At 39.4% G+C, this 288,358-nt stretch overlaps 10 protein-coding genes and 2 long non-coding RNA genes across 25 annotated transcripts in view; 6 read left to right on the top strand and 6 right to left on the bottom strand.

The window, feature by feature from the left end:
• alx4a (ALX homeobox 4a) overlaps positions 1-19,790 on the top strand; it is a 23,059-nt gene extending 3,269 nt beyond the window's left edge. Inside the window, exons 2-4 of the mRNA XM_044195690.1 lie at positions 9,953-10,272; positions 14,217-14,345; positions 15,474-19,790. Of these exons, the coding sequence (XP_044051625.1) occupies positions 9,953-10,272; positions 14,217-14,345; positions 15,474-15,794 (770 nt within the window). The 3' untranslated portion in view covers positions 15,795-19,790. The remainder of the gene's footprint in view (positions 1-9,952; positions 10,273-14,216; positions 14,346-15,473) is intronic.
• Positions 19,791-20,526: 736 nt separating this feature from the next.
• ext2 (exostosin glycosyltransferase 2) lies at positions 20,527-42,269 on the bottom strand. Its single transcript, XM_044195681.1, has 15 exons — positions 42,079-42,269; positions 41,160-41,502; positions 40,812-41,035; positions 40,175-40,264; positions 38,935-39,051; positions 38,472-38,667; positions 37,893-38,032; positions 37,706-37,799; positions 32,254-32,385; positions 28,810-28,999; positions 25,575-25,741; positions 24,779-24,922; positions 24,156-24,284; positions 23,432-23,514; positions 20,527-22,064 (listed from the first exon to the last, which is right to left on the bottom strand). The coding sequence occupies exons 2-15, from the start codon at positions 41,472-41,474 to the stop codon at positions 21,926-21,928; spliced, it is 2,160 nt and encodes a 719-aa protein (XP_044051616.1). The 5' UTR covers positions 41,475-41,502; positions 42,079-42,269; the 3' UTR covers positions 20,527-21,925.
• Positions 42,270-43,562: 1,293 nt separating this feature from the next.
• Positions 43,563-78,916, bottom strand: dagla (diacylglycerol lipase, alpha). Of its 2 annotated transcripts, XM_044209065.1 has the most exons (21): positions 78,077-78,916; positions 64,609-64,710; positions 64,284-64,495; positions 63,985-64,086; positions 63,754-63,892; positions 63,508-63,595; positions 62,596-62,730; positions 62,415-62,492; positions 61,365-61,489; positions 60,870-61,020; positions 59,408-59,491; positions 58,291-58,368; positions 57,953-58,033; positions 57,575-57,717; positions 56,258-56,326; positions 56,093-56,165; positions 55,150-55,358; positions 52,635-52,761; positions 47,876-48,042; positions 47,587-47,604; positions 43,563-47,117 (listed from the first exon to the last, which is right to left on the bottom strand). In XM_044209065.1, exons 2-21 carry the CDS (start codon positions 64,701-64,703, stop codon positions 46,013-46,015), a joined length of 3,279 nt encoding a protein of 1,092 aa, XP_044065000.1. In that variant the 5' UTR covers positions 64,704-64,710; positions 78,077-78,916; the 3' UTR covers positions 43,563-46,012. The 2 variants fall into 2 exon arrangements, with proteins under 2 accessions (XP_044065000.1, XP_044065008.1); XM_044209073.1 differs by lacking the exon at positions 47,587-47,604.
• A 10-nt stretch (positions 78,917-78,926) lies between these two features.
• Positions 78,927-84,109, top strand: LOC122882117. Of its 2 annotated transcripts, none has more exons than XR_006379289.1 (4): positions 78,927-79,164; positions 80,470-80,533; positions 80,735-81,354; positions 82,078-84,109. It is a non-coding gene; the product is annotated as an uncharacterized LOC122882117 (long non-coding RNA). The 2 variants fall into 2 exon arrangements; XR_006379287.1 differs by lacking the exon at positions 78,927-79,164 and adding an exon at positions 79,422-80,296.
• LOC122882126 lies at positions 82,139-89,106 on the bottom strand. 2 transcript variants are annotated; one of them, XR_006379291.1, is made up of 2 exons: positions 88,968-89,106; positions 82,139-82,417 (listed from the first exon to the last, which is right to left on the bottom strand). It is a non-coding gene; the product is annotated as an uncharacterized LOC122882126 (long non-coding RNA). The 2 variants fall into 2 exon arrangements; XR_006379290.1 differs by having other exon boundaries at positions 88,863-89,001.
• On the top strand, positions 87,800-89,267 carry polr2l (RNA polymerase II, I and III subunit L). The gene is made up of 3 exons (XM_044209159.1): positions 87,800-87,954; positions 88,465-88,569; positions 88,987-89,267. Exons 2-3 carry the CDS (start codon positions 88,475-88,477, stop codon positions 89,093-89,095), a joined length of 204 nt encoding a protein of 67 aa, XP_044065094.1. The 5' UTR covers positions 87,800-87,954; positions 88,465-88,474; the 3' UTR covers positions 89,096-89,267.
• A 387-nt stretch (positions 89,268-89,654) lies between these two features.
• On the bottom strand, positions 89,655-99,537 carry LOC122882073 (cleavage and polyadenylation specificity factor subunit 7-like). Of its 6 annotated transcripts, none has more exons than XM_044209135.1 (10): positions 99,401-99,537; positions 98,670-98,765; positions 97,910-98,113; positions 94,775-94,878; positions 94,449-94,594; positions 94,004-94,346; positions 93,648-93,751; positions 92,035-92,179; positions 91,669-91,901; positions 89,655-89,986 (listed from the first exon to the last, which is right to left on the bottom strand). In XM_044209135.1, the coding sequence occupies exons 2-9, from the start codon at positions 98,754-98,756 to the stop codon at positions 91,673-91,675; spliced, it is 1,362 nt and encodes a 453-aa protein (XP_044065070.1). In that variant the 5' UTR covers positions 98,757-98,765; positions 99,401-99,537; the 3' UTR covers positions 89,655-89,986; positions 91,669-91,672. The 6 variants fall into 6 exon arrangements, with proteins under 6 accessions (XP_044065070.1, XP_044065034.1, XP_044065022.1 ...); XM_044209099.1 differs by having other exon boundaries at positions 98,670-98,796; positions 99,401-99,515; XM_044209087.1 differs by having other exon boundaries at positions 98,670-98,796; positions 99,338-99,420.
• On the top strand, positions 99,486-103,497 carry sdhaf2 (succinate dehydrogenase complex assembly factor 2). Its single transcript, XM_044209147.1, has 4 exons — positions 99,486-99,622; positions 100,526-100,749; positions 101,410-101,519; positions 102,772-103,497. Exons 1-4 carry the CDS (start codon positions 99,596-99,598, stop codon positions 102,900-102,902), a joined length of 492 nt encoding a protein of 163 aa, XP_044065082.1. The 5' UTR covers positions 99,486-99,595; the 3' UTR covers positions 102,903-103,497.
• Positions 103,498-107,636: 4,139 nt separating this feature from the next.
• syt7b (synaptotagmin VIIb) lies at positions 107,637-207,952 on the bottom strand. 2 transcript variants are annotated; one of them, XM_044200774.1, is made up of 13 exons: positions 207,616-207,952; positions 154,826-154,929; positions 147,144-147,223; positions 145,916-146,050; positions 142,014-142,214; positions 137,190-137,537; positions 133,181-133,303; positions 118,896-119,019; positions 114,804-115,071; positions 114,504-114,673; positions 114,084-114,198; positions 113,668-113,867; positions 107,637-111,602 (listed from the first exon to the last, which is right to left on the bottom strand). In XM_044200774.1, exons 1-13 carry the CDS (start codon positions 207,662-207,664, stop codon positions 111,498-111,500), a joined length of 2,022 nt encoding a protein of 673 aa, XP_044056709.1. In that variant the 5' UTR covers positions 207,665-207,952; the 3' UTR covers positions 107,637-111,497. The 2 variants fall into 2 exon arrangements, with proteins under 2 accessions (XP_044056709.1, XP_044056717.1); XM_044200782.1 differs by lacking the exon at positions 142,014-142,214 and having other exon boundaries at positions 207,616-207,950.
• A 2,535-nt stretch (positions 207,953-210,487) lies between these two features.
• On the top strand, positions 210,488-217,366 carry saa (serum amyloid A). Its single transcript, XM_044198745.1, has 4 exons — positions 210,488-210,494; positions 213,831-213,855; positions 214,729-214,775; positions 217,097-217,366. The coding sequence occupies exons 1-4, from the start codon at positions 210,488-210,490 to the stop codon at positions 217,270-217,272; spliced, it is 255 nt and encodes an 84-aa protein (XP_044054680.1). The 3' UTR covers positions 217,273-217,366.
• Positions 217,367-219,205: 1,839 nt separating this feature from the next.
• Positions 219,206-283,551, top strand: apba2b (amyloid beta (A4) precursor protein-binding, family A, member 2b). Of its 5 annotated transcripts, none has more exons than XM_044198895.1 (15): positions 219,206-219,305; positions 235,570-235,620; positions 259,325-259,819; positions 260,280-261,328; positions 264,395-264,475; positions 265,904-265,943; positions 266,474-266,619; positions 271,331-271,366; positions 272,951-273,037; positions 275,218-275,403; positions 277,448-277,627; positions 278,879-279,091; positions 279,241-279,360; positions 280,304-280,444; positions 282,165-283,551. In XM_044198895.1, the coding sequence occupies exons 3-15, from the start codon at positions 259,345-259,347 to the stop codon at positions 282,234-282,236; spliced, it is 2,826 nt and encodes a 941-aa protein (XP_044054830.1). In that variant the 5' UTR covers positions 219,206-219,305; positions 235,570-235,620; positions 259,325-259,344; the 3' UTR covers positions 282,237-283,551. The 5 variants fall into 5 exon arrangements, with proteins under 5 accessions (XP_044054830.1, XP_044054838.1, XP_044054810.1 ...); XM_044198875.1 differs by lacking the exon at positions 219,206-219,305 and adding an exon at positions 219,778-219,953; XM_044198903.1 differs by lacking the exons at positions 219,206-219,305; positions 235,570-235,620 and adding an exon at positions 219,776-219,953.
• Positions 283,552-284,027: 476 nt separating this feature from the next.
• On the bottom strand, positions 284,028-287,978 carry sord (sorbitol dehydrogenase). The gene is made up of 9 exons (XM_044204271.1): positions 287,801-287,978; positions 287,664-287,697; positions 286,869-287,033; positions 286,396-286,555; positions 286,126-286,244; positions 285,512-285,577; positions 285,204-285,382; positions 284,443-284,564; positions 284,028-284,258 (listed from the first exon to the last, which is right to left on the bottom strand). The coding sequence occupies exons 1-9, from the start codon at positions 287,852-287,854 to the stop codon at positions 284,093-284,095; spliced, it is 1,065 nt and encodes a 354-aa protein (XP_044060206.1). The 5' UTR covers positions 287,855-287,978; the 3' UTR covers positions 284,028-284,092.
• Between the last annotated feature and the right edge of the window lie 380 nt (positions 287,979-288,358).

The following is a 288,358-nucleotide window of genomic DNA, read 5'->3' as shown; positions in this document are numbered from 1 at the left end:
TGTTTATCTTTTTCATTTTAATATCATGGTTAGACTTTTAGAGTGCAATATGTCAGTGCTGGTTGTCAGGTTTACTCGTCAGGTTTTCTTCTTTTACAAGTAGGAGCCTTAAATAAAATGACAGGATTCACAGTGAAGAAGGCAGAAAAAAACCCTCTCGGCGCTATAGACAAGAAGAGCACTGGCATTAATGCGACTCAGATGTCAACTTTTCTGTTTGCCTTTATTTCCCTGCTCACAGTGACTTTGGTCCATCAGAGAAAAAACCTTTTACTCTTCAGACTTGAAACAGGAGAGATCCTGTTTTTATGTTAGCAGAATTCATGTTTTAATTTCCGACATCATTTTAAAATGCAAATAAAAATTAAATTCTTATTGATGTGTAAATTTTGCAAAGACCGAGTCTTTTAAAAACTAGACCGAAATTCGTTGATTGTTTTCGTTCGTTCACTGGTGGCTGGTTTCGTTGCGATTCTCACTGATTGACGGTTCTTGTTAACACACCTTTTTTACTGACTTCTGCACCGCTGACTGGACATTATTGAAGGCAGCAGTAAAATATGCTGAACTTACTAGCTGAGGAGAAAAATGATAAATGATTCCTGATTTGTGTTTATTGGAAAATGCTGGTGTGTTTTACTTTCAACCTCATTTCTTTCTTTTTTCTTCAAACTTGTATTTTGCACAATCGCCTGGTAGTTTCAGATTGATTGTCGGAGAATGGCTTTGTTGTTATAATTTGTGGCTTGATCCGTTCTGTCAAAGGTGATGACTGGTCTCAGAGCTGTCTGAAGTGCAGGCTGCAGATAACTGAGACGTTTTTGGCCATGGAAAACAGCAAGTCTGTCTAATAAACATTTACATACATTAGAGTCACTACAAACACAGTTATATTGTTTCTACTCAACACATTGCCAATCATGCTGTTTCATGAAATCAACAAAGCAGCTCTTTGGAGCATGGACAGCTTTCAGCTCAGGCTTCGAGCTGACAGTATCTGAAATTTATGAGAAGAGGTGGACGCAGCAGTGTGGTTCACAAAGAGTGTTTGTAGGCTCCCTTACAACAATAGCAATGGTACACGCCAAAAGCAGCAAAAAATAACAGGCGGATATCAAAATGATAAAATAAAAACTAAACAGTGGTGGAAGAAGGGTTGAGATCATTTCCTTTAGTAAAAGTAGCAACACAACAATGTCAATCTACTTTATTACAAGTAAATGTCCTGCATTTAACATTTTCCTTAAGTTAAAGTACAGAAATATTATCAGTAAAATGTACTTAAAAGTATCAAAAGTAAAAGTACTCATTACGCAGAATGGTCAGAGTGTTAGTACATATTTTATTGGCTTATTATTACTGAGAACATGCAAGCAGCATTTTAATTGAATACTGGATAGGTTAATCCATAACACAAAACATATTTTATGAGACAATCATATCTTTTGCATGTAAAATCTTAATCCGCAAAGTCACTAGTAACTACAGAGGTCCAATAAATGCAGTGAAGTAAAAAGAACAATATTTCTCTACTAAATGTAGAACATTAAAGTCACATATGGAAATACTCAAGTAAAGTAAATGCCTCAAAATTATACTTAAGTTAAAGACATGTTTTTAGGTGTATAAAAAGTCATGCTGGCGCCCAAAACAATGAAAAATATAGGAACTGATACATTTACTGTATCAGAATATAAATGGTCAAACTGTACAGGGACGTCTTGATAGAACAAATAGGGCCCTGAGGGTGATTCAATCAGCCACTCCATAGTCTTAAAGCAGCCACCTACACGTCTTTGTGATCCTCCAGAGGCAACACACTTCCTCTTTTGATGTGTCCGTGTCTTCTCTCAGTGTCTGAGGGTGCTGACCTTTAGCTCGGCTTTCCTGCCCTCGTCTGTTTGGAGAGCAGGACAAGTTTCCCTGCACGCACACAGCAGAGAAAATCCATTTGAAACCGCCTATTTGAAACTCTGGTGTCAAAGTGGAGCACTTGGCAACACTTGGAGTCCAGTTTTACATAGTAAACCTTTAACTACATCAATGAGAGAAAGGTTGTTACTTTGTTGTTGCACTGGTGTTGAATTGTAGGCCTAATTGTAGTGGAATCTTGCCTTTTATCACTTTTTTGTCTTTTACAGCGACTGAGATATGCAGGGTAAAGACATCTTTGCACCAATAACACACTGCTGGTGTAATTTGAAGACATAAATGAGGCTGCAGTTTATTCCAGCTTAAACAATAATTAATATTTTTGGGCAAAGCAAGAACTGGATCCAGTTCTGGTCCCCTGCAAGTGTAAATATTTCAAGTTATCCGGAGTAGGAACAACATTCAAGGTGTGATTGCACTGGCTTGTGAGATTTTGTCACTCCCATCTCCTGTCTTTTTGTTCCTTCACCATCTTTAACCCAGCACAACCATTACAGCCCCTCGTAATGGCCGTCCGCGCTGATTGGTTCGAGCAGGGGAGTAATGGGAACCAGCCATTCAGCCCAGAAAACTGAGGCACACTTCAGCAAGTCAGTGACATGAGTGGAGGTGACAAGGACTCAGGATCATTTTACCATTTAGCTAAAAGTTTGGCAGGGCAATTTACATTAGGCTCAGTTTGCATGGCCGAGTGAGAGCAGCAGGGCAAACAGGCCCATGCAGTCCAGGACTTCCTTTGGTCTGTTTGTCACCGCGTCATGTAGACTGAACACTGAGACAAAACCAGCCGTGGAGGACTGCATCAACACTGCAGAGCAGAGATTCATTTTTATTTTTACCTGTTGTGTGTGGTATAGTAAGGTGACTTTTTTCACTGCATTCACTTGACTTTTTTGATTGGATTTGCATTTCTGTATTGTATGTTCCTTGCAAGGCCAAATCATTTTTTGGTATGTTCTCAACAGTATTGGCCGACCTTTTTGAGGCAATACATACACAGCTGCAACATACATACATATACAAAGGTTTTTCAAAGTATTACCTCCTAATTCAGTCCAGTTCAATTCAATTTTATTTATACAGCACCAATTCATAGAAGTTATCTCATTGCACTTTTCCTGTAGAGCAGGTCTAGACCGTAGTCTTTAAAACATTATTTACAGAAACCCAACAAATCCCACCAAGAGCAAGCACTTTGGCAACAGTGGCAAAGAAAAACTTCCTTTTTATGTACAGTCACTGTACAGCTTCACCTATGCTGAATCAAAAAACAGCATTTCAAAGATAATGCGTAATTTCTGTTTTTTTAACCTTTTTTAGTATTGAAGGCAAAAAATCCATTTGTATTGGTTTTTGAAACTCTGATGGCTTTTGAAAAGTTGAATAGTAACTTGCTTGACCACATAAAGCAGGATCTAAACACATATTTCAACTAAAAACATAGATAAATACAGTAAAAAAAAACAGATTTAAGGTTTTTCTTCAACAGCAGCGAAATTATTTTTTGTTGTTTTGTTTAATATTATTATGTGATACTGGCAGCACCTGTTTTTTTAAGATGCACTTTAATTGCACCAGTAGGCCTACAAAAATACTTTAATACGTTACGTTTTTCCAGTAGTTGTTTGTTTGTCTTTCTGAATGTCTAAATACTTTACTGTCTTTCCATGGTGGACAGATAGGCCTTAAGCCAATGAACATTTAATAAGATTTTGTTGGTGACTGAACAGTTGTATTTCTGCCGTTAGACAATTATCATTTCTAATCCATACCTATGAACCTAACAGATAGAGAGTTGTGATTCCAAAGCCTACAGGATTGTTGCAGGTCACATTGTTAGGATTAATGTCTTTTGAGTTTTTTGGAAGTTGGCTTATGGAAATTTGTTGATTTTGTGCTCTAAAACTGCGGTTTGAATATTCACATTTTCAGTCCCGGAATCCTCAGTAGGAAGGAGTGATCGTGCATTTTGTTAAGTGAGTTTCCCAGCAAAGTATTTTTCATTTTATGTGCGTGCACACAAAAATGTATTCTAGCAAGTTTTTCCCACTCGGATGGAATGTTCTCTTTCGATCAGACAACAAAAACACAAGATGAAGGAAATTCTGTTTTGCTTCAAGGTCTGAGAGAAACATTTGGAAGAGAGCTGGTGGGAGGGAGGCTGACACAGAGGGGGAGAGTGTGAGGAAGACAACGAGTGCGTGAGAGGTGATTTATCAGTCTTAGGCTTTATGGGTTTTTTTTCACAGTCTGTGAATTTTGCACAACCTGCTGAGATGGATCAACGCTCTGCTCAGTCAGCAGAGTTGAATTTCAAAGTGAATGGCTACCTATCACATGGTCACAAAAGAAAACTTTGTTAAAAAACAAAACAAAAAATAATGTGCTGATGTTTGCTGAGGTTCTGTCTGTGAGACACATTGACTGTTTCCAAATCACATCAGTGGTGTAAAAATACACTGTGTCTAAGGGGAATGTGTGTGTGTGTGTGCGTGTGTTGAGTATTCGAGTGTGTGTATTCTCACAAAATGTTTTGATGAACGCACCTGACACCACACTAAGCAAATATAGTGCCAAGCTATTCATAGTCGTGGTATTTGTACTTCCAAATCAGACAAGGTTAAATTTCAGTCAGAGAAAGTTTGACTGCACCTTCAGCAGTGGTGGAAGAAGTATTAAGATCCTTTACTTAAAGCGGTTATAATAGCGATTTTTACAATAGTAATGTATCATGACAATTTGAAAGAAATGTGACAATAGGAAAAGGGTTGCTCATAGTAATGAACCTACAGAGAATTATCACCTGAATCCGCAGCTCCCCTCGGCTTTACTGCTTTATTGTGAGTTTCGGCTCATTGTTTAGCTGTCCGGCCCACAACTTTACTGTTTTGGTTCACTCTCACCGCTCTCATAGCATCGTTTTCTACCTGCTTAGCACCAAACAGCAGACAGACAAAGTTAGCGGTGAACATAATGGAGCATTCAGCAGCTAAAGAGCCAGATATATCCCTCAGGAGTTGGTGGAGACCTAAAACAGAGCTAAAAGAGATTAAATATTGTACTCGCATTCACCAGGTGGCCAGAAACACAAATGAATGATAATGTTCCTCCATAACTGCTGGATGTGTAAACAAGCAGCTGTTTGCTAACAAGTTCACCATATCAACTTAAAAGGTGGTGTGTCAATTTTGTGTTCTCAACTTGTTTCCACTGCCCACAAAGTGGCCCAAAAAATCTATTCATATTATTATTATTATTAAGTAAAAGTAGTAATGTTACAATATAAAAATATTCCATTACAAGTACAAAAGTATTATCAATAAATGTACTTAAACTATCAAAAGTAAAAGCACTATTTATGCAGCAGAATGGATCAATCAGTCTTAATCAACTAATCATGTTTTGTATGTAAAATTTTAATTTGCAAAGTAACTATAGCTGTCAGATAAATGTAGTGTAGTAAAAGGTACAATATTTCCCCTTGGAATGTTGTGGATAGAAGTTAAAAGTAAGTACAGTACTTGAGTAAATGTACTTAGTTACATTCCACCACTGATCTTCTGATGGTTTGTAATTTGTGATAAGTCCCTTTATGGAGTCACACTCATGTGGCAAAATCAATGGGCATCATAAATAACTTCATATATTATATGTATCATCTCATTCTTGCCTTGGCTTGATTGTCCAGTACATGATCAGGCATCAGTGTCTCAGCCTGCCTCTGTCTTTGCAGCCAAACAAGACTTAAAAGTTATCCACTGTTCAAAGCTCCATGTTACATCCCAATCCACGTTTTAAGTCAGTAAAACAAACCCCACAAAAACACGTGGCCTACAAATAAATACTTTGCTCACACATTTCCTATCCTCTGTTCTCTGCATTTAGTTTGACAAAGTGTACTTTTTCTTTCATTTTTTTCCATCTCTTCTCTCTCTTTCTCTCTGCTGTTTACCTTTCCTTCTGTTTCGGATATTTCTTTTTCAGTTTGAGCAACATGTTGTTAATCTCTCTCATTCGCCGTGTGGTGTGTAATTTATAGTGTTTCCTCTTAACACCGTGAGCTGACCCCAGTCATTCCAGTCAATAAAGAGGCAGGGAAGGTGCCCTGTCGCTTTACAGCCAGTTAAACTACACTTTGATGTTGTCCCCTCATTTTCAGCTGCGAATTAATAGTTGTCCGTGCTGAATGTCTGACCCACAAGAACGTCAGTTTGGCGCTGATGTCCACACGGGAAGTGCCTGACAATATTAAAAATGAGGCCATGGAAGGTCTTAAATCAATCCTTATGTTGATTTTGATATCAATGCCAACAGTGACATATGTTGTAAAAATATATACTAAATTGTTGTGTATGTTGCATGAAAATTTAGACTTACAAACTCCTGTGTGTCTAGTCAGGTGGAAATATTCACATGAGTTTAACTGCAAATTACTGCTCAGCTTGTTCTGAAGCACTTTCTGTGTATTTCATTTGTGCAGAACTTTCTCTGTGCCCGCCACACAGCGCTGCAGACTCTCCTCTCTATGCACAGTAATTGGAACAGATGCTGACTGTTGGATCCACTGCAGTGAAAATAGAACATTCTGTGGTTGCAACTCAAAACATTTTGCATGGCATATTCAAGAGAAAAGAAAAAAAAGAAGTTTGTGAGTTTGCCGGATTATCGTCGGGACCTACTTGTGTTAAAGACAGTTCATGCAGTACAGAAGTGCAGGTGTAAGCTGAAACTGTCTTTTGAGAAAAATCCATTTGTACACATGAACACTGAGATAGAGGTTTTGCTGCAGTGCATGTTTTTCACAGTCACTCCTTCCTGCCTCTTTCCACAGAAATTATATCCTGACAGGCATTGACTTTCCTACGTTCTTCATACATATGGTGTTCCCTGCAGGAGGGCCCACTGCTGTTCACCTTGGGCAGAGTTTGAGAGCTTCACAGCTACAGCAGATCGTATGGATAACAAGCAGGAGATTGTCACAATATCCCCCTCCTGCCAAAAAAACATCAGTGACATGCGATACAAACAATTGCCTTTGATCAGCGAGAGGCCTCATGATTTCAAACAGCCTGACAGCTCTTGCCTTGTGGGGACTGTGGGTGCAAGCCAGGGAAATATGATGAAATAACTAGACAGTATTTATGCTGGGATAAAACACATTTGCTCCCTCCAAACTTAACAGGAGTGTTAGTCATCTACAGTGAGGCAATGTTGCGGGTGTTAGACCCCCTGCGAGTAGTCTGCCACCAGAACATGGCCCCTCAGCCCGAGGCCATTTCCAGCACTGTAGGGCAAACATCTCAGGAAACAGAGCCTCGGTGCTCCTTGAATCTTGCAGGGCTGAAATGCATCTGGTCTGATACATGGTTCTCCAATCCCACACTGCAGAATAAAGACAGTAGGAAAGTCTGAAAGTATAGCAAGACAGGCTTTACTGTCTTCTGACAAGGCTGAATAAAATAAAATAGAATCAGTACAGCAACTTTATTTGACAATGGGCTTCTGCATGCACACAGCTCTCCTCAGCAAGGCTTCAGTTGGAGTGAATAAAAGCTTAGGCTGGGGCCATTACTAGACCTGGGTATCAAACCTCAATACTATTTTGGTACTGACCGAAATGTGTTGTTAGCATTGAATATTGACAACTGTCAAGTACTGAAAGCTGGCATCGATTGCTTTCTAAAATGTGTTTTTCTTTTGTTCAATGAAAAAAAAAAGTTTGTTTTTAAAAAATATATGTTCATATTCCTCAAAATAAGGTATTGTAAGTATTGTAAAGTATTATTTTGGTATCAGTACCAAAAGTCAGGTATCATATTGGCACTGGTATCAAAAACATTCAAGCAAACCCAGCTCTAGCTAATAGATCTTACAATACTCAGTCCTCAATAAATCCATAAAGTAAAATGTCCTTAACAATAGAGTTACAGTTCAATATGAACTAGTCTGACATCAGTATGTCTGAAAAGTACTATTTTCCATCCCCTGGAGGCAATTTTTGTATTTTATGATAATGAAAATTAACAATGAATGTAAAACATAGATAGGAAGGCAATATTTTTTTGCACAAAATATTACAATGTTACACAAAACAAATCTGCAAAACAGAAGTTGGAGCTTACATACCTGAAGAGAAGAGAGAGAGAATCAGTCTATGACAAGCTATCCATTCACCTCACCTTGCAGCACATTACCCAACATGGCTGTGAGTTGAGGGTCACTGGGTGTGTGTGTTTGTGTGAGATCTTCTGTGCTGACTGATGCTGAGAATTGCACACGAGGCTGTCATGAACACACACACCTCCTGGTTCTAACCTGACAAATCGTTGGATGGGCAGATGAGCAGAGACGTCCTGAAAATAACTTCACCTCAGATGGTATTGAGGAGCAGGAAGGTGCAGCGCTGTGAGCCGCCACTAGACTGAGCCAGAGGGAGGAGGCTCACAGGCCTCATTAAGCAGCCTGAAACCAAGCGCTTTCAGCTATTACATCGTCCACGATGTGGCTGTGCATTAATCCAAAGATGTGTGTATAAACTGGATAGTTCAGTGAAGGGCAGCAGCAGGGCAAAAAGAGTTGCCAGCTTAGACAAGAACACTGGCAGAGACACGACTGTGGAAATTTATGATCAGAGAGCTGCCTGAGGTTTTACAGTTAAGCTGCAGCCATGAAGAAAGCAAGTGTGTGTGACAAAGAGAGAGAGTACAAAGATGAGTCTTTCTCTTTTTTACGTGACTAGAAAAGACTCTCCAGCAAATTAATTGCGACGGTCTTGCTGCCAGGTGACTTTGCAGCCACATGATAGACCTCAACCACACGCAGGAGTGACAAACAGTCTGAGTGAAAGAGAGAGAGTGGTGTATGTGTGTGTGGGGGTTTATGTGTGTGTGTCTTGGGTGCGGGTGGTTGGGGAGGGTATGTAGTAAAAAGCTGCAACTTTCTGTCAGTCACAAATTATGGCCAGGGTGTCTGCTCCCCAGCACATCACAGAATGATCTATGAACTACAACTGGATCCTGTAAGCAGCCAGTGATCCAGGCCATCCATTAAACAGGCAGATAGACAAACAAATCGACACATACTCAGCACTGTGCACCAACAGATTTCACAACTGTCACAGAATTTCCTCACAAAGAGCGAGAAATTCCTTTGTTCCACCCTATCAAACCCAGTGAATTATTATACTGATCCTACAAATAAATCACCAATTATGAATACACTGCCAGAGGAAAGTGAGTGAATATTAGGGTTGAGCAGAATAGAGGCTCAATAAAAATGTTTTAAATCTGTTTGATTTCTGAAGGTATTAACAAAAATGAAAAATGTTTGTCTCAAGTGGGGATAATGAAAATATATTAAATAATTATATAATTTATGACAAAATCATTCTAGAAAGGTGAAAAAGATCGCAATGTAAATCCTCTTTCAGCATTTACATTTCAGTAGCAGTCACTTATGCATTCACATTTTATGAATTAAAAGCAGTTGTATTTCTGTGTGGACATGTGAGATGTGTTAAAACTCCATTTCCCAGAGGCTTTTGAGTGACAAATGTTGCATTATGCATGGACAGTATTGCAAAAAGCCGGTTTCAATATTTTGAATGAGGCACCAAAAAGAGGGAGTTGAGGATCTTTGAAGTCTCAATATTAACAACTTTCCCACAAATTCTTTATTGACTCATTCATCTGAAGAATCTACACACAACTGATCTACACATCACTTAACTCTGCATTGCAGTCTAAATCTTGAAGAATAGCAGTAGAACATAATACATTACATGTACATCTATCTTAGTATACTTTTACATGATGTACACTGAAAGTGACATAATAGCCAAGATATACCACTCCATTTTGCTCGACATCATGTAATGATCTTCCTTTATTTTCACGTTCATCTTCAGTCAGAGGGTAACACATTCGCTAAGATCTGCTTTGATTCAAGCCTTTCAGTCCTGATCAAATTAGAAAAACACAAACCTCTTTTAACAGTTTTCATCTCCTTTCTGTGTCTGCAGGTAAAGACAGTTCAGGTCTGACAGACTCTGACTTGGCCCCGGACTCCGACCCACCTGGAATGGACACCAGCTACCTGGCAGTGAAGGATCAGGGCGTGAAGGCGGTCTCTGATAGGCCACCAGGCACAGACTTGTCAAGCCCTCTGGACAAGGGTGATGGCGGCGAAAGCAACAAGGGCAAGAAGAGGCGCAACCGCACGACCTTTACAAGCTACCAACTGGAAGAGCTGGAGAAGGTTTTCCAGAAGACACACTATCCTGACGTTTACGCCCGGGAGCAGCTGGCACTGAGGACTGACCTGACTGAAGCCCGTGTGCAGGTAATGAAGGACACTCAACAGCTGTGTTCTGGGGAATCTCATAAGCAAATAGACAAAAAAAACAAAACAAAACAGTTGATAGATCTATAAAAGTGAACACAAACCAACAAACATATCAGATTTCTAATAACAAACTGAGGTTAATTAAAAAAGTTACAATTCACAGTAGTTGTCTAGTAGTTGGCAATAACATGCCTGTCCTATCAATAAGTAAAAAAGAGCCCTTCATCACAGCAGAACAGACGATGTTTAAACAACACAGCCTCATGGCTCCTTCAACATCTGCAGCTCTGCAGAGATAACGTCACTCACAGAACAACACGAGAGATTTATCTGGTAATGTGGGAGTCTAGGGGAGAGAGTGGGGGAGTGGGAGCTAACAGAGGCCAGGGGGCCCATGGGGCTGAGGTTTGAGCTGCCTGGGCCTCATATGTGCAGTTTTAGGAGAGCAGACTTTCATCAGCATTTGAGGAGACTTGTTTGACTCTGCTGTGTGTCGATGGGATCGTCTCAGTGGCCTTTTTTCTTTGTACCTGAACTGTTTGGTTTCCTGAATTTGTGAGTTCAGTTTTGCTGGTATTAGTCGAGCTTGAGGCGTACAGCACCTCTCTGACTGAAACCCTTATAGTGACCTTCTGGCCTTGATGGAAAGAGACCTCCACCATTTCTGTACACGTGTGTGTGTATGTCTGTGCGTGTATGTGCACACCGTGGACTACCAAAGCCCCTGGATTTTCTGTGTTTTTCTTTCATTAACATCCTGTTCAGACAAGAATGTGTCCCTGCTGTGATGTCAAGGGTAGGTGTGAAACCCTTCCCATGAGCTTTGAGCGAAGTTAGCGATTGATATTTCAAGTCATATCTGAATTTTGAGCATTTTTGAGGCATATGAGGTATTCCAGGTTTTGCTAAAAACAAATACAAAGATACAATATTTTGGCTTTATTTTTGTTGTGAGCCGTACATGGGATGAGATAAGAGCTTGATTAAAACCAATCTTTTTCATGATGAACTGGAACAGTGACCAGCAAAGCTTTGCAGTGAAACACAGGAAGTCTGTGCAGACGCAGGGTTATAACTCTACTCTGAGGGTTTGCCGCTTTGCTCTGCTCTGCTGCTCATACAATCACAGACCTGCCTGCTTCAGATGGATGCAGCTTTACAGCCCTCGGCTCTCCCAGTGGCCCTCTTAAACACTCAAGTTAAAAAGATAAAAGACACGAGATGCCTAGTCAGTCAGAGTACAGGGCTCTGTACTCTGTTCAGGTCAATCACACGCAAAAGGACTCACAGCTCATGAAATCTGTGTCTGGACTGAAAAAAAAGAAAAGAGATAAAACCTTTGTTTAAATAAATAAACTAAAAAACACCTAAAGTATGCGAGAATAATTCCAAAGAGAACGATTTTATGCCTCATTGTCTGACGGTTCTCACACAAAAAAACAAGGAACTTTCAGTTCAAAAAACATTAGAGTCTGAAGTTGTTTGCTTTTTCAGTCTCAGTCTTTCAAAGGGAGAAAGTAAGTTCAGATCTGAGTCATATGCACTACAGATACACAACAGATACACAGGAAGGTCAGGGGTCAAGGGTAGGGGTTTCAACAACATCACATTTCTCAGATTTGCCATTCTGTTAGTCCAGAGAGCTCAGAGAGCCAAGATGGCATCTGACATGTGGAGTTCACCAGGCAAACACAGGTGTCCACATGAGTTTATAGATCCAAACAGTTAACGGAAGATGATGAGTCTGATTTGAACCAATTAGGAACAAGACGATGGTTCCTTTAAGTCATTTACAAGTAAAAATGCCAAATAGTTCCTGGTTTCAGCTTCTTAATTGTGAGGATTTCCTTCTTTTACTTGTGATGCTAAACAGAACAAATTTCAGTTTTGATATGAAGACATCACTTAGGCTTTTGGAAATTGTTATGGTCATTTTTGACCGTGTTTGGACATTTTATATAAACGATTGATCAATTTATCAAGAAAATAGCTTAATCAGTAATGAAAATAACTGTTAGTTTAGTTCCAGCAGGACAGTTGAATATATAACTTAATTAATGGAGGATTGAGATGAAATGCATAATATTCTGAGCTGTTAACAAATCTTGAAAATGACAACTCACAGGTCATGTACCAACACAAGATTATAGTATTAGTCTTGGTACAGTCTTGTTTTATACAGTCTATGGGTACAACACATCACCAATTAGCAAAGCAGAGACAATCAAATTCAAATTACACCATATAAATCTTTGTTTATCACTCCACTGTTGTCCTGGACTCACCTTTAATTGACATGGGAAATAAGACATTACGTTGGAGAGAATTTTGGGGGGAAATAGAACAAATTTACATTTAATGAACAACAACACTGGTCAGAGGTGTTTCCCTTATATTATTAGTGCTTTGGGGGTGTTGGAAAACTGAATCCAGGCTCAGCCTTGGATTTCTTTTTACTTTGGTATGGAAGCTGACATGAGTGACAGCAGAGGCGGGTTATCAATCCTCTGAGCCGGTCTCTCACTTCAAAGCGTTTTCAGCCCCATACAGCTCTCCTGCTGTGGCCAGTTTGGCATTTCTCTGCTCTGTCTCTCTGGGGCTGTAACATAAATAAAGCTTCATTGAAAGTCCACCAGCTACTTAAGCTGTCATGGTCTTTACCAATTACTGTCACAACGCAGTGTGTGCAACACAAAAATATGTTCTCCCTGTATAATAGCCAACAGACTCGATACAAAGCAGACAGTGAGCAGATGAGGGCTGTCTGTGACAATGTATACTGGGAAGTAGTGATACCTTACAAACCATTAATGTAAAATAATCATCATTTTTAAGCAACATTTTTTTAGAGAGACACAGTGATCTTGTATGGAGTTGTAGAACCTGAGTGAGACAGTGCAGAGGAAGATCATCAAGGAAAGAAAGATTACATCCTCTGGTCTGTGTGCTTCTTTAACTTAGGAGATGATGGCATCTCAAAGCCAGAAGCTTCAGGCTTCAGGAAATTAAAAAGGAAAATGCAAACAAACCCTAGTTATAATCCCATCTCACTTTTCAATTTCCCATTTTGCCTCCTTAGATTTCTAGTGTCTGAGCAAAGAGCAGATACATGAAATAAGAGAAATCATATCAGAGACAAGTCAGACAGAAAAAAATGTGTTGCAAAGTTTCCGTCCAGTCGGGGAGTAACAATCAGATAGTTAAGAGTTGTGTAACAAACCATCCAATTTTCAGTTTTAAAGTATGCTAGGTCTAAAGCCCATCATAGACAATAACTGTATTTAGATTACTTTCACACACTCTGATGGTAATTCAAACACAGTAATGCTTTGAGTAAAAACAGTGTCAGCTTTAGATGTCAAAGATGATTACAGCAAACATTAGTAATGAGAAAAAGCCCTGCTCTTGTCAGACAACAAATAAGCAAAGGTGAGGGGGGCAAGATCTGTTTACATTTTGTTTTGAGGACCTAAGTGAAGTGAAGGCTGCAGCACACTGTTTACAAAGGCTATTCTTCCGTTACTCTTTCTCTATTTCCAGTTTCTTTGCTCCCTCAGCTCAGCCTACACAGACTTTCATCTATATTACTTCAGTTGCCTCTGAATTGTGTTTGTACCAGTGTGCACTGCAGATACTGTTTTTCATATTCAGCCTTTCAGTCTTCTAGGGGTATGCCATGGGATCATTTTAAAGGGAAGCTTAGATTTTTATCTATAGAAAAGTATTTCCTTCAGATTTGGGGGAAACTTCCTGTGAAAGGGTTTAGGTGTATAAGTCACCACACTCTATTTTCCCATTTTGGAATTTTAAACCTCACATTGACCCAAGACCAAGAGTGGATACTTTGCTAGATGAAACTACTCACTAACGACTTTCAAAATCAGACAAAATCACTAACGATCCTACCAGTTTTATGACATTCAGACATTTTCTCTCTACAGGTGTGGTTCCAGAACCGAAGGGCAAAATGGAGGAAAAGGGAGCGTTTTGGTCAGATGCAGCAGGTCCGAACACATTTCACAACAGCTTACGAGCTGCCTCTTCTGACGCGTCCTGAGAACTACGCACAGGTACAGAGTTTTTTTCTAATTTTTCTCAACCCAAATGTGATTTGAGACAGGGTGTTCTACTGTTTTTACATTTTTACTTTGATTCCTGCCTTCCAGGTTTCAGTCATTTCCACTTGCAGACTGGAAACTTGCTTAGGTTCATTACAAAGAACATTTAAAAACCTTTTTTTTGTCAAAGACAGTTATGTGATTATAGTGTGGTAATGCAGTTGTCAGCAATAACAAATTTATATGACCCTTTTAAAGGAATAGACATTTTGGGAAATATGATGAGAGGATCAAGGCCACTGTCAAGTTTTGTACTCTAAATATGAAGCTAGAGCCAGCAGGCAATTAGTCATGGATGTATTATTAGAACTGGATACCAGACCCCAAAATGGCGCCTATTCATTCCAATGAGAATTGCTCGCCTAGTGCATATGCCAAAAAAGTTTTCTAGCTTTCAGGTTTACTTCCGGGGTATGCGACACCCTGAATGTGCGCAGTAGTGTTTCGCCCGCTGGCCCTGCCGGCAGGTTCCCACTCAGCCCACAGACTTTATATTGTGACGACGTCAAGGATTTTAAAATCCGAGTTAAGTTTTACAAATATAAAACCTCCATGGATCAAAAATCCATAATAGAAAGTATCATAATTGATCTTGTTTGCAGTTTGAGGTGTCCTGTCAACAGTTTTACAGGCGTCTCTTTTATAATGGTGGCCTATGGGGGAAAATACTTTTTGGGCCACACTGCAATACCGAGAGTGGCCACTGGAAAAAATTGGCTGCAAGGCTGAGCAGTACAGAGTTTTTATTATACATCCATGCAATTAGCCTAGCTTAGCATAAAGATTGGATCTGACTGCTAGCACCTCTAAAGCTCACTTATTAACACGTTATCACGTTATTGATAAGGAACATTTTCAAAACAATTTCATTTCCATTCAACAATTACGTAACTATGACAAAAACATAAAGGCAAGTAAATGCTCACTGCCATGGATTGCCTATCTAAAGCAAGATTCAAGACTAAAGATTAATGAGCTCAGAAAAGTGTATCTTAGTTATATAATAAGAAAGAAGCCAGTGGGGTCAATGCCACAGTTCTGTTACGCTTTAACAATGTTGCTTTCCAATCAACATTTCAGATTCAGAACCCTTCTTGGATCGGTGGCAGCAGCGCAGCATCTCCCGTGCCGGGCTGCGTTGTGCCCTGCGACTCTGTGACTCCCTGTATGACACCTCACCCCCACTCTGCCAGTGGGATGTCTGATTTTCTGGGTGTGCCGAGCCCCGGAGGTCATATGGGACAGGCTCACATGGGCAGCCTGTTTGGAGGATCTCCTGGCATGGCTACAGGCATCAACACGTACGATCTCAACATGGACCCTGACCGCAAGTCCTCCAGTATCGCTGCTTTGCGCATGAAGGCCAAAGAGCACAGTGCAGCCATATCTTGGGCCACATGATGTGTTGATACCTGCTGGATGGGGGACCTTTTTGACCCCTGAGATGTCTACACAAACCCAGCATGCGGTGAGGGGACACTAAAATTGAAAACTCTAAAGGCAACAGTGACTACCTTCATAAATGTTGCAATAAAATAATTATGCAAATACACGGATGGGTGAAGATTACTCAAAGAGAAAACAACAAGAGATTTGGCAAGATAAGTGGCATGGCACTGCCATGTTTCTCAATCCCTCTTGTGGGAGAAAGCAACCACAGTGGGAGTGAGCTTTGTGAAAAGCCTGGTGGGAGGTGATGCTGTACTGTATGACAGGAGTGGCAGTGTAGTATTGATGATAGGCGAAGGAAAAAGTTAGATAATTTCAAACAAATCCATGCACTTATTTGCTAAAATACAGGAAATTCTGTTTGTACAGTGCTTTCTGTGTCATTGTAGTTATCTGTTCAGGTGCTGTTTTATTCCTACCTTATTATTTAAATTGAGTGTTAGACTTTTTTCCCCCTCCTGTCACTGGTTTTGATTTAACAAATAGTTCAGCAAGCACCCTTAAAAAACTGAAAATCAAATATAGTTGTTATATGGCATGTACATATTATTTTAAGGCAATCTTTATCAAAATTAGCACATGCAGAAGTGTGTAACTTAAGTCACACTGTTGCTAAGATAGTGCTACCGAAAACTGTTTATATCCAACATATCTGTCACACTATGAAGCTTCTCAGATTCAATACAAACATTTCAGTTGCTAAAAAAGTTATAAGTGGTTCTACCCTCTAGCATTTAAAAGTCAAACAGATGAAATGTGGTTTGTTTTAGTGTGGTCAGGGTGAGAGATCCACCTGCTGCACTGACTCAGCCTGCTGATGGCCAGAGAGAGGAAGGGATGGAGGAGGAAGTGGTGTGTGGGAGTATGAGAGGGGCACAGCAGGCCTGCTGCTCGCAGGGCTGAAGAGCCTGGGAGCGCCAGCCTCCAAACAGAGCCAGCTCTGTTTTCAGGAGGACAGACTCCAAGTGGACATGACTGTGCCCTTTGCATTTCCAGCCTCAGAAGTTTAGAGGGAGAAGTGCCTACTAGTCACTCATTCTGCCAGAAATAACACCACAACCAGCAGCAGCCACCTTTGAAACAGAGGAGGCTGGTGGAGATTGCACAGTGTGTTGACACTTTTAAACACTGAAAGGATATCAGCGTTCAACAACCTTTTTCTTGACTTCAACACAGCTGTGTTTGGCTGTCATAGCCAACCGGTAAATGGTCATGAAGCAGCGCTGGTATTAGTGTTATTGTATTTCTTTCTCTTTTTTTCTCATTTTTTCTGTCAAAACCAAACAAAGGAAGCCCTCGAACATATTAATGCAGAGTAACCTCTATTCAGTAAGGTTTGGACTACATCTCAGTTGGATGTGGCATCTTGGCCGACCCAGCACAGGTTTGAGAAAATATCAGTTTCATCCTCAATCTTCAGACATGCTGAAGTCCTATTTTACCACAAAGAAAACATGCTTATGTTCATCACATATGCATCTAACATATCTCTAAATGATGTTGGATGACATCAATTTTAGTGAGTGAGGCAACAGGAAGAGTCAAGGGGATTTCTATGGGGATGATGTTTCAGCTAAGGTACTAGCAAAGCCTTATCCAGGGCCCCAAACTCCCAGATTCACTGTGTGTCAGTTGTTTTTTGGTAATTTGATTACTTGCAAATTTGTTTGTGAATTTGTACCGCTAAACTGCAATATCACCTGCATTATTATGTAATCTTGTGGCCTTATCTTGTAAGGGAGCCATGTGTCAAAATCTAGTTCTAAATTAGTTCTTAATTATTTTAATTCATGTCATGCTCACATGGTCAATCAATCAAATAACTGTACAACAAACTAATTGACATACAGAAAACCTGGGATCAGGTAGTATTCCAGTATAGGTGTACTGGATGGTTTCTGGGTCTCTGTGCAAAATATAGTGACGTTGCTCTATAGTGAGCTGTGTGCACTGTCCTTTAGGGGAACTTGGAGGCAACATGGGCCCAACAGCAAATATTAACCCCAAACAGGTTAATCCTGCCATGGTTACACAGAAAAATTGTTTAAAAGTGTGTAGAGTAGCAGAAGACACAATTACTATGCAGGTACTATCCCAAACTTTCAGTATGGGGGCATGGATCAAGAGCGAAGTTTGAGCCCAGCCTCATTAGTTTTTTGGCATGATATCTGAGCAGGACCGCTTTTAATAAAACCACCAACATGTCAGGGTAAAGCACCGTAAGTCATCGCGTTCCCTGTCTCCACTCTGGTTACAGCCTTTACTCCCTGTTTACTTCTATCTAGGCTTGGAACAATATATCTGTGTCTGTTTCTGTCTCTCTGTGGAAAGAGAAGAGGAGCAGCAAGGTTGAGGTTAAATTGAGCTGGAAACAACCAGAGATGATCCCCAATCTCTCTGAGCCCAAATCATATGCTTGTATCCATATCCTCATATCATTCAAATATTCAAATAGTAAACCTTGTTTTTCCCTGGCCTCCTCCATTGACAGAAATAGCAGATGAGGTTTACCAATGAGGTTATGCATGTTCTTCCTTTCTTTCCAAGGCCTAATTCAGGCCTTAAGCATAACAAAGGCTTTCATGGTATTGAAAAGCAAACCCAATACCTTGTAGTACAACCTTCAGGCAGAGCAACCATTGCGAATTCTCTAAACCGAACCACATTCACTGTCCTTCTGGACAGGTAAGAGAAGGGGGGTGCAGACTATAACCTGTCAGCAGAGCAGATCACCCCAGAGTTTTCCAAATTACATCCAGTTTTATTCTCCAGCCCAAATCCAAGGCATATGCATAATCCTGACCATAGCGTACATATCTCAAAACTGAGAGGGTCTCCTTGCAAATGTGAACATGGGGCCCCCTGTGCTCTAGCTGAGGGGTTGGACGGAGGGCGTCTGCTGTTTTCCGGTGTTCTGGGAAAAAGACAGTGCACACAGCTGCGCTCAGGGGGTAAATGCAAAACAAACATGCCTCACACATGCTTCCCCCTCAGCTGTCAGGGCTCTGCTTTCAAAGATTCACCCCTCCTCCTCATGACCCACCTCTATACACACATACACATTGCACTGCACCTCTCCCTTTGCTCACTTCCACTACGTCCACTGGCTCAAAGCTGCAGCCCCCCATTGCAGGGTCCGATGCACAGCCGCACAGCTAACCCAGGAAGGCCTTTTAATTAACACTGAGCCTTGTGGAGGCTGTGGACTGCGGTATTGTGTGTCAGGACAGACAGGGCTGTCTGTCTACGAGTTGGTTCAATGTAGACTGCTCCTCTGCACAGTGCACACAGACATACTGGCATTCAGTAACTCAGGTTTACACAAAACAGACTCAGTGTTTTCACTCTTCTGTGTATTTATGCTTTATCATTCTTGCATTGAAACATCTCCACTGACGTCTTCCTCCACTGGGAATGACAGACACTCGATCTACTCCTTGAATTTCTTTTCCTACAGTCACATAAGGACTGTTAATGCAAGATTAGCTTTACCTAAAAAGCCTCCTTCCTCCTGTATGCTGCATTACTCCATCCCTGAGTGATGATGTCATCATCCACCTTTCTCATTTTCTAATACTACTGAAGTCAGGCAATCAGTATAGGAGGAACTATATTATAAATTTGTGTGCTCTTGTGCATGCAACATGGATTGAAGTGTTATAAGACTCTTGGAAATGTTATTAATTAGATGTTATGTTTTATTTTGTGAGACAATTTATCGAGTATTCGAGTGTATGACGTTTTTTTCATTTGGTGGTACAAGAAAAATTGTATTTCCAGAGTTGTGTTTGAACTTTGTTTTTCTCTCAGTATGTAATTCTTAGGAGTTTCAAAAGTTTTTTTCAAGTTATTGTGGCTTCAAGCCGTCTTTTGAAATGAGTATGAATTTACTCATGCTTGTGTTATGTTTTGTGTGTGATTAAAGTACAATAAGTTATTGCACTTCTATTCAGAATCAGTATGTTATTGAATTTGTTATGAAATGTAGTACATGCTTGACAAGGTTAAAACAGCAAAAGACAGTATATACTGTAAATGATAAAATTTCTTGCAAAGTAATGGTGATGGTGGTTCCCTCAAGCACCAAATGTTACACAGAACTCTGAAACCACCGTTACCACACAGTACAGAGAAAGATCAAGCCTTCTCCTATTAGTATTTACTGTAGAGGTCACTCAAGTCACTCCCAGTTTCAAGAAAAGCCTTTCAAGTCATCAGCTAAACTTACTGGTTGGCCACAACTAGCGAATAAGTTGTCTGCTGTTGTTAAAAAACCAATGAATTTGCAGTGTCTTATTGCATTGCACCACCCTGCCAAAATATTGTGTCATCCATGTAGTCACATTCTGAAATCCCCACGCATTTAAGTCCCTTTGAAGGGATATGAGTGCTGAAATGAGATCGCACAACCCGCAAGAGTATCACACTAATTGAAGTTGACAAAAATACGAACTGCACCCTTTTGAACTGCTGACATTGAACAGGGTGGATTAGGCAGCATATATTGACAACAGGTGACAGGCTGGAGGAAACAGTGGATTGTCCGTGTCACGGAGGGTCTGCACTGGACGGTTTGAGGTTTGAGTAAAGACAGACATGAAAAAGGAAAAAGTTTTACTTCATCTTCTTCCCACCTCACTCACACAGATGGAAAAAAGAACATTAAAACTATGAGACATATTAGTGTGGTTTTTACTTATGTATTACAAAGTCATATATACACTTAGATACATAAACTCAGTCAAAAAATTTAAAACAATTTCACTGACCTAATGAAAAAAAAAAAAGGCAAATAAAAATATCACAAGGCAATGTTAACATCTTAAAGACTGCACTGCTCTCAATGTTTATAGCCTAAATACTGAAGCTGGGACAAGTAGTGATTAAAGGGACAAAAATATAAACACACACAACAGGTATAATGGAAAAAATAAAAAACAAAGCATTGCATCAACAGTTTATACACATCTGTTTTGAAAAGTGTGGGTTTAGGAATTGTCTCTTCACCATACAGTATTGTCTTCAAATGCATAGCAAACAATATCTCTTATGCTTTTGCAGTGTTCATACACAAAATACAATATATATATATATATATATATATATATATATATGATATGATATTTTATATATATATGAAATTATATTATATATATATATATATATATATGATATTATATTTTATATATATATATGAAATTATATTTTATATATATATATATATATATATATATATATATATATATATATATATATATATATATATATGAAAGACTTGCTCAGGCAGTATAAAACTACAATTCAAGATGTTCCAGTACCTCAGCATCAATATTTTAAAATCAGCAGTTACTCACCTCTAAATATTAGATTTATGGCACCAGCTTGGTCCAATCAGATCGTGTAAAAAGACCATATGGGAAACATTTACTGCACATCATCTGTTAGCCACCATGCTGTGTGTTATCACATTCAATTAACCATTAGATAAAGCCTACATAGATATGTCATTGAATCATTTACTATATATCATGTACATTAAACATGTATTACTTTTCCTTTTCAAAAAGTACAGCTAAGAGAGTCAGGTTCATGTCAGCTTTTGAAAAGAAGAAAAAGAAAATCCTAGTTGAAGCATCATAAATTATGACAGCACTGCTGCAAAATACTAATATATACACTGTATACGCTGATTCCAGAGGAGCTGGAGCCCAAAGTTTCCAGCTCCAAAACAGTAACAGTGAGGGACCACAAGCCTCCAATCAGTCAGCCTGTCCATCAATCATCAGACTCAGGGTGACCCACCAATAGCATATGCATTAGTATTGGTCAACTTTAAGCCAAATAAACAAATCACTCTCATCACTATTCCTAGATTTCAGCGTCCTCTGTCATTCAAGATATTAACTTAATGTCCTGTACAATTCTGCATTTTAAATTCAATTTAAAAATTAAAGCAAACATCACTTGAACCGAGAGGTGACAGGAGCATGTACAACTTTAGTCTGAATATTGACGTGATATAAATGACGATGTTGGTAAAGTGTTGAGGCTGTGACGAGGTCTAAACATCTGTTACATGCTGGTCAGAGGCTGCCGATGTTGGGGAAGCTCTTGAGCTTCTCTGGGAAGTCGTCTTTATAGAGCACCGGGTCTGCACGGTGTTCCACCACCTTCAGAGGCATTGTACCAAAAACTGATGCAAACTTGTTGATGCACTCAGATCTAGGGACGAAAACACAACTTATTTACTTAAAAAGCAGGATAAAAACATGTATTTATTTAACAAATTCTGTAGTAATGTTCGTAAATGATGTATATGGATGTGGTCTTTTTCTTTCTTTTTAATTATTGTAAAGTGCCCATCTTCCTCAAATAAGTTTTTTTTTTATTATTATTATTATTTCTACATATTACATATGTTTATATCTGTGTTTTCTGGCATGCAGAGGCTATATCCAGTCATTTATCTTGTGTGTTTATTTTTGCACAGCTTTCAAAACTTGCCCGTGTTCAAAATATGTATGACTTGAATTACATAATTGCATCTAATTACCTGTACCGAAAATAAATTTACTGTATTTTACTGCTGCAAGTTTTTAAAAAGCAGATTGGTTTAAATTGAGTTTCACCCAAATGTGCAAAGGTTGTTGTGTTTCCTGCGACACTGTTGACTGCAGTTTACTGTAAAAAAATTCACTTATAAGGAGAAAGTGAATAGAAAAGTGGGGAGAAAGATGCAAATCCTGAGTCCCTCTGAGTAAGTAAAAGAAACAAACCTTTAAATTACAACTTGTGTGAGACAAACAGTATTTTTAAAATCCAATTTTTACCCACATTTTTGTATAAGAAATTTAAATGTGATTTTAATATGTTTTGTAATATTCAAAACGAAACACTTTTCGTGGATTTTTGGAAGAGAAAAAATATAAAAAATTTTCTACGACTGAAATTCTGCACAATACCAAACCAAAGTAATGTGGTAGGTGTAAGGCATGCATGCAAAAATGCTTGAGTTACAGACAAAAACAGAAGAGCAAAAGATTTCCGGTTGCAGTTTGTACACACACACAGGCCTGTCACGATAACTACTTTTGTTGGACGATAATATTGCACCAGAAAAAAAAATGCAACAAATGATAACAGTCATTTTAAGACCATTTTATGACACTGATATAATTGTAATATAATATCAGAATAATGCAAGTACAGCCTTTCAAAGAGCACTTAACTTTTAAGCTGCCTGAGACCCGCCCATGGTGAAACTCAGACACAGAGTAGACGACGAGAGGACAAAAGCAGTTTTTCCCTGTTACATTCTGCTAAGGCACTGTGAAAGTCTTATAATGTAGGGAAAACCCTGCTGTTTATTCTGGCATCATGTTGGTTAAAATGTTGGTGACATTTTTATCCAAATAAACATGCATGTAAACACAACGGAAAATATTGTACGATATATGGACATAACCTCGATAATTTTTGCTGACTTTGATAAGTCAAAGTAATTATCGTGACAGGCCTACACACACAAAATTAAAAAAAAATTCTACTGTGCTGATCTCATCCAAGATTTCCAAAACAAAGTGCCATACCTCTCCACCATGTGTGTCTGATCCAGGGACAATCCATCAATGGCAGTACACTCAGGGCACTTGAACTTTTTCCTGGGGGTCACCTAAAGAGAAGCAGAACAAGTCACACCAGTAATGTCAGCTCACTTTAACTGTTTGTTAAACCTCAGCAGTCCAGACAGAAGCTAATAAACTGTTCGGTCTGATGAAATAAGTCTTTGTCATCCTACAAGAACTTTTGTCAAGCACAGCGTGGGGAAAGATGTCTGAATTCTCATCAGTGGAGTTGGGGAGAGATGATGTATGGCTTTCCTCTGTCTAACCTCCATTACATCTACACTCCCAAAACATGCCTGCACCCAATGCTCAGAACATGTGAATATAGAAGAAAGTGAAAACACAGAGAGAAGGAACTTGTTGGAGATATAGTGGGAGGTGGGAGTGTGGATGCAGGCGTAGGGGAAGTGTGCAGCTTGTGATTTGATGGCAGGGTGAGCGTGAGCCCCGGTGAGCTTAGGAAAACATACTCAGAGGGGGAGTGCCAGTGAGTGACACCCAGATAAGGAAGGTTAAGGCAGGGCTTTAGCCTGGGCCCCTGCAACTGGGCACAGTCAGTGTGATGGGGAGGGGGAGAGGCAGTGAAGCCAAAGGGTGAGAGCTGATCAAACCCAGAGATCAGGCTGTCAGGCTTCAGCCTCCTCCTGCAAGCTTAAAGCACCCAGGTCAGTCGGAGCTATGAATGTACCTTTATGGGGGCTTTGCCTGTGATGTTAGCTACCAGGAAGTTCATGGCAATATCTTCACAGTTCATGTGAGCGTCCACCCAGTTCTTGATGTCTCCTGGCATCTTGTATGAGTACAAATAGTTGAAGTACTGGAATGAAAACAGATTCATGACAACAAATGATTACTAGGGGTCATATAGATATACTGCAGACTCATTATGTACAATAATGCAGACATTGTTTGACATAGTGATCCAAGAATATGTAGGAGGAACCACTGCACTAGAGTTTGCTTTGAACTTAAGTGCGTGTGTGAGCTTTTAAGTAGAAGTGAGATAACCTTGCTCTACCTATGACACCCTGCTCATCTATCGCTGTAATCTTCTTGCCTGAAATCCTACACATACCAAAAACAGAGGTCTACTGGAAATTCTCTAATCCTTTCTGCAAACTTCATTTTTTATTTGATTTCCAGATAAGATGGACAATTTCCTTCTTAAAATTGGTTTTATGTGCATCATTACTAAGCAAAACTTCTAACATACATGAGTAATTTTAAGGGAAACTTGTGTGAAAGAGGTAGAGGCTGAGCTCAAACAGCCAGAAACTACTTAATATCATCAGCGTGGCTTTCCCTGATCACCTTGTGGTAGAAGGCGGCTCCTGTTAGAACCATGGAGACCTCGTTGGTCCACTCCGACTCATACTTCCACTTCCCCATTTCATGGTCCCAGAGGTGCAGCCGGCCTGGGTAGCCCACCAGCCTGTCTGGGAACTCCCTCCATACCTGCAGCAGCACAAAAGAGAGATTGTCAGACATTTTTAGGAGAATTGAACTAAGGTAAGATTTGATGGCTTACACTCAAAGACGAATGATTAGGTGGTGTTCAAAAGGGAATTTAAGAATAAAAAAGTCTTAAGTTTGAAATATCTCTGAACATATTTGTCTAAGCCAAAAATCACAACTGAGAGTAAAATTTAAATATTTTCATATAGAAGTAGCTTTATCATTGGCTGAATATCTCAGACGTGACACCAGCAGCCAGTCTGATCCTTCTACTGCAAGCAAGAAGCACTGTCATCTAGTCAGACAGCAGACAGACAGCTCCTCAATCCTGCCTGCAATTCCATGTAATTATCCTTAAACTGAGCACAATTTTATTAAATGGCTTCTAAATGGATTCAGGTGAGTGTGCCGGACAGGTATGTAGGTATGGAAAGCATCAGCTCTAGACCTGTCATCATTCTTCACACATGAAACACATTGAGCAGGCAGTCAAATCCCCAACTAGTGGAGAATGAGACTGTAATCTCCCTGAATGACTTTAAACTGTGGGATCAACTTGAAATGGTTCCCTGCAATACCTGCCATCAGAGGAAGGATGGGAAATTATGTCAAGGTTACGGGGTGTTTTTTTGAATGGAGGTCTTTTTCTTGCCTCATAGCCAAACTGCAGTTCATCAGATGTCAGCATGATGATGTCATCGTCGATCGCTAGCACAGCTTCTGTCTCGATCTCGTCGTAGGGGAAGAAGCGGTTGCTCAGCTTGTTCTCTTTGGTTCGCACAACTTTGAGAGGAACACTGATCTTTGGCCAAAGCGACTCTGCCGGGTGGAAAACAATACAATAATAGCAACCACATTTCTAGTTTTATATACATAGATACACAGCTGATACAACTCAGTCGATTAATCGGTTGACAGAAAATAATTTGTTATAAACCATTTCTCAAGGAAAAATGGCCAAAATTAGCTGGTTAAAGCTTTTCCAATGTGAAAATTTGCTGGTTATATTTGTTTTATATGATATGGATTTATTTTGTTGGACAAAACAAGCTATTTGAAGGTGTCACCTTGGGCTCTAGGCAATTGTGATGGGCATTTTTCACACATTTTTCATTAACCATACAATTAATCAATTGAGAAAATAATAAGTTAGTTTCAGCCCTACATAGATACATATATACAGTATGTGACTGTATATAATACACTTTTCATACATTTTTAGGGGTTGAAAAATATTATAAATATGACCACATCAGTGTTTAAATATGGGTGAGGAATTATGATGTCATTTACCACTGACAGGGATACTTGAAGTCTGTCCTGGCAGTGGAAAACAGTGCTCTCAGAGTTTAACTTCACTCACTGACTCGTATCGCTACGCTAACCTCAAGCACGTGCAAATCTAACCACACTACGATTCTTCACGGGGCAGATCAACAAAGTGTTTTTTCAGGGGAGCGTTTCAAAGATCTTGGGCAGTGTCCATGGCACGGACTATGGCACAGACAGATCACACAGAATGTGTCCCCTCATTAATGGGGTAACTGGGGCCTGGCAGCCTATAAGAAGAGCTCCAGGTCCTCCTAACTACGTCTGAGGTCTCCTGTCAAAAGTTATTGTCAGGAAAAGTGCTATGTTAAAACGGCCAGACTTTCTTCTTTCACTCTCTCCATGTTGCTGTCATCCCTTCTTTTATTTCCAAGGTTGGAATAGACAGTATGGGTGAGGTAATTATAGGCTATTATCTGAATTTTAAAACTTTAGCCCCACCTTGGCATGGGTCAAAATGCAGCTACTGTTAATTCTTCTGTTGCTTCTTAAACTGTATTCAAGACAAAATCCCATGTTCTGAGGAATAAGTTATGGCTTTTATGCATGACTTCTGTATTTATTGTAGCTGTGTGGCAGTTAATTTCAGCTGCTCTATAGGTACAAGAGATCATTTAAAAGAACAATTTAACAATTTGATAACCATAATGTCAAGTCTGTTACAAACACAATCTTCAGACAGAAAAGGCAATAATGCTAGATTGTGTAAAAAAAACAAAACATTATGGTCAGCATCTTCTTAAAAAAAAAAAAAAAAACACAGGAGGAAGCAAAAATAGAGCCTGTAAACAATTCAGATCAAGGCTTGGTGTGAATGGGGAAGAAATCTGCCTTCATATTGGACTGAGCACCATGAGTCTGACCCATCAATGGCCCCTTGTTAATTCTAATGGGTCACAAAGCTCCAGCCAGGCGCCGCTGATGCCTCTAATGAAAAGGCAACTCACAGCCACGAGGGAGCACTTCAAAGTCCTCTCATTACTTCATTACATTAGCCAACTCTTACAGCAGCAGGGCCGATTTTTTCTGGTCCAGAACAGTCTTCGTCTGAGTTAAGCTGTCATGGGGGTAAGGCACGATTAATTGTTGTGTACTTAATTGCCATATTAAGACAAATGATTAGAGTGCAAGGTGCAATAAATAACAACTAATAAGAACTTATTATGACACATCTTTGATGGAAAACAACTGTTGATGAACAGTAATGAAAGACAGAAAAAAACAAAGGGACAGACAGGTAACAATAAAAATACAAGTTAAACAGAGTACTGCTGGTCAGTCACTACTGAAACCTACTGACGGCTTCTTTTGATTTTACTGGTACAAATACATTAAATGAATGTACGTCTATGCTTGGGATGCTGAGTACTGAGTAAAGTATTAGCTATCTCAATTGTCCTGCAATCATTTATTACTCTTTTCTGTTTGAGGGCAACATGTTACTAAACTGTACAAAAAGCTGAAGATACCCAGTGCATAGCAGTGCTTCTCTCCTGGGTGCCAGCTGGTGCAGAGCGAACCACAGTAAACCAAAAAATAAATATTCCAGCGCTCACCAGGATACTAGGATGGACACTATTTTATTAACAGATCACATTAAAAACAAAAAGGAGCGAACTACGTGTTTCGCATGTTGCTTCATCAAATTCGCTCTGTGTTTAATTGCCATCAGGTGTGCCTTTAAACAATAAGGTGCTGATTAGCAGAGAGTCCAACAGGTTCACATTCCTCTATACAAGTACACTTCAAAAAGTCAATAATAGGCAATTATAATTACACCACATAACATCAGATATACATCTCCATAAAACAATGAGATACAATAATGTCAATGTACAAAAAAGTTGCCTCTGTTAATAAAATAGTATCTTGGTGTGCGCTGAAATATTACCAAAGCGCTCTACATTTTCTTCACCCTCTGTGAAACAGAAAGCCAGAGAGTTGTGGCTCTAGCGTTCAGCAAATCATGATAGCATTTATTCTGGAGAGAGATAAGGCCTGGCTGCTCTTGCCATTATCACTCATCTGTTGTACATCAGAGGATTCACTTTGGGTCTTAACAACCACTATGACATGGACAAAGGAAAAAGGAAAACTACACCCACTCACATGAAGTTGCTAGTTAATTTTAGTAGTGTTACTAGCTTAGCTACTCTTGTTTGTATCCAGCTGACAGTTTTTACAAAGCATGGCAGCTGTCATGGTGGGCACAAATCACTCACTTAACACACAACGTTACGTTACGACAGAACTGAAATTACAGGTTGCTAAACCAGTCAATTGGCGAAACGCCCCAGAGTGTTAGCGGCCACCCTGTTTATATCAATGAGGGTAGACTAAATATTAGAAACACCTCTCAGTATAAAGCAAAACAATTCAACAGCACAGCAAACCACAGCCTCACACATAACCTTTTACCAAGGTAGGATTTATTGCAGGGCTGTTGCATTAGATTGCATTGGTTTTAGCTAGTTAGTTTAACCCAACAACCGAGTGTATATAGAACTAAATCTTCAGGAAAGTGGCATGAATTTTCTTATTTTGATGACAATACTCACCCTCAGGAGGACTCTTGTTCTGGTTATTCCACACCACCAGCAGTTTAGCCAAGCTAGGCACCTTGGAGATTTCTGTGATGACCCGGAAAAGACTCTCAACACGGTCATAGGTCAGCACCACTGCTGTGAACCCAGGTGCCCTTGGCGGGATAAGTGGCAAGAACAGAGGGCTGTTCACACTGGACCACTTCTACATAAGACAGGAAACAAAGAAAAACATATGCTGTTTAGGCTGTAAACATCTTTTTTTATCCATTCTTTTTAATTTCCACGAAAAGCTACTGTAGAGCTAGCCTCATGTCTTCTGTGTCAACCCTGTCTGTCATGTTTTCCATGATTTAATACACTATAACAGTGCTTCACTGGACAGTGAGGTCACCTGCAGTAATTTCCAGATGATGGTTTTTATTATGGAGCAAGAATCATCCAATAATGTCTCTCAGGGGCTAACTGAGGCAGAGTGCAGAGCGCCAAAAGCTTCCAGTCAGGAATGCCAAGTGAACCCTACAGAAGCAGGAGTGCAGAATGACAAGAGAGACCAGGAGTTTGCAAAAAAGACAGGTTGGCTACCCTCTTGTATCTACTGCTCTTGTGATGTTATTATGATGAGTTTTCTGGGATGTAGGAGAAACAGGGTGGGACAGAGAGGAGGAAATGGGGAACAGTCAAAGCGTGGAATTGCCAGGTAGTGAACAGTGGCCGTCTATCGTCAATGTGGAACTTGGCTTTTCTGTCATTGCTTCCCTTTAAAATTGCTTTTAAACCCTGGGAGCCACACTGACTCCAGCTTAGATCAAGTGACACTGTTAAATGCAGGAAGCCACAATTTTCTGATGGTATGTGTGTACTACATACTAAAGTTTCAAGTTATAAAAAACCCTGGGACACCAAAACAGGAAACAACTAGTGTTTGTCTGTGTGTCTACTTTTTTGTTTACTAAGGTTGTTTTCTCAAGTGAAATAAAAAGAAAACCCATATCTTTCATTTACAAGCATGTTCTACTATAACACTAGCAAATATAGGAGCATCAGGGTTCATTCTTGATAAACTTCATCAAAGGCTCCAAAAGTTTTCCACCCTGGTTACAGTGACAATCACTCTGAGAGGGGCAAAGAGAACATATCTAATGCAGTAAATCTGTGGGCTTCTTGAAGTACATATAAACCCTGTTTCTTCTCTGGTCGCAGGTGGCCACAGAGTGAATATGTGGCTCTTTCAACAGCATCAACGCAAGTCTGTCAACAGAGACACAGCCACTGGCTTTTTACACAGTCACTCCTCCACCAATAAAAATCCACTTTATTGGCAAGTGGAAACTTCCTTGTGGTCATTCTCACATTGTCAAACAAGCAGAGGGGGAAATAATTAAACTAACACATATACACAGCACAGATGCATTATAACAGAATAAAAGAGGCAGAGACCACTTAAGTCATTTGTCAAACAGAATGAATTAGATAAAAAGAAAGCTCAATATGGCACCAACAGATCTAAAGGAGTTAATGTGGTTTTTTTATACTTTATATTTAAAAATAATCTTGTTTGGTTATTTGAACTGCTTGAGTGGTTCTTCATTAATCTTAGATACTTGAAGACCCTCAAAGGTATGTAGATTAAGAGCAAGATATTATGAAGAAAGTATTCAAAATACCTTTATCTGTCTGTCCTTTTTGTTTAGCTGTAGAATCGTTCCCACAAACACATGTACATTTTTACATTCAACTTTACCAGCACATAGTATTACTAATGAACATAGATGCAGAGGCACATTAGTGGTAAATTAAATCTAATCTTTCAATCTATTGCTGAACAATGCAAACAACAACAAAGTTGGAACACAAGATACATAATAATGAGTACATCTCATTAGTATTAGGACATTGCTATGTTTTCTTTTAAAAACTATGTTGGCTCTACTTAGGCTAACTGGATTTCAAAAGACTCTGAGGCTTAAGTACTGACTTTCAGTTTTAAGGGTATTTAATATATTCACATCCATAGTGGGTGAACAGTGTAACTCTTGGGGGATTATGTCTAATACATTCTATAGTACACGGTTGATCAGATGTGAATGTAAAAACTCTCAAAATAAAGCTGAATGTCAGAACTTCAACCTCATAGCAGTTCTTTCATTTCAAATCTAATGTACAGGAGAACATAGTCAAAATGTCCATGTACTGCGATTTAAAAAAAAGATAGTGATCAAATAAGACTTTCATATGCCCAGGTGCCAATCACCACAAACATGTTTTAAACTTTGAGATGCCTCAATTCTTGTAATGTATAAACCTTAGTAAGTATGCCCACTACCTAACAACTCCCAAACAAAAAGCAGCTTGTCCCTTATTCTGAATCCCCCTTCGAAAGGCACCAGCAATCCTGGGAAATGTGCTTTCAATTACCAGCCTAAAGACTACGGGAGGAGAGGGGGAAAAATGTCTGCCTGATTTATTTAGTGCTCTATGCAAGTTCTTCTCACCATCCGTTCACTGAATCCATCCAGAAAACACTTCATCTCCCATCTCAGGAAGGAATGGTTAAAGGTCTGTACCCTGACAAGATTAACCTCCTCTGGGTCTGGACAAACCTTGAGACCTGAGTGATACAGATAGATTGGACTGGGGGTTGGACGCTCTGACAAAACATTTTGACATTAGTGGGCAATGTCAAGTGTAACTGCCGATTAACAAGCTACCTGCTCAGAGGAAAACAGGCAACCATGGTCAAGAGTGAGCAGCTGCTTGGCAGTAAACCTATTAGCAGAACTGAAATGACAAACAAAAAACACCACTCAGAGCGCTGCTTGTTTATACCAACGCAACCCGATTGTGACTGCCACCTCTCTAATCGTAGCATTTCAGTAGATCTACTTACACTGGGATTCTTGTAGACATTTGACAGATGCAAAGACACTATTAAGCACCAACACACATGCTCACATGCACACATGCTCACATGCACACCCCTCTACCCAACAGGCTGAGGATGGAGGAGACTCTAGATCAGACCGGGCTGATTAACAACTCCTGAGAGATGGCTGCCCAGCCAAGCTGTCTGCAGCCACAAACTCCCACAACCACAGGGATGCTAAACACACACACCATTCTTCACATCCAGCGTACTCGCTACAAACACAATGACTCAAACATATAAGAACTTATTTTTCACCACAACGGAGGCATCCTCCTAGCGCAGAACTGCTGACACAAACTGGCTGCCTCAGAGCTAGCTGGGTGTATACCAAACTGTAAAGTGCTACATGTGTGGCGCTTCAGAAAGAGAGAACAGCCTTCAGGGTATAGACAGAGCTAAATATCAGATACTTCAGAAAGCCAACAATGGAAGGTTAGGACACAATAATAACACAATAATCTTGCTCAATGGCTAAAAGTTACAAATAATTGCAAAATGCACATCAACATCAAGTCTACACGGTTACATACCACCACAGGTGGATTGTTCCACTGCTCATAAGTGCGTGCAGCATATGGGTAGATGCGGTCGTTGATGATCTGGAGAGTTGTCAAGCCAATAGCCTTCATGGAGCTGAAGTAGGCCTCCCAGAACCAGCGTGCCTATGGACAAATGGAACAGACTTCTTAAAATGTATCCATAAAAACAAAAATTTGGCAAAAAAGAGCAAACACAAAACATGCTTAGAAGATCAACATTGCACTGCATATTTAAACAAAATGTATAACTAACCAAACACGCTCTTTCTATTCAACTATCAGAGATATTCACTTTACAGATCTAGACAATACAGAGGTGCATAATTGGATATTTATCTGATCAAAACAGGCTGCAAAAAGTTAATATTTACAGAATTAGTCATAATGGAAATGACTATTTACATGGACTACAATAATTGACCTTAACTTGAATAAGACAGTATTTCATTAAACTGTTGTCATGTTGTTATTGCTTATAAAAACAGTTTTTGTATATTTATATATTACATGACAGAAGACAACATATCAGTGTGAAGTCATGACTGTAAAATCCAGGTTATTCCCACACGGTCCAAGTCTTAAAAGACCAATTTGCAGCCCTCTCCAGCCTCTTGACCTTCAACAACCCTTCATCTATAGCTCTCTAAAACCTCCTTTGACTGTGTCTCTTTTACTTTAACAGATCTCTGATGTGAAAAGCAGACTTTAATAATAACTGAACTCTTAACCCATAACTTAATGTTATCACATTGGCTGCTGGAATACCCAACTCAAACTGCCCTCATTTGCGGTTCATTTCACATAGTTTTTTCAGCCAAGACTGCTGAAAGATGAAAAAGAATACCTGTACACTGAATTTGTTTATTCATATAGTTTGTTTAAGCTCTGACTGTGCTATGGTTAAGATAAGAGAAGACAAAATCTGAAGAGAAATCAATGCAACAAAGCTGAAAATTCTGTAAAAAAGGTTCATGAACTCTTTTCCCACTTTTTAATAATCATAAAAACAGGAAAGTCACAATGAATTGATCAATCTAGAGTAGTACTACTGACCATGACATACGTGTCTAGCCTCCTTGCCTCCTGTAGGCGCCTATTCTATTAACCAACTTCAAGAGACAGCTCAGAGGAAAGAGAACCCTATAAGAGTTAATGAAGCTTCAAACAACACTATCTCCTGCCAGGAGGCACCGTGTGACACTAACCCGACTCCAGCCCACCAGCTCCTCAATGACCCACACTTCCAGGGTTGAGGATGTGAATATTTGAGTTTAAAGCACTGAGCTATATTTCTATCTCGTTCTCCTGTTGCAATGCACCAGTGTGTATTATTGACTAATGTGTGCCCCATGTAAAACAGAGACCTAAAACCCATGTATGAGTATGGGACGAAGCATTGGAGACGTACAACAACACAAAAAACTACGTTTATTTTTATAAAGGGGGTGAGGAGAATCCAAAAAGACTTTCTAATCTCAGGGGGGAATCCCAACGGCCCATAAATCAGCCAGTGATGAAAGTTTCTTTTCTGACTGGGAGGAGGCAGAAAGCAAACTGTGCTGGCCCGAGGGCCCATCCCACCACCCTCCACCCTCTCCTAGCGCCTGCAGGAATTTTTATGAGCAGAGAAGAAGAGAAGCGTTGCAAGAGAGGAAGAGAAACCCTTCCTCCATCTTCCAATTTCAGTATCTAGCCTATAGTCTACACTTTGTTCCTGTTTGTTCTACTGATGAACAAAGATGTGTAGCAGTACAAATATAGCAACTCTGACCTACTCAGTTCATGAGCTAACCAAAATTTATTTCACCAATAAAAAGAAAATTATGTGTAATGTAAATTGTAACTATAAACCTGCTGCAAATATTGTGAAATAATGTAAACAATGCCAAGAGTCAGGTCCAACATATATTACTTTGTAAGTCAATGTAAAAGTCACCCGATGTAACGCTTGGTTAAAAGCGAATTATTTTCTCATTTCCTTCTAGTTTAGAGAGCTCCCCAGCAGCTCCCACTCTTTTGTTGTTTAAAATCTTTAAAATGAAGGTCAAAGAGATGATCAGAAACAGTTTAAATTACAGTAGTCTGCATCACTTTGTTGAACTCAGTGGAAGTTGTCAAGTGCCTGACAGATGATTAAACCTATAGACCAGAATTGGTAGCCAGTGAGCTGTGGACAGATCCAGGCAATCATTAGTGTTTTTGACATAATCAAAAACAGTAGTGAAACCAAGTCTGTTTCAGTCATGTGAGCTGCTCACTGGGAATATTGTTTTTCTCAAGATTTATTAGCACTTTACTTTTAACTGTGATCAAAACATTTCTACACACACACACAACTTGTTATAATAATTACCTGGTCTCCCAGGTGTAAATCAGTCCTCATTAGAATGGATAAAATAAAAACTAGCAGGACTTTGGGTCTCAAGGACCACGACTGAAGACCACTGCTTTAGCAGCAGGTTTCATGTGGGATTACACTGTCTTGGTGCTAGTGAGCCCCATGGTTTTCTGGATTAGACTTCCTCACTGACAGACCATAGTTTATGTGGATCAAAACACTGCAGAGCGACACAGAGGCACACAATGAGACTGAGTACTGTGTCCTCTTCTATTACCCCTTTACACTTTAGATTTCACATTTAACTTTGGGATGTAAAGTTCTGATAACTCCTGCATTTGTGAAGGTAAGGAAAGAGAATAGGAATCTGGTGAAGGACCTCGGTTGATAAGGAGCTGTTATTACATTTTTGACTGACTAAAAAGCCACTGACACCTGTCATCATCCTGGCTGACTGATCAGTTCTGTATGAGGGGATACATGTAAAAAGAAGACTGGACTGAAGAGAAGCAGACATCATATAAGGGAGAGGAGAGTAGACCGACTTGACACATTCTATAAATTATAGAATATGTCAAGCAGCTGCAGCCAGTGTACTGTTCTGCATGGTGGAGTGCTAGGGAGACTACATAGACTGTATACAGTGTATGGGAGGCTACAACAAAAATAGAAAGACAGACATTAAAAGAAAAAGCTAGTTGTCAGATTGAAGCTCCATACCAAGGCAATAGTAGAGGAAAGGATGATGAGTAAGTTAAACTCCATCTTGGGCAATAACTCCCTCCTCCCATGTTATATGTTATGATTTTAATATAATCTGTGCTAATCTAATAAAAAGGTCTGTAGTGTGTATGTGTCCTATTTTGAGGGTATGAACCAAACAAGGCTCATGGAAGTCAGTACACAAACATGGGCTCAGTGGTCTCACTGTTATCATCTCGCAGCTGTTTAGTATGTGGCCTTTTACAATGTGACCTAAATGGATGCTAATACATCATCTCAAATTTGAAAACAGTAATCTATAACAATTTGACCTGGTCTCTAATAAGACTTGCTCCTTAGTTAACCAAATGTTCTGTCCCTGCAGGATGAACTGAAACTGCAGTACCACTCATTACGTAGACGTTACTACTGTAACTACCAATATTTGTGTAAAATAAAAACACACTTGACGTGCCACTACTAATTTGAGGACTTTTTTAGAAGCTTAAATATATTAGCTTTGGTCTGTCATTTTTTTTTATCCCCCCACCAAATCACCCAAACAATCAACCATTACGAATTAATTTTCTTTGGAGCAGCTGTTTTTTTTGTTGATATCACAGGTATTTCTCTGGCCTCTGACTCTTAAAAGGAGTAAACACAATTTATGCTGACAAAACCTTAAACTATACTAAAGAAGTATAAGTTGTTCATTATATGGCATTTCCTTTGAGGTAAGTATGCATTGTCTATACCTACTTTTACATTTGTAAGCACAAACGTGAGCCCACTTGGGAACATAGACAAAGTATGAAAGCAAAGGCTGCTGAGCCCTCTGCTGGCAAAACTAATGAAATACATCAGCTCATCCACATAAAAAAGAAATGAGCTTGAATGTCTGCTTTAAGAAATAAGTCTCTAATGTGGCTCCTGAATGTGCGTTTTTTTACTGTCATCTGATTGTAACTGTAATACTTTATGGCTGATCCTACCTATTTGTACCAACAAATTAGGGCTGTACAATTAATGGAAATAATATCAAAATTTCAGAAGCTATGAATTATAATAAAGTACTATAGTGCTGCAGAGATACCCTAGCCTATAAATCTTTTTCTCCAGATGTAAGAAAACATGTTTGTTTGGTACAGACCCCAACAAATGTCACATCATGATTTTAATAGCTTTTTCAGTAAAGAAGAAAATTGTATTGCAGAAATGATCATTCCCACTAATTGTGAATCATATTGTTATATCTGTCAAAATAATCGCAATATGATTTTTTTTTTACCATATCCTGCAGCCCTACAACAAATCATCTGAGCTCGATTGAGCCACATACAGTATTTGTATTTTTGTGTGAGTGACAGGATGTTCAGCAAACGTGTCACGGTGAGCTCTGATAAATGTCAGAAATACGTCACACATCTTGGGACTTGACTGCTCGCAAATACCGCAAATGCACCGAGCTAAATCCATAATATGGTGTACACAAGGTTTCTACAGTGAGCTCAATTTTATCTGCTTAATGACAAATTCTACCTCATCCAACACGATAGGACAGCACACTCTGAAGCTTTGTGTGGGTTTAGAGTGTGACCTTTGACCAACAGCAGAAAAAAATACTACACAGCGGTATACCATTAGTTTCACCAAATTTATAGTAAAATGACTTCTGTAGAGAAATGTCTCAGACAAGAACCAACCTACAACAAATCTATTCCATCTGTAAACCATCAGAGCAGGCAGAAGAGTACTGTGACCAGTGGATAACGATATATGTAGTGCTATGCTACCAAGTTAGCTGTGAGCTATACAGAATACAACCCACCCTACCGAGCAAGCCATGTTTTTGAGCTTGTCTGATGTAATCCAACCGCAAGCCTGTCTCTGAGCCCTCAGCCTTCAATGTCTGTTTGGCCAGTATAATTAGTAAATGGACTAGAGTTGATACAAGAGAATGAGGAGCAGCTGAACTGGTGCACATCTCTCATAGCTGCTTTCACTTTTGTTTATTGTGGCTCAATGCAGATATCAAATGGAAAGAGAGAGGGAGCCGTCTTCCGTGCATTTCACTCAAGTTAAAATCAACATAGTTGAGTCTTCTGAAAGCTTTTTAAAATCTTGACTGAGCAAAGGAGGAAATTCAAGCTTACAAAAGTGAGGGTGGAATTCAAATTTCTGTCTTTCGCACATCATTTAAAATTTGTTTCAGCTTCCATAGACTTGATTGGTTGGTTTGTGGGTTGAGGCACGGGCACATGTCAGACGTGACATGCAAGTGCTCTAACCCCACTGACAGCTCCTCTGACCACCATGTCAATCTGAGTTCTCAAACTGCAACTAAATGTAAGGCACTTACATTTGAGAGATGTTTTCTCTTCAGTTAGACATTGTGACTCTTACCTGTCTCTGCATCTCTTCAACTTGTCTGTGAGGAATACTCTTTAGGATGGTGTACATCTCTGATAGCTTCTCCTCTGGAATAACCACAGATGCCCTGTGCAGAAACAGAGATTAAATTATTCAACTGAAAATGGCAGGCTGTCAAACCATTTACTTGTTTTTTATCTGTTCAGTGACTTAGGCAGACCTTTTCCAGTCAAGTACTTCAGAGAATGGCAGAATGTAGGAGTCAGCAAGGATGACGGGGACACAGCCTGCCTGCAGCACATCACTGAGGGCAGCCTGACCCAATCGCGCACCCCGCAAAACCACACAGAATGAAGACTCCTGTAGAGACACATTGGGAGCAAACTGTTAACAATCTAAGACCAGGCTCTATTGACCCATTTCCACAGCTAGAAACTTCTTCAAGCAACTGTAACATAGTTCCAGTTTTAGTTCCTGGGTTGTAATTTCTACCTCTCAAAAAGTTCCTGCTCCAAAGTAAGTACTTTTTGAGGAGCGGGAACTATCAGGTTCCAGGAACTGCAGTACTCATCGTTGCGGAGTGGTAAAACATAAGCCTGTAGACTGCTCAAACATGTATACAGCATCCATTCTGCCTATAACAAGCACTGGGGGTTATATATTAGTACAATGTTAGGATTTGTAAAGTTATTAAAAAATAATTATGTAGTCAAAAATAACAGATTTTTGTTGCCAAATTTTTGTGCATTTAACAATGATCTGCATCTTGAGACTTGTTTTTAATGCAGGTGCTTCCCACCTGCAGGATCTGTGGGTAGTCATACACCTGCCCCTTGTAGCAGCGTTTTCGTGCAGAAGCAGCACCCTGGGAGAGGTTGCTACACTTGTCCAGGAGGAGCAGTGCTTCCCCGTTTTCTTCCTTCAAGCGCTCCAGTTCAGCACGGTACTCTCGGTGGATGGCAGTTTGAGAAGACAGAATAAAGTAACGCCGTGGCCTTGGGGAATTGAGACAGGAGATATGCAACTGGTTATCAAGTCATACTTTATATTGTTTACTATAAATAACGCCTTAATCAAGAGTGTTGATAAGCCACCTTTATTTTATTTAGAAGTCCATTCTAAATATCACACATCATTATGTTCCCTTGGAGCACTGTCTATAGAGAAGTTGCTGATGGATAAATTAGGTAAAGTGACTATAATTTGGTCATGATGTGATACTCAAACAATATAATGACAGTTAATGTGTGAGATGTGCTCACCCAGGCTGTCTCTCAGGCAGCTCAACATCTGCAGAAAGGGGGCTGTAAACTGGGATGCTGACATCATAACCTTGTCTGTAGGTCCATGTAGAGAAACCGCCTCCAGCCAGCAGCGTTCTGAAACAAATTGACCTGGATTGTAACAATGCTTCAACACACTGGGGATTTCAACAGACGTGAGCTACAGCAACATACTTTAAAACACAAATGAATTTATTTGTTCTTTTGCTTCCTATAAGCACTTTTGCTACCAACAATGCTGATGTGAGACAAGTGACATCAAACAAGGCATAGCGCCCTGGTTAATAGATCCCATATAGTCCACTAGGTGATGAAATGTATTTTGGATTCTGTTCTATTCTCAGGCAAGGTGGATATAAAGTGGAAACACACTGTCAGTCACACACACCTGGTTCTGATAAGTATCCATGCCAAATGGACTCCAGCTGGATGAGCCCAGGAAATTCCTTGCAGCTAAAGATAGTGTTCATTGTCTCAAGGCTCCGTGTTCATAAACCTAACCTCTTCCATCCTCAATCATCACTCTAGCCTACAGGACATCTTGAGACACATGGGCTCTTTGCTGGTAAATTCAACCAGATTTGAAACATCTCCTCAAGGCCTTTTGAAAATGTATCATCTCCTAATTGCTTGTAAATATCTCTCTTTCATCTTCATCAAATGATCATTGTTAACACTTTGTGAGTGACTGCAGTTATGGTAAATGATACTTAAGATTGCATAATCCACTGTAGCATGAAAATGAATTTCATCTGTCCCAGAAAAAGAATATACATAAAAAAGAAATGATTTATCCTTTTGGTTTGGCTTTGGTTGCTGACAGGAATCCTGAAAACACGATTCTTGACAAAATACTTCCCTCCTATCTGGTATTTCAAATAAAGTTTGCAGTTTTAGATAATTTTTAAGCTGTAGGTGTCCTAATTGACTGTAGTAATATATCAGCTGATGACACTTTTTGGTTAAATTCAGAAATTCATGCACTATGGTGGTGACCTTTATCATTATTAATGTTTTTGTCCTATATGTTTCCATTCTGTTAACGCAGCCCGTTAACTACAAGGAGCCAGCCATGTAATTAATTCCACTGTATCATTTGAACATACTAGGAGATTGTGGAAGTGAGAAATCTTTGGTAATCTTAGGTTTCATAGTTATTCAGATTATAATGAACACATTCTTAAATACTAAGATGGCTTGTAAGATGTACTGTAGATACCTGTCTCTGGGCACATCCAAGGCAGTATTGTAGTCTGGAGGGCCTCCAGGTAACATGTTGAACAGTAGGTGATTCATTCCTTTGTCCCATCTACCAAAACATACACGAGATTTGTGATGGAATGATAAGTTAAGTAACAGATTATTTGAACAACAGAAAAATAAATGATGGCACTTTTGCTAATCAATTAATGTTTTAAGTAAATAAAATATCAAACATTCACTTTTATCAAATGTGAAAAATTACTTTCTTTACTCCATTTAATACAGCTGTTTATTAAAAACCTTCTACTTTTTTAGTATCGGCCAGAAAAGAGAAATTTTGACATTTTAAGAAGTACATGATTAATCAACATTTTATTTGGTATTTAAGAAAACAATTGTTGTTACTTTCCATCCTACACAATATACATGTTTAAGTGATCGTAGGTTCATCTTTTAGGGAATAAAAAGCGACATTTGAGCTTTAACACCAATGATAACAACACTCATATGAGAGCAAATTGAGAAAAAGAGGTTAATAAAAAGGATTGACTACAGAGCAAATGAGAGTGAAAAAGCAGTCAAACTCTACTACATGGTTATAACTGATTAAGACAATGACTTTTCTCATGACTGGATCTAGTGTAAATGTTTACCTGGGTAGCATTGCCAGAGCCTGGGCAGTCTCTCTGATTCGCAGGGAGTTCTGATTCAGCACGTCAATAGATGGGATAAAAAGACAAGCCCTGGTGACATCATCAGTGTAAAAGTCACTGTCAGAGATGGCACTGAGCAGGTCATTGTATTCTCGAGACAGTCCAGTACTGCTGATGGGAACCCCCAGTTCATCCACAAACTTCTGCAGAGGGTAGATGTATACCTACAGAAGCAACCATTTCAACAATGGGTCATAATTTCAACAAGGATTACTGCAAAAATAATGCAGGGATATGCTTCGTTTGTGTAAGCTCAGCGATGTGAGGGTTGCTTTGAGAGGCAGTTACCTTGATTCTGTTTTTAGGATTGTAGCCACATCTGTACACATCAAAACAGGTGTGCATGCGACAGCTGAGGTCACCCCTCTCAGGAATGGGACTGGAGACAGGCAGGCGGACCAGAGGTGCGTCGTGAACACTGCGTTTATCAAGGGTCCAGTCAGCTGCGGACTCAATGGAGTGGGGCCAGAACTGAAACATCCCGGTGGCAATTAGTCCCAGCAGCACCACAGAGAAGAGGGTGATGTAGTATATGCGGTGCTTGGTTTTCATCCGCGGGATAAGAGCAGGGCCCCGCGAGCTGTATTTCCCAGAGGCATACATGCCTGACACCTCTCTCTTCAACCAGCCACTGTAAAGACAGGCTTCTGATAAATGGCAGCTTCGGATGCTATTTATACACAATACTGTATATACACACTGAAGTACAGTCTACCCTGTCTACCAGGTATAACGAATCGTTGCCTGTAACGTTAATCCACAGAATGATAAATACGGTCACAGGTCCCCCAAAATGTCAGTATTTTTTAATGTCAAGAGTGCAGCGAATAGGTTACCCATTAACAATGATCAGTTGTTAATATGATACTGGTTTCAATGCCTTTGCTGTCAACGACACGTACAGTTAGCTATAACGATAACATATCCTTAACTGCTACTGAGCCAATGTCAACTGCCAAAAAAGCTAAAAATATTGACCATAACGCGACGGAAAGATCTTACAAATTGGTGAATTTTCAAGGTACACTGCCAAAACACCGATGAGAGTGGTTATTCTATCCTAAATTAACTAGGAAGCTAACTTGGCTAAACGCAGGTAACGTAGTAGTTAGCTACACCAGCTGAATTTACATTCATGCTTAGTTAATAAAACGATTGGAAACAAAGAATTTTCTATCGTTATAGATGTTATATATGATTTACCCACCGAAACGTTTAACTGAACGGGGCTCGACAGGTCGGTCTTAATTCATGGCAACGGTTAGAAAACAGGATACACTTCTAAATACAGTGATAATGCTAACCTAGCATCAAGCTAACATTAGCACTCAAGGAACTCTGCGATTTGCGGAAGTCATTCTTCTTTGCGTCTGACATGTACTTTTGTGACTCAGTAGGTAGGTTCTTTGCTTCCCTCTGGTGGGAGTTGAGATATACTATCACGTGTTTCACTAATGCACAACTTCAGGTTTCACAAAACCATTTGACCACTTTGACAAAAGGCCCACTAACTTACCTTTCTCTGAGCTTTCAACCACACCTCAGGTCTTCCTCAGTAGACCTTGTTAATGTGAAGCATTTTGTTTTCAAGGGGGTAATTTATCAAATCCTTCCCTGTGATATTTTATTGTGAAGTCAAAACAGTAAGTGTGTAGGTATGGGGGTTAATAAGTATAAATTACTCCCAAGTATAGTATAATTTATCTGCAGTTAAACTTAGTACTGCAGTATAAATTACACCAGGTATTACTGGTGCCATTTATACCTGGTACTGCTGTAAGTCAGTCATATCATTGTAATTTAAGTAGGTATTGTTTAATTAAAAACAGAGATGTGACTGATCTGGTCTTTCTTGATTTGGGCAGTGATCACAGAGTAGTTAGAAGCAAACTTTGTCAATAGATAGACAGACATAAAAATAAACACATTAATTAAATGACCACAGGATATTGCGAGTTATTGGTGTACATTTTACAAGAACTAAAAGGTTTTTCTCAGTGCAGTTAACTGGCTAACTCAGTAATTCTGCTTCATGAGACAGGTCCAAGGTGCGTCATTGGTGTTATCAAGCGCACACCTTCCATTCCAGTCATTTGACCCTTGACACCTCCATACAGCTCAACAGTAGATTCTGATCTCTATCAGACCTACTGTACACTCATAATACACTGCACCTACACTTGGACTTAAATATAGCTCAGAACAACTCATGCCATCTTTCCTCAAAATCCATCGGCATTCAGCAAGTCTAAAACTGATGACACATTCTTTACATCAAATCTAAAGCACAAACTTTTTCAGGATGGATTCATTTGGCAAAATCCACTACTATCCCTCATGTATCCATGGTACTTGGCATCAAAAGTCATTAGTTTAAAACAATTTGCTTTCACAAATAGCCAAGTCTGTTAATCTGAGTACTTATTTGCCTAAATGCTCCTACAACATACACAATCTTTTAGGAGAAACTCAATAGAAACTTGATTACACACATCCATAATTAAGACATTTATATTCCCATTATACTCTTAATATAACTATCTTAACAATCTGTAGCAGTGAGGAAAAAAAGCAGACCTAGAAAACCTGGGACATGAACTACAATCTGTGGCTCATTTAAATAGACATTAAATGCTGACAAACATATATCAGTAGTACATGCTGACAGAGATATGACAGAAATTCATAGTCATTGTCATAGTTTGCAGTTTATTCCATTACAGGCAGGGCAGTGAGGGGGAAGGATTAAATACATTCTCATTGTAGGGCAGGAAAGGAAGGGAAGCAAACCAGGTAAACATGGACAAGACAGTTGAATTATTCCTCTTTCAATATAGACCAATTTGTAAATCTGCCAATAGTTTGAATAACTTTCAGATGAAATATTTTTTTCCTATATGTCAATACTGATAACTTTTAATATATTATCTCATTATTAGATAGTTGTTTTCTACATGACTCTATTGGAATTCATCTTTTTTTTTTTTTTAAGACATCTGCATAAATAATTACACATAGAAGATGGTGCTGTACACATCATGGTGGAAAGTATTATAGTGCTTTCTTTCAGCAGTGTTTAGTGTATGACCGGCTGCAAGCAAAGCTACTGAATGTAGGAAATTGCTGGCCCAACCTTAGTGTTTCTTATGAGAGACCACTGGGACTGGCAGCATGATTTGAGTAGTGTCAGACTGTAAACTGGCTGGAACTGTCTGCTGTGAGTAACCACAGCAAATCTTATTCCAAATAGAGACTGTGCAGAACACTATGGTGACTCCAGGCTTGAAGGTGGCGCTGCACCAAAGGTCACTGTGAGCAGGCTGTCACTCTGCAGCATGTCTCACCACTATGAAACTTTTGTAAAAAGAGCATATTGTCACCATACCATGGCGGAATGTCAAATACTTTTCCACTCGGACAGAAAAAAAGCTGAAATATATAATTCCTTACATTTGGGAAAGTCTAAAAAGTTTTCCACACTGTCCCCAAAACTGAGATAAAAACCACTGACATCAAACCAATCTGTTGCAAGAGCAATAAGGATAATAATACCATCAAATATAGCAATAATAGTGATAACATTAACGCTAATAAATAATGCAAATTGTGAGCCACCTGTTACACCCAGAGTGCTATGGAAGATTGTATGCCACATACAGTATTTAGAATTGGCATACGTAATGTTCCAGCTTATTTATTCATTCAACCAACCTCAAGGATATTTGAGATGAACCACATTAAAGGGAAGCAAACACCTTGACGTCCAAGATGGCTGTGAGCACCTTGAGAACAAGAGAAATTATATCCCAGGACACTTTTATACAATTTGGTCCTGTCCAGTGACCTGGGCATTTAATAAGCCTCTCAAAGGTTTGAGTTTACATATATTATACATTTCTGGACAAGTTTAGAGCTTATTTACTGTGACTTAATGACAAGACTTGTTCTATAGCAGCCATGCTACTCTGAAATGCATAAAGCATGCAGACCTTGACCTGGGCACAATGCTAAGAGCTCTCCTAAGAGAAAGGTAGAGTAGTTATGAGACAACTATTAGCAAGTTCATTATTGGTTCAAACCCAAGTTATAGAGGTTGTGTTTTTGAAATGAAAGCCATGGCAGTGTTTTAAGGTCAGGATGGTGGTGTTGCTGTGTAACAGTCTATATGGGAACCAACAGAATGGCTAGGGAAAGAGATAATGAACTTAGCTTATGTTTAAATAAAGCAATATCCATATACGTATACAAAATTACATCTCATAAATACATTTGGCAATATAATGTATTACATTTTTTGGCAAAGGGGGGTAAATTGAGCAATATGATGTGTGCAAGAGTATCCAAATGTCAACCTAAGTGGCTTATTGACAATTTCTCTTTAAAAATAAAGGGGAAAAAAAAAAAAACTTCATGCACTATAAATAATAACCAAAAGACTCAAAAACATCCATAGACATCTGTAATAACTTTGTCACAATCACTAAATTTTTAAGACACATGAATTCTTACCACTGTAACACGCTTTACTTCTCTCTTTCTCAAAGTCAATTCTTTATAGACCTGAGGAACATTTCATAATGTCTTCTCACTGCTATTCATTGACGAATACATCCATCTTCACATTCCTGATTTTGAAAAATAAAATAAAAGCTGGAGCTGCTGAGGGTGCAGAAAGTTGTACAGTACATCAACCCAGATGATGTGCCTATGCTAACCTCTTCTACAGTGTTAGTTTTTGAATCCCTGCTCAGTTAAGTATTCTCCCTTTGATTTTGTTAAGACAGGGAATTTATGTAATGCTGACGCGTCCCTACGTGGGTGAGACGACATTGTTTTGGAATGGCATTGTGAAGCTACAGTTTATTTATATTCACCCAAAAGCAGTACAGCCCCCTGGCATGCAGAGAGAGGTATCTTTTTCTTTTCTTGGTCATTGCAATAGTGTGAAAATGCTATAAACAGTGTTCAAAGGAGACACCTGAAGAATGGAAATAGTTTATGAGTTGGTCAGTCAAGTTCTGTCATTGGATCTCTGATGAGTGACTGCATTCCATCGCATGCATGTACTGTGATATGTTTTAAAATTCGGATGACTGCACCTCTCAATTTAGAGCAAAGGACATTGGAGTCTTGGTAGCGCACTACACCATCGATGATAGTGTGTTCTCTTCGGAACAGTGGCAAGGGGAAGATGTTCGTAGGGAGTGTATGGTTGGCAGGGCACCCTCACCGGGGGAAAGGTCGTTGAGCTCCTCAGACGACGAGAGAGGGAAGGAGGGTGACAAAGAGATGCCTGAAGAGGGGTCAGCAGATCCAGCAAAAGTGCGTGGAGGCTTGGGGACAAGGTTAGGCTCCAGTGTTGCTCTGGCCAGAAGTTGTTTGTCATCCAACTGCTGTCCATCTCCGAGACACTCACCATGCCCAAAGGAGCCCCGGCCTGACTCTGACTCCCCGTCAGACAGCTCTAGAGGCGGTGAGCTGCTGCCGTCCAATCTGAACAGAGAGTCTAAGTACTGGGCGAACTCCAGCACTGCCTGGCTAGGGTTTCCATTTGATAGTTGGGGTGGAGGCGTAGAAGCTGCCGGTCTGGTGTCTGCACTTAACTGTTTCTCTGCTGTCTCCACCTCCCAATCTTCCTTTTCTCTATCTATTGGTCTAGAACTAATTTGTGGGCTGAGGGGAGCATTAGGAGTGCTCCCTGGGCTGTAGACACCAGGCATCTGTTGGTGATCCCCATCAGGAAGCATTTTTGGGTTGACGTTAGTCTCTGGCTTGAAAGGCTGAGCCAAGGCGCTCTGGTTTAGCAGAGCTGGGGAATGGTGTCCACTGTAGCGAGGTGTGGCGGGAGACAGCCGCATGGGATAATCCGGACTAGATGTGGATTCTAGTGGGGTAAAGAAGGGCCCAACCTCACCCAGGTGCTCTGGCGTTGCCTGGCAGAGGCAGTCAGCAGCCAGTAGTTCAGTGCGAGAGCTGAGAGACGGGTTCTCCTCTGGGATCGGGGCATCCAAAGGGAACGGGAGGCTACTCAGCATTGGTGAACCCCTTAGCGCAGCTGAGGAGCGTCGGGAATCCAGACTATAGAGGGATTCGGCGTCTGAGAGACTCTCCATGACAGCCAGTGGTGCTTTGCGGTCCCTCAGCTCCACTGCCAGGCGCTCCCGTGCTCCACGCAGCACAACAGGCACTGGGGGAGGAGGGCACTCAGAGAAACCATCCAGAGATATTTCAGACTGGGCACACGAACTAGAGGAGAGGAAAAGAAGGGGTTGGAGAGTAGTGACAGGGAAAGAAGGGGAGAGGGGATCCAAAACACAAGACAGACATGATAAACGGGTCAAAACAACTTACAGAGGGTTAAATAAGGGAAAAATGGGAATGTTAGTATTACAACCACATCTAGATTCTACAGGCAAGGTGAACACCAGCTAAACATTACATAGAACAGAGAAAAGGAGAGATTGGGAGGCTAGGAGTGTATCCTAGTGGCATATATGCTCTTGTATTAGCATCTAATACATGAGAGGTGACATCATTATTCAACCATCACTACCAGGAGCTCACACTGACTTTGGACAGGGGCTAAACCAGAGAGGGCGAGGTGGGAACTGAATACTACCATACGTTGCAACTTCTCTGTGGTCAGACAGCGTGCATGCGTGCATGAGAGAAGGGAGCACATTATGCAAAATTAGTATTAGCATGCTTTGCTTACCGTAACAATGTTTTTTGTCTTGTTTTTTTAAACCAAACAGAACAGACAGAAATGATGATTTTGAGAAAACAATAAAGTAGCAGTTAGTAGCAGTAGTATTGTTTAGTATTGGCTAGATAGTTAAATTAAAAGTAGACATGTCCCCATGATTATCCCTACAGTTTAGGAAGAGGTTTGTTCTATTATATATTAAGTTAGAGGGGAAACTGAATATACAGAGCATCAAACAAGCTGTTTTATATATTCTTTTAGGCTCCAACACACCCACAGTGGTGCTTGGTGTACTAACCGAACACTACTGTTCCTACGGTGGTGGGTCGTAGGCGTCGGCTGCTGAGAAGTTGTTGATGTATCCACGAACATAGTCTCTGGGTTCAAGTCCACTTCTGTGGGGCTCACCATGATCTTGGCTGCTGACAGCAAAGCTGTTTTCCCTTTGTTGTAGTTCTCCAGCACCTGTCGCAAGCACAAAAAGGTATACACAGACACGTGACTTGACAGATAAAGGTACGACGAGCGTAAGAGAGCAGGGAGGTTGTGCACTGGAGTTGAGAATCAACATAATAATGATAATTGCATACAAAGATACACAAGCTTAAGTCTAACTGGAAAAAACTGATTTTCCCACCCAAATTTTATAAGTTAAAATTCTATTGCTGCTGCACTTAACCAATAGATATTCAAAAATATTGCTTACTCGCTTATTTTTGCAAACCAAACAAATAAATAACCCTAAGGAGTGATTTAATTTCACTATTTTTTCGACTCCATTCTCAAAAAACTGGATGCAGAGGTATCTCAATTTAAAGTTAATCCTTTTTTCTTTTAAATTGTGCCCCATTCCTCTTCTATGTCAGCAGGTGGGATGAAAAAAAAAAAAAAAAACAAACCCAGAAGGTTTAAAGAAATCAATAGATCGATGTATAATCCACTGGCCATTAATAATTTGGGAATGTATCATCAACACACACAAACACAGCCAGTTTTCATTCATAGACACTGTCATTTATCAGGTACAAGAACAATAAATGCAAGATCACAAATGTGTAGTTATGTATTTGGATCACCCTTCAGATTATAATGGTTTTCAATGACATTATTCAAGAAACCACTGCATCTATATTCAACTTCAGATAAATCAGTTCAGATAAATATTAGTGCAATCTAAAAGTTTACACCCACTACAACTGACATTAAACACCCACAATGCAGTCATGATGCCTGAGCAAGAACTACGCAAGACCTACAGTATGATAAGAAATAGTAAACCATGAGACAACTGTATATGCAACTTCAAAGACATTCAAGAAAACCCTGTCCCCAAAATTTTAACTGTGTTGTGTTAATAGTTAAAATGTGAGGAGAACAAACACTAATGGCAAATCACATCAACACACAATTACATATATTTAGTTAACTTTAATGATGACAACACTGTAAAAAAACAACTGGAACTATAAGAGGACATGTAAACACAGAAAAAAAACCCATACAATTTATGTGACAATGGAACATAAAATGGCAAAACTAAATGGAAATGAGTGTAAACAAACACTGAAAATCTTAGGGACAGGTTCAGTAAGTTAAAAATGACATTAAAACAAATTAAAACATTATGTGTGGGTTATGCAGATGGTTATGGATCACAAATGAAAACATGACGATGTTACATGGGTGAGTGTGACCAATGATACACGAGGACAAGATTGCTGCAAGTGATACATTACAGCAAATATTTGGCACTAATAATATCAAACATATTACCTGTAGTTGTACAGTAGGCACAATGCAAACAAATGACCACATAAACAAAAAAAATCAAAGCATGAGACAGCAGACTCTGTAACCAGACAGATCAGAGAAATTTATACTTGGGAGTTTTGCATTATGTAATAATGTAGTGCAATCCCTATAGCCATATATTCATATGACATATATAATTTATGAAAGCCCATTATGACATAGCATTATAAACGGTGGAGGACATAAATATATAATTCTAGTTCTAGTATAATTCTTGTTAGTAAAAGCCCTCCACTGAACCAAGTCAGTTATAAGAGGAAATTAGAAAATTGTTAGACTCAGTGTGCATCAATTTTACTGCAGGAGCAGTGGAGCTGAGCAGAGTACTCCATATTTACACATTTGTTCCCCTTTTGTAACTCCATCTGCTGCTGATGAGTAATTGACAATTCCTTAAAGGGATTGTGATGAAGGAAAAGCTGAATATGAGCTTTCAAAAAGCAAAATGGTAGAAGATTATCCAGAGAGAAGAGCTGCAGCTACTGAAAAAACCCAGCCGAGAAGGAAGAAAGAGCAGTTAATGTGGAAGAAATTAGGTTACCATGGAAACTTTGTGAATACAAAGAAAACTTGTTAGCTCCAGGAACAGGGTTAGCAAGTTCATGCCACGGCACTTGACCAAATGAACCGTAGCTGTGAGAGGAATGGATGATGAATCTCAGGAGAAAGAGTGCAGGTGGGTTTGGACTCATGCAGAGTTGTAAAAGCTATTTTTGACTCTAAGGTTTAAGGGGATTACATATTCTTGTACTGTTATATACACCATTAGCCTGTGATGTATTCCAGGAGCTATTATTATTTGCTATTATACATCACCTTTGTTGTTGTGTACAGACATCTGTTGCCTCAACTTGCTTTGTCATTTGTCGTTTAATTTCATCTCCCTCTTTTCCTACTTTTCCTGGAACGCCTTTTGACGGCATCCGGTGGACTTGCCTGGACTTGTTGCATCCAGCCACCGGTTTTCTGTGTGTGTGGAAAGTGGCAATAATGCTAGTAGGAAGTCTTAAAGTTCTTCCAGTTTTCCTCAACTGCTATACCAGTTGAGCTGCTTTGCATTCCGGTCTTTCGTGGCTTCTTTTAGTGGAGGAAATAGCAGGCTCTCTCGACCTCCTCTATGATGACTTTTTAAATGTTAGTACCAGTCTTTTAAGAAGGCCTTTTTCCAAGGGCTGACACCAAATCCTGAGTTTTACATCAGGCAAAATGTTTCTGCTACTGAACTCAATGGGCATCACGTCATTTTAGTCTTGCCATTTAGTCACAGTATTAATAGTAACAATAACATTTTTTGTTTCATGATGAATTATTCCTTTAATCTTACAACTATTTAGAGTGATAATTGTATTGTACAGAGGCTAATGAAGGCCAGGTCTAATACTGAGTGTCATAAAGTCTATGCAAGAGAATCAGAAGGAATGTTTGACATTTGTAAACTACAGGCCTCATCTTTTTGCAAAGAGCTATGTGATGTTACTATCTTGTTAGGAGAACTTTCTATCAGAGTACTGTAAGACTCATCAGATAGGATTTCAGAAAGAGGAGCAGCAATTACATCTACATAAAGGTGAGAGTTGGGTGGATCTAATTGGGTTTGTGGTGGAATGAATGAATCATCGTCAAATGAAAGTGCTCCTGAGCGAGGGGTGGAAGGACTGTTAGAAAGCGGGGGGACAGACACCAAGCACGGCTGTGAGGCAGAAGTACAGTCTGACAGAAGAGGAGGAGAAGGAGGAGGAAGAACATACTCAGCATCTGAAACAGAGGGAGAAGCAACGACAGTCAGAGGGACAGAGACAGCTTCAGTCTCCGTGAGGGAGGCAGTGGAAGACAGGTCTTTGTGGGTGGAAGAGGAGGAATCAGAGGGAAGAGCACAAGAGTTTAATTTGGTTTGCGAGGTTATGAACACAGTGGTACTGCAGGTAGGTTGAATGACTTCCAGTTCCTCTGGTTCAGAGTTTTCCTGTTCACACAGGGGACAAAATGGTTCCAGTACCTGCAGAAACACCAGAGGTATCATACTACAGACTAGGCACAGCAGATGTAAACACACACAACTTTTAAACATCCATCCACAGACATACTGACATAGGGCTGAGCCATAAAACCCCCCCCAAAAAAAACCAACAACACAAAATGCAAAACCAAGTAAAACACATTGTACACAGAGAGGAACAAACTTACAACTTTAACTTTATAGCCACAAGAAAGTGCAATCCCCAAAGTGGATCCATCGCATGCAAACATTCACATTAATACCCTGTTATCTGGAGAGATGTTCAGTGCTTTTGAATCATACACTCATAAAGACCAGAGGACACCATGAAACCAATCAGGAGTGAACAGTTCCCATGCTTTGAAACTAGAGCAATGTGAAGAAAACAAAAGGTGTGGTAAATTGTAGGTTAATGATGGGTCACATCACATGCATAAACTGACCATATACAGTACTCAGATTCAAATCTCTCAAAACTTATTTTTAAGTGAATATTTAAGGGGCATACCACTGATTTTAAAACTCAAAGTTTTTTTTCTGTGTATTTGCAATCGTGTGCTTTTTAATAGTATAATGATATAAATCATGTTTAATATATTTGATAACTTCCCTTTTGATTGCTAGAGTGTTAAATCATGAGATGTATAGATTTAAATCTTCAAATGAGTTTTCTCTATAAATGTTCTTTGCCAGGCGTAAATGACAAAGCTTTCCCTTCTATTACTAATAACAACTGGAACACTCTATAGAAAAACATGCATAAATATATCCCTTTTATATGGGCATGTGGCTAGATAACCACTGGATGTTGTAGCTTATATTTTAGGAGAAAGCTTTTGAAAGCATCAAGGTGAAGTTTTTACCAAGTGGATCAGTATGAAATTTGGAGTCTATCTATGACAGCGATTATATTGTAAAATCTGTAACTTTGTAAAAGATATATTAAACAAGGGATTTACCTCCAGAAATATTATATTACTACTGAAACACAACCAAAATTCAGGTGCTGGTTTCTAGCTTTAGTTAAAAACTGTCTAAATTTAGTTCCGATGTCACACAGTACATGTGATTTTTAAAAAGTGGTATCCCCCTTTATGAACAGTTGTTAAAAATATTTGTGAATGCATCTGAAGTTTTATATTTAGAGGCAATCCAGACATACTCATCATCCATCAATTAAATTATCCAGTGTTGGAAATCAGGAACAAGATTTAAAATTTCCATCTGCATGCACACAGATAAAACAGACCTTGTTAAGGCCCTCCATCACCATGTGGGGCATGTGTTCATTAAGCATGGCGGGTGATATGATGACCTCATCGAAGGCCTTGTTGTCCCCCCACAGAGCTGAGTAGGTTGGCTCCTCCTGGCCACAGCTAGAGAGAGAGAGAGAGAGAGAGAGAGAGAGAGAGAGAGAGAGAGAGAGAGAGAGAGAGAGAGAGAGAGAGAGAGAGAGAGAGAGAGAGAGAGAGAGAGAGAGAGAGAGAGAGAGAGAGAGAGAGAGAGCAAGAGAGCGAGAGAGAGAGAGAGCGAGAGAGAGCGCGCATCAGGGAGTTTCAACATGGCAGTGAATGCACTAAAAGAAAAAGCTTGAAGAGTTCTAAATGCAGAACATTTTATAATTTTCAAATTTCAATTAAAATTTGGCTTAAAATATTTGATAGTGTCTTCCAGCCCATTGCGCTATTTGGTAGTGAAGTATGGGGTCCACTCAGTCATCATAGCTATACCTGTTGGGACAAACATCCAACAGAATCTTGCATGCATGTAGAGCAGAATTACGCAGATACCCACTGATAATTAACATTCAAAAGAGAGCGCTCAATTTTTTTTAATCACCTTAAATCCAGCCTCCTAGACACTCTCCATTACAAAGCCCTCCAAACCCAAGAGCTGAGCCCAGAAAAAGAGTCCTCTATGTCAGTTGGCGCTGAAACTAACTGCCTCCCCCCCGACACACTCTGATCAGTCTCACAACAACACTGCTTTCCAAACACCAATCAGACAAAACCAAATTATAATGCAATATAAAGAAACCTACTTGGAACATTGAAAAGAAGAAACTAAAAGACAAAGTAGATCAGAATGTTATTTAGCCCTAAAAAGATATTATGAATTGGAAGAATATCTCTTGACTGTCAGAGATAGAAAGCAGAGACAGATCTTAACCAAGTACAGGCTCAGTGACCACAAACTGGCAATCGAAAAAGGAAGACACAAGAAATCATGGCAACCAAAAGAAAACAGAATATGTGGTCACTGTTTGACGGGTGAATTCAAGACGGAGATGCACTTCCTCTTACAATGTACAACATTCAATAAAATAAGAAATATTTCCTTTAACAAGTTCAGCTCTGTATTCTCAGATTTCAAAGAGCTAAATTACCTCTCAAAATCAAAAATACTTGTAGGAGACTGACTATCAATCATGGTGAAAGATGAAGTGAACACATGTTGGTTTAGCAACAGCCTGCCTCAGTATCCTTATCTTACAATAGTACAGTACATGTGGGAGAAGCATAATGCAGGCTATCACACCACAGAGTGGAATGTTATTTTGTGACGGACTTTACAAATTAGCTCGTTATAGAAACCACAACAGACTCACAAGTTGGGGAAAGAGCTCACAAGCTGCATATGGCAAGCTATAGTATGACTCAAAGTACAGTAAAGTGGAGAACACTGCCGCTGCGCGTCAAGTGCCGCCCCTAGTACAAATAGGAATCGCCACGCTGCAGCTTGTCAACAACTGTCTCTGCTCATCCATTAATCTACACCATAGACTGTATATGTATATTATATAGAGACAGCGACAGCAAAAGGTGAGGACAGGAAGTCGAGCTGCCACAGCAGCCGGGATGTATCCTACAAGCAGGGAGCAGTGGACTTTAATTATAAAAAGTTTTCCTTGTAGATACAGGCACAAGTTAAATGGTTAAAACTACAGTGACAAGCAAGCAACAAACAGGTAAATAACATCTGTAGGTGGGCCAACATTGTATTGAAGTACAAAACAGATTTTTCGTGCTTTTTTTCCCCAGGGTTGGCGAGGCTGGAAATAGGGTGCGCCCAGTGCCGCCGGTGTGGGGGTTGTACATAGAAAATATTAGGGGCGGCTATTTTGACGCGCGCCGTTCAGCGGCAGTGTGTTTTGGCCTTAAGAAGTGGAAGAAGAATAGGACGAGGAAAGAAGAGAAGAGGATTACCTGATGTTCTTTTTAAATCATTATCATTATGCATACGTTTGACACAGTGTTTTTACCTCTAAATATTATTGATATTTCCCCTTTAAATATATTCCCACAGTGTACAAAATTAACACCAGGTATGAAAAAACAGGTACACAAGACGAGAAGACAGATATTAGACAGCGCAGCAGAGAGTGCAGATTGAAGAATAGAGGAGTGCTGCATGACGCACTGTAAACCCACACTGTCCCAAGAATGCAGTGTATACCTTTTCCCACTGAGCAGCCAGTTCTTTTATGTCACAGGTGTGAAACAAATATAAGATTTGCTTTGAGGTAACTGTGTCCACGCATCAGTTATACAACCACTTAACCATTTGTGAGTTGGAGTTGTATGGTAAAAATTTACGTTTTGTACAAGAATAAGCTGTAAGCGCCAACGCCACTCAACTGATGACTGATCTCACTTCTGGAATCTTCAGCAAACATACAGGGGGAAAAAAATTAACAGTAAAGAGCCACGTTTGGGGATTTAATTGCTACAATCCACCGACAGCTTTCAAGTCAGTTTTCTCACCATGACTCTGGAGGATGGTTGTGCACCACGTGAATGATCCTGCCAGGAGGGTAGAGGGGGGTGGAGGCTGAAAGGGCAATGCTGAGGTCACTGGGGTGGAGCCACAGGCGACTGCTGGGGGGCGCTGCTGGCTGAGACTGAGGATCATCATCCTCTACTGGAAGCTCTGATTTGGGGATGCATTTGGTGCCTCCCGCAATGATCCTCCACTGTTGCAAAGGAAAATGCATTTTAGTTATGTAACATAACATCTGAATCTAAATTTATCTTCTGTATATTGTATGTATTTTCTGCAGCAGCCAGGGGTTGACTAGATGCTGCTTTAATTACAGCAAAGATGTAGTGGATTCTGACGGGTGACAATGCAAATATGTTGTGAATCTATTTAATCATTCATTAGCATTTGTACAGTAGAGATATGTTTTTTGTCAATAGTCCATAAAGCATTCCCCCAAATTATTGTGAGACAGCAGAGGATGTTCTTGGCAAGACCAGCTGGTAGCACACTGTCCCAAGTATGCAGTGTATACCTTTTCCCACTGAGCAGCCAGTTCTTTTATGTCACTTGTGTCAAACAAATATAAGATTTGCTTTGAGGTAACCGTGTCCAAGAATCAGTTATACAACCACTTGACCATTTGTGAGCTGGAGTTGTATGGTAAACATGTATGTTTTGTACAAAGACAAGCTTTAAGTGCCAATACCACTCAACTGATGACTGATCTCACTTCTGGAATCTTCAGCAAACATACAGTCACAGTAGAGAACAATGTTTGGGGATTTAATTGCCATATTCTACCGACAATCTTCTCACCATGACTCTGGAGGATCATCATCCTCTGTGTCAGTTTCTTATATCTTTCTGTTTGATGTTTTCATAGTGCAAAAAGGTTTACACATCTATCTGACTGTCATCTTCTACAGTGTCAAGAGATTGAGTCACCTTTGGCTTGTTACTTTTCTGTAAGACTTCCAGAAGGTGGCGTCGAAAACCCTCCAGTTGTGACAGGCCGAGCCTAGGAGAGACCAGCAGCAGATACGTCTATTGTGGTAATACTGCAGCAAGGTGAAGTTAACCACAGTATACTGGATATAGTAGAAGAGATACCTTGGTACCAGGTCTTTTCCTAACACCACAGATGTGACAAACTCTTTGGAGTACTCCATGGCATCCTCACTGGGTAAATAAAAGAAAGAATATGTGAACAGGACTTGTGGAATAAAGGGTGAGAAGTGAGAGGAAACTAAATTGTCTGCAGACATTTCCACCCCACATTTCAAACAAACATTTGTTTTACCCAAAGTTCTTCAAAACAACCAGAAGCCATCTTTAGCCAATAATAGTACATGATAGACTGTAAACTATTCTACATCAAATATTTAGGGATTACATTTATCTGACCATATCTACAAGGAGTGATACAATACTGGACATGGTGGCCAGAAAAACAAGCAAGAGAAAATTATTCAAACAAAATCAGAAATCACAGATAAATAGAAACCCTGCCCCTACAGAAGTAGTGGACCCTCCCTTCCCAGTTGCTCATGTGTCACAACATAAATAGGTGTAAACAGCAGCATCTCCATTTGCACATTTGATTTGCATGTGAATAGATCACCAAAAAAGGGCATCAAGTGTGATCTCACAGACTTTGAAAATGACACGATCCAGGGTGCCTGGAAAACGGGTTTAGGCGTTGCTGCTTTATGAATGGGGCAACCAAGAGTGTATAATGAATGTACTTGAACACAAGAAAACCACACTCAGCCTGTGGCTGAAACAAGACGAGCAGGACATTGCTGTAGTAAACTTTACTGTTGCTGCTCTAGAAACATTTAGTTATATTTAAAATATTCAATTTTGATCCTGTTCTGAATTTAAAGTCAACCAGGTTGACAAAGTAACTGTATAGCTAATATGCACACTTCAATATTTGTGTATTTATCGCAAGTCATATCGTCATCACAATATTCAACTAAGTTATCGCACACCACAGGTTTTCCTCATATCGTGCAGGCCTACTCTCTTCCAGTATGATTTGCAACACTGCAGCCAGCTGTACTGTCATGTTTAATCTCCAGAGTAAACACTGCAGGGACCATTTCTGATTAACTGAAAATTCACACCTCTATTGAGAAAAAAAAAACATTATATCTGGTATAATTCTGAGGTTTAGCAGTGATGTGTACTGATTGACAGCTACAGATCCAGGTGTTAAGGTAACAGTGGTGACCAGGGTTTCACCTGTGACAGCATTCTGGTATGAAATGGTCCCACATGTGTGGGATTTATAAACATAAACATGGTATTTATGTGTCAAAGTGGCAAACAGGCTTTTAATAACTTCCTGCACATTATACTCAGACAGAATGACTGATGTTCTTTTCTTTTGTATATCGCATAAACACACACAGATTGACTCACCTAAAAAGGCCACCAGGTGGAGAGTAAGAGTAGCAGTGAAGTGTGGGGTACTGAGGCCTCAACAAGAAGGAGAGGATAGCAGCAGTGCCTGCACCAAGTGAATGCCCGACTATCACCAGCCCATAGTGCATGGTGCCCTTGCTCTGTGAGAGACAGCCAGAATCATTATGTTCACAACAGCATACTTTTGTCACATTGCCTCTACTGCTAATTGTAGAATTCTTTTGTATACAGTAGGGTTAGGGTTAGTGTGATGTTGCACAGATAGTGTAGGCTTGAAAGTAGTACAGTGGTGTTAATACAAATGCACAGTGCAAATGATAGAAAATGTTCATTATTGAGCCCGACATTCTTTATACAGTATACTGAGTCGTGTACCAAGTCTCTTCCAAAGGCTTGTGACAAGATCATTTCCTGCTCCAGTTTCTTCTTAATGTATTCTGCTGAGTAAACCATCCCCTGAGAGTGGAAAGAAAGAGAAAGGGATTCAGTGGAGGGGAGGATGGAGAGACAGAGAGAGAAAGAAATATGGACAGGAAGTCTGTGTCATTCATCTCTTATTAAAATATCCATAGCAATTATTCTACTGTTAACAACTTAAATGACCTTTGGAGACTGGGATAATGTTACTTGTTGAAACCGTGGCATAAAGAACAGAGGAGACTGTACAGTGGAGTATACTGTATGTATTGTAGTTTAAAACAGTCATCCCTGACCTTGTGGCCAAGCCAGGTCCCCTGCTGCTCCTCTACAGGCAAACGTTCAGAATCCCCCGTCAGATCAGTCAAGGCGTCCTGATACACACAAGACAAATTAAAAAATTCTACAACAGACAGCATAAAGCAGAGGACACAAGCGGATGAAGTGAAAAAGGGGAAGCGAAAAGAACATCTTATTAATAAAAGTGCACAGATCAGACAGGAATTAATAAAAAATACCATTCATAATCTCCATTGCAAATCTGATTGTTTGTTATATTGTATTAACTGTACCTGAAAGGCTATACCAAGAGCTATAAGACCATGAAAGATTGGTATATGCTCATATAGGCTCCATACGTCAGTCTAAATTTAACTTTAAGAAATCATTATTACCATTTCCAAATTGTTGAAATACTAGACTACCTCCTAAGGCAGTGATCACACTGGACACCTGAAAGGCGAGGTGCACCATAATGCTTTTTTGCCAAGCAAGGTTTTCCTTGGCTCAACATAAGGCTACAGTGGTACCTAATGGGTGGAGAGCCACAGCCTTTGAAAAGGGGTTTCTTATCTTGATTATGTGTGTCCGAAGTTTGCTCTGAGAGAAATGAGGCCTCAACACATACGTGGCTCACTGTAGATATATATATTCACAAACACTTTGTTAATGCTTCTTTAATCTTTGTACTCTATTTGTAATGTCCCACACCGCATGTACAGTACCTGCATTATCATTTGCTAAACTGTATGTTTTGACCGGTTAGGAGCAAAGCATCAGAGATCAATGGGATGAGTATATATTTTACTCTCAAAAGACATTTTGCCTTTGTTATGAGGCCATAATTAATTTATAGTTATTATCTATTAGTCTTAAAACACTACAGGATTTTTCTCAAATACTTATATAAAAATAAAAATGGATAGGACATTTATTTCTAAAAGTGGACAGTCATGTTTCTGCTCTATGTGTGAAGAGTGTAGGAGTTTGAGAACACTGCGTTAAACTATGAGAACTTCACCTGCTCTGGAGGTGTTGGTGTTGTGAGGTACTAAAAGGAACGAGGTCCACTAATATTCAGAGAGAGATGAATAAATATTACTGTAAAAACAAGACAAGAAAGCTAAAATTCACCTTTGGCGATAATGTTCCTCTGATACTGATGACCACCTTCTTTTTCGCATGATCCACTGCCACAAAAAACGGAGTCTCGTAAACCTGTATGGAAGATGCAGAGCGGACAGTAAACGGTGGTGAGAAAGTGATACGAACAGGCGAGAGGTAAAGTGAGGAGGAGACAAATACTTGTGCATCATAGTTCCACTTCCATCCCAGCGAACTGACCACTCTTTGTCGCAAACCTTTCTCCACTTGGCACAGTACACAGACATATAAATCACTCTGTGAAAGAAATTTATAGATGGAAACTTAGCGCTAACCTCACCAAGAAGTGCTCTGCTTTACAAATCATCAATCATCATGTGGGTCAAGTGCTAATGTGAATGCTATGGAAATTCTACATAAAAATAGAATGAGTTAATTGAATATCCAATGTATTTAGGAAACTATTTTAACAACAATTGCATTTAGTGTCTGAGCTTGTTTCATTTTAAATGATTAATTAATTTGGAATATAAGTGCCTATTTGGATGGGAAAGTGAAGGGAGTTGAGTGAAATTATTTTGACATTTAAAACTACACTTTTTTTAAAGCCATTTTTACTCACCAACTCAATTAACATGGGGATGCAGCAGCTTTACTAGATACAGCTTTACAGTAAAAAAAAACAAACAAACAAAGTAGACAAGGCAACGACCAGGAAAGATATACCAATCACACAGGTTTAAAACTAGTCTTTAACATTATCTACTGTACCCAATCACCAGAAAGTCAAATCAAAAAGTGAATGAAAAATGTTTGCCCCCCTCTCCACAGGGGAGGGATCTCTCTCCAAATAATCTCAACTGGAATGACTGGAGAATGCACCAAAAGCCAGCAAGACTGCATCATATGTTGAGAGCAGAAATGCAAACCTGAGGCCACGAAAGCGGACACTCTCCCCTCTTCGGCTGCACATTAAGATTCTGTCCATTACGATCACAAACAGCCCTGGAGTCCTACTAGGAACACACTTGACTTACTGCCGAGGATGTGGACACAGCAACTTGGCTCCTCATATCTCAGCAACTAAACTGGTGAGTAAAGTGTTATCAAAACAGATACAAATGATGGCCAAAACTACAAAATATAGGCACTGAATGATCAGAATGGCTATTAGTTTGTAGATGTGCAGCACTGCACTGCAGCCCTGTGTTAATGATGTTTGCTTGACAAGATTACTGTCTGGTTTGCAAGAATAACATCGTATGCAGGGCTCTGGGGCTCTATGTGCAGTACTGCCTAAAAGGGCATACCATAATTCACCTCAACAATGTATTTTGCAAAATGTAAAATGCATTTAACATTCAACAAAAGGGTGGACAAATGAAAACATTTTCTTGACGCTGTTTGTCAGACTTCTCCACATATCCTTTGTTTTATTCAGGAAGTAAAGCCCAAACACCTCTGACTGCTCGTTAGCTGGTTGATTACTCACAGCATCGTGGCAGGAAGTGTAGACAATTTGAACCTGCTTGAGGTCCCTGTCCAGGAAGTGTCTGCGTATGGCCAGGACATTACAGCCGCAACAATTGTCTTCTTCCACTGTCACGGACTGAGACAACCGAGAGCCAGACACTGATGTACAGCTGGGGTGAGAGAGGAAGATAAGAAGAAAACAGGAGAACACACAAAGACAAAAAACAGATAAATGGCTGAATTTTTTTTTTGTAAAATGGTAGGTGGGACAAACACAAGAGAAATATAGTAAACAAGTAGGATTGCAGAAATAATCTAGTATCCCAGTGCAGGCAATCTGGAAAAGAGTATGTGATTAATTCGACATTGCCTGTGTCAGTGAGTGAGTTTAACTAGAGTGGTATTGCCTCAGTGGATTACTACTTGGCAAGTGGTGACGCATGCACTGAAGAGGCTCAAGAGACACAGAAGCCAAATAGATCAAAACTGTGCTGGTGTATGTTTGAGTGCTTACGGGCAGGAGCTGGCAAGGCGGCATAGCCCACAGGCAGGCTTCCTCATTAGGTACATGGGCCATCCATATGCAGCCAGGGCAAAGAGCATGTAATAACACACATCCTTGTACATGTTCATCTCGGCCTGGGAGAGGGAAAGGCAGACAGACAAACACAACACATTCAGAAATCCTGAGATACTCAAATCTGCAGATATCATTTTAGATTAATACATACAAGTGCATGTGCGCACACACAGACAGACAGACCAGTTGATTTGATGAGAACTCTTAAAAAAATCTTTGATTTTCTGCAGTTGTGTACAGTACATTTCTATGCTGTGTGTGTGTGTGTGTGTGTGTGTGTGTGTGTGTGTGTGCGCGTGCAAGGACTGGAACACGTCCTCACAACTTCAAAGGGCTGTTTGAAGGTTAAGACTTGGTTTTAAGGGTTAGGTTAGAATTATGTTATGGTGAGGGTTAGGTGAAGAAAAGGATAACTCCCTACAGGGTTAGGGTTAGGCATTTAGTTGTGATGGTTAAGGTTAGGGTAAGGGGCTAGAGAATGCCTTATGTCAATGACAGTCCTCACAAGGATAGAAGTACAAGGATGTGTGTTTTGTTTGTATGGTGTGAGATATACACAAAACTAAATTTTATGGAGCCAATAACCAAGGGACCCTGAGGCCCCTAGGTTTCTTCAATTATTCTTATATCTACTTATCACAATTTCTCTTCTTCCCTATTGTAATTTGTGAAACATTGTTAAAAAATAATGAAGTCTTTGTGAAACCTTTGTCAGCAACAAGTGATCCCTCTCTTTGTGTATTGTTTCTATCATTTACCAGACTTTAAGCAAATAGAATCCTTTCAAGGGTAAATAAGAGACACGAGAGCCTTCATGAATTAGTTAAAATGCATGCTGTATTTGTGATTTTTGTTTACCTGAATTCTAAACCTTTTAACTTTCACAAGAGTCCACTGTTCACGTGGTTTAGCAAGTGATATATACACACACACACAAGTCAACCTTGACTTTGTCAATTTTTAATAACACAGATTGAAACTCACCGAGTTCTTAAGATCCAGGTATCTAGTATTACGAGTGACAGGCATTCCAGATAAGAAGGCTAAAATGTCATTGTTGGCCTTAGGAATAGAAAACAGAATGGAAAAGTTATTTTCATTACAGCACATGCCTACACAAATCACAAAAATACATATATTAACATATTTTTATAGACAGTGATACCTGGTCCAGGATAGAAGATCTCTTAGACCTCTGTCTCTGACGGAGAAGTACCAGGCCAGCAATAATATCACTAGGCACAATGTCCAGGTCTCTGAAGAACTCTGCAAAAAGGCTGGCCACTTCTGAATACGCATCCTGGACAGGAGAGCAGCAGATATCAGGACATGTTGGCAAAGCGCAGTTACAAAAAGAGGACAGAAGTGAATAATAGTCCACAAAAATTTAAAAATGTATATTTCTCCCCACCCCTATTGCAATTTTACAGATCTCTAAATTAGGTAGCATAACTTCAGCCCAAAGATGAGGCAACTTTGGCTTCTCAAATTCACTAGCAATATTCTTTGCCAAAAAAATGTTACTTGTTGATTACTATAAATGCACACTTGGACATCACATGTATGGATGTATAGCATATGGTATAACTGTCTGGATATTTTGAACATTTTGAAGGACGCTAAGCTGTGGGTTTATCATGTCCAGTGGATTTGTACCTACTTACAGAGGACAGCATGTCTTGCTCAACTATTAGTTGGATAGTTGGCTAAAAGCCGATGGCAATGTTTCTGGATATTTTTACTTTCATTACTTCAGTTCTGCAGTCTAGTCTAGTGAATGGTAGTTACTAAAATTTCTATGACTACAGTTGTGCTTTACTTCTTTTGCGGACAGCGTGTAAATTTATTTAGCCTGAAATGAAATAATTTTACATTTATATTTTATATGAAATGCTTAATGTCGCCGGTAAGTAGCTGAGCAAAAAGCTCCTTTGTGTCACAGTTTTGACTCATCCTGTCAGGGCTTATTTTAATGACTGGCTCTCTGACCATTTTGCCTGACATATTTCTGCTTTCATTCCTTTCTGTTTTACTTTAAGCGCAGAGAGGAAACAGCTAAGTGTGTATTGTGACTCACTGATTGTGTATCCTGGGCTCGTGTGCAGCACATGAAGAACTTTAGTCTCCTGCTCCAGCTGCTGGCTTGGCCTTCCTCTAGCCTGTGTCTAATTGGGAGGAAAAGGCAAAGAATACTATCAAGACTGAATTTGTGTGAAAAACAGGTAAGATGTGCATGCCTGGATGCTGTGTTTTGGTTGAGTTTTGTGTCAAGACAAAATAAAAGACAGAGAGAGAAATAAAGAATCTAAGTGCGTGTTAATACCTGAGTGTGTACGTAGTGAGGTTGCGCTGACGTCGACGGGTGGCTTTCAGTTTGACAAACGTCCGACCCGTAGGATCAAAGGTGCACATGAGGGTAATGCAAACGCTGAATATCACCAGCCAGTTGCATGCAACAATTCCTGCAGAGAATATTAAAACATTATTCACATTCAAGCATAACAAACCCCTTTAACTTCCATTCCCATTCTGCTTTGTATCCTCTTTCACTCACCCAAAGCCAGGTTTTTGGCAGTGACATCAGAGCATGGCTGGTAATACTGGACAAGCCAGGCAATCCCTACCACAGCATATACTAGCTCGACCAACAGAATAGCTGTAGAGATAAAGCGAGAGAGGGAGTGAAGAGAATAATCAATATCAATATCTGCCCAATCAATATAGAGAGTGTTCAAATCTTGGAACCACAAGTAATCCTCACAACCACCTCCTCCAATTTTCACAAGCATCAAAAGGTAGTCCTGTTTAAAAGCGAACCTCAGGAAGAAAAGTGAGGGTGCCTGCGTGTCTTACCTAGTCGTATATAGAGGACGTACTGCACAGCTTCCCTGGGCTGTGTGTACAGAATGCTGCCTCTCATGCTCAACCACATGATGGCGCTCTCACAGATAAGGCAGCTGACCAGGATGCCCAAATACCCTCGGCCATGGTCCACCAGCGTTACAGAACAGGACTGGTCTGAGCCATATGGGAGGCCGAACAGAACCACAGACAGAACCACCAACCTGAGTATGAAAGCCAGAGATACACCGATAAATTAAAAATGAAATATAAATGCAAAAAATCAATACAGTGAAAAAAAAAAAAAAGAAAAAAAGAAAAAAAAACACCGACTCACCAGACGCAGTGCAATAGAAAAAGGAAGAGGGCGGGCAGCACCAGGTCATCACTGCCAACTGACCAGCGCCGCCGAAACATCACCATGCCAGGCATCACTGCCCTGTGGGAAGACCGACGGGAGAGGCAACTTGAGGGACAATGGACATTATTTGTAACCTTGCTTCTTTGTCTAAAAAGTCATTATGCCTCGATTCTCCACAGGTAGTTTTGAAAAGGTTTAACCTAATGTCCAACATACAGTACAACTAAAGAGGGGAAAAAAAGGACAAACCAATAATGTACGAACAAACAGCACATTCAAACATTCTCACCAGCTCAGATCTTGCTCAAAGCTCTGCATCATCAGCATGAATAGGGCAATGATTTACTTTCTATTTCTTAAACTCTCTATATCAAAAATGAGAGAGGGCTGCAGGGATTATAACGGAAATAGACATGCACAGAGCACAAGAGTGAAAGATAATGGGAGGTGGAGAAGATGAGACTAAGCGAGTGAAGGGATGCAGAGAAAATGCACCACTTAATGAACAGAAGGTGGACCAGCTTTGATATATGATGGTACCGCGCTAGTTATGGCCACGTGAAGAAGCTTCTTTTATGTCACTGTCCATTCTCTTTGTTGAAAAAGCATTGTGAGTTTACCCAAGTTTCCTCTGGGATGAACTGAAATGAACTGTCAAAGGCATGGTAGGAAAGAAATAGTAGGGAGAGAAAGAGCCACAGAGAGGCTGATGCAGGCCTTACGGAGCTGATACAGGCTGATACAGCCTTTATCGTGCGCTGCTCCTGCATATTTGCTGAAAGCTAAGGGATAGCTTTTTCAGTTCTGTCAAAAAAATATGCCATCCATCATGCCAAAACCGTTGACTTTTATTTTTTTATTTATTTATTTATTTATTTATTTATTTATTTATATATATATATATATATATATATATATATATATATATATATATATATATTTATTTATTATATTTATTTATATATATATATATATATATATATATATATATATATATATATATATATATATATATATATATATATATATATATATATATATATATATATATATATATATATATATATATATATATTTATTAAAAACAATCTAGCCATAGGGTAGCGATGAGCTTAGCATATAAAGCAACCCTTAATTCTAAGATTTCCTGTTGGTCACTATCCACATCCTCTGCTTTTTAGTATTGTTTCAGAACATTTCTCACATTTTTTTAGTTATTGAGAAACTGGCAGCACCCTCCTTGTTTCACTCATAAATACCACAGTCAGAGTTGTTAAAGTCTCACTCTGCATCGTGCCTGCATAAAATAGCACAATGGATAGTTGCATAATTTCTTAGTCAAAGGTAAATGTAGTATTATACATGAACTTCCTGTTTGAAATTGTTGACTCGGCCAGCAGAGATGCAGCGATCGGCATTTCCGTGAAGAGTGTAACTGCAGAGGCAATTCGGTGAGACCTTAAATGAGCAAAAAGCAGGAGTTGCAAGACCTAGGTTGCTAATTTAAATTGATCAGAAAGAGAAGATAACCAAGATAGCCAAGTACTGGCACAACAACTTGGTGGTGTAGCAAAACTATTCATTTGGCATCTCTCTGTTTGATATTTTTCAAGTTTGTTCACATTTTTTACTCCTGCCATTACTTGTCTTGCTGCTGTTGCATGTCTTGCACCGGTCTGGAATGTAGTAATGTTTTTTTTACTTGTGCATGTCAGGTGGAGCCAAGACAACATGCATGCCATTACATTCCTAGTCTGACTATAGCCATTGACATATTCTTTTACAAGCTGCCAATAAAAATCCAGCTAAACAACTGTAGAAAAAAAAGCTGTCTGTCAGTAGAACAATAACTTGCTGTGAAAATTACACCTGTGGTCCTTGTGCTTTGTGTTGACAGACAGACAGATAGACAAAAAGTGTTTCAAGAAGATAAAACTCTGAAAGTCTCTGAAAGCACTTGCTTTTAAGAGAGATAACAAGTGTCCTGCACTAACAGGAGTAAGGATTTGAAAAGAAAAAGCATCTGCACTACTAAGCATAACCTGGTTGGCTAACTGCCAAGTTAAATGTAAAAGATCAGACCCTGGACAGACCACAAGGAGTTTCCCCTTCAGACATCTGCATAAGACTTGTCTCGGACCAAATTGTTCCAACGCTCACCAAACATGTATCACATGTATTCAATATATTAGCTTTGCATGTTATCTTGAATTGAAGAGTGGTCTAAAGTTTCTTATACTAAGAAGGCTTAAAAAGGAAATCCATCCAGCCTTGCTAATCTTGAGAAATAACCTGAAAATATAAACAAACAATTTGTGTGTAGAACATACACTGTTCCTCGTTTGTACTTCAACAAGAATGCACCTAATTACCTCTGAAGCAAGAAGTCAGGCAAAGAAAAAAATAAAACATTCATTGAGGCATTTGTGCTACCACCTACATAGCTCTCAGAAGGGATGTGTAGCGTATTACAGAAAAACACTGGCATTTCCTCTGTGCAGATCTGGTGGAGAAGTAACTTTTTACAAACCCTTCTCTCTCCTATCACTACACACACAGAAACACTGGAACACTGGAGACCTTGTTGTCAGAATGGATTTGCATGTGCGCCCCCCCAGTTCATCATAACATACGTCAGACATCGCTGCACCTTTTTTATCCCCAACGTTCAGCTGTGTGCCCGTTCCCTCCTTTATTGCTCTAGTGACTGCTTATTGAGCCTGCGCTGACTAGCATTATGACTAAATATGGATCAAAGCTTTCCCCTATTGTTTGGGACCAACATGAAATGTGGGCTCCAGTACTTTTTAGCAGAATTGTGACTATGACTTCTCTCTGTCAGATCTTCCATTTGGATTGACTACTACTGACCTCAAGTTCAGCTCAGTTCAGCTATTCCTGCTTTATATCATGATTTGTGCACTATCAAACACTGGGTGATACATCAAATGTTTACAATATTCGTCTTCATTTAGGAGGGATACAATATAAGCTAGGCAGAAATGTCTAAATACATGCCAGGAGCAGTTACCATCAATGTGTTTTGTGTCTAGGGAATCAATGAGGGGACAAGTTTAGAAGGAAGAAGGCGAACAAACCAAATTTTCTATGTTCTGGTTATTGATCATTTTCTTTGATGATTTCAGTGTTGGTCACAACAGTAGGTTGCTTGACTTTATAGACCAGCCATTTATCAACAACCTGAATTTTCTAAATGTGTATATTAATTATGTTTTCTCTAAAGCATTTTCAAAAATGCTAAAAAACACTCGTTAGGTCTCAAGGATACACATAAAGAGTGTTTTGGTGAGTAACACTCAATGTAAACAGGGTGAGTTAAATATATAAAATAATGAGATATTTTTTTTCAGCCATATTACCAGCTATTACTATTGTGCAGTATTGAGCTGGAAATGAGCCACGGACTTCATACACACATGCATCATGGGCCTGAATGGGTATTGTGATAAAATAACAAGAACAGTCTTCAGCTAAAAGTGAATCACATTTAATGGGGTGACAGGACACGGCAATAATTAACTTCTCTATTCTACTGAGGGGAAGAAATGACTGGTGGAACTAGTTTTGCTTTGTGAATGGCCTTAATCAAGCAGACACCCGCTATTCACCTGACTGTTACATGCCTGCTGTGGCTGCTTGAAAATGTATATTAAGCAGCAAAGAGGTCTACACGCCTCCTTTTCTACAATGAATGTTTTTAATTGCTCACCTCCCAATAGTGGTCACAATTAGACCCTCACCAACACTCAGTTATCTTTCTGTTATCTCATGCATCCCTGTTTTCAAACCTTGACATGTACCTGTATGAAAAGAGGCTCATACCACCTGAGACCCCACAGACAGCACAGCATTTGCCACACCGAGACCGTCACATTCGGATGGTTCAAGTGCTCAGGCTCAAGAGTAATTTCTTTGAACACTAAGAAACTGTGATTTCATGGAATGGGCACAAATATTTCAGGACATGTTATGCCCAGAAAAGACTAATTCCTTCAATGTTTTAGTAACACACAGCAACTTAGCCTAAGCTGTGTTGGCAGGTGATTACACCTGGCTAACTGCATCAAAAGCAGAGGGGTTAAACCATGAACAGTGGAGTGACAGTATGAAGGTTTTCCTTCCAATCAAAGCACTACAGCAGGCGGTCTCACTGATTGGCAGACCTTCAACCACAAAGGACGGACAACACAGTGAAATCAGCTGCTATAGTGTTTGGTTGGAAGACAAACCTCTTTACTCTCAGCCATCCACAGCAAATGGTTGGATACCCCAATATAAAGCTTGGCTCCTCAGCTTTGAGGTAATGCAAGAGAGTGAAAGAAACAAGGGCATGTGAATGGGTTCATGTGACTGAAGTCACCTCACAGATACTTAAAAACTCTATCTGGGTTGGAGTAACATTAAAGAGGACAGTGGAAAGAGGGAGGGAGAAAAGAAAGAGGGGAAATGAAAAAGGGAACATCTGAACTCCCCCCAAATCTCATTTAGGCCAAAACAATCAGGCCAGTGAAATCAAGCAGATCTCTTAAATGCAGAAGGCGCACACTAGACCACCAGGGACACTGTTATCAGCACTCGCCTCCAGGCCTGTTGTTACAATATGGCTTAAACTCAACAGTGGAAAAAACATTATGACATAATTATAAATTAAATGGGATTAGAGAGTGTGACCTTGCTGTAGTGTAAAGTGTAGCTCTACTCAGTAACGTTTTTATAAAGAAAAGTAAAAAAGTCCAACTACCAAGTGCCAGTTCCTTCTATCAAACCATGCATCCATCCGTTTTCTAAACTGCTTATCCTGTTCAGGGTCACGGGGGGGATGGAGCCTATCCCAGCATGCAATGGGTGATTTATGGTTTCCAAGTTAAGTTTTTTGTGGCACTGCAAACTGTCTTGTGGATAACTGTTGCCTTAATAACTAATCCAAAACACTGTTGCCTAAATAACAGATGATTGAGTTTTTTAAATTATTTTAGCTTATACTACTATCAAATCAGATAATGTGGAATCTGTCCAATATAATTAACTACTGCTAACAAGATCATACTACGCAAACATAAAATAAATCAGATTTATCAGTGCTGAGCTCAGTGTTTCCCAGTTTAAAAACAAAATCTGCTAAGTCAAAAAGTTTACAAGCACATTTAGTAATTCATCACTGCTTTCATGAAATCAGGACCAACACTGGCTTTCAGAGGGTGTATTACGTTACAAGCCACTATTTTCTAAAAACTATTTTACATTTCTCTTATTATTTTGACTGTTTGTTCCTTACTTAGTGCTTACGATTATTGATGGCCTTTTATTGTGCGATTCGATTTGGTCGTGACTAAAGGTGCAACTAATGATTATTCTATAAAATGTTAAAAATTCATTAAAAAAAAAAAAAAAGCAGAAAATCCTCACTTTTGAGAAAGTGAAGCCACGGAATGTTTTGCTTGATAAACAGAAAGCTATTGGATTAATTCAAATTGTTGTGGATTAAATTTCTGTCAATTGATTAATCTATTAATTGACTAATCATTTCAGCAGTTATAAATGTAGGCATATATAAATGTGGGCAGGAGGGGGATAGCACCGCCAACCCTGTGATTAGTGGACAACCTGCTCTACCTCCCGAGCCACCAGTTATGAGTTATGACTATTATAACCCTAACCCATTAAATTGCGTTTAGACAAACATTATTACTAGCACCCTTATCATTATCAGTTGTCTTTTGAGCCATGTTGTCATTAACAAATCATGTTTTTTGTTAATGTCTCATAAATATTTTTTTAACACAACCATGAGCAGGCTGGACTATGTTATATTTATTAAATCTGTATTCAGGTTGTATTCTCACTTTTCAGGCCTCTGTCAGGCAACAACGCTAACCACAAATTCTGAGGTCAATCAATATTCCCGAGTGATCACTCCCAAAGTTCTGAGGAGATCAATGTGCTGAGAACACCTCAGAAAAATGTCCGTTAACTATCAGTGTACTATCCAAGTCCAGCTGCAAAAGACTTTAATAAGTACAGCTGTGACTAATTCTTAAGATCAGACTTGAATCCTCAAATTTGAATTTCACTTGCTGTTGATGATAAGCATTTTAAAGTCAACCTTGCCTTTTTCTTACAGTCAAAACCTTACAGCAGAGTACGCTAGCCATCGTAGTATAGGGAAGCTATCGAGCTGTACGGTAACATACAGGAATTCCAGCCTATTACTCTTGTAATCAGTTCTGTGTCCAACTAATCAGCACTGACCTCTGACGAGATCAGCTCTGCTAGCCTCATTTCATGGAAGACGACTCTGGCCATCAGTACATGTCTCAACCCAACAGCCTCACTAATAGCAGTTGCCTCCTAAAGGGCTTTCCCATCCATCACCCAGGAGATGATAGCCTATTAGTGGTGCTGCTTAGCTTCTACTGTAGACATTAGCAGATGCACTTAAGACTTTTTTTACCACAGTGAAATGCTAACAGATCATACCAGCATTACCTGTGGTGTAGTGACAGAGTTGCATAGTTAAGTGTGCTTTTGTAGTAAACTTAACATCCTTGAGCAATTGAGAATTTGAGAGTAAACCAGAAAGGTGTATATTTTATTTCCATAAGATGTTTACAGTTAGAAGACTGCATATCTTCAGAAAATAAAGACATGCATCATGCTATGAGCAAATTGGGATTTAAATGTGAAATACCACGTTCCTTTGACAATGATGGTTATTTATAGAAGTATACGTAATATTTTACCGATGCTCCATATAATACACCAACATACACAAATGCTGCCAAATCCATCCCAAAAAAGGATCACAGCATATGCTTTCTGTGCAATAATTAATTATGTTTCAAAAAATACACTACACACAAAAATTAACAATGTTAAGGCCTCCCTGGACACACTTGGACTTTTGTAAATTATGACAACATACAGAGTATTTCAAAAGCAGCACACAGCAAAGACACTTTTTGACAGACATAATTCTACTTTCACAGCATACATCCAATAGCTCAAGCCACACCTGAACATTTCATTTTATTGTGATGAAACTCAAAACGCAAAACCCAATTAACTTGACAAGTATACTTTGCTCATATAATTCAAGTGATACCCTCCATGATTTTCTTGGTGATGATGCACAGTCAGGATAAAAGCAAACGACAAGCCGATCCCTTATTGATGTTGAGGGAATAGTAGAGAAACTTCCCCAATGTTGCTACTGAGGTCATTTCAAAACAAGTTTGTATTTTTAAACCTCCTCTCAAGTAATAAATACATTCAGTTCCAATACCTGAAGCTGGCACACACCACACACCCTGCTCTGTTTGTAGCCTGAGATCAAGAGAGCATCTAAATGTCTAAAACGTGACCTTTAGGGCAGCTCTACTACAGAGACAACTCCAGGCTTAGCTGCTGTCCCTGACTCTGCTAATATAGTGCTTTCTGCATACGGCATGAGTCATGCAAACTCTTGACTCTCATCCTGAACTAGTGTGTATTCTGTGAAAAGACTGACATATTCCTGCACGTGAGCAATGCTTTTGTGCTCTGCACAGCGTGCTACTGTGTGTCAGGCCCAGGCCCATACCCACGTGATGCAACAACAATGATGTAACAACAATGACAGGGCTCCCGGTCCGTCATTATGGCTTTGTCTATGACATGGACATGAAACAAACAGGGCGCAGGCATGCAGCACAGCATCCATGTTTTACTGAAAATGATGTTTTTGAATTGTCTGATGCATCTCCTATACCTGCTATAACCTAGTAAAATCAATCTAACACAAATGACAATCTTATTTTTACTTACACAGGTGTAATATAGGTGTTTTAAAAATCTGTCTGGTCTGTTATCTCTTCATCCTGTTGGTAAACACTCATTTCCACCATTGCTAATAAAAGATGAAAGTCAAAACTCACCTGGTCCGACTGCTCAAACGATTACACAGAACACTGTCAATATATCAATATATCGTTCCTGAGGTAGATACAGATACTGGACCTGAATCTAAAATCAGCACAAACAGCAAATTTGAGTCCCACCTGAACTCAACAATGTTGAGGTTGATCAGGTATAACTGGCAGCAGGTGTTTTAGTATCCCACTCTTCCATCTCACTCAGTGAGTCTGCTGCAGCAACAGCAGCATCAAGCCAAGCTGTGGCACACAGCCTGTTGGTTATAGCCTCTTATTTTCTCTCACATTCTCTCCCTGAGAAACCTCTATCACCAGTGTATGCAAGCTCATGAAGAAGAATTACTTTGTCTAGCAAACATCTCAACACACAGAGGAGAGAGCAGATATTACAAACTGGTTTGAAAACAAACAGGTGAGAAATTCTGATCCATTATAATAGATAAATACAATTCCCAGGTTTTACAGGTGATTATTATGTTACTGCAGCAGAATTGATTGTCTCAGTCACCCTTTTTTATGATAAAGCAGGTCTTTTTTTCAAGATTGTCACTTTGCTTTCACACTAATGAAATATAGCACATCTTTTAACAGATCAGTTCAAACCTAAACCGTGTCACAAGGTACCTTTCAAAGTGATAATCCATAATCTGCTGTATATTTTGAGCATCAATCACTCTCTGTAGGCTGAAAAGGACATTGTGCAAAGTTTGTTGTTTCCTCATTATCAGCCTGACTTCTGTCCAATCCAACAGTGTCCCGTTGTTCATGTTGGAAAAAGTCTAAATGTCCACATAAACCTCTTGAAACCATCCAGAATCACAGAATTTTCCAAACATGTTTGATCCCAAACTGGCTAAATACAAAGCTTTTGTGTTGCGCTACTGCCACTCGAAGCTCTGAAGCTGCGCTGAAAGTATTCACTGGACAGCAGAGAATTGGATTATGCTGCAAGGGTGGTTTAAGAAGTTTCTATAGACATTTTTATACTTTTGCTGTGAAAAGGTGTCATCGGTGGAATCCATTTAACTAATAGGCACCTTTCAGGCCTACAGGGGGTGACTGTTTGACACTCAAAAGACAGATTTTGGGTAGAGCATCACTTCAAGCAACTTTGTGTTTATCATTATAGTTTGAACAGATATATGATGGTACAGCCACTGACAAACAACAGGTGTTTTTACGCAGGTATGCACATTTAGTCTGACACTAAAAAACAGGATGCCTGGTTGTCTTAGAAACAGGGACGCTATGCCAGTGTGTTTTTGTGGGTGTCCATCCAAAATTGGGATGCTCTGCTCTGAAGCACTGAGCACGCTCTGATGACGACATTTCTTGTCAAACCATGCATATCCTAAGGTGTGCTTCAAAAAACATCACATTGACGAGTGGCCTCACCTCTTCTTCAGTAAACACATTGGATCAAAATGTTTTGGCAGAACATCTATTCCATTTCTGAAGTGCATTCCCTTGCCAGTATGTTTGGGCTACTTTGCTAGTTGAGCAATAGACAGTAAATACATACTACACAACTACATTACATTACAGCCAGCAGATACAACACTTGTGGACATGTTTCAATAATCTGTAGGGGTGTGATTCTTTATTTGTTCCCGGTTTTAAGTGCCACTCTTCACACACTGTGACTAAATGTCAGCATGAAATAAAGCAGCTTTCATGCACAGCACACTGGAGGTGAGAAGAGAATCTATGTAAACTAAGGTGTGTCCGACAAAACACAGGTGAACAGACTTGAGCTTTCACGTAAGCATCTGAATACGTCCTGGATGTATTTGACATTCACTGCAGCACATTTAGTTGCTGCAGCAAGTATGGATGTCCTGTGCTTATCCATGTGAATGCTTACGTGGTGTTTTTATTTGGTGAATGAAAAATTCATATCTTTTAAAATAGCAAGGAGAATCAATTTTTTACATTCACAGAACAATGTCTTAAAATGTCATGCTGTCTGTACACACAAAATGTAAGGATTTGGCTTTTGTGACAAAGTTGACAGACCATATACAGATGTGCAGAGTGTGTGTGTGTGTTGGGCATATAATGACATTCTCATATATAAAGGTTCAGCCAGGATTGCTTTCAGACAGGATTGACTCACATCATTCATGTGATATTCCTTGGGTTATGTGTGTTAAAAGCTTATTCAGCTATTGTAAAATTAGTTGATAAACAGTGAGGCAGTGAATGCAGGCTGAAGAGGGCTTGGCATGTAGTGAGGTGTTTGGCCCAACCCTGGACAGACTTCTGAAAATGTCTACAGAAAATGCCAAGGTTATGGCGGGTTGGCATGATGGCGCGACTGCAACACAGTCCCAAATCTCTCTGTAATACATCCATCTGTTCTAGTCTCTCTCTTTTTCTGCCTGGGTCAGTGTTACACTCTGCTCAGATCAAGATTCTCTCCAGCATTTGTCACATCCCTGGCTCTGCTCCTGTTGTCTCTAATGATCCTGTCTCCCTATTCTGTCACACTACAGCAGTATTCTGTCCATCCTAAAGAATCTCACCCTCTCCTATCTCCATCTCACCCTCTGCCTCGCTCATCTTTTGCCTTCCCATCCTCATGCTCACTCCTTCTCCTTCTACCCACACACTCATTCAGTATTCATATTTTAGAGGACATTTATGAGCATGAAACCGAGCGCGTGCATCTGCACCATTTTCGGTGCAGAGGAAACCTACATTTTCTCCTCGAGCCTTCCCCTCTTCCCCTGTCCCCCTCCTCTTCCTTATCTAGCTAATCCCGATTCTGGTTTTGGTTTCGTGTTGCTCATCTTTTTTTAGACTGAAAGCCATGTGCCACTCACTCCTACTCTCCCTCTGCCTCTTTCTCCATCTTTTTCTCCCACTGCCACCCACTCAATCCCTTTCACCTCTTCCCACTCCATTTTCCTTTCTTTCAGTTGATGTGATAGTATGTGTACTGCAGATTGCATGTGTGTGTTTGTGTATGCATGAATGTTTTTTTGGTGTTGGGGTGGTAACATATGTGCTCTGCCAACCTGTCTGTGGCTTACCACCACAAACCATGCACAGATCCGTTTGTCACTGTATCTGGTCAGATACTGAAAATAACTACAGCAGTTTTGTCCATGCAACACACTACTGCAGCTATAGGTTTTCAGCACTATGCTGAATGTATTATGGTACTTTAAATTGGTGTTTTAAAACACACTTGTATTGAACAGCGGTCTATCAATGGCTTCACTGTAGAATCACATGATTTAAGTTCCTGCAGCTTATAGATTTCGCAAGACATGCAAGTCTGTCCGGGAGGGGACACACACACAAACACACAACCTCCTGCAAAGCACCTGCCAGACCATCAATACTGTCTCATGGATATTATGAGAGTGATGCCCTTTTACATGTGGCTTATTTGGAACACCTGTCCCATCATGCACTGTTAAAAAGAGCAACTCTAAAATCAAAGGTGCATGTTAAATGACATACTATGACATCTACATCTCAAGACATAGCAAAGACCTTTACATACAGTGGTGTGAAAAAGTGTTTGCCCCCTTCCTGATTTCTTATTTTTTTGCATGTTTGTCACAAATTTAAATATTAGTCAAAGATAACACAAGAAAAAGCAAAATGCAGTTTTTAAATGAAGTTACCGAAATCTTTGGCCATTGTGTAGTCATGCTATATTCCACTCCAAGCTGAGCACTGAGCAGTTATCAAAAAATAACATGCTTTAGGTGGTTCTTAAAACGCTACATTATACCCTGTCCTTTAGACATACTTCTGAACTCTAATCATCCCTGATTTACACAATGCAACAGGACTTCATACATCTATTTAAGGATGTTGTCCAAATTATAAAAAGGCACAAGTGTGAGAAATAACTGATCATTTCTTTGAAATCCTGAAAAGGCAACATTGGAACTTCACAAATGACTAAATTTGTTCCATCATTATTGACACTTGTTACCTGCAGGACCAAAACCATCAAATATGGCTAAATGCTCTACTTTGCTGCTGCTTCATCCCAAAGCACCTGTAAACACCCAAACACCAGATTTAGGCCCTGCTAAATCAAATAATGTAAAATAATTAGTTAATATTAGAGCAGAGGAGCTAGATTTCTGGCACAAGGAGAGGTCACACATAATGCTTTGGAAAACAAAGAGACAACAAACTATCTGCCAGAACTCCCGGGAGGCACCTGGTTTCCACTAGGGTTGAAGCCTACAGGGATACCAGAGAACCAAGCGTAAACACTGGTGTTGATGCAGCCTTACATGGCTGGGCTGGGCTTGGATTGATATTTTATTTAAATCTGATAAAATATCTAAGCTCGTCTATACTCGATAGGTTTACAGTAAGAGGCCGGATCAGAAATCAGTATAAAATAAGATGTAAATCGTAAAAGCTGGGATATAGTCTAGTAATCTACAATTATCACTATCTGTGTGCCATAAACACTCAGTGCCTCTGCTCATGACAAACTTATCTGGTGCCTTACCATAAAACAGAAGACTACAATATGTGCCACTTTGTGTGTAATGGAAAACATTCCCACTTTCTCCTCATTCTTCTTCCCAGAACTCAACTCTTATTTTGCTCAAAATAAAGATCTCTCTTATATCGTTCATTATCCTCGTTAGGACAGCTCGTCACTCTCCAACTGACACCTCTGGTCATTTATGCTGAAACATTGCTTAATGAAGGCATTTGCACTCTGAGTGGCATGAACATAATGACAACAGAGGAAAAACAGTATCCACAAATGAGGAATGAAGGAATTATCAGTGAAGTATTCTCAGTGCAAATGATAAACAGGTGTGACATTCCCCTTACTGCAGCTGTGCCAGGTCCTTTTTTTTTTGCATGTCAGCTACTGCCCAACCAAAAGCATACAGTCTGGTTAATGTACAGGATGGGCTTTAAGTCTTTTAGCAATGAAAATACCAGTGAGTTATTAAATAAGCAGAAGAATTAGTCATAATCAATATTGGTAATGGAGTCTGTCATTTTACTTACTACTTTAACTGAATACTTGGGGAGTTGGTAGTTTACACCAACTAGGCTAAAAAAAAAAAAAAACCCATTACTTTGGGCTCGTCACTTGTGATTGCCATTTGTTATTATTTTAAATATAGTAAACTAATATATATATATATATATATATATATATATATATATATATATATATATATATATATAGCAAATATACAGTAACTCAACCACTGAAACTATTGTTACCTGCAGCCTTGGTGTTTGTATGTGCAACAGCATCAAAATGTGTGATTCCAACAAAGCGATAAGCAGCAGCGGCGGTAGTGTCTAATCTCATTTAATCAGGACAGCTGCTTAAAGTGGCATCCTGCGGGCCTAGCTAATGGAGATGTGGCCTAAGAAATGTGTCTCAAATCAGCACTAAAACATGGACTAAGAAGCCGGGTCACACTGTCCGTGCCGTGCATGTGCATATAGCTAGAGACAGGTAATCAGTCAAATTGTCTCCTCATCCGGTAGCTGCTGCTCACCTGTATTTTGACGATGCCTTGACAAGACCCACTGCACCGGTTCCGCTCGCTCTCCCATATCCTTCCGACTGCCGACCCGCCTCACGCTCGCTCTCCCCGACACCGGTTCAGGGTTTGGGGGGGTGAATTCACAAATGTCTCACCGATCGAATTATAATAACCGTACAAACGTCATTACAACAGGAGAATGAATGGACTCCGAGACCTCCAAGAGCTGGAGCTTCCTCGGTTATCTGCCGGGTACATCCATGCGGGTGTCAGGCAAACCTGATACATGCCATCAAAGACAAGTCATCAAATACACGGTCGTTTTCAAACCGCCGGATACTGACGGCTTGCTTCTCCGCTTAATTGCAACACGTCGTCGGCTGTGGCAGTTCAGTGAGTGTGGGTCGTTTTTATGTCCCTCCGTCGGAGCTCGGCATGATGATTTCTATCCACAGAAGATGACAGTGCCTCGGGTTTAACAAACAAGACGAGCCCTTCGCTTCTCACGTTGTAGTCAGTAGCTTGTGTGTGCCATCACCGGACAACTCCCGGACCTCAGCGTGTATAGCAGCTAAACGGAGGAAGCATTTCCTGGGAATCTGGCCAATCCCCTCGGATATTTCTCCCACTGAAAAAAGCGTACGATTTGGTTATTCCCCTTCCGTGTTCGGCTGCGCAAATCCCATACAACGTTATGTTTACGCACACCTGACTCGTTTTTGTAAACGGCAGACCTCGGACACTTTGGAGATCTTGCGGAGAAAGGGCGCCACTGGTGGTTTATGAATATCAAGGAATCCACAACCGATTCAAAGAGAGCAGTGTTTTTCGAGAGGTTGCCGCTCCCCTTTGTGAGGTCAGCCAGAAAGACCCCGGGGGAATTTGACACTCTTCTGTTTGTTCAGGTCTCTAGGGAGTTGGCTGTTTTGAATGCCATTTGTTAAAAATAGCATTACGCTATCTTAAAGGCAAAAATGTTATTAGCGTATTTGATTGGGCCCCGTTGTGCCGCGGCGCATGCGCAGTTTAGTATTTACAACAGCATAGTTCGTTACCACAGCGACGAAACAGCTATGCAGGCAAAGCTTGACTTGCGTGCGGTAAATAAACATGACTTTTAACCAACGTTTTATACAAAACGTATACAAACCTATATTTAAAACTATCAAAAATGTAATGTGGCTACCTTTTTATTATTACCAAAATGAACTTAATGAACGTGCCGTCCATAATTCTACGTTTTGTTTTTAGTCCTTGCGTATAATTTATTTATTTTGCGTCACATCATGACTCGACTGAAAACAGACTTTTGCTCATGTGATTATCAAGCGATATTTCAAATCCATATTAGGTGAGATGATATTAATTGACATAAACATGGGAGGGTGACTTTTGTATTTTATTTTCGAGTAAATTAGAGTTCAAGTTCTTTTTGATCAGTTTGAGATTGTATCTGACGCCCTTTGGCTGGTTTTACGTCAACCAGTACGCATTTTGAACGACAACTCCGTGCTTTACCGATTACTATCTTGACATACTACGATCTTCTTTGGTTCGACGTATACTGGGCGTGGATCCGCGTTACGTCATAAAATCTACACATGAAAATAGATGTAAAAACGCAGGCGAAGCTATTTGCCTGGGTCCTGGCCTTCGAATCCACCCACTCCATCGAGTTGACTGTTGACAATCCTGTCTGCTATCAGGCTACAAAGCTAAGCCAACAAGCTATTAAAAAGATCAGATACCTGTTTTTATAGTGTATTGTATTATATTTTTTGCTAGTACTTTCTCCTGTGTGCACTGACGTAAAGGCGAGCTGCTGTAACAAAGAGTTTCATTTCGGGGATCAATAAAGTATTTCTGACTCTGATTCTGAGATGAATGAGAAAGACCTCATCAGCCCTAGTCCTGTCACAGGGACTGTGGTTGGGGCATAGACATCTGCTGTCTGAAAATAACTTCAAAGGTGCCTGTAATTGGTGTGTCAAATGTAACAGGATAAATACATATGAAATATTGTTTGAGAAATAAAGGCTATAATGTGAGAAACAGATATTGCTCTGCATATTTGCAATGTGACATTTCTCACATTACATAGCACATTTGCACAGAGGCAAACGTGATGCGGGGTGACTCCCTTTCATTGAGAAGAAAGCAACACGACTCATTTCCCTATAAAATGACTGAATAAGTGTCCAGCCATTTTATGGGAACTGACTGAAGATAATGGTGAGCGGTGTCGCTGGGGCATGTGCTGGTGGGGCAAAATGATTTCAATTTCATAACAATGATCTGTCCTTGTACTGCATTTGTTACCTCTCTAAGTACTGTAAGACTGTGTGAGTGCCTTCTGATTAGTTGTTGTCAATTAGTGGTAATGCTCCTCTGACAATCTTTTCAAGAGAGCTCTTGCTCAATGCATGCTGGATAGAGTCGAGCCTCCGCAACTCTACACAGGACAAGCAGGTATACATAATGAATAGATGGACAGAGAGAGATCAACCGACGTGGTTACCCACAGTATATGTACATTAAATATTTTGTAACTATCAGCCCTAAAAATAAACTAAATTAATTTATTCGTAATTATAAGAAATATTCTCTGTACAATGCAGATTGTGTTATATGTATCAATCATTCTTTTTCTGTGTTGGCTCTATATTCCAGCACATTGTCTTGGAAATGAAACAGTGAGGCTAAAGCTCTGATTTTCAGCTTTAATTTGGAATTTACATCCATGGATGAGCAGTGGATGCTCTGTAGCCCTGTCGTTCTGCTCTTGCTCTGTCAGAAAATGTGGGGACTATGTATGAAAAGGGTTCCTACACAGACTGTCAACAATATGGACATAAACACCCTCAAAGGTGAAAGTCAGCACTTTAAACTCAGTAATTGTTTAATTTGGAATCAAATGCACTTGAGTACAGAGCCAAAACAATGAAAATGTAATTTTCCAAATATTTACTCTTACGGCAAGGTACCTCAAAAATGACCAAACAAAATTATTTTCACAAGAACCTGTGTGTATGTGTTGAAATCACTGGATTAAGTTTTTTTAAACAGGCTCTAAAACCCAGGATGTAATCAAAGAATAGACTCCCCCTATTTTGAGGACCAGATGGTACATCCTCCTCTCCCTCTCTCATTCTCCTCCCTCCTGCTTTCAGTGTCCTCCATCTCTCCGCTTTCTCTCATTTTCTTATATTAAGGACATTCTCACTTCCAGAGGCTGCTGCAGTTCCTTCTTCATCTGTTATCCTTGTAATCTCTACAGAGCTGTTGGAGAGGTATGTAATGTCCATATTTGCTCTTATCACATCACTGCAGGATTTAATAGGAAGCATTTTTGTAAAGATGTGTCCAGCCTTCATTCTGTAAAGTGCAAGCTGCTATGATGCGTTCATTCAATTATAGCAGTGTTTATTCTTCTTCATTCTTTTCCCTCATTTGCTTTTTCACTGATTTCCTCGCAGTCACGGTGGTCCTTATTTCTCTCCTCCATCTTGTCCTCCATTTATAGCACATATGACTCATGCAGTTTTACAGTGAGAGAACAGCGAGCAAGACGGAGAAAGAGCTCTGTCTTGCTCTCTTCACGTTATTGATCTGGATTAGGCCAGAGAGAGAGATTCAGTCCTTGACTATATATAAGCTCTGTAGCTGCAGTACCATTCCCTCTTCATCCATTACAAAACTAGCAGATTGTCCCATGAAAAAGCTTTACCGAGGAAGCTATCGTAACATTATTTCTTCAGTGGAAGATTATGTCACAGCTGCTGTGACCAAAATAAACAATTCCCTGTCCTCTGAGCATCAGTGTTTCCATCAATGTCATCTTTTTCCAAGGTCACAATTAAGGCCCCACTACTACATGACTGCTTCACTGCTGTACAGTGAATCGTGTATCTTTCGTATGTCAATGTCTCTACATTCAGCAGAGCAGATAACATGATGTCTGAGCCTAATTTAGAGGGATAATCTGGCTGTGTCTGTCTGCTGTTTTTCCTCAGTGAAGCAGCACAGAGCTGACCTTATAAAGACTTCTCCTGACCAGACCACACCTCTGTCCCCGAGTCCATGGAAGCCAAGGCCAAGTCCGGGGCTCCAGCACCCAAGGCGGCATCTAAAGCAGAGAAGAAGGAGCCGGCAGCCCCACGCAAGGCTGACCCTGCCCCTGTGGCCCCTGAGCCTGAGCATCCTCCTCCCCAGGATGGGGCAGCAGAAGCTGAAGCAGCAGCGGCAGGTGAAGAGGCTGTGGCCTCCGGCACAGACTCTCTGGAACACCTGAAACCCTTTCTCATCGGTGGTGCCGTTATTGCTGCAGGAGCCATCTTGCTGGGAGTGTTGCTACTGGCAAGGAGAAATTAAAACCAAATCATTATCTCAAATTAAAGTATTTACTGGTTGATAACTTAGAGCGTCATTGCTGAGTGGTTCACAGACTATGATGGTACACATGGGGGACGGGGAGCCACTGTGCATCTTATCTTTGTTTATTTGGCCTGCTTCCACTTGTAGTGAATCAAACCATTCACGTTTTGATCAAGGCTGTATATGGAGCATAATTACACATAGTATATGCATGAAGTTGCTTCAGTACTGCATCTCAACTGTAATAATCTATTTCTTAAAAAAAAACCTCACACTGTAGTACTGAGTCTAAACCTTTAAAGGTAGCTTATTCAACTGCTTTATCTTGTTTAATCCAGTTTGCACAAATATTGACATAAGCTTGCAATATTTGTACATTCTTGCACTGGAAATGAGCTTGGTTCACTTTGCTAAAAAAATAATGAAAAGCTGTATTCATAATGTTGAAACTTATAGATATTAATACTTGCTATCAGTACTTTACTTTTAAATAATACAATTGAAAGAGTTGGCCTGAAGACAGCTGGGGATATGCATTTTATGCACATATTTTGGCTAGATCAATGCCTAAGTGAAGGGATTCAGTTTCTCTTTCTTCAGAGTACAGGGAGAGAGACACTGAATCCCTGCATATCCAAAAAAGCACAGTGCAATTTAAAAAAAAAAAAAATCTACTTTTTCAGAGACAGAAAATATAAGCATGCAATGGTTTAGGAATGGGATGTAGGGGATTGCTGGAGAATATGTACAGTATGTGGCAGAGAATAATAGTGAAGTTACTTCTCGCTGTAGAATAAGAGTTTTATTTTACTGTCAAATGATGTCACAAATCAATAACCTTTCATGTCTTACACAACAGCCACAGTTGCGCTGGTTCAATCTGTTTACATCTTACAGTAGATGTAGCTGTAGCAGGCTGAACAGCCATTAGTGTTGCAGTATCAGGTTTAAGTCTTGTTATCTAAACCTCATTAATAACTAAGTACAACTATAATGTAATGAGATCATCCTAGGTTGGGGCGTAGAACTATTGTTGTATAGTTTACTCAGAGGAAAAAAAAAGTCAACTAGTCACAATTTCGTTGTTGCACACATTCATCTGTACAGCTGTACACAATATTGTCCACTCACATGTAGAGCTCATGGCGATGTCGAAGTAGACACACACCATTACTTGATTTTAGTTTTAAGGATACGTATGAGTTTTACAACACATTACTGGCCAAAAATATTGTACAAACATACTACATTCAACACCCCAAACACATCCAAAAAAATATAGTATGCCAATACCAAAACAAACTTCACCTTACATTGTACAATACAGTGTACCAAAAAAAGAAAAATCCTATTTTCATAATTTCAACAGCGTATAAATGCAATAATTCAGATAGGACTCCTCATTTAGCACATGTGCTGTAGCAAGTTAAATTACATAAATGATGATGTAATAATATTGTTGATGTTAGTGATGGCGATGTTACAGATGATGATGATGGTAAGGATGATGCTTTTCATGGTGACTGTAAAGATGATAATGATGGTTATGATATATTTTTTATATATTTCTAACATATTTTCCTTATGCACACTCCCCTCTGCCCCCACACTCCTAAATGTAAAAAAGAAAGAGGTTGTAATCTAACCTTTATTAAAAGGCAGTGAACCAGCCCAAGTGAGTATTTATTTGAGAACAACTGCACTCTATTTAAAATGATGTGAAATGGTCTTTCAATTAAACTGATCATTCATTTGCAGTTGCATGATTAATTTGCACTGTCAGACAATATAATAATGATATACTTTTGGCATGTTAGCATGCTGGAGCACCCTCTTTTTGGTTAACTTTTTAGGATGTTTGGTCTTATTTCTATCCTACTAAATCAAAATTTTAAGCTACAGGCTTACAACAGAAATATGTATAATCACCTGAAAAATATCCACTGTAAAATTAAATCTTTCATGTTCATGAACAGTAAAACAACATAGTTTGAGTTAACTTATATTCAGGGTGTGAGCTACTGTATTGATCTTGACAACAAAGTTTAACTGTAAAATATCTTGGATCAGCAGTCAGTACATGTCTTTAATCACTCTTCAGTAACCACATTTGAGGAATACTTGCTAAAATATGTACGTATTTGGTCAGTGTGTGTAATGTTATGTGGTTATTTTTTACTTTCAATTATCAATATCTATACTGGCCTACAAAAGCCATTATTAGCTCTACTGTGCTCTAACTGCACACCCACAAAGATGTTTCTTCATTTTGGCCAATTCTACTCAGGTAGAAGCTGTGTGAACTATGCTAGGAGTTTGCTGAGGTAACCAAAAGAATATACAAAAAAAATCATAAAGATATAAGCTTAGACTTGCCATAACAGGTGCAACAAAACTCACAAGAGAGTCAGGGAGATGTCAATACAACATGCAGTCTCGCAGTTCTGAGGTCTACGTAGCCAAAATAAGTGAAAACACCATTGCACAGAAAGGTAAGATGGTTTGTTTTGGGGCGTCTGCAGTTTGTCATTCTACACAGTTACAGTGTGGCAGCTTTTGGCAAATAACTTGTTTAGTTTATGTGCTGAATTTACACTCAGTTGCCATTTTATGAGGTGAGGCCAGTCAAGTTTATTTTTACAGCACATTTCAACAAGGCAATTCAAAGACATCAAGACAAAATGGAAATGCAACTTAAGGCAATGTAAAAATACCTTTAAATACAATTAAAAAGAGTTCTTCTTTTCCTTTCGGCTGTTCCCTTTCAGGGGTCGCCACAGCGAATCATGTGCCTCCATCTAACCCTGTCCTCTGCATCCTCTTCACTCACACCAATTAACTTCATGTCCTCTCTCACTACATCCATAAATCTCCTCTTTGGTCTTCCTCTAGACCTCCTGCCTGGCAGCTCCAACCTCAGCATCCTTCTACCAATATATTCACAGTCTCTCCTCTGCACATGTCCAAACCACCTCAATCTGGCCTCTCTGACTTTATCTCCGAAACATCTAACATGAGCTGTCCCTCTGATGTACTCATTCCTGATCCTGTCCGTCCTCATCACTCCCAAAGAGAACCTCAACATCTTAAGCTCTGCTACCTCCAACTCTGCCTCTTGTCTTTTCTTCAGTGCCACTGTCTCTAAGCTGTACATCATCGCTGGTCTCACCACCGTCTTGAACACCTTTCCTTTCATTCTTGCTGATACTCTTTTATCACACAACACACCTGACACTTTTCTCCACCTGTTCCAACCTGCTTGCACTCGCCTCTTCACCTCATTTCCAAAGTCTCCATTGCTCTGAACCGCTGACCCTAAGTACTTAAAGTCCTGCACCTTCTTCACCTCTGCTCCCTGTAACCTCACCGTTCCACCTGGGTCCCTCTCATTGACGCACATGTATTCTGTCTTACTGTGGCTAAGCTTCATTCCTCTGTTTTCCAGAGCAGACCTCCATCTCTCTAGATTTTCCTCCACCTGCTCCCTGCTCTCACTACAAATCACAATGTCATCCGCAAACATCATAGTCCATGGAGATTCCTGTCTAACCTCATCTGTCAGCCTGTCCATCACCAGAGCAAACAAGAAGGGGCTCGGAGCCGATCCTTGATGCAGACCCACCTCCACCTTGAACTCCTCTGTCACACCTACAGCACACCTCACCATGGTCTTACAGCTCTCATACATGTCCTGCACCACTCTAACATACTTCTCTGCCACTCCAGACTTCCTCATACAATACCACAGCTCCTCTCTTGGCACCCTGTCATACGCTTTCTCAAAATCTACGAAGACACAATGCAACTCCCTATGACCTTCTCTGTACTTCTCCATCAGCATCCTCAAAGCAAATACTGCATCTGTTGTACTCTTTCTAGGCATGAAACCATATTGCTGCTCACAAATGCTCACCTCTGCCCTTAGCCTAGCTTCCACTACTCTTTCCCACAACTTCATTGTATGGCTCATCAGCTTTATTCCTCTGTAGTTGCCACAGCTCTGCACATCTCCCTTGTTTTTAAACATTGGCACCAGTACACTTTTCCTCCATTCCTCGGGCATCCTCTCACTCTCCAAGATCTGGTTAAACAAACTAGTCAGAAACTCTACTGCCACCTCTCCTAGACACTTCCATACCTCCACAGGTATGTCATCAGGACCAACTGCCTTTCCACTCTTCATCCTCTTCAACGTCCTCCTCACTTCACTCCTGCTAATCATTGATACTTCCTGCTCCACACCAGTCACCTCTTCTACTCTTCGTTCCCTTTCATTTTCCTCATTCATCAACTCTTCAAAGTACTCCTTCCATCTTCCCATCACACTCCTGGCACCTGTCAATATATTTCCATTCTTATCTTTAATCACCCTAACCTGCTGCGCATCCTTCCCATCTCTATCTCTTTGTCTGGCCAACCTGTACAAATCCACCTCTCCCTCTTTAGTGTGCAACCTAGCATACAAGTCCTCATATGCTCTTTGTTTGGCCTTTGCCACCTCTACCTTCACCTTACGCTGCATCTCCCTGTACTCCTGTCTACTCTCTTCAGTCCTCTCAGTGTCCCACTTCTTCTTAGCTAACCTCTTTCTCTGTATACACTCCTGCACTTCCTCGTTCCACCACCAAGTCTCCTTGTCCACTTTCCTCTTTCCAGATGACACACCGAGTACCCTCCTACCTGTCTCCCTGATCACATTAGCTGTAGTGGTCCAGTCATCTGGAAGCACTTCCTGACCACCCAGAGTCTGTCTCAGCTCCTCCCTGAAAAACTACACGGCATTCTTCCTTTTTCAACTTCCACCACTTCGTCCTCTGCTCTGCCTTTGTCCTCTTCATCTTCCTCACCACCAGAGTCATTTTACACACTACCATCCTGTGTTGTCTGGCTACACTCTCCCCTACCACTACTTTACAGTCACTGGTCTCTTTCAGATTACAACGTCTACACAAGATGTAGTCCACCTGAGTGCTTCTACCTCTGCTCTTATATGTCACCCTGTGTTCCAAATAGAAAATTAAAACAAGATAAAATGGGAGAGTAAAAGTTACAATGCAGTGTAAGATATTAATCAAAAGCCTCAACTAGGTACACCTAGTAAAACCAATGCGGTCTACCACAACAGCTCTGCAACAGAATCCTACCTTCATGGGGGTTATAATGTTTGTAAATGGCATCAGCTTTTGTTCAAACTATTTAAGAGAGGTGTTCAGTTAACTTTATGGTCATTTTGGAGGCTGTGGTTTGTGCTGCTGTTGAAATGTACTGCGTTGCGTTATACTGGGAGATGTTTAAAATATTTTGTCCATCCTATTTATATCAATGAGGGTGTATCTAATAAAATGTTAACGTTTATCAGTAAATGCAAATTACGCTTTTATTCTGAAAGATCTGGCCGGAAGTCCTGCTGTTGTTGCGGCTAGAGCGAACGAGGGAGGCCGCCATCACTTTCTTGCAGCTAGTTTCGCTCAGAAACACATAACATTTTAAGCTTTGGGTAGACTAGATCGGTGACGGTGAGTAAATAAAACTTGAGATTTTTTTTATACTCTGTTTTGACTGTTAAATAACTAACAGTATATTAATTCGTGGCAACATGTTACTAGCGGCTAACGTTAGCTAACAGTTTACTGTTGTGCTAATCGCGTGGCTACAGTCTATCGGCTATAGTTAGCTTAAACCATGGGATTTAGCTAACGTTACATATTAATCCACCAATTGACTCTGGGAAAAACAGCATTAAAATTATCACTTATATGTACAGAAACTACTGTAGCTTAAGACTTGCCGTTATTTTGCGCTGATCTTTCAACGAATACACGTCCATTAAAGCTAAAAAAAACTTCTGTTGCTGGAATGTTAGCAAAACATTGATGTTAGCTATCCGATATACCACTTAGGTAACAGCGCGATATCCCAGGAGGAGAAACCGCTTTCGTTTTACTGCTGGACTTACTATTAGTGTTGCTAGCATTACATTTTACATGCAGGTATTAATGTTGACGCTGATGTGCCTCTGTCCCCAGGTGTCCTACAATGATCATCCCTGTCCGGTGCTTCACGTGTGGGAAGATCGTAGGTAACAAGTGGGAGGCATACCTCGGTCTACTTCAAGCAGAGTATACCGAGGGGTGAGATGAACACCTGCTGGTTTCTGTCATTGCACTACATCTCCAGATGTCGCTAGTAGTAGTGTTTCGTGGCAACATATTCACGATTTAAGTGATACACTGCCAAGTCAAACCCAAAACAATTTACATTTTGCAACGTGCATGGTAGCGGCTGTGTCAAAAGAAGCAGTCAAGTGGAAGTACAACATAACAAAACATTTTAGCCTACTCAGTTGTCACATGGTATATCCGTTTCCGCCAAGGTTTCGGTTGTCTACATTCAGACTTAAGATGAAATGAATAATAGCAATTACCTGAGGCCATTTAGGCTGCTCCCCGGACTATTGTCTGCAGTAATGTCTATGTACTTTACTTATTCATTCTGTGATCTGTATGCCATGCATTAGGACTAACATTACCTCCTCTCTCCCTCTTAAGTGATGCACTTGATGCCCTGGGCCTGAAGAGATACTGTTGTCGGAGGATGCTCCTTTCTCACGTGGATCTTATTGAGAAATTGTTGAACTATGCTCCACTGGAGAAGTGATTGCACCTGGCCACCTTCAAGAACTGCAAGGACTTTGTGGGGCTGTGGCATGGACAAATTCATGTTATTACATTGATGGGTGACAACAAATGGCGACCACAGTGAATACTATTGGAAAATTCATTTGTGCACTTTGATGGGTTTTTTTAATAAATAAAGCTGTTAAATGACATTGTTGCCTGTATTACTAGTTCATCTAGTTAACACATCCCCCTTTCCACTGGAACTATAAGGGGAAAATGAAATCTCACACTTGTGTGCTGTGCATTTAAAAAAAAGCAGCACCTCAAATCTTGGAGAAAATCACAGCTTTTAATTTTACTTATTCTACATATTAAAAGAGACCCAAATAAGACCTTTGGAAAATTAAGTTAACCACATCAGTCTCAGAATCTGCAGTAAAGGCATCAGAATGATCAATAAAAGTATTCACTAAGGTTGTTCACTAAGATCACATGTTTTTTAATGTCTTACCAGTATATGAAACTAAGGCAGGCTCACTCAGTGAGCAGCTGTAATACAACCTAAATGCCTGAGAAAATAAAACACTGGAATTATATTTTCAGGTAATGTTTTTTAATCTGTAGATTTAATACAAAATGAAGTGAAAACATTACACTGTATTACACAAGTTGTTAAGAGGTGTTCCCCCACATGCAAGCATTGGAATCTGATGTTCCAGCAACAAATCTACAACCACATTTTTTTCTTAAAGCAGATAAAAGTCCCAGTATGTACAGACGACTGGAGAACAAAACAAAAAAAAGTATACTTTAGACTTTTGGAGATGCATCTTCAGTCTCACCTTTGATTCCTCCAGTATTTTATACAGCTTGGTGCAGAAATAAAAAGTCCTGTCTTTGCTCTGCTTCACACTTAAAAACTGTCAGTCTGGGGAGGAAAAAAATGCATACTTTTCAAAGCCACATTTACACAAATCAAATACGGACTGTGTTAGCCAGCAGCTTAATATAGCAAGAGCCTCTGAGGATGTGTGTTAATTGTCCTTACAACTACAGTAATACTTAGTGGCATTTTGTCCTAGCACTTTATGCCAATTGCTACAATTCCTAAAACTATAGAATGCTATAAATATTTGTACTGACTGAAAAGCTTTCTTACATTTCACTCTAAGTTATGCATATGCTTTACCTCACTTTACTATATTGCATATGTTATTGAGTTATAGCCATGATTGTACGTCTATATACGTCATATACTGATAAGAAGTAAGACTAAAAATGTGATGATGACGATGTATTAAGAGTCTGGTGACGTAAAATGTTGCAGACTTTTAACAGTTCATTGCACAGTAAGAACTTTGTACTAAAAATAACTACTTTACTGACCTTCACTTGAACCACATGAACCATAATCTGTCAAAAAGGTTTTGGGTGCGTTGAACTAGCACTAGGAACTAAACGGTTTATCCAATACAGCTTAAAACCTTAAAATAAACCTAGTAATCTACACTCTCAAGTCACATAAATAAATATAGGGAGAAATACAGAATGTTATATTGAAATTAATTACATGCCTAAAACAACTCTTAAGACTAAAGCAAGTGTTCGGCCAGAAATGCACACTGTTGGAAAAATGTGACGGACATTCATAATGAACTAAAGAGCAGAAAATTATGTGCATGTGATTTAATATATTTCTATGTTGACAAAATTGTATTCTATTCAATCACAATTACAAAAGGTAACAAGACTTAATGAAATAAAATATGAAGCAATTTTTGTATTGTGTTTGTTGAAGCTTTTTATACACATAAAACCTTTATTTAATCAGGTAGTCTCATTGAGATCAAGATCTGTTTTGCAAGAGACACACAACAACAAAAAACAGTCAGTCACACAGAAACACATTACAAACAATCACAGACATCTCTTAAAAAAGGTCCAAAATTAAAAGATGAAATTCATCCAATGGAATGACACTTTCAAGTTTTAATGTCCTTCATTCCATATATATGGTGCACATTCAGTATTTACTGGTGGGGTATCAAGAGTTAGTCAATCCTGGGATCTGGTCTGACGAACAGTAGTTTTAAAGGGATGTGATATACTGATGCAGCCATAGTAGGAGACATTTATAAACATAAATTATGTTGTTTTGACACTGTAAGCAATAAGCTGCTGTTACACTGAAGGCCTCAGGGCTACCCAGTGCATGACTGAGGTCCAGAGGGTTGAACCATTGTGACCTTTGCTTAGATACAAATTCTGTAGGTAGTGGAATTACTCAATAACTGTTATTACTGTATTCTATGATAATGATTCTGCACTATTGGGGTCACTAAGCAAGCAAGCTAAAAGATGTTGTATGAGAGAGACTAACCAACACCCCTGTATGGCTCTGTGATATTAAACTCCCATTATGTTTAGCAATTTTTGGGCAGTCTCTCTCAGTCTTCTGTTGTGGTCTTGATGTACTCCAAAACACAGAAGCTCAACACGATACAACATGTACTAATAAACCCAACAATGGAACTGATAATCAAATACACAGCAAATAATAAAACAGTCTGATGGAAGAAAAATAAATATATAAATTAGAGGGAAGCTTACCAAGTTAGCGGTATCGGTCTCTGTGATCTCTGTGCCTTTCCCATTCCCGCGAGCGTTCCTTGTCCCTCTCACCGCTCCAGGAGCGTTCTCTGCGTCTTCGAGACATTCCCGCAACTTCCCAACCAGAAGAACCTTCTTTTTCACGTTCTCTGTCACGTTCTCTGTCACGCTCTCGATCTCTGTCACGACCCCTGTCACGGTCTCTTTCTTCGTCCCGAGAACGACTGCTGCCCCTACATAGAAATGTGTATTTGTTTGATACTGACTGATAAAAAAGCTTATGATAGTTACATCCTCAGATTCAGTTTCTGTATGGAAAAAAAAAATGCATTTTGTTTGAGAGTCCTGAAGCATAATTACACAAACCTGTAACCGTAGTTGCCCTGGATAGAGACTAGACAGTCTTTGAGTGAGGTGACCAGGGCTTGGCAGCGTTCATCTCCGTACACTCTGGACTGCTTAATGATGGCAATGGCAGTTAATAGAGTCTCCATGGCGACCCGCAAGTCTCCTGCATTAGCAATTGGAGAAATTAGATATTAGAGACAGTTGCTTTTAAGTAGTTAAGCACTTCAACGCTCTTAGGGTTAGGTTTAATAAAAAAGACATTATTTGACATTTACCCCCCACATAGAGTAAAGTTAGGCAAAAATGTCAAGCACTCACATGCATTTGGGCTTAAGCCACCTCCATATTTGCCACATTTTGTTGTTATAGTTGTCTAGTGACCATTTTGAAACAGATTTTTTTTTTTTTGCAATAATCTACCCACAATACCCGATAGACAACACGAAAACAGGAAGGTTTGCATATAATTGCAATAATTATTACAAATTCCAACAGAAATTTTTCATTTACATGTGTCCAGACCCGTTAGAGTCACATTCAAAATGGAGCATAGATGCATTCGGTTTCTTTTGATCATCTTTTAGATGTCTAGGATTTTGAAAGCTATACACATGCCTAAATGAGGTCCAAGGAACTCTCTGTTGACCTTTGAGATAACAATTGTGTTGAAGCACAGATCAAGGCAAGGCATGTTTTAAAAAGAATTGCTGAAGCACTTAATGTTGCCAGGAGCACACACAGGGCTCCACAGTTCATGTAAAACCATCTCTGCAACACTCCATCAATCAAGTCTTTATGGTATAGTGGCTCAATGGAAGCCACTCCCACATAAAAGGTATGTGCCTTGAGTTTGCCAAGAAGGCAATAAACGGACTCTTGGATCATGTAACAAAAGCTGTGGTTACCTACTCTTGTGCATTAATTTTCAAGAATACGAAATTAAAAACCCACTTTCTCAATTAGCTTCTTATTCTGAGTGATGAGTCCTACATGAAAACAAAATGTTTTGTCAAACTTACAACAATTTTGGTCAGTTTACAAAAGAGATTTTCTGTATTTTGTGTTTAGTCTGAGCTCTTCTAACTGGTTTGAAGTGGGCAGGGCTCAGTTGGAAAAAGGTGATGTTGTGTTTTTCCATGCACCAATCAGAATTTTGCAACATCTGAATCAAATGTGAAGACAGCTGTGGGGGTTATTTGCTTGTATTGCCAGGCTTGTTAATCAAATCTGATCAAACCACAACCACACAGTCCTGATGAAGCAGAAAAGCTGAGTTTTTGAGGGTTCAACTTTTAAGTAAATAACAACTAAGGTTAATTTTTTATTTTGATTTTGTTTTTTTTGGTCATGATTATTTTATGTTGCAAGGAAATTATTTCAGATTTGAAACCAGGTTTTCAGAGACTTTAAATAACTGAAGGAGAACTGCACTGAATACAGGGTCTGAGTACTTATGTAAATGACACACAGTATTTAACAGTGTTTTATTATTAATAAATTCAAAAAGGAAAATATAAAAAGAAATGTCTTCCATATGTCCGTCAGTCATAGGTAGGCACCAGTCCTTTCTCCACATGACTAAGTTCTGTGTTCTTTCTTCCACTTAACAGAATCTGATCAGCTGTACTTACCAGCTGTTGCTCCAGACACAGCCTTGGTGATGGCACTGCTGGCAACAGCTCTATTTCTGTTCATCAGCTCCTCAAAATCTCCACCTGTACTTTGAGGTGTGTGTCTGAAAAATACAGATTGTTGTCATACTGACTAACAGATTATTTAACCATCACCACAAAATATTACTAAAATTATATATGTTCCATGTGCTTAATTATGTGCACATGTTCTATTATTTTGCATTCCTCTCTGCATCCTGTTTTTTTGCTGCTTTAAAGATCCACTTTCCACAAGTTTCATCTTATCTCACTGGGAAAAACACTTATTACTGTTTGTGGTATAGCTATAAATATAAAACAGTTTATGTTCTCACTTTTGCTGGCTGTAAGCTTTGCTGCTGTGCCCGTCTTGTGCTGGTGTGAAGAATGCTGGATTTATATGCAGACTGGGAGATGGTTGGCTAGGAACATGGACTGGATGAGGAGGGAACAAATGGGGTAGTGGGGGTGGAGGGATGTTTGGTGGCATATGTGGGAAGGGAAGAGGTGGCTGTCCAAGGAAAGAGCTGGGTAATGAGGGAAACCTGTTTGCAACTGGATGTGATGGAAAAAGTGGAGGTACAGGGGGAGGGCTGGATTCCTGTGATAATAATGAGGGAATCTTTTCCGAAGAATCTGAGTCCTTCGGATCTTTGGAATTAACACGCATGGGTATACCTACAGAGAACACATTGTTTTTGTGAAAGATGGCAGTCATACTAACATTTTGCAATATGATGTAAATTCAACTGTATTTTTTTAAGATTGTGGTGCTCTTACGTTTATTTGCTGTGTCCTCAAACACGGTGAGGTTCTGGCGAGTGGCAAAGCGACAGTCTATCCTTTCCCCATGGAGTTCACATTGAGGAATTTTTTCCAACAATATTTTTAATGATTCTTCTGAGGTTACCACCATTTCTGCATATCTGTATTGCAGAAAAGAAAGAAACAACACATGTATGGCTACTAGCACTAAGTCACAGAAATCAAATCAGAACACAATCTTCCTTTCTTACAAAAAAAAAACCAAATGAACTCACACAAAATGCTTTTATTTTTTGGAGATTTCTTAATATTTTATAAAAACTAGATCTGCAACCACTCACCCTCTTGACTGGCCATTGACTCTGTTCTCAGCAAACTTGATATCTATGATGTCCTTCACACCCAGAGTTTGAGCCATGCATGTGAGGTCCTTGTCAGATGTCCACTGGAGGTGGAAGCAGGTTTGGGAAGAGGGGAGGAGAAAATGACAGGATGGTAGATAGTTACTTTTGATCTTGATAAATAGTGTCACTGTTGAAGAAACAGAAATTGAGCTGATTGACAGAAACAGATTCATATGTAGTAGCACTGAGTAAAACTGTTTTGTTAACTAGGATAAATTGTTCAGGATGTGTTTCAGAACATCCCACTGTCATTTAAAACAGGTGCTAAGCGTAACATTAGGTTTATGGAACCAGGACAGCGACTTTAAAATTTGGCGAAAACAAAACCTGAACTGAAAAAGGGAACATTGGCATTGTGACATTTATAATGGAAAAAGTTGTATTTGCACTGAAACAAGTACTGGCACTAATAAAAGTTTCACTGAAAAATAAAACACAGGCATTAAACAAAAATTCATTTTGTTTTGATACTTTTTGCATTCTTGTGTGTCTGTCTGGTTTGTGACAATCTTCTGATTTTTTCTTCATGTCATTCTTTTTTCAGTTTTGACAGGGTTTTTTTACGCTGTCAGTTTTTTTTCCCAGTGACAGCGGTTCTTTTTCAACTTTCTGTCAGCAAGGAGAGATGATAGTTACCTGGATGTAACTCCAGTTCTATGAGTACGTGCGTAGCCCTCTAACGGGCTTTGCTATTGGTTCACCCTTACGAGGCTCTTCCTCGGCACCTGAAGAATTATTTTCTTGCAGTCACTACCATTCGTGAAGTAGCACCCACCCTATATGCATTGCTCATCTCCAGGTACCTACTATTTCTATGTCGTACATGCTCCGCCCTCTAACTGCATTCGCTATTGGTTAAAACCTAAGGCGAAGGCCGTAGGGATGAGATATATGCCCAGTTGGGCCCAAACCAACACTAGTCCAAACCCCCGCCAAAAGCCATGAAACAACAGCGCTAACATCTTCAACGTAGTATGACCTCAAAGAAGTCGTGGTATGAAATGCATGTGGTGTCAAAATACCACATGCATGATCTGAACACCATTCGAACAACAAGAGAATGTCTGTGTCAATTTTGGAAGCATTTGAATAAAAATTTGTGGAGATACAGATGTTAATTGATTTAGCATGTTTTGAAAAATATGTGACGGACCATAGGTTGCAGAAAAGCAAACATTAGTTACACATCAGTGGATGTACTGTATTTGTTATAATAAGCCACACCCATTTTAATCAATCAGTTCCACATTTTATGCATCAACTGAGTCATGACCCTAGATTGTGCAAACCGAATTTTGTATTAATCCATGCAGCCGATTATGAGGTATATACTTTTAGCATTTGTGGCACGCCCTAGAGGCAGAACATCCCAGGACAACTCAACAAAGCTTGGACCTAGCATCCAAACACGTGCACCAAGTTTGGTTACAATAGCCAATTTTGAATTATGTATTATGTAAAATTTAACTTAAAGACACAGGTCTAAAATTGTATAATTTCAAAACGAGCGGTGGTAGTCTGAATAGTGGGTGGAATTTGCAACCCACTTGCCAATTTTGGTGACTTTTGATCTTATGGATTTTGCTGCATGAACACTTTTAGCAGAGAAAAATAAGAAGGAAGAATAATGAGAACAAAAACAGTAGGGCTAATCATTTTTAATGCCTGCGTTTTATTTTTCAGTGAAACTTTTTTCAGTGCCACAATAACTTTTTCCAATACAAATGTTTCAATGCTAATGTTTCTTTTTTCAGTTCTGGTTTTGTTTTCAATGCCAAATTTTAAAGTCACTGTCCTGGCTCCATATAGGTCACACTTAATTTAACTTTGAGCCAAATGCATTTGAAATGGGTTGTGTTAAGAGATTCTTGAGGACAACGAAATGCTTAATAGTTAACCAGGAGCCTTGTTCAAAGAACAGGTTTATCAAGGTATCTGGTTAACTTAGGACAAGCCCCTGGATGAGCTTGAATTCTATTTTGCATTACTGCTTTTTTTAAGGCAACTCGAGGCTCATTCTATTGCATCAACACAAGCCAAAGTAAAACAATCCACTGGAGATCTTTTGGAAAGTAGAGGATGTTTTGCCATTCTAATAAATAGTGTTCAGCGCTGCCCTTTAAATTTATATTGTATTACTTCAGGAAAAGTACATTTTTTTGAGAAAATTTAGGCTCAAACATTGTAATAAAACTGAAATTTTAAATGGGAGCGTCTACCAGTGTTGTGAGTCCTTGAAAGGCAGATAACACAATTACTGTTTTTGGACTCAGTACCTGGACAAGAGAGATGTGTATCGCACATGAAAACCTTCACAATTGAGGAGATGCCACGCCACGAAGTAGATGTAGACGTAATTGAAGCCACTTATTCAAAAAAAGTGCCATCTGGCTAAATCTCATCCAAGCCAATATACACTTGTCCTATTCACACTCTTCGCCTCTAGGGTGGAAGTGGACTGTATAACCCCCCTTAATTTACCTTTCGCTGCCTTTTTTGTGGTCAGTTTAGGCAAAAATGTAAGAATGTGTAGTGAAGCTATGAAAAAGCATCACTTCATCAATTCAATAAATTCATTTGACTTGTCTTGTACCACGGTATTGCACACCAGCTACCACCTCTATTCAATGATGATTACTTCAGTTTGACATATGTTGCTTCTGCACATCAGAGAGGACAAATGGTGTAAAGGATGTGCACATCTTAAGTCATTCATAGAAGCGCTAAAGGATGTGTCATGAAAACTGACAACACACTACAACAATGCTTATTTAAACAAAGGTTGAATGTTTTATTTGACTTGGCATTACACTACAGTACCTGAAATGAGATGACTCTACACAGACATAAAAATTCTGATATGAAAAAAGTGACTGAAGGAGGAATGCAGGTTGCAGTTTAGAACCAGATCCAAGATAATTGAGCACATTTATTGCATTTGTTGCATCGCAGCGCTCATTTTGTCAAACTGTCTTGTGATAGGCAAGCCCACGTGAACAAAACAACAGAAATGGTATTGGACGATACAATAAAAAATCTAATTAACATTAACACTGAGAGGGTGTTACTCACCCAGGGGAAATTTCCAATATATAATGACAGTCTCCTCAGTGAGTTCCCTCCTTTTTGACTTTTCACTGTTGTTGATTTAGCCTCCTCTTTATCTGGTGTCTCCTTAGGAGGTGCCACATTTGTAATAACGTTCTTGTCCTGATTGACTGAGCCAGTCAGAACAGCATCAAAAAGTTCATTTGCTTCAGCAATTTGGTCCAAATCCTGTGTGGGATGGAAAAAAAGCAACAAAGTCATCTTATATGCTGTCATCCTGTGTATCTCAATGCATGGAGCATCAATGAACAAAACACTGCTAGAAGAAATTCAAATCCTAGCAGCGGTGGCAGGAAGTATTGAATGGCTGGGGATTATTCCCATATTTTCTAAAACTGCCCCAATACTACAGGGATTTTGGCAGAACATAAATTTTAAAAAATTAATATTGATATCCTACTTGATTCAGTGCATTTACTACTCTAGAGGGATATCTGAAGTTGCCAGAAAAAGTATTACTACAAAACTGGATGAAAGTACTTTCACTGAATCTAACTCAACTGACACAAATGCTGAAACAAGTCTACGCACTGTAACATATGACAGCACAACTTCAAATGAATTCATTGGAGACTTTTCTAAGCAGGTGGACTTCAGTGATGTTGTACCTGAGGCTATGAAAGCCAAAACAAGGGGCCGACAACTTTACATCTACACCTTCGTGCTGCTCTTACTGATGCATTTGCTGCGATGAAAAATAACGCTTTGTAAACGTCAGACTCACCTCGTCGTTTTGATTCAAGTCACTGTAAATATCTATGATATCCTTCTTGGAGGTACTTGGTCCGGCTGCAGGTCCTGCAGCAGCCATCCCGTGGGCCTAAAAGGTGATCCAGTTGATGGCACTGCAGCTAGTTTGTTTGGGGTTTTTTTGTTGTCAGTGTAGTTCGCACATGCACACACTTTATTATCAGTGCATACCGACAATAGGTGCACCGTCGATATTGAATATGTTTTGTTAACGTTACGCCTTGTTTCTAACGTTAGCTAACGTTAACCAACGTCCCGCTCGAGTCCGCAAAAAATGATACCGTAGCTAACGTTAAAACAAAATAGGATGACAAACCGAGAATACGGCAAGCGGACATAAGTAAATGAATAATATTTTAATGAACACTTTGAAAATACATGCACGGTTTGTCGTGTATTAGTGCAGATTCAAATAGTGTCTGACTACTACAGGCTCTCTCTTTGATCAGCTAATGCTAATGTTGCTAAGCTTAGTAGCTACGTGAACACTGAAGTGCGTCAGAAATATTTTACCCGTTTACAACAACAAACAATCCTTAGTTCCTATGGTCAAGCCCCTTCAAATTCTGATGTGAGAGAAATGCATTTAGCTGCTACACTGATTATATAAGATAACTGAAAATACACGAATTAAGTAACAACCTTTAACCATACCAAGTTGATGCCAATTGTGTTTTCCTATGGCTAACTAAACATTACAGTTACCTTAGCAATATGGCGTCATGTGTCCGTGCGCTGTGTCCTGTCCCCCCTCGTTAGTTTCCCGTGTGCTTCTGTGACGTGAGAGCTGCTTGTGTAAGTTCACTGTTGTGTGCCTGACATTCAGACGACAATAATATTTCCACAGCGAGGAAGCAGTTCATCTAGAAGTCTCTCAACGTCTCAAGAAAGAGGACTAAAATGCTGTCTTCTGTTATTGCGAAAAGAGTGAGTTGTCTAGTAAACGATACATTTATTTCTACATTTGTTGGTTGAAGTTTTAGTGCTACAGCCGCCGGAACGTTAGAGGCTCGTCGACTTTCTAAAATGTAACGTTAATTTATATGTTTTAGTGTGATGCAATAATATGATGTAGCAACCTTTTATTAATGTTGTAAATAAATAGCCCTGATGCAAAAAGCGTGTCCTGCTGGTTAGTCAGGACACTTGTACAATCCAGGAGTAAATTGTTGTACAACAGGGCAGCGTGTGATATTATGCGATTCCCCTCTGCTTCGCTCTCTTTTTTGACTGCATCGATGTATTGCTTTTAAATTTTATACTGAACTTTATGTTCTTTATCTAATGGAAAATACTGTGAGCTGCATTAATACAAGGAAAAGGAGTTATAGCTCGATTTGATTCTTATGCATGGTGTTACATTATTCAACTGTGTTTTTGCAGTCAGCCAATGCATCCAAGCCACAAACAATCTCCTAGTGTAAAAAAAACAAGTAAAGTAGAAAGAGTCTGATGACAGAGAGGACCAAAAACATCACAGAGACACGGAGCATATCCAGCCACATATGATAGGATATATTAATTGTATTTCATTGGAAAGACAGGTCAAAATAACGAATGGATTGCTGGATAAATAAATGAACCTAAATTGATACAGAAAAATGGTTTGGTCTCAGTGTGACTCACATTTTGCATTCTCAGAGAGTATAAAGACCGCCATGTCACAGTAAACATAAAATAAACAGAACAATCAGCAAAACAAAGTCCCTAAAACCCTTAATTAATTTTGAACAGGTTGCACAGTGAATTATCTCAGTTGACTCACATATATATAGGAGGATACAATACAAGATCATGTTAGTCCAAACGTGTGTGTTTGTTGCCTTTCAGCTGGTGGCAGGGGTGTGCCAGGCAGCATGGAGACCAGCAGTCACAGGGTTGGTATCATCTCGTGGTTACCGTGGAGATGCACCAGATGACACCAGGGGTGACCTGATTGAGATCCCTTTGCCCCCTTGGGAGGAGAAGCCCGGCGAGCCCACTGACATCAAGAGGCGCCGCCTGCTGTATGAGAGCCGCAAGAGGGGCATGTTGGAGAACTGCATTTTGCTTAGGTTGTTAAATTGTACTGTTTTTCTGTTATGTCATCTGGTCATATTGGTGATGTTATTTAATTTACCCCACTCACACACTTTAGAGCAGTGGTACAGTACAAGTGTGCGATCAGCTTGTGTGACCAACTTTTCAAGGTTTTTTTGTCCCCTTTAAGACTTTTTACATGCTGTCCACTTTCTAATTTAAGTTCACAGTGTGGAAGAGGGTGGGATGTTGAGAAGTAGGTGTAAAAATAGGAAAGAGCAGGCAAGAATGAGAATCGGACATAGTAATCTTAACAACACACTTTTCATTATAGGAGAACATCCCACAGGTCATTGTGAGCAGTGTCAGGAGGCAGGAACGGTAAAACATGTACTTTTATCATGTAGAAAGACTGGAAATGGTTACACAACTACAGAGATTAGGATTGTTAGAGATCATGTAAAAAGTATTTTAGAGTATGGAGGTTAGTGGGGAGGGCAGAAGAAGGCTGTTTAACAAATACAGAACAACGGGACATAAACCAGGAGGAGGCAGTAATGCAACGTGAAGGAGCACAAAGAAGAAGTCTCCAGTGAACAGTCCATTCACCAGCCGCTCAGATAATTAGCATTAACTATGACTTTCCATTTAGAGAAAAGACTCAGACTCAAATGAATTCTCCATCTCGCTTGCAGCCTTTTTGCAAAGCGATACCTGAACACAATGAGTGAGAACCAGCTGCAGCAGTATGACAGACTGATTAATGAACCAAGCAATGACTGGGACATCTACTACTGGGCAACAGGTGAGAGAATAGTTCTTTTTCTTTGACAAGTTTCTCCTCAGACATGAGATATTGTCTGTATAATCTCATTAGTACAGTAGACATAATACATTACAGCAAATCACAAGTTAGTGAACTGCCAACAGATCGACTCCAGTCAAGACACATTTCAGACACTGAAGTGAATTTGGATATACTAATGATTCTCACTGCAAAATGTTTGAATATTTAATGACACAAAAACATTTCAACTTTGCAATATTAATGTTTATACAAATTGCAAATAACAAATATTTGCTTTGACAGTAACAAAAAAATCAGACTTTCTAATTTTCATTTCAGTCTTTAACACAACAAAATATGGAAAACTCCAGTGGGTATAATAATTATAAAAGATCTTGTTTTTTAACTGTCATTCATGGCTGCTGATGCTGAAATAATGAAATCCCAGCTCTGCTTACAAATTAACTTAAATTCTCTTGTTGTTTTTTACTGTTCCTTTTGGCTTGGACTTCACCCTGGGAGCTCATTCACTGTCATAGTATAACTTACCATTTTATTCTTCTAATTTTCTCTTAATTTGATTCAGTTATGTGTCTGTTCTGTTGCGCATAACAGCCGAGAAACAGAATCGTTGTGAGAACAGCATTAACACATGCAATTGGCAGCACCACTCTGAAAAACCAAATAAAAACAGTTGCAGGCAGCCTCACTTCACTGAAACAAATAACCATGCTACTAAGTTATTCGTTGAGATGGTTTCCATTTTGAAATTAACAAACAGAGAATTTCACATAAGCCTCGCATTTAGAAGCCTTGAATGAGCCCTATACTCTTCGAGATGAGGAAGACCTTACAATTAGGGGACACAAGAATCTAATGTCTTCTACAGAGAAGCTGCATCGTTTCTTGCCTTTTCCCATTACTATAATGAAACCAATACAAACGATGTGCATTTTCTTTCTTATTATCGTCAGGAGCAAAATATCATGTTGAATCAGCCTACGTCAGCCTTTCAGTTTTTGGTTCTCAGCTGGTCCTAAAATAGACCAAGGAGGTGTCAGAAGGGCTCCCCTCTGTGTGCTGTGTGCTCATTGCTCTTCAGCCATCTGTCTTATCATTCATTTTGTTGTATAAATGAAAGAATCTGAAATCTCACTTTGCCCCCCACACCCCCCACACCCCACACCCCACCCCACACCACTCTCTCCCCAATTAAGATTTTAAAGTTGGAAACGTAAAATAATTAAACCTGTTCTCTCTTTGGTTACAGAAGCTCACCCCACCCCTGACGTTTACCAAGGAGAGGTCATGGATATGCTGAAGGAGTTCACAAAGAATCGCAACCATGAACAGAGGTTAGATGCGCCCAGCTTGGAGTACCTGGAAAAGGAAAGTCAGTGAGGTCTGAGGCCCTTTAGACCTTCACAGAGACTCATTTTAGGTGGGGCGCTTGGTGAAATATCAGTGCTATAACCCACCAGAAAAATCCTTCAGATGTCAGCTGTGTTTCTCCAGTTATACACAGGAAAATGTACAAAATATTGTGGAGTGCAAAATAAACTTAACTATCTAGTACTATACACCTCTCCTTGAAATATTCCTGAAAGGCTTGGTCCACTATTTCTTCTGTTAACGCCAGTCAGTTATTATAAGGAGAAGAAGATTTCTGGAAGCTGAGGGAAGTTTGTAGATTTGGATTGATGCAACACAATATTAGGATGGTGTTCTGAATATTTTGCATTAATTTTATTGTAAATTTGTGATTCAAGACTGTAAATTAAAACTGCTCAATGTGTGAGATGCATACTGAACAAGCCAGCTTTGATAAATAGATACAAGGTGATTATCTGTTTCTATACTAGACAATTAAACAAACACAATGACTCACTCATTAGTGACCTTGTTAAATTGTCATGGTTTGTTTCTGTTTAATGATTTTACTGTGCCTATTACAGACATTATGGGTTGTTTAATAAATGTTGATGCTCTACTGTTATTAGCTGCTTAATGTCAAATCTTTTATTACTATTTTCATGTACCAGAGGGTTAAGTCACACTCTGGAGGTGCCTGTGAATGACACTATGAACAGTTTTGTTACATGATGAAGATTGTGTTACCTGCAGTATCAGTACATGGACACCAGGTGGAAGCAGATCCCCTTTTTTTCAGTGATTGTCAAAAAGAAGCACCTGCTGATCTTAATATCTCTGTGGCAAATGGCTCACCTGTAAACCACATTTATCTCACATACCTTATTTTTCATGCCAGATACAATGTGAAGATATCAGTCCTCAGCTGTCATATTTATTTGAGTGACCTTCAAACCTTTATGCAGTGATTTATAGATGATGAAAACGAAGGTGCAAGCTACCTTGAAAAAAACAAAAGAATCCCTTTATGTTACTACATTACTGCATTTAAGGATGAAAGAGATCTTAGCCAGGGAATAGGCAGTGAGTTTTTATTACAACAAAGCATCAGTGAAATTTTCTCTCAAGCCGAGTTTCCAATTAAACCACATATATTTTTGCTTAAAGCTATGTAAACAAGGTCATAATTCTCTCCACCACCACCACCACCACCACCACCACCACCACCACTGGACTGGTGTGTGTTGGCTATGGGGAAAATATCTTGCCTGACTGTGTGTCATGTCGGTTCAGTGGAACCTTGTACTGAGAGCAGAAGGGAAATGCCCTCTGGCCAGGATGTGCACAGAATCTCAAAACCGATGACAAGCCTGCTTGTGTACGCCCATAGAATAATAATGTACACATGATCCACTACCTAGGTGTTACACAAACAAGGCAATCTTACAGATATGAGACAAAAGTTGATGTGTATTTTCTTTCTCGTCACCTTCAAGGGAAGATATGTTGACTAAGAATCCCAGCCTTGCATTTTTATGTTCTCAGCTTGTCCTAAAATAGACCAAGGTGATGTCAGAAGGGTTCCCCTCTGTGTGTTCTTTGCTCTTCTGCCATCTGTCTCACCATGTATCGTAATCAGTGGTGGGAAGTAACTAAGTACATTTACTCAAGTACTGTACGTAAGTAGAATTTGAGGTACTTATTTGCAATTGAGGTATTTATTTGCATTTTCTGCAACATTCTACTTCTACTCCACTACATTTCAGAGGGAAATATTGCTATAGTTACTAGTTACTTTTAAGATTAAGATTTTACATTAAAAAATATATGATATGCTTATAAAAAACAGTGCATTGTTCAAGATTAAACTAGTGGTTCCCAACATTTTTTGTTTTGTGACCCCTTACAAAGAAGCAGTGTCTAGTTGGTGGCCTTTGTCACATTTCAGTTGTCTATGTTGAAGCCATTTCTATGGAAGTAATAATATTTAGAGTTTATTTTGTAAATCTGAGAAAAACTTGGGTTGCAAATGAAACGTAGAAATTGGAATGTAAACAGTTAGCCAGTGATCTAGTATAATGCAATTTGATTGGCTGTTAGATTTAGTATGAAAGAAATAGAACCCTGCGAAACAGTCAGAAGCCACTGGACTCTGGAGCAACACAGTCTTTTGACCTACATGGAACTACACAGTTAATTTGTAAGAAAAGTAAAGATCCTAAGTTTTAAATTTGTTATGTTTCGAGATTCATAATTAAACAGTCAAACAAAGAACTTTGGATTCGAGACTTTTATTCACTGACGTTTTGTGTTGAGTACAAAAGAACTTTGAAGTCCTAAGCTAGTGAGTTAGCTTGTTGCACTCACAGTCTATGAGTTGTTGGTAGTTCCACCAAAGTGACATTACAGTAGGTAAAGCCTGAAGAGGTAAAATTATCCAATATTTCACAAAAAAAGAGATTAAAGAAAAGTCCAAAATATAAATACAAACATGTTGCAGAAGGTCGTTTTTTTTTTCTTCTTTCCTCTCCCATTAATCATCTCATGACCCCTCAGATTTATCTTGTGACCCTTTGGAGGGGGCCTGACCCCTAGGCTGGGAACCACTGGACTAAAATACTTAAATGTATATAAAGTAGTTAAAACTAGCTCCTACCTCAACCAGCTACAGCAGTAAAATGCTGCTTATACATTGATGCATCCATTTTAACTATCTAATAATAATGTATATAATAATATATTGTACTATGTAATACATATCACGGGGGCCATTTTTCCCCCTTTTGATTATTTTTGCAGGTAATACTTATGTATTTTTATTTAAGTAGTAATTTGAATGCAGGACTTTTACTTGTAATGGAGTCATTTTACATGGGTGTACTTGTACTAGTAAGTAAAAGATTTATATACTTCTTCCACCACTGATCTTAATGAATGAAATAAACCATTATTTAAAGATTTTGAATAAAATCACCTTATTGTGTCTGTGTAAATGTCCTACACAACACACAACAATTAATTTGACAATAGCTTAATGTGAACCATGCTGACTGTCACAATTCCCTGCCTTAAAGAAAATAAAGAGCCACCTGTGGTTCCCACAGGAGCAAAATTCACATCTTTATTGTATTGACTTGTTTAGAGTGTATATTCATCAGTTAACTACGCACACCCACTGTGCCTATCTGTAGCCCAGCGCTCCTGTCATCCTCCACTGATGCTTCCTATGTCGTGACAAGTCTCTGTTTTATCCTCAATCCTGCTGTCACCCTCTGCTCCCCTGAAATTTCAATCTCATGTTCTCTTGTTCTCTCTTTCCACCACCACCAGCATCCCTAGCATTCATCTTGTCTTCCCATGTCTGCTGGAGAGTGGTGAGCAGAGGAGCGCAAAGGGAAACTGCTCTCACTAGTAAGAGATACTTCTGCCAGGTTTAACTTTGTGGATGTTAGATAAGTTAGTAAATTAAACTTCCTTTCTCAACATTACATACACACAGTTTTTCCTCCTAGATGTTATCTTGTGTCAAAGATGCAGTGAAACGTAGTGTGTAGGAGGCAGAGCAGGCAATTTCCTTAATTCTAGAGATCAGCACCAATTCCAAAGATCCATGTTAATTACCCTTAAAATCTTGGCCTTATTATTTCTGCCTGAGCTAGAAGAGAGAGGAAAATAGAGAGCAAATGTGGCTGTGTATTTCCAGCAATCTCTGTAATAATTGTGGCTTTATCAGTTGGTCCATGTATTTGCAATTAAACTTCTACAAACGAAGTTGATGGTATCAACACCCAAAATCAGACTGAACTGAGATTGACAGTTAGTTAGCAGCACGTCTATGTGAAATTTGTTTCTTAGATGAAAACTGCTCTTAAAGTCTCCCAGTTTACACACAGATCTTCATGGTTTTAGACAGCATTCTTGTGTTGTAAATTGAGTTGCATCAATCCTTCATGCAGCAGTGGCAAGTAACTAAGAACATATACTCAAGCACAGTTCTACTTTACTTAAGTATTTACATTTTATGCCAGTTTCTACTTCTACTCCAATACATTTCAGAGGGGAATATTGTACTTTTTATTCCACTACATTTATTTGGCAGCTATAGCTACTAGTTACATTTCAGGTTAGGATTTTACATTTTTTTAAAAAACATGTAATAAGCTTAGAAAAGATCACATATTGTTAAAGATTAAACCAGAGTTTCTTAACCTTTCTGGCCTTACAATCTGTGTCTAGTTGAGACCCCTTGCTTATTGATGTTAGCAGAATGACTAAGTAACTACTTAGTGGTAGAGTGGGTCGTCCATCAATCGGAAGGTCGGCAGTTCGATCCCGGCTTCCCCCAGCCCACATGTCACACTGAACCTAAAATTGCTCCCAAGGGCTGTGGTTTCGGTGTGTGTGTGTGTGTGTGAATAATTAATTAGTTTCTTTGTACTGATGAGCAGTTCTGCCATCAGTGTGTGAATGTGATACGTAGTGTGTGAAGCGATTTGAGTGGTCGGAAGACTAGAAAGGCGCTATACAAGTACAGTCCATTTACCAAGTAGTTGCTGGTTAACCTCTAAAATATTCAAATAATTGTAAAAGAGATAAATTATTTCAATAGTTTCAAAATGGTACTTTTAGTTAAGTAAAGGGTCTGAGTACTTCTTTGTGTAGACGCAACTAAACTGAATAAACCTTTTTGTTGTAATACAATTATGACTAGAAGAAATACTAAAAACAAGCTTCTGAAAAATTCATAACAATGCCAGAAGTATCTTTGTTTTATATACACATTTATATTTTTATATACACTGTACAGATTTCAAAAAAATAAATGGCTGATATTTAACATTGTGCACCCCACAGATGTGTAACTACAAAGAGAAAAGGGAGTGAAAGAGGGGGCTGAGTGATACCAAGGACAGACAGATATCAACAACCCCAGTAAATACTGATGATTTTTTTTTAATACAGGACACGTCACAATCATTTGTACAGTATATAAATTAAAATGTTGCTGGTTAACCTCTCTTTGTCTCAAGCAGAATGCCCTAAATTAGAAATGCGAGCTTGTCCAGTAAAATTTACTAGTTTATGGTATTTGGCCAGTGAAGAGTGTAGACAGACAAAACTAGCTCGATTTCTTAAAACTATATACTAATTTACCAAACCCTGACTGTTATTTAACCAATATTTAACCTGCATTGATCAAGGTGACTTTCACTAAGCCTTTGGAATGTAATGCTTTGTCAGCAACACTCAAAATAATGCCTTGTTTAACACACAGGGCCATCAGGACAGACAGATGACTGTGTTCCTGGTTATTTTGGGATGCTCCGATGCTCTGCTCTGACCTGAGACGTGGCTAACAGTGATGCAAAGAGGTGATGATTATCTCCTGTCTCACCTCCCCCCCCCCGACACAGAGGGAGCGCATATGGGGAAGAGCAAGGCGTGGCAGGGTTTATAAGGCACACACAGAACACTTTGTGCCAGAAAGCATGTGTGCACAACAGGGGTGTTTTGGGGGAACGTCAGCTGTGATGTTAAGGTGCCACCCTTCATTTTTCTGGTCTTAGTGTATCAGATCGGACCAGATAAGGACAGATGGGACAAAATGTGAATAGCTGCTTCTGTCTGAACTAAAAATCTGTTGTATGATAGTCATGATAGGTTGTTGTAAAGCTTCTTTGTGACATTTTTTCCTTTGACCTTCACTCTAAGCTCACATATAGCAGAGTTGTCTCCTCCCAAACCAAACGTCCTTTTAAACCACACAAGGAAAAATAACCCTGCTATGAAGAGAGGTTTGTTCCAGCATTGTCATCAACAATTGCAGTGATTCTTAAAGAAGTGACAACTTTTAAAAAAACATATTTCTTTGTACATCTGGATTGTTTCATACAGAATAAAAACGGTAAACAATGTTGTTCTGTATTAAACTGGCAAAATAGAACTCAGTGCAGATATATACACACACAGAGGGACACAAGTTCAAATATTGACACTCACCCACAGTGCAAACACACACACACATACACACATCCAGTAGACAAAGCCGAACAGTGGAATGTAAAAAGACTTTCCCCCAGATATTATTACTGTCATTTGTTTCCATTCATCCAATCAGCACGTGTATATGGGACTTGGGGGAGGCCACATTCAGGCAGTGAAGCAAACAACTGGAAGACTGACTTGTACTTTGTTCAAAAATACCCAAAACAACACGAAATCAGGCCCTTGGACTCATAGTGCTCTGTAAAAATGAAAAAAAGAAAAGGTTTATAGTGTTCTGTAATGCCTGTTGCAGGTTTAATGCACAAATGAATGGAGCTGTTAGACACATTGTAACATGGGTGACAGAGATAGTGTGTTTTGATTGATTGATTTCATCTACATCTGATTTCTCAACATATTACCATCTGTAACCCAAATAAAGTCATTTACTGCCTGAGTTCATAAATTGTCAGTTCACCCAAATCACAAAATATTGAGTGTAGTTTAACAAAAAGAATCTAAACTCAAGGTTCACTTTCTAGCTTTTTCCTTTTGACTGCATCTCCTTGGCAGACGGAGTTTGCTCAGTTGAATCCAAGATCTCACGGTGGAAAAAACCCCACAGACAGTTCAGTTCCTGGCTTGCACAAAATGGCGCCGCACCCAAACTAACCAATTATGGGGTGACACTGTGTGGTCCGTGCTTTCAATGATTTTCGTTTGGACTTCCTCAGGGAAGGTTGTAGCTTTGGCCTCATCACATCATGTCTTGGGCTTGGTGCGTATTGGTGCAATGGAAAACTGTGAGATGTGGCTGAAAAAAAACATAAGCACTAAAAAGCTAGTAAGGGGTCCTTTAATTAAGATTTTTTTTTGTCATTAAAACAATAACATGTTTTTCCAACTTACCCCTAGTGGTATCAAGTCATACAGAAAGTTTCAGTTTTAGTTTCCATGGTACCACTGAGACTTTTCCCACCATGTGATTGAGATAAATGGAATTCTGATTGTAGTGCTCAAACAATTGATGTTGTTGAGGACAGATGTTTTCACTGATTTCTTCTACTTCCCATGAAAACCATTTCACTGAGAGGTTTGTAGATTATCTGATTAACCAGAGCATTGTTTCTGCAAAGACAAGCTGCTGGTGAATTTTTCAAAAGCCACTTCAAATGCAATGAGCACCACAATGAAATCCTGTTTATCTCCTTTGTATTTGGGGTGGCAGCAGTGATTTCAGGGAATCAAACTCGCTATCTGCCTGATTTGATACCAGGGGTACGTTAGAAAATACTGTATGTGTTTTCTGTGATTCAGGTGGACGGACCCTTTAACCTTAGTGACCTCCCCACATCTTCAGCTAACTTCAACACCACAAATACTAACAATACATTACCTTATTTTCACCATTATTATGTAGCTAATGCTGTTTTCAACAATATCTTTAATTTAGCTGTGCAAGTCCTAAATACTCCCTCATTCACATTCACACACACAAACTCTCTCTCACACACACACACACACACACACACACACACACACATACATACATACACATTAACCCACACTTCTGCACTTATGGAAGCTGGCTTTTTGCTTGTTTTCTGTGTCTGGAAGAACATGTGGATTCTTTAAGTTCTTTTGAAAATGAAAAAAATAAAACACAACATTAATCACTTTACTCTTTTTTTCTGTCCATCGGGATTTCTTTTCCAAGAAAATAGGAACTTTTTTTGACACTTTCCCCTATTGGACAGTGTTAAATGTTCTTGTTCATATCCTTTTTTTTGTTGAAGAACTTCATTTGGGGTTACAGCACATCACCCACAGCACGCACAGACAACAAAGGGTTCCAGCCAAGGGAGAATTATTACAGTGGTGCCAGAGAAAGAGTGAAAAGTGAAAAAGATCAAACATGAGTTGAGTGACAATGAGTCCAATTCCAGTCTAATTCCATTTTAAACATAGCCCATCACTTTTCCATTGCCTGTGTCGGTTTTCCTGATTTTTCAGGCATTTTAAGGGTATGGAGGAATAGTGACAGTAACGGAAGAGGACTTGAACAAAGACACAAGGAGCAGAGTGGAAGATTCCTCACTGCAACACCAGATGTAGGTGGTAAATGGGTTGCACAGGTCAGCGCCATTCACACTGCATGCATGAACGCAGCCTGTCTTGCCACCACAGAGGACGGTTGGAATATCAGTTTGATCCATTTTTGGTTGGTAGTTTGTATTCATGGGTGGCAAGAGGTACTGCTCCGATGTTACACTGGGTATGGTTGACAAGGTGCAGGAAAGGCTGAGGGGTATCTTCTTCTACTAATCTCGTAGAAAGAGGGCACAAGGAGGAAGTGAGTAGACATTAAAGATATTATAAAGAATATTTAAGTTCAGACATAGGGATGAGAGGGGGTCAGGTGTGAATCAAAACTTGACAAGGGTGAAATTTAAGGATGGTGTCACAAAGACTGAGGGCAGAGGATATCAAAGAGGCCTGAGAACGAAGAGATGAAACACATTGTCTGCAGCCCAAGACTGCAGTTAGGGAGTAGGGGATATGTGCTGAAGGCAGGGGCTGAGAGGCTGATGCTGAATTCTGAGGGGAATAACACTGTAGGCAGGTTGGTCGCTGGGTTCCTCAGGCCTTGAGAGCATGCCACTGGGACACAGCAGTACGAGGACGACCCATCATGTCTTTCCAGTGTTTTACCTCTGCAGGGCCACTCTTCCATGAAAGATAAATCTGTGAGAAAGAGAGAGTCAATGTAACTCATGTACACAGGGATTGATGTTATTTGTAAAGAGCCTTCCCCAAAAGAACAGTTAAGTTAAAAAAACCTCACCGTGAGTCTTAAAGCTAGGGTAGGTAATGTATTTCAGAAGCATTTTTTGTTATATTTGTTGAAATTCTCTTTACATCCTGACAGCAATCAATAAATCAAATGCTCTGATTTTTTTTTTTAAATAAATCTGGTATCTGTGGCTGTTGCAGGGCTGTAATAAGCCCTGGCATACCTACCTGTTTACCTGCAGGCACTCTGCCCGTGCACTCATTGCACATGAAAATGTGTTTTGGGGGAGTGACTTTGGAGGGAGGCCTGAAGGGAGGGGGTGGGATTTTTTCGGTTAGTTACTTTCAAAATCTAGCTGTGTCTTGCTAGTTTCTCCAAGGTTACCTACCCTAGCTTTAAGTCTAGCCTTGCTTTCACCACTAAGCCTTCCACTGTAATTGGAATTTAACTCAAATCCAGTGCAGAAAAAGAGCCATTAGAGGAAGAGATTTCACTTGCTGAAATACCCTGATGCTGACACTAATGAAGATCAAACACAAGTCTTTAGGTAATTCTCATGTAGGAAGAAAACTCCTGATCTGTACATGTCACGGGAAGTTTTCATTGTCCTCTGACCAGTTTCAATTTATTCATGAGTGGGGTATAACATATTATAACTGCTGTGTAGAGGCAGGCAATATATGTGGTTAGGATGGCAACAAGTATAGCACCTGCAATTACTGTAGATGTGTGATTGACAGAGCACAATAGCTCATCCATGCAGTACGTAGCTCAAAGATTATTCTTACGTACTGTGTCTGAAGGATTTGATTTGAGCTTTGGGGTCTTTCCAGTATTTTAGATGTCAATTATAAATGTATGAATTGTTTTAGAGCTCTTTTCTCCAGTATATATCTGTACTTATAGAGAAGAGGGTATTTGGTTTAAATGCACAAGGAATTGGGACTGATGTGGTTAGAGTTGGGTACTAATATATGAATCAGTAATGGGATAAAATTGATGTGGATGAAATAATGGAATAGCATAAACTAAGGCAATGCTTTATTTGATGGGTCTGTAAATTCCTAATAATTTCCTAGAAAGTTTCCTGAAAAAAGCAATTTAATTTGGCAATAATTACAGCTGAAGCAGAGACAGTTTTAAATTGGCACACTTACAATGAATTAATTCCAATTAATTGTTGAGCTAGCGTAACCTAGACTCTTTCAGTCAGCGCACAGCAGGTCATGCACAAATGTGACTTTGTCTACAGGAAACCATACAGTTTAAAATGGAGCAGTTCTTTCAAAGAAATTTTTCCAGAAAGCAAGTAACTAACTAAACTCTATTAACAAAAATAACTCTCAGAACTTCTCCATAATTAGTACAAAAGTACTCAGTTTTTCCAAGGAAATATTCTGAGAAATAATTAGGAAATAACAGACCCTTAAACTAACCAACTGACCAATAAAAAATATACAACAAAACTGTATTGGTAACACAGTAGCCTAAAAATTGCCTCTTAGCCTTGGTGTATGCAATAGATCCTTGAGAAATTTGGACTAGCCAATCTTCTCCTCAGGACAATATATGTGTTTTTCTTAGAGACAAGCAGGTAATTCACAGATGAATCATAACTGAAATGTTCAGGCAACAAATGGACAATAATACAATGTGCCCTATATCAAAATCAAAAGGGATATTCCAGTTATAGTTAGGGGAATTTGAACACAAAATGTACATTTTAACAGGTGACTGTATTTCCATATAACAGCATGCACCTGTATTTGCTTGCATGCCATGCTTATTGGTCATGGTGTAAGTCTAAATAAAAGCAACTGGTCCACACTCAAAATGAAGTTTTTTTCAATTCTTCTCATTTGTTGTATATTTATTCATTTACAAAGCAGAAGACTAGTCTGCATGTTCCAGCAGGGGTCAGTAGAGACTGGCTCAGTGATCAGCTGCGATTGGTCTGTCACAGAGTCAGAGGAAGAGAAGAAGAAGCGAAGAAGCGAAGAAGAGGGAAGGAGATACCTTTCCAATGACATCATTGCGACTGAGCCTGTCCTTGTCCATGACGGTGATAATTATGGTGGTCTCCCTCAGCACGTGGGCAGGCACGTCAAAGGGGAAGGACTCGTTGAAAACAGGGTTCAGACAGCGCTTCATTACCACAGTCTTCTTCTTCTCCACACGCTTGTCCTTGTGCATCAACCACACTTTTACATAGGGGTCTGAGGAGAGGAAAATATGCCAGTTTACATGCTATTCACAACATTGCATTCCTGCTTACTATAATTGAATTCAATGTTAATTTGTGTGCTATCATGGATTTAATGTTATTTTCTAGCAGTGAACAAAAACCATAATTTTCTCATTTTCATTTTGAAGGAGCAATGATGTAGTAGGGCAACAATAAAATGACATGGGAGATGAAGGAGCATATATACCAGAAGTGCCTCCAATGTCCATGGCTTTGAGGTTGCGGGCTTTGATGATGCTCACAGTGATGGTGTTGGCTGTGGGGTTGTAGCACAGAGACACCAGCAGATCCCCTCGACTCCCCTGGCGAAATTATACACAAAAACAGAGGAATTGTTTACTTTTTCATCCCCTTTTACATTGTTCTCCCTTGTGTTGCTTGCTGTGTATTTCTGTTTCTTCCCCTGGCTGTCTGTGTTCTATCCGTCTACCTGTCAGTCTGTCCATATTCCCTGCTATCTCTTCTCCCACCAGCACGCTGCCACATCTCCTGTGGGAGTATCACGACAGCCAGGCATGACATCACCCATTAAATTCTGTCCCATCTTCTCTTTCCCCTCCTCCCCGTTCCTCTTCTTTCCTCTACACCCCCCTTCCTTCTTACTCACGCTGCCATCGCTACATGGTTTCAGCTCCTTCCAGAAAGTCTGCATGTTGGCCAGGTCCAGTTTGTTGAGAGGGACGGATACTTCTCCTATGGGGTCATTCCTGCTGAAGCGGTCGTAGTCGAGAACCTGCAGGTATAGAGTCCTCTGGACCACCTTCTCATAAGGGAACCCTGAGAAATTAATTGACACAACACAGTCCTGATAAGTCACAGTGACGCAGCTAGGAAAAGAAACAGTGCCTGCGTGTGCTGTGAACATTGTTAAGTTCATGTTTAAGGTATTAGGAAAGCCTCCTCCAACCTTCAAACAGGAAGGTCTCATTCCAGTGGGGGTTTAGATTCTTCCTCTTGACTTTGGTCTCCAATTTGTGCTTCTTGTCTGGCAGCAGGTAGAGTTTGACAAACGGATCAGAGGTGCCAGAAAAGTCCTTAGCAGGCAAATCCTGGCCCTTGAGAATTTTGACAGTGAGGGTGGAGTCCTGAAAACTGTATCCAACACTGAACTGAATACGACCCAGCTTCTCACACACTGGACCCTCATGATCATCTTCCTCCGAACCTGGAGACAACTAAGAGATACAGGAGGAAGAGGAGATAAATATTTTGTCATGTGGTTTTAGCTACATTGTAATGGAGGAAGTATTTATTGGATTATTACTGGTTCATTGCTCTATTTTCATAAGATATGCACACAAGTTTTCAGGAGCACCTACATCCTTGGTGTAGAAAACGATTCCTTGTTCCATGAACAGAGATACATTATAAGCTAAGACCAAATCACATTTCACATATTAGTTTGCCCTATTTAAAATTATTATTTTATATGAAGTAAACCAGGAGCGAAACACTCAGTTACCAGTTTATTGATGCTTGTAGTTTGTGGTGCTGTCAAATCGTACTTGGAAGAGGTGTTTCTAATATTTGGTCTACCTTCTGTGATACAGATACATGAGGTGGGCAAAATATTAAAAGTCAGTTTAACAGAATAGTTGTTGACAAAACAATCACAACTCAAGATCTACTTACTCATGTGTTCTAGAGCTTTTGACTGCATCACACAGTCCTCATCAGCAGACTGAGTTTGCTCAGTTTCCATAGAATTGATGTTCAAACTGTCCATGATTCCTCTAGGACTCATCCATGTGTGACTTTCTGTATAAGTGGCATGGATTGTACACTAGTTTCTACAATCCCACAATGCAATGTGTTGCATGTTATATATGCGATAAATTAGAGTACTGTTATATGTATATGTACTGCTCACTATAAACTACTCACTATAAACGAGTGTTTGTTATATAATAGGGTTTAGTGATGAGTGAATGAGGGAGTGATTTTGGAAACAGCACTAGAGTTCCTCAGAATCATGTTTGAACAAAGTTTGAACATCTACAGTTTCATAGCAACTGAGCAAACTCAATTTCTTGATGAGGACCATGTGATACAGTCGAAAGCTCCAGGGCAACACAAGTGAGTGGACCTTGACTTGAGTGTTTTGTCGGTAGGATTTATTTCAGGACTGATGTATTAACTGCATTAGTTTTAACTAGGTGTACCTAATGAACTGGCAGTGGAATGCATAAGAGTCTACAAAATGTAGTACCATGAGAATTGCACCACTTTTATCAGACCACTGGGTCAAACTCGGATATATTCACAGCATGTTCACACACAGATTAAACACTTCCAGAAGAGCTGACAGGTGGTATCACACTAAATAGAGATCTTGGAATCCACAGGGGGCACTAATTCTGCACTTCAACATTAAAAACACAGCTCTTAACTGGCAAACTAGCATAATGTTATGTCACATGGTCGCTGAATGCTGTGCGATAAAGGCAGAAAGTGTCCATGGCTGTGTGGAGATGAGAGGCAGATTATCTGTTGGTAGACAGACCCTCTGACTGATGGTGGCGTGGCCTGGAGGGAGGGACGGAGGGAGGGAGAGAAATCCAGTTTTAAAAGTGCTATCTGATGGTGGAGGAGCTAGAGGCGTTACTTAAGGAGCAGCTCCAAAAATTTAATATCCAATTCCATATTCTCCCACACATTTCTGATGGTGCTGCTCAACCTCATTCTCCATGCTGAATTTGATTACTTTTCATTATGCAGTCCTCCACCTAACAGCTGGCCTAAATTGGTTTTCCCCATTTTCTGCATTGGGAGTTCTCTCTTTTTCCCAGAGTCCTCCCTTCTCATTCAATTCTTAAATTCTCTTCTCTACTTTCTTTTTCTGAAACCAAAACAACCCACGTGCGGTAGATGCAAATTCTCTTGGAGTACAAAACATGGCCAGGTTTGGACAACACTTTAAAGGATACATCTGGTGATATTCTGTACTTTAATTATTGACAAATTAATTGAAAAAAACAAAACCAACAATGAAGTGATTCTACTAATAAGTATTGTCTGTCTAGCTAAAGCCTGATATTATACACAGTGTGCCATTCCTCTGTGCCATTGGCCTCCATTATTGTTATTTTGTTATTGTTGACAATAACAAAATAAAAAAAAAACACATTGTCTTTCAAACAAATAAAGCACATAAAGCACATACAAACTGCAAATGTGTGGATGTGTGATGACAAGAGGCAAAGACACATTCACACCACACTATCCATGGCTCTGTGAGCATCACAATAAAAATGAAAGCAGTGTCAGAGTACATCCTGATAAGAATCATGTGATGCTGAGAGGACCCACATCCATCCTCCCCCAACCCCTATCACCTGAAACACTTGAGGGTTGAATGTATATATACGCTGACGTTCAATGCCATTTCTCAGCATCCGTCATTTTCAATATAGACTATGGAATAAAGTCTGTATATACGGCCATGGATTTTTCCTACAGCAGCACAAGTGGCTCAAAAGTGCTGGATGGGTATTTTCAGCATGAAAGGAGGGTTGTGTAATATTTAGACGCCTTTGGCAAAACTGCCCAGAATGAGTATTATCATTAAGCACCACCACTGTGAATTCCTCAGACACACCATGAAACCCACATAATTACACACTGCTCATACCCATCTCCATATTCTTGCAGCACCCAAGCACTGCATGTTCTTTTTATTACTGAACCTCGCTGAATAAGGCACACATCCCCTCCCCACCCTGTGTCTCACTTCAGGGTGATTATTACTGTATGTTTCGGTTAGTTGAGATACTGTATGGCAATTATTAACTGTTATGCTCTACAGGTGGGTGAGCTGAATGGGATGAAGACAGGTACTTTTTGAGTGATGAAAGACTTGTGAGGAGGAGACACTTCTCATTGGACTTCGCTCAGTTGAACTGAAGTGTGTAGGCTTTCTGTTCTCACTGTCCAGAACCAACATTGTGTATTATTTACAGTAGGTGGAAGACAAATAAATGCAAAATGAGGTTAAAGGATCATTCTGGTTTCTTATTTAGTTATAAAAAGTTGTGAAAACAAAAACACTCAAAGTAACTACTGTGATACGGCAGGCAATGGTAGGTCAGAGTTAAACCAGGAGGTCGGTCTGTAAATAGTGATGGATGTTTACAACAGACAGTTTCGGAAATAATGTTGACACCTATATTTTCTCTTCCAGATAAGTTTGGCTAACCTGGGAGTTGGCTTAAAACCCACATGATTGACTGAATGCTTGTGTTTTTCACCCCAAATGGCCTCTTTTTAGCACTGCTGCCATGTTCCCAGATTTCAGCAAGTCATTTGATAAGTAAAATCATATTATTACAGATAGAAGTGATGGGAAAAACTACAAAAAAGGACTAAAGTTGTAAGAAGGTGGAATTACAACACTGAACTAACACACAATCACAAATCCTGCTATAAAGGTGGGTCATTTTAGCCACAGTGTTTTTAGTGTTAGTTATCAGTATTTGTTTTTATCAGTTTTGTAAACGGCTGTTTCCAAGGTCAAGAATGAACTGTCAAGCTGTACAATCAAACTGCATCAAACAAGAGGATTACAAGTTAAAAACAAAGCCACACAGACATAATGAATATAAACAGTAAAGGAGGTTTATATGTAGTACTAAATTTCATTTAAGTGAATGTAACCTGCTTTTATAACAGTGTTCACAAGAACGTAAACTAGTTAAAGGCCCAATTTGAGATTTTTGCATTATTGTGTCTAACCCCTTGGCTTATCTTCGACTTCCTTGTCTTAAGGCCTGCATGTAACTTTCATCTTAGATTAGGAAAGATGATCTGGAAGCACCATTTGAGTCTTTCAGCAATCTCATTTATTTTGATTTAAAAGGCTTTGCTGACAGCAGTCCTCCTCCTCTTAATGTAGATGAGTTCAGCAATGTGAAAAACAGACAGACCACGGATGAGTTAGTGGTGTGTCAATAAAATGTGTCTCATGGAGCTACAGATATACTGTGTTGATATTGTGTGTTACCATGAGCATGTCACTGGTGACTGAGTTGGCCAAGTCAGAAACAGAGGAGTTGGCATCGTGGCGGCGTCCGGTCTCGTCTGGGGTCTGACCTCTGGGGCTGCTGCCTGGTTTGTTACCCGGAGTCCTGTTAAAATGGATACAAAACACACAGATATTCACATAAACATGCTTGTATTTGGCGCTGGTGTACATTAAATGCACTTTTGTTCTGGGGCTGGTTTTCATGGTTTGGGAAATCTTCATGCTACAGCATAATGATATTTTCATAATGTGCTTACAAATTTGTGGCAACAGTTTGGGGAAGGTCCTTTCCTGTTTCAAATTGACATTGCCCCAGTGAACAAGGAGAGGTCCATAAAGAAATGTTTTTCCCAAGTTTGGTGTGGAAGAACTCAACACCAATTGCGAGCCAGGCCAGTACCCGACCTCTCTAATACTCTTGTGAATGGGAGCTGGAAACAGGGGGAAACAGCTAGCCTGGCTCTGTCCAAAGGTAACAGAATCCGCCTACCACCAACTCTAAAGCTCACTAATTAACACATATATCTTGTATAACAGTATATCTTGTTTGTTTAATTTGTACAAAGCCAAAGTGTAAAAATGACAAGTTGTGGTTTAACGGGGAGTTTCTTGGCTGGGAGAATAGTGACTTGGAGTCTCCACTGTTTTCCTGGCAACTGCTGTTTCCCCACTGTTTCCAGTCTTTATGCTAAGCTACATTAATGGGGTGCTGGCAGTAGCTTCATATTTACTGTACAAACATGGCAGTGTTGTCAACTATCACTGCCCATGATTGAACAGTTACATATGATTGTCCACATACTTTTGGCCATGTAGCATATGTTTCTCAAGCAACGGAGGCTGTGGTGAGCCTCACTGCTGTGGACTACAACAGTATTGGATTAAACAAACATACAAACAGTCATCTAGAAACAAGTTCTTGCTAAATTTGAGTATAATTATAACAAACAAGGCCCCAAGCTAAACCCACACCAATGTGAAGCGTTATCCATTACCACCCGTCACTTCACACACTCGGAGGACTGTCCATGCACAAAATTATGCCATAGACCAAAACCAAATTTACAGTACAAGACCTTTAGAAATAAACAATAATACATCTGACTGATAATGCTTGAAGCAAAAAGATAATACTCAAAATACTCAAATTAGTAAAGGGTAAAAATTGCTTCATATTATCTAACAATTTGGTAAAGATCTGATACCAATCTAGGCGTATAGACAAATTAGACTAATGAGCAGTTATCGCTGTGAGAGATACGAGTCAGAGAGACAGAAATACTGAGCGAGGGAGTATGTTGAGCTGTAAAACACAAAGGTAAAAGCAGAAGTGAGATTAGAAGAAGATATTGTGGGAAAGATGATCCGAGAGGGAAGATAAATTTGAAGACTTATCTGTGCACAGAGGTTGAGAAAAAGTGAAGGAAAGGATTTTTCTTTATTAAGACTCGGAACAAAGTGAGGTTACTGACTCAAATTAATGTGAGACTGAGATATCAGAAACACACAATAACACACACAAGCATTAGCTGAAAGAGAAATCGAGGAGAGTAGGGAGACGGGATAAAAAGCCTGGAAACAAAACAGACCAGATTTGGTTTGGGTAAAGAGTCGGATGCTCTAAAGCAGAGAAAGGAAGCAAACTGACACGTTACATGGTCAAGCAAAATAGAAGGAGGCTGAAGAAGGAGGGGTGAGAGATGGACAGGGTTTGTGCAGCAAAGAGACAAGAGAGAGCGAAGGAGAGAAACACAGAGAGGAGGAGAAAGGATATGTTGTGGATGAGAAAAGAATCGATTTGTCACTCTGTGTTTATTTCCTATGATCTGCAGGTCGGAGCACCAACAATGCAGCGCAGACTTAATTCAAAATGTAATGTTTTCTGTTTCAGAGGCTTTCCAAATACATCTCAGCTTATGTATCCACTGATAAAGACATCTGAAACATTGTTTCTCTAACAGGTGTACAGATGTACGCAAAGAAAGCTAAAAATATTCAATTACAGCTTCTAATATCAACCCACTAACACATCAGGGAACAACTGTTGCCTTAAAATAATTACATAATACATGGCAGTCACACACAAAACACCTGGCTGTCTCGCTGTGCCATTGACTTGACTCCCTCCTGTACAGTGGTGTGCTGTGTTCAAGGACTCACTATACCTATTTTGGCCCTTTCATTAAAAAACTTTGTATTATAGCTAATCATTTTACAAAGCAGGCCACAACGTTTTACATAATTTGTCTTTCTTCCACGCAGCCTGCAAGAACCAAAATTGATAATGAATTAAGTTTGTTATTATTACCTGTTATATGTTTATTATTGTGTGCATCTGTGAATTTAATTATTATCATTAATATAATTATTATTTTGCAGGAATACTTATGACTTTGTTTAATTTGTTTGTCTACATTAATGCTAAGATGATCTTATCCCATAGATTTATAATGGGACTAAGGTAATCTCAGTCTTACGATGTTTTTGCGAAATCGGGCTGTGATCAATTGTTTAAAAAGGTGCCCAACTGAGTTAAGAGTGGAAGAAAAAACATATTTGACCATAACATATACAAGAACAGAGGAATGGACTGGTTTGGGTTTTTCCAAATGTTCTTGTTCATGCTGAGAGAATCTCAGAAGGACTGACTTTTCTGGATGGAAATTGAACATTTGAATGGATATGGGGAATGTCTAATAAACTGTCATACCCAGATCTAATCATCACTCTTTCCTTGACAACAGAAACAACACATGCTACCTTACTGGTATCCTAAAGGCTTTGCTTTCGCCCCAATCCAGCCTGTATTTTCTATTTATTTACAACGAAATGAAAAATGTTTAGATGCATAAAACTTTATATGAGTGTTTTGTCACCTTTATGTTTTCAAACATGTTTTCAGTGTGTGGGAATAGTAGGGACTGGTTTGAAAGCTGTTGGTTGTTGGCATTGTGAAAGTAATTCTGACCCTCTGACATTTGAGTGTTAAATGTACAATTTACATGATCCTTTTCACAATGGTTATGCCTGATTGGTTGTTTGTCTTCCAGATTGTAAGGCACAACATCAACCACCTGAAGTTTAAAACTTTCATTTTTAAATATAAAATAGTTTCAAATGTACCCCACAATCACCTACTCCCCCTCTAAACAGTTCATTTCCAACTCAGCTACAAGGATGACTCTTTAGAGGCATTCACCACTTTGACTATAGAGCACATAATATATGCCTGTCAGCTGGGTCTATAAACGCTTACTTGTAGGAGGGGTTGGGTCAATGACAGCCCATTGAACCCTACTAAATCAACACCCAACACACAAGACAGAGACCACATGAATCTTGAACAATCAACCTTACATAAACACAGCCGGGAATTTTCTCCATTATTTACAATGGAGATCTGCTTTTCATTCTACTGTGCTGCTGTGAATATTTGGCTATAAATCATCTCAGCCATGCGGAGCACATGCAATACCTTAACACACTGCATATAAAACTGTAAAACTGTATAGGCCTGCATATATTATGCATGTGTTTTTCCTAACTGTAAACATTTACACTGCTCGGTCTGCACCAGTCTAATGGAGCACTGAGCCATCCAAAAAGTCTGACTGTTTTTGTAACATTTGCATAAATTTGTTGCAGCGTTAAGTCAAAGACTGTCAGTTGCGCCACTAAGAGTAACCAGAAGAAAAATAGTTTGTCGGACAATAAACGAACAGAGCAGATACCTTTCTATCTAACTTGAGACACACACTTGTTCAGTGGGCAGGCAGACACAGGAAAAGAGATAACTGATCAAAAAACTGTGTTAAACCGGCAGTTAACCGGCAGGTGGAGATCTGAAGACGACATATGCCAAAAAGTTCTCTAAAATGAAAGCTAGAGAAAGGGTTTTGTTACTGTAATTAGGAAGCACATCAAAGCAAAGTAATACCCTCACTTCAGGTTGATTACCTGATTTATCAACTAAAAACATAGCATCATTAATTACACAGCGGCTGTGTCTTTACAACATGTACATATTAGTCAGTGTCAACTCATGAATTTAACTGACAGAGGATAAAACCACAAATATGAAGTAGCCAAATTAAACCAAATTATTTGAAGTAATGTGAAAATCCATTCTATTTTACCACTGGAGTGCTGCCTTTTTTCCTGAATTTGTTTTGGGGAAACAGACACATTTAATAGATATAAATCAGCATAATAATACATTTATTTCATCGGCACCATGCATTCCTAAAGGATTCATATTACACAAGTACAGTTGTGGTGTCTGCTTGTCATAGTCACTACAGATTAACGTATGGTGACATGAAAGCAAATAAAGACCTGCTGCTACACAGAGCGTCCTCGAATCATGACTGTTGACACAGCAATGGCCTGGGGGACATGCAGCAATTGGGTATGGTAGTGAGGTGAGTTCATCCATGCGTGTAAATATACGCACACCTACACACACCCACACACACAGTAGCAGGGCACTGGTGCTACATAATATTGCAACCAGACATGATAACATCCTCATATTAGCTTTTTATCCAGCGATAAAGAAAATGATGAGACATGTTGCAGAAATATTGCTGTGTAACACTGAGGAAAGAGGAGGAGGAATTATTCTCTTTCCACTCAATTAATTCTCAATAGGAACAACTGAAGTATGCTCACTGCAGTTATTGTGATTCAATGACAAAACTATAGGCCCTACATAAATTCAACATCAGAAAGTAAAAAAGAGTGCACATGTATCATGCCACATTGAAAACGTTGCCCAAACAGACGGAAAAATATCTGCCTGCTAGTGACTATCTCGTCTAAAACACAACACCAGTTACATAATTCATTCTTTAGAGGTTGTTGTAACCATGACGACTGAAATGTGTGCTCCCACTTAAGGTTGTACTCACTACCATCATGTATTTTACACAGGGTTGCAGTAACCATGGTAACAGGAGCCTTCAAAAGAGGACAGTAAAATCCAAGGAAGTTTCACAGAGAGGGGCATATACTGAAAATAGCAAAAAGCCCACAGGGCAAAGGGACCAAACATTTAGAAAGCCTTTGAAACACACTCCTGGAACACACTCTTCTCTGACTTCTCTCATACCTACACTTCTCCGAAGCCCCTGTGACCCTGCGAAAACACCACAGCACATACCATTGGGTATGTGTGAGCTCATGCTGAAAATGGCTGATTCATAAATGCCTAAAAAAGTACAGAACATCCTCCAGCCATGATACTCAAAACAACAACAGGCAATGACAGAAATGAGCAATTATGGAGTTACCTTCTTCCCTTGTTAATAAAACAGTCTGGATCATCAGACTGAAACAAGCCCTGATCTCACACCGCACTTCACTTTTCAATGGTAGGTAAATGCAAATGAACTACCAGCAAGTCTATAAAAACTAATGACCACACACACACATGCAGTTCTCCTGGAGGCCGAGGGCAATATCCCAGGAGAATGAGCACTTCAATATAATGCACTGAAACTCAAAAACCTGACTTTTGACCTCATGGCCTCAATCTGGGACTGTGTTATAAGCCAACTTCTCCGTAATTGGACAAAGCAGGTTGTTACATCCCAGGGGACAATGCAGAGACATCTTATTACCTCCTATGTCACATGTGTATCGTCTGTTGCAGAGTCTGTTTAGCATTGATTAAGGAAGACTGAATAAATACATACAAAAGTACATGCTTCATTCACCCAGCTTTGATAAAGGTGTATCATGTCAATAATTACAGAAGAAGCAATGGATTAGAAAAAAAAAAGAAAATTCAAGCAGGGGTCTGGCAGCAAGAAGCATGAGCAAGAGAGAACGTCTTCACAGAAGATTCAGAGCAGGCAAAGATATCCATCCATCCATCCATTTTCTACCGCTTGGTCCCGTTAGGGGTCGCGGGTGACTGGAGCCTATCCCAGTGACTTTGGGCCTTAGGCAGGGTACACCCTGGACAGTGGCCAACTCGTCGCAGGGCTAACACAGACACAGACAAGGACAGACAACCATTCACTCTCACATTCATTCAATACGGGCAATTTAGAGTTATCAATTAACCTACACATGCATGTCTTTGGACGGTGGGAGGAAGCCGGAGAACCCGGAGAGAACCCACGGTAACACGGGGAGGACATGCAGACTCCACCCAGAGAGATTGTGTGATGTTGGTCTGGTCCGGGAATCGATCCCACGAACCCACGATCTCCTTATTGGGAGGCAGGAGCTTTAGCCGCTCTGCCACCGTGCACCCCCAGGCAAAGATATGTGCAGTCCAAATTTACTGGACGACAAGAATTTTAATCAGCATGTTTGTGTTTTCACACACGTGTCATAACCAAATCTTGGATATGACACACACGTGTCATATCCAAGCTCTTTGTGACCATATTGTCCTGCTGCATGCCTCCTCATAGCTGGGACATAGAAAACTAATGGGATGTCAGTCGTGCATGCACATCTAGTTGCCATCTGTTTGCGCAGTACCGAGCTCTGCCACATTAAGAAGCCACAGCATCTCAGCTCTGCTACAGGTCAGCACTGCACTGTGAGTTAATGATAATGGAAGTTTTGTTATTATTATGCTCTCTATTGATTTTTCACAGTAAAATGTTCTTGTAACTGTTGAATTCTTCCAGAAGGCAGGCATTTTCTGCTGGACTGAATACAGCCGAGTATTTCGACGTGGTTGCTTGGTCAGCCATGCTTTTCATGGCTGACTTTTTGAAAAAAGTCTTAATTTACCCAGAATTCACAGCAAATTACTCCTACTTAAGATACGGGTAGTCAAGAACTAGACAGTCAGACTTCAGATATAAATGCAGCTGTTGTACAAAGCTATTAGTTTGATCTAAGCTATAGTCAAAGTCTGTCTTTGTGAGATGCTCTTTGACTTAACGTGAGGTATAAAAATGTAAAACTTCCTTCAGTGGAAAAAACATTGCCAGTGAACATAATCTGGGGAGCAATAACATTTCTTGTCAAAAAGTAATTGGCAAAACAAATTGGTAGTATAGAAATGTAATTTCTAAGAGACAGGGTTGAATGAGAAGATTCTTCACTATTTTATCTCTGTGTATGAATGTAATAAAATTTGTTATGATACATGCTTACAGTTTAGCTGTCCACTGTGTACAAGCTGACTGATCACCCAGAGAAGAACTATGCCTCTAATAGAAAGTGGATCAGAGAGCTCATTTGAAAAAGCTATTTTTGTTGGTATATTACCCTCTATCAGTTTCCGTTATTCTCTAGAAGTCATGCTAACATAATTAAATTAACCTGCCTTAGGATATGAGATAAGTTATAAAGTGACAAAGATTTAATGCATTTATTTTCATAGCTCACTTCATGTGAGAAAACAATATGGAATAATATTGGCTTTTATTATGTAGGTGAATTAAACAAGCAAGAAATAGAGCTGAGATTGGTATAAAACTGTGGCGTGTGTTTGGAGCCAAATTTTAAATCTTAACACTTTTTAAAGGTGATACAGGGATGTTACAGAAAGCTCATGGGTGTGTGAGCAAATATACTGCATACCAGTGCATGAAAACTGTCCACAAGGGACAATTTTTTAATTGTTAATTAAGCAATGAATTAACAATTATCAGAGTCTGGCCAAGCTGACAATCATCTACACTGACAGAGGAGCGCTGCTGTGACATCATCCAAGTCAACACCCTCAGGAAAGGGTGGATTAGGTGAATAAGGAGATAGTGGAATGGAAAAAGAGAAAGACAATGAGACAAACTGGCATAACAACAGCGCAAAAATAAGAAAAAAGGTTTGATACAATTAAATAAAGCGTGGAGGAGAGATTGAGAGAGAAGGCAGTGTTGAGAGGGAATGAAGGAGAGATGAGGAGACATAGTCTTATTGAGAAACAAGATGAGGGCTACAGAAGGTAGAGAGGAAATTGATGAGAGGATGGGGAGAGGAATGGGAAGCAGAGGGTGGGGGAGTGAATGTGGATGGACGGGTGAGAACATGAGGGATGAGGGTTACCAGCCTGGATAGGAAGTGTGTCTCCATAAACATAATGTATCTGGGTCTTGCTGATCATACACTAACCCTAGGAGACCATGAAACACAATATAGGTCCCATGTCCCATGATGGATGAGACCCAGGCTCCAATGTTAGCCCACTCAGCGCTCCCCACCAACAGGGACAAATCACTTGGCCACCGCCCCCCTCAACATGCAGTCTAATACAACTAATGGAGCCATATACAATGTTCGACTGGCTTGATGCTCTTTGAATAGACCTCTGCTGCCTCTTCCTTGAGATTAATCCACTGGGAGTTTCTGTTTTTGTAAATAACGCTCCGTGCATAAATAACCTGTAGTGATGTCATATCCTTTTCAAAATTTGAGATAAAAGTCAATAAAATTTGTTAAATGACTTCGAGAACAGTTTGTTTTTTTTCATCCACCACTCACTGTCACCTTCGCTGTGACGTCCCCCTCACTTTCCTTTCGTGGGCTCACTTAATTCAGCTCCCTGCTCGTAGCCACAAGCAGCAACCAGGGAAATGGTGAATGAGCTCCAAACTTAGATCTGACAGGTTTTTTTTAAAAAGATGCCTCGTTTGTGCTGACCTACATCACTTTTTCTTTTCAATCATCTTTCCTCCCAGGCCACTGCTGGCTCCAGAGGCTGGCATGGACGGCCTGGAGAGTCATTAGGAGGCTTGACTCACTGTGATTGCTGGCTCAGACACACAATTGAAAAAGTCAGATATGCCAGCTGATAAAGGGTGGCAACAACTTCCTGCTTGATTAATACTGTACAGTCTGGCATTGTGCAACTCAGTGAGTGCAGTATAACGGTACCACTGCCAAGTTTAAAACTCTGATTCCCACTCAGGCCACCCATACCAACAATGTACACACCCTAAGTTTGAAGCACACATCAAATGTAGTGTCCTGTTGGTCTTTAAGTGTCTTTATGTCTTTATGCTCATCTCCAAATGACAACACACTAAAAATATTCCTGTTCAACTTTGGGTGAAAATATAAATAAGCTCCTCCACACTGTCAACACAAATTTTGTTAAAGGGAACAAGATGTTAATGCAACATTTACGTATTATCACCTTAAAGTTGTTATGGCGAATGTGTTCATTCAGTTCATTTGTAGTCATGTTTCTTGCCACCCAGCGGATGTAAGTAAATAGACATTGTCCTTTTAGCTCATTGGCCTTCACCAGCTACTGAGGCAAATATCCGGCTCTTTAGCTGCTAAATGCTGCACTATGTTCACCAGCTAGTTGTTAACTTTGTCTATCAGCTGTTTGTTACTGGGCAGGTAGTGGGTTTATCAGAGCTTTCTATCTGAAATAAGCTCAAATGATACTGATGTGAGAGTGATTTGCAGTGTTTATATAGTTTTCACTTACTTGTATTTTTACTGCAAGTCTACAATTTTTATTATTGGTATCTTACTTATCTGTATATATCTTAATAGCAAATTTCTTCTGTTTATGTATGTTTTTATTTTACACATGCTTTGGTAAAGTTAACATTGGTTTCCCATGCCAATATAGCCCAATTAAATTAAATTGAATTGTGACTGCTGTAAGAGTGAACCAAAACAGTAAAGGGCCGTAAAACCACAACTATGAGCTGAAAGATGCTAAAATGTTCTACAGAGCTGAGGGGAATTGCAGAGTCAGGTAATAATTATCTGTGGGTTTGTTGCTATAGTGACCCTTTACACACTATGCATTGTCATTTAATCAAGTGTCAATATATAATCACTAATCATTTCAGTAAATACCTAGAAACAAAAAGAAGCATTACATCCCAGCAAAAGGGATACATTCCCAAGAAATATGTAAAACAGATAGAAGACAGCATATAGTAGGTATACAACAGCATCAAACATGTAATGCAGTGAAAATGCCTGACAAAGGTTGTTTTGACGTAGTTTTTAATACCCTAAGTGTAACCGTAAGAGCTTATTTGATATTTTTACTCATCACTTATTCTTCATATATGCACCTGTTTGAAAACAGGGGTGCACAGGTTACTTTTCATTCTGAATGTTTAGACTTTGGAACCTTATTCCTCTCTTATTTCTTCAGATATTTTTCCAAAGATGATGTCCCTTTCCCACTAGTATACACTTTTTGTGGTAACATGGTGTATGTTTCTCATTTAAAGGTTATGAATGGTCAACCGCACTGAAAGCACTTATTATACCACACCAGGACTTTCAACATTGTTGAAAATATAACAAATACCTCAGTATCAGTGAATTAGAAGGACATGATTATCAAAAAGCAAAAAAATGTGATAGAGGCATGTGACATTCAGAGGGGTCTACAATCTGCTATTTGAACGTCCCATCATTGATAGTCCGTGTGAGCACAATGTATTCTTGGCTTGTATTGAATGGAAGCAGACTTTGATATGCTCCAATTCAGAAACCGTTGCACATTTTACAGCTCTTACATACTCAGTGTTCAGAGTGGAGTTTGTCCAGGCTCAACTTTTGGGTTTATTCATATTTATTTCCCTGTTGCATCTCTGTGTGTGGTGAATCTCTGAGCTCATTAAGATTCTGCTCCTCCATGCAACAACAGCTTTCTGAGATGATAATAACAAAAACAACTTCAGAGCTTCAATCATAGTTATCTGCAGGTGGGTGATTATGTCCAGTCCTCTGCAGAGCTTTGGCCGGTCTACCGCAGTGACCCAAACTGACTTGCATAACAAGAAGCTCCACATAAGAGATTAGAGGACCTTTCACTTAACACAGAGCGAGAAAACACAGGCTTTGTCTGTAGATAACAGATCAGCGAGAAACAAAATGTGTCCTTTGACAATAATATAATTAACTGTAATTACAGCTACATCAGTGTCTTATGGGATTTTATCTCTAATAAGTAATAAGTAAAAAACATCTTTTGTAAGCAACAGCTATAGCTGCTGCTGCATTCCAAATCACAAATCAACATTAAACTTTTCACACAACACACGGCTGATAATTAACTCTGTAAATTTGTTCGGGATGATTTTACTGTCACATCACCCTCCCCTCATATATGCAGGCGAGTTCAGCTGTTATTGACTGAAACAGACTCCTCTGCAAGTATTTAGTTTTAGGTTTTAAATGAGTGACAGGAGGTAAAAATAGATCATATCTCACTGTTATGATGCAAGCTTTGATGAGCAGTTCTCAGCGTCTGAGTGCACACCACTACAGTATCCTGCATGCATATCACTATTGATTCACAAACCTGCAATATGAATAGACAAGTCTTACATCTCTTCATTTATGTAAGCATATTTTCCTTGGAACAAGGGAAACAATTGCATTGTTTTATGAGATAATCATGATTCCTGACTAAACGTTCCCTAGCAGCTGTGATGTAGATTAGTGATCACTGATTGAACTCTAAAAACACATTAAAGCTGCACTAATCATTGTTTTTAGAATAACAATGGATCAAATGCGTAATGTGAAAGACATTGCTAGTAGTGATGAACTGACAAAAAAATTATCACAGACTCCGCAGTTCTCCTCAGCTTTTTAGCCTCTTTTAGCTCATTGTTTTGGTTCAGTCTCGCTGCTTTCATCGACCTCGTTTCCAGCAGCAGCAGGCAGCTGTTTTCAGTGAAAAAGCTCTGATAAACCCACTGTACACTATCTGCCCAGCACCAAACGACAAAGTTAGCCACAAGCTGGTGAACTTAGTGGAACATTTAGCACCTAAATACCCAACTATTTTTCTCAGGAGTTGATGGAGACAAAAACAGAGCTAAAAAGAGTGAATATTAGACTTACATCCATCAGGTGGACACAAACATGACTCCAAATGAATTAATGTTGTTCTGTGTCTGGTGGTTGTGTAAACAGGCAAATGTTCACCATAACAATGTCAATGTTGTGTTTACAGCTTGTTCTGCTGCCCCCAAGCGGAGAACAAAAATCTGTTAATGCAGCTTTAAATATAAATGTCTAAATATCTAAAAGCTGTTGTATAAGAACAGGGTGCAACTTAGTCTGCTTGTTTACTGTCCACATTTAGAAGGATTGACTGAACAAATATAGATTTGACCTAAGAGCGCACACAGCTTTTGCTTTTATCCTATTATTTCTCTATTATCAAATTTGGTGTTTGTAGATATTTGTGCCCCGAGCTGTATTTGATTTCATTAATAAACCAACACAATCTCAAACCTCTATGGGAGTGTCTATTTTTATCTTGTAGCATATTTCTCTAGAAAGTGGAGAGCAAAGGTTTCCCACTCTGTCTCTCTTTCACTGTCTGACAGTGTCTTGTCGCATATATTCTCAGCCGGATCATCCTGTTCCATCATTCTCAGTCCGCTGGGCTCCATGAAAACAACTGGGAGCAAGCCAGCAGAAGGGGCACAGGAGCTTACGGGGTAACTACAGGGACAGGGAGATGAGAGAGACGGACAGCTCTCCATCATCAGATGATGGAGAGCTGTTATTAGTTGTGGAAGGACACTAGACGGCTTGGCCCACGCGACCCCTCGGGGTAGAGGCTCACTGGCTGGCTGTGATTAGAGTTAGGTGCTTGACAGACCTCCAGACCGTGAGAGGATGATGGGGGGGGACAAGTGGTAAGCTCATCCCCTGACTGACCCTTAGACATTTTGAATTAAATTTTAAAGGCATAAAAAAGGTCATAATTGTTGCAATAACATCAAAAGCAAGACAAATGTATCTTTCCAAAGATGTGTTCCTTTCCTTCCAAGTCAGGCTGCTATTTTTCCATCAACCAGAAATTCACAGATGACCTAGTTAGAACAGCACACTTCGATGCACTGCAGAGATGTTTTGAGAAAACTTTGTGCACTTTGATAAATTTAATGGAATTTAAAAGAAGCATTTCTGAAAAAACAGAACAAAAATCTATGTAGTGTTATGTGGGACTATACCCAGGTTCGTGCTCAGCCTACTAGTTTAAAACAGTGGGTTAAGCACTTCATTCCTCAAACACTCTGATGTAAAAGAGGACAGCCTGTTTAGTCCTTTGTTCACCAGCTGAGAGATTGTGTTAGTCTCTGACAGCTGCTCTGAGATCACTGGTAGATGAGAGGTTAGAATATTTTTAGACGAGTGTTTCATGTGAGGAACCTTACTTCTAAGTAATGAGGGTGGCCTTCTCCTGTGCCTACGACTCACAGATCAAAAAGCGAAGAGCTGCAGACAAGCAGACTTACAAAAGGTCTGGATGACGAACACAGAGGACACGAAAAAAAAAAGGAACAAGATGACCCAAAATGTGAAGCTGGACAGAAAATGGGGTGATATGCAAAATATAAATTTGAGACAACATAAAGCTGAACGTAATAGCAAAAGGAAAACAAACAGAAGGAAAAAGGACTGAGCCAGAGTTTTTAGTTCAGCGCTGGAAGTCAAAGAACAACATTATGCTTAGAGGCAGAGTAAGCGAATTATTATTATATCAGTATCAAGCAGGGTCATACTGTAGCTACTATTTAGAATACCAAGGTCATGTCCTTTGTATTGTTTTTGTGGGGGTTTTAATGGCCTCAGGAGGAGTTTACATATAATAACAGCAGATTATACGTGATGGGTTTTAAAGGCTGAATGTGATATTTTTTTAATTAACATATTTAAATTTGATTGTTTCTGGGAAAAAGAGAAGGCTTTGAAACATCTAAAAACAGTTAAATAAATAAAACCTGAGAAAAAAAAAAGGAGGTTAGTTAAACAGGGGTTTGGACTACCAGTACCAGTATTTCTAAAATCCTGGCTACAGCCCTGGTACAAAGGGTACAAAGCTTACAATTTAACTTATTTACTGATAATTTTGAAATATCTGTGAAAAGGCACAGTTTCTTCCAAATTGCCAAAAAGTATTAAGAACAGGCAAACTTCATCATCAGATGCTACCCTTCAAATTATTTATTTTCAAATGGAAAGTGTTTGTTATTAAAAGTGCAGTCAGTCCTGGTCTTTGTTTCTTTTTATAATACTCCTATGAGTAGAATAAATGGCATTTTAAGCTAAGATTTATTCAGTTTTTTGAGGGTAACATTAAAATTCCTTTACTATTTCAGACTATGAACTATTGATCTTTCAGGTCAGCCTACAATGTAGACTACATCAACACAACAAAGAAAAATAGTCCTGCAAGACTTTAAATTACACATTATTATGTACCTCTCCACTATAACAAACAGCTACCTCAGTTACTCGTTTTATTTTTGTCCCTAACTAATCACATTCCTGACAGTTCTTCTCATTACCTCTTTTCTGGTGTGGTGTCGTTTTCTTTGCTTGCTGGTGCTTCCTGTAGATCTGGGAGGTTGGCAAAGTCATCCTGTTCAGCCAGCCCGATTGCTAGAGACAGAACAACCATCTTCCCCTCACTTGACACACAGACAAACAAGACATCACATGACCACAAAGGTATGTAGACAAATAGGCACAGGGACACACACACACACACACTCCAACATACACAAAAAAAACCACACAAACAGAAACATAGCAACACATGCAGCACACATTCATTTCATGGACAAAGAGAGAGTGGAAGAGAGATTGTTTCATTTTAACAAACGCTCAGTCAACACTTTACATTGCAGTGCATCTCAACCAGACCTGTGTGCTGTGGAGTGAGTTGAGAATATAATACAGACATTATTAATCTAACACTTTAGTAACACTTTACTGCATGCATTTCTTGCCATTGTGTAAATCAAGTATTTAACAGTTTTTTCTTATAGCCGATTTAAATGTTAATATCATTTAACGTTATTACTTTCAAAACATGTAAAACATTTGATTTTGTTGGTTTGAGGTATTGGCATAACACCTACAAACCATAACCTATAAAGGCAACTTACAATATATGGTTTGACATTTCTCTGCACAACAAATCTTCATGGGAGTTGTCCCTTTTATTTAATATGTGACATGTTGACTGGCACCAAAATTACTTCTGACGTGCATGTTTTAATACTAACATACAATATGTGAAGTTGTTAAAGGCAACTAGCAAGTATGAAAATAAACTTTTAAGTAATCCTAAATTTGAAAGGTTTCATGGGGGGGTAGATAATCTCCCATTGCCATAATCATCAGTGATTTTTCTCTTTTCTTGTATTAGCAAGTTAGACAGCATTCAGAAGAAAATAGATCTAAGAAGAAGATCTAAAGACTGTTTTTTTCTTTACCATTCCCATAGCCAACTCTGAGAGGTTGAGAGCTATTAAAAGCCACCCAGCATTTGAATTTCTACAAAGTCTTATTCTCACATTTTGGATAATGTGTCATGCCTATGATTACTTAATGTACTTTATGCTGGAGCATTAGCATGAGCACTTTCTACTGGAGAAACAGATGAGTTTGGTGCCAATTTATTTGTCACCCGCTGGGTAGATTCTTTCCTTAGTTCTTTAACACTAACATGATGTATGGAGTATATTACCCCATGGATTCCTAATATATATCTTTCTATCTATCTTTTATAGCATAACATTAAATAACAATTAAATAATTAAAATACAGGGGATACAAGTCACATTCATCATGGGCCAACATTTTATATATAACCTGTTAGAAACATCCATAAGGTGCTTTTTCTTATAATTCATCATTACAGTATGATGCATCAGTGTTTGTTCTTACAAGAGCGGAGATACATTAAATTTATGATTGTTTTTTTTTTTTTAAATCCACTGTTGATATGGTAGTCATAGAAATGTGTTTGACTGAAATTAGCATCATTAGCAGAAAGGCTGAGAACCACTGATGTCTCCATGGCTTTATTGTCTTCTCTTATCGGTTTCCTAGAAAAAAATAAATGTGTAAAAAATAGAAAAGCAAAAACCTGAAAAAAAGGTTTGGATTGTTTCAGAGAGAAAAATACAGGCAATTGAAATGACATGCAGGAAAAAAAGAGAACAGAAGAAAAAGTGAAAGAAACCCATGGAAATTGAGGTGGCCTTAACAAAAACCTGCAATAAAGAAACACATCACGTTGATTTTCAGCTGTTATTCTCTCTCTAAACATGCCTGAAGTCAATTACGTCTTACTGAAGTATGCTGCACTGTGAATTCAAGAGGCCATAAAAACACCTTAACAAAAATGACCTTAACAAATTAACATTTGCCCACAACTAACCTTGTAACTCAGTCACAAAATAACAACCTACATGTGGGCACATATTGTACACTATTCTGGCGCCTAATACTTTCTTCTGTGCCTCTACCATGCTCTTTTCCACTTCACACAGCCTTTAACATAGCGTGCTGATCCAAGGAGAACCTTTATGCATTTTCTTTACCACAGTCATTTCTTAAAGGGCAATTCCAACATGATTTTGCTCATTTCTTGCATACCTTAACATCACCTGGCAGCAAGTTTTAAGGTATAATTATAAAGCATTTAGCGTAATTTTACATTTTTATTTTGTGGATTAGTGGCTGTCTTACTTTGTTTAGAAAGTTGGCTTTACCAGGTTATGAATGACAGTAGGTGGGTCCTAATGTAATCACAGAGAACGTTCTTTTATTTTAGGAGAAAACAAATTGAGAAATGGCTCTTGTAGCATTCCTGAAACTATCCTGTCAATATGAAACAGTGATCAAAACTTCTTTCAAAATGTAAAGGTTTAAATCCTGCAATGTTGGGCCAGAAACAGAGGCAGAATTGAATTATGCAGAAAGCCAAGTATAAACAAATAGGATCAAAATATTTTTAAAAACTGTGCACCTTATGGCATCCTTTTTTGTCTGTATGGAATTTTTTTTTATCAGTTTCATTAGCTTCTCCTCAGTTTTCCTCTGATCATCTTCCTCTTATCTCTCCATATCTCACACTTCCAATCTATTTTCCCATCCTGCATGCGCTTTCTGTAGGGCAATCCCTCCTAACAAGACGCTGTTTGTTGAAGCAATATCGACACCAAGAGGAAGACATTAGCACTTGAGAGACAGCGGACCACTGGGGATGTGTAAACAGTAACAACATGACATGAGGCTCGTCGATAAGGCGAATGGATTTGTATAGACGACCAAAAAAGACACGCGCACTCCAACCGGAGGGCACTGAAATCATTACCACCTACACCAGCTCTATTGATCTGAAATGTAAGTGGGGTGGCTCAGTTGCCACACTGTGTCACAGCCATGGACACACGTGGTCAACAACTGACGTGTTTGGTCCAATGAGATTCAAGAGGACAGGACTTATCTGAATGATGATTCACATAGGCAGGGAGGTCAATGGCCTGGAGACACTGTTAATGGGAAGACACGCAAAAAGTACAGGAGTGTAGAGCTGTGTGTGTGGATGTGTGTGAGTGTCTATTGTTCAGGGGGGGGCACTTCATCTGTAATCTATCATTCAAGTCAAGTGGAGGAGGAGAGCTCTTCGTGCTCGGTATCTCAAACAATTAGTAGCCTTCGCACACCAGCAGCCGTCCTACTCAGTAGTGGATGAATCGGAAAATCGTACAAACTGTAATGATCTTTGCTAACTGTAGGGTGAAAGAATATTTCTTTTGAACCCTGAATGGGTTAAGGTTATTTTATCATGTGTTACTGTTAAGTTTTGTCTAACTGATATCAGCCTATGTTGAAAGAACTTATCAAGAGAGGTGGATCAAGTCTACAGTATGTACACAGTGCCAGTACACTAACTATGGTTTAAGTGTTTAAAAATGCAGTTTTTTTAAACTATTATGCCTAATGTATTTTTATTCAACAAGCTGAATCTCTGTTTAGGAATTAGTATCTTAACATCATTCCAATGCTGCCCAGCTTTTTAAGCATTTTTATACCTCTTCCACGGTGATGGTCACAATCGATCACTGATGTGTTGCCATGAATTTAGACACAAAAGATCCACATGGGGGGAACAACCTTACAACAGTCCCTACATGTTACTGCAACTGTGCAGTTCATGTACATATGCTGTGATGATGCACACATGCAACAGAGAAGTACATTGGTTTTATGAAACCTTTTTAAATCCAGTAGATAAATTCATAAATACACACTGGAGTTAAATATAAGTTTGAATAACCTAATAATAATACCTAATTAACTGGCAAGTGAGTTAAGTCAAAATCTGAAAACTGAAAACTTGAAATTAGGTCAGCAGTGTAGCACATATCATCAGGATGTAATGCACACTATCACCGATAAGAGCAACATTCATTCAACAGTTTCATGTTCAACAGTGTCTTCTGTCAACCTTTCCTGATGCAACATTTTACTTCATGGAGAAAACTTCATGATACTCACAAGAACGACTTGACGTCCAGCCCTCTGTTGCGGATCTGCTCCACCATGTGATCCCAGCTGCCAGGATTTGACCTTGATCGGCCTGCCCCTGCTCCTCTGTACCGGGAGGCTCCAGCCGGACTCCCCCGGACCCCACGCGGGCCCCCACGGTGGCCCCCGCCGCCTGGGCCTGTGTGCAGCTGGCCCAGGCTTTGTGAGGTGACTGGGGGGTCGTTAGGACCCGGAGGGGGCTGGTGAGTGAGAGGCTGTTGGAGGCTCTGCTGCCGGACCAGGGGCCGAGGGCGCGCCACGGCTGAGGACGGGATGTGCTCCAGGGTGGAAGCAGACGAGAGGGAAGCGTCCCCGAAACTGAGCAGACACATGGGAGCACCGAGGAAAGAAATGGATACAACAGGAAGACATCGGAGTTAGAGATAACAAAAGGGATACAGGACAGGGCAGATCGTTTTGAAAGGATTTAGAAAAAATGAAAGTATTAAAAAAGATGTGACACATGATCCCTCTCAATAGAGATGAGAAGGAAGCGAGATGGCTCACTCGTTAGTTACTTCCATACACTATATATGTATGAGTGTATGATTTATGTATGCTGGGCCACTCAGAGTTTGCTTCTGGGCCAGATGTGGCCCACGGGCCGCCAATGGAATAGGCCTGGCATAGAGGATAAAAATGGCAAAAACATATATAGATACAGCACAGATTGAAATGTGGAAACACAGTGTTTGCAGTGAATATCAAAGGGAGAGAGGATCAAGAGAGAACAAACAACAAAGAAGATCGGTGGAAGAGAGAGAGAGGAGGGAGAGAAAGAAGAACAGAGTTGTCAGAAAGCTTTAGATTACTGTTAAACATCTGTATGATAACAACTGTGCAGAATTTCGAGCTCATGGTGCATGACAGTGTATGAGTATATGGATGGGCTGTCATGCATTGTGTAAACATTCAATTATTCTTTTCCAAACTGGGGTCAAAACAAACCTCTACCTAAGTGGAATTAAATTCAAGCTGAAGTTAAAGTATCATTGCCATTTAACTTTAGTCTCTGTTCTCCATCTGCAGTGCTAAATTGTTTCTGTACGTTACCTCTCTCTCTAATTAGCCTTGACCTACTTCTACCTTCTTGCCTTGCTGCCTTTTGCTTCCATCACTTTCTCTAAGGTCCTCTGCTCCTGCTATGTTTTCCCTTCCTTCCCTCTCCTCTGTCCATTCATCTTTTCTACACCCTCAGCCCTCACATCAGTCTATCTCCACAGCACCTCCAATCACTCTTCTTTAACTCTCTCTCTCTCTCTAATTACCGGTCTGCTACTCTTACAATCATGTAATAGTGCTTCACCCCTTATCCTCCCTTCAATCACCGCCCTGCCTGATAACTGTAAGCTTGCACTAAACAGCTCTGTCTGAAGCTAATGCTGTGAGGGAGGATTTACTGCCTGGACTTGAGTTGCTTTAGAGGCGCTCTTCAGTATTAACTCGGCTCTAACTCTGCTGGAGAGCCAGGAGACAAGCCCCCTGAGGAGCAGAGCAATGCTGGATCAAGTAAATACAAGACAGAGCTCATATACGTGCACTCATGCATGCGTGCTTTCTCTCACACACACACACACACAAGCGTCATTAGGTCTTTCCTGAGGATAGGCTTTGATGAGAATATTTATTTACTTGTGCATAATATTTAAACTGAATAAATGTGAATTAATGTATAAATGTTGTGTTATAGAATTTTGAAATGGGATATTTTGGGCATTTAGGGTTCCACAAGTAAAAGTCTTGTTTATTTTCTGCATAGACAATGTTAGGCAACTGTTAGTTGGTGCACTTCCAAGGCTTGCATGAAACTCCAATTTGAATTATCAGTACAAAAGATGTGCAACTGCATTTAAAAAAATATCTGGTTCTTTGATAAAAAGTCAAAGGTACAAGTTCGTGTACATAAAAACTTAACTAGAGAACTATGACTCCTATGGGGCATTTCAATATGAAATATCCAATTAAGGAGCTTAAAACGTTTATGTGTGCCGCTAACGGCAAGTGGACGCTAAGGACTACACTTTTTAAAAATATGACAAAGTATCCTTCAGTTTAAATCAGTTCAGTTTTGTGTTTATTTTGGATGATTTGGCACATTGTTTTGTTCCCAAAAGCCGAAGTGTTTGTGCTTCTTCTCCATACCAACTGCAGCTGAGGCTTATTGTAGTATGTAGAGCCATCTGCCACAAGGAACTGATGGAAAAGACCTGATTTCTCAGAAACATAGTTGAAACAATTAGTTCTGATGGCCATATCATAAACCTATGTGATTGTACAATTATCCAGGAGATTCTTTTGAGAAGCATTAAGAACAGTATTAAACGAAAACTGAAAATATTATTTACACTGGGGAAAAATACTTCCACAACCAGCAGCTCGTCACACTTTCATACTTTCATACACTGAAATCTTTAATTGTTTTTTCTATCATTGATGGCTGTGTGCACTTACATCTTACGCTGAATCAAGTCATCTTCATCCTCAAATCAGTTGAAATTCTATATAGTTTCAAGTCATTAATTGGCAGTAATTTGAAATTAACAAAAAAATCTTAAACTTAAGAACTAAATGAAATACAGAATTAGTCAGGTAGATATATTATCTATCTTTGATTTAACTTGTATCGTTCCTGTGATGAAATCATGTAACTTGTCATGTGCCATGAAGACTGGTGGACAGAGGTGAGATCGTGAAAATAAATAGGAAATGCATGAAAGTGTAACACATTACAAAGAAACTATTGTAATTTGAACATCTGAGCTTATAAACCACAACACTGCAGCTACAGTCAAGATATGAAGAATAAATAAAAAGGGCAAGTGACACAGAGAAATCTCTATTGCACGTACAAACATGTTATCATAACTGACATCATGACAAATCACTACATCTGGCTAGATTCATGGTGGCATTAGACCAGACATCTGGGAGCTAGTCCATGTGCTAATACGTCTGTTCAGTGTCATAACTCTGACAAAGAATTTATTCATTTGAAAAATTCCAAGGCTGTACAACACAAAGTCTGTTTCTCACAGTGATTTCCTCGATTGTTGTATCTACTTGTGCTTTCAGGTACTGTACGTCTTTATTGTCTTCTGTATCTGTCTGCAGCACCAGCACCAGTCATTCAAATTCTGTGAGCACAAGCGTGCTTTATCTGCTGTATCCTATTACTTGACTTAGACGGTTATTTTCACATTTCTTCTTGCTTGAAAGTCAATTAAGATGACAATAAACATTGAATGATTTTGTAATTAAGGAAAATTGAGGAGGGTGAAAAACATGGAGACAGAGTCAGAGCGAGAAAAAAAAATACCAACAGTGAAGAGTGAAAGAGAGAGAGTGGGGGGAGAGACAGAGGGGGGAGAGGTACATGCCCAAAAATAGAAACCAATTCCAGAGGAAAAATGGAAATCCAGGTAGATCTGAAAGGAGGAGTAAAAAGGGAGCAAAACAGAAGAGTGACAGGAGAACTGAAATTTAAGTTCAAGTCCAAAAATTCTTTTGCAAGTCATAGTTGTCATGTTGTTAAAAAGCCACATACTATATCATTATAAGATTTACTTAAAACTTTGTGAAAATCAGTCAAACATGCCCAATGATTCATTCATTATGTGTGGAAGCACTAATGTCTACAGGCAAATATCAAAACACTTGTTTATTAATCTATTCAACTATATTTTGCTTAAGATTTACTGAATGAACTGTTTAGGCATTACAGTACAAAAGATTTGTACTGGGCTACGATTTACATGCAGATTTCTTATATTTATTATTCATTAGTCTCTTCAATGTGCAGCTGGTATTTTACAAAAACATGCAGCTTTCACCAACCAACCACCATTTGTTTTAGCATTTCCACATCCAGCTCATATATGGGAAAGTTTATTATTTGAATACAGAGCTTTTATACAGTTGACAATGACGTCTAGGCTCTGACCTTATCACTGTTTGTAAGCATATGTTTAATTCTCAGCACAGCTTGGGTTCAGCTGCCCAAAGTTTTCTTGATAATAGCTGGGCTAAAAGTTTACATTAGCAGCTGATCATGTTGAATATCATCTGGCTCTGGTAGTAACCAACAGAAAGTCTATGTGATTGCTACTAGCAATTTGATTGGCTGTTGTACAAACCTAATTGCAAAAACAATGCACCTTCTTTTGCAGAGGTTGATACACAGTTAACTTTGGTTAAAATTAAGCTGCACTGAACCATGTTATAGGAGAGGATTTCATTTGTATCACTGGCCTAATAAAACTGCCCTCCTGCTGTTTATTCAACAACCCACTCTGAATTTAAAAGCTGTTACTTCAGATGAGCAAGCAAGCCATTTTTGAAGATTTTCTGTGAGCATCTGTTTCGTTTGAAATTCTCAAAACTGTCACAGCGTTCAGTAAATTGGAGCCTGCAGGGGAACAGTATGACTGTGTGGATTCACTTTTTCTGAGACTGTCCTGACATCGGCTGGTGGAAGGTTGGCATCTGACATAAAAATGATATTTGTTTATGAGTGACGAAGCTCTCTGTAGTCAAGAGACTTCAGCCAGCAGTTACACATGCATCACAGGTACACTGTGCAAAGCAGCTGGCTTCTTTTCCATGCCTGCCTTACATTATCTTCATCTGCATGGTGTCAAAAATAGCTTCTGTTGATGTCCATCTTTGAGTGCAATTGCAACAGTGCCATTCATGATGTTTTTTCAAACTCACACTCTTCCTTGATATCCATACCATGCTGTTGTTGTGCCCACTGTAGCCCCTCATGCGTGCCCCCTGTCACCATGTGCCACTCACTTGCCAAACCGCAGGCCTCCGGCATGCATGTGGCTCTGGACCGTCTGCCAGCGCCCGGCCTTGCTGCCCCCCGTCACCATGCTTCGAACGCTGTCACTGCGACTGGGCCCCGCCCCTGTCCCAGAGCAAGCACCACCCCCGCTGTCACTGGCCCCCGGCGAGGGTCCAGCACCACCCTGCCCACCCTTATCCACGGCCCCACTGGGAGGAACAGTGGGGTGGATCAGAGACAAAGAAACACGAACAGACAGAAAGAAAGGACCAGGGGAGGATACAAAGAAGAGAGAGAGAGACGAACAGACGAGAGACAGACGCACAGAAGTACAGAGCCGGAGGGCAAAAGAATTATCAGTAAAGTTAGTCAAACTGGTGAGTATGACACTTTGTGAGCTCTCAATCAAGGCACAAGTGTCCAGTAAACAACAAAAACCTGGAGATGCAACTGCTGGTCAGCCAGACAGTCAGAAAAAAAGAAGAGTGAGCTGAGATTTACTGTGTAACCCTGTAAAAATTGGAGAACACAGTTGTATTTTCTGTGGACACTTAACTGAGACAAAAACATATCTTCCAAAGTACAATATTTCTGTTCAAAACTGCACAGAATTGATGGACAACGGATTACTTTACTCACTGTATAACAATGCCCAATTCACTCAAAGAATTTGAATACATTACTTATAAAGAACTTTTTCTTATTGCAGCTACTCAGTCCCCTAAAACCAGTTTTGGGAAATACTTGAGGTGAGAAATAGGCCACAGAGTTTCAGGAGTTTGGAGATGCAACAGGTCTGCCCCATTTCACTCCACACAGGGGACAGCAAAGACCAATCTGCTTCCTCTGTGAATTGGGCATAATAGCTGAGTAATGATGCAGATGCATCATCTTCAGATTTTAAGACTGCAGATGAACAGAACACTAATGTCTTTGTAATCTCACAGCAACTCACCTGCAGCTTATGATGAAAACAAAAGCGCTTTTATCTAATGAGTTTGTGTAAAATCCCATAACTCCTTTCTCATCATGCCACCTAACCCACCCGAGCTGACCTCGACTCAGACGTCACAGAAACGAGCGCAAACAGAACGTCGACTTCAGTACAGGGACCTTCCACTGAGTGAAGACAAACCACACAACACACAACAGCTACACACCAGGACAATGTCTTCGACAACATTTAGACATTAAGTGTAGGCTGACGGTAAAATGAATGATTCCTCACTGAACAATGAGGTATTTTCTGGCTACCTGGGCCACTGTTGTGATAAAAATGTCCAAACTACTCTCACATATGATTAATCAGCACCCTAAAACCTCTGCTGTTCTCCTGCGCATCTGATTCTTTCTCTACCACACTTATATTTCCTTTATGGAATTTGGCGGAAAATATTACTGTAACAACACTATAACTGTAATTCTGGTCTATTGTTCCTTGTCTAATTGTATTTTATTACATTTCATTTTTTGTTAATTTTATTTTCTTTTTAACTGTGTTTTTAGATGTTGTTGTAATGCATTTATTCACCTTATGTAGTACTGAGTTTGAAAGGTTACAAACTTGCCCTGTCTGCCTAAAAGCATCATCATTTCGACAGTAAGGACTAAGAAATAGTTAACTCACTGATCTGCTATTACACATCTCAGAAATGCCACTGTCATCAGCCTATTAAATGCCACTCAAACATAAATTATCTTAATAACATAATGCGATGCAATCCCAACAATCACTGATGATTTTAACAATAGTTTCAACATCACTGCACAGATACAGAGTAACTGATAAGCCTGCAGTTTTGAAAGAGTCAAGTGAGTAGTAATTAGAGAGGATAAGAACGAACAGGTTCACTTAATGCCTCGGTAACGTTTGAGATGCATCTAAATGATGGAATGGAGCTTGACATGAAACAGATGTTTTACCATCCAAACACTTAATTGCTGTACTGTACACGACAGAGACTGTGTCACTATTTTTGAAAAAGGGCTCAGTAGACCAGACTCAGGAGGGCAATCAGGCAGCCGTAAAGCACTTACACTACTATGAGTGATAGTGGGAGTAGTGACAACAAATGAGCAGAAAACACAGAGCAAGTGGAGGAAGAGGTGAGAGGAGCAAAAACACATAACGACACACACAAAAAAAACAACAACAGAAAGTAGAACAGAAACCACCCCATTAAAGGAACAGTTGAACATTTTAGGAAATACGTTTACTTGCTTTCTGGCAGAGAGTTAGAAGGTCAATACCACTCATATTTGTCTGTTAAATATGAAGCTACAGCTATAGCTGCTGGTTAGCTTAGCTTAGCACGAAGACTGGAAAAATAAGGAAACAGCTATTCAAAGGTAATAAAATCTGTTTTACAACAACAACAACAACAACTTTTAAACTCACTTGTATCTTGTTTGTTTAATCTGTACAAAAACTGTGTAAAAATTTTCCAGGTTTGGTTATGTGCTGGACTATTTCTTGGCCAGACGTAACTTTCTGGAGTCCCTGCTAGTTGCCAGGCAACAACAACAGCAAATTGTCATTTTTATACTTTGGTTTTTGTACGGATTAAACAAACCAAATATAACATGTTAATCAGTGAGCTTCAGAGGTGCTGATAGCTGGATTTTGTGACCTTTGGACAGACCATGCTAGCTGTTTCCCTGTCTCCAGTCTTTATGCTAAACTTAGCTAACTGGCTGTAGCCATTAACAAAACGGAGTGAGAAACAGAAGGTGGTGTCAACTAACTTCCTGCCAGAAAGCAAATAAGCGTACTTCCTAAAATGTCGATCTATTCCTTTAAACTAACCCACTCAAAGATAAAAAAAAAAAAAAAAAAACATTAAAAAATCAACAATAGTCCTCTGTGGAAACCCTAATGGCTTAGGTAAGTGTACATTTAAGTCAAGTCTGCTACTGTATCCTGAGAAGCAGATTTGAATACTTGGAGCTTAGAGGCTGGGTCATATAAAAGGGGGAAAAGGTTCAGGTGAAACAGTGAGTTCTGCTCTCTGAGGGTTGTCCGTCTCCATGGTAACACTATGGGCTGCAGGTGAGAGGTAAAGAGGGTCTGATGAGGCTAGCAGGGCTGTAGGGAATGGGGCTATCAAACCTTTCACTTGTACACCCTGCGAAAGCAAAATAAAATGCTACTTCCTAGATTTGATGTTCTGTGTATTGAGTTTTGACTGTAACATTGTATTGAATAGGACTGAGAAAGGAGGGTCTCCAACATACATTTGATTCTCTCTGGAATCTTCTATCTCATAAACATTTATGATTTAAAGCCTGTTTTCTGTTTTCAGATAGGTTATATCCATTAACATCGTATGGCTGTTGGCAGACAAAACACTTTCTATCGAAGAAGCAATCATTTGAAAATGGTTGTAATTTCTGTCAATGTTAGGGCAGCCCTCAGAATCACAGTAATATTGAGGGATGGTGCTGCACATCTCTATCAGGTGCTGCATGGCCAGCAGTGCATACTAAACACCACCTCGCTGTGGACATGCCTGAAAGCAAAAACATGAGGATTACCAGGGATGAAAAGAGACTTCTGTTTAAAGATGTGGCCAGACAGCATTACAAAATGAGGCTTTCTGCCCCCCTTTAGGCTATTAAATATGACCTTTTCACTGCTCAGAGTGATATATTGATCAACCTTTGCCTTTGATTCTGAGTATTTTGTGTATTATTTGTCAGGTACTTATGCACACAAATAGCCAAACACTAGTCTTAAAATCACCAATTTAGTGTGCAAAACATAGCTTTACTGTGCTAACAATGTCCAATTTTTATTATGTCAACTACTCATACAGCTTTGTGGGAGTTTTTCCAAGGTGCACACAAGCCCCTGTTCATTACAGCCCTGCCCAGATAGAGGGGTCCCTTACCAGCCATGACTGAGACTCACTTGGGCGTGAGGCGAGGGTCTCCGTAGGGAGCATAGGGAGACATGTTTAAGAGGAACTCCTTGGGCGGGTAGGAGCTCCACCTCTGTTGCACGTTGCTGCTGTCATTGTTATTCCAAAAGTCTCTGTCTAGATCACTGTGGCCAGAGAGAGAGAGAGAGAGAGAGAGACAGAGATAGAGAGATAACATGACAGATGATACTGTCTTATAAATCTAAAAGGTCAGGCAGAAAGTGTTAATAAACAGGAAAAAAGTTATAATGTCGATGCCTATAAAGTTATATTTTAAAACTGTGCACTGTTCTTTAAACATAGATACTGAATACATTTGTCCATAAAATATAAGGTGTGTGTGTGTGTGTGAGATTACATTCACGGTTCCACAGGATAAAAGGGAAGTTTAAGATAAGTCTGTTGTAATTTGCATGTCCAAAAACCTGATAGCATGAAATGCTGGTGCATGGTAAAACAGCCAGGACAGAGAAACAAGAAGTGACCTGCACGTTTTAGCACTCTGTCAGAGATGATGAAACAAATTAAAAGTCAATATAAAACAAAAGGAACAGGTTATTTAAAAAACACACATTGGATATGAGCTGAGAGAATAAAATTTGGGAAGCAACAAGTTAAATAGTGACAAATGAGTGATATAAATCACAAACTGTTTGCTACCCACCCTTCAGCACCTCTAATCTTTAATAATGCTGATAACATAAAATCAGGGTTCCCAACAGAGCCCAAAATAATATAACGAAAACTATGCAAGATAGCAGTACAATTTAGGTACACATTAATTTCAAAAAGACAGTTATAGTTGTGAATATTCTCAGTTTCTTGAATTAACTGTTTATATAACATTGTCTTAGTGTTCTGCAATAGTGTGTGACTACTGTATTTGACTGCTGGAGTCATGCATCGACATCTTTTGAGTCATTTTGAGGTAAAGCTTATTTATCCGTAACCCAAACTTTGATATATACAGAACAGAATATGCAAGTAACTTTCTTACACTGTGTTCTTGAGATTGTAAAATTCAACCTCTTTGATAAATGAGAAATATACCCATATAACACTCTCTTGAGGGCATCATTTCATGGTGGACAATTCAGACCATGTAGGGACGGCTACAAGATTAGCTTTCCAATCAGAAATGGCTGTTAAAATGCGATACTATCACCACATCACAGATCATTTCCATATGTCTCCATCTAAACCCTCCCTGACACCTACTTGATGGCTTTATTTTCCCCTCGACCTCTCACAGAATCTGGAGAGCTGGCAGCCTCCACCCCAGGCTTATTCCTCTTCCCCTACAAAAAGACAAGAGACACAGAGACAGAGAGCGATGGGGGGAGACAGATCTTAGAGCCATGTCTTGATCGTTGTTTACAAGAGCATTTTTGCAAGTGAAGTGCTCATTACAGAGGCTTTAGTACAGCATCAAGTTCCAAACATGTTGTAACATAAGACAAGACAAGAGAAAAGCAACGATTGGTTTGATGCCAGGACTACATCCTGCTTCTGAGGATCAAAATGTGACGAGGGACCACTTAACTACAATGAGATGCAAAAACACACTCCCAAGCATAACACATGCACAGACATGTCTTCACACACAATCAAAGGAAATGCTTATTACACAATGTGTACTGAGTGTGCTGTACATTTCAGAATGAAATTAAGATACTGTGATACATATCTACATATAACATTGGTATACATACAATAATAACTGAAAACATGTAAAACAAAGTTTATTAAAACTGAACATTTAGAACCCTTTCTATCACAATGGTGGAACAGGAGCTGCGCATGGTTTATTACACCTGTAAAGACTAAAGCTATATTTATATTTGTGTGTTAAGGGGTTACAGCATACAGAGCTACAGAGAGCACAGAGATGCTGTAGCTGCAGCGTAGGCTAAAGACAGGTTTAAAAATGTAACTACATGTCAGGGCTACAGCACTTAAAGGCCATAAGAACAGTGTTTAGTGAACTTGGGCTGCTTTAGAATCAGAAATACTTTATTGATCCCAGAGGGGAAACTCTTTTGTTACAGCTGCTCACTATCACGTCAGTGCACACTTGTATTTTCTCCCAAACATTTCCAATGCTGGTGGAGATTGTGAAGACAGCCATTAAGTTAAGTTGAAGATCTCAAGTCTCAGTAGTCTTCTTTTCAGTAACACACATCATGCAAAGCAGTTTCCACTGCAAATCTTCTGCTCACCACAGTCATTGCTCTCTATCACAGTGAACAAAAGAATGTAAACACAGTTACTGTGGGGTTACAGCAGGACACAGCCTGATCATGTGCGATACATCCATCTAGTGTTGTGGTGTTGTTATCAACGGATGAAATATGATGCTGAACTATATATCAAAACGCAGTGGGTATCTACAGTGCGCTTGCCATTAAACTGTGGCGTCAAGTATAAATCCAGCTTAAGGAAACTGAAACAATGACATCCCAGATATAGTAAAAAAATACATACAGGGGAAAAAACACTTTTCAGACACCAATCAGAAACCCAAATGCATTCTTCTAGAGTAGTCAAGTGTCTATCCAGATTTTAGGGTGAGAAAATTCTAGATAGGCAGCAAAATTGCATACATTTCTATTGCAATATATTATACAGCTTACTTTACTCACTCGCTGCACATTTTACCACTGAATGGATTGTGCTTTCAGCAGAGCAATATACAGTAGTTACAGTTATTGACCCCTACATTTTATTGAACTCTATATTTATTTAACTCTTGAGGGTGATAACGCTGTGCTCTTTCCAGTTGAGTCACACAGACCCTCTCTTACATAATGTTTCCCATGGTAACCTCACCACAAGGACATGAAGAGCACATATGCCATAAAATGTCCACTAAATAGTCAAGACCTCTCTTAATTTCTCAACTTGCTGTGAAACAAAATTAGACATACCAAATGAAGTTTTCACCATAATCAAGGAACTGGACTGGATCCCGTTTGGAGATCTCAGCTACATTATCATCTGTTGCTGTAGATAATTATCTACTTCATCATCTTGGCTGAGTTTTAATCACATGTCATATTCTGACAAAATATGCAGTACTTCGCATATGACTCCTCCACATTAGTTATCAATAAGAAACATCACATCATGCCAGACAAAAGAAAAAAATTCAAAGCGGAAACTCCAACATACAAGTCAAGGACTTTTACCAGAACACAATGTGCCTGGAAGACAAATTACAGTATGAGAAGAAAACTATTTTTGTCACATTGTGATGAGTTTTTATATAACATTAATTTCAAGAGTTGTGTCTTGAAAGGGGAATTATTTAATTTAAACTTGGTTTCTTGCTTTTTATGGCAGCATCCAGAGAGGCCTGCAAGTCTTTGCTCTTTCAGGAGCTTTTTGGCGATGAAGGCGTTTCCTGTTTCCCTCCTACAACCCTGCTCCTTTTGATTTCACAAGAACCATCAAACATAGTGGTATACTAATTCATAACTTCACTCTTTGAAGTGTCAATTTAACTCCTCTCCTCTTCCTCAAAGCTGAGATTTTCTCAGCAACACACTCTGCATCATCGGCTACTAATAACCCCTTTGCAAATAGCTCAAGAGAAGGGAACAGTAGAAGGCATGTTGATGCAAAATTAAAGCGATGCAATCTGCCATTGAATGTTAATTGTGAAATTAAATGTCACCAGAAGAAGAAGGAAATCCATCTTTTAGTGGTGGTTTTATACGCGGTTTCTGTTCTGCCGTCTGCTATGAGCATCTAATGGCATGTACTAGTCACGGGAGCCATTTTATAATGGAGTCACTTCAACAATCCCAATATTTTTACAGTGTAACATGCACATCCTTTTACTACGCTTGCTTTTCTTGCAGTGAAGCGGGTTAAGCCCCTGCATCAGGAACACTAAGTAGAACTTGGTGTGCAGGCACATCTTTTACAGTATATCTCTTTTCACATGCTATATATTTTAGTTCACCTGAACCTGCATATCTTAGGACTGATGGAAGAAACTGGAGAGATGAATACACATACGGAGAGAAGATACAAATTTAAAAGCCCCAGCTGGGCAATCGGTTCAAACCGAGGACCATCACGTTGTAATTGACACTAACCTCCATGCCACTATGCAGACATGTAGGAGCGAACATCTCAGTATGAGAACTGTATTAAATCACAATTTTTGAGCTGGCTGGATTTGTGTTCCTTCAATTATTTATGATAGTGAGAAGAGTCACAGAGTGTCTGTCACTGCACACAGATTTGCTAATAAAAAAGTGTAAACCCAATAGTGAGATTATAATACCTTATAGTAGTAAGAGTGAAAATCATATTACATGAATGAGATCTTTATAGAACCCTTGACAAGACTCCACAGAAAGGTTTAACGAAAAAGCTGTTTAAAAAAATTAAAATAAAATAAGAAAACATTAAATTTAGGTAAAACACCTGAAACAGGGGACATAAGAGGGGTGTTGGTAGAACCTTGTTTAATGGCTCTGGGTGGAATCAGGTATTTAACATATGGATAGTTTTTAATGCAACCTTATAAATATTTAAGAGCTGTCTGAAAAAACCTTAGAACAGATGGTTCCATACAAAGAACGCTACCAGTTTCTAGTTTCTTCACACCTAAACAGACAAAACAGGTCACTTGTCACTGTTGTCCACAATGACCCATATGACCGTCCCAAAAACAACTCATGTACTCATGTTTTCCGATCTACCAACTCTGTGGTTAAGATTTGGTCAAGTTTAGGAAACAAAAATAAAAAACATCAAGTGTCACTGATGCCACCATCCATGTTTTGTGAAAATGTAAAGCTACTTCTGCTTTTTGATAGAGGATAGCAATTACTCTCGCCCCCAGCAAGACAGTCAGGAAAACATAAAAATATTGTAAAAATATTGCTGTGTTTTTTTCTGGTGAGGACAGTTTCTCTAGTTTCTTTGACTTCTGCCATTTTCAGTTCCCGCAATTTCCTTCTCATTGTTGTCTACTTTAAAAAATACTTGCATTCTTGAAAAGGGAAAACAAATGTTTATTGCCAATGCTAATGTTTATTTTTACATGACTGAATTTCTTATCAGACTTTGATAGAGAATTTCTTCATTTTTTTTTGTTTTGCTTGTGGGATTTTAAGCAGCGTGCAGCCTTGGAGGCTTTCAGACACAGTACAGTGCTGAATGTGTATCTGAATACAGCTTTCAGTGTCCTGCAGACAGGTGGCCTCTTTATGTATTCTACTGTATCTATTTCTAATGTATCCACAGTACACTCTATTATTTATCATGTCACATCTCGTGTGTGCAGCTCGGCACAAACATTTTCAATAGAGAGCGAAGCTTGGGGCCTGACCTGAGCTGTACCTGCGTTCAGCCACAACACTGTAAACACACACATACTGTACAGCGCATGCACACAGGTAATATTAGATTCAGGGATTCAGAAATTTCTAGCAGTCAAGAATATGCTATCAAGTGCAGCTCATCTATCATTAAACAGAATCATAAAATCTTGAGGAGGCTGGAGAGAAGCGGGTGGAGAAGGTACAATGTTGAGAGAGTGTGGGAGGATGTGAGAAACGGAAGGGAAGATCGAGAGGGCGTGGAGAAACATATATATGACAGCAGAGTAGAGGTGCAAGTGAGAAACAGAAAGGGACAGCATAGAGGAGGCTTGAAACAGAATCCAGAATAATGAAGGCGCCATAGCTGTGCAGAGAAACTTAAAGATGCCACATGAGATGAACTGGAGATGTGAGAGAAGTGTGGCCCTGTTTCCCTCTGGAGCATCCTCTTAAGTCCTGCTTTCATCATGTTTGTCACACACCTGGATGTTCAACACCGACCACCATCACCTTCTCTTCCCGCCTGTCTGTATGCCTCTCTCACTGTTTCTACTGCTGCCTCTCACTTCGCTCCTCCTCCCACTCCCCTACCCCTTCCACTCCCATAAAACAACCAATGGCATGAGACCATGTTGAATATAAACCAGTGTGTTATTGCTGTTGTTGATGAACACATCTGGACTGGTGTTTTTCAGGGTAACAGACTGGAGGATGAACTGAGTTTCACTCACTTGCCTTTTGAAAACTGGGTCTGTAGTTGATGTGTCCCTGAACTGTGTTGCCGTGAACCGAGCAGGTTATCATTGTGTTGCTCAAAACGCACACAGCAGGCCACGCATTTTGGGTGGCGTACAGTCTTTACCCCTCTGTGTGATGTGTGTGTTCTGTGTTTTCCTGAACATCCAACAGGTTTAAGAGTTAATACTGAAAATACAGAGAATGACTTACTCTTACTCATTGTTTTTACAAACCATGCTCCTATACAGACTGTGCGTGAGGTGTGCACGCATTTGGATACAAACAGGAGGTAGCACAGGCACAACCTAATGTGTTGATAGCTGTTAGCTCAACCTTACATAATTGTAAATTATATATATCAATGCCAAACATTCTCAAAAGTGAGGATTTGATCTTTTCTTGCTTTTTGTCACATATGATAGTAAATTTGATATCTTTGTGTTTTGGACTGTTGGTTGGACAAAAAAAGCAATATGAAAATGCCATCTCGGGCTCTGGGAAATAGTGATTTCATTCATTATATACTATTTTCTGACATTTTATAGCCCAGACAATTTATCAAGAAAATAATCAACAGCTTAATAGATGATGAACAACAATGAAAAACAAATTATTAGTTGAAGCCCTATTACTGACCTTTTCATATTCTGACTTCTGGCACATTGCTTCTTTTTTTTTTACCTGTAGGTGTTTATTTGTTTAACCTTTATGAGTGTAACACACGAAACAAACAAAAGATAACATGGAAGATTAAAAAAAAGAGAGAGAGACAAGGACTATGAAAGGGAAACTACAGTGACAGCAGAGACGAGAGAAGAGAGGGACGATCCTGGAAAAAGAAATCAGTGACATTCTGATAAGGACGAGGAGATAAAGTGACAAAAGGATGAATACAAACCAGACCATTCGGTATAAAAGGAGAAGGAGGGTGACACAAAAACAAAGACAGAGACAGATAACACATGGGTAAACAAAAATAAGAAATGGGTTTGTTTGTCGGGTTCAGTGGGTTTTTGTTACTCCAAAGCAATGATAGCTATTTGATTTTAAGGAGTATTAACATACTTTATAAGTCTAGTAAGTGATTATAAATGTTACCCTAGAAAATTATGTAATTTAGCTTAGCTATTTTTGCTCTGAATAGCCCAGTTAACTCTCAACTTGTGTATGTTCGATCAACTTCTGTGCTGCAGTCACTCCTCAAACAGGGTGACGGACAGAGATGAGAGAGAGGGACAAAAAGGGAGGCAGGGATTGCAGAAAGCAGGACAGAGTGTAGGAAATGCCAGCAGATCAAAAATTTATGGAAGGAATTACAGTTGCTCCAGCAGCAGCCAATAGCTCAGAGTGATGCTCATTAGCATATGAATCATTAGCATGGTGCTGGAGGCTGGAGGCAAGCAGCCATGATGTACAAAGCTCAGCGCGCACAAAGCCATGTTTACAGAGAGCACTACTAAGGCCTCTGATCATGTTTGCTGTCATGGCTGCTGCGCCAGAGAGCACAGAAAGCGAAACACTATTCAACAACACATAGTAGTCAATCACTGTATATATTAAATTCAAGGTCACAGTACAAAAGAAAGCCTGACTGCCCACACAACAGCAGTTTATCTTGATAGTGTTCCATTTGCCTTTAGTCATAGGGATAGGTATTGAACTTCCATACTTAATGCGTCTGTAGCACCGACTATCAAAAACCTTTAAGTACTGAAAAGCTGACAGTGAATTAATTATTGTTTGCTCAAACAGATCTGATTTAAATTACAATTTTTCTCATTTTAGACTCCATTTTATTTGGGCAAAGTTCTGTTTGTTATGTTTATACGTCATTTAATATTTGAAAGTTTGGATTCTTTTGCTGAATGAAAATGATGTTTTGTAGAAAAACATGTTTAGTAAGATATCAAAAAAACTACCGATTTGGTGTAAGATGGAACTAACTATTATTTTCATTATCAATTAATCTGACTGTTAATGTCTTGATTATTCAATTAATCAGTCGATGAATTATTAGGTCTATACAGATAATAGAGAAAAATGCTCCTGACAAGGGGACTTCTTTAAATGTCTTGTTTTGTCAGATCAACAGTCCAAAACTAAAAGACAACAGCTTACAGTGATATAAATCATTGGAGAAGCTTGTACTAGGGAGTAGTTGGCTTTACTTAAATGATGAATCGATTATCAGAACAGTTTCTGTCAGTCAACTAATCGTTAAATCAACTCGTCGTATCAGCTCTATTTTGGTATCAATACCAAAACTCCCACAATACCCATATAGTCACAAACAAAATGAAATACGGCTAAAAAGATGTGAAACTTATTCCATCTGCATAGTGGACAGAACTTACTTATTGCCCAATAAAAGACAACAATTACTTAATATTTATTTAATAGTAAGAAGAATATTAAGAATTATCATGTCAAACACAAACATTATAATCAAATATGTACAAAACATTTGTGCATGGAAGACATGGAGGAAACTGGGCTTAAAATGTTTGTTTTAAAATAACTGATAAATAATAACTCGGCAGTAAGTGATGTCAATATAATGACCATAACTAAATGCTAATTTTGCCTGTCAGTATCATCATCTGCATCTTTTGCTTTTACTGTTGGTCAGTTTTTTTTCCTTCTCTTTGTTCTGTGCAGCTGTGTTGTATGAAATGTTTCTGTGCCTGTACATCCTCCAAAACAGAAACCTTTTAACACAAACAGTGTTGTGGTTCACAGAGGAGAAATAACTTTCTCTAAAACATTTTAAATAAATGTCAATATTGAACCATGCTTGTGGAAATGTGAATAATAAGCACTTACCAGTTTACGTTGACACCAGGTGCAGATGCCACATAGAGCTACCAGCCAAACAGCACATACTACAAATGCAACGGACACCAGGAATACACTGAGAGACACTGAGCCTGAGGGAGAGAGAAACATAGAGGGGAGAGTATTAGTGCATTTAATGTAACACTTGCCCTGTTGAGGTTCCTGAGGAAGTAAAGTTTGCTGTTGAAACTCCCCAAAAGTGTATGCTGGATAAGACAAGAAGTAGGAAGTGTGTGAATACTCCCCATTTTAGGGGAACATAAAGGTATAATCAGGAGCAATGCTTTCCTTCTTTCTTTCCTTCCTTTCCCCATTAATCCGTGTCATCTCGCATCTGTCATCAGTAAGACACAGAGAAATGTAACAGGAGTGTGGGGTAAATGACATAAAGGCACTGCAACTGCTTCATGCTCATGTTCCCTGCATGTATCAATAGGAGATATGCACATGTCAGGAAGAGATAATATCATGGGGCCAGAAGCCATGCAATTACCAGCTTCCGTTTTCTCTCTTCTATCTCGTAAATCCTTCTGCAACTTTGTTTCTTGACAGAAGAAAACTTCTTCAGCAGCCTTCTATTCCTCATCTCTATTTCTTTCAATTACTGCCTCTCAACAGTGCTGTTCATTCAGTTGTCTGCCACCTTGTCTGCCAAGTAATTTAAAATGCAATGGCATGCTGGCAAAACAATGTTGACAAACAATGAGCTCATAACTGCTACATCCCATTTCTCAGCAATACAGTAGATCTTTTTTCTCTGTATCTGAAAAATTCATCTGACTTTATCCTTCCATTTCACTTTTCATCCTTGCCTGAGCACGTTCAACATTTATACATTTATTGGGACTAATAAACAGAGGAAGTGGATTAGCTAAGCCAACTTAATCATCCTTATCCACCCTCTTCCCTCACATTTTATTCACCTCCTCTCTTCGTCTTCAGGTGTATTATGCACCTTTAAAAACAAATATCTATATGCTGTTATTCTGGTGGTAATATAGCTTTAACTACATATCTTCAGTCACACAAAAGAACAATAAACATGCCAAAAAGCTCAGGAAGCTTATATATTGTGGTAGTTATTCACAATGGATGCTCCTTACGCAAACATTTCTTTCATGCCTTTTATTATCTGGCATTATTGTGTTGGGTTAAAACAGTGTTAACTTGGAGGCTCCCTGGTTTGTTGCATGTTATTTCCCATCTCTCTCTCCCATCACTTTCCCTGTTATCTCTCCCTACTGTCAACTTTGTAATAAAGGCATAAAATGCCTAACAATACTTAAACAGAAAAATCAGTGTTAACTGATGAACAAAGGAGAAAGAAAAATATGAAAACATGGTTGCTTAAAGAACAGTTTAAATTGTACTGCTTGAGGTAAATGGCATTCAATAAATATCATTTAAATATTTATTTAAATTTAAAAAGGGGTTTAAAAAGTGATTTCTCGATTTCTTTCACAAAAACAACCTAACATTGAATCTATCCTTGTATGTGTCCCAGAGGCTCATCCAGTTTGCATTTATGCAGGAGGTTTGTATCCTTGCTTTTAGCTGTTTGAATTCCTCCAATTATTAAAGTGCCAGCTTCTTTTTACCCACCAGCCTCACCAAATTAAAGTCTATTTGCCTGCTTGATAAGGCCTGCTTGATTTTAAATAGTGAAATATTAGGCATGGCAGAATATGGTGGCAATTAAGATCACAGGGTTGAATTTTATTCTTGCTGTGAGCCTTTCAGTCTGGCAGCAGAGGGTGTGTTGTGGTAACATCGCTTTCAAAAGCGTTTCAATGCTTAACAGATAAGTGGTCTCAATCTTACGGGTGTTTCCTTGTCAATTTAGAGCAATACATACAGAAAAACAGAGAGCTAGTTCTGTTGAAACAGAAAGAAGCTCTCCATACTAATACTAACCATAATAATACACAACCAGCTGGAAAGAAGAATAACTCCTTTCAGACCTTTTAGAACTACTAGACTTCTGTGTGTTGACACGCATGTCTGGCAGTTTTTCACATGGTGGGGTGTTATCAGCAGGGGGACTTCAGGGGATGACTTAAGGCACTAATCCACTAGAAAGGGGATTTTTTTTCTAAAAGTCAAGACATAATATATGCCCATTACATCTGTACCAGTACAGTACTGGGCTGGTTATATCATGTAATACTCAAGTTTAACAAGGCAAGTCATGATTGATAATGATATACAGTACATGCAGGATGTGGTTTTGTTACTTTGCATTCTGTAATTGCCTTTCTATATAATAGTTTTCATTGTTGCTGGTAGAGTCCACCTTTCCTGCACAGGATTCAAATTGCGCACCCAGGTTCAAGGGATTCAAACGATACATGCACCTACTTGACGATATCCACAAGATAAAAATCCAGTGCATGCATGCACTTCAACAGGTGTCCAATGATATTACTGACTATTCTTTAGTTTTCATTATAAAAACAACATGATGCGATGAATCCTCTCAGTGCACACTTTGTTTTGATGCACTTTAAACAAATACACGAGTCGTTACTCTTCTGTTGCATATCTGACAGATTAGCTGCTCAAGGCGTGTTTCCTAAAGATTATAACTTTAAAATAAAAACTGCCAAATTTGCTATTGTGAATTAGCTGCCCAACTTTGTTTGCCAGTTTCTTTTCTGGAACTGTTCAGCTAAGACAAGGGATTCTGGGAGCAGGTAGTTCAAACTTAATTTCATGCGCTGGATAAGTAGGCCCCATTTACACTTGGTATTAACATGTAATCTTCAAGTATCTGGATATCTAGTTTGGATAAGGAAAAACAAATATTAATCAAAGGTGTAAATACACACAGAACACATTGCAATCAGAAAGCGAACAGATTGGCCAGACCATCTGAAAGTGGCCTACCTAATTTGCATATTGAGATCTGATCACAGTGTGAGTGGAATTTAAATAAGAAAGCTTATTAATACCAGGTGTAAATGCAAAGATCAGATGTCATTATCCAGACAACATATCCAGCTGTAGATTGCATCGTATTACCAGGTAGAAATTGGGTCCTAGTTAAACGACATTATGGCTGTTGACCCATCCTCAGTGCTACCTGATATCCTACCTCACTCAACCACGACTTCATGTCAAACCAGATTGTTTCACATGCATGATCACACGTACACCGTCTGTGAGCTATGTTTATGAATAGTTATAACTCAATAGGACTACAGTTCAGCACTATGGACAGCATCCATCCCCACTGGCCCTCCACCTGCAGGCTACAGTGAGATCAGACTGGGCTGAGCTGGTACAAATGGTGCTCAGGAGCATGTTTGTTGTCCTGTTTCAGGTTTTATTGTAAATATGTAAAATAAATATCAAGTCAACTACAAGGATGTCTGCTTCCTCAATCTTTATGACCCAGAAATGCCTTCTTTGAATCTTGACACAAAGAGGATTGGGTGCATTTTTTCAGGCCAGCAATCCTATATATGGCGGTTACGGCAGGAATGTAGCTGAAAGTCACGAGGAAAAAGACAGTCAATTGAGAGGCGTACTTGAGGTGGAACTGAAAAGTTGTCTGTTTTCCCAGTTCTTGAAGCTGAATACTACTTTTCAGTCATTAATAAAAAGGCCAATTGCAGTTTTTTGAGTACATATTTTCTGATTCTGTTACACATGTAAAAGTCTAATGCACATTTAGAGATTCTTGTTCACATTCACAAATCTGAATATGCATTGAGATTGAGATACAGTTTCACAACTCACCACTCACATTTGCAAATAATAATGATACATGTATAATACCCCCATACATACAGAGAAATCTTGTTTAGAGTCTCTTTCTTTAGGCTTATGATTATAGATGAGGGCTGAACCCTGCTTTGTGTTTCAGCTCTCACTTTACTATGATGGTCAGTTACAGCATTCATAGCACCTCAGCTGCTGCGCTCCACTAGCAATCTGTCTGATCTCTTTTACCCTCACTTGAGAACAAGATCTTTGTCAAGGAGAAGGAAGTAGCCTCATTAAAATGTACTAATCATTGCTGAGAAGCGTTGTTTTTTATGTACTCTACTGGGAACAATCGATCAGTGGGTGGTAACAAGGTCCATTTCTGACCTCATTTTGAAACAGCTATTGATACCGTAAGAGTGATACATTACACTGTATATGTTTCTCAAAATAGCTTTTGACTGTGAGGTGTACTCATTTGAAAAAACTGACTCAAAAACAAAACAGGAAGAATGACATAATTTACAGGAAGAAACTAAAAGTATCAATAATATTTTAGATTTTAAAGACTAACAATCTGAGATACTAGTTAAGGTCATTAGAAAAACTGCTATTACTGAGTTTTCAGCGTAGGTCACAGATAAAGTTGATAATCTAAAAGCCATCACAGTATTTGAAGTGAACTTGTAATCACAAAATATGCTAATAAATGATGAACAAATCAGTAGAAATGGATGGCAGAGCTCCACATCAAAGGAAACAGCAAATGGACAGATATTAAACGTTAACAATTCATGACAGGGTGAGGAGCTCAGTGAACCAAGTGGACCTCTGTGTCGAATGACTGCTCCTCCACTTTGAGAAGAGCCAGCTGAGGCTGTTCGTCCACCTGGCAAGAATAACTCTTTGAAGCTGTAGTGGCCACAACTGCCCGGAGGGAGACCACAGGACAGGACACATCTACCATGTGGCTGGATGAAGTTGCTAGTTGGCTAGCCTATTGATCTGGAGCTAATTATGATGGGATCTAGATAAATTAAACAGCTGATTGCTGACATTAGGTAACGTCAGCAAAGAACTTCTTCAGTGTTCCTTCAGTCCAGTTGCAGTGGCCTTTGATTTGGACCCTTTGGTTTCTCTCAATCTTCATGAATTACAGTTTTCTTGTAGATATGACTTTTTTGTAAAGAATCATTTGACCCAACAACCCCAACTCATGGTCCACTTACTAGCTTTTTCCAGAACTTTCAACTGTATCACACAGTCATCATCAGTGGATGGAGATGGATCTGTTGACATGCAAGCTCAGTAGCTGTTATGATTTTATCCAAAGCACGTTTAAGACTTCTCATCCAGGTTGGTTTAAAAGTTAAGCATCATGGAGCAAACTCCATCTGCTGATGAAGACTGTGTGACACAGTTAAAAGCTGAAACTAAAGCTAGTAAGTGGATCTTGAAGTGGATCTTGAGTTGTGATTTCTTAGGTCAAGAATTAACTTTGATGCTTATCTAAAAATAATCGTTTAAACACAGCTTCAAAAACCTCACTCAGGAAAAGCTTATATTTATGAAAGCTAAAACGTGTATTTCAAGACTTTGGTGATCAGTTCATATACTGCATGTAAGCTCTGAGCTCGAAGGTGCTACTTGTCTTATTTTCAAAAACCAATCATGGCATGTTAAAACCTGTCCTTAAAAGGAGTGCATACTCTGCTGTTGTAATGATGTAATATCAGGTCATGGAAGGTTCAATAAATGTGGATTACTTCCAGATGCAGCACCTACTGTGCTGTGTCTGGTATCATACTGGGCACCTCCCATGGCTCCAAGTGTAAACAAGAGACTCTTGCAGTACTGCTCCAATCACTCAAACTCTCTCTTGTTCTCTCTATGTTGTGTATTTTGGAGTAACTGCATATATAGTCTGAGATCATTTAGTTAATAGTCACTAAAGGTAATGCAAAGACGGTTCCATGTTTAATTACAGGCAGAAGTGTCGTGCTGTTCTCCATATTCTCTTGATAATTGTTATTCTTGTCTACCTACTTGCAGTCTCCCTGCCAGCAGGCCATTATTTTCACTCATGTGGTAATTATATAATTTCTAACACAATTGATTAGAACTGCTCATCATAAAAATAGCCTTCATGAAACTGCTGTTGTCTCTCTCTCCCCACATGCAGCCCCCTCTCCCCCTCCTTCCGACGCCTATTATTCAAAATTTTGCAGCAATTTACAACACAGAATTGATAACACTCAAGTGCTATTAGGTGACAGGAAGGTATATAGTCAGATTTTGTACTTAGGAGAGCACATTCTTTCTTGTTAAAACTAAGTACTTGCAAGCTGGTTTTATGAGTTAACTTGTTTGCCCACTCTCAGTCTATATCTGTATATCATCTGTATATAAGGCTATACATAAGTAATACATATATATCACTATTCTGTGTTACCCTTGATTAAAGCACCTGTAGCTGCAAGTTACACTTTCTATGCTGTAGACTCAGCATATTCATCACATTCTGCTTGTTGAGTTACTCACTGTTGAATGGCCTTCAAATTGCCGTTCTTGGTGATGGTATTTGCTATGAAGGATTGATGATGATGAATTAGAAGAATTCAACTACTATATGATGCTTTCCAAAGTAACAAAAGGAAATCACTTAACTCGACTCCATGTTACAATTTCTACATTCAATTCACAGTGGGAAACTATTCCTTTTAACAACCTCCACCTGGCTTAATTACTGGCAAAACACCTGTGTGGCTTTTCAAGTAAAGTAGCTACCAGCTAAGCCACGAGACATTGCGCCCTTGAACCGTTAACCAATATTTATGTTAAAGTAATGTAAATAAGATTCTAAACATTAATATAGCAGCAAACAACGATTCGCTATATAAAGATATAGTGGTGTAATGGCATCCTGAGTAGAGAATGACGTCACCCCCCCCTGCCGCCTGTGTTGTTATCACAGCCTCTCTATGCTTTGTTTATACAGCCGCACCGGCCATGCGTGTATGTTAGTGCATGCGAGTCCCTCATGTGAAACTGTTCGGCTGTGAGGAGAGCTGTTTTTTTCCTCATGTAACGTGGTGAATTAAGGATTTATTTTGATAAATTTTATTTTATTTTGTTGGTGATTGTTGGGACAGTTTAAATGAAGTGTGTTTTAGGATGATCTGCGAGGTAAAATTATTGTTTTTCCTCAATGGAGTCTGGTGGGCTGTAGCACCCCTTTGTTTTGGTCTGAGATGCTGGCGCTCTAGTGCGACATTTAGTGGTAGTGAATGTCACTTACAGATCCTTTAACAATGAATCAAATTACTTTGTGTGATGTAGTTCGTAGTGACGAACCTACAAAGAATTATCAGCCAACTCTCTCATACTATTCCTTTAAAAGCCACCTGATGTCTTTTTGATGTTGCCTTGTTCACAGATCCCAGCAATTAACTTGAGTACAATGTTAGTATTACTAATAGGAGGATGGCCACAATTATGAAAATAAGACCAAGTCGTAATAAACAAATTATCGAGTCTTTAACAGGCTCACCGTCCCTCTCTGGCTCTCTTTCAAATACTTCCCCACACTGTCCTTCCTAATTCAGTCCATAATCTCTTCTCTTGTGGGCACTAGAATCTCTCTCTCTCTCTCTCTCTCTCTCTCTCTCTCTCTCTCTCTCTCTCTCTCTCTCTCTCTCTCTCTCTCTCAAATGTGCTCCTTACTCTCTTTGCGTCGCCTCTCTTCCACCTGCTGTGCTTATCTGTTTGTGCTCTGTTCACTCAGGCCCTGGTGTTGGCGCCTGGCACGACACAGAGAATAAGCACTGTTAGTCACTGGAGACCTCCGGAGGAGCATCTCTTGCCGTAGGTTGGCACAACATGGAGAGGGCTGCCTCCACGGGAGGTGACCCTTGACTGACACAACAGACGCACTGCCACAGTGGCGACCAGTGGGAGGAACATGGACATCCAATTATACAGAAAACCAAAGGAGATGAAAGAGAAAAGCATGTCTGTTTAAAAGACGACTGTAACAAAGCTCAGCGTTACTTCAAGCATCTCTGTTTTTTGGACTGCTTGTTGCATGGATTGAAACTAATAAATGGTTATAGTTCATTAACTCAGAAGATTACATTATTTACTCCTTGTGATTCAGTATTAATGACAGGAGTAAAGATGAGGGAGGATGCTGTGAGACATTTGGCAGGTAGAGTAGACTTAATCTTGAAATCCCAGCAGGTGTGTGTTTGTCTAACGTGTAACCACCTGACTGCCCAGTTGGCTGGAGATCAGTTTTGTTGAACCTTGCTGTCACAAATACAGGGTTGACCAGTCAGTAAGGATAAATTTGTGTCATTTAATCATGACACACATTGTGTATCTGTAAAATACTTTTACCATTACCTTTACAATTATATTTCCCTAAATAAAATAAACTGACTCCTTTATTTGGCTCCATTTTTTTGACCACATTGATCTATTCTTTGGTTCTACTTCCACTTATACATCACTCAACACTGAACTCCCTCGAGACTCCAGAACTGTGTCCAAAAATGCTGGTTGCGTACCACATGTCAGAGGTTCCAGCAAAATTACAATACGTAAGTCATCCCGTTTTTGCCCAACCAGGTCACATGTACCCTCATGATTTTTCATGTTTTTGGGCTTATCAACCAAAACTGAACTGCACACGTGTCCCATTTAATCCTGCATAACAAAAGGGTTTCTTCCTTGTCAGAGAGGCACCAACAAACCAAAAAAACAAGATAGACTATAAATCAATTCCAATTTCTCAAACAACAAAAATTCGGTAGGTTATGCAGGTGCAACACAATTACTAAGGGTGATTTTACACCTGACCTAAATGGTGTGGTTCAAACAAACTGGTTTGTTTGCCTTGTTTGGTTTGGTTTATTTAAGCTGGTGTCAGACTCTGGCACCAAACAACTGGATACCACTTAAAAAGGTGGGTCTTGGTCCAATTCCAGGCAAACTTTGGTGCAGTTTGTTTGTGGTGTGAAAACAAAATAGAGTGACCACAGGAATTTGTGATTTTTGGCATAAACTTTGGAACCACTATTCATTTTATCTGGACATCATGAACTGTCAGCATCAAGTATCAGTATCAGCAGTGTAACCTCTAAATTTATATGACATAATTTGGTAACCATGGTTAACACACACACACACACAGACACACACACACACATGTTGACACATGAGTGCAGGGATTTCTCTGGTACATCGGAAAGTGGAAAGGTGTTAAAACAGAGATGTGTTCTGCCTGAGTCCCACTCTGCCATATTTTGGCAGTTAAAAAATGACTGAAATGTGGTGTCCCCTCTGTAATATCAAAGAACAAAATGCCTCTACCATATGTGGTCCCGTTACAGTCTTAAATAATAATGCTCATAATCAATTATTTCTTTGTGAGCTCTTTGTGACTCAAGTCTGTCCCTGGATAGTGTTTCCCCACTGAGCTGCAGTAGAAGGATAATAACATAAAGAGGGAATTTTGTACTAAAAAGGTTGTAACTTTGGAAGATATCCACTTAATTTGCCTATGTCAGACTGCTGAAGTCTCAGATTAACTTCAGATAAACTTTGGAATGTAATTTTGCATAAAACAAGAACTGTGAATTTTTTCCATTACTGACATTTGAAGTGCTTTAGGATGGGATCACCATCAACAGGAGGAATGATTACAGTAAGCAAAACTTGTTTCAGTGTAAGGTGCAATAAACTGCAGGATGACTTGGTGTCAGTCACAGGAATTAAAACAGCAATATGTTTATGTTCAAGTGACAAAGCCCTCAAGCAGCCGTAGTAATTATGACGGGAGCAAAGGAGGAAGTCAGGTGACGTTATAGAGCGACAAAGTCTGTGTAGGGAGGGAGGAGATTGGGGTAGATGTATGGATGCGTCAATAAAACATCGGGCTTTAACACAAGAGACCACTGTTTGTTACCCGTTTCAATCCGACAGTCAACGTTGGGGTTTTGTATGCAACAATTGTTCCATAACCTTAACCAAGTGTTTATTATTGTCACCATGACAACGAAGATCCCTTACCTTAACAAAGTAGTAATTTTAACCTAAACCCAATGATTTTTCCCTAAACCTACCCAAGTCATTTTTGTGCCTAACCAAACCTTGACCTTAGCATTGTCACACAAAACGGATATATTTTTCAACAGTCATTTGTAACGCTTGTGTCGTTCCAAAGAGCAGGGACAACATATTTTGTCATTTAATTTGGATGACTTGCTGAATGAGCAATAAGTCAGTCAATATGATTACTCCTATTGCTTACTTATGAGTCAGCGTGAACACAAAACGGACCAGAACGAAAAGGCATTAGAGGTATGAAAGTGACAACAATGTGGGTTGGCTGTAAAATCTATGACTGTGAATGTGTAGTGGAAACACAGTTCACCTTAATACAGTGCAACGTGGCTAGAGAGTGCCACACAATGTAGTTCCAGTTGAAAAACAAGATTGCACTGAGCTATTTTTCATGTTGTGAATGAGACAAATTCCACTTGTGTTCATATTGTTCAAGTCCAATTTTACATTCCACCTGCTATTTGTTTCCCCTCTCTCAGGAAACCATACATCAGCTGACTTCATTATTGCCAAACCATCACTGTGACTGTGTAACCCTGACTAACTCATTCAAATGAAACATCAAATTTGCTTCTTAGCCAAGCCAAGCCCCACAGGGGATGGGCATTCACAACACTGGCGACTTTCCAGTTTAAACTATTTTTTTCTTTTCAATACGCAACATGTGTCTATCAAAAGAGATGTATTACTACTGCTAGGATTAAGCAGAGAGGGAAATCTCGGGCAAAACAAACACTCATGAGTTTTCCTGTCGATCGCTACAGTGACTAAAACGCAGAGCACCATGTGTTTTGCTTTCAGCACATGTGAAGTGCAGCAAACAGGCTGTTGTTTGCTGTCTCAGAGGGCCCTGCTACCACAGACCCATGACAGACTCATAACCTAAAACATTTGACTGGCAGGTGTGTTTATCCAGGCAAAACATCTTCACAGTCTGCAGTCAGAGCCATCAAAGTGTGTTTCTGTAAGAGCTGTGATCTGCTGTGCGTAATGAGGAGGATACAGAGGTTTGCTGTGTGCGACAAGGCAAGCTATGGGTGAATGGACACAGCTGAAGAGTCACTCTGACTCACACAGAGATGCTGAAGAGCTGGAGAGAAAGAAGGGTTGTTAGGGAGAGGTCAAAAACTCTCATAAAGTGGTGGACTGTATAAAAGACAAAAAGAAACGCCTGCCTAAAACAGTGAAAACAGAAACAGTATAAGCATGGTGAGGAAAACAAGTGAGTTTTACAATCAAACTCCATTATCAGAGTTTCATTATTATTTTAAGTTTCACAAAACGTAATTCAGGATATCATTATATTGCAATTCCTAATATGCCGTGATCTGATAATGTAGTATAATGCAGTTTATAACTGCATTTTTATTTAGTTTCAATTATATAACAATCCCTTAATTCATAATTTCACAGTAGCAGCTGCTAAAGGATAAGTCTGTTATTATCTATATTTTTCTTATGGTTAACAAATCCCATGAAGAGACCAAAACTATCAAATAATTGATCCTACTAACAAGTACTGTCTGTGTGTGTTGTCCAAAAACTATTAAAAACACATGAGTGAGCCACACTGTTGCACAGGGTGACGTGTTGCTTCATTTCCTTGAACACAGCCACTGTGTATTTTGAGTTGATCCCAAATACACCATCCTGCTGATGTAAATACTCACTAGCGCTAACAAATTCACTATTTTTCCTATTTGAGTAAAGTTTTGTTAAAAACTACAGCGTCCAGCTGTTTTAGGAAATTCTTTATGAAATTGTACATTCATGACCTGTTTCTAAACATTTACGTCTTCAGTAGGAGTGTACGGGATTGGCGCTGCCGGGTAGGGAAGCAGGAAAGTATTACTGGATTCACTGGGTGTTTTGGCCTTTTGATGTCAGCCTTATCCATTAATGTAAGTATACAAATAGTTACATTTGATATTTGGTGGTCTTGAAGATACTCTCAATGATTTTGTTTGTGCCCGCAAAGCCCAAAACTCTGAAATACTATTAGCAACAGTAATTATACATTTCTTTTACAGTGTCATTAAAGGCATACAAACAGCTAACGAGTTAAATATCAGAGAATATAAACAATATGTGTAAACATTTACATTTATCCAACATGGCCCTCAGCATATTTATTGCAATACATTCTATAAGGTTATGGTAATAAATATTAAAAGGAAAAAATGTTTCAAATTCACATGCATTCACATAACTTTGGGTAGCCTGTAGCACAGTCAGTATTTTGTAACATGAACAGCTCTTCCCTAAGGCATAAAAAAGTTACATAACCAAGCCTCTAATTTGTGATATGCAAATGTGGTGTTGGAATCAGCTGCATTTACAATAAATAAGATTAACCTTGTGGATTCACAAGATATAGATAATAACTGTATTATCTCCACAGTTGTTAGTTATAAAATACACCCTGATCCCATGAAAATAATCCTGGATGCATCCTCTTTCATTTCAAAATGAATTCTTTATGCAGTGTGACACCAACAAATAGCATATGTTTAAAAGACTAATGTTGCATTTTCTCACCTTTTTTAAAAGCCATGTAAACCTATTTTCACATGTATTTTGTAACTAATGGGTGGAATGGTAAATTTCTGCGTTTTCACACATCATTTCCACAAAATCATGCTCCTGTTTGGTAAGTCTGAGACTTACGACACACCGGCTGCATCCTGCCCAAAATAAATGTTGCTGTAGTGGCTCATGAATCTGTGTTTGTTCATTCTGGCCGGCTCTGCTGCAGTTGAGGTTCGTGTGAGTACAATCCCCTGTTGCACTATTGCCTGACAGAGACACTGCATTCAGCTCTTCCAACCCTGAAAATGCAGACTTGTAAGGTGGCATGTTGCAACCTACTTGGCTAGCCTGAGCTTAAACTTATCATTTGTGATGAAGGAAAGCAGTCCCATGAGCCCTTTTCACAGATGCAGTTTCACTCTAAAAACACAGAAAATGTGTCTTTCAGAGAGTTGGAGCTGCAGTTGATTTAATGGACACAATGATCCAGCAGTCTCCTCGCTTAGGGCCTGGGGCTGTTTCAAGAATAGCTGCTAACTAACTGGCTGATATAAACCTGCAACAATTGATTTTTATTTTGGCCACTTGGGGGGGTGGGCAGAAACAAGTTGTGAACACACCATTGACTTATCATCACCGTTTTAAGTTGATATGGTGAACTTGTTAGAAAACAGTTGTTTATTTACACATCCAGCAGTTACAGAGCAACATCATTCATTTGTCGTGTTTCTGGCCACCTGGTGAAATCCAATATTCACTCTTTTAGCTCTGTTTTTGGTCTCTACCAACTCCTGAGGGAAATATCTAGCTGATTAGTTGTTAAATGCTCCACTTTGTTCACCAGCTAGTCGCTAACTGTGTCTGTCTGCTGTTTGGTGCTGAGCAGGTGGTGTGCAGTGGGCTTTTAGAGCTTTTCACTGAAAACAGCTGCCTGTTGTGGCTGAAAATGCTATTAGAACAGTGAGAGTGAACCAAAGCAGTGAAGTTGTGGGTCGGACAGCTAAACAATGATCTGAAAACACTATAAAGCTCCGTAAAGCCGAGGGGAGCTGCAGATCCAGGTGATAATTCTCTGTAGGTTCATAACTACGAGCAATCTCTTTAATATTGTCATATTGTTTTCACATTGTCATTTGATACATTATTAGTATAAAAATATCGATTATAGCCCCTGTAAGGAACAACTTCCAAGAACAGTGCTTAATTTTAAGTCTCTTAGGACTATGAGTAATTAATTAAGCATTTTAGCACTACGCATCGCCCCTTTTAATTGACTTCTGGTGCTCTTAACCTCTGGATATCCCAGTTGTTATTAAAATTGTTTAATATATTTATGGCAGGTGTTCTAATGTGAGTAAGACCCTAAATTGTCACTGTCATGAAAGTTACACAAGATAATATAAGATGTTTTGTGAAGAAAACACAGTTGGCCCCTTAGCGTCATGACATTTATTTGGACTTTTTTTTCAAACACAGATCCTGGTGAAATTCTCAAGATACATCCTTTTTAATGGCAGTGTGAACACAACTGAACTCATGTCAGGCACACAAAAGGTAACAGCCACCATATATATTTTTCTTTTACGTAGCCAATAAATCTATGACTCGCTCACGGCAACATCCATTTTGACTAGAAGAAGCTGGATTTTGAAAACCAGTCCAGTGAGTCTTTTTCATGAATTTCCTTTAAACTGGACAGACTCTGAAAAGAAGGAGCCAGGATAAGATTAATAACACACATTAATGTCAAAGCATCTCCTCTTATCTCTCCTTCTTCTGCCTCCAGTTCACACTCTTATTAGTCTCTTGCTGTGTCCCAGTTCAGGAGCTGGATGCTCTGAAGTCCACATTTGTAGACCGATATGTCGGGCCGACATGGCCTGTCCCATTTCAAAGACTCCTCCAAATGCGGCCAAGAAATAAAGCCATTTGATACATCCTTTGCAGCCCTCAGACTCAGCTTTCTAGGACTGTGATGCCATGTGTGAATGAACATTTTTTGGATTTTAAATAATAGTGTGAACAGTGGGAACCACTAGTGCTGCTGTTTCTACATGTGAAAGGGGTTGATGAGATGAGTGAGGAAATTTGTGAGATTTGTGGAGTAGAAAGCCATTACCAAGCTTTTGAATAAAAATGCCATTATGCAACAACAGAGTACACTAGCACCGGACTGGGGACACAGGGAACGCAAATAGAGAAAACCATCCAAACACTGGTATTCTCTAATATGTCAATCAGTGGCAAATATGTGCACCTGTACTTTCCTAAAAGCAGATCTGTGCACAAATACATCAAAGCCAAGTATATAAGGTGACCCTAAAACTCAGAAATTCAATTTAGACATTTTTACTATACAAATCCATTTGCAGCCGGTGTGGAGAGAGTGCCAGGAGATATCCATTGAATCCATTTCACTGCAACAACATGCAGAGAGCCAAGTTTGAATCTCTGGTGGGGAGAGAATTAGCCTAACAGGATGCCTCTGCTCCGCCTTCAGGCCACTCACACACTTTATCTGGAAGCGCCCTACTGTTATTGTGTGAACAAATGTTTTCTGTGATGAGGATCCACATGTCATTCCACATGTTCCCCCAGCAAACATCCTCTCTCTATTCAGAAAGTGGTCACAGCTCCACTGGTGAAGTAAAGAAAAGTCACAGAGAGTCATGTACTGTGTGTGTGTGTTAAATATTATTGTTTAGCAAAACTCTATTCCTATTACTAAATCATTTCTTTGCACTACAACCTTACAGTTATAGTGTACATATTATGTCAAGATTTTAGGTCCTGTGCTATAGAAATAAACTTTCCTTGCCTATGTATATATATAACTGTATATTTCCCTTTTAAAATATATTATAGCTTATTTTTTCAGTGCTACTTTTAGTGTTTCTTATTCTGCCTTGTTCTACTTCTGCTTTACTTTTTATTCAATTCTAACTTAATTTCCCTCTTATTTATACATTTTCTCTGTGTGTAGCATGGACATGGTTACAATGCCATTTCATTGCATAATCCTGTATTGTATAATGGTAATGAAGCTGAACCTTGAACCTTTGATGAAATACCGCACATACCCACCGATATTCCTAAATTATTCTTGCTACCTGTGTGCGTTCACTACAGGTACATGTAAAATGTCATTTTGTTTCACAAAATGATGTGCAAGCTATACAATGATGAAATTGTCATGTCGATTTATGGGTTTACAGGTTTACAAGTAGAGTGAATATTAAAAGGCTATGCAGGGCATAAAATGATGAAACAGTATTACTTTCATTAATAAATGTCCTGGCTTCAACATGATTCTCTGAAATATACTTTGAAATTGAGTTTCAGACCTGCTGATTATCTAGTGTGGCAAACATTTATGTTGGTGGGTTAAAATGTCCCAAAGTATAACAATATCATACTTCAGAGACTGAAAATTGACTGAGGTGACCGAAGTTTAATGTGGGAACAGACAAGGCAAAGAAATGAAAAAGATGGAGAGAGAGTTTACACTGGGTTCAGCCGGCCAGTCTGCCTGCAGTGCTCACACATTCTGAATATAAAATCCACTCTAGTTTTTTTGCCTTGAAATAAATATGATTTCTTGTTTTTTGGAGGATCATTGCACATGGTCCCGTACATGTGGTGTCAGTCATCCCTGAGAGCAGATGGAGCAGCCAGACTACTGGTGATCTTCACATTAGAGCATCCAGTTTGCTGCAATCCAGTGGGGGGGCTGCATATGAGTTTCTTTTTTATTCCTTAAAAGGCTGATTATATTTTAACAGAGCCACTTATGATCAACCACTTCCCCATACATTACTGTGAACAATGTATAGCATCATTAACCATGATGCAATTTAAAATGAGATTATATATTTCTACTTGCACTTTTTTCCCCCCACAATTTATCCTATAATTTACCTTCACCAATATAGTGTCTGTGCACTTAATTTCAGAGATGTGTGGACTTCTGCCAGGATTCAAATTCTAATCTTCTCAGTGTAACATCACTGCAGCGATAAGATCAGTCTTCCATCTCAGCTCTTACGCTGTCTGTCCAGTTCCTATCTGATCTGTGTATCTGTCTTTCTCTAAAAGACAGATACACACATCAGCCTTTTCCCCATTACACAAGAAGCTTGTGTCAGATGTAAAAAGAATATATTGATATAACAGTTGAGGACTGTAAAATCCTACAGGCTACAGCCTCAGACAACTAAATAATCCACTGTAAATGTTATAGAGTTGGGTGTGGATTTGTTATTAGGTTACCAAGCGGCACCTCCCTCCACAGCCTCACTTATTACCCAGCACAGCCACAGACATCCACTAGTTCAGGACCATTATGAGCCTATAAAATGAGGCCAGGAAGCAGTCAACAGTTCAAGCAAAGAACAGTTTCCCTCTGCCATGATAATTGGATTAGTCAACTATGAGACAAGGCTTTGAGACTAAACAATTATTCACTATTTCACAAAAACAAAAAATGGTATTGTAGTAAGAGTCTACATGCTAGCAGCAGACACAGAGGTGCTTTGAGCTAAATGCTAACATCATACCGCTCATAATGACAATGTTGTTTACCATGTTTACTATCTTAGTTTAGCGTTGTTAATATGCAAACATTTGCTAATATCCCCAAAAACAAAGTAGAGCTGAAGGGTGATGAGAATGTCATAGTTTTGCAGGTATTTCGTATTAAGTATTGAACAAATTGACATTTTAACCTGATGATGTTGCTATATGAACAGTTAAGGGATCAGCAAAGTTGCTATAATATATCATCTGGGGACCATGAATGTCCGTACAAACGTTTGTGCCAATCCATCTAATAGATGTTGAGCTATTTCACAGGATATGTGTAAATTTTGACCTGCTAGTGGCGCTAGAGGAAATTTCAAGGGATCCCCAAAGTAAGTAAGTAGGATTCATCCTCGGAGCACCACGAAAATACAATATTGTACGGCAATTCATCCAATAGCTTGTTAGGTATTTCAGTCCGGACCAACAACCAACTGTCCAACATTGCCATCCCTAGACCCATGGCTCTAGCACAGCTAAAAATAGACATGCTAATGATTAACTGTATAAAAGAAATATTCTTTTCTTACCCCTCCAAAATATTCTACATCCTCCAAAATTATATCCACAACAGATTGATAACAATTTACCTATACTCAACATCTACTCTTGCTTCCCCACATCATTCAGTAATTCGTAAACTCACTATAGGTCTAAAAAGAACCTGTCAGGCTGAATGCATTCAGGCTGAAAAGGGCTTTAAGAAAACATGCACCTCCTGAAGTTTAACTCTGTCAACTTCATGTCACCCACCTACTGTTTTTTTCAGTGGTAACGTAGCAACAACTGCTCAGTAGCATACTTACTAGCGCATGCCCTGGAGCAGTGTGACTGGCATTTTTAAACTGTGCTCTCTGACTGTCACCTTAATCACATAAAAACAAGAGGAAGGTAGCAACAGAGTCAAGCAGAGCAGACTCGCACACAAACCCCACTAGCAGCAAGTGTAGTTATATACTACACACAGCCTAAACCAGCCAAAGCTTATGATGCAGGACATGGTACATACACAGTTCTTGTAACTGTTTTAATTAATTATCTTGTTTATTGTGTAGTTGTGTTGATTCTGTTTTTGTTCGTTTGAATGTTATTGTTCTCAGGTCTATCTTGGAAAAGAAATCTTAATCTCAATGTGACTACCTGATTAAATAAAGATTAAATACATTTTAAAAAACATGGTATAGCTATTGTACACATATTCTTTGCTTTGTCACATGGATTTGAAGAATGTAAAGCTGAGTAAGGATTAATGTCAGACAGAACATGTGCAAGCTGGTGTGAAAGATTACAGGATCTTCACAGTGATGGAAACACACATATGCACACATACAGTAAAGTCTGACCGATTCTATATTTTGGACTGATACCAATATCAATATTTGAGAGTTTAAAAAAATCTGTCAAGAATATACTGTATCTGTAACTTATTGCCTACGTAATGATTAATATATCATTTACAAATGCTTTATAGGTCATAAGCCATTGAGAACAACTTTGGGCTGCTAGGTTGTAAAAGTATATCTTTTGCTGGTGAGTCAATAATAGTCAAGTAATTTATACCGTCATCAATAACAGGTTTGTCAATGTCTAATAAGCTAGCAGCCAAAGTTAGTTAAGTCATTAATAAAGAGTTTTTACAATAATTCATCGAGTCGGCTTTTGTAAATTGTAAGTTGTTAATAAATGGATTTTGATCAAGATGTTATGCAGCCCTCTTCCAAAAAGGTCAGTTGTCCAGTGATTTATTTGAGGGTTCCTCCTGACTGACAAAAGTGCTAGCTAAAAGACAAAGCAAGCACGATGCTGAAGGTGGATAAACACAGGGATTTTAACAACTGGGCAACCAAAATGTGGTTCTTATTAACAGCTGAACTGATCTATAAATTATTAATGAATTATTTATAGGACAATTAATAGAGCCATTAGTAACAACCTATGAAGCCTTTATACATTTTGACTCATAAGAATGTGGTACTTTAAAAAAGGATCTTTATAAGCATACCTAAAATACCTTAAATTTTGTTATGCGGAAAAAAAAGTGTGACCAAACTTCAGTAATAATTTTTTTCTAGTGGAGAACAAACTTTGGAACAACAACAACACACAATTTTCAACCACCATCAATCAACTTGGACGATGCATAATTGTACAAATCTATGAGGATTTGTTCTATTTTGAAAAGAGCAGAAGAGGTTGCCAGACCTTATTAAACTTTTTGGTTGAGCCAAACACTGCTTAAAAATCGTTTCTCTGCTGCAATGTCTTGTTACTTATTGGCCAACATGTACACTAATACAAATATATCAAATATACATATATATTGTATATGCCACAATCAGCCGATAGAGGCTGTGACAAAAAGATACACAAGTGTTATCTGCCACGTGCATCAGCTTAATGAGAATGAGCTGGCACATGTTGCCAAAAAAAGCACAGAGGTCCAACCACTTCATGTAGACATGCAGCAGACATGTGGCCTTATCAGTTCAGTCCTACAGTAATCAGCAACTGGTGGTGGCAGACGTTGTTTCTGGCAGTGTCGTCATTTTAGGGTCCCTGTGTGGAGTGTTTTATGACTCTATTACTGGCACTTAGACCTGAGAACAGTGTTAACCCTGCCCCACAGTGCTATGATGGACTACCCAGATGAGTGACTTTGACAGAGAAGTCCATATGGACACACCTCCTTGTCTCTCTGGGGGGGCCTGACTTTGTGGCTTTGTCACTGCTCTTCTGAGTAGATGATCTCCACCTGTGTGACGTTAAGTCTACAGTTGGCTCAAATTTTTTGCTGAGTAACGGCACATACAAATATCTACAAAGTCACTCATGCATGAAGACAGACGCAAGATGCAAGACAAAGACAGACACATGTACACCTGGGCTGTGATATACAAGGACCAGTTGAGCTGGAGACAGCTGTGCAGAAGACAGAGTGATCAGGAGCACTCTGTGTGTTTGGGGATATATGTGGATGTGTGTGTGTGTTTGTAGATGTACTGGTGAGTGGGTAGGACTCCAAACAGCCTCAGGACCAGTCAGATCATCAGTCAGACTGTGTCCCATCTGTTTGACATGAGAAAGTCTTGCTCATGGACGAAGCTGTACTGTCATCCTACGCCCTAGTTTGCACCCATTAACAAGCACCCGGGACGCCCTCAACACCCATCACATCAGGAGTACTTTTAAAGATGCCGATGATTAGAGATGGCACAGTCTCAATGTCAGAATCAGAGACAGGAACTGGACCACGCCATTGTTTTCTGCTGACCCTGTGTCATTATTGCTATGATAAAAAAACTTCTGAATAAGATGAAAAGCACATGGTAGCCTCTGAGATGTGGCTTTAACCAGACATTTTTCCCTGTTTGTTATTAGACGACGTGTCTTTTGAGATCACAGTAAGTGAAAATCTAAATTTGGTAGAGGTGAAAAAAATAAATAAGAAGTCGGTGAACCCTATGAGGAGGGATATCAAGTGGGCAACTCCTGTTACAGATGTTTTGTTGAATGAGGACAAAAACCCCTAAAAGGCTCCATAAAAAGTTAGTGTTACCCTAGAATTTTTAACCCCACTTGGCACTAATCAGACCCACACTCACAGTATCTTGTATTGTATTGCTTATACCTAGCTCACCAATGAACTCTCAATCATTTCTGACCTTATCATTTGTCTGAACAATAATACTGTAGGTGATGCTTAAACCCACTCAGCAGCTCAAAAGCTAAATTATACTAACAAAAGGTTATGGCACTGGCACCACCAGAGTGGAGAACATTTCTGTCTGAGAAGTTTTATGCGGCGATGTGTAGAGGTGTCAATCATTATCTGTTAACAGATTCTATTAGATTTATGGAGAGTCAATGCGAGAGTGATTTTAGTTTCCAAAATTTAAAACTGTTTCAACAGAAACAGTGCTGCCTTACTGAGAGACTACTTCAAATGTAACCACTTGTTACATGTATTTGGAATTGAATACAAAACAAATGTAATGCCAAGACAAAATAAAACAATACTGCTTGCTTGCCTGCCTGCCATCAGAACCCAAAGAAGCCATTTGGATGAACAGTAAAATGTCTTTCACTTAAAAACAAAGGTCATCTCACAACGTGGATAATTGAGAGGAGTTTACACAAGCAAATCCTGGTTGCTGACTTTGTCTGATATTTTTGTTTGTGAAATGCGGTGTCAGAAATTTTTCTTATATCTTCTGAGATACTAAAAGGTGACCATGAACTGCAATGACTCAGATTCAAGTCCAACCAGGGACCTTTGTTGTATGTCATTCCCCATCTCTCTCTCTCTCTCCCCTCATCTCTCTAATGTTGACGATCTAATGAAGGTATGCCAAAAATACCTTTAAAAAAAGATTAGGGACTTATGAAGGTCAAAATCGAAGCAACAGAGACTGAGATTACCTGATTTTCTGTCCCTATCATGTAGGATGCAGTGTTTTGTAGTGCAGCTCGATAGCATCATTACACCCTTCTTGCCTGGTAAAAAAACAAATATTTAAAACTATTTAAGTCTCCGAGACATGACAAAGCTCCAGAGCCAAAGAAGACATTATACAACTGTTGTCACTGGCTGAGTAGTACTTCCTATGATAAGAAAACCTCATGATAAGTGAGCTGTACACATTTTGTAGAGTGTTTAAGACTCAAGAATAGTTTCATTCAATTTCATATAAACTGTTGCTGAAGTAAAAGGCATTCATTATGTTTCTTTTAGCAGATTAATGCAGGTGAATCAACATGATTTATAATCAATGCATTGATGCAGTGAATGAATCATTATGAAAGCCTGGTAGTTTGTCAATTTCATGAAATGAGGTGATAGTGTGGGTTGACAGTCTGCCAGTGGAAGTGACAAATCAATATAGTTGGTGTTAATTGGTGTTTTTTCCAATAATGGAGCTAATAACTCAGCTTATTTATTTCCTCCTGTCAATAACCAAATACTGATCCACATGTCTAAACCACAACATTTTGGTGTTTGCCAGACTTAACTCTGATGTTAAACTCTGACAAAACTGAAGTTATTGTACTTGGCCCCAAAAACCGCAGAGACACATTATCTAAAGTTATAGTTACTCTAGATGGCATTGCCCTGGCCTCCAGCACCACCGTAAGGAACCTCAGAGTTATCTGAACAGGATTTATCCTTCAACTCCCACATGAAACAAAACTTTAAGGATTGCCTTCTTTCAACTACGCAACATTGCAAAAATCAGGCACATCTTGTCTCAAAATGATGCCGAAAAACTAGTCAATGCATTTGTTACTTCTAGGCTGGATTATTGCAATTCCTTATCAGGCTGCCCAAATAAGTCCCTTAAGACTCTCCAGTTGATCCAAAATGCTGCGGCACGTGTACTGACAAGAACTAAGAAAAGAGATCATATTTCTCCAATATTAGCTTCTCTGCACCAGCTCCCTGTAAAATCCAGAATAGAATTTATAATCCATCTCCTTATCTACAAAGCTCTTAATGGTCAGGCACCATAGTATCTTACATAGCTCCTAGTACCTTATTACCCGACTAGAACACTGCGCTCCCAGGATGCAGGGTTACTAGAGTCTACAAAAGTAGAATGGGAGCCAGAGCCCTTAGCTATTAAGCTCCTCTCTTGTGGAATCAGGTCCCAGATTGGGTTCGGGAGGCAGACACCATTTCCACATTTAAGAGTAGGCTTAAGACTTTCCTCTTTGATAAAGCTTATAGTTAGGGCTGGCTTGGGTGAGTCCTGAACCATCCCTTAGTTATGCTGCTATAGGCCTAGACTGCCGGGAGAATAAGCTCCTCTCTCCTCTCCATATGTGTGCATTTTTATCCCATTAATGCATGTTACTAACTCGACATCTCTCTCCCGTAGTTTTGTGCTTTCTCGTTTCTCTCCTCACTCCTTCTGTCGCTTTCAGCAGGTATTTCTGCCTCCGGAGCTGCAGAGTCTGGATCTGTGATTGTGGGCCACCTGCTGCCCCCGTGTTCCTGCTTGACAACTGCTACTACAATTGTTAATATTAGTCTTAATACTATAATTGTCATTATCATTCCTATTAATAATAATAATAAATATTATTATTATTATTTACTTTAATATTAATATTACCACTACCTATTACATTATTATTCTTTTAAAATTCTAAGTGTCCCCCCCCAACCCAACCGGCAGGGTTGGGTTGGGGGGGGACACAATGCAAATGGAAGAGTTTTTCCATGACACTGTCGCCAAGTGCTTGCTCATGGTGGGATTTGCTGGGTCTCTGTAAATAATATTATAAAGAGTACGGTCTAGACCTGCTCTATAGGAAAAGTGCAATGAGATAACTTCTGTTATGAACTGGCGCTATATAAATAAACTTGAATTGAAGGCAATTCTCCATTTAAGACTAACATAACACTGCTCAGTGGTTGGATCTCACACACATCAACAGACTTTTGATATTTAATCTCCAAAGTAGAAAAGATTATTTCTGTGGCAAAGGTCTATGAGTTATATTTTAATAGACACCAGAGACAGAAAACCTATTTTATGGTTGACTCACCTATTGGCATTTCATATTGGTTTTGCATTTATATTGAATTCCCCTGCATGGAGATTTTCCCTGGTTAAAAGCCACTTGGAGGCATGCCAGCAGGCATTTAAGAGACTGTTTTTGCTTGAGATAGATGAACCCAGATGAGGACAAAAACATTTAGGCATACGAGTCCCTTGTCTGTTTCTATTTTTAATTATTTCTTCATCTTAACTATGAAACTTTAATGCAATCTAAACCTAATTTAAAAAACAAAAACTTAGGAATATTAACTGGTAGCCCTTTATTCCACAGTGAAAACAAGCACTACTAGACACTCTGAAATTCAAATTACTACACTAGAACAGTATTTCTAAATTCATCCATGACATGTGGCATACTCTTATTAACTTGAGCATTAAAATTTTGGTTATACTCCATGGCAATTAAGGAGGATCTTGTGCTCTTTCATGTTTGTAATTCACACTTTGGTAAAGGGGAAATAATGGCTTGTTCATTGTTTCAGTGGTAAATGTCTCAACAAAGCAAAAGCCATGTGTCATGTAGGACAGACAAGTCCCAGAGACAGGTGTTCAAAAGCATTTATTAAAAACATTGCAGGGAAATAGATGGAAAGTATGCAACTGGACAGAAGACAGCCTGAAAGAACTGTAAAATATGAAAAAAGGAATAACTAATGATGTTACCACAACAATCAATAAAGACCCCAAATGTCATGTGTTCAGACACAGCAGCACTTTGACACATCCGCTCTTATCTGCATCCACTTTTGAAGTGCCAAAATCAGGCTTTTAACTGGCAGTCATTTCTGTTGAACAAAAATTAAACCTAGCGAGCACAGGCAAGTAAAGTTTTAAAAATGCAACCAAGGTTCAACCACTTGTGATCCAACAGACTAAACAGTCCTCATTAACTTAAAATGACTTAGTAATGTGACAATTGCACCGATAATTTGCAGTCAGTGAGGCTATGAACGGAAGCTTTAAAAGCTTTAAATCATTTGAAAGGGGAGCAGAAACTGAACAAAACCCAACCAGTTTACTCATGAAGTTGAGGACAATCAACCAACGTTTATGACAATTGTATGTAAACTATATAGCCCAAAATCTCGATTAACAAATTTGCCTCAAAATGCTTTACAATCTGTACAGCATATGACTAGACTAGATTGCTGATTCAATAAGAAAAAAACTCACAAAAAAGAAAGGAAGAAAGAAAGAACGAAGGACAACAGAAATGTAAGGGGATCTGGATTTTCAGCAAAGCTAAAAGTGGTTAAGACCTAAAGTAAAACAAGACTATGAAGTCTAAAACCCTGTGAACATCCCCTAGATCCCACAATACTGTGTTGAACATATGAGCAACATTCTGACCATTAAGTTATTCTACTACTACTAATGCAAAGTTTGTCCTGAGAGTGACACTAGAGGAAAGTCCATGGTGCCACTGAAATAAAAAGGATTTGTACTCTCAGGCGTATATATGTGTTCAGTGAATTTTATAGCAATTTGCCCATGAGATTTTGACATTTGTCAAAAAGTGGAAGTGATTTTCTTTTGATGGTAGCAATACAGGTCACCTAAAAACATTAGGATTACTCGTCTGTCGATGATGACTATCCACAGGAACTATAATAGAATGTATATCCATCTGGAGTTGGTCGAAGGGGAAAATTTGACCTGATGGTTTCACTAGATTAAAAAGTTTATGGAATCATCAAAATAACTGGATGGCTTCCTCTGGAAATGATGAATATCTGTACAAAATTTCACACCAAGCAAATAGTTTTGCTATAAAAAGCAAATATATTTTGCTATAAAAATATGTTCAACAGACAGACATCCCAACCAACTGAGCAACCAGCTGTTATCCTTCGGCCCTGCTGCAAAAAAGTCTACGTATGACTAGGACAAGTTTCTTGGTTTATTATGTGATTGGAGGCAGAATGATGTAGTCATATCCAAAGTATTTCCATTAATAAATTCTATATTTTGCAGACAACTTGCAGCTAACAAAATGTTAACAATAATAATAAACAGGCAGTTAGCGTCAGACTGTGTGTTAGATGGGATGTTTCAACTCACTGGCCTGGTCAGCCAGACCACTTCCCTGTTGCCATAGAGAGCAATGTTGTTGACTTCGGAAATGGTTAGTTTAGGTGTTGCGACAGAATTACAAGAGTGTAGTTGCAGTTCAGTGAAGCAATTTCACCTTATCAGTGCTGAGGAAATGTATAGTGTTTTTTGTTAGGAGGCATTAATGATGGAAGGTGCTTACAACTGCAATATTTAACCTATGATACATCAACACTCACCTTCAGCCCATTTTTTGTCTGAATGTCTCTATGTATGCACTCAGCTTTTTAGAAAGAGTTTCATTACATCCACTGAAACTTATGAATGTTGTGCCATGTTTTGAAACAACCCTTTCAAGAACTGAAAGGGTTCAGGGTGAGATATGCCATGCTACTGCTAACCTAATGTATTTTTAGAAATCAGTAGGTGTTTCCAGTCCAGGATGGTGTACTGCAACTGTTAACAGTCTTTGAAACTTCACAGACTACACAAGACATCAGATGGAGTGCACTGGCTTCATGTTTGCAAATTTAATATCCGTTAAGATGCCTTTTTCGTGCCCTCAGTCCACCCATCTTACCTTTTCTTGTCTACTTCTTTCCTCCCAGCCAGCGGGCTTTCTTCACTCCTCTTAGTCGTATGTTGGATTCTTGTTGCCTGAGAGACGTGCCCTCTGAATGTTTGAGTCTTATTGAGTTCTTTAATCTTGTCTAATCCCTAAAGAGGCTTGAACAGTTTAAGCGACATAACTGTGACTTAATGCTGTTTTCTTTTTTTGCTCTAAATAAGGATGGAATTTCCCACATCATGTTTGCTTGATCCTGAGTTGGAGGGTGCCCTCAAAGACTGGAGGTGATACTGTATTATGTTTAATCCATCAGTGCAATATTATGTCAAATGGCCCAGGATGTTAAGTACTTTTGCCAAAGGCATTTGCATTGAGTTTTTTTTTTTTTAATCCTACACCCTCACTATTATATTGTGTCTACACCATTCTGTTCTAAGATCTTAAACTATAGTTCTTGTAAATTTGTTTATTGAACCCGCTGCCATTTTTTACCATTAACAGTGTTTCTACAAGACACTGAGGAGATCTTTCAAAAGTACTACTTCTTTAATTTTTAATTAATTGATCTCTCACAGAGCATGGCCCCAATGTCGCTATGCCTGCCAGGATTTCTGTTCTTGCATGGCACATGTGCAGTTTACAGTGATAATGGTGGCAGATTCACCACACAGTTCTTAGGATAGACTGGGTACTTGATTTCAGACAGAGGAGCTTCTCATTTCTAGCAGCGACCCATCAATTTTGATGACTGAAATGACAGCTGTCGCAGGCCGATTTTAACAGCTGTAGGCCTATGTAGCAAGCTAATGTTAGCTTTAGAGAGTTGTTTGAAAACGCTGTCGCTGGCAAAATTTTGTGTTTTCAGCTTACTCATTTTAAAACAAAAATCTAATCTAAATCTGATCTAAAAGGGGTGTCAAATATGAACTTGATGGCTACATACATGAAATTGTGGTAAAGCTAAATGTCCCAGGCAAAAAGTTAGCATCTTCACCAGATCCATGTATTCATGAGTAAGACATGGAACTGAAGGAGCAGCATTGTTCTTGTATTGCAATGTAGAGCTAGTTAGTCCTAGTGTTAAAAGTATGATAAGGAGAAATATAAGATCAGTCAGATCTACATGACATTTGTACGGAGCCCCCAAAAAGCGAGAATTTTTTTGAGTACTACTTTTGCATTCCCTTGCAATGTGTTTTGCGTTACCTCCCAATATTTTGTTCTCCCGCAATACATTTTGCATTACCTTGCAAGAAATTTAGCATTACCTCGCAATACTTTTCTCTTCTATTTCCGCTCAGCTGTTCCCAGCAAAACACAACAGTACATCAGATAATTGAACTTTACTTTGAACTGGGCATTAAGTATGCTGATATAGACAGTATTACTGCTCAATTGGCATGCATGGTTATGTAATTAGTGAAAGTAAAATTAAACAAAGTCTTAGATAAAGAGGTATCTCCAGAAGAAAGCAGTACAGTAATCTGCAGGATGTTGTCGGTTTCATTCATGAACAGTTACTGTGCTCTGTACTCTATACTGTACTGTACCCCAGAGGGGTTTAACTGAGGAAAAGGAGACGTCTCCAGAGGCAGAATTACAGATGTGCAGTTGAATATACCTCATAAATGTGATGTATTTGTATGAGTCAAAAAAAGCAACAAACAAGAAGGTGACTGAAATGTTGCAAGCAGAGTGTGGTTCTGTCACAGAGAGAGCACTGAACCAGTTGCAGATATACATCAAGAATGCAGACCAACGCAAGTTGGAAAGCTTTTTGCATTTTTGCTGTTCTTTGCACAAAACAAATGGCCTGTTGCTATAGGTGTGAAGCAATAATTGATGTTACTTATACATACAGCTCCTACCCAGAAGTTTGATAATGTTCTATTTGATAACTTTTTTGCAATGGACATCATATAAGGTGAGGTGTCCATAAACAACGCTTAATGCATTAACTTGAGAATCTCCACACTACCTTCCATTACAAACAGACATATGGCCCAGAAGGAATTGAAGAAAAGTATTACGAGGTAATGCAAAACATATTGTGAGGGAATGCAAAAGTAGTCTTCAAAAAAATATTCTCGCCATGACCTTTAGGGGGCTCCGTATGCTTTTAGGATGAGGACTAACTGATGTTTTTGGCTAACGCTGTTTCGGGTAACGTTGGCTGAGGTTGCTGGAACAAATCCAATATAAAGCAGGACAGAGCCGCTAACTTTAAACTCTGATAGCATCCAGAACCCGCTTCAACACAATGGGGAAACACTACACAGTGGATGTGGTCATTTAACATAACGTATAACCCAACATACTAATGTAACCTAGTTAATTATATGCTTCTTGGCCTTGGAAGTGCCGCTCATACTTTAATAGTTAGACGGAAAAGCTAATGATTACAGCTTACGTTAGAGGAGATAAACACACTGGTTATTCCATTACATGATTTGATAACAAACATAAATTGCATGTCTTAAAATTATTTCTTTTATATTATTTAATTATTTCATTGAGTGGCTTTGATCATACTATTAGTTTTCATGGAAAGCCTATAAACCTAGCCTAGAAACAAACTTATATTTAAGTATATTTAAAACTTAGATTAATATCAATACAGTGTGAGAACGGCAATAAGCATTCACCATATTTTCAGACCTGCAATTTATTTTTTAACCTTGTGCACTGAAGCACATTCAGTTCATCTTCAGATGCTTTTACAGGGACCCACTTAATTGAATACTGCACTGAAAATCGGTCACCAGGGTGGTTACCTCTAATTAATCAGGTTGACAGCATGTAATTTGTCCAACCAACCATCAGTAATATGTCTGCTCCTTGTTTTCCTGTAGAATTAACAGATATTTTTCCGGCCTGCACCTACATTTGAATAATTAACTTCCTGTCCTGTTGATAAATATTTTGTGATGAATACACTTTACACTGCACACACAGACCTCATTCACCCCAGCAGTGATAAATGAGCTGCCCATTAAGACCGTGTACACATAATACAGCTGATCAGATATTCATATTAAAAAAATACAGTATAAACACCATTCATTTTTGTGATTAGTTTAGATTTCGAACTGAACAGTGTCTCACTAGTTACTCACTAGCACTGTCACCTCAAAGCATGAGGTTTTCATGTTCTTGTGTTTGTGTGTGTTTCCTCTGGGTGCTCTAGCATCTTCCACATTAGCTCTACATCAGGGGTTTTCAAAGTCTTAGACTGTGGGCCTCCCCTCTGACAAAGCTTGGGAAAAGGTGCCCCCCCCCCTCTTAGTTTACTTGTTTAGTTTTGCTCAATTCCTGGATGCCTAATGGGATCATGATTGTGTTATTTGATACCATAGACAATATTTGAGCCAAGATAGCCTAATATTACTGTTTGACATAACTTCAGATTATACCAGATACATTAAAAAAACAGGTCTGTCCTATAGCATTTAGTAGTTTCTGACTCTGGGAAAGTGGGAAAAACTATAAAATTCGCCAAAACTACTGTATCTCTGAACTGTCTCTTTAACCAAATCATACACATTTAAGCTATTCTATATGATCTCCTTTTGATAACTAATGTAATATTTTTTCACCTTCATTCACTGAACCTCCCCTGAAACTGTTTGGAGCCCCCCTGGGGAAGCCGCCTACCACTTTGAAAACCTCTGCTCTACATCATCCACTTTAGCATGTACTCGTCAATTATCCACCTGCCAACCACCAAGGCCATTTGATTCTATTCAATTTGGAAATCTCACCCACCTGTTTCTGCATAAAACCACAGTTTCTTAGTCAGACAGCTACTACACATTGCATTACCATTTTTTTTAGCCGTATATAAAAAAGGAACCTCATACTTGACACAATTATAATAGGTTTTACTGAAGCATAACTGCAGCAAATGAAAGTGAAACTTCAGCCATGCATTATGACGATTTTATCTACTTTAACGTAACCAATTAGATTTTACTCACTTATCTTTGACCTGCCTGCTGATCTGTCACCATGTCACTTGGATAACGAAACACCACAAATTGCAAATACAGTAGATGTGAAAGTGAGTGTGAATGTGTTTGTTAGTGTAAGCCCTGTGATTATACTGGCAGCCTGTCCAAGGTGTTTTAATGCCTTTTGCCCAATGCATGTTGGGATAGACTCCAGTATGGATTCTAATAACTCATTATTGAAAAGGGATGAAAGGATTGATGGATTTTAAGAGTAGCGCTACACTGGCTCTTGTATGGAGGAAAAACATTGGTAAATTTGTTACCACACCCAACATCAGTTAGGCCCTCTACACGTGATCAGCAGTAGAATGGTTTTGTGCCATTGTTTAATAGAGTGAGTGAAGACACACAGCACAACCTTGGGCGTTGCACGGCACACCAATATTACACCATTTTAATGCACTCTAATATGTCATATCTTGTGAAAAGAGTATCAGACAGGTTGATGAGTCTGAAGCTGGAAATTGAAGGGGTGATGTTCAATGTTGTGAGTGGTTATGCCCCACAGGTAGGATGTGAGTTAGAAGAGAAGGAGAAATTCTGGAGTGAGTTAGATGAAGTAATGCAGAGCATCCCCAGAGGTGAGAGAGTGGTGATTGGTGCAGATTTCAATGGGCATGTAGGTGAAGGGAACAGAGGTAATGAGAATGTGATTGGCAGGTTTGGTCTTCAGGACAGGAACGCAGAAGGACAGATGGTGGTAGACTTTGCAAAGAGGATGGAAATGGCTGTAGTGAACACTTTCTTCCAGAAGAGGCAGGAACATAGGGTGACATATAAGAGCGGCGGTAGAAGCACTCAGGTGGACTACATCTTGTGTAGAAGTTGTAATCTGAAAGAGACCAGTGACTGTAAAGTAGTGGTAGGGGAGAGTGTAGCCAGACAACACAGGATGGTAGTGTGTAAAATGACTCTGGTGGTGAGGAAGATGAAGAGGACAAAGGCAGAGCAGAGGACGAAGTGGTGGAAGTTGAAAAAGGAAGAATGTCGTGTAGTTTTCAGGGAGGAGCTGAGACAGACTCTGGGTGGTCAGGAAGTGCTCCCAGATGACTAGACCACTACAGCTAATGTGATCAGGGAGACAGGTAGGAGGGTACACGGTGTGTCATCTGGAAAGAGGAAAGTGAAGAAGGAGACTTGGTGGTGGAACAAGGAAGTGCAGGAGTGTATACAGAGAAAGAGGTTAGCTAAGAAGAAGTGGGAAGCTGAGAGGACTGAAGAGAGTAGACAGGAGTACAGGGAGATGCAGCGTAAGGTGAAGGTAGAGGTGGCAAAGGCCAAACAAAGAGCATATGAGGACTTGTATGCTAGGTTGGACACTAAAGAGGGAGAGGTGGATTTGTACAGGTTGGCCAGACAAAGAGATAGAGATGGGAAGGATGCGCAGCAGGTTAGGGTGATTAAAGATAAGAATGGAAATATATTGACAGGTGCCAGGAGTGTGATGGGAAGATGGAAGGAGTACTTTGAAGAGTTGATGAATGAGGAAAATGAAAGGGAACGAAGAGTAGAAGAGGTGACTGGTGTGGAGCAGGAAGTATCAAAAATTAGCAAGAGTGAAGTGAGGAGGACATTGAAGAGGATGAAGAGTGGAAAGGCAGTTGGTCCTGATGACATACCTGTGGAGGTATGGAAGTGTCTAGGAGAGGTGGCAGTAGAGTTTCTGACTAGTTTGTTTAACAAGATCTTGGAGAGTGAGAGGATGCCCGAGGAATGGAGGAGAAGTGTACTGGTGCCAATTTTTAAGAACAAGGAAGCTGTGGAGAGCTGTAGCAACTACAGAGGAATAAAGCTGATGAGCCATACAATGAAGTTGTGGGAAAGAGTAGTGGAAGCTAGGCTAAGGGCAGAGGTGAGCATTTGTGAGCAGCAATATGGTTTCATGCCTAGAAAGAGTACAACAGATGCACTATTTGCTTTGAGGATGCTGATGGAGAAGTACAGAGAAGGTCATAGGGAGTTGCATTGTGTCTTCGTAGATTTAGCGTATGACAGGGTGCCGAGAGAGGAGCTGTGGTATTGTATGAGGAAGTCTGGAGTGGCAGAGAAGTATGTTAGAGTGGTGCAGGACATGTATGAGAGCTGTAAGACCGTGGTGAGGTGTGCTGTAGGTGTGACAGAGGAGTTCAAGGTGGAGGTGGGTCTGCATCAAGGATCGGCTCCGAGCCCCTTCTTGTTTGCCCTGGTGATGGATAGGCTGACAGATGAGGTTAGACAGGAATCTCCATGGACTATGATGTTTGCGGATGACATTGTGATTTGTAGTGAGAGCAGGGAGCAGGTGGAGGAAAATCTAGAGAGATGGAGGTCTGCTCTGGAAAACAGAGGAATGAAGCTTAGCTGCAGTAAGACAGAATACATGTGTTTCAATGAGAGGGACCCAGGTGGAATGGTGGGGTTACAGGGAGCAGAGGTGAAGAAGGTGCAGGACTTTAAGTATGTAGGGTCAACGGTTCAGAGCAATGGAGACTGTGGAAAAGAGGTGAAGAGGCGAGTGCAAGCAGGTTGGAATGGGTGGAGAAAAGTGTCAGGTGTGTTGTGTGATAAAAGAGTATCAGCAAGAATGAAAGGAAAGGTGTTCAAGACGGTGGTGAGACCATCGATGTTGTACAGCTTAGAGACAGTGGCACTGAAGAAAAGACAAGAGGCAGAGCTGGAGGTGGCAGAGCTTAAGATGTTGAGGTTCTCTTTGGGAGTGACAAGGATGGACAGGATCAGGAATGAGTACATCAGAGGGACAGCTCATGTTAGACGTTTCGGAGATAAAGTCAGAGAGGCCAGATTGAGGTGGTTTGGACATGTTCAGAGGAGAGACTGTGAATATATTGGTAGAAGGATGCTGAGATTGGAGCTGCCAGGCAGGAAGTCTAGAGGAAGACCAAAGAGGAGATTTATGGATGTAGTGAGAGAGGACATGAAGTTAATTGGTGTGAGTGAAGAGGATGCAGAGGACAGGGTTAGATGGAGGCACATGATTCGCTGTGGCGTCCCCTGAAAGGGAACAGCCAAAAGGAAAAGAAGAATATGTCATATCTAATTCATATGAGAAGTCAAGCTCTTCTCACTGAGCTCTACTTTGCAACACCTGGGGAGGCATGACAATGGTAACCTAATGCACCTTGCCATTAAGTGCATGAAGCTGCTGGATAGTAGCTATGATTTTCTGTGTTCTTTAGAGCTCCATCCAGACACACAATGGCACTGACAGTGGACATATAGGAGCATAAAAGTAAATTTATTATTGCTTTGCCATTCCAATAATGAAATACAGCACCCAAAGAGATAATAGATAAGAGGAAATTTACATTAGGTCAATAGCTCAAACTGACATTAGCACTACATGAAAAAAAGAAAAAGATATATATTTTTTTTTTAACTTAATCCCCATAGAAATTTCAATGAGACTACTGCATTGACTCGATGCCAACGCAGTGCACACTGGCAAAAAAGTTGTCTACCAAAAATATTTTTAAAAATTCTGGTGGTGTCTGTACTATACGCTTGAAAACAAAGACAGGTTTTTTGAAGAAGATACACCACTCATTTTGATGACTGAAAAAAAAAAAAAATCAGGTTTGGGCTGTGTCTCTTTGCTGTCTGCCTTGGGGTCCTATTTCTTGTGTTCCCTGCTCCTTTGCGTGACATCACATGACTAACTCGAGTTATCTCGAACTAATCTCGGACCTGATGAGCTTGAAGGAGCGTTGGAGGTCAGCCAGCAATAAGCAGTTCAAGCAGACAGCCATAGCTGGTGCACACTATGCAGTGTCCTCCAAGCCTTGGCTGAGGGACTCTGTACCTGAGTGGGTCATGGACTTCGTGAATGCCCCTGGTCCTCGGCCTGATTCCCAGCCTGCAAGCAACCAGCCTGATTCCCGGCCGGCTAGCAATCAACATGCCAGTCATTAGTCTGCACCCCGGTCTGCTAGTTCCCAGCAGATATCCCTGCATGCCTACCTCCTGCATGCTAGTCTCCAGTCTGTGTCTCAGCCTGCTAACCAGCTGGCACCTCAGCCCGTTGCTGTCTTGGCGCCTTCTGGGAAACCCCCCGGGAGAAGGCATGGCTCCCGCCGATGTGGCTCATCTTCATAGCTGCCCAGCGTCCCAGAGCAGTCCTGCCTGATCCCTAGTCGGCAGCCTGGCCGACACCAGTTCCTGCGCCACGGCAGCTCCCCGGACTCTCCGTTGGGCCACAGCAGCCATGTCCTGCCTCTGGACCACAGCACACCCCTGAAGTCTCTGCTGCCACAGCACCCTCCTGCCACTGCTGGATCGCAGCAGCCACATGATCCCCTGAGCTGCCACAGCTCCCTCCTGCCGGCTCCTCTACCACTCTCCCCGTCGCCGGCTTCCTGTCCTGCTGCCCTGTCACCAGACCCCAATCGTGTTCTCCAGCCACACCGCCGGCCTCCAGAGGGGTTCCACCTTCGCTGGCGGCATTCTGCGAGACCTCCAGATGGTTTCGGTCTTCGTCACCGATCTTTAGTCCTGCTTCCGGAGGGGTTTCGTCTTCGTCACGGACCTCATGAGTTGCTCCGTATGTCTGGTCATCACTTGGACCTACATGGCCCTTCAGCCCTTCCTCCTGGGCACCCCTCTGACTTGCTCTGCTCTTCTATCCAGCCCCTGGGCCATCCGCCTGAGATCTTCCGCTTGGCCCTTAGCCTGCCTGACTTGCCATGTAAGCCTTTTCCTGTAATAAATTAATGAACTGCATCTGCTCTGCCTCTGAGTTTGCATTTGGGTCCTATTCCTTGTGTTCCCTGCTCTCTTGCGTGGCATCCACACAACAGCTGCTCCCTTGCGTGACATCCACACGACAGCTTAGAACTTTTATTTACTTATTGGAATACTTTTTCCATCACTATGAATTAATATATCTTGTATACTAAGCTTGTTTATGTCTGCATTGTTGTGCATGTGTGCGCCTGTGGGTGCATATAATTACTTAGACATGCAAGGTGACTCACCATAGAGCCGAGAGAGATAGTAAGAGATAAAGAGAAAGTGAGTAAAGAAAAGAGACAGCGGGATGGGGAGACAGGCTGGTGAAAGATTTGAGGGAAGGGAATGTAAATTATGACCTAGAAGTAGATGCAAAATGAGAATTTGAAATCCATTCATTATAAATCCCAAATACTTTACATTACAGCCTATTTTGCTGAATGGCTTTTCTACCTTTTTTCAATTAGCAATTTTGGTTGCCAAAATACATAATCAGATAATCAAACCTGGAACAACAATAAATTAATATGTATATTATGAAAAGGATAATATTGATTTTGTAGTGTCTTGCAGGGAGCTATTACATTTTGGCTAGTCTCATTACTATTTGATTGCACCACCAACTGTATTACAACATCAAGTTAACATAACTTTGACCAAAGTAAAATGAAGCTCACTGATGGAAAACCCATCAGTACCGTGAACATACAGGAGTTTTTCTAATTTTATAAATTAGAAGGGAGAGGGGATATTTAATGGGAATTAACTTTTAATGCTTTTTTATTTTTTTATTCCTTTCTGGGATAAAACATTGTTTGTCCACCACATGCTTCCCATCAAGTCTTACCTACTAATCTAACAAACCACTGAATATGGGTGTACTGTACAGATCCTTCCTCTCCACAGCAGAGAGGCCAGATGTAACTGACCCTCTAGGATATACTTTTCTTCCTATAAACTAATGTACAGTATGCTGTGAGCCAACTTAGGCAACATCTCAAGTGTCTGAGTGTTGAAACCAAACTATATGATAAATGAACATGAACATTAAACACAAGTGAATCAAAGCTTTTATCAAGCGAATCTGGATGGATGATGTAACAAGTTGTAACTTGTTTTGGAGTCGTAGAAAAGGTTTCAGTCGTAATCGTCTGGACACTGTTTTCAGAATCAAGACGTTTCGGCTCCCATCCGGAAGTCATTCTCAATTGTGAAAAATGGAACTCAGAAATTTAAGCTACTCTGGTACATAAGCCGTGCCCTCAGGAAGGAGTCTACCTGAGTATCTGTTGATTACTCTGCCTAGTTTTAGCTGAAACTGACCTAATTGTTTCCATGATGGCCCAGTAATCAGTAATCAGGCCTATTGTTTTCTGGCTGCACCTCCCTCATCACTGTTGAGTACCTGATTAGCATATGATTGCCGTGACCAAGGTGCTAATACACTGTAGTAAACTTTGGGCAGATTGAATCTCAGACCCCCATTTCTGTTCAAAGAGGGGTTTTCTTTTTTCACAAAAATAGCTTCAGTCCAGATGACTACCACTGAAACCTTTTCTACGATAGAACACTCCTGGACGAATGAGGGACTACACCGTCTTGTTTGGGAGTATTGAGGACAGAACAAAAGTAATTACTGATTGCTGAAGCCTAAGAGAGTCTTATTGAAACACCAACTCTTGTGCTAAATTTAATCAACATCAACTTAGTAGATGCTGTTTCACTGCTTTTTGTTTTTAAATCCACCTATTTATATATGTAAGGTGGTGCTTTTAGCTTGTGGGAAACCTTGAACATCCACGTAACTCTGCAAAATACTGTATTCTCTCCATCTGTCACCAGTGGATGAAATGCAGTGCAACTGAAGTGCAGCTCATTTTGCCTCTTTACCTTTTCTCTATCACTCAGTTTATCCTTTATAGTGTCTCTATATCCGCTCTTCTCCCTTTCTACCATATTATCCAGCCTACACATACACACCTCTGTTCCTCACTCACACACACACCCATGCACACACATCCACAGACACAGTTTCCCTGTCACACAGTTGCTCGCTCACTCTTTTTTGCTATTTATCTCTGCCTCTGTGCGTCTGATTTGTGCTCCTGTGATCCATGCAGCACGCCATTGTTTTATGATTCTGGGCCCCAGTGCCACAGTAATCTAGGACGACATCACATGGAGCAGACACTGAAAATGCTGTGGCACATGTACATAGTGAGACACAAAGAGACAGGGGTGAAAATTGATGAATAGAGGGTTTTTTTTTGCTGGCACAGTTTTAAGAAGATAGGGGACAAACTGTAGTCTAATGATGTTATCTGAGTTAATCTTCATAATATCTGCTTTCTGTCAGTGGAAAAAAAACTTCATTAATGTCCCTGACACCCAATACAGCTTCTCTTCCTCAGGCGTGCCTTTTTTGAAGACATGATAAACCTGAATGTAACCTGAAAATTCAGGATTTGGTTTTGTATCTCCTGCTTCTCCAACTTGGGAATAGCCCACGTGGTCTCTTGATGGTTCCTCTAAATTATTCAAAGCATTTATTTATAAATTATCACTGACTGGGCCTGTACCCAGCTGTCTAGTTCTCTCTCTCCTGTAACCTCCAGCAACCAATCCATCCAACCAAATAAACAACCCAAAAACCCATCAACCTGCCCCAGAACCTCTCTTTTTATGTTGTTTTTGCAGCTTGACAATGTCAGTCTGTCAGTCAGTTTATCAGTCAGTCCACCACTTTGGTTCAGACTGAAATATCTCACAAACTATTTGGATGGATTGCCATGAAATTTGGTACACACATTAATGATTCAATTTCTCCAGTACTCTGGTTACTTCCATAACTAATGACATTCCCATCAGCCTCAGTGCTTAAGCAAATGTTGCATGCTAACACGCTAAACTACATAAGATGGTGAACATAATAAACATTATACCTGCTTAACATTAGCATTGTTAGCATTGTCATTGTGAGCATTTTGCCATGCTAGCGTCAGCATTTACCTCACAGCTGTGCCTAAGTACAGCATTACAAAGCCGCCAGCATGGCTGTGGACTGCTCTCTAATTAATTTCACCCACTGTTTACCACATCTACTGTAGATGCATACATTACATGTAACATAATAAGACTACATGTTGATTCAGACTGATCTCTAACACTGTTTTATCATGTCTGACTGTCTCTCTGAAAGGGGTAAAAATGTCTGGGCTTTGTAGTGCATGATTGTAGAACTATTGCATATTTAGGGTCTCAGCTGGCCCAGCCTTGGGCTTACTCGGGCATACTCTAGATGAATGCAGATATATTACCTCCCCTGTTTCTTCAATCTATCTTTTCTTACTCTTCCAACCACCTCTACTAAGTCTCCTCTCGGTGCTCTCCCTCTCCATTCTTGGCCACTTTCCATCACAATAATTTAAGCATTTTGAATGTATGATAGCTTTAGACATACAGGGAAAATAAAAACAATCCATTAAAAGCAGAGGGAAAGAAATTGAAGAAGAAGGGCGCAAAAGTATAGCAGGAGAACATCAGCTTGACGTTGATACAAAAATTGATGCAGACGTTGTCACACATCATTGCAAACACAGACACACGCATATGCATGAGCAAACACCATCATTTACAAAGGGACTGGGCCATCCATTATGCTAACCTGTAAACAAACACAAGCTCATATTTCTCCATCTCATTCCCCTGTGGAGGGGCCACTGTATAGATAGCTGATAACAAGAATATGGCAATTACATTCATCAGTGGCAGTGTGCAGGTTGTGAGTGTTTAGTTGTAATGGAAAATATAGGTGGCTTGTATTCGGAGGTTCTGCAGGTCCTACCAGGTTTTTAACAGCACTTTTGTTACAATGTTGGCAAACAAGGAACAGGAAACAAGCAGAAAGAGGAGGCGGCACAATGATTTTTGTAATTTAATAGAGCTTACTGGCAGGTGCAGATCCAGGTAGGCACCAAACATGTAACAGGCAGATAGTCCAAACATCAGAGAAGCCAAAAACAACATAGCAAGTGGGACTAACTAACAAAGGAAGGACACAGACTTAAATACACTTAGGTGAAGAAGACAACGAGACACAGGTGAAACCAATGACACAGGTGAAAACACTCGAAGCAATTAACGACAGGAAGCAAAACTAACAGACACAAGAGGGAGGGAGAGTATTACAAAATAAAACAGGAAATAACAGGACAAAACCCCAAAACCATGACAACGTTTTATTCTATATGTGCGTTTATACTTTAAATTGTCTATATAACCTTTCTGTCTTTTCTGTGTATCCTCAAACACAAATTCACTGTATCCAGTGTAAGATAGACAACACTGTCTTGCAGTGCTGGCTATACAGACAACGGACAATAAGAGCTGTCCACCAAGAGTGAGCAGACTACTGATGAGTGAAGAGCGGAGAGAATACATATTTGTAGTCAATAGTAACCCTTGGAATACATGGGTATTGCACAAATAAAACATATATCATAGGGAAAGAGTAATGTACTGTATAATCAGGAAGGAAATGTACAAGAAAACTGAAGAGACAGATGGGAAAACGGTGAGAGAAGTACATTTCAATGCAACCTGCTAAGAATTTCTTAAATGAATTCACTGCCTCTGCAACAGCCTGTCCAGTCTGTTCTTCAGGAGCGAGGCTGAGTCACCTCCATGCCCTCGGTGCCTCGGGAGAAGAACGCTGCTGCAAATCTTTAGCTGCTGCTCAGCGTCCCTGAGACAGACACAATGGCCGCACAGTGACCAGGTGCTGAAGGCTGTAGCAGACATCATCCTTGGGGGCTCCGTCCAAGGCAAGCCACCTCATCCAGCAACGCAGACCAATGCTTTCATTAGTGAGGGAGAAACGAAAGTCGGGATCGCCAGGCTTCAGAGCAGAGTGAAACTGGCAGCTGAAGGTTGACAGGGGGAAGTCGCTCAAATTCTCAGACACTACAAAGTGTGAATTGTCAGGTCAGACATTGTGCTTCTGTCTTAAACAGCAGGGAAGGGAGGTTTTTGCATTCTTCAGCCACATCAGCTGATTGTTTCATGATAGGATCGGGCAGATAAGGCAAAGGGGGGGAAGAGGACAAAATATTAGCAACACTGAAACAATTCATTGTTTGATCAATAGTCGATCGACAGACATTAATCTGTAACAATTTTGATAATCATTTATCATTTAAGTAATTTATCAAGTGACAAGACTAAGACTCTACAGCCATGTGTAACGGCAAGAACAAACAGACTCTCTAACATAATAACATATAGATGCTACACATAATTGTTTGACGTCAATACTTGATCTGTGTATGATTGTGATTGTTTGGACTGCGTGATGAGAACAATATACTGATAATGATGACATGGAACTACAAAACATCCTAGTGACTGTTATGTCCAGACACAGCGGTGCTTTGAGCTAAATGTTAATTTTAGCATGCTAACATGCTCACAATGACATTGTTGCTAACATGTTGATGTACAGCTGAGACATATTTCAGTCTGGACCAAAATAGTGGACCAATCAATAAACAGTGCTGCCAGATTGGACTGACAAAAAGTAGCCAATCAGAGCCTAGAACCCGAAAAAAAGAAAAATAGTACTTGTCAAAAAGAGTTTTAAAAAAAAACTACTATTAATTGACAGTACTTGTCAATTAGGCAAACAAATTATACTCATGAATAATAGGAGTCATAAAAGATTTTTCGGAAAGTTAGTTAAATTAAAAGGTTTCACTAATATGAACAATTGTACACTTTCACAAGTCACACAGCTATGACAGAATAATAACTGGAATAGAAAAAAAGTTAGTTGTAATAAACTGAAATGACATTTGGTTTAGATGGTCATCACTTATCAGTTTGCGTGTCGAGCTGAGCCAACTGAAACTCAGTGTCTTGTCAGTCTCAATAGTACTACTCAAATGAGAGGAGGGGCAGAACAACTTTTTATTGGTTCAAACTGCCCAAATGGTACAGAGTCCAAACAATTTTTACATCAATTTTAAATCAAAAGCAGCCCAATCCAGCAACACTGCCAATAGACCAACATTACCATCCCTAGAGCAATGCCACTAACATGGCTATAAATGCCAAATATTCTCCAGTTCCAAATTCTCCAGCTTCTCAAATTTGAACATTTGCTGCTTTTCTATTATTTTTATAGCATTGTAAACTGAATATCATACTGTTGTTTGGACAAAACAAGCGACTTGAAGACATCACATTGGGCATTTGTCACTATTTTGTGACATTTTATAAACTAAACAATAAATTGATTAATCAAAAAATAAGCAATAGATTAAATCGATAGTTGTAGTTGTCGTTAGACATATTTACTGTATTAGTCTGAAAAAACATTGACTGAGAAATTATCGACCCCTGTAGCTGGAGGGAAGATCAAACAGCAAATTATGGGGAGTGATTTGGGTGATGACGTGACTCGGTCTGACTTTCAATAGGCACTTCAACTTTATATTGCAGCTAATCAAGCATGTTTCTGCAACTGCATGACCTGCATCTCACCCCAGATTTAACAGAAATCGATTCTGGTGAATAATGTAAGACAAAAGATTCCTAGAACATCTGCCCTGAAGAAGCAAAGACCTTCGACAGCCCAGCAAGTGATACATTTATCCAGTCAGGTGCAGGAAAGGTTAATGTTGGCGTGTCATCCAAGGAGAGTACTTGTCAATCATTTATTGTACTCTCTACCTGAAAGTATATCTTTTAAAAGCAAATACCTACTGAGTCTCTTCAGAACACAATGAGTTAAAGTGTGCAAGAAAAGTGAAACCTGGGAATTTCTTGGGGGAGGGCCAGATCCAGCAGTGTGGTGAGTGTCCATCCATCAAGGTGGACTACATCAGATATACACACCAGCTCTCCTTACAGGCTCCACACCTCCTGAATATGACAGGACTCCACATGCTACCTGGACACAAGCCGGCGCCTGCTCTACCCCTGGGTGATGCTTAGGTTAGGATGTCTGATGTGCATCAGACAAAGTATAAACTTAATTAACTGTGAACTAAACATTTGTGCTGCATTTAATAGTCTCTGAGAGCTTCTTTGCATTAGCTTATTTAATTATATTGCCTCTCTGCAACCTGTAATGAATAATTTACCTGTCAAACATAAATGTTTTTGCTGGGAACAGGAATGAAAAACTGGATCAAATGAAAGTGCAATGCATCAGTCAGGCATCAGTGTTTGTTAGTATTCAAATGCATTATCATAGCATTTCAGAGTGATACAATAAAGAAAAACTAAAAACTGGAGTGAGTTAGTGGAAGAAGACGAGGGTTGGTACAGTAACAGAGAATTTAAAAGGAGAGGAAACAGAACAAAAGAGGAGAGAGGAAATTAAGGGTTGGGAGTGTGTCAGTGACAGCAATGTAGCCTTTGAGATCATTTTACAAGTCCAAGACTGTGTATGTATGTGTCTGTGCATGTACATGCTGACACTATTTTCTGTCAGTCCTGTATTGGCAGGAAGATCCTGTCTGTGCGTAACTCTGTCTCACCATCTGTTCCTGGCTAGACTGCTGATATCTGTTCTTATAATATCCTGTTCGCCTCTCTCAGTCTAGGTGAGGTGCACATGTCTTGTATCTGGGTTATATTCTTTGTCATCCATCCATCCATCCATCCATCCATCTATCCATCATTACAGCCAGCCCTCCAGCCAGCCATCAATCCTCCACTTAAACAATTAATTTTTGTGTCCTGTTCAATAATACAGGGAGAGCCAAGTTGCACTCTTACTCTCGATGCGACAGTGCTCCCTCTCTCAAGCCTCCATTCTGGGCAGGAGTACAAACCACAAATAGCCCTCTGCCTTACTCATCCTGAGAGCCTTTCAGAGTCACACAAAGCCACTGTGGGTTGAGACAGGATTCCCAATAAATATCTGTCTATCCTATCCTACATATCTACGAAAATAAAGTAATCACCACTTCAAGTTTGCTGTTGCTGAAAGTGGGTTTGCAGGCAGGTTTTGTTCTATCATTAGCTTAGAGATCAACATTAAATGCCAATCAGAGGTTCCTGTAAGAAACCCTTATCCAAGAAGCCTCACTGTTCAATCAGCTGTTAGAAAAGCATGATGGGTGCCCGGGTGGCACAGAGGCCAAAAAGAAATGTCTTTAACTCAAAGCTATAGTGCCTGTAGTTCTCCAACGATCAACTGGCAGTGTTCGATGGTCACATCTTTGCAACCCAATCGCCAGACAAAAATATAGATATTGGACGATTCTAAAAAAACCCAGATTAATGACAAAGTTTTTTTATGTCCAATGCCAACGTTTTTAAAGTTCCCACTTTCTACAATGTCTGTGCATTGTAAATAAACTATGGTTGAGGTTTGGTTAGGGTTGGGCAACTAAAGCATTTGGTTAAGGTTAGAAAAGGTCATGGTTACAGTTAATAAAAAGTGAACTCACAACGACCCCGACCTCGACACCCCTACTTTGAACCTCGCTACATAAAGGGGCCACTACTTTCTGCAATGACATTGAATGTCTGCATTTGACATCAATTATGAGGTGTGGAATTGTCCAATATGGATGTAATTCCATTGGATACTGGGCTACATCTTTGTCATAGTACAAGTGACTCCTACTGTTTGGTTGGGGCACCTGTGCTAAGGAGAATCTGGAAGTGATAACCTGAATCTCTGCATGCATTACAACCTCATAGCTGGTGAAAAGAAGTGGCTGGCAATACATGTGACATGAACAGTATCTGAGTGCGTTTTGACAGTTCATTAGTGACAACAGGAATAAGGTGTGTTGTTTGCATCACACGCTCGAGTCAATGCTCAAATAAATCTGACATGTATGTTAATTCTATACGGAGGCATCCTTCTGTCTCACTCCATCAGTCTTATCGAGACATCAGACTGTTCAGACTGGAAAAGATTATATTTAGTTGAACAAACTCTTTTTAAAGATACTTAAATGTAATGTATTGTTGTCAGCATTTTACCAAACAAAAGAGCTTGGAGAACATCTTTCTCCAAATCCGTAAACATAAATCAGTATTAAAAAAAAGGCAGATCCAGATTTTTATTTTTCTTTCCTCTGTCTTTCTCCTCTTTACCGTCTCTACGTGCAGTGTCTGGAGACCAGTGTTGCTTCAATGAGTTCACTGATTAAAAGACATAGTGTATTTCTCTCTTTTGCTTCCTCTTCAAAAGTACTCACTACTTGGAGGCATAACAGATATTCTCTCAAAATCTAGACTGCCTCCCTCTCTTCCTCTCTGCCTCTGTCTCCAATTATCTATTTATGTCTATCTCTACCAGCCCCCTATATCTGCCAGTAACATTTTCAACCCACACTGCTAGTACAGTGGTAGGCTACTTTCTTGATACAAGATTATCCAGATTCCAAAATCTTCTCCGCCATCTCTGGCCGTCTGCTTTCCTTGAGCTCGGCTACTTAACTGCGAGGCACAAAGTAAAACCCAGACAAGATGGCAAATGGGGTCAAGTGAGAGGAGAGAGAGAAGCAAGGCGAATGCAGAGAACAATTAGGGTGCTGTCTTTAGCATGGACATGTTGCTGTGACAGTGTTATGTAAGAGCACAGGCGTGTCTAACCACACATCAAATATAATATACACACAAACACAAGCAAATATACACATACACTAACTCGCCATGTTTGTCTTCCCTAAAACAGGTTTAGGATAGGGATATAAACAAATACGAATAGATTATTGGGATATGAACAGATAATGTGCTCTGAAAAGATATGAGCAGCATCCAAATATTTGCACTAATATATATCCCCTCAACAACAACAACACTAAGCAACAAGGGATTCTTTTTTTTTTCATCGACTTACATCAATCACTTAATTTTTCATGGACTTTCCCCCATTGCACGCACCACCTTCTTTTTCCACTTATGGAATATGATGAATAAGTCCTCCAAACTAAATGACCAAATAGGTAGTTGTCAGTAGTTACTACCCAGCTCTCTACGGGACAGGGAAGCAAGATAAAATCAGATGGATTTGGTAAAATCAAGTTATTTATTCCATGGATTGGTCGAAGGTACCTTAGATTTACAAATAATCCAAAAAAAAAGGAGGTGAACTACAAAGGAAAAATGGCCTGAGGGTACTGCTTATATCAAATAAATAAATTCAACCAAAAGACGACTCCTAACTCAGAATTTTAACAAAGTTTTCCTGGCTCTTAAATAAAAGAAACGAAAAAACAAAACAGAGGGCTGAAAAAGGAATAGGCAGTAACACCGGCCTGAAAATGTCAGTGAACGGCAGAACGGTTGTAATAACACTTCATCGTTGTCTGAGAGGTGGAGAGAGAGACTTTTTTGCAAGGGAAGGGGCGTGATGCAAGCAGTCACAGAAATGACTGACATAATCTAATACATTCTTCTCAAGAGAAGATTCAGACTTTAAGAAAACAGCGGAACTAAATCCTGGGAATTCCTGGATGAGATTCCCTCATCCCAGTTTTTTTCAGTGTCCAGGCAATATTTGTGTAGTATCGACTTTAATGTCTGATGCCACCATTATAACGTGCCTTGTGTTTCAAAATAATATGTGCTGGAAACTATTTGGTCTATGTTAAAAGTATTGAGGACCTGTTTGAAAAGCTTGGACTGGCGTATCAGGGCTGGTGGAGCGTACCAGCTCATCGACACTTTCATGGCAGGACATGGCAGCGATCTTCGTCTCGTTCTTCATCTCAGCTTTCCCTGACAAAGCTAGCATAAGCACACTGTCAGATAGAGAAACACCATTATTTTTATGTGACTGGGTACGTGTGATTACACAAGAAGGAAACAGATCACAAGGTTTCTGTGTTAAATTGTCTAACTCTGTGCGCTGATGGGAATCCAACACTCCAGTGATTAGTTTTCACTGTACATGCATGTGATGAACTGCCCTGGGGTAACCCATCTCAATGCCACGCAGCATGAAGCCAACCACAAGCAGACTGCTCTGAGAACTGTAAGGCACGGGTTAGAATTACAGAGAGCCACCGGTGTCGCCCAAACTACGCACCGGACACTAATCTGCAGGTTCGCTGTTAACAACAGTAATCCATCGAAAACGAATGGCTTGAAACAGTCATCAGGAGTTTCACTATCACAAAGATCAACAGTGTTTACGCACAGTTCGGTTTTAATTAATCCGATGGCTTTCGGCTGTTGCGCACTCTGAGAAGGCTGTTGCTGCTCTTTGCATTTCAGTGCCAAACAGGTTGCAATGACGTCCATATTTGTGCTCTTTCTTTGGGCTACGTAATTTAGGAAGATTACTTACATAATCGAAGCACAAGACATTTTAAATGGTACATTTAAACTTTTTAACAGAGGCTGTCTTATGCATTAACACATACTCGTCGGCGAACACAGCAGTGGAGGGGAGTTCACTTTCTGTTCATTTATGGACTCTCCAATGCGATCAGGCAGGCATTTCTTAAATTTCTCCAACAGAATTAGTTCTCACAGAGAATTAAAGTCATTTGCTTTGCAGGATGTGTTCCACTTGTCAAACAGGCTTCCCTTTTCCCTGGCAAACTGATTTAAATCTGATTTGGGGCTTTTTTATTATTTCTGAATTATTGTCTACAGGAGTCAGGGACCAATTGGTAAGCGTGTAGGATTGCATCTTTAACCGAATCATACGTTAGGCTGTCCTCCAAAGGGAGCACAGCTGTGACTTCTTGTACTTTCCCATGATTTTTGCTCTGCAGTAAAAGAGGCCAGACTTAAGGTGGCCACTGCAGAGCTGGAGCGATGTGTTCAAATGTGCTAAAATACGAATCAAATTCAGTTTCATGGAAGGTGTGTACTAATGCAATGTGCTTACTTATGTAAAATGAGCTACAGGGTAGGGTGGTGGAAGAGGAGGACATACCAGTGGCATTAGCCGATGTGGTTGGCGCAGGAGTCTCCTTCTTGGACTCCAGCTCCAGCTGATGCAGTCTTACGGCCTTGTCAACTTCAGTTTCCAGCCTTTTGATTTCCAGCTGGAACTGGAACTGTGCTTGTCTGTTTTGTGCTTTTTCCTGGGCTTCCATCTGGAGACAAGTATGGCGTACTTTTAGCCGAGCCACATCTCTGGACCCAATACTGGCAGAAGAGACGGGATCGTTTTGAGGAAGCACCCACTCCTGCTTGGAAACTGTGAGCTTAACCCTCAAGCTTACAGCTACCCACAACTTCATTGTGCCATCCTCTAGCACAGCCAGCAGAGGCCATAACGCCATAACACTGTGTCCTCTAGAATGACACATAGATGCATTTTCGGATCTGACGCCCCTATTAACAGGATGACCTAATTTTTATGATCTGATAAAGCTATCGTTAAGGTTTGGTTAGGTTTAGGCTCAAAAAGAACTTGCTTAGGTTTAGGGAAAGACCATGGTTTGGGTTAAAATGACTACATCATTAATGTTAGGGGACCTTCATCATCATGGCTACAATAATAAACACTTGGTTATGGTTCGGGAACGATCGTGGTCATACAGTCATTTGGAAACGGGAAACAAACAAAGATCTGCCGTGTTAAAGTCTGATGTTTTGTTGATACATCCATCCACCCCGACCTCCTCCCTAAACCGACTTCGTTGCTCTTTAATATCATATCTGACTTCCTCCTTTGCTCCTGTCAAAATTACTATGGACACTAGAGGGCTTTGTCACTTGAACGCAAACGTGTCCTTTTTGCTGAAACAACCGATATTGCTGTTCTTCTTGGAGAACATTCTCAATATGACCCAATGAGCTATGAAGGCTCTTTTTTTTTTTGTCAGTGGCTTTCTCATTTTTTTTATCATGGATGCTTCAGACAAACTTTACATTCATCTGGGCATCCTCTGATTACATTTACAGACATAAAGAAAAATCCTGCATCATGGCCCAATATAACTCTGAACCTCCAGTTCTTTTTCCACAATGCACTTCCTCTCACACCATTAACAGTCACATGCTTTTCTTTAGACTCGGTTTAGACTTACTTTTTAATTTTTTTATTTTGAAGGTGGGGTTTAAATACAGATCATGTTTTATTATTTAAATAATTTAGGTACCTGGCTAAATTATTGTGTTATTTTGTTGGCAGAGAAACCCATATATGTATGAGGAGTATAAATGGCAGAAGAAAATAATATAACACAGAAAATGAAGCAGTCCTAGATGGCGTCTAACTACTTCCAGTATAAGCCAGTCAACTTCTAGTTTAAATATGAACACAAATATTTCTGTGACATAAACAAATAAAAAAAAATAAAGATAAAAAAGCAAGAGTCACCTCACATTTTGATCATTTTGGTGATTTTATTTACTAATAATGGACTGACAAATCTGCTGACATGTATCAGCATGAAGCCTTTATCAGAGATAAAGCCTTGTTTTTTATGATTCTTTTATATGAAATTGTACACCATGAGGGAAATCGATGTGACAGTTTTCTGAAAGAATTTATTTGTCTAGCCCTGATCACCAAACACAAAAGCTGTCTCTGTCCCTTTCTGTGACACATTGTGTCTTTTTATTGCCCCCCTCCTGTCTGACTTTTCTATTCAGCTATCATTTTGATGTGATCTTATATCATACTCCTCCTTGGTTGTAAATATGTGAGCAGTTAAGTAGAACAGAGCAATATTTCCCCTTTCATGGGCTCACCGTCTTGTCCCTTGAGTCCGTAAATCTAAGTGGCTTGCTTCCCAACAGTGTGGTTAAACTGGGAATGTAAATACCTTTGTTTGAGATTCTATTAATTACTGCTCTGTCTCTCTCTTCTCTCTTGCCACTTGTCTCAAACCACTAATAAGATTCCAGCCCATTAGTTTTGAACCATAGCATTAATTAAATGTCTTCCTCTGAATCTGAATGCTACTAATATTACTCTATTTCTGACTGTTCACGTGCTGGATTAATAATGATTCTCTTTTGCAGCTTACATTGAGGCCTACTTGACACTTGACATTTATACCTGGCCTGTTCTGGAGAGATTACAACAACACTGCAGAAAGACCTCGACAAACCAACTACAGAATACTACAACACTACGAAATGTATGTTTGCTTATTCTCCACCATGTCATTCCTCTCATTCATCACAAATTTTCCTAGAGATACAATTGACTGTGCTCTTCTAAAGAAATACATAATAACATCCTGTAGATTGCGAGTTATGTATTCTATTCTTATTGCATAGACTAGGACAGTCAAATATCAATATTTGTGAAAATTATTCTCTTCTATTCCGAAGCTATAGAACTTACATTGCATTATGGCATCGAAGTTTAAACCCAATCACTGACATCAACACAAATACATACAACCAGAATACTTTTTTTTGATTAACACTGAAAGTAAATCTGTTGTAGTATTGACACTTCTAGAATAAGTAATTACGGCATGAAAAGTTGCCAACAGTTAGATTTATCGTCTTTTTCTGTATTCTGATTCATTGTGTGGCAGCTCCAGATATTGTATCCTGATGACATTAAAGGCTAAGGTCTTAAAAGTTTTAATAACATTACAGTTTAGCAACCGTAAAATAAATTAAATATTTGCAAAATAAACAAAAAATGCGAGAACCCAAATTCAAGCCACACATACAGAAAAACTTGAAACTAAATTGCTCTACAGAAATCCTTCCACCTTCTAACCTGCTCATCCTGTAGGGTAGCGAGGGGGCTGGAGCCTCTCCCAGTTCACACTGGGCAAGAGGCAGGATATAATTTGAACGGGCTGTCAGTCTATCACAGAGTTAACACATACAAACAAGCAGAGAACTATTTACACACATTCACACCTGCGGGCAATTAAGAATCCCCAATTAAAATAACCTGCATCTCCTGCACCTCCGATCCATGTTAAAAACTGTTTTTCTGTCAATGTCATAAAATTCTTACACGGCGACTCAGTTTTTATTGACAGAGCAATCCCTGGCATCATGTTACTTTACATAAAAATCAGCCCAATGAGTATCACACAGTACACAGATTTTAAATTTGCAAAAAAGCACTGGTATTAAACTGGTACTCGGTATTGGAAGATACCCTGAGTTGAGGTATCCAAATCAATATCAGGAGAGAAAAGTTGGGTCGATGCATCCCTATTCGTGCTGTGAGGCAATAATGCTTGTCACTACACCATGAGCCACCCAATATACAGTATATAGAGATGCCCTGGCCAATGGATCCTGCTGCATAGTTTCAAAGCACATGATAACTAATAACATCAAACTAAGTGCTGCTCAGGCATATTGATTACTTTTTATTCTGAATTTATCACTTCAAAGGTAAGTACAATTTGCAAGAGAGTTGATGTTTGGAGTTTTTGAGCAGACAGGTGCTATAAAATAACACATTTTTGCATTTATTTATTTATTTGTATTTATTTGTTTTTGACTATTCTCAAATTTGACTGACATCTTCCTGTTTAGCTCACGTCACAGCTCAACTTCACAAGAGAGTTAATGTTAACCTGCAGATTCATATTTTCATAGGCTTCCGGATGAACAGTCACTTTTGTGATTGACATAAATTACAAATGCTTTAGCAAACAAACACTTTATGCTTTCCTAAAATTAATCTTGAAATAGACTGTCTCTGTGTTAAATGTATTTCTGCATTGTCTAGACCATCCAGGGTAATGCAACATGACAATTAAAGCTGGAGGCTGGGCTATAAATTTTTTGGGAATGAATCTGAGCTATTGCTCTGATTCATTTTGACACAGTAGGCAGGCTATAAGCATAAAACACTATCTGTTTTAGTTGAGTGGTAAAATGGGCTATAGCCTTACAGAACATTAAACAACTTCAGGCATCTTTGATATGTCACATACAGTAAGTTACACTGTTGAATAGCAGTTGGTCAGAGTTACAGATTTACAGCTTAAAGATGGATAGAAACCGTCAGCTTGCTTCTTCTTGGCTCAGAGTTTTTCACCATTACTGTTTGTTTTTGTTTCATCATTAAGACAGTTTGATGAAAGATATTTACTTGATGAAATAAACATGCCAATAAGATTTACCAGAGTATGGTACTGTTTTCTAAACTATTTGCTTGAATGTGGATCATTTGTAAATCATAAAAATATCAACATGCAGCACTTTTGAACATTATGCATTTTAATTATTTACTGCATTAGTTAGTCCTGTATATTTTATTAAGTTTTTGCTCTACTTTTTAACCCACTGGGGATGTATAAATGTATTTAATTGAATTGAGTGCCTGGAATTTCTATTATTATTGTTATTATTATTATTATTATTATTGGCTGATGTAATGCTGCAATTTTCCATTGTGACTAATAAAGTACTATATCTATCCATATATTTATTGTTATTATTATCAGTAGTAGTAGCACTGTTGTCACTAATGTTGTTTATTTTGTTTTCATTGGTAGAAAACATCAAAGTTACTTTTATAGAAAACTTTTACATCAATATAAGGTCCTGTGCTTCAGTATGACTGAGTTCTGCTGTTATATTTCACCTTTTCATCAGTGCTTTTTGACTTGCACACCTCTCTCTCACACATTCCCTCTCACTGTCAGATGCACAAACACTCACACTCTCTCTCTCTTACACACACACGTCTATCATGTAATCATGAAATCACTTCTAGTTGCAAATGGTGAATCATCTTTTATCCCTAGCGAAACCATATCTGGCAATATGGTCGTAAGACATTTTGGATGAGGGAACGATGCAGTGTGGCACTGTGCAGGCCGCCACTCACCACATGGGGAACTCCTCACTAAACAGCATGCTTTACAGCTGGTAAAAACAAAGATATTAGTCGCCCATAAAGCTTGACAGCTGCACATAAAAAAATGAAATGTTGTATTCCATGTTGCGTATTCCCTTGCCAGCAATACCACATCATTATCAGCATGCTGCTCAGATGTGGGAAAAGGAGAGTTTATAGTGAGAGTTCTAACACTTACAGTGTGGTGTAGTGTACTTACTATTTTAACTACAAAAACTGGAATTCTGGCCAGAAATGCACTGCTGATATCTCACTTATTTTATATTTGCATTTACAGTTGGATATTTTTTGAACATTACATGCAATACATATAATACAATTGTACAGGTCAAACACTGCAGATGATGGTCATACTGTACATACTGCATGTCAATCATTAAAATGATGCTTAACTTACTCCATGTGGGTGTGGCGGACACAAGACAAGTCCTATTGGTGTTTTTTTAACAAAGCATAATAAGACACAGGCTGCGCCATGTCGACAGACATTCAGAGGCAAATCTCCTTCAGCATCAGGTGTTAGTCAGTGACCTCGACCTCAGTTCAAAGATTGAGAGTAAAAAATACCCTGGATGGCTCTGGCAGAGACATCATCATTACTTATCCAGATGCAAGGTTTGTATCATTACACACCGTCTGTTCTCTAATTCTCCCCTCCGACCACAACGGAGGACACACATCCGTGGCGACTCAATTACAGACAACAATACAAGCACACGCACCTCGTAGCTACACAAATACGGCGGGCTGCTCATCACTCTATGACCGAGCATGGATGACCTTGTGCATTTATGCTCAGGTCACCTCGTGCGAAAACGACCAGATCGAGCACAACAAGTGCTTAAGTGGCTGTCTCACAGACAGTCACTACATTTCCACCTTGGGTGTATGCAACATCCCTCCTCGCTGCCATGCAAGGCTTTTCAGTGCGTTTTGGTGAAAGGCAGACAGGCAATAACAGAACCATCACAGCAGTAACCGTCAGCTTGTTGGAATGACTCTCTGCATCATTAGCCTACTTGACATCAACATGATACACTCAAGGGCATCTGGTAACCAACGCGAGAGCTTTTAACTATACAGAGAGTCTGGATAAACCCATCCACCGATAGCCGTTGAAATCTTTTGCTCACCTTTGCTGTTATCTTCTTCTCTGTTGAGATGCATGGCTCTTCTTACCATGTACTCATCTAGGCAGTCTTGTTCTTGTAGCAAAGCTGTGCTCTCTTCCAAAGAGTTCTCAAGATAAACTCTTATTCCAATTTTGGATTTGTGGTCCTTTGCCCGCTTATTGTCTTGTTCGGCTGGCACGCATGGACGCGCCTGCACTTGTGCGTCCTCCTCCCCTTGTTGTGCTGGAGCAGGTGGTCTAGGTGATGTTGGAAGTCTGAATGTATTTTGGCTCGCTCACTTTCTCCCTCTGCCTCTCTCAGTCTCAGTCTCTCCTTTTCTCAGCCCGGAGTCGCTCTAAGAGCTGGTCGCAGCAAAGGTTTTAGGGAGGAGACGGCAGGCAGACGGGCGGGGTGACGTGAAGTAAGTCTGTAGGAGGTCGTCTACTCGGCTGAGGCGAGGAATCCGTGCGCCCTCAGTGCTGTTGATCATTTCATCACAGGTACCCGTCTTCAACATCACAACACACTGAGACATTTTGTTTCACTTCGAAACTACACATTGATGAGCAGCTCATGATGACATCTGAACAGAAATAAATTGGGTTATTTATATGCATAATTCGAATTTTTACATTATCGCTCATATTTATGCTCATGGCCATGAAATACTGCTTTCAGGTTTGTTGTAGCCACCCTTTTTGATAACAGCTGTAATTATGACAGACAGCAGATTCTATTCATCTATACAGTATAGTATAGAAGCCTGCCGCTGCTCTGTGAGATGAAAAGAGCGCAGGTGAAAGCAGAAGTATAGAGAAATCGCTGGTAATGTCACCAGTAATGACATGAATTAATGTTTTTCACTATCAGTCAAGATCATCAATCATCCTTACACATGTATGTTTCACTATGGAACCAATAATCCACTGGATTCATGTGAGAATCTCTGCGCATAGAGATGCCTTTTTACGCACACCGAAGTTGTAGCCTACGTTTTAACTCTCGCTCCCGTGTTGAGCCTCTATCAAGCCTTTTCATTAGTGTCAGTGTCATGAACAGCCTGTGTGCTTTCATTATGACCAGCATGTCATTACAGCCAATAGGCCTATACAGTCGCTAAGGCACATTTACTAAACCATTCACGTTCGCTCAGAGCCACGCGTGTAACATGGCTCACTGGCGGTCTCTAGTGTTACACATCAATCAGTGGCAGTCATCTGGATGCTGATAGGGGAGAACATTGCTCCCATCCGATACTGTAGGCTGTTAAATATATAAGATAGACCAGGGTCAGAGTCAGTGGTCATTTTAATACTTTTTAAAACCTGTTTATGGATGGATGTTATTAACATTTGACTTATATAACTAAACCTACAATGTGCATGTAGTGTTTCACTAGCAGCTAAAAGAAATGGGATTATGTAACAATAAACAACATGTTATTAACATATGAATGATGATGAATATAAAGGCACACAGGAGTTTTGAGAATTGCAAGGAAGTACTTTCAAAAACATTTCCTAGCATTTTTTTTACTTTGAATTGCACTTACTATACAGTTATGTGGTAAATACCTAAATGGGCGCACAAAAGGACTTCTATAGAGTTGGACAGAAATTCTTCTTCATCTCATAGTGTTGTATTTGATGCTGTGTTTCTGTACTACTGTTTGTTGTTGCGCAACATGGGAATTATCAGTTTTTGCAGGTATGGAAGAACTGAGGCACTGAGAAAGTTGAAACATGAAACCAAAACTATCTGTGTTACTGTGTTTGTGTGTGTGATTTGGATGAACCAACGCTTTATCTTGTGTTTTCTTCAGGATAGTATTATATAAGGCAATTAGCTCTTGTGTACAATTCACAGAACTAGCTTATACGTTTATTCACTAGGACCACACCATCAACAGATGCGTTTAAGTGATTTATTGACGAAAACAAAAGATTATGAGTGAAGCTTGAACTCTTGTACTTCTTCTGTCTATTGCTTTGTGTGGGGAAGCTTCGTGGGGAGTAGCAAGGAGGGGTAAAATAAGAGAAAGAAAGGGGTGGGAGGGAGGGGCGCAGAATACAAGAGCAAATCAGGAGGAGATGGTTTAGGTGGGTATTTATGGAAATGCCAGAAGCGGTGTGATTGAGGTACGGTCCTGCTCCTGAAACTCTTGAAAATTATGGTCAGCTGATAACTGAATTGATTGTATTGCAACAAAATCTATCATCTATCTACTCCATACAACATCTATTGCATGTCTGCATGCCATCGAAGAGGGATCCATTTAGTTATTCCTGTGGTTTCTGCATTTTTCCCATTAGAGGGTTATTTGGGAGAGTTTTTACTTACATGAACTGAGGGTCTAAGAATAGAGGGTGTCACATGTGGTACAGATTGTAAACTGCTTTTAGGCAAATTTGTGATTTATGATTTTGGGCAATATAAATAAAATTGATGTGACTTGACTTATCTATCTTCCATGAATTGCATTGTAAATAGCTTGCTAAATAAGATCTGGAATATGACACAAAGCTTAATTCTTATTTATACTGTAACAGCCTTCTTCTTGCTACAAATATAGATAAAAACAACTGTAGGAAGTATTACGTTGGGTTTGATTAATCACCCCATTAGACCATAGAAACATCCTTAATATCTCTTCATCTCTGAGTAAACAACTTTACCTGACAAACCTACAAACAGTAAAAGATGATTTCAGGGAAAGAAAACATTTTTCAATTTGCCCCATCCCTAACTTGGATTTCTGTCTTTTACAGCTCACTACCAGCTCAGTGCTCTGCTATGTTGAGTCTCATTTACACCTTTGTTCCTTTGTTCTACCACTCAGATTTCTGTCTGAGACCTCTCTTGTGTAGCACACAAGTTATAGCCTTGCTTCCTTATGGCAGGTATGGAATCTATTTAATCTATTGCATACACAGTGCAGTCATTCCTGAAAAATTATGCTCTCTCTGTGTATCAGACATTAGACAAAAACAGCTTTTCCTGTCTCAAACTTCTCATTGCATCAGCTCTCTTCCTCATCCCCTCCCTTTTTCTCACACCATCTTTGGGATGAATATTTATTAGCCTGTCACAGAGTCTTCTCTGAGCTCAAAACAACACATTCATCAACACAGCTCGAGCCATGCTTTAATCCTCCAGGGGTTTTCAGTGACATTGCATAATTTCTTCACAAAGATTTGCTCAGTGTGTGGGATGCTGTTTTATTTGAAACTATAAAAGAGAGGGTCATGAGCACTCACAGAGTCTAGGTAATTTTAGAGCCATTATATCGCAATCAACACCATTATTGTCATAAGCATTAAAGCAGCTGAGCTAGTGCACTGCAGCCTTGGGAATAATGTGCTGTATTGTTACAGCATATTTATGGGCCAAATGACACAAGTTTGAGCTACACAACAAACACGTGGTCCAACAAATATAAGCACATATATGATTTTATATAACATTGTTAAGCTTAGATGCTCAATATGGTGTTACTCATGTTGTTGATCATTGCCATCTTTAAACCAGATGAAGACATTTAAAGCCCAAATAATTTGTTTTTTTGTGTCATTACATCTTCCTCCAGGACCTTCTGCATTTGTTTAAACACTGACAAATTAGTAGAATTGCATCCCTTCTTCTTGGACAGTCAGTGTTTATCCCATCAATAAATTGCACATTGCGCATGTCAGACCCAGAAAGACAATATGAAAGATAACCTTTGACCTGTCTCACCCTTCTGTCCATGCTCCTGATGAATGAGGAAATAAAAGACAGTTAACACATTTGTGCAAATACAGTACAATGAACTTGCAGTGGTAAGAATATATAAGCATGATTTTCAATTAAACACAATCAGCACAACAACAGAAGAAAGATTTCCTTTCTTCTATTGTTGAAGAATGTGAATTAGCTAAATGATAACTCTGGTTCAGTGAAATGCAACTCTTTCAGTGAAGTGTGCGGTGCTTTGTAGTGCCATGAGTCATTGACAATTATATTAAAAATATTTATCCACCTACCTTTACGAGTCTGTTTGTCATGTTTCACAAATGTGGTATATGTATGATATATGATCTGAAATATGTCTATTTGGAGAGAAAATGTACACTAATGTCCACTGTTCCACTGCAGAGCTGTGCTTTATAATATTAATTTGCTAAAGTATGGTAGTATCTGCAAATATAAATCTTACCAAAGTTTAAAATCTCCCCTTTAATATTAAATCTTTAACATTAAGCATTCTCCATGATCCAGTTCACCAAAATGGTTTGTGGTTTTGGAAACTGTGGGATCTACAATGAACCAAGAAATCTAATAATATATGACCTGTAATGAACTGTTGAAAGAAAAATCATGCAAATGCAGAGGTATTTCAACTGTCAAGTGAAAAATGTCAGATAAGAGATTGTTCTCTGGTGAAAATAAAATCACTGTTAAAAGCTCAGGGAGCTTGTACAACATCACAGCTGCACAAAGAGCAGTTTCAGTGAGGGTGTGATAAGAGGCTTAGAGAGTACAGACAGGTCAGTGCTGTCAATCAAGCTGCAGTTTCGGTGGGTTAGTGAATGGTCATAATGGATATTAATGTGCGCTCATTCATGACACATGTTTATTCAGAGTTGCTACATGAAATATGCTTGAACTAAAGTACCAATGAACACAAACCACTGACCCTTCTATACAAGAAAAACAGGTACATATAATGATAGCAACATTGATATCAATCAGTGAGATGATGTATTGTATGTAGTGCATGGTCTTTCTCTAAAAATACTATTAAATTATTATTATATTATAATTTAAATGATGGTGAACAAACATTTCGAAATTTCAACAGCTCTGCATGGCATTAAGGATCTGACATTGTATAAATCGTTAGGCCTTAAAAGCAGCTGTTCAAAGAAGGACCAGAGGGTGCAAGGTGTTTTTGAAAAGCAGGTTATATGACGACACACAATGAATTTTTTTGTGATTATAGTGGTGATTTGCATTATTGTGTGCCATTATAGTTTAAAAATGTGTTCCTTCTTACACAATGTCCTTGGGTCCAACAAAACTGGATTTTTGTACTGAATTACCAAAATGTTGTCTAGTTTTGATATGTCACTTTTTTGTTGTCTATACAAAAGCTACAAGTATTCATCCATTCCCCCAACCTAATATTTTTTATAAACATTTTTGGAAAGATTTGAAACAGCCCAGAGATTTCTATGAGCTAAAGATTTCCATTATCACATAAAATATAAGAAGAGTGACAGAATAACCAACCTCAAATTCTGCAGTGTATTAGATATTCAAATGACAGAATAAAAGGTTTGTAGAAGATTGAAGGATATAGGCACAATACATCTAGGATGCATTTATCTGCTCAAGAAACAACTATTATAGCACTGTGATGTTTTCACATTGCATTTGTCAAAATATGTTTGATGTACAGTATGTATGTACACATGTTCACTGTTTAAAATTGAAATTTTCCCTAGGGGCAATAAAGGTCTTTGTTAAAATAAAATATGCAGAATGAGCAAAGTTATTTTAAAGTACATTTTTTGTGGACTTTGTTCACAGCTGCAGTCATCTGTGTAATGGCCAATGAGCGGGTGTTCCACAGAGCAACTTAGCCTTTATATAAGAGCAGCTTGTTTTTTTATTCTGGTTCAATCAACACAGTAAAGTAAACAAACAGGCTCTGATATCAAGCTATGTTTTGTTCTTTAACTCAATAAACTTCTACGTTTTATAACAGCTTTGTTTCGATTTCAACAGCTCTGGCAATAACAGAGTGCCCTCTTGTGAAAGTACTGAATACAACATAAAATTAAAAGAATAGTATTTATCATCACTTAGCTATTAGGAAGGGTTTACCATAAACCAAGTAACAAAATCAGTCTAATATAATGTAGTCAATAAACATAGTAAAATGTGGGTTTGTAAAAACTGATTTTCCATTTATTCTTAAAAGACAATACAGGGTTTATTTGTCAGGATGTTCCTGAGTTCAGGAACCCCCCTTTTAGACATCTGTACCTGTCCTGGGTTGTCCTGAGTCTAGTTATCAATACCCATTGGTACTGCTCTCCTGTCACTCAAGGTTTGAAGTGTCACCTCTTTTTGGTCTCCAATTACTCAGATCAATGAAAATATTCAATATACTGACTCATGACAGTGGTTAATGTTTTAAGCATGTAAGCATAAATATTGATTAAACAAAACGCCCATCACTTCCTGATCAGGAGCTCATGATATGTGGCAAGCATAAATCCATAAATATCAATAAATTGGTTTCATTAAGCCTTCTAGAGAGCTCCTGAAAATATAAGTTCAGAAACATGAAGAAAAACAACAGTTACACAGTTGTACCATAACAAAAATGGTTTAATATTGATGAATTCACATACAAATGAATTATCTCCATGTTTTCAAATGTTTAGTAAAATGTTGACGGTTAAAGAGATCGAAATTAAGGTCTTGTGCCTGTTTCTGTGGAAGAAATAAGGGAAATACACAAAATAATCCTAAAACATATATCTTTCCATGCTAGCAGTAAAATTTTGTCATCTGAACAACATCACAGCAGCAATGTGTCTAGATTATAAAGTTTCTAAGGTGTTACTACTGATTGTTTTTGTTTTTCTATAAATTCTGTTATTCTCCTCCTTTTGGCTGCAGCTGCACCAGCACTTCTTTCCAGGACCTGTGATATTCAGGTCCATCAGCACTAGTTTACTACTGCTTTGGAGGTACAGCACAGCACAAATTGTCAGTACACAGCAAAAAAGAAACTGCATCTTATCATGTTGTTTTTGTCTTTAATTAAGCCCTAATACCCTTATTTTCTTAAAACAAATGAACAATATAATTCTAATGTAATGTCAACATATCCTTTTTACCATCTTTATTTTAATAAAAGGTTTGAAACAGCATTAAAAGTGTGACGGGATAATGAAGTGCTCACACAAGGCCAATGAAAAGTGGTAAATTAATCAACCTCAGGTATTGAGAGGGAAGCTGGGGAAGAGGTTAGGCCATTAAATGAAGGGATGATAAATGAAAACATGCTTAGATGATATTATTCATTAAAGAAAAACAACGCCCAAAGAAAACACAATTTGGAATGGACAACATGATGTGTAAAAATCTGAAATCTAACAAACAAAAAGCTTTCAAACTCTACATTAGTGAGTCAGTCAAAAACTGTTCTGTAATCCCATCAGGAGGGATATGGATGCAGAGTAGGCTCTTAAACCCCTGTGCCTGAGAGATGATGGGGGATCTATATGATGACTGAATAATTGTACTAATGACTGTGTCAACAAATGTCAAATAAAATGTGTGCTGTGCTTTACCCAAAAGCCAGTAGATGGTACTAGCGAGCTAGCAATGATGCCGGAATATCATGGATACTGAAAGGCATCTGCAGCTTAGTGGAGGGGAACAGATTAACTAAATATGGAAACAAAAAGCATGATGGAAAAACAATTCCAGTCATACTAAAAGTTTCCTCAATGATAGAAGAAAACACAAAAGTTAAACACACACGTGAATAAAAAAAAATACTGTATTTAATAGGCTACAACAGTGTTTACAGAGTGTGAAAAAGTTGTGGTTGGTATAATTAAGTTAAACAGGTAGGCTCCTTCTGGCTACACGTCAGGACTTGTTCTGTCCTTTGTCATCATAAATAGCCCCTCATTTGACAATAACAAGCAGGGGATTTAAATGGAACGCACCTGCCCTTGTACACTTTCAGCCCAAACTATCAGGGACCGGCTGCCAGTTGTAGGCTTTTCACACATCAACAGAAATACCTGCGGATCCATTTCAATGAGGTAAAAGTCGTCTTCTGGGGATTACTGCAATATGTAGGCACTTTGTAATTAGCTGCATTGGTTTCTGATCTGTTTGTGATCTGTATCATGATTACCATAATTAACTTATTGCTATGGGTTTATATCTTGCAAAACAGCAATTTTCCCATGTGTTTACAGATAATGTTGGGAATAAATAAAAAAAATCACACAAGCTGAACAGTACCACAATCCAAGTAAATATTAACTGCAATTAATTATATAACATTTTTCAGTAAAATATCAAGCTATAAATAAAATTTTCTTAAGAAACTATCCGCTAACTAGGCAATAGGAGTGTACATTACTGCCTCCTAACCATGGATGTATTTTCTTGCACCAAATGCATAACTGCAATGCATTGTGGGTGGCTCCCTCAGCCCTGCGAGGGTCGATCTCACCAAGTTCACTTCAGTTTTACAGACTAAAGTGCTAGTGCTGAGGGGAGGTCAACGAGGACATGTTGAACGACTAATGAAATGCAGCGTTGACTTGTGGTTTCACACGGCCTTCTGGGCTCTAAATAATACATCCGTGGGGGAAAGTCTGAGCCACATGTATATAAACCGGACCGTATTAAAAAGGCAGTGCACAACAGGGTGTTCAATGCACCGCCGTTTACGTTTGATTAAACGTTTTGCTCCACTTTGTCGGGGATGAACGTGCCCTGACTTCCTGCTTCCTGCTTTCTGCCAGCAGCCCAGTGCGTCTCAAGACGCAGGCATCAGCTTTTGGTTGCCAAAACTGTAAATATGGTTGCCATTTTTAGTCACCTTATATTTTGAATAATTATGATGAAGACTATTCAGTTATACATCAGCTTAATAATGAAAATGTGACATAAAAGAATGTTTAAAAGCTTTATTACAGTAACCTAACCAAAGTTTATGTTTTATCTGATACTTTACAGAATTTGAATCTTAAGTGTTATCAGTTAACGTGTCCACCCTCAATTCCCGGTATACAAAATACCAGCATTTGTTTGTGATGTTGATGAGTTAGTCAAACTTTTCACCCCACAGTCAAACAACTTAATTTGCTTTGTGATTGTCTCTAAAACAGATGCCTCTGCGCATACGCGAATAAACGCAAATCTGGCAACCGTTACTGTCAAGCCCTGAGCTCATACATAGTTCAAAGGTATTATAGCTGTTGTTATTTCTATGCAGATGACAACCAGATCTATGTATCATTTGGTTACAATAACATCACCTGACCTGCAGGCCTACCTTAATGAGGCTCCATCTCAAAACCTCCTTAGTGAAATATTGATACATTTGGTGATCATTACAGGTCCAGACTCTTCACACAGCCTAATTTTGTCAAATCTTAGTTCAGTATCCTCTAACACTATCTTTGAAATAATGTGAAATCAGTGGTACAGTCCTGCTTCCTGCAGCTTATTACTGACGTAATGCTAATTTACAATTAGAACTATTGCAATGATCTGTATTCCTGCCTAAGCTAATAAAACCTGTCTAGACCACGCTAGTTCAGAATACCATATCCTTGCTTTTACTGAAATTGTTCTATATCTTTCATTTATCAATCATTTATTTATTAATTTGATATATTATGCCCCTCTAATTTAAAGGGTTTCCTTTTACAGCACTTTGTACCTAGGTTTTGAAAAGTACTTGTTTTGTCATGAGCTCGGGCTGATATTCATTGTCTATTTTCCCATTTCAGTAATGCCAGAGAGTGGTTGCAGGCAGAAATGGGTCATGGTGCCGAGGACTGTGCTGATGATCAAAAGGCAAACCAGTGGGGGCGGGAGAGAAGAGATTCCAACCATTTCAGGCCAGTGGGACTTCCTGAAAAGTATTAGTACAAAAGCCATCAACCTATAATAAAACTAATGAAATAAATGCTATTGACAACACACCTACAGTTTACAGTTTTTACACAACACAAATTTAAACTAGGTGTTTTGTCATGTGACTTTACCCAGTTGTAACTATTCTGTTCTGTTTGTTGTTTCCATACACCTCTGCTCTCCTGCCTCTTAACCACCAGCCATCATTACTGCAAAAGAGAATGTGTTTTCAGATGAAATACATTTCTTTACTGGCCCACATCAGAAAAAGTTTCTGACCCAGCCCAAACTTGTAAGAAGAACAAAATTCCCAGAATCAAACACATTAGGTAAAATCTTTGCAGGTGCAATTCAAAAATAGATCCCCCTGGAGTTCAATAAAAGCTGTATATGTTTATTAATAATAGTAGTAATAAGTCCAATAATGACTCCAATATCAGTTCTAAACATTATTCCAGACAAAAAAGTTACAGATTGGATGACTTAACAAACATAATGCATTTGACACTGGACAGCGATAAAACAAATTTATTCAGTGATAATTAGAACATATACTGTAATTAGCTATGATAATTATTTTATAGAAATGTACATAATGGTCCCACTATGTTGACTGTGTTATAAAATTGGCTGCTATCCTTCTTTTTGTAATTTTAACCTTTCTACAATGAAAAAGCTAAGTGAATATTCCTCTTCTATATATATTTCTATATCTATATATCTTGGCCTGATTGCCAGAGCTTAAGTCACTACTTTTTTTGAACCAATTCTCTGTTGGTGAAATAATGTTGCCTTTCAAAGGGATTAAATCTGGTTCTCTATGGCATTTGTGGATTTAATGTGTCAGATTTCAACCCTGTCCATCTGTGATTGTACCCTTGGAGCTGTAATGTTAATACATGGCCACTTAGTGGCAGTGCTGGCCTCCACCTGACATCTGAGGCTGAAGCACTTTAAAAGGAATCTTCCTCGTTATGTGACTTAACTTACACATTTAATTTAGTTTATATGATAATGAAAGCTATTTTCACCTCAGCATGGATTACACAATAAAGTCCAAAGCTGATCCATTGTGGTTGATAGAGTTTGTAACAGATAATGAATGCGATTACAATTAACCTTAAAAATTAAATAAAACAGTGACATGTCTTTTCAGAAACAGGGTTGCTGTTACTCTGGATAATCTACAAACCTCAGAGTTAACAGTTTTCTTTGGAACTACATTCTACAGAAGACATAAACCCTATGAAAATGTTGAGCACCACAAATTAAATTCCATTTACCTTTATTGTATTGGGGTGAACACAGAAATGTCAGTTGGATATTTCAAAGCCTGCTGCATAAACAACACTACAGGTGAAAATATATGTTTTTCTGTCATTTTTGTGAATTGACCCTTTAAAAATTCCAACAGATAATTTCACAAATATTACTACTGATTTAAAGACATAAGATTCATAAAGGCCCTGCACGCGCACTCACACACACACACAGGTGTTATCAATTACTCTGGTTGATTAGACTTTGCTCAGGTGCTATGCTGGGAATTACATGAACCAAACTCAGCCTACCAATAGGAATGGCATAGGTAAAGTTGTCCCTCCTTAACAGTTGTAGGCCTACATAGACAGCAATGATGAAGATGGCAGTCTGTAGTGTTCACACCAACATACTGCTGAGAATTATTCTAATCAGGGAAATAGTGAAAACACCTGTGGAGGGTGGAGCATGGCTGAGTTGGGGCTTTAAGGCTAGAACAAAAAATATCACTAGTTAAACCTAATTTTTCAGGCCAAGATCAAATTTTAAAATGTTGCTCCTAGTTTATCATTATTTTCAATTGTTTTGTATTTTCTTATATATGGTAATAAAGCATTGATGTTTCTCTTGTGCCAAAGAAAATTAGTTTGGAGATGAGCCACTTCCGGTAGCCATCTTGGTTTGCTCAAAGTTGCTTAGTAAAATATTATTATTGTTCAGCAGCGGGATATTTTCTCGTTCAAATGATAGTCTTTGGGTGATCTAGGAATGTCTTTAGCAAAGCGGTGAGTGTTGTAAAACGACTTGCAGGATCAAGTTTGGCTAGTAGTTAACAATACCTTGGATGCATGAGATCTGATGTAATGTTAGCTAAGTTAATCATCACGATAATGCTAAAAGTCTATGCAGCACTTGAACATTTAACCCAATTACAACCAAATTAGCTTTTATATGGTTATGTTAATGTATAGTGTCAAGTTAATGCAGCAAAAACAAAAAGTACAATAGTGTTGCTTTAAATTATTGTATAAAATGTTGTTAATACAGCCTGGACAGTGGTCTCTGTAAGGTGAAGATATAGTGATTTTTGCTCTAAAAAGCCACGCAGTGTTTGGTTGCTGAATACTTTCTAGTGGGTGTATTTTCCATAAGGTATAATGAATGTGGTAACGGATTATTCTTTGTCTAAATGACGGTCGAGCTCGCGCTGCTCGGGTGGGGTAACTTGCTCTCGTGCAGGCGGTGTATTCACGGACCAGACAACTGCAGTGGGCTCGCTTTATTTTATACTCGTTCCGGGGCGCCGCTGTCAGGCGCTGTGCTCCGTACGCTCTCTGTCGGTGAAACACACACTGAGTGATGCGCGACCTGCGAGCACCATCGCTCACAGATCTAAAAAGGAGGTGACTTTCTCACTATATGACATTCTCCAGGTAAGACATAGTTTTATTAATTAAAATGCCATAACGAGACAGGTAATAATCGGTAAACATCGATGAACTCCGCTCGGTCAGCGAGGCTATAGTAGTCTTCCTCCAAAGCATCCGGAGTCGCGGTGGATGGATGCTGATCTGCTCTGCTTGTGGATTTGTCCTCAGCATCACTGTTAACAGCAGGGCGGTGAGCTTTGGCTGAAAACGTTTCTGGATTTAAAAGTCTGGCGTATAATTCAAACAAAATTTATTCCTGGGCAACTCGGTTAAAATATTTGAGCAGTTTTGAATTCTATTCACACCTAATGCTACAATTATCGGTGACTTATCCATGCGCAGCCTAGTCTACGCCTAAAATGATCGATTGTAATTATATTGCCATAGGCCTTTAGTGTCTCAAGAGATGCGGAAGGTCATTAATTTTTAGATGTCCTTAATGGTCCAATTCCTTTCCTGCATCGTTTTAGTAAATGGTACCTCAGGCATGTGCAGGCTACTCTGAGTTCTCTGTGTGGAAATTGTTTATTGAACCCTGATATCTGCTCATTTTTCTTTAATATACACGTCCTATTACCCCAAATTTGTCTAACATTTGAATGACAAATTCACTTGAATTCCTCCCATCCATGGTGCCAGTCACAAGATTTAAGTTGAAAACCGTGTGAGGTAGACTACACTAGCCCCTGCTGAAAATACTGCTTTCAAGTTGTTTAAGACTTGTAGGTATCTGAAGTCTATATTTGGAGGAGGATTTGTGTATGCTTTAGTGCCTGTGTACCACTGTACCACTCTGTGCCAGTCCCGTCCACAGAGGAGGGCAGTTGCTAACAGGCGTTGTGTCTGGCTGTTCATTGTTCAGAGAGAACAGGGTACAGGCTCAGAGGGTCTGCTTTGTATCATACAATGTTATGTCCTTAGCGTCTGTCCTCATCCAGTCATGCAGAATGCATTTCATTAGCCATCATCCACTTGTATGATATCTTTATCTTTACCTAAGATATACCTATATCTTTAGGCTGTCTGATGTTTACAGTAGAAGTCTTGTTTTGTTCTTCTTCGCTTTCTCTCACAACATCAACATTGTCCCTGGAGTCGATGTCAGCCCACAGTGGAATATTATATTAATCAAAAATTAAATCCAAAGTAAATATTTGGATAGTAGTTTGCTGAGATAAAAAAACCCACATCACAGCCTCTTTTATTGAACCTCTGTACACCTGATTATAAACATTAGCAATCACAAACCATGTAGCCAAAAACAAAAAAAGATAGTCACATCTTACCCTTTTATAATTTATCTACTAATCTGAATGTGTGTATTATGACTAGTGAGTAGACAGTGACGCTGAGTGTTTTGTGACAACAAGAGGAAAGTTGATAAAATGTGGAAATGTTTCTGTAAAACTCTGATGCAAACATAACAGTGGGACAGTATAAAGATGGAAGACGGGGCTTGTGCAGTGGGGAGTAGAAAACAGACAGACAGAGAAGGAGAACAATGGTTGTGTTGCAGCTAAGGATGTCCAGTGCTATAGAGGATGAGGACTGATAGAGGAGAGTAATGCATGGCTATTAGAGAAAGTGAAGGGCCCCTTGAGAGCCATGATAGAAACCTATAAGTCCTTGGAGGACGCACCCAGCATGTTGACTTGCTATGTTGAAAGAGGGGATGCAAAGTTTTCATTACCTCCTTCGCCACCTCCCACCTTTTCCTCTCGGTCTGTCCTCACTTTCTCTGCACTGTCTTCTTGTGCATGTCTCTTTGTCTCCCCATCTCCGTAGCCCAGGATAGTTTTCTGTATAGCACCTGCACTGAAGGACAAACACCCTCCCTGCAGCCTGCTGGGATGTTATTCATGCTGTAGCCAAAGGATACTAAATTGGACTCTTAGGGAGGAAACAGAATAGAGCAACAGCCTCCAGCACTGCTGCACAACTTATGAAAGATAATAATAATAATAATAATACAAATAATAACTATTTGTAAATCTGTGATTAAATTATTAGCATATCAAGACAGTTGACCTAAACGCACTTGTTACTGTAGTTCAACAAACAAAAATATTCCTTTAGCCGAAATGAGTCTGCCTTAGCATCGTGGATTGGCAGTGCCACAGGGAAATCAGTTATCAATTATGTAATATCATGTATATTATCTTCTTAAAAGCTTTGCTCTGTAAGCTATGGGTTTCACATACCAAACATTTACGTTCTCTGCTCTGTTCATAACATTGGTGTGGGCGGAGGTATAATAACATACTGTTATGTCCTTTGGCAAAAACAAAATATTCCCAGATAATAAAACCTATAGATAGGGCTACAGGGTGGGTGTTGATTTTCATGTTGCATAAAACTGTTAGAAAGGCAAGAAGGCCATTGAAATGATGATTTATGATGAGGCTTCTGTAAGATAAGTGGTGCTGCAGTGTTGTTACAGACAACTGTATTGCTGTAGAAAAGCTTTGTGTGAGCAATTAGAGCGAGCAAATTTCCATTCAGTACAGGATTTAACATGCAGAGGTGCCGTGAACCACACTATTGTGTTAACTTGCAAACAGAGACATGCTGAGAAATTACAGATGAGGGGGGCTAGGTATAATTTACACCTTTTTTTTAGAGCTTGTTGCAGATTAATCCGCTGGAAATTAATTTATGTGAACATACCTACCTATATTTTTACCTGTTATAGAGTAAATACCATTCAAAACAAAGGAACTGACTGCTTTGCTAGAAAAAGACTGCATGCCCTACATGTCCACCCTAAAGCAGAATTTATGTTTAGGCTATGTTTGGACTACTGCAAGGCTGCATCTGATTAATATTTTTTTTATTGACTAAAATGTTGATTGTTTTTCCGAGTATTCAGTTAATTCTTTACCTTTATCAGATATCAGTAAATAGTCAAAAAAACCTATCACCATTTCCCAGAGCCAGAGGAGCTATTGTTAAATTGCTTGTTTAATCTGATGAACACTCAAAAATCCAAAGATGTTCAATGATATAAGAGAAAGTAGCAAATCCTCACATTTGAGATGCTGCAACCAGCAAATGTTTGACATTTTTCCTTGATACGTGACTAAAACGATGATTTGATTATCAAAATTATTGTCTGATCATTTTGTGTCGTCCAGCTAATCAACCGATTGTTTCAGCAGTATTTTGGACTTTAGACTCAGTATCTACTCAGCTGTCTCCATTAGGCGGAAATCAGCATCAAGACTTAAATTGATGGTGACATCAGCCAGGCAACATTTTTTTGCAGTTGTGCCTACAGACTCATATATGATGTTACTTGAGATATTACGTCCAAATTGGTTTTGTTATGTGAATGTAGGGAGCATTGCTATGAATCACCAGTAAGATCACCATGGCTGCTGTCATATTGTCCTATGAGTTGTTCCATTATTCACAGTCTGTGGAGGATTTATCTCCAGATGACGTCATCACTACAGTCAATCTCTCTGCTGCTCAGCTTCGCAAACCAACACTGAGCTGTACAATATTCTAGAAATCAAATACATATGAGTCACACACATGAATTTTCATATATTAATTTTATAAGTGGTCATGAGTTTGACTCTCTCACTCATTTTTGTACAATTCCTTTTTATACAAAGCCCTTATATTCCCATACAGGATTTTTTTTCCCACAAATCAACCTGATTGTTGATCACTTATCTTATGATCCTTATCTTTGTTGACTCAGATCTGGATCCAGGTGCAAAATTCTACTATTAAAATATCAGATTTAGGGGATTGTGCAGCCTTGGCAGAGGTATGTGCTCTTTGAGTGCTGTGTAGTTTTATTTTGCAGTCAGCCATATCCAGCTTAATTTAGAATAAAACCGAGGCAAAAACTTTGTTACGGCCAGCTGGAGTGGTCAATAGTGAGAACGAATTTAGAGCTGACAGAAGCATTTTACATGCATGTACAGACTGAAAATACTGAACCTTTCTATCCCTACTGGTTGTGTTTCATAAGGTAATTTGAAAAGCACTGTAACCTTATATCTACTGAGCCCATGTACTTCAGTTCATGGTCTTCCGTTGCACAGTTTGCTGGCTGTTCTGTGTGCACAGTAAGGACTTTGATGTTCTGGTTTCCATCTTGCCAGAAGCTGTTTTGTTTTTCCTTTTGCCTCAGGGTTTATAGACTAATCACAATTCACTGTTCATCACAACAGAAAATGGTTTTCTGGTTCACATGTGGGCTTGATTACCACATCAAAACTTGGTCAGAGTTGCAAGTAATAACTCATAACTGACTCATTACCACATATCAGATGATGACGCTGCTCCTAAGAAATATCCACATTACATATTCAATTTGACATTCATCTACAAAGTTGACCTTTTGTATTCCAATTTGTGTCCAATGAATGATCATGGCACAGTATATGAAAGTGATACTGGATGGATTTGTATTTCTGTAAGCTTGAGCAATCTGACATAGATTTTGGTTTTTAAAGTTGTGTCTATAAGCAATGTCTGATCAAGGATATAATTTGCCATATATAACCATACAAAATACCAGGCTGTATAACATTCACATTCGGTTGTCTCTAAATAAAGCATCGGTCAGCCCTTGTTGTCCAGCTCTTGACATTGTTCTAGTATCGCACACATGAATATGACAGCCATATCAGTGTTACTCAAGTTGTTTTGACAGTGCTGTCTCATTCGATTTCTGTTTTTCCTTGAAAGTGTGATCTGTGTTTCTGCCTTGGTCGTGCATGTGTTTTTTTTTTTTTGTGTTGTTTTTTTAAACTCTCACAAGACGACTTTGATTTGGAGACAGAGCTATCTCTTGTAGCTTTCATCCACTGGATACTATCGATCTGAAGTGACTTGATCGGTCTTTTAGAGGCCAAACCTTATTCTTGCTGGAGTGTTGACTTTTGGCTCAGGGGTATAATGTATTACTGTTGCCCTTTACTAATAGGGAAAGAAAACATGCAGAAATCCAGGTCACAATCTGTCTCAGGCATGGTTAAGGGGTACTGTTTCGACACTTCTTGTTTCATTGTATGTGACAGTTCTTAAAATGTGAGCGAGTCTTTGAACTGTTGTTTGAATGATGTTTTTTTCTCTGAGGGGACAAGAACCTAGGGACCTCTGTGATGGTTCAGCCAGTGTATAGATAGCGTAGTGTATAGATTTGCCAGTGACAAAGCAGCAAGCTAACTTGTACAGCATGCATCAGCTGTTTTCACTATGACATGTTGTTTTTCTTTCCATATTCCTCTCTCATTGTCAGTAACAGCTCTCTGTCCTGCTCCTCTGGACCTGCTGTAAAATCCATTATAGTTTGAGAAGTCAGTCACCAGAATGCATCAAAGACTTGTCTTTACTCCCTTGACATTCTTCAACACATCAATGACCTGCAACTTTAGGTAATCAATATCGAAGCAGTGACTAGTTGAGGCATGAAGAGGTTTGTGAGAGATGTTGCAGGCCAGCAGGATGTGTCATTTACACTTTCCTGGGTGTTCAAAATGACACTGCTCAGTCAAGTGTGAAGGCCACGGCCACATTGTCTCTAGCCTAAAGCCCTCAAAACATACAGGTAGTGTACTAAATCTCTTTTGACTGTCCCCCTACTAAACAAACTATGCTATTATCTTCACTGCTGCTTTAAATAACCCTTTGTGTCCCCACATGCAGTTACATAATCAAAACTCCACTGGTCTTTATAATAGGTGCTCTTCTTTTTGACTGCTGCTGTTGTCTTCTAAGAAGATGCATGCCGTCTTTTTTGATGAATTTTCTATCTTAGACTGAATTAAATTTACAGTAATCTTTGCTTTGAAATCAATAACATTTAAGCATGCCTTTGCAAGCTGGATCTATTGATTCATTCCCAACTGTTGCTTTATAGGAAATCTTACATTATTTCTCTATGAGCTCATAACAGAGAAATCTTACATTTTGCAACTCATCCTAATTAGCACAAACATTTGTAATATTTAGATTTGTGACTCTGTCTTAGAAATTTGGTATATTTGAAAACACTGCTCCATTTAATATACAGCTTGGCATAAAGCTTATGCTGAAGCAAGCAAATTCATATCCTGTTTGAGAACCAGAAAATATATTAAACTCAAAGTTCCCACATAGATCTTTACTGGCAATAAATGCACTAACTTTAAGTTGCTCTCCATCTGGAACTGTTATCAGGTGTTATTTCAAACAATATATATACAGCATATACAGTATATTGGACCTGCTGTGTGGTCTGAACCAGGTGATACTGTACCATGGTCCACTTCTTTGCCTGCATAAATCAATGACAACATATTTCTCTTTTTTGCATGTCAGTGTGGAAATATGGAATGGTATTTCACAAATAGCATGTTCATTATGCTATTCCCTAGTTAAATGTATAAATAATGAGTCTGATTTGTATAGTTTAAACTGCAGATAATTTTTTCCAAGTGTGGTGGTGTCCCCTAGAATCAATGAGGTGATGCGAACACATCATTTCACCTCTCTTTATGGCATTAGCATGTGAAGTCCAAGTGTCAGTGAGCCTAAATCAGTTTCACACTCTGTGACTAAATCAGGTCACATTGGGAGCGAAGCAAAATGGCAAAGAGAGAAAGAGAGAACGAACGAAAGAAATCCTTCTCACACAGTGCTTGGTGAAAGAGAAACCCGTTAATGGCTGCATTAATCATGGGTGGCACCAAAGAACTGCTCTGAGGCGACACCCGGGAGGGGGGAGGGGAGGGGGTACATTGAAACAGCCTTATTCGTTAACTGGATCTGACTGAATGTCTGCTTTCCCTTGACAGTTCTGTCATCTGTGATCTAGCTCAGTATAATTGAAACGTCTGATAAATGTACCTATGATGCAATTTTCATCACTTTTGTATTAACTCTTTGCTACTCTTTAGTATCTTTTAATTCCCTTGAAAGTTTTAAGCCTCCCTACTTTATTCTTAAATAAAATAGGGATAAAGTCTAGAACCAGTAAGTGGAATTTAAATTACTAATGATTAGGTTTGTGGTTTGATAGCATTTTATCAAATCAGAATCCAATATCAAATTCGCTGATCGAATCCAAATCCTTTCAAATCCCCTTACAGGCTCTATTTAAGTTCAGCTTTGAACATTTGTAGGTAACTAAAGTTATAGGTAACTGAAGTTGAACGATTCAGTTGAGATCTGTAATGCCATTTTGTTGGCTGAGAAAACAGACGGCAGTTTTGTCTGACAGGCTTTTTAAATTTATTATGTTCACAACCTGTAGCTACAATTCAATGAACAGCATCAGATATGAAATGCTGATTAAATATGCCACTGTCCACTCATGTAGAGTAATTTTAGAGACTGGTGTTTCTTTTGGGGTTTGAGGTTGTTTTCTCAGATTGTAGAAAGCTCCTTCCAGAGCCACAGAAAAAATTATACAACTGTTTTCACAAGCTGAGTAATACTCCTCATGACAAGTAAACTAAGCTAATTTAGCTTCAGTATCTTATCGTATCATGACTATTTTATTAGTATGGATCCAAAATGAAACCCTACCCTAATATTGATATCGGACTTTTGTGTTACAACAGAGTGCAAGAATATGAAAAATGTAGACTATAAATAAAGCTGCAAGCAGCAGTCCAGGGCACCAAGCCAGAGTGTATCAACCAAAATAGATTGCTCATAGACACAGTGAGGACATGCCAGTACTGGAAGTATAAGCTGCAGGAGGTGTGCCAGGTGTTGTTGATGATCGGGAAGAGGCACGTGTATGCACATACACGTGCATGCTACAGTATTTACTGATAAATGTAATAGAGCTTTAAGCTCAATCAGAGGATCTTATTTGATTATTCACATAGGCCTCCTGCCACCGAACAGCCATTTCTGGTCTTACCTACTTACTCAAAATTACTAATTAATCTGTCAGGACAGAGCGAGCAGGCTTTGGTCCTTTTAGTTACACCTTTAGTCTTGATCTGTACTATTTCACTTGCAATTTACAGTTGTAGCCATTTTGTCGACATTTTACATGTAAGAAAATCACTAACTACTAGTGATTTTCTTACATAAGTGTTTTCAAAGATGCAAACACTGCTTTTGTTTGTTTCAACTGTTCTGTATTAGTTTGGCTTTCTTATAGCTGTCAGCATGTCTTTTGCAAACTCGAAATGTGAGTGTGCATTCTACTTCCCAGGTAGCATATAGTAGATGTCAACAATTGTCCCTTTGTACTAAGATCAGTCTTCCTCCAGAATTTGCCTTTTTATGTTTTAAGATTTTGAAAAAGAGGAAGATGCAGGCAGAAGAACTAATCTTGGCAAACAGTTGGCATTGTTAGTTTTTAGGTTTATGTGTGTGTGTGTCCGAGTTAGTGCTAGTGTGTGTAGTGCGTGGCCTTGGTATACCCATTTTACCAACCCTCCTGCTGCGTTATGAGTCATATGATGACTCCTCTCCCTCGATATGCTGTCACTTATGTCATTACTTAGGTTTAAGATTTATTCACCAAGTCAGCTCATTAGCTGCCACATTTGTTTGAGGAGCAGCATGACATTAGCAATTAGATGTGCAGAGAGCCTCACCTGCTGCTGTCATTGTTGGGCTGCACAGACAAATTCACATCTGGTAAATTTCTTTTCTCAACAGTGAGAGATTACCACTATTCGAAGAAACAACATTGTCTATAGATGCAGAGGTAAATGTATTTCCATACGAAATGCAGCATGCTGTTGTTACTCAAGCATGATGGATGTGAATCAGGCTGAATCTTGAATTGCTTTGGAGTGCCAGCCTCTGGGCTGTTACTGTATTTCTATAGCCAGACATGTTTGTTGATTGACAGCACAGATGATTGTATATCATTTGTGTGATAAAGCTGATGAAGAGCAAGCAGATGGTTGTTTTATCTACAGTGTGAGACTTGCTCAGAGACGAACTGGGAAAGACGGAACCACGCAGGAAAAAAAAGAAGTTGCAAGAAAAAAATGGAAGGGGTGAGAGTGAGAAAGAGAAGGGTAAAGGGCAGATACTGTATATTGGTTAGAGTGATTTTCAGCATAGTTGATCCTCAGGGATGATGATTCTCAGTGAGATCAGCAGTACAAGCAACCCTTACAAGAAGTTGCTTGATCTTGATAAAAAAATATATTAGTTTGTTACTATACATGTTGCTTTTGACTGAGTTCCAGTCAAGCTTAGTTTCTTTTAGATAGTTTCGAAAAAAAAAACATTGAATGACTCCACCTGAAACAGGTGGTTGTTGCAAGTTGCGTGTGTTTTTTAAATTGTTGTAGAGCAATGACATTCAGTTTTCCTTTGATGTAACCTCAGACATCTGGGTGTGTCTCCACAACAAATGCTTTTTCAGAGCCTTGGACAACACATTAGCATTACTTCTGACTGGAGGAAGGGTGGTAAGGTTGTCTGAGGAGACAGTCAGTCACGCAGAGACTGATGTGCAGACATCCATCCATGCTGCTTTGCTGTTGTGTGTTCTGGTGAAGGTTGAGATGGTGAGACGGTGACACCGCAGAACCTCAGTAACACTTCAAAGCCCAGACTCAGCAGGTGCCTTTACATCTCTCAGCCCAAACCTTCCTCTTTGTTCTGTTGTTAAGTAGGCCATCTTTCTATTGCTATTACTCACTCACATTATGGGTTACAGTTTTGTAACCGGAATGATCCTATAACACTTTAGCACTGTCAAAAAGCAGCTATTGAAGATGTGCCTTCTACAGTATCTGTGGGCCCATTATGTTGTTTGCTGGTCTATGGATACAAGGTCAAACATGGATGATGTAACAAAACATTAGGATATTTGTAGGGCAGCTTCAGTGGTGGTGTAATTTTAGGAAATGTCAATAATATATATAACAGCCTTAAAGTATCTGAGGGTGAAATTTTAAGTACTCAAATACTAAGTGCACAGTAGATACCCTTAGGATTAGGATTTTACCATTAGAATTCCATTCGTTTTTCCTATTGGCCAATCAGTTATTTAATTAATGGAAAACACCAAATGTATGTATTAATCTCATGTATTCTTTATTGTTGTTGTTATTAAGTTGCTTTAATTTCTGATGTTTTCCCACTATGCATTGCAATATTTTGGAATGACATTTGGAAGAAAATCAGTACAGAAGTCGACAGGTCTGTGTCAAGGTGACTGTGGTGATTGTCTTAATGAGTGTCTTTACATGGATGTCAATATCCAGTAATTATTGCAGACTTGAATATGTTGTTATTGAGCTTGTGCATGTAAGCATACAATGTACACGCTGGCTCAGTGCTTTGAAACCCTGATTAAAAACTGGGGATTTGCTGATTTTAGTGTTGTTACGGAGGGATACGTTTATTGTATTTGGTTTGTTGTTATTTAATACTGGAGAGTTTATTTTAAATGTTGCATTCATTTCTTTACACACAAATATCAGAGTACAAAGCAAAATACAAGCATCTAATTTAGAATAAGACCTCAGTCGCTGATATAATCCTGGCTGTTATCTGGTGTCCTCTGTGCATGCTAATTTGCTCAAAGACAGGAAAGACATCCAAAGTTGTATATTAGAGAACTGTGAGCATTCACTTGTCTCAGTTTTCTGAGAGTTAAACAGCTAACCATGAATATAAGGTCAGTAGACAATAAATATGGTGGTGCCGCATATTAAATGTAGCATTGCAGACTTAAAAGGTACACTCCCTTATAGAGGGTACACACCCACACAAGGATAATAATAATGCTGAATAATGCTTACATCAGTGGGAAGGTACTGTACATCTCTAGACACAAACAGACAACACTGAACATGTTGTACACTGCACTAAACTAATTGCTGAAGCACTGCATCAAAGAGTTTCACATACATTCTGATTTCAGTTCAGGAGGCATTTCAAAGGTCAGCAGAGAGGTTCCACACCTCAGCAATAAGCTCAAAAACAGTCCGTTGATTTGGTCCTGCATACTGAAATTGGAGCAGTTTGTGCTGACCTCTCAGCCTTGGTTGAGTTGAGGCTAGCTGAGGAATACTAATGAGAGAATTAATAGAGGTGGGTTTCAACTGAATAGATAATGAATTTATAAATAACAACATGAGTTCATGAGCTACTTAATCATTACCCTGTCAAGATGTTATACACAATATTATTCACCATATTCTTTGATAAAACGTGAAGATGATCACTGGAATAATGTTTATGTTGCATTGGATGTGTTTTCTCTTAACAATGACTGCTAAACAGCACTGAGAGTAAAGCTGCAGGTCAGGACTGGCCTGTTTGCAGCATCATCTGTTCCATCTTTAGGTGCCTTCGGTCTGTAATTCAGAAAAGAGAGCTTAGTTATTGCTTTGGGACAGGAGGTCACGACAGCATGGCAGTGAGCAACCTTGTAAAATGTTGACTGGGTGTAAAATGCCAGGGAACAGCGTATGCAAGGTTTTCAAGTGAACAGGGTACTTTAAGTCTTTGCCTGTCATGACAGAGGAGGGACGGAGGATAGAGATCAATGTGGATAGATTTCCTGCTGGAGATGGGTTCTGATGAGCTGAGATGTAGATGTGCATACAAGTGTGTTGTGCATCTTTCAGCTTGTGTATTTGCTCATGTGCACACATGTATGTATAGTATTGAGGTCTGCAGACTATTCTCATTAACATGCCTTCTCTGTATCAGTTTCATAACAAAAACATTTTTAAAAAGGGAAGTCATTGTATCACACCATATTTTCGACCTGGGTCTACATGTTTTAAAACATTAAAACATAATCTGCATAACATTTTCTTGTCTTCCCACATTGTTCTCCCTTATTCAAAAATCCAGAATCTATATGCAAATGTCTTTGACACAAGATGTCTCCTACTTCACTGAAAAGTCCATTATCACTGTGTGTGTGTGACCTGCAGGCTTCAAGTTTTCACATCACATTTGCACACTCGTGCATATATGGACAAAAGGAGAAAAGTGAGAACCTGAAACTCGAGTTTATTTAGATACCATGTAAAATTAAACTCAAAAACTCAAATTAGGACATTCACAGCTTCTCTGAGACTAGAGACACATTTACATTCACCATCATTCCACCATCATCCGGCTTGCATTGCTTTTGCTGGCACGTAGGGGTAGTGGGGGGTGGCACCGGGCAATACAGGCTGTCACATATGGCTCTCTCCTGGCAGAAATCAGAAAGACTAGAACTGTGTCATCATTTTGACATACTGTTGTTTTTTGTGTTAGTGTGAGCCACACGTTACCCTGTTGTAGGGTTTGCACATTTAAATATTTGGTATATTTGATAACCTACATGTTGTTGTCTGTATATAGCCTAGTACTTTTTATTGCTGAGCCTGAATTAGGACCAAAAAAAAATTCTTACATGGTATGTAACTACTCTGATTTGGGCCTTTGCAATAACAAAGGATGCCCTTTTTAATTGCAGATAATTATACTATTATCAAGCCTATTATCATCATCTTTTAAGACTGCTTGTGTGGGATAATATTCATTTTTATAATGTGTCTTGAGGCTGGAATAGGGGGTAGAGTTATAGTTGGTGGGGGTGTCTCATAATAAGTTCATGGACCCACAAATTTCTCAGTTTTCTCTGTAATATATCTATTTTGTATTCAATCACATGCTCATGTACACTCTGATTTGCCTGTCTAGTTACTGGATTGAATGCTTACAGCCAATACTGTGATTAGTCGGGAATGATCTATGACATCGGCAACAGAATTAAAGAAAGCAGAAACAAAGGCAGCAATACTAGCAGTTATTAATAAACAATTGTGATTTATGTTTCTGGGTTTAGGCTAATACAGAAACTGCAAAACAAATGTGGTTTTGCCATGTTTGCTTCACAGTATCTAAGATAATATGGTGCTGGGACTGAGGCTATACAAAAGCCCAAGATTCCTAGATTGCAGCTGCCTCGAGTATCTCCTCTTTCTAAATGTGTTTTTCCTTTGGGTTGGTTCTAAGTGTGATGTGCTGAGTGTTTCGTCTCAAACACTGTATAGCTGCAGTGTGCTGCAGTGTGAGTTGGACCTGTGGGACCAATACAAGCCTCAGGGCTGTATGCAAGTAGGCGGAGGGGAGCCATGGTGAACTACAGCAGTGGTTGGATGGGAGCGTCACCGTCATTGTAACTACTTTGAACACAATCTGTGTGTGTGTTATGTATTTCTCACATTGTGGGGACTCTCTCTGTTCACACCTGAAAACAAAAATTTGGTCCCCACAATAATCATTTGTTAATTTAAGGACTAAGACTTAGTTTTCGGGTCAAGGTAAGAGTTATGCTTAGGATAAGGTTAGGGTAAGTGTTGGAGTCAAGCATGTAGATGTCATGGTTTAAGTTAAGAAGGTGTAAGCCTTCATGGAGTTGTGGAAAGTCAAAACGTGTCCTCACAAGTACAATACAAATTTGTGTGTGTGTGTGTGTGTTGAAAATGAGAAATAAATGTTATAAAAATGTTGAATATTAATTTATTTAGTGTTTGAAGAAATGGCTGGAGAAGTAAGTACTTAAGTGTGTTCCCTCCCAACAGTTTTCTAAAACTCCTTTGTATTACGCTCAGGCATTGCGCGTCTCTTCTCCTCCTATCGACCAAACTTTGTATTCCCTTGGGAGAATGAGTCAGTGAGTGTTGATCACTTGTAGTTCAAAAGACCATTTTGCTCTTCTCTTTATTCCCTCTCTCCAACATTTGGCCAGATAAAGCAATAAATCTCAGCTGAGGGCCCAGCAGCATATTAAGTTGTTTTCAGTTCTTGTTTAAAGCCAGTTGTTTTTGAAGCAAATTTTTGATTGTCTGTTACTTTGTTCAGTAATTATTGCATAGCCAAGTGGAAATCTCTTGATATGATTTTGTGTCATTTAGGAATCATGGCAGATTAGTTATTTGGAACATAGCTGCCACTGTTGCTGTCTTCACCAGATCTTACACCTGCCTAGTTTTTTAACCCCTTCTGACCCTATCAATTCACTCAACACAACCCCCGCTGGCTGTTGTAAAAGAGCTATCATACTGACACCAACAGGATGTATGCTGCTGGTGTGTTTTCTGTTTAATCTGATCCAACTGCTATGTGGGGACAGCAACTTGAGGCTGTCACATGGGGACTCAGGCTGTGAGGTTGAGTTGTGACATCATGTCCTTGCCTTAGTGGCAGAAGGTGAAGCCCTGCTGTCAGTTTGGGAGAATACAGCTGTGCTAATGTTGCTCAATCACTAGGTTTGCCCTAACTCCTGCCCTGAAATCTTGTTACTGGCCAGTAAGGTTGTCATGGTACCAGAATTTTAAACTTCGATACAATACTATTATAATAAAACAATACTTGATACCCCTTTCGATACCACAGCAAAAAGAAAAAAGTCCTTGGCACACAAAATAGTATATTTTACATTTTTTTTTATTAATAACCTGCACAGAGTGCTAGTACAGAAAAAGTCACGGAACACATACCAACACATTTGTAATAATTGTAATAGTAATTAACATTATTATTACTATTTTTAAATGTTTCCCCTAGCTTGTAGGCCTACACTTTGTCATAATTGCTTTCAGTATTATTTCTTTTTTTTTTCTAATGTTGCTTCACTTGTAAACACAGACATTGGTCTCTGTGGGTTTCCCCTGTATAAATACCTACAGTAGACGGACGTAAAATAAATATTCTAAATATAGCGTACACTTAAGCTGATACTGATTTTTTAATTATTATTATTATTATTATTATTATTATTATTATTATTATTATTGGGGGTTTTTTAGGTTTTGTTGCTGCCTAGGTCCACAGCAGTGCATTGCTTAGCTTCCATGCTGGTACTCCTGTATACTTCTTCAAACTGGGGGTGTGCTGAACGCATCTAAAGATTGTAGATTTTTTTTATTTTTTTTTATAGCTTTGGTACTTTCGATACTATCAACTGTATAATTAACGGAGAGAGATAGTATCGTTTTAAACACATTGTATCGAAAAAAGTATTGATACTTGTGACAACCTTACTGGCCAGTCACTCTCATGTAGCCATGCCTCTGTCTCAAACAATGGAGGTCAGGAAGAATTCCTGTCATTAGAAAATAATAATGAAAATGAAAATTCAGAAGTTCGATATTGTTTGCTGTTGTTTGCATTAGTTTAATTTGCTTGTTTTACTTTATTAATTACAAATTATATATACATAGACAACTGTACAAGTATTGGATTGACATTTTATATTTTCTTTCTGAGCCTTAAGTAGACCATAGCCAATCCAACATAACTTTCAACATCACTTCACTTAACCGTGCTTTTTGTATTTTGTATAATAATAATATAATTTCTGTCCAGAGATGAGTGTCAGTGTGGTTCTGTGTCAGGAAAGTTTGTACAGGATTTAGACAACCTATTTTCATCCCTAGCGTGATACAATTGTCGAATGACAGTTTCCCGTAGTGTCACTCTCTGTTTAGTTTTTTTCACCAGACGTCCTCTTACCACTATGACCCAACAATCCCATTTCTCATCATCAGCCCCTCGTACCTTCTGCACATCCAGGCAGGAGAAAGAGATCAATGCTCAGTCTTCATGCTGAACTGTCTTTCGTGTGGGTTGTCAGTTTGACGCTCAGTTTGACGGCGTCTCTCCTTTTGTGTTTTAGGTCATCGCCTGGAGCGAACAGTAGAGCTGCTCTGCCTACCTACGGATATCAGTAAGTTTACTGTACCTTGGCAGGTTATAATATATATATATAGTATAGTATAATGGTACACTGAAGAGTGTGGGAGGAATTCTTAAAGTGTCACATGAAAAGTTCTCACAAATTGTAGAGACAGTTTAGACTTTAATGATAGGATGACCACTATTGTGTGTTTCTATGTTGTGTGTTTTTGTGTACTGGTACACTGAGACATGTTGCTGGGAAATGAACAGACAGACATTGAGCTGGGCCCTAGGGAGCTCCTTAACTTGCCTGGCTGTCCACTGAGTCATGCCATTCTGGCATAGAAACAGAAAATGGAGGAGATGAGGAGAGGGAATAAGGAGTAATGTTTGGTGTTTAAGGCTGCATTAAAGCTTATATCTGTAATGTTCTTTTTTAGTATATTCACCTGTATGGTGGAGCACTGCAAAAACAGAATTCCTCTACTATTATAGTAATGCTGATTAGCTTGTGAGCTAGTAGTCCTTGTTGACAAGGCCAGTGAAGTCGGATCCAGAAAGAGCAACTCACACACTTCAGAGACAAACCCCATTAATTGATATCACACTCCCTAGCTGGCACATCTTTAATGTTTTGCAATGGCTGATTGAAAAACAAACAACAGACTACCGCACAAACCTTCATAACAACTATGCAATATTTGTTAATTTTGCTTAGTTGCTGTATAGTTATTGAATTCAGTAGCTGTACTAGCTAAGCAGAATGAACCTGCTTGGTTATCACACCACATTATTAATGACAATGAAAATAATATAAAAAATATTAGGAAAGTATCAACAGCCACCTCATTAATATGGAAGTTTTTAGTCAAAAATATTGTGATAGATTTGTCCACATCACCCAGCTCTTCGTAAGCAGAAGTACAGGGTGAGAAGTCAGAAATTACATAGAGAGGACGGAGATAGTGAGGAAGCAGGCAGCTGCTGATAGAGGAGGAGGAGGGAGAGCATCATAGGAGAACCCGACTGAAGACATACTGTACAGGGGTGGAGGAAAAGGATGCAAAAACAGTTGAGCAATCCAAAGGGTTGTGAATCTCTCAACACTGCCTCCCCTCATCATTTATTAATATTCTGCTAGAATATTCATCCACCCGGTACAGCGCCATCCTCCTAGAGAGGGAGAAATTAATAGAGTTCTGTATCATCCTGGCACTCAGTGTATCACAGCCTTTGTTATTGTAGTCACTTGAATATCATCCATCATTAACCAACTCCTTCCATCCATTCCACTTGTCTGCTTATTTCATGTTTACTGTTGATTTTGACCACATCCTTTTCTTTAAAGGCCTTAAAGAGAGACAGGGCAGGGTTGTTTGTTCTGGGTTTCAGGCTATGAGCTACAATGTGGTCTGAAAGGAGCTGTGACTCCAGAACCAGATCACTGACACGGGCCTCACACAACCATACTTAGACTTGAGTAGGTCCCATAATCAGCCTCAAAATAGGTCTCCATCCATCTGCATGTCACTGATATGGGAAATCCATGGCTGTTAGGATTCATAGAACTTTGGCGGTAGACTAGTTTTGGGGATGGCTGCATTTGGAGTCATCCAGTGCAGTGCAGTGATGTGTGCTCAGTCTGCCAGCTGCTATGCCTCACTTATTCTGATTAAATCCTTTGAAGATGAAAGGAAGGACAAAGAATCTGGCGTTCCTGTAACTTGTTAAAAATCATCAAAAGCCAGAGCAGCTCCATTAATGTGTACACTGGTTCTGTGATACCACACTGTGAATGTACTTATAACTAACCTCTAAGTCATGGTGGAATTTGATGCCAAGCTATGAAGTCGGTCACATCTGTCATCACATATGCTGTTAACTGTGCGAGGAATCATCTGTACTTTCCTTCTCTTTTCCTTTCTTCTGCTCTTCTTAGGGACTGCAATAATTGAAAACTTAAAAGAATACTCTCAGTATTTTGTGTGTACATGCACTGTCAGTATGTGTGCCCATGTCTACATCATAATATAGCTTGAAAGGTCTTCTGCTTATTACCATTTAGTCAAATTTTCCAACCCACTGGCACAGAATATATGAGGTTGCCATAAATGTATGAGGTCCTCTGAGAAAGCTGTGAACAGAAACAGTTCAAATTGAATATTTTCCACCGAGCAAATTGTCTCTTGTCCCCTACTCAGGTGGCAGTCCCTGCTGCCCAGCTGCTGTATTACTAATTTCCTAGAAACTACGTCTGGTTGGAATCATGCATATCCAGCAAAGAATTGGCTGCCCAAATCATTCCTAGATATGTAAAAATCACGCTAGGAAAAAATACTGTAGCACAATAAACTACTTTTGTTTTCCTAAATTTAATCCTAGTCTTTCCTACAAGAATTTTTGAGTTGTACCTTGAGGACTCAGTGGAGTCAGTTATCCTAAGCAGAAATAGAAACCAGTTTTTTGCTTTTTTATTATAGAGGTCTTCATCTCAAAGCATGTGTCAAACAAATTTATAGAGAATTAACCAAGCTAGATATATCTAATTGACAATCAGTAATACATTGAGGAAGTGGAGTATTTTGACAAGATATATAATCTTAGTAAACAACAAAAAGCACAAGCCATAAAATAATATGTTGAAACATAAGAAGGATCTAATCTTCCCCTACCCATGTAAACACTAGACTTTCTGTGAAAACATAAAACCAGGGGAAAAAATATGAATTAATATAAAATATGATTATTTGATATCCTCAACAAGGACAACTAATTGTGCAGTTTTTGCCAGGATAAAACCATAAAATGGACAATAATGTGGACAGTGGCAGTGAGGTTGGGTCTAACGTATTAATACAGCAGTTAGTTATCAGATATTAGCTAGCAAAGGAGTAATGATCTGCTCCTTTCCAAAGTCAGCACAGACATTAACTAGAACTAAATTGCATCAATGACTGTTCAGATTACCTCAGCTCTGCAATTATGTACTCAAAAGTCCTTATAATGGTGTGATGATAATGTCACCACTTCATTCACTCCTGTAGGTCGATAAGAGAAGGTCAGAGTGCAGGGTCAAATACAGAATTTTGAATCAGGACCTTTGGCGATTCAGTGTCATGCTCAGAGAAACCGCAGCAGGTGAACCTTCAGCTGAAGGACAGCCTTTTTATCCACAAGACCACTACACTGCCCCTTAATACTATAGGGACTAAATGGGGGAAAGGTCCATGGTTTAGTTTTAGAGCAGAGTAGAGAGACCAGATACAGAGTGATGTGATGTAAGGGGATTCAAATGAGAGCTGCAATAATCCAGATTTCTGTCATCATGGGATCAGTGCCGCTGTTGGCTCTGTTTGGTCAGCCAGCCCTGCTGATCTCTGTCAGACCCTTCAATGTCCTTGCTGTCTCTTATGATCCCTGGCTTCATCCCAAGGGACAGTGAAATTAGTATTCAGTACATCAGAGCAAAATGACTGAGGCAACGTATCTACAAGCTGCCATCTTTGGCATTGATTCATTTCTCCTCAGATCTGACCTTTCATAAGATAAATAAAAGCATGACAGTCCTTTCAATCAGCCATTTGTACATACTGATGGAACATAAACATCATCAGTGAAAACATAATCCAACATTTACTCTGAATGTCACAACACACACTGACTATTTTTTAGATAACATTTTGGATAAAATGATATCTTAACTGCAGACATACACAGCAATTGCTATGCCAGCTGTCACTTCAGTGAAATGTCCTTTCAGCTCAAGTCAATTTTGTGTATATAACCCAAAATCACAAGTGTGTGTCAGAGGGATTTGCTGTCTGTACAACATATAACACCCTCTATTATCAGCCCCAATAAGGAAAAACACACAAACGAAACAAAGCTGCTTCAACAGGAAAAAATGGTAGAAACCCAAGGAAGAGCAACAAAAGAGGGATCCAGGGCAGAAAGACAGGCAATAGGTGTTGTATGTACAGACTAGGCAGAATTAGCAGTAGTAGACATATAATACGGTAAAACAGAGGTATAACATTAAGTAAATAAAAGGCAGATGTGTTTTCAACATAATTTCTGTTGTTTTAATTGCAAACCAAATTATTTTTGTACAAATGAGATGCAAAGTAGATAAAAGAATGCTATCTCCAGCCATACTAAGTGTCAATAATTTTGGTTTGCACTTATTTTAATTACTCATGAGCTTTTGCTGCATATTGTTAACGCCTCACTGCTACAGCCAAGAAGCCATCAAAATCTGCAGGCTAATGGGTAGTGTGTTTTTGTGTGAGTGTTTTGGCTTCATAACTGTCAGACCAAACTTTTATCTCCTGAAGCCACAGCTACGGTTTTGCTTAAAGTTGGATGGTACTACAGATTTCTGGTGTTTTTTCTGGTGTGATCTATGTCTCTTTAATCTGTACAGTCTGCGGTGTACTTTTACTAAAGTTATTTTACATTTTGTGTCCTGTATTTTTATTGATGATCCTGCTTATATTTATTTGCCTGTAGTTTTATATTCTACTTCCCTTTGGTTTATGCATTTGCTGATTTTTGGATTTCATTAATGCAAAAACCATAAATTCATTTTACAATTATTACTGTAGACCAGTGACTTCAGTGAAATGTATGATATATTGGTTTCTTTTAGTTGGGTGACATTGCTCTACATAGTTTGCACATACAACACAATTCAGTTTTCCCCTTTTAAATTTCTGGTATGTGCAGCATTGCTGCAGCTTTTTTCCCCAACTCCTTTTTCTGTCCCACCAAACATTTGTCACAGTTGCAGTTCTCACTGTAGCCTTTCCTCCATTCTTTACGCCTTTAAATACTGTGCATTCCTTTATATAAGAGAACAAGACTGGGCAGACTGTTGTTCTGTTCTGCTACAAATAATTAAATTGCTGGAAATGTTGCTTGGAGATGGAACTTTTGGCAAGAGTTGAATGTCAATATGCATTACAACAACAAAAATTGCAGACCATGCCCTCACTCTGTATATCACTAAACCCAACTGGCATCCATGGCTGCCTGCCAGTGATGTAACATTTTACTTTACATATACATTTATTATAACAATTATTATATTAATCTAAATGGAATTGACAGATTAATCTATAGTGAAAATTAAGCTCTAGTGAAAGTTCAGTCAGGAAGACTATTATTTTGCATGTTAGGCCTGTAATTTATTTCTCCTACCATCCTACCATCCACTCCTCTCACGCATGCTCACTCATAATTTCCTGCTGTCATTATCTGGGGCTGTCAATTGTGATATCAGCTGTTTTCTCAGCTGGTCTCATCTATCCAGTAGCACAGCCACACACCTACATTGTTAGCCTATAATCTTGGTTTTGTCTATTTAAATATGATTCTCTCTCTGCCTTTAGTACGTTCATGCTGCTGTTATGCGCGCCCCTCCACCTCCCCATCACAGCCCAGTCTATGCAGAATCATCAGCTTCATCATTTCATCAGCCACCACCACCACCAGTGTCTGGACTCCATGGGGGGATTTATATTGCTGCTGCAATTATCACATATCATCTGTTATAATAAACAATTATCTTTAATTCACTTGTCTCTCCTGATTTGAAATACAGGTTAGTTGCAGCCAGAGCTGCAACAATTAGTCGATTAATAAATTAGTTGATCAACAGAAGAATAATCAGCAACTATTTTAAGTCATTTTTCAAGCAAAAATGCGAAACAGTCTCTGGTTCCAGCTTCTCATTTGTGAGGATTTGCTACTTTTTTTTGTTTAACGTGAATATACACTGAAAATCTTTAGGATTTGGGCTCTAGATCAGACAAAAAAAAAGACATTTGAAGACTTCTACTTGAATTTTTGGGCATTTTTTTGTGGCCATTTTCTGACATTTTATAGACATTTTAAAGGATTAATCAGCTAATTGAGAAAATAAACAGCAGACTAATCTATAATAAAAATAATCGTTAGCAACGATTAGGTGCTAGTCTAGACATCAGCTTACATACTTGCACCTGTCTCAGAGATTTAAAACCATTTTCACAGCAGACATATTGACTAATTAGCAGCTTTGTAGCCCTGTTAGCAGTCTCTCGACCTTAATACAATCAGATAAAGTATTGCTTTTTACTCACGGAGGTTTTATTGTACTTACAGTAACGAGCGTAGTTGTTGTCAACTTGAGTAATCTCCACCGCGGCCTGTCTCATCTGCTGACCACTGCACTACGTGTGAGACAGCAGGAGAGGCTGCAGCGAGTGTGATAATACTACGGTCTTAAATGATTTAACCCACAAGGTTTAATACTGGGTTTCAGTACCCATCCCTACTCACAAGTGCCTGATCGGAATGTGCAACTCTCAACAGAGATAGCTATTTCCATCATCAGCTTCAGAAAAATACATGTGTTTAATTCATTTTGACCACTTGCCCGATTGCCTGATTGGGCAAGTGATTTGCTAGATTTACTTGCCAAAGGTGGCATTTTACTTGCCCTGGGCAATCTGGCAATCCTTATTGTTGAGGCCTGCCTCTTTAGCATCCAGTTTATCTTTTGACTCGTTTCGGATTTACAATGAGATAGAAGAGAAAGAGAGAAAAGAGCGATGTACAGTATCTAAGTAGAGACAACTGTGATCAGGTCTACTCTTGGATGCCTAAATGTGTTGCCTTGACATTCACTATTTAAACCAGAGCAAACAGGACAGACGCAATGTGATGACACCAAATCTGAACAGATACATGTTCTCCCACCTTGTCTAGCTAGGTATAACACAGAGCCGGAGCCAGCCTTATTATCAAACCCAGGCACTGACTGTGTTCCTGCTTGGCACAGTTTCCACTGAGCAATGTGAGCGGGATTTCCCCAAAGAAATCTAGGTTTAGCAATCCGCAATCCTAAAATAGCTTTGAATCATACATTATTACATTGCAGGCCTGCCTCCTCTGTCAAACTGCACTTGCTCCTGTGATTGTCTCCTTGTTTTCTCCAACCTTCCACATCTGAAAAGATTTCCCAACCTCATTAGCATAGCTTTATAGTTGATATGAAGAGACTCACAGATGGCTTTTCTGTCTGTCAAAAGTAAATGCACTTAAAAAGGAAAACGAATATGTGTAGATTATGCAACACACATGATATATATAGATATATCATGTTTTGAAATTTGAATGTATAAAAGAACAGTTGCTGGGGAATACGGAAAACATACAGAGCTGCTTTTGGAACATGAGGGCGTGTATTATAGGTTTGTGTGTGAGTGTGTGTGGGTGTGGGTGTATATGTATGAGAGTGGAGGTGGGCAGATTTCCATCTTCCAGCCTGACTTAGTGTGTTTCCCTTGGGTTCAGTAAAGCATAAAGGATGCTTCGAGGTGTAACACCCCCTCCTGAACCTGCCACTGCTTCAGGAGGATTGGTGTGACAATTTCACACACAAACACCCACACCCACACACACACACACACACACACACACTCAGGCAGTCAGATGCAACAAACGAGCCACTGTGTCAACTATTAGCACACACTGTCATACAGGTCCGAGACACAAATACACACACACACACACATTCCTGCACACACAGATGTCAGTGCAACATGGGACTGGACTGATAATCAAAACCAAGCCTCTTTGTGTCTTTCTGTCTGTCTTTTGTCCTTGTCAGGAGTGGCGCTCCTCCTGTGTGACCGAGCAGGCGCTGTCTGTGTGATTAATCCTCAGTTGGTCAGCTGGCCAGCAGTGATACTGAAACCAAACAAAAACTCACACAGAGCTTAGCAGCGTGCATGCTCTCATGGTCCATTTCAGGGTGTGCAGACGTGTGCAGGTTGGACTCACAAATCGCATCACTGCAAAGCAGAGTAAAACATTTAACCCTGTTGTGTTTTTCAGACGCATTGACCAAGTGCCAGTTATGCTTTGTTTTCAATTTACAGTTAATTACAGTCAACACTTTGGTGTGTTGTTTTCAAGGCATTTCAGTCACAAATACATGTAGCCTAAGCATGCATGTATAGATGTGGAAAAAGGCAGGCTAGGGGTGATGGAGTGTGCTACAGTATGTGTGTTTGTGTGTGTATTCACTTGTGTGATGTGAAACCTGATGAATATTTTCCTCCTGTTTTCCCCGAGGGGTTGTGTGATTGACCAAACCCAGAAGTTATTTCATGTGCCAGCCACCAAACTGCATTACCGTTACTGCTCCCGCTCAGCCTGTCTGTCTCTCAACAAGATAAGGGGATATTTCCCAGCCCAATATTGCTTGCTCTGTCCTGTGCTGTCACTGAATACAATGACCATCACCACATTCAGTGAATATTCTATTCTGTCAGTGTGGAAGACAGCTTTGAGGAGTAGAAGTACATGCTGTTTTTGCTGTAGTCTGATATCTGAGCTGACTCTTGGACAATAGAATTGATACTGCAGAGTATTGTCCAGTCTAAATGCAATTATGAGGCAGCTGTGGAATGTCCATTGTAACCTGTCATTAACAAGAAGTCATCTGGCTCAGCAGTTCCAAGCCGCTGCCGTTGTTTTGGTTTGAAAGGAACTGACAGAGGTTAAGAGAGTGAAGGCCGCTGAGAAATAACTGCCGTTGATTAAAAGTTGACAAAGAATGAGGATTAGAGGCCAGAGGAGAGAGCTGTTTCTGGAGAGGCGTCAATAAGAAGCAGGAGTGCCAGAGACCTGTAACTGAGGGATCAGATGGACCATTGTGTCAGTCAGGGAGCAATTCTCACCTTCATCTCTTTAAGTGACGATTTAGGAGGAATGACAGGTCAGTGTAGCAGACCAGTATGGGTTAGTGTTATTGTCCATTCTGCTCCGTTTGCTGAGGTCCAACAGTATAAAATGACTACTGTTCATCCTGTGACATTTCTTTATGTGGTTTTACTCATTCAAGGGTTGGAACTAATGTTAAGTGGGAGCCACAAAATCATATTCATATTTTCACTTAAGGCAAAATCCTGAAGTGCCAAAATTATGACAATAGTACAAATTCTATTCTGGAGTATAACAACAATTTCACAATTAGTTAAATTTGGCCAGAGGGTGATACTTAAATGTGAAGTTTATTTATTCATACATTTGTCATATGATAGAACATCGTCACTGACTGGATTTTTTACAAAACTTTGGGATTTGATGCATCAGGACACTGACTTCTGCTATGTTCAAATTGGCACTGATTGATTCAAAGGACTTGCTACAGTTACAAGAAAGGCTGAGTTAAAATACACTAGAAGTATACCGATGCCAACATGAGTTTCTGTACCAACACGGTATTGATATATTACTTTGAGGAATATATATACAAAACTAATTTTTTCATTTATCAAAAGAAGCCAAAGATCTCAGATGTTAAATATTAAAAAGGTGATACATTTGTCAAAATCCCTGTTAATATTATTTTCTGATGTACCGAAAAGGTTTGTTGGTCAGCAGCGGTAGCAAAAGCAAGATTATTAACTGTAACTAACAAATTGTATTGCAGAAAACATGAACTAATCAGACCTGTAGCTCCTCGAGTCTGCAATTCCTGCTGGTAACAAGTAAATGGTAAATGAATATTACCTCCTTCACTAAAGTATAGTCAACCTATAATGTACACTGTTTAGTCACAAATTACTGATGATAGAACAAGTATAAAAACAAAAGACTTTACACAAATATCTCTTTTCCTAATTAAAACTTAGATCATAACAACTCCATTAATGCTTATTATCTAAATGACCAATGACCAACAGTTTTATAAAAAATATACTTTTCAATTTTTCAATATCACTTCTCATTTCCGGAGATTTATGTACTCTGTCCTGTTTTTTTTCATGACTTCGAATCACTAAAAATGACTAATCTCCTTTCAAACAAAATAAATAGTGGACCTTTTTTTGTCCTGCATATTCTCAGACCACATTTTATCAGCAGACAGAACAGACAACCATAGTTTTTAATTAGCAGCATCTCCATAATCTTATCTCCCTCCTTTTTTATTTGGCTATTGGATTAATACCCATTTATTTTGTTGTCAGATTTCAGCCTGGTTGGGAGAGAGTGGTGTGGGAGGATTTCTCATTAAATCCAAAACAAAAATGTTTTCCCTGCTGCTAACAATGTGTGGACTAGTGGCAGTCCTGACAATTGGGTATTACTGTTTTCCCCCAAGTTCATAATTTTACCTATTAAAATAACTTAATGCTTTTTATCTGTCTCACTCTCTCTCGCTCATTCCCTCTCATCAGTAACCAAACCCAGTTGACAGCTTCAATTAAACCCTGTGAAATCACCCCAGTATCTGTCTCCCTCTGGGGCCATTTAGCTGTGTTTAGCTCTCTGCAGGCTGGGCTTTTTGCCAGGCAAACTTTAGAGACTGTTTCATGTTCCTTCTTAAAATGTAGGCCAACCTAGTCCCATGTGACACCTGGCCAGCCTCAGAACCACATGTGTTCACACTATCAGTTAAATTGGGTGATAGTTTGCTCCGGTTGCATTTAGTGGTCACATGCAACAAGTGTGTAAAAAGGCAAAATGTGTATTATTCTCCTGCTCTGGTAAATATTATTAGAATTACTTTCTTTATTTAGCTGTTTTTTGACTTTGTTGACTGAAAGGCCAACTGATCAAAAACTTTGCATCACCTTGCATCTTGTTTAAAGTTGAACTTAAACACACTGCAAAGCCAACAGCCAGCTGACAGCTAAAATGCACAAACATTCTACACCTACGTGAGAAGAAATAATCCGTCTGTATTCGCAGTCCAGGCAACGTCACAGACAAACAAACAAAACAAACTGGGATATAATTTTTGACAATTTACTAAAGAATAGGAAACAAGATTAAGGGCTCTATTTTTGTGAACACGGCTGCGCGGCGCAGATCAGAGTCAAGTGTGCCCTGTCCAGTGCGCTGGGGGCATGGGAAACACACTTGGTATTTTCGAGGCTAGGCTCGCCTGGCACACCTGTGGCACACTTGGATATGGGGTAGGATCAGAAAGAATACAATATCATGCATTATAGGTGGGAGTGTTAGAGGCCGTGACAATCACGTCCAAACACATAGTTATTTTCATCCCCTTTAAACACAGAGCTCTCCCCGCCATGACGCACTGACGGTTTGGGAATCCTATAGAGAGTTTTCCTCAGAGGAAACTTATTATTGTCTGGGACATGCAGAGTGAATGAATACAGCAGCACAAATATCCTGCCAAGAACAGATGATTGAATTAAACTGAATTCACATTTTTGGACATGTTGAAGGTCCTACGGTATCATGTTTTCTGTGCATAATAGTGCACAATTTTATTTCTCATCATAGTGACGCATACAAAAGCCATCTGCAGTTAAATACCACCGTAGTGCAATAAATACAATGAAAGTAGAAATAAAAATGTGGTTATATTTGACTGTTTTACATGCAAAAATCATTACTGACAATCTGGTTCAGGAAACCAGTTTTCTGGTGTGACACTGCATTCCCTGCACTGCGCCAACACGAAAGTAGAGCCCTTAATCCATGCTAGTGGCTCTGTGAGGCTGTACTTAGGCACAGTGGTGCTTTGAGCTAAATGCTAATGTCAGTATGCTAACATGCTCATGATGACAATGCTAACATGTTGATCTTTAGCAGGTATAATGCAAGCAGGTACCATGTTCACCATCTGGGTTTTGTTGCTATTTAGCGCTAAACGTAAAGTACAACTGAGGCTGATGGGAATGTCATTAGTTTTGCAGGAATTTGGTCATAAACCAAGGTACTGGAGAAATTAAAGTTTTGCCCTGATGATGGTGCTGGAGGAATCATAAAAGTTAACAATTAATCCTGAGGGCAACACGGTAATCCATCCAATAGCGGTCGAGACATTTCACTCAAAACCACAAAATGTCAACCTCATGGATCACCTAAGTCATTAGGCTTTATCCTCTGGGTACCAACATTTCAGGGCAATACAGTTGTTAAGATATATAAAGGTATATATTTCTTTCTATACTACCTTAATGTTTATATATTGTCTTTAGTTTTATCCAGATCCCAATTTGATAATGGCCTCTTTGTTTGCAGGGAAGGTGGTCTATTTCTCCCTTTTTTGTGGGAAAGTTCTCCCCTTTATCTAAAAAATGTGGTCCTCTGATGCTGGCCCACCCAAAAAGAAAAATGTCCATCTGGTGAATTCATCGTGCCTACATTTATTGTGACAGGGCAAATTTCATCAATTACATCAAGGGTTGCTCTTTCTTATGTTTCTAAAACTGCTGAAAAAAGGCTGTATTAGCTCACTAGCATTGTTTGAATGCATGCATGTGTGTGTTGTTCTGTAGAAGGGGTTATTTGATGATTGGCTGAGACAGTCCTCCTGAGAGTCTGCGCTGGAAAACAAAGAGTTGCCATGGTAACAGTCAAGGGTGAAGGAGGAGGGTGTGTTTGTGGTGTGCTTCAAGTGGCGAGATGGACATTGGCAGGCAGAATGGCGGGGGAGCGAGCGATGTATTCTGTGGTCCTGTGCCATTCCTGCGGCTCACCAAGTCTCTGCTTTCCTTCTCTTCCTGTCTCCCGCATCGCTCTCTTGTTGTCGTCCTGAAGTGAGTGGGAGGCTGTAAGGAGAACAAACGCTGAATCTCAATGAGACAGCTGAGAGGAAACTCATTTTCTCGTTCTGTCTCTCTCTGATAGTGCCTTTATTCTTTATTTACAAGCAGCATGGTCAGGTTATTACACAATTTGTCAACATATGTTTAATGGTGCGGAAGTGTTAGAAGGGTGGTTTAATGTTTACAGTTAAATGTTTACAAGATCATGTGATCAGAGCTGACCCTAATAAAGATGACGAATGGCAGCTTCATGAAGGGCAACAGAGATTATTTCATGGATCACAAAATTTAAAGTTTGACATACTTAGCATCTCAGAAATTCAGATTTCTTCATATAATGCTTGAATTTACGCTTCAGGTCAGTCTGCCAAAATATAAAAACCAACAATTTCAGCACAGTTGCTCTTTAGAGAAGAGAATATGTCAGTTACTTTTTTGTAGTCTTGATCATTGGGCTCAAAGCCAGATTCTGATCTGGTGTCATATCTCCAACCATTGATACAAACAGAAATCAATTTGATTTGCATGAAATATTTGTTTTTTCCACAGTAAACAACTTGGTCATTAGGAGATAAATTCAGCTTAGTCCATCATCAAATCATAAACCACTGTATTTCAGGGAACCGTCAAATCAATTTTCAAAACAGCTAAATATTATGAAAATATTACTATATCTCAATTTCACACAACAGGGAGATTTTAGGAATATTTGTGATATTGACACTGTAAAGGTAGTGTCATGCAATCAATATAAAAATAGTGAACTGGTGATTTTAAAAGGTTTTTTATAACAGTTCATTCAGATGTCTGAATCTTGTGCTTCAATGTTTTTGACTTTTAATTGAACATTAGATTTTAATTAATATAAGAGGTACTGGTTGCATGGGGCAGCCACAGCTAATGTTTAACACTTGCCAGCTGTGGGCCTTTGAAGACCTTATGTTTAGTGACTTACACCATTCAATGCTAATATGACATCTACCATGAATTTAAATCAGGCCTAATGATGAATACATTTATTCTGCACCTATTAAATGTGATTTAACTGAGTTTAGATTAGTTTATCCTCTATTACATCCCTGTATATCCTTAAAGAAGATGGACATCTGGAACAGACATGTATTTGTGTGGGCATTTGTGTGTGTGTGTAATCAGTTTTTAAAAATGTGATTTTTAAGCAAAATCTGTACGTTCTGTCCATATTTTTCTCTGCAAGTGTGTGTGTGTGTCTGTCTGTCTGTGCAAGAGAGCTAGAGAGCGAGAGCACCAATCAGAAAGCACACTTCAGTTGAAACAGCAATTTCCTCTGTGTTGAGCAGCAGCAGCAGGTAGCCAGGTCTCCATCTGTAAAAGAAATGAAATAGAGAAGATTCTTTCTCTCCATTATCACTTTTCTCTATGGAAACTCACAGTGAACTCCTCCATATTCCATCCCTGTTTGTCTGCTTTTAACTTTAAATTCAGCAGACAGATTTCATTTTCCTTTCACTGTGAAAAATGAGCCGAGCAGAGGTAAGACTTGACCCCAAAGACACAGATTGAAAATTATGTAATCATTTAGACCACAATATGTGCACATATAGGCATCCACACAAATATAGCAGAATGTGTTTAATGTTAACAGTTTGTTTTTAATGGCAATCACATTGCATTTTATTGTCAATTGTATCTAGAATTTTGCATGTGGTTTGTGCTTATTTTATAGACCAACCTATTAGGTTTTAAACAAAAGAACTATTTAAATATCACGAAATACAATGCCTTGAAGAGAATGACTTGAATCCTTACAGACTGTAATGTGGCCTCAGTAGCTCATGTCTGGTCTCTTTCGTAAGGAAATGACAGAATTTTTCTGATAACCATTTTATATTTGTGATCAAGCATGCAAAAAAACAACAATCAATTTGCCTTCAGTCAGTCAGAACAACTGCAAGATACAAAAAGTATTATAATACTGTAGTTGCTCTGTAGACTAAGGACTTCAACTTTGCAGTGGTTCAACTAATAATAACAGTATTTCTTAAGTCTACCACCCAGCAAAATGAAAGAAATGACTTGTTATGAAATATACTTAAGCCGCGTTTCTACCCAAAGTACCCAGAACCTTTATTACCAACTACTTTTCAAGGAACTAAAAGGTTCCTTCAGCCCATTGTTGTCTACGTTTCCACCGTGGTCTAAAGACCCACGAAGGTTAGGCAAATTACACCCATTAGGTTTCACCCATCACAGCTGCATAACTCTATTGTTTTAACTTATTAAACACATCACCTGCAATTCAGCATAATTACCTTTGCTTATTTTAACCTAGGCACTCTCATCTGTTTTAAATACTGACTTCAGTGAAACTGACAGTCACTTCTTCCTCAGAGTATTGTATGGTAACACAAGCATAAGCATTACCTGTCTTTATATATATATAGCAGTACATACTTGTTTTCAGATACAAGAACACTATACACATATTTGGTTCCACAACTATTTATTAATCTGCAGAAATATAAATGTGCAAAATACAGCGTTTGTGTGCTTTAGCAGGAGACATGGGACGAGGGCTGCTAGTGGTCACAGGAGTAAACACACTGGTCTGCAGCCTGCAGTTCAGTGTGCCCGCTGTTTAAGCTGAAAAACACGGTGTAAATAAATTATGTCGTCGCAGTGAGACACGTTTAACAAGATATCATTTTGTACGATAGATTTAGCCAACCCTTGCCTTAATGAACACTACAATTCTACACCATTAGCGGTTGGCATTAGCATGTAGCTAACGCAGTTGGCGTTATAGCATTTAACAAGCGTCATGTGGGCCGTATGTGATTTATCTTCAACTGACTGGTCATCCGTTTCTGTGTCTTCCACCACGGTCTCCAACAACAGAGAAGCCTGGCCTGTGACCCAGCAATGCATCGATCCAGCCGGTCAAACCACTTGCTGCTCCGCCCAGTAGGCGATTTGATCATTTTTAACAGGGAGGATGGCCCAATGGTAGCGCAGCACCCCCTTATGTGCCTATTCTTCAGAAGGTAGCTATTTTTTGCCCCTTGAACTGATTTTTAGGGGCATTTACTAAACTCTGAAATAATTGTTAGAAACAGCAAACAAAAAAGAAAAAATGTTCGAGCATTCAAGGGCACTTTTGGTCCAAGCGCTGTTAATGTCTTACCTGGCCTCTGTCATGCTGCTCTCACACTTTCTCTTTACCCTGTCTGCTGTAGAGAATATAGATAAATTGTTGAGAATTATTAAATTTTGATGGAGCATTTCTGTTTTAACCGGTGCAGCTTTTCTAGCCTTTACGGTACTGGTTTAGCAGCCGGCGAGTTGAGTCAGTGAGTGAGGCAAGTTACACACACAGGGAGAGACAAGACGAGTCAGAGAAATAATTTCACATGGCGTCCTCTAAAAAGAGAAAAGTAGACAGCGGAAACAGAGCTTTTAATCAAGAATGGACAGACTCTTACATGTTAAATCTTCCCACAGACGGTTCCCACAACCAGTATGTCTTATATGTTGCGAAATCGTGGCAATTGTTAAAAGCAGTGTGAAGCGCCACTACGAGACAAAGCACAGAGCATCTTTTGAGCTGGTTAACAAGGGGGAAGAATTTCCCTTCGTCCAACCTCAAATTGCTTGCTGGCGCCGCCAGTCAGACCTCGACCAATCAGAGCCCCATCCTGAAAGTTCCTGTACTTTTGGAAAGTACTACCCCTCGGAGCAGGAACATTTTGGGGGGTAAAATAATGTCCCCGGAACTCAATTTAGACCCTGCGGTGGAAACGCACTAAGTTCCTCCATAGGTTCCTGGTCCCTGGGGAAAGTTCCTGCGGTGGAAATGCAGCAATTAATTTTGTTCAGTGTTTGGTTACATTTTGAACAAAAAGTAAAAAGATTTTGTGTCTAAGAAAGAACTGTTTAATCAGAATCAGAAATACTTTATTGATCCCCAAGGAGAAACTCTTTTGTTACAGCTGCTCACTATCACGTCAATGCACACAGGAATACAAGTACTAAGAAAAAAATATAATACACTATAATACAGGTCAGATAAATTAAGTACCAAGTGGGTATAAGTATAAAATTAAAATAAGTGTAAAGTACAGTGGATTACCGGTTGATTATAAGTATGTACGGTATAATAATACAATGTAATAATATAAGTAATAAGTAGTAGTGCATGTACTGTCAAGTTAAGTGTAGCTTATTAAAACCAAACTAGACTTATTGTGTTCAACTTTTTTTAGACAACTATTTGTCTATTATATATGTCCAGAACTGGATGTGAAATTCTTGGTGACCCGCGTTATCTGGCTAGATATCATACAAAAAAGATGAAAAAGAATTTTTTTTTAAAAAGACACCAGAGAAAGAGCAGAGGGAAGTAGAAGAGGCGACATGAAAGTTTCATGGTTTAGTCATGATGCAGCAAAAATGGAGGTTCCAATCATACATTAGATCGTCACCCTGGTAACCAAGAAAATGGAGAAGCTTGTTCTGGCCATGTCTATCTATCCTGAGCTATATGATATGTCAGACAGAAATTATCATAACAGAGACAGAAAAGCCATTTGTGGGAGCAGATCGGCCGAACACTGACTGTTGCTTGTGAGTGTTTTGCTTTTATCACCCTACTTGTTGTAGCTTTGTTGTTAGCTATATAGTCAACCCTCTGTTAACGCAGTGTTTTTTTTTCTCTCACCGCACAAGCACTTTTAATTCCAGTGCTCCACAGCGCCCTGCCAGCACTTTATGGATTCAAGCCCATGGTTATGCAGAAAGATCAATAGAATCTATTGCAGGGTCAACAAATCTTACAAAAAACCAAACAACTACAGACAGAGTGAGACAGTCATGGGTCAGTAACTTTGAAAAGACAGTGGTCTAGCTAATGCTAACACTGTTTACCAGAAAAGTGTTTACCACAGTGTTGACTGCTGCTTGATATGCAGTTGCCTTTTGCTTGTAGGATGCATCAGTATTGAAATAAACTTGGAATAAGAGAGAACAGGATGCTCTACTTCTTCCAACAAGCCACTGCCTTCACTCCCACTCATTCTATTTCACTCTACAGAGCTCATACTGTACCCTTTTGCAGTTAAATGATGATTCTTGTAGTTAGTACACAGCTGAGCCTGCAGCAAACATGTTGAAAAATTAGGACATTGGCCAAGGGCACAAAATATGAAGCACAAAAGTTTTTCCATAATGCAAGAAAACAAAATATTGTTTTTACATGAATTTCTATCAGTGATTAAAATGATCAGAGCAGCAGTTTGTTTCAACACAAAATATGTTTGGATCTCAAATTTGAGTAGAATTAAATCACATGATCTCCATATAGAAACTTGTCCTGCCTCTATGTTTTAGGTTTGCAAAACAGTGGTGAAGCTAAAGTGGGGCTAAATGGTTGAAATTAATATCACAATATTAATTAATAATTAATTAAATAAATTTTCTGATATGCACATCAAACACATCAAATTGATGTCTATTGCAACGAACTGTGTTCCACTGTTATGCATTACATCAGACAAAACTCTTCATACGTATAAAATAAGAACTTAAACAGCAATTTAACAGCAGATGAAAATTTTGTTTTTGTTCGCATCCAGTGGTTTAACTTCTCACCCTGCTGCAGTGATGTAGAAGTAGACTTCAGGGTGTGTCAGTACTTAGTGACATCAGTAATGTTGGGTGTGGTCAGAGGTGCAATAGATTTGAAACTATCCACCAGGGTAGTAAAATGCTTTTTGATCAGGTGTTGAGTTACCCTTTAAATAACAAAATTCCTTAGTTTATAATTAAAATCTGTTGAGAATGATTCATTTGAACAACAGATTTTTGTATGTTAACATCACCATGATATGGTTCCACTGAAAGTTGATGAATGATAGTATTGAATTATTGCCCAGCCCTAGAAGAAGTTTTGAGAAACATTAAAAAGTGGGGGTGTGAGAGATTGGTCATTGCTGTGTCATGTTTTTACCTCTCCACATACCTGAATGTTGGATTCTTATTTTGTCTTTGCATTTAAACAAGACTTGAATAGCCATGTTACAGGCTGATAATCTTCTCTTTTCATGGTTCTTTCACACTCTGCAGGGTAAAGGACTCATCTGTTCTGTCTTGCCTCTTCCCTGTTGAAGCCTGACTGTCTAATTCACTGGTGTGAACAGAGGTCATAACTTAGAATTCAAGGCAGAGAGACATTAGTATTCCTGAGGCCCACACTCTGACCAAGCCATCTGGTGCTTTCGGACTGCTTCTCTCGCCCTCTGTCCTCTCATCAGCCCTGCTTTTAGGCACACACACACACACACACACACACACAGACACACACTTTTAAGACATGTGTCTGCCAAACAAGGGGAGTGTCTGAGGGTGATTTAAAGCTTTATCTTACTGTAGATGAAGCGTTTTGTGGCAGACATAAATAGGCCTGTCCATGGAGACAGTCCCTGCACAAGTGGTCCCCAGCTGCAGCTCAAAACAGACAATTGGGATACTGCAGGCAGGCAGGCTGGTATGCTACTGTTAGTACTGCTGGTGTGTGTGTCAAGCTTTTTTTTTTTTTTTTTTTTTTTTTAGTAATGAAGGTAACAGCTTGAATCAGTGCCTACATTTCAGCGCATTTAAGTGGGAGACAGATTCTTTATGTGTGTGCGCAGGTGGGATATAGAAAGTGTACAGTGATGGAGCCAGCTGGATTCTGATTTCTTTTTTCACCAATCATTGATTCATTTTCTTTAGCCACTCCATTTCTTTTCAGGTTCCTATGGGGCTGAAGCATATCCCTGCATACATTAGGCAGAAGGCAGGGAAAACAATCTGTCCAGGAGAGACTAACTTGGACAAACAGTCTTTTAAACATGTGCGGCTATGGGCAATTTAGAGATCTTTAGAGAGATTAAAGGTAGTGAGTTACAGTCCAAAAGACTTAAATTACCCACGAATTTGTCTGGAATCAATGTCAGAAATTTACTGGGAAAACCCTAAAATTTATGTGAGACATGAACAGATCCCAACAGATTTTAGTTTGGTCTATGCTGTGAGAAATTAGATAAAAGGGCATGTTCAAAGCCAATCTCAGTCAGTGATGACAAAGGCCAACAGCGTTCTAGACGTCACCTAACATTGCTTAACATTGCCTGTGGAAAGTTGCACACACCACGAAGTCTACAGCTAAGAGCCATTAATACATTCTGCACCGGCATAAGAGAAAATAACTAGTCAGTAGTCTGAATTTAACTCCAGATACAGAGCTTTCCATAAACAGCCGACTACTCATTTAAGTCCAGCCGGCTACTTTATCATATAAATTTTTTATTCTAATCAAATTTAAGACCACTAGCCTCCAGTTCAAAACAATGCAAGTATTATGATAGAGAAACGTGCCTGTCTGTCTGTATCAGTCTTGCCCCACATGCTCTATATAAATGTGTGTGTGTGTGTGTGTGTGTGTATGCTGAGAGGTTGTGACCTGCCGAGTAGAGAGCGGAGTGCCGTCTTCAGTGTTTGATGAATATTAGCAAAATAATTGATGACAAAACACGTTCAGAATTACACTGATTGCACAGACAGGGAACATCCTCATTAGACGGGCTACTTCCGGCTACACTGGAATACACTGCTGGCAGCAACTTGACAATTGCGCAGTAAGCATTAAAAAGTCCACTGAGAGCGCTGTATTTTCCATATATGCCACATAGACGTTTATGGGCTTAATAAATGAACGAATGAATGAATTATCTTTATTTACAGTTTGCTTTTTACAGCAGAGCCATCTCTAAGACGCATTGCAAACACACACTAAAGCAGGCAATGTTGTCAAATTAACAAGCCTATGTCATATGAGGGAAATGTATGATATGCCTCAGCATCACACTGTAATTTTACAGTTTAAAATGTCCTAGAACGCTTTTGTTTGTTTTTTTTGCCATTGAACAATTATGCAAACTAATGTCAGATGCCACTCATGTTTTAAAAATAAAATATGATGTAATGGAACTTCCTGCAGTAATATATATGATCAAGTATATATGTTTTTCCACATAATACATAAAAAGGGAGAGGAAAGATGCCACCCTACTACTCCGTATCCTTGTGGAAAGCCCTGCAGATAACATCGCAGAGAGACAAACAAAGCTAACTAGCCAACCATGTCCATGCCACCGTGAATCTAATTATTCTCAGAGCAAATTGACAATGTGTCTGATAAAATAATTGCAAATGGCACTGTAAAGTTTTTGCTTTGTTTGACTCTGTCACCTTTTGGTATTTTGCGTGTCAAAGACGAATATAAAATGATGAAGTGAAAAATACGGAGAAACTGCACTGCAATAGGGGACATCACTGATTCGGTGAGGCAGGACCCCTCACAGCATCAGCAGCCGCTGTCTTAAGCTGACTAGAGCCACCTGTGCGGTCACACAATAGCGCCTGACTGCCAACTGTTGGCTTAGAATATCAAGGCCAGAAGTTGTGTTCACTTAATTTAAAATGTTTAAGTTGATGGCTGGATAAAACATCACAATAAAATTAAACAAATTACATATTTGTACTGTATGTCATAATTCATCCTAAATCTGATGGTACTAATCAGCTGGGACAGATCCCCTGTGTGTCTTGATGATGGCATTACCATTCATGTGGAAATGCATACAAATTCAATGAACACAGTCAAATCTGAAATACATGCCAGACAAAGCAGATTTGGGAAAGGCCAGCTGGTTAAGGACTTATAGGATTTCCAAATTTACATGGCAGTTGGAAAAATATACTAAATATAAAAAATATAAAAATCAAAAACATGATATGAAACACAAAAACGGCAACAGTCGGGGAACACCACACCAGAAAAAGAAGGCTTGTGAATCTAGAAAGTCAACAAAGAGGAGGTCAAAGGGTATCAGTCCCCAGGGGATGCAGTTACCCATAGTTACCAATCCTTACCCCTCAGCTCTAGGGAATTAGATGAGGCGGGGCTGGGTCTCTACAGGAGGATGCTGGGATATAATGTGGATAATGTAGAGGAAGAAGGAGGGTGGAGTCAGGGAGGTGCATGCTGTGTAGCAGCTGGTGGGGGAAGGGAGGAGTGAAGAGAGATGGGAGGGAGGGAAGGAGGGAGGATGGGGCCGTTGTTACAGCAGATCCCAGTGCTATTGTATACCACATCCCAGCTCAGGACCTCAGGTAAGAGATACAGTCAATGCACTTTTTCCTAGATGTTAACAAGCTGTGGTAATTTTTAAGTCATTAGCAAAAGTTTGGAGAGAAAACCTTTCTTATGAGCCGTTCTGCTATAGTATTTCATCAGGTGTACAGACCATGTGTGTCCATGTATCTGTGTGTGCATTTACATATACTGTGTGATCAGTAACCTCCAAGTGCTCTTACAACAGCAAGAGCCAGTCAGCACAGTGCATGTGCTTTGTGTGCACATGTAATCTTAGTCCCCTGACTTGGCTACCTGTGGAACAACCAACTGTGTGCATGAGTGTCTGTGTGTGCTCTTTCTGTGTTTGTGTTTGAGACTGGATGTGTTTGTGCCAGGTTGTGCAGAGCTAATTAGCCAGTGTAATCACTGGTGGTGGAAAATGTAATTATGGTGAAGGAAAATGGGGGAAAGCAGCAACAACGCCCCTCTGAGGGCAGTTGTTCATGGCAACTAGATGGCACAACAGAGTGGGAATGGCAACAAAATGGATGACAGGGCACAGAGGGTGCGGTTGACAGAAAGAAAAAATACACCACACATACTCTGAACTTTTGGTTGTTAAAGTGCAGAACGACTAATAGTAATGTGCTCTTATGGCTCTAATCCTGGAATTGTTTGTGTGTGTTGACGCTGGATTGCATGTTTGTGTGTTTCTTCTTTATGTCTGTAATAGGATTTATTCATGATTTAAAGGATACCTTTCTTGTTTGGGTACCTGTTTTTGTATTGGGGAAAGTAAGCCTAATACTTTATATCTATCTGTTCTTGTCACAGTTGCACAGCCTTCTCTTGGTTGCTCTGAATGTTGATATAACAAATGCTAGAATTCCTTATTGTCTATCTAACTGGATTATGTAGCTGTTTAAAGACTGGCCATGATTTTGACAGTTTAGTTATTGATGTTTTTTTTTTTAGATTTTTAGATTTTTTCTAGGGCATTTTGCCTTTACAGTGACAGCTGTAAAGACGGGGGGGGGGGACATGCAGCAAAGGGCCGCTGCGGAAAGGACTCAGACTTAATGGTACGTGCTCTACCAGGTGAGCTACCGGGGCGTCCCAAGTTATTGATGTTTGATGGTAAAATTAGGCATTTGTTTTCACAAGTAATTAATCTAAAACAAACATGTACATTTGGGATTTTAGTCGTGCAAGCTATCAGGCGACTTGATCACCACAGAAAGAAACATTTCGCTGTCTTCGCACCTGCACTACTTAACCAGGTCTTGCGTAGGGAGAGACTTTATTGTCTCCCAGGTTGATCATTCTCAGCCAGCAAGCTACTAAAGGATCAATGCAAGTCTCGATAGACATCTGCAAGCCCAATGGTATCAGGGCACATGTGCAGCACCTATGTGGAGATGACCTTGATTTAACTATTGATTCTTTCTCTGGCAGTGTCCCATTAGATTTATGTGAAGGCAGTATGCTTAGAAAGGCTCTGCTCTTTGTGTCTATTGTTCTGAAGCTGAGCCTGAGCGATATATTGAGCCCACTGTTTTGTATTTGAAGCCAAAATTGTGCTAAATAAGCACAAAAGTGTTGCTCTGAATGTGGATAAAGTAAGCCAGAGGCTGTTGTGCTCAATTACAGGAATAAATTGGTTTGTCAGGCACTGAAAATATGTTGCAGATGTATGCAAAGTGCAGAAAAAGAGTGAGAGAGAGATAAATGGACTATGTTTGTATGGGTCTGCTGTTTGCATGTGTGTTGATAAAGGGAATCTATTGTGTGCAGATTTGCCATTTTGATGATAGTGGTATCAACTGTCTTGGCCTGCTGAAACACATAGTTGCACTTGTCTTAAAAGCTGGAAAGCTTATCGGCTGTAGCTTGAACATTTTATTCTATTCACTTCTATTGTAGTATGCTCCTCTCTTGTGAATGCACTTGCACGGGTGGATTAACAGTTGGATTTGATGTTGCTTTAATGCTATGCCGCTGTGTCTTTATCTGTCTTACAGGATCAAACCAATAACAATGCATGGCCTGTAAGCAGCCAATCATGGCTCATAGGAAGAGGCCGGGGACCAGCGGAGGAAACAGTATGGCTGCTCCAGGCCCCGCCTCCTGTCCCACACCTCATCCTACAGAGTCATGCGATCTGAAAGCCCTCTCCCCTCAGCAACGTCCAGTCCGCTACCCCAAAGAGTCACATGATCCGAAACCCCTCCCCCGTTCCTGTAAGGCACAATATTCTTCTCCCAAGTCTAAAGACGTGAGTTGCAACCGTCCAGAAGTGGATGTAGATGCAAAGGTTGAAGTGAAGCGGTACAGCAACCAAGCAGATGCAGAAGTGGAGGATCAGCGGCCAGCAACACCCTCCACGCCAGAACATGAACATGACCAAGATGACCATGACCGGGCAGACTTCCACGCTGGAGCTGACAGCCTGGATGACGACTCCAGCTCTGACTACATTAATAACACATCAGATGACGAGGAAGACTATGATGACGGTGAGTATGATGTTAATCATGTGAATAATACATATTTGATTATTATCAGAGATTTTATTCTTGCCCCTCCATTATCCAATCTTCCATTATCCATTCTTTCCTCTCCATTCATTCAAAAAAGAGTACATTTGAGCTGAGCAAAAGTGAAATATATGTAACAGCATGAAATCATGCTTTTTTTATGTGTGAATTCGAGCAAGGGTGCAAATTGGCAAAATATCCCCATAATTTCAAACATCTTTTCCTTTGCAGCATCACTAAAGTTCCACGTATCCCAGTAGCTATCTGCAAGAGACATGAGTAAGATTCTTTACAAAGGCGGGAAAATGGGAACTGATGATTGATTCCCATCTCTAATAAGTACCTGTGAATGTTTAGTAATTCTGTGCTTATTGTGATTTTAATAAAGAAGCCCCGGGTATTAAGAATTATGTCTATTTGTAATCATAAATCCCTGCAGGGCTGGCAGAGGAGGATGAAGGTGTGACTTACTACATCCGCTATTGCCCAGAGGATGACAGCTACCTGGAAGGTATGGATTGCAGTAGCCAGGGCGACTGCAACCACAGCCACAGCCAAGGGGACTGCACCGGCACTATGCAGCCGGGCGGAGCCCACACTGATGAATGCCAGGAGGCTGTGGAAGGGTGGGCCGAGGAGGGAGAGGTTGAGGGAGAGGTGAGAGAAGAAGAATGGGTGGAAGATGAGGAGGGAGAAGGGGCAGTGAGGGAAGAGTGGAGAGAAGAGGAGGAAGAGGTGAGGGAAGAGTGGACAGAGGGAGATGAGGAGGAAAGGGAAGCGTGGAGAGAGGAGGGCCAGGTCAGGCAGGAGCAGTGGGCAGGGCAAGAGAGGCACAGGGCGGAGGAGTGGCCTGAGGGAGAGGGGGAGGTTCGTTGCGAGGTGGTGGAGCAAGATCCGGACGAACAGATATACAGTGGGAGACCAGAACCCATCCTGGACCATCACCATCACCGTCATCTCCACCACCAACCCTCCCTGCAAGACACCCTGCACACCCGAGAGGAAGAGGAGGAGGCAGAGAGCGAGGAGTACTGCCCTAATGAGGAAGAAGATGAAGAAGGTGACGAGGAGGAGAGGCATGGAAGGGCCTACACTGGAGACTACTATGCCCCAGAGGACAATGGGAACTCAGTGCGAGTCTCTCCGTACCGTAGCCGTAAGGTGTTGGTGGTAGAGGGGGAGACGGGGGAGGAGGCGGAGGAGGACATTGACCAAATTGTTGCGGAGATCAAGATGAGTATGAGCATGGGGAGTCTAAGCAGTGGCACTGACCAAAGCCCAGAGGAGCTGGCACAGGACCCTGCACCAAGTGACTACCCTCACCCCAAGCCTGACGCAGCCCCCTACCCACCAGCTCACCATCGCCACGACAGCAGGCCCAAGTCCCTGAATCTGCCCTCCATGCACCACAACAATCCTGACCTCCAGAGGGGCATCAAGGCACATCCACGCTCCCCTGAAGACAGGCAGCGATGGACACAGGAGCAGGTGAGCTTTTTTTGAGAGGTTAAAGCTGTGAACATTGTTATGTCTAGAAGAAACCCACGATGTGTGACTCCCCACTCTTCCCATTCCCTAGAAAAGCCAGCTGCACAGTATGACTTAATGTTCAAAATAGCAGTTTATTCAAACTTAAGAGCTGAGCATTGCCCACTAATAAAACCCTAAACTTGCCTAACAAAAACAAAATTTAAACAAATGACAAGTCTCTAACCTAAGCTCCTAAACTGAAAAACAGGAGAAAAATGTTTAACAACAAACAAAAAGGGCATCTCAGTCCTACCAAACTGCTAATATAGGTGCTCCATATTTACAGTGTACTATTTACAACAAACAATTTACAAATAAGCATTTTGAGCTAACACAAGTCCTAACAAAGTTACTAAATTCCTAACACAAATCTACACAAACGTTTTAGTTCCAGGTCAGAATACTCGACTTACAGAAAACTCTCATAGCAACACACAGAACTAGGTGCTGGCTTATTGTTGGAAGTGGCAGAGGTGAAGGAGAGCATTTCGGATGGACCAATCACAGGGCACCACCTGTTTCTCATCACCCTTACTCACAAACATGCACAAATTCTTAGCAAAAGGAGAAGAGAGAGAGAAAGATCTGTTTCATAAAAACATCAAAACAAATATGACCCAGGGTCATAACAACATTGTTATTTTTACATTATGTCTACATTACCAACTTACAATACCAGCATCCCTGTTGGTTTGTTTTTTCCAAAACATGAACATAACACCAACACAATTAGGATTATAAAAAGGAGGCTAAATGATTTGGGGAAATATCCTTAAATTGGTGTTATAGCCTAATTAAATTGGCAGCCCTTGCAATTTGAAAATCCCCGTGGATTTCTATTTCAGAAATGATTATTGCTCTCCCTTCTCTCAAAAAAAGGCTACATTTAAAACTAATAGTTCTTTTTCACAACAGACATTTAGATTGTAGGAAAAGCACAGGTGTTACTAATAACATTAACGATGGCTCTGTTCTATTCAAGTGCCCCAGTAAGTCATGACAGTGTGTCAGTTAGCCAACATGCACAATACCAAGACCCTGAAACTGAGTTAGCTAAATGGAATTCAGCTGTCATAAATTTTATTATTCACACCTGTGCTTTTTCATACTGTGATAGGAAAGGCACATAGATGAAAAGACTAACAACAATATCAACCTATTAATGCAAATCTGGTCAGGTCTGGTCAAATATACTGTATATACAGGCTATTTTAATGCTCGGTGGCAGAGACTTTGAGCTTTGTGGTGAGGAGCTGGAGATGAGTTACAGGTGACATGTTGCTCATCGCCATCCAGAGAATAGCTGGAGCCTTTCCCCTCCCCCTTGTTACCTTGAGATGTCCCCCTCCTCATCTCTCTCCCTCTCACAGACCTGGATGAATACTCAATACATGCAGCGCTCCTCCATCTTCTAAAAGTCAGATGGTAAAAGGAGAACAGAGATAGTCTCCTGTGGGCGGCATGCTGATACACACCTGCTCCACAGTGTGCACATGTGCTTGTACATTCACTGTGTAGCTCATTTGTAGAACAGAACTGGGTCAGACAGTATAACTAGATTAAATTGGAAGAATGTACAGTACACTGCAGATCTAGATGACTCCCAGACTCACTCAGATGATTCGGTCGTTTCATGCTCTGTTATCAAATGAAATGTTCTCTGTACAACACTTCAACATGACCTTTGAATGAACCAGGACAACAATTATTTTGATAAAAGCTTTGCTGCCAAATGATTATGTTAAAAGAAGAGTTACAAAACAGAGGGAGGTCACCTACAAAACACATTCTGTTGGTGAGCAAGCAAAGCATATAACACAGTATTGTGATCTTATGTTAAATGGTGCTATATGTTTTAAACATCAGTATGTCAGTCTTAATTGTGACATGTTGATATGTTCACCAATGAGACAATGGTCAAGGGCTTTTGCAGCCTAAACATTTAGACTGCATTACCGGAGTGCAATATCAGAATATTACAAAAGAATCCTGCTAAATCTGTCCTGTTATGGACAGATTTACACATGTACACGTTGGCAAAAGCTGCCAGTCCACTCAGTGGTGGTCTTGTGAGTGTTAATTGTTAATGGATTAAAATTGATGTGGTGCTGATTTATGCATGATGAAGTTCTACATGTAATCTCTTTATGATTTCCTTTTTCCAGATAAACGCATGTACAAGGTTTGACTGGATTCACTTGGGATTCTGTACAGGAATGTAGCTTTGTAGAACATCACAGTTTAGCATGCCATCTCACCAAACAACAACACGGATCTCATTAATTTAATGGTTGTTTGCACAACTGAGTTGGGCAGCATGATGAATACTGATCAGGACTTAACGTTTAGCTCTCTTTTTGCTAAGGAGGCCACTAATGTCATGTTTGTGGTAATTCATTTCAATTCCAGATGCACAACAGTATGGGCTGTTTCTTCTGAATTTCACTTTTTTACTGCCACACCAAGGAGGAAAGGGTTTTATTGGCAGGAGGATTTAATTTCAGCCAGTTACATGACTCAATGTTGTTGAGCAGTTGTGGACTACAAGATGGATATCCAGGGTAATAAATGTAATCCTTCTTCTGCGTGATTATATGCTGGATGCCCCTAAATGTGATGAGAGATGAGACAAAAGAGCTAGATGGAGGACAAGTAAAAGGCAGAACTGAACCATGTGGCAGCTTACAGCAGTTTGAAACCAGACCGCTTGTTTTCTTCAAAAGAATGCTTCACTCTTAAGATCTTTAATTTTATTTGTAGATTTATTTGTCATTATTAGTCCAAATGGTTCTGACAGTGCCGGAGTCTCACACACACCTTGTTTCTAGCATGCCTTTCAAACCATCACACGTCCGTCACATGACTTTTCCTCCAACCTGAACCTCTGTGGCCCATTCCAACTGGAAACAGAAAGAAAATGTTTTCCATGTGTTTGACCTATACAATATCGCTCTCTTAGTATTCAGTTTTATCGTATTCTAATTCTTATCTGCTCGGACCTGTTCTTCTGTGTCGACCTGCCAGGTGAGCAATGGTGCAGAGCAGCCCAGAAAACAGCAGCGCTCCGACCTCAACATTCCCCTGGAGAACAACAATGTACCAGAGGTAAGATGTTGCTGGATGTTCTGTCGCATTGTTTCCTTCATCGTCCTTTAGATCTGTTGCAAGGTCATTTACACTTTAGACACAGGATTGTTGTTGTGTGTGTGTGTGTGTGTGTGTGTGCCTGTCTGAGCAAATTAGTAATTGTGTAATTACAACCTCAGCTCATGTCCTCTGCTTACGGCGTGATAGTGTTCTGGTAATTGAGCAGCTTGTGTGCTTGCGGTTTTATGAGAGCAATTTTTCACTGAGATGTCTGCAGTTGATGCTTCCTGTACAGGCTCCAACCACACCTCTCTGTCCCTGGGCAGATTAACTTTCTGAATGTGTAGTGAGCAGGTTAGAGGATCCAATAGATCCAGTGGGATGAGCTCTCTCTGTGGCCATCTCTTGCCTATGGCTTCCTCCTCCTTCCTTTACATCCTCTCTGTCCCACCTCCCACAGCGATCTCAATGTGTGAAGTGGATGAGTAACGCTTTGCACTGTCTCCACACCCACTTTTGCAGCGCCCTTGAGCAAGGCACACTCAGTATACCCAGTTTCTGCAGCAGGAGAAGTACCAAGGTGTAAATGCATGTAACTGTGTGGTTGTGGGACAGGACATTGTTGGAATATAACAGAAATATCTGAATATTTATGATGCCAATTCTAAGCAAAAACACCAAAGGGATCAAGAATGTCATTCTAGAATTCTAATGGGGTTGCTGCCTTGTTTGTAATTTACCTTAATTTTGCTTCTTTTCAAATGTACTAAATGTAATCTACTTTCACATGTGTAGCCTTTTTGTGTTCATACCTGACTAAATGTTGTAAATTATGTGTCATGAATCTTTTAAACCATATGAGGAGGTTCGTTTTGCATCTCTGCAGTCAGGTAGAACAATCATTGATGGCGATAATGGGGAAGTCATGAAAACAAAACACAGTTATTGTAGTAGCAGGGCAACTTCTTAAACCGCTTTCATAGCATATCATGTCAAATTTTAAGCATCAAGTCACTCATACTGTTCATGCAGGATTTGTTTTGTCATGGCAGTTTGTGAAAACCAACTACCATCCAAAATAGTTGAAGGGCATCATGTCTCGCATGGTAGGAGGGTCAGCTTATATGATTGTGGAAGGTCAGAGATGAATCACAGTAACTGTTTTGCAAACGCAGATTTAAAATGCAATAAAATGTAACCTGTCCTTTCTCAGACTGTCTGGTCAAAAATCCGGGCAGGTGCTCTTTAAAACGAAATCTATAGGATTTGCTGCTTGATTCCATGAACTGACACATGCTGTTTGAATACAGTAGTTTAGGCGTAACACCTGACAACATTAACAAACATAATGAAACTTTGGTTTATTTGAGACTGGAGAGAAATGCTTGATTCATTGTAAACATATTCACAACCACTTATCTGTCATATCCTGCTTTTGTCTTCCAGCCAACAAAAAAGGTTGCATCGTTCCCCAGCTTTGTCGATGGTAAGTTAATCTGTCTGCACACCTGTTTGGTGATGAAATCAAAATATTGTAATTGCATGGAACCATTCCAAGTGTTACTTTGCCATCAGTCTGTCATATCACAGGCCTGATATAACTCTTCCAGTGCCTTTCCCTGCCTCTGGGCAGATGCTCGGCTTAATAATGTGTGAGGGGCTTAGCTGCCTGTCTGCTCCTTCAGATCATAACTGAGCATTGTGTCCCTGAGTGGATGTCTGAGAGTCCACATCTACATATCACAGATGCAGATTAATCTCAGCCTCCCACCAGCACTACACCTCCATCAGCTCACAGCCAGTGGCCATCTCACTGTTCAATCCCAACCAGCCTGTTATCATCATCTCTCCATCTCCAGAGCAACAGTGTTTGGCTCTGTTTTCCACACAGCACGTTGGCTGCAGTGATTACAATATCTTTTCCGCCACACACCCGACCCTTTCAGTCTAACCGCACTCTGTCCTTCCCCGTGTCTCCCCATTAATCACCATCTTCTCTGCATTTCCCTGGCCCAGTCCCAGGACCCTGTGAACCAGAAGACCTGATTGATGGAATTATCTTTGCTGCTAACTACCTGGGCTCCACTCAGCTGCTGTCTGAGAGGAACCCCTCCAAGAACATACGCATGATGCAGGCGCAGGAGGCTGTTAGCAGGGTCAAGGTACTCAAAAACACACCCACTCACACTGACTCACACACGCAAACACACACACATTGTGTTTAGTTTTTGGCCCGAAGATATCCATGTTCATACTTCTCCACAATCAGCATGCTACGTTTTTTTCTGTTATGCTGTTGTTTTCCTCTGGAGGAGTTGCACACATTTAAAAAAGGATGCTTCACCATTTTTGACCAAAAAGTCCCAGGAACCAAACTCAGGAACTAACCTCTGGACCTAATTGGCTGTTTTGACTGCAGGAACTTTCCCAGGGAACCAAGAGGTTTTTGAGGAACTCAGGAACTTTACCTGCATTTTGAACCAGAGACTAAATGTATTTTCTGTGCGATCGTTCCCAGTGTAAAAAGAGTCAGTGCTCCGGGGGTAGTACTTTCTGATCTGTTCACGAACTATCGGGGTATAATTTGCAGGGCTAAATGTTTCTGATTGATAAAATGCAGACAATACAGCTGCTTGTGTACAGCTTCATTCACAAAATAAGGAAGTATTGGGCACCACAAGTATTAATATTAGGATAAGGGGTGGACATTTCTTGTTGTTTTGTTAACATTAAAAACAAAGTTATGTTGTTGGTTTTCCCACTAGTTCAAAAAAAGAGGAAGTAGAGAGAGTGAACGAGCCAAGAAAGAGCTAGCAATGCCAATGAGAGACAGAGCGGCGATGAGCCGTCATGCACAGGTAGAGGTAGGCAGTGTGGCCCGGGCGTAAGAGCCTGGAAGAAGTTAGAGGGGAATAGGCTTTCAAATAGCTGTTTTCCACTGCAGTAACTTTTCCAGAAACCTTTCTAGGTCCTCAGGAATCACTATCTAAATGTATTTTCTGGCCCCCAAAAAGTCCTAACTCTGGTGAACTGCTGCGGCTCGCACTCATGTGGTGTCCACACAGACACTGTTGCTGCTGCAGCGCTGCTACTGCCAGCCCTATCTTTCTACACTGAGGTTGTCTTTGATAATGGCCAACAATAATAGTGTTTCATTTCATTTCATTATGAATTTCATTTATATTTAGTTTAGACAGAAAAGGGATTCTGTCCACAGAAATGCTAGAGGGCTTTTAATTTGAAACGGATACAGGAAGTGTTGAGTAGTTAAACAATATGTCTGTGACATATTCTACAGATATAGACATTGATATGGAAATGAAAAGCAAGAGGTTCCGGCCTGCTCAGGTAGGCAGTGTGGCCCGGGCTTTATAGGTGTTGTTGAGTTGTGTTTGTTCAAACCCCAGGAGACAACATCCCAACAGGGCTGATGGTTTGCTCTCCCACTCTGAAAGAGCATTTTATATGACGGCAGGTCTGTCTCTTCTGCCAGCATAATGTTACAGTCATCGTATTTATGCTGCATTGGTAATCCAGTGGTTTTACATGGCTAATACTGCATGTTTGATCGTATTTGTCAAACAGCATCTGAATTCAATTCTACATTACTGTGGATATCTGGAAGGGAAAATAGATGGACAAACTCAAGCAAAGAAGTGAAACCCCGCAATTTCAGCATATTGTTTAAATGTTTTATCATTTGTACCTTATAGTTAACATGAGGTATTATAAAGTTTAAGTTCTGGTCCATTTTGCTCCTAATGAAATGTACATGGACATCAGTGCTGTTTGCGTCTAGAGCAAAACATTATAGTCATATATTAGGCATGAGTGGTCTTTTAGGGCAGATAAAGAACTTGGCCAGATTGGGCTGCAGGGCATGTATTTGACACAGCTGGCTGGATAATGGGACTGTTGGCATGTGAACCTCATATTTCCCTTGTTGACACTCGTTCCCTGCTGTTCACTAATGTTGTTGTGATGATGATATTCCAGTGCAGTTTCAGAGAAATACTGTGGATGGTACCAGTGCAGCATAGAGGAGCTCGACTCATATTAGTTTTGATTAGCTTGATTGCTCTCTTCATCACCGTTACTCTGCCCAAAGTGCTTGTTTCCAACTTTATAGAAACAGCTACTCAAAATTTCCCAAAAAGTCATGGACTGTGTGATCAAAGCACAGTGTTTTGTGACATGATGACATAATGCAGCGCTGATGTTTTGGTGCACAGTTGCTACCCAGACACCAGTCTCTTTTATCTCCTTCTCTTGTGAACACACGCTTGGCTGTATTTCTAAATATTAAATGACCTCCCTTGTAGTAGTCTACTTTTAGAAAGTTACATACTGTAATAAGACTTGTCACTGATGAGATGGATACACGAGAGTGTGGTTGTCCAGTGGGATACGTCAGGAAATAAAAGAGTAGAGAAAGAGAGGCAGAGAATATTGTATTGTATGTTGTACTGTATGTGTCTTAAGTTTGTTTAAATTTTAGGTCAGGTTTCATGATCAGGTTCCAGGGGCATGATATCAGCACACATCAGAATGACATGAAAAAGTAAATAGCAGCCAGTTTCAACAAACTCTAGTCTGTGCTTTGATTCAGGGACAGACTCAGATGATTAAGGCCCTGTCTTAATACTTCAATAGACCTCCCGCTCAGCCCTATCCTTTTAATTTTACATGCTTCAGTGTACTGTAATCTGTCACACCTCTACTTAGGATTGAGGGTTAGTGGTCCTCGTGTAGGCTCAAAAATTAGTCTTAATGTATATCAAATTGTGATTGAAGGCTAGAAATGGCTACTGCTGCCTGCATGTGTTTATATAATTATGCAAAAAAATTTAATGTTGGAATCTGTTGACCTGTTGGAATATGAGCAATAATGGGCAATAACATACTAGAATTTTGATACAGATACCAAAACAATACTTATTTTGATAAGTCAAACTTTGTCAAATGTTGTCACACGCATTTCTACAAGTAATACACTGACTAGGGATAAGTATCTCGTACAACCCCACTTCAAAAAATCAGTGGATAATTAAATAAGTGGAATCACATTTTGTAGTAATAACTGAGGGGTCACAACCCAATCAAAGGGCATTCGGAAACAAAGAAAAGAGCAACAGGAAGAGTGACAGAGCACGGTCTGAAAGTCTTAAAGCCCTCTTCACCACAATGAGGATGTCTATTGGCATCATTTCACATATGTGTGATCTGTGTTTGGTTCTTCTCTCACTCACTCACTCACTATACACAATTGCCTTCCCTTCAAAAAGTCTTGTCAGGATGAAACCATGGCAACAGTGATCACCTTTTACTGCTTTCCCCTACTTTGAACAGGTTCATTGAACAAAAAGTTGTCCTTGATTTGTCCCTCGTGGACAAATGAGTAGCTGTGAAGCAAACAACATTTAATCTTTGTCACTGAAATGGACACAGCACTCAAATCTGACCACACACACAGTTTGCTCCAGATCAACCCGAACAAGCTCACATGTAGCACATACAAGCACAGGTACGCACTTAGACCCTGTGGTGCTGAACTGAGCAAAAAGAAGTATGCCAAGTAAATTGTAGCAAGGCTGTATAGGTTATTTATGCAGATCTTTTTGGCATGATGTTCACTCTTTGATGTAATATTTATGCAGCTTCACCCCCCACTCACACTATACCCTCCCTGCACAGCTCCTCCTCAGTAGAGCAGTAGATGTTGTTGAAAGCCTCAGATTTCTGTCTTGCGTGAGAGCTGATCACGGAGGAGGAAACTTTAAAAAACGAAAACCGTAAAAAGACTCTTCCCTTTGGGCTGTTTTCTCTGCTCTTTTTTATTTTTATTTTTTACTAATACTGTCTTAGCGGTTTCAGCTCTGCGCAGTGGCTTGGGCAAACATCCAGTCTCACACTTGGAAATGTAATAAGGGTTAAGATCATTTCCTCTGGTCGATAGCAGATGGAGAGAGGGGCAGTAGCTCAGCTTAAAAGTTATACAGAAGGGTTGATTTTGAAAGATTACAAAGTACTCCAAAAAATAAGCAGTGTAAGTTCTTAACAAGTGTAGGGCCCACGCCAAGATCAGAATTACTGATGAACTAATCAAACACATTAGCTGTGTAAAACTGCTTCCATGTTGATCTAAGCTGTTTAATTCCAAACAGTGACTTTGCAGCCCAGTGAAGAAACCCCAAGTGCACAGTTTAAATCCTTGCTAGGGGCTTTATCCCCTCCCCTGCCTCTGTGAATGTTGCTGATTGTTTTCCAGCATGTCGTTTCCTGGTAATAGCGTTTAGACTGTGACATGAACAAGGAAGGTGGTAAGAGCAGTGCCCATACACACAACCTGAATTGTAGACTTTGTCATCTTTGTTCGCTGTAATGCTTTTAGAAATGGGAGCCTTTACCATCTGTCTTTCTTTTGGTAAATGTAAGAAGAAACAAACAACATCCAAAAAAACCTCTAGACCCTCCTAATAGAGCTTCATATAGATGTTAAGAGTGCAGGAACAGTGTTAATTCATATCTGCACGCTTTTGATTTGCTGTGTTTAAAAGAGAAAAGGCAATTATTACCTTCTGTAATTGCTGTTTTGATTTGTATCTGATAACCAACACGGCTGTGCGAACGCTATCTCCACAAACACACACACATATACACAGTCTCACACACACTTCCTCTCTCTCTGTCTGTCACTTTCTCTCTGTTTGTGAGAGCAGCAATAGCACACCTGCCGGTTGGTTTGGGGCTTTACTGTCTTACCTTCTTTTATTTACCTTCTTTATTTCCTCCTCCTCTTCCTCCTGTTTTTTGTGCTCCTGTATCCGCTGACCTTGTCCCGTCCCAACGCCTGCCTGCCTGCCCGCCTGCCAGAGGGTACAGAAGGCTGCCAAAATCAAGAAAAAGGCGGTGTGTAATAAACAGAGCAAAAGGAAGACCCTTTGGCCACTTTCCCTCCACTCTCACCGTTTCTTTTTCATTTCATTTGTGCCTGTCTGTGTCTGCGTGTCCTCGCCCATCTGTGTCACATTTGTCGTCTTCATTAATTTAGGGGAACAAATCTTTGTCAGGTTTTTCAGAACTAAGACAAACATGTTTTGTTTTATGTGAATGGCTATGCATTTTGGCAGTGAGAATCTTTCATAAGTTTATAATAATTACACATATACATTATTATACAATAATGTCAGTTCACTTGTCTCAATATCAGCAAAACTGGAATGACAGATTTTAACCAGACACATCAAATCAAAATGTTTTTGTAAAAGGCTGCTGTGACCACAAGGTAACAGAAGACATGTCAGCAGTACACTATGTATTATGTATTGGGTCTCTCTTCATACAGTGCCATTATTACTGTGTATTAACCTGGGCAATAACACTGTGTAACTGTTTCATGAGATCATAAATGTATGTTTAAGAGTGTAATGACACATTTTAAGTACAAAACACATTTAGGTATTGTACTAATGCTAGTCATAACATTTAGGCTTAATGTTATGACTAGCTAAGAAGTGCTTAAAAGAAAAATCCTGTAACAATTCAACACTTTTTAAAGAAATGGTTATTAGTGGGATGCTGTACATTTCAGGTCCCTTTTTGTTGTTTGGTTTTAAATTCCTTTCATTTGTTTTATCTTTGTATAACTTGACAAAAGTTTAGTTTATCAAGCATTTCAGTGGTAAACATCAGGTTTTAGAATCAGCTTTCAGAATCAATAGACTTTTCATTTTGCACTGCATCAGTCATACAGGCAGAAGTCCGTCATAGAAGACGCTGATTCTCATTTCAGCCTCTGCAGACCATTATGCATTAAATCCACTAGACAAGTTTTTAAAACAAGAGCATGGCTGCAATAAAAATTGCTTACCAGTGTTCACAAATTAGCTAGCTGTGCCCGTATGCTAAGCTGAAAACTACACACTTTTTCTCAGCCAAAAGGCATTCTTGTGCTATATGTGTTTTATTAATATTTTTAGCACTGTTGCCTCATTTCGAAATGCATCAGGCAGTTTTAATTAAGCAAAATTGAATACAATTTTATTAGTCTGCAGTACAGAGTGATTATAGAGAAATGTGTACAGGCTTGTTCTGTGCTGAAGCTGCATTGCTCTCACTGGCGAAACAGCCAGCTGGTAAGGGTTTAGTGTTGAGCTGTTTCTTGTTTGCATGCCAGCTCGCCGTCCTCGTGCCAGGAAAGTTGATGTAAAGTAACACCACTGCCAAACGCTTTCTTTTTAATGCCTTTTCCACCTCACCTTTAGACTCGACAACCTGTCCATCTAACAAGCATTTCCCTAGCTGGGCCCTAAACTATACATGCATGCATTTTGAATATCTAAACTAATACCTTCCTACATTTAACACAGGCACCATTCAGACAGTTCTGAATAACTGTTTACCATGAACAGTCAAGTTTGGTACAAAGATCTTGAACAATCAAAGTCAAAGGAGACGATCTGACCGACTCTTCTGTTTTTTATCTTGCCGCAGAGTGCAGACGGAGATGCTCAAACCCTCACTGAGGTTGATCTGTTCATCTCCACCCAGAGGATCAAAGTCCTCAACGCAGACTCACAGGTGAGTACCAGCAAGTGCACATATGTCATGTTTCTGTGTCTTTTCTCACCTGTGAGAATAAAAGCTGTTTATCCTTACAGTACCTCAGCCACCCACTGAGCTATACAGGGCTACACATCAGGGGACTGATATTGTGTCATGGCTGACATAACTGCAGCTTAACTGTTGACACAAACTGTTTCTTATGAAACCCCACCACTGATTTGTTTATTTATTTAATCTCATGATGTCACTGTCATGAATTCTCTTTGACTGAGGATAAGAATAAACTCCGCAAAGCCAAAAAATGCGAACATCTGTGCATGGAGGGTCACTTAGAGAGCATGTACTGTGCAAGCTGTTTGACTGCAGCACAATCTGCCCTCTTTGTTTTTACTATAAGAACGTTTCTTCGTAGTTGTGCGTTAGTATAGATATCCAAATAACGACCACATCTGTACTCAATTAGTCATTTGTTAAAAGGCTCTCAGACTTAGAAAATGGAGTACATGATGTTTTCTTCAATTATTTTACAGACACAGTCAAAAAGTCAAAATTCAGATTGAAGTTTGACTTTCTGAATAATAAATCACATTTATCTGTCAGGTTTTTTTCTTAACAAAGCTTCTCTCCACTCCTGCAGAAGCTTTGTCAAAGTTTTCTTGCCTTTTAGCTTTACAACAAGCAGCTGTATGGAGCAGCAGTACAAGTCTTCACAGGAGGAGGTGGAGTCTTTGATAGAAGCAGAAATGCTTCTGAGAGCTTTGCAGTTCTTGGGATCATAAATACAGCTCTGTGCTCACAGAAACAGTTAAATGTATATGTGGTAGATGATTCATTTGCAGTATTTCACTCTGAGCTGCTGTCTGGCCGTCTGAGCAGAGTGTCAGAATGTGTGTGTGTGTGTGTTTGGGGGCAGCCGCCTGGCAGAAACTAACGTGCTGCAATGCAGTGTCTATCTTCCTCCCCTTTCCATCTGGTTGCCACTGGTCCTGGCACTCTTCAGAGAGAGATTCTGAGTAAAAAACCTTTGTTTTGCAATTAAAGGCTTGCATGGGGTTTCTGACATTGATTCATAATAAGAACAAATCCAAAGGTGGGCTGAACAACAACACTAATTAGGCTAATGGAATAAAATCACCAGACACAGTTAATGAAGTGAAGTTAACTAAACTGAAATGAAATTTAGCATATTATCATAAAACATGAACAAATACAAGTTCCTCTCAGCAAACCCACAGATTCCAAGTCCACATCCTCTCAGTTCCATAGCTGTATTCAGAAACAATGCCTCATAAAATCTACATTATGACACAAGACAATTATTTGGCTGAGTGAACAAACATGATTACATCGTTGAAATCACTTTGTTTCATCAACACAAACACTGATATCCAAACCCCTTCTGAGTATGTTGTGCACCTGTGCATTATTTTCAGCTGAACATGTACTCAAGATCTAATTTATTGGGGTGTTATTGGGCTATAATCAGATTATACACTAGTTTTGAATTCAATCAAAAGTAGGCCTGTATGTTTTCTATCAATAGTACTTTCATCTCACTCTCTGCCCTAAAAGGATCATGCAGCTTTGGCAAGAAAGGAAACAAATATGCTGCACACTGGTACAGTGTCAAAAATGATTGACCAAAGGAAACAGACTGTTGTCAGAAACAGGATAATTACCAGTAACAGTTACAAAATATTTCTGAAAGCTGTGGTAGTATCAGAGGAACATTGTAGTGAAGTCAATATTTACTGTAATAAACCTAGTTGTCTCCATTAACTGGAAATCAGTGAATAAAGACCTGCATTGATGACATCACCAGCTTTTTGGGAGTTGGTCCGGAGACACTGAATTATTAAATGTCTCTGTGGTCGTATATATTTTTTGTTTCAGATATGAGGTCCAGGAGGATTTGATTTGATTTCAGGGCTCACAGCTATGAATCAAAAATGTCTTCATATCCCAGTAAAATTAACATGGATGCTCTCATACAGTTACAGGAGTTTTTCACTATCCATGGAGCAGCTTTATATCCAGATGACACCATCATTACACTCTGTTCCGCCACTGTTCAGCTTATAAATCCATGAATTGAAACTGTACTTAGCTGTAGAGTATTATAAACACAATAGGGTTGATGTTTAAAGGTTGATTTTTGCCTTTGACGTATGTGATTTTGGCTGATATGCCTACAGGAGACGATGATGGACAACGCACTCCGTACTATATCCTACATTGCCGATATTGGGAACATTGTGGTCCTGATGGCAAGACGCCGGATGCCACGCACAGCCTCACAGGACTGTATTGAAACTACGCCCGGGGCACCCGAGGCAAAGAAGCAGTACAAGATGATATGCCATGTCTTTGAGTCTGAAGATGTAAGTGCTTCGGGTTTTTTTAAGTTCACAAACCTGCTGTGTCTGTTAATGTGTCTATGAGAGAAGTTGCCTATTTTAAATTCCCCTGGCTGGGAGCAAGTGAGATGTTACACACAAGCTACTAAGGGAAGTCACACTGTCATTATGCAAGAGGACTCATTTGGTAGATGAATCTTCCAACATCTAAAGATACTAAAGAGACGACACTTGTTATTGTCTTGTGTTATTTGATTGTCAGATTTTGCTTCAGCTTCCCGGTTATCGCCGATATTAATGTTTTTTCTCCATTTGTCTCCAAGACATAATTTTATTTATTTATCATGAATTTATTTTTATTTTTTTCATGTTTGCTCCACATTGTCACAAATGTAGTTTGCTGATATTCAGAAATTATAAAATGTTGTTGTGCGACCTTTAATAACAGATTAGAGCAACCCACTGACATGAAATTATGTCAATTGGCTGGGCATTTTTTATTTTGTATTTATTTTTTTAACACGGAGAGAGCTGCTGCTTGTCTTGTTGAAGCAGATCCGGCAAGACTTGGCAACATGAACAATGTTGCACAGAGGAGCTAGCAACTCAGTGTCTGTTGCCAGTCAGTATCAAGGCTGGACTCCAATCTGTCCTCTCTTCTTCTAATTTTGCTGCCAGGTTTTAAAGGCCGGCCAGAGTTATAATAGAACCATTCAGCCGCTCATCCATCAACTTATAAACTGTTTCTATTATTGTGGCTCCACTGGCTGTATGCAGTGTTTTTTTGACTTTTAAAAAAAAATTCTTTATTCTGCAAAACTAATTCACACTGTATTGATTTTGAGAGTGTGGGCCATTAATGTCTGCAAATTCTGCAAGAGATTTATATCCAAGTATGGAATTCAATTAAATAGGAAAATAGGGAAAATACAGCTTACAAAATGACATATAATGTACCCTCTTTACTCTCTTAGTCTATATTATCTCGCACAGCCAATAGAAGTCTTCAAGATTTTATTTTTTACATGTTTGTGTTGTACTAATTTCACTTTTCCCAACTTTTACCTTCCTTGGTGGCAAATGTCTTTTGTGTCAGGATGGAAGTTGCTTTAAAGCAGTGGTTCCCAATTTCTTTTGTTCTCAACAATCACAGCCCAAACAGATGAGCTCAAGCACCACTTCATCAATACCACCCGTCATGTTTTAAAAAGTGTTTATTTGAACTGATTTTAAACTGGATGTTTTTTAACACTGTTAATTATATAAAAGTGGATATTGTTACAATAGTTTTTTCATACAGGACATACTGATGCTGGAAGTTTCGAAATCCCCCCCCTTTTTTGTTTAGTAAAGTTTGCTTTTACATGAGTTCCACTTGGGGTGGCTGAAGCTGCACATGTCAACCATTTATCTGTTGTAACCTGTTGTAGCTGGTAGCTTATTGGTTATTGTGACAATAGATATACTGAAGATCAATCTCACACTGATTATTAATCCTATTGGTGTGTTTATTTTTCCCCTAAACACATATATGTGGATGAATTGTTTGTTTTTTTTGTTTTTTTTGTTGTTTTTTTTTGTGTTTTTTAGCTGAGCTCTTTCCATGTACTCCCTTCCAAACGCAGAAGTACCCACTGGGGTACGAGTACTCTGGGTTGGGAATAACTACTCGATCTTTGTGGAATACCTTTGTCATTTATGGCTGACATTTGATAAGCTGAAATTGTGCACCATTCCATCACTGAAGTAACTTGCGTAAGCGGAATTTGATTTGTCTGCCCATTGTCTTCATTAACCTTTATTCCTCCTCCTCATTGAAAATAGAGCAGTGTACCAATGTTTTTTCTTCTCTCCTCTCACAATGGGTAGAAATAGCTCATGACAGTGAAAATCAATTAATATTATGCCATAACATATTCTCAGCACACTCAATGCCACGATTGTTTGATGCCACCGAATGCTCCCCACTTATTAACATACAACTCAGTGAAGATTAGCTTCTGTGGATCTAACAAAACAAGATCAAAAACACGTTTATGTCATGATTCCTGCTTTTTTCTGCCCGCAGGCCCAGCTCATCGCTCAGTCCATTGGCCAGGCATTCAGCGTAGCTTACCAGGAGTTCCTGAGAGCCAACGGCATTAACCCCGAGGACCTGAGCCAGAAGGAGTACAGTGACATCATCAACACCCAGGAGATGTACAATGACGACCTCATTCACTTCTCCAACTCTGAAAACTGCAAAGAGGTTGGTCTATATTAAGTGTGCAGTGCACGAATACATTTCTTGCAACTTGCAAGATTTTTCTGCAGATGTCTGTTGGTTTGTGTCAGTGCAGGAAAAAAAGCAAGACATAAACATTGTGAAACTTACACAAATCACACTCATGCTGCAGGGCCATTACAGAAACACACAAGTACACAGTAGCTGTTAACTAATTAGACAGATTTAGAGGCAGATGGTACACTAAAATCTACTCAGAGCATGTCAACTCTAGCTCCTTTTTCTTTTGCTGTAGCATTTCCTCTTTAGCTAACACTCTGCCCTGAAAGCATTACTGGAGGCTTTTGGAGAATTAGAAGCCGTGAAACAGTTTCTGCTGTATTAGCAGAGAGGTTGCATAGGCACCACCACCACACAGCTGCTATTTCAGAGGCACATGGGTAATTTTTAGTGATGGGGAAACTGGGCTGTCTTGAAGCACTAAAGCTTCCTAACCACTGTGTTGAGAATAAGTTAATTTCTCCAGGCTTCAGGTTCACACTAGTCGCATCTGCTAGTCGAAAGAGTTGGAGCAGGAAAATGTATTCTGCATTAAGACAAGCAATATCGATAACTAATGGATATGTAATTTTATATTATGATATTGATGTATATTGTAGTATAGTAAATGTTGTAGAAATTCAAGAGAGAACCCATTCACAGATTAAATATTCAGATGGTTATGTCTGTTTTAAGAGATCAGGGTACTTCTTCACATTGATGCAACATTTCTGTAAATTCAATATTAAAGCCTTGCCTTAAAGCAGTGCTGCTCATTGATTTGCAACATTGCCTGCAATAGTCTAATGCAACCAGAGATATTAAAGGGATAGATATCTCGATATCTCACAATACTGTATATATCGTGATATTTCCCATCCCTACACTCTGAGCTCCAGGGCTGCTGTTATACCACAGATTTCTGCTCAGATCTAAGGAAGGGGACTAGAAATAGTGAATTTTCTGACAGGTATCAAAAAGGAATCATATTGTTTTAAGTGAAAACGAGTTCTCTACGCATTCTCCAGCAAGAAGCTGAATCAGGTGCTTCTCAGATCAACTGCAGTGTTGAGGGGAAAAAAGACTGAAGCATGCTGATGCAAACAGATTAAACTTTTGACACAGTAGTGTTGAAATGTTAATGTCTTTGCACTATTATAGGCTCAAATCAATCAGTGTGTTCCAGTCATATTGTTTTAATTATGATAGGTCAGTTTCTCCTCCTCCTGTCCACAGCTGCAGCTGGAGAAGAGTAAAGGGGAGATCCTGGGTGTGGTGATTGTGGAGTCCGGCTGGGGCTCCATTCTGCCCACAGTTATCTTAGCCAATATGATGAACGGCGGGCCAGCGGCTCGCTCTGGCAAGCTCAGCATCGGAGACCAGATCATGTCCATCAACAACACCAGCCTAGTGGGGCTGCCACTCGCCACCTGTCAGGGAATCATTAAGGTACAGAGACACTGAAGATGTTGGCAAGACTGTGGCTGAAAGAGGCTGTTTAAGCTATGATATAAATAATAATTAAACATTGTTCTTAAACATTAGACCACATCATTTTTGTGAAGGTTTTTATGTTTGTGTGTTTCTCTGTGTTAAAGGGCTTGAAGAACCAGGTTCAGGTGAAGATGAACATTGTCAGTTGCCCTCCTGTTACCACTGTCCTCATCAAGAGACCAGATCTAAAGTATCAGCTGGGCTTCAGTGTCCAGAACGGCATTGTAAGTATAATTCTGACTTCTTTCTGTCAACCAGGAGCATGTTGGTTACTTTGATATTAGTAATATCAGTGGTGGAATGTAACTAAGTACATTTCCTCAAGTACTGTACTAAAGTACAAATTTGAGGCACTTGTGCTCTTTTCTTTTCATGCCACTTTCTACTTCTACTCCACCACATTTCAGAGGGAAATATTTTTACTCCACTACAATGATCTGACAGCTTTAGTTACTAGTTACTTTACAAGTTAAGATCTAATCATATAATATATATAATAGTACAACAGTCACAGGGGACATTTTTCTACATTCTACTTTCACTTTTAACACTTTAAGTACATTTTTCTGATTATACTTACATACTTTTACTTAAGTAACATTTTCAATGCAGCACTTTTACTTGTAACAGAGTATTTTTACAGTATTAGTACTTTTACTTAAGTAAAGGATCAGTAATATTAACAAAATATGTCAAAACATTATTAAAACCTACTACTTTGTTGTGACTTTGTCACTACATTGTTCTCATGGAGAAAATGTTAACTTTAATTTTTAGTTTGGTATATTTTGTATCCGTACCGTACAGCATGTGTACTTCACATTCCTGTCTCAGTTTAGATTAATGTGCTCATTATTTTATTTTCTCTGTATTGGATATACTGAAGAAACACTGTGTCATTTGCTGTGTTGTGATAAATTGCTGTTTTGCCTTGAACAGTATTTATGCACCTAATACAATATGTGCTACATAAATCCCATTATCTTTAGCAAGGATGTAATGTGCAGTTTATCAGTTTAAACTATCTCTCCTGGCCTTACAGCCTCAGTTTCACATGCCATCACCGTATCTCTGCAGATATTTTACCCTTTCAGTGGCATTCATTTAAATCATTAACATTTCCGTGTTTGTGTGTGTGTGTGTGTGTGTGTGTGTTTTGCCCGTCAGATATGCAGTCTCATGCGAGGAGGCATTGCTGAGCGAGGTGGGGTCCGTGTGGGTCACAGGATCATAGAGATCAATGGGCAGAGTGTGGTGGCCACAGCACATGAGAAAATTGTCCAGGCCCTCTCGAACTCTGTTGGCGAGGTTAAACTGATGTGCACACACACACACACACACACACACACACACACACACACACACACACACACACACACACACACACACACACACACACACACAGGACAATAACATACAAATGTGTACATTTGCAAATATGTAGCATTACTATTACTATTTACTTATGGTCAGTAAATTACACTGTATAGGAAAAAAAAGGTATACAGGTTCCATATTTAGCTAAGGGTACTCCACCGATTTTAAACATGAAGTTTAGTTTACCCATCATGAGTCGCACAACTCCGCCTGTGAAAACAGTTGTTTAATATCTTGTGTGGCTCTAGAGAAGCTTCACATTTTTAGCAGAAATCTTGCATTACAAACTGGGGCACTGAGTTTGGAAGATGTATGCTTAACAAAAGATACAATTCAGTAGCATTATGGGAGTTGTAGGATCCACCGTGTTTGGACACTAAAAGTCAGGATACCTCAGCCTGCGCTGCTTTGATTCTTTTTTCATTCTGTCTCTGGCAAGTCCTACAACTTTATGGAAGTGCAATATCAGATCACTGTTAACAGTTTCACACGTTTCTGTTGTTGTGGAAGGATGGCTTCAACCTGTTGAAGCTTTTAAAAGGAAAGAATTTGTCAAGTTATTTTCTGTGTGGAACAGGAGAGTCTACAGCTGTGTTTGAAATCATTAACTCTTTCACTACTTACTACTCACTGTACAGGGACTCTGTGTAGAGGACTATATAGTGTATAAGATGGCAAAATCAAAAACTCCACTGAGGTCATTCCTCTCACCCTGCTGCCACCTAAATTTATCATTTTTTAACTGCCTGCGCAATGCATAATGATAAATAAATCTTGTTTATTGACCATCAATTTTTACACTACTTTTTATGTTGTATTGTGGGATAATTTAAGTCTGATATATAGAAACCAGGAGATCAAGCGATATTTAAAACATATAAAAGTAGAGTTAAGTTTCTAGCTTTCAGGTTTCAGGAAGCAGTGTCAGGAAGTAACAGCTTATAAATACCAGGTGTGAGATGATGTCACAGGACTAAACTGTTTTTATGATCAACACGTGCCAACACACACTGCTCTCAACATCATGTAAACAACTTCAGTTCCTTAGAAGTTTTAGAAGCTGGAGTAACTTTAGTCTTATCTAGGGTATAATAGGTATAGCAGGGTATAATAATTCTCACTAGACATTCAAACAATACTCAAAATGGCGAACATGCTACATAGTAAACGATTTTGGACACAGCTGAAATGATGTTGAAAGTTTTAAGGTTTAAAGCTACCTTTTGAAAATGTTAAAAAAAAAGAGGAATCACTTTATTTCTGGTCTATAAAGGTTGGCAAACATATACTGAAGGACAGGACATACATGCTTATGACTTACGCTAATCCTAACCATAACCGCTACTTGCCTAACCCTAACCCCAGCTTCACTCTTGGGATTTAGACAGCTTCTCTTTTAACCTTACCCTAACCTTAAACCAAGTCTTCACCCTAAAATTTAACAATTTATGTTATGGGGACTTGCATTTTGTTCCCAAAAGGAAGGCGAGTCCCAACAATGCGACTGTGTAAACAGATTTATGTCCCTACAACATGAGTAATACATGTCCACACACACACACACAATCTTCTTAATATCTATAAGAAAATGCTCTAAATGTTTGGCCTTTTAATTAAGATTGTTTTGTTTTTTTCTTTCTCTCCCTGCCAGATTCACATGAAGACCATGCCGGCAGCCATGTTCAGACTTCTAACAGGACAGGAGACACCTATGTACATATAAACAATGGCCAGGGACCGTTCCACAGGACGGGAATGGTCACGGGGCAAACCAAGCTGACCAGTGACCGGGGGGAGGATCGCTTCTCCCTGTCGATTCATTTCTCTGTTGTTTTTTTTCTTCTGAGCTGATGACTTCAATTCTTCATCATCTCTCGTTTGTCTGTGCTTAACATGCAACGGCCATTTTATTGACATGAGATACTTTTTCCATCTGACCAACTGAAGAGACTGTGTGTGTGTGTGTGTGTGTGTGTACTGTTTGTTATTTATTTTTCCTGTCTGTGCTTTTCTGTGTCACTTCAGTGAGATTGTGTGGATGGACTTATCAAACGAATGCGTCACAATTTATTTTTTTATATTCATGTAATGCAATATGATACTTCTACTATACTTCTTGTATAGTTTCATTTTCTTCTCCGTTTATTTATTTCTCATGTAAATACATATTTTGCTGAAATTGTGACTGAAGGCAGTGGGGAGGGAGTAGCCACAGCTGCTTTGTAAATATTTATTGAATCTTGCTATTGAATTAAAAGCAGTCAGTGATGATGGCAAAGACACAATTAAATGCTGAATATCAAAGTAGTTGCCAGTGAAAAGGGGAAGTGTTTGAAATGTTGGGTTTAAATATGCTAAGTTGATACAATGTACATGTGAATCAAACCAATGCTTGCAGCAGGGGTTTATGGGAGAAATGCCATATCCTTTTCATTTTCTTCATTATATGGCAATACACATGTTCAGCCTCTGAATGGCAAGATAAGTCTTTTCTAAATCTCATGTACAAACACTCACACACATTTAAATAACAAGCAACTGAATAGAACTAACATCCATCAATTATGCTTTTGATATCAAAGTCACATGTATGAAAATTAAGTTTCTTTTGTGTGCTACTCTACTGAATGTTCATCTTTAGTGTTTCTGACTGAAACTCATGCATACTATGAGTGGATTGTGAATGTAACTGTGTTGTGTGAGCTGTCCCATTGCCATAAGCAGTATTAGAATGTCTGTACATAAAGAGAAACTTGTCTAGTATTGTGCTCATGTTAAAAAACAAAAAAATTAATAAAAAACACACAGGTTTAGTCACTGCAAACATCTTCCCACCTGTATGTTGGCTTGCAGTCTTGAGAGGGAAAGAGAGAACTGTGAATCACACCACTGTGACAGACACAAGCCTTATCATCGAGTAATGGTTTTACAATGCATTGTAGTAAATTCTTCTAACCATATGAACATTATCTGTGTGCATGCCTCGTAAAGTAGTTTCATGTCATTGTTGCAAGGTAATAAAATCTGGGCTAAACCTGGCTGGTTTTGTTGAACTGGATCAAACTGAAAACTGATTCTAAAAAAGGTTGGATTTGCCTTATGAAAGCATAGTCTGGGCACTGACAGGAGGCACTGACAGGAGGATGAAAAGTTTTAAAAACACTCTCTTTCATGATTAGCCTTTTTTCATTTAGTATGTTGAAGTCTCATAATCTTGAGTAAGTCATTATGGCCAGGTAAGACTGAAAAATTCAGAATTCAGTCTGATTGTTGGGAGATGAAAAGTTCAGTTTTGAAAAGAAAAAACACTCATGGTAAGTCACTCAGAAAGATCCTGGTATTGATGCCTTTTTTATTTAGTAAGTTAAATTTTTCATTTCCTTGATACAAAACTGTATAGTACATTTGATTTCTTAGGTAATTTACTCTCAAGTTTGACTTATTATCTCAGGTTTTGAACATGTTTGTTCTCACTGGAAAAGTAGATATTTAAGTACACTCAAACAAAGATTTAGTGCTAGCTTTCTTACAGTGAATGTCCAGTTTGTGGATGTCTGCCTGTCGTGCTGGCGGGTCGGGTCAGGGCTTATAGTCATTCTCGTCACACTTTAACATGACCTTTATCCCAAGACCCTGACGCGTGGTCTCAAAGGCCTGGGCTGCCTGCTCCAGAGGGAAACGGTGGGTCACGAGGGGCTTCACGTTCACTTTACCCGATGCCAACATGGCTATGGCCATCGGCCAGCTGCAACACAACAAGACAAACATTTGACTCAAGAGTTGAATCTCTGTGATGCCTAACACTTACTGTATGATTTATGATTTAATTATTACTGTCTGTAAGATACCTCACAAGTGGATCTGCCTCCAGATTTGCTTTAAACATCTGCTTATGGAACAAGAAGGGCAATTAATGGATATTTTCTTACGTATTGCAGTAGCGGAAAACCCCCCTGATGTCCACTTCTCTTACGGCAGCATTGATCAGAGGAACAGTGGCCATCTCAGGGCCAAGACCCACCAGCACCACCACACCTCCTGAACATGTCGCCTGACAGGAAAAAAAATCAATTATAACTTGGATTATTTTATCTGCAGATGCTGAAACTGAAACAATTATAATATAAATAACAAGCAGTGGTGGAGAAAGTATTTAGATTCTTTACTTCAGTAAAAACAAACTAAAAAGCACTCCATTATAAGAAATAGTCCTGCATTCAAAATGTATGGAAGTATTATTGTACTTGAAGCATCAAAAACTAAAAGTACTCAATCCAGAAAAACTGCCTGTGAGTATTATATTATATATTAGAATATTATTACAGGTGTATTAACATGTAAGTAGCATTGGTTGATGTGGGGCTAATTTGAACAATTGTATATACTGTTATACTACTGTTGTAGTTTAATCTATAACAACACAACATGTTTTAAAATCTTAATCTGTAAAGTAACAACTAGCTACAGACAAATGTAGTGGAGTAAAGAGTACAGTATTTCCCTCTGAATTGTGTTGGAGTATGAAATGGAAGTCGCTTGAAATGGAAATACTCAAGTAAAGAACAAGTACCTCAAAATTGTAGGTAAGTACAGTACCTGAGTAAATGTACTATAGTCTATAGTTTGTGCAGAGCAACTTCATAATTCTGAATACAACTTTGAATGGTCTTTACTGAGGGTAGTCACATACATAGATGGCAGTCTGAATGCTGCTCTCAACACCAGTGCATTCAATGGTGATGTGAGGCTGAGCGCCCAGCATGTGCTCCACACTCTTGGCCAGCTGCTGGGGTCCATCTCCTCTCTTCACTGTCAGCTGGAAGTCTGCACCCAACTCTTTGGCCATTGTCAGACGCTGTGGGAACAGATCTGAACGCAGCAAAGGTGAATTAGAGACAAAAGGAAAAAGACTAAACAGAAGAAGAAGCTACCAGAATCTGTATACTGTGTCATTGGTCATTTCAGTTGAGATGGATGTTTATAAACCGTGTGAGTTACCAGTGATGACGACCTGTGAGGCCCCCATTGCCTTGGCCACGAGCAAACAGACCAATCCAATAGGTCCTGTGAAGAGAGGAGAAATAAACAAGATGGCTACTGTATAGACTGTGTTAAATATCTGGCAGCCTAACACTTCAAGACATACACTAATAATGTGATTATAAACATGTTTTGAAGCTTAAAAAAACAGTCAATGTCATAGTGTGTGTTCAGCATTCACATTGAACCTATACTGTGTAACTTTACCCTCATAGGACACAATCAACTATTTCACCAGGGACTGCTTAACACAGGTGTCTTAAATGTTCATTAGCTTGTTTTCACAACATAAGGAATTCATTAAATATTAAGTAAGCAACTCTTACAAGGTGCGTTAAGGTTCAGCATTTTTTCACTCAAGTTTTGTTGAGTTAGTATCATTCTCACTTTTGTGATTAAACCCACTGAGTGTCAAATTAGAGTCCTTACTTGCAGGGGCATGTTACTCAAATACAGTGTAATCACCTCTTTTTATATTAGTTTTCAGCACACCCTGAAATGCAGTCTGCAGTATCTTGTTGATGGAATATTCCCACAAAAGTGACTTGTTCTATTGTGTGTGTAATAGTTACCTGCACCACAGATGAGCACGGTGCTGCCGAGGGTTACGCCGGCTCTGCGACAGGCGTGGATCCCCACAGAAAGAGGTTCAATTAGTGCTCCCTCCTCAAATGTCACATTATCAGGCAGCCTGGATAGTTGAAAAAAGACACAGAAAGAGACAGACAGACATAAAAGGATATATGCAAGGCAAGGCAAAAGAGTCATTTGGCAGTCAGAGATCAGGCAATTGTTAGGTAAACTCTTGTGAAAAGCCACGCAATCCTTGAAAAACCTGTTACTTGTAACAGAAGTTGGCACTGTGCTTGTAGTATCGGCATAGATTCCCATCGTCGGGGGGCGTGGCACAGAAGAAGATGGTAGGAGACAAGTTATATCGTCCGTTTTTGAAGAACTCGTCCGTCTCGCGGGGCACACCGGGCTCAATGGCCACTCTGTCACCTGAAAAATACAGGGTGAAGTTTACAGCACTGGATGAGTTTGTTCAGTTCATTTAATACCACAAAAATGTTAGGACTATGTGAGACTTGGCATCAAAATGATATACAGTATATGACATTACAGCGCCATAAATGCATGGCATGGTTGAGATAAGTAATGTAACCTTTTTCAATTATAAATATTGTTGTTTGAAATGTCAACTTCCCTTTTAACAGAATGGCAGATTTTTGCAGTGCCCACTGCATGAGGCACTGCCTTTGGTGCTCCACAGCTCTGAGACACACACACACACACACACACACACACCACTCACCTACTTTAAGGTGCTTGACTGCTGATCCAACCTTCACCACCCGCCCTGACGCCTCATGCCCCAACACCATTGGTTTCGTGACCACATAGTCCCCAATTCGGCCGTGCTGCCAGTAGTGAACATCTGATCCACAGATTCCAACAGAGTGCATCTGGAGCAAAACCTCTGGGTACAAAACGTGACATACAAGACAGGGACACAGTGAGGACGGTCCAGTACTGGTATGCATTTTGTCACCTTGTTGCAAAAAGACACTACAGTCTAGCCTGATTCCAGACATCAGAAACATTTCCTACATCTTAAATGGTTTGATTTGTTCAGCAATTCAAATATGAGTGAACAAAATCAAACAAAACGGCAATTCAGGCTAACTACTGTAAAGTGGAAAGGAAATCTGTTACAAATATAAAGTGTTTTTGACACCAGTGCATTGTAAGTTGACTTGCAAGTCACAAAGATGAATTACAAAATGCCAAAATGTACTTCTGACTCTGAAATACAGTTCAAGGCCATAAGCAATGGCAAGAAAAAGAAGGAAAATGAATGGAGCTGAAACAGAGAAGCCAGGCAGCTGTAATGCATTTTGACATGTAGTAGCTTTGAAACTGAAAAACAGATTGCTCACAGTTAATTGGATTGACGCATTGCATTACATTTAATTAATTTAACTTACTATAACCTTACATAACGTGCACAACATATTCACCATATTTGGAAATGCTTGTTTAAGTGGCCTATACATTGTTGAATATGTTGAATATGAGGGACTACACCGTATTGTTGAATATGTCATACCATTAGGTCCTGGCTCCGGGACGGGGCGGTTTTCCTGTGAGAAATTGACAAAATGCACAGAAGTTGCAGTCATTTTAATTCAGATTGCAACTGATCGTCACATGTAAGTGGTACAAGTTTGTGGGTCGGTGTCCTACCAGCCTGAGGTCTCCCTGGGAGTGCAGTACCACGGACAGATTTTCCTGCGCCATGACTGATGCAACAGTGTGCTGAGAACAGCGTAAAGACGAACCAGACAAATACGAAAAAAAATCTCACCCTGTTTTCTCTTTCTGTCAGTGTCAAAGTACAGAAAGCAGAAAGCTACACCTTCCTGATAGCGGGGGTGGTACCAAAACAATGCATGTGATTGGCCAAAGACCCGCGGCACAGTCCACTTTGCAGGGGTGAACGTGAACACGCAATCACATTTAACTGCACTCATGAGATTACATGTAACTCCTACTACTGCTATATATTACTTTTAAACATCTTTACATTACAATATTATTGATTAAAATGTGCCATTAAGCCTGTATCACCGATATGATGTGATGTAATTAATGTAATGTAATCTCTCTAACCACTAACTTCCCTCGTACTGCCCTCAGTCCGATATGATTGTCCAATAGAAAACAGGCTCTGAGTGCTAAAGTGGGCAGTTTAATGTTTACGGTTTTTAGTAATAATACATATATATACCCATTAATTGATTT

This window comes from Siniperca chuatsi, linkage group LG1 (assembly GCF_020085105.1).
Source record: "Siniperca chuatsi isolate FFG_IHB_CAS linkage group LG1, ASM2008510v1, whole genome shotgun sequence".
NCBI lineage: Eukaryota > Metazoa > Chordata > Actinopteri > Centrarchiformes > Sinipercidae > Siniperca > Siniperca chuatsi.
This window is presented reverse-complemented; position numbering and strand designations above follow the sequence as displayed.

Excerpts from the sequence above, each read along its gene's own strand:
- ext2 (XM_044195681.1), bottom strand. The coding sequence starts at position 41,474 with ATGTATGCCTCTGGGAAATACAGCTCGCGGGGCCCTGCTCTTATCCCG. Across the intron at positions 32,386-37,705 it reads TTGAAGAGATGCAGAGACAG|GCACGCTGGTTCTGGGAGGC; the intron begins GTAAGAGTCACA and ends ATTTGTCCATAG. Across the intron at positions 29,000-32,253 it reads GGAACAATCCACCTGTGGTG|AAGTGGTCCAGTGTGAACAG; the intron begins GTATGTAACCGT and ends TGTCTTATGTAG.
- dagla (XM_044209065.1), bottom strand. The coding sequence starts at position 64,703 with ATGCCTGGCATGGTGATGTTTCGGCGGCGCTGGTCAGTTGGCAGTGAT. Across the intron at positions 62,493-62,595 it reads GATCTTCTATCCTGGACCAG|GCCAACAATGACATTTTAGC; the intron begins GTATCACTGTCT and ends TCTATTCCTAAG. Across the intron at positions 58,034-58,290 it reads GGACCTGGCTTGGCCACAAG|GGGATGGTTTACTCAGCAGA; the intron begins GTCAGGGATGAC and ends TTCCACTCTCAG.
- polr2l (XM_044209159.1), top strand. The coding sequence starts at position 88,475 with ATGATCATCCCTGTCCGGTGCTTCACGTGTGGGAAGATCGTAGGTAAC. Across the intron at positions 88,570-88,986 it reads CAAGCAGAGTATACCGAGGG|TGATGCACTTGATGCCCTGG; the intron begins GTGAGATGAACA and ends CTCCCTCTTAAG.
- LOC122882073 (XM_044209135.1), bottom strand. The coding sequence starts at position 98,756 with ATGGCTGCTGCAGGACCTGCAGCCGGACCAAGTACCTCCAAGAAGGAT. Across the intron at positions 94,595-94,774 it reads GTCAATGGCCAGTCAAGAGG|ATATGCAGAAATGGTGGTAA; the intron begins GTGAGTGGTTGC and ends TCTGCAATACAG. Across the intron at positions 93,752-94,003 it reads AAAGCTTACAGCCAGCAAAA|ACACACACCTCAAAGTACAG; the intron begins GTGAGAACATAA and ends TGTATTTTTCAG.
- sdhaf2 (XM_044209147.1), top strand. The coding sequence starts at position 99,596 with ATGCTGTCTTCTGTTATTGCGAAAAGA. Across the intron at positions 99,623-100,525 it reads CTTCTGTTATTGCGAAAAGA|CTGGTGGCAGGGGTGTGCCA; the intron begins GTGAGTTGTCTA and ends GTTGCCTTTCAG. Across the intron at positions 100,750-101,409 it reads GAGAACTGCATTTTGCTTAG|CCTTTTTGCAAAGCGATACC; the intron begins GTTGTTAAATTG and ends TCTCGCTTGCAG.
- syt7b (XM_044200774.1), bottom strand. The coding sequence starts at position 207,664 with ATGGTAAGAAGAGCCATGCATCTCAACAGAGAAGAAGATAACAGCAAA. Across the intron at positions 146,051-147,143 it reads GGGGAAAATAAAGCCATCAA|TGATCTAGACAGAGACTTTT; the intron begins GTAGGTGTCAGG and ends CTCTGGCCACAG. Across the intron at positions 111,603-113,667 it reads GCAATGATGTCATTGGAAAG|ATTTATCTTTCATGGAAGAG; the intron begins GTATCTCCTTCC and ends TCTTTCTCACAG.
- saa (XM_044198745.1), top strand. Across the intron at positions 213,856-214,728 it reads CATGATATGTGGCAAGCATA|TAAAAATCTGAAATCTAACA; the intron begins AATCCATAAATA and ends CAACATGATGTG. Across the intron at positions 214,776-217,096 it reads AGCTTTCAAACTCTACATTA|CTCGGGCTGATATTCATTGT; the intron begins GTGAGTCAGTCA and ends TTTTGTCATGAG.
- apba2b (XM_044198895.1), top strand. The coding sequence starts at position 259,345 with ATGGCCTGTAAGCAGCCAATCATGGCTCATAGGAAGAGGCCGGGGACC. Across the intron at positions 261,329-264,394 it reads AGCGATGGACACAGGAGCAG|GTGAGCAATGGTGCAGAGCA; the intron begins GTGAGCTTTTTT and ends TCGACCTGCCAG. Across the intron at positions 265,944-266,473 it reads GTTCCCCAGCTTTGTCGATG|TCCCAGGACCCTGTGAACCA; the intron begins GTAAGTTAATCT and ends TCCCTGGCCCAG.
- sord (XM_044204271.1), bottom strand. The coding sequence starts at position 287,854 with ATGGCGCAGGAAAATCTGTCCGTGGTACTGCACTCCCAGGGAGACCTC. Across the intron at positions 285,383-285,511 it reads CTCACAGGTCGTCATCACTG|ATCTGTTCCCACAGCGTCTG; the intron begins GTAACTCACACG and ends TGCTGCGTTCAG. Across the intron at positions 284,565-285,203 it reads GCATTCAGACTGCCATCTAT|GCGACATGTTCAGGAGGTGT; the intron begins GTATGTGACTAC and ends TTTTCCTGTCAG.